At 35.2% G+C, this 275,107-nt stretch overlaps 8 protein-coding genes across 12 annotated transcripts; 3 read left to right on the forward strand and 5 right to left on the reverse strand.

Moving 5' to 3' along the window:
- The first annotated feature begins 1,894 nt into the window (after positions 1–1,894).
- LOC128983148 (uncharacterized) lies at positions 1,895–10,188 on the forward strand. Its single transcript, XM_054402323.1, has 2 exons — positions 1,895–1,967; positions 8,488–10,188. The coding sequence occupies exons 1-2, from the start codon at positions 1,956–1,958 to the stop codon at positions 9,277–9,279; spliced, it is 804 nt and encodes a 267-aa protein (XP_054258298.1). The 5' UTR covers positions 1,895–1,955; the 3' UTR covers positions 9,280–10,188.
- Positions 10,189–24,218: 14,030 nt separating this feature from the next.
- Positions 24,219–26,246, forward strand: LOC129002461 (hormonally up-regulated neu tumor-associated kinase-like). The gene is made up of 2 exons (XM_054430291.1): positions 24,219–24,905; positions 26,103–26,246. Exons 1-2 carry the CDS (start codon positions 24,219–24,221, stop codon positions 26,244–26,246), a joined length of 831 nt encoding a protein of 276 aa, XP_054286266.1.
- A 4,394-nt stretch (positions 26,247–30,640) lies between these two features.
- Positions 30,641–42,392, reverse strand: LOC128983150 (RING-type E3 ubiquitin-protein ligase PPIL2-like). Its single transcript, XM_054402326.1, has 11 exons — positions 42,236–42,392; positions 40,434–40,644; positions 39,834–39,977; positions 38,932–39,097; positions 37,510–37,655; positions 36,546–36,669; positions 35,801–35,949; positions 35,020–35,171; positions 34,508–34,697; positions 31,953–32,101; positions 30,641–31,033 (listed from the first exon to the last, which is right to left on the reverse strand). The coding sequence occupies exons 1-11, from the start codon at positions 42,265–42,267 to the stop codon at positions 30,946–30,948; spliced, it is 1,551 nt and encodes a 516-aa protein (XP_054258301.1). The 5' UTR covers positions 42,268–42,392; the 3' UTR covers positions 30,641–30,945.
- Positions 42,393–57,543: 15,151 nt separating this feature from the next.
- Positions 57,544–88,105, reverse strand: LOC128989308 (peroxisomal acyl-coenzyme A oxidase 3-like). Its single transcript, XM_054411191.1, has 14 exons — positions 87,878–88,105; positions 87,379–87,537; positions 82,763–82,909; positions 80,508–80,655; positions 79,973–80,147; positions 79,344–79,459; positions 72,477–72,640; positions 70,805–70,927; positions 70,529–70,655; positions 69,584–69,805; positions 68,632–68,786; positions 67,578–67,716; positions 61,767–61,918; positions 57,544–57,650 (listed from the first exon to the last, which is right to left on the reverse strand). The coding sequence occupies exons 1-14, from the start codon at positions 87,989–87,991 to the stop codon at positions 57,549–57,551; spliced, it is 2,043 nt and encodes a 680-aa protein (XP_054267166.1). The 5' UTR covers positions 87,992–88,105; the 3' UTR covers positions 57,544–57,548.
- An 8,004-nt stretch (positions 88,106–96,109) lies between these two features.
- On the forward strand, positions 96,110–126,011 carry LOC128983153 (caspase-8-like). Its single transcript, XM_054402329.1, has 6 exons — positions 96,110–96,165; positions 98,770–99,735; positions 120,527–120,746; positions 121,758–121,904; positions 123,928–124,101; positions 124,874–126,011. The coding sequence occupies exons 2-6, from the start codon at positions 98,773–98,775 to the stop codon at positions 125,086–125,088; spliced, it is 1,719 nt and encodes a 572-aa protein (XP_054258304.1). The 5' UTR covers positions 96,110–96,165; positions 98,770–98,772; the 3' UTR covers positions 125,089–126,011.
- Positions 126,012–133,365: 7,354 nt separating this feature from the next.
- Positions 133,366–159,157, reverse strand: LOC128989317 (drebrin-like protein). Of its 2 annotated transcripts, none has more exons than XM_054411203.1 (12): positions 158,890–159,157; positions 157,873–157,928; positions 151,091–151,203; positions 144,386–144,598; positions 143,405–143,569; positions 142,942–143,142; positions 142,227–142,347; positions 139,871–139,959; positions 138,319–138,466; positions 137,365–137,478; positions 135,821–135,961; positions 133,366–134,675 (listed from the first exon to the last, which is right to left on the reverse strand). In XM_054411203.1, the coding sequence occupies exons 1-11, from the start codon at positions 158,970–158,972 to the stop codon at positions 135,822–135,824; spliced, it is 1,443 nt and encodes a 480-aa protein (XP_054267178.1). In that variant the 5' UTR covers positions 158,973–159,157; the 3' UTR covers positions 133,366–134,675; position 135,821. The 2 variants fall into 2 exon arrangements, with proteins under 2 accessions (XP_054267178.1, XP_054267175.1); XM_054411200.1 differs by having other exon boundaries at positions 139,871–139,962.
- Positions 159,158–182,871: 23,714 nt separating this feature from the next.
- LOC128989328 (SH3 domain-containing kinase-binding protein 1-like) lies at positions 182,872–230,701 on the reverse strand. Its single transcript, XM_054411210.1, has 12 exons — positions 230,566–230,701; positions 227,257–227,302; positions 225,427–225,563; positions 208,623–208,746; positions 207,754–207,825; positions 206,290–206,477; positions 201,403–201,538; positions 200,778–200,954; positions 200,059–200,303; positions 193,070–193,202; positions 187,996–188,210; positions 182,872–186,972 (listed from the first exon to the last, which is right to left on the reverse strand). Exons 2-12 carry the CDS (start codon positions 227,276–227,278, stop codon positions 186,820–186,822), a joined length of 1,602 nt encoding a protein of 533 aa, XP_054267185.1. The 5' UTR covers positions 227,279–227,302; positions 230,566–230,701; the 3' UTR covers positions 182,872–186,819.
- Positions 230,702–236,787: 6,086 nt separating this feature from the next.
- On the reverse strand, positions 236,788–257,093 carry LOC128989334 (lipid storage droplets surface-binding protein 1-like). 4 transcript variants are annotated; one of them, XM_054411226.1, is made up of 8 exons: positions 256,830–257,092; positions 250,343–250,528; positions 249,120–249,309; positions 247,756–248,343; positions 246,865–247,040; positions 246,087–246,344; positions 239,937–240,014; positions 236,788–237,553 (listed from the first exon to the last, which is right to left on the reverse strand). In XM_054411226.1, the coding sequence occupies exons 1-8, from the start codon at positions 256,974–256,976 to the stop codon at positions 237,278–237,280; spliced, it is 1,899 nt and encodes a 632-aa protein (XP_054267201.1). In that variant the 5' UTR covers positions 256,977–257,092; the 3' UTR covers positions 236,788–237,277. The 4 variants fall into 4 exon arrangements, 3 of the variants coding, with proteins under 3 accessions (XP_054267201.1, XP_054267194.1, XP_054267208.1); XM_054411219.1 differs by having other exon boundaries at positions 249,120–249,327; positions 256,830–257,088; XR_008490451.1 differs by having other exon boundaries at positions 237,500–237,553; positions 246,027–246,344; positions 249,120–249,327; positions 256,830–257,093.
- Between the last annotated feature and the right edge of the window lie 18,014 nt (positions 257,094–275,107).

The raw sequence follows: 275,107 nt of genomic DNA on the forward strand, positions 1-275,107 counted from the left end.
AATGTGTAGAGATAAATGAAATGAGAGATGAGCTAAATAATAAATGATGTTATCATTTTGAAAGTGAGAAATATGAGAATATAGTTTTACACATGGTCTTAATTACGTGATTTTGTATTTTTCTATGTAATGATGTAATGACGAATTACATGTTAATTAGCCTTTCTGGTTACAATTACAAATACAAATATATTTATTATGAAAATTACAACAGCTTGGCCTCACCAAGTTTAAAAAACTTGTCGGTGAGGTCCAATTGATACAATATAAGGCTAACAAACAAATAGTTTACATTTTTTTTCTTTTTTTGAACAAAGTTTTCTTAATATACTATATTTTTACGGCGGTTTGTGGCAGGCACTTTTTTATTAACTCTTTTATTATTATTTGTGGATACGTTTTTATTAACTTAATATGAAAGTGTATTGTTAAGATCTTGTGCTAGTTATGTTTTAAGTATTTTGATAACTTTATGTAATCAAAAAAATTTAAATAAACTTGACTTTGTTGAGTATGAAATATTTTTACCGAAGTGTTACACCTTAAATATCTAAACACTTTTTAATCAACACAATGAGGATTAGTGGTTACATAGTGATACAGTTCGACCAAAACTTGTGTGTGTACGTTAATTTTAGAGTAAAGTTCGTGAGTCATGGAAATCAATGACAAAATTTCTGTGGACACCCTGATTCAAAATCCCTGTCATGGGATTTAAGACAGTCCCAGGACTAAATGAACCTTGAATGTTATCAGGACATAGATGTTGTATAAACCTACTCCATGAAATTCTCCAGCGGTGTCTGGATTTATCACTGCCATTACTGCCAAACAAATATACAGGGTGTGGCAAAAAACGGATCCATTTTCTGCAGCACACTGTTCAGCGACAGGTTGTCTGAGGGTGGTGGGAGTAGGCTCGTTGGAAAGCCTAGGACAATGCCATTTTTTTAGTCATAGAGCAGTGTTTGTGTGAGCTATGTACAGTTGTTATCCGTCGTTTAAAAAAATTAATGATTTAGTCATAACTCAGCGGCAGTTCCGTGCTTTTATTCAATTAGGTCGACATAGAGAGGTTCCGTCGTGATTATCTGTATGGATGATTACCAAATTATACAGATTATTATTCTAATCCATAGGGATGAAAATTAACCTCAAAATTCGTATAACTGAGTGGTCAGACATGTTCAAGGCAGCCGCTTGTTTTCGGGCTGGCCTACGAGGACTGTTTTCCACAGCAACACAAACTCTATCGAATGTTAGTTTTCTGGCGTCCGATCTGACTTTGGACAGCCTGTAAGCTTCCTTTTCAACGTAGAAGCCGTTGTCCTAAAGTAAGTAACCCACCGCATTATTATGCTATGCAACGGAACTTCTCCATGTCGCCTTAATTGAAATAGTGCATGAAACTGCCGCTGAGTAGCAATGAATGAATTCACTATTTTATAAAAACAACTCCATAACAACCACACTAGCTCAGCCGACCACTGCTCTATGACTACAAGAAATGGCATTGTGTAGGCTTTCCAAAAATCCTACTCCCACCATTCTCGGACGACCTGTCGCTGAACAGTGCTCTGCAGAAAATAGATTGTTTTTTTTGCCGCACCCTGTACAAACAAACCAAAATCCTCTTTTATACTTGCCAGAACAAGGTTGATTTGATTTATAATGAGACACTGCCTGACAACAGGCGTGGTGCATATGCATATCACTGCCCCCCCCCTCGAGCAATAAAGTTAACAGACGTCCTGGTCCACTAAGAATGTTTTGAGTGGTTAGCTAAGCATAGATTTTTGGCTCATTCTGAAATTCTCTTAAAACTGGTGTGGTTTAGTTGTTTAGTCACTACAAACTGACTTGATCTCCGCTATCAAACAATCTTCTGCTTTCAGGTTTTCTTTGTAAAGAAAATGAGACACAACCCAGCTTAGTGACAGAAATACAACAAAATAATGGCAGAGTTGGTGAGTTTATATCTGATATGTTCAATCCATTCATTGGTGTTCAGCAATATTTATTAATCATTTTATGAACTTCACTTTATTGAGTTGTTATTGTCATAGACAAAAAAAATTTAACATAGACCGTCAGCCTTACTGCAGTTATCATTGGTTCTGAGCGTTCTGGCGCACACCGCTGGGAGCGCTATGTAGCTATGGCGTACACGCTACGTAACTACACAGCACTCCCAGCGGTGTGCGCCAGAACCTATGGTAACCGCAGTACGGCTGATGGTCTATATATTTATTTTTGTCTATGCTATCGTCCTGTGATTGTTACAAAGAAAATTGAAAAATATTAGTGCGCGTTTACACCAAACAACAATGGCTGTTGTCCATTAAAAAGAATGAGTTGGAAAGTGGCTTTACACAATGCATTGACAAGCCGACGAGTAAAAGATGTTTCAGTGAGCTGCCTCTGGATCACATATTTATAAAATAGGTCTATGACAACATAAGTTATACAATGGAGTGTGGGGAAGTGTGTGGAGTGTGAGGAGAAGTGTATAGTACTTACACATCTCCTGACTAATTCAAACTGGGACCCTACTCTTACTTGCAATAAAGTCGTAGACTTTTGCTCCAGCCACTTAATCACAAGTATTCAGAGACTAAGCTTTGCTCGGATTGAACACATCTATATAAATAAAAATAGTTTTGTCTATACATTGCTTAGAATCAAGCGGTTTTTGGTTATTTTTACGTTTCATAGCCTAAGAAAGCCGAAACGAGTCTTATCTCAATTACTGTCTGTATGTCTGTCTGTCCATTCTGTGACTCCGTCTGTAACACCAAAATGTCATTTTACGCGGCCTACTCCTAGAAAACTAGAGTACCGATCAAGGTTTTAATCATTTTTCTGTATTAACTGGATTGGTGAGAGTGTCTTTGGCTATAAAAACGTGGCCTCGCTTCTTCGAAAACAAAATAACGAACCACCAAAAACCCAATTTTGTTAGATTTTTGTCAAATTTTCTCCCAATGTTTACTATTACATTACATTTTATGAAATAACGATCAGCTGTTTGGATTAGTTCTCACTTCTAGCTGTCACCGATATGTTTACATTAAAAGTTGTTTACAAATAATACCGCAACCATTTCCGATCAAGTTTTGTCAGCACATCCAAACCAAGTGAGATTAAAAACGTTGTGCCTTACTTAACCGGTTTAATTAATTGCAAGTGCAACGATTGTTCTCGAGTTTTTTGATAACCGGGGAAAATACCGTGATTCAGTGTTGTATTAGTGCAAGGAAACTTACATTTTTTTAATCATCGTCACCAATACCGTAGCTTACAAAGGTTTCCACTCATTGACGGTGCTTCAAGGACAGTTGTGTAAAGTGCAAAGTAAAAAATCACAACTGCAGTGGGTGATCGTGGATGTTGCTGCGATCTTGGAAGATCTTTCTGATTTCACTGTGATCGTACCGTAACAGAGAACTAAACTCGCTTTTCCAATGTGTCACTTTTGGTTTCTACTTACTTGCATTTCGACAACGATATCGGTACTTTTCCTACTTAGGAAATAAAACTACAAACTTACAAAACCCCAGATTTGTGCGTTTTTTGTCACATTTCCTCCGAATGATTGCTAGATATATGTACCGATTATCGTTTAGAGATTACGTAATCTTTTAAATAAGAAACCTTTGTTTGGATAAAGGTGGTTTTTTCAAACTGTCATTAATATGTTACCTAACATTAAAAGCTGCTTACAAATAATGCCATTAATAGGAAATAACTTTGATTTTCGAAAACTAAAAAAAATTAAAACCAAAGGAGATTTTATCGTTAATAACATCATCAATCGTTAATAACTTCGGTACCGGTACTGCACCACATCAAGTGAAAGTTTTTTTTTAGCAAACCATAGTGAGTTTTCAAAGCTTTACGTTGTTTATGTTACATGTTACATGTTTTGTGGCCGGTGTATTTATTTATTTATATATTTGCCAACTGATTAACACCTATAATACAGTTTGATTTAACACCTATAATACAGTTTGATTAGAAGGACAGTTTGAATTAGTCGTAAGTACTACAGTTCTTTTCTCAAATGTAAACGTTGGTTTTTAGTACCGGTACTGCTACTTTTCCTTAGAACCGGTGGTATCAGTAAGAATAATTTTTACATACAAACACATCACTACTCGTATTATCACTATTTATTTATAAACACTGTACCTTATTGCTTATTAAATTTAATTGATGTCTTACTGTATAATTTTTAGCGTTTTCTGTCTGGACTCCAAAATGTTGTGTGGACTCAATTCTGTATTTGTGTGTGTATGTCTATTGGTAATGCATTAATGTCCTTATTTTTCGTGGAAAAGACAAGAGTTAATAAAAATTTCAACCCGAAGAAAGTGTGCAGTAGTGAGGTTGAGGTAGTGTTTTAACTACTTTTAACCAGTGTGAAAAGTAACTTTCCATTACAGGCCTACCTTAGGGCTATGACATTTAATTGCGAAGCATTCGTTTTGGCTTTGAAACTGTCAGATATTGTATTTGAGAAGGTTTATATGTATTCCTAAACAGTTATAGTTTTGCCATCATATCTGGAAATAAACGGTATCAGCATTCTGACACATACTTTCTCCCATAAGTTTGACAACAACCTTTATCATGTGTAAGCGGTGAGAGTAAATATAAGGAAATGGGATTTTGTTCAGAATTTAAAGAACTATAACATACTAAATTTTTATCAAAATCGTTCGAGCCAATTTTGGGAAATCAGATTTTTCCGTTATTTTATGGGGTTTTTATGGGAAAATAACATAATTTACAATTACTTTTGAACCGTAATTTTTACAGAAATGGGATTTGTACCATTTTGTTCAGAATATAAAGGACTATAACATACAAAATCTTTATCAAAATCGTTTAGGCCATTTTTGGGAAAATCCTTTTTTTCCGTTATTTTATGGGGTTTTATGGGAAAATCCCCATTAAAAATAAAAATTTCTAAAAAAATGAAAAACTGTCAAAATTGTAAGGACTATAACATAAGTACTATGTTAAATCAAAACCGGATTTTTTTCTAAAATCCTATTTTTCGTTTTTTATGGGGTTTTATGGGAAAATAACATAATTTACCATAACTTTTAAACCGTAATTTTTACAGAAATGGAATTTGTACCATTTTGTTCAGAATTTAAAGGGCTACAACATACTAAATTTTTATCAAAATCGTTCGGGCCATTTTTGAGAAAATCAAATTTGAGAAAATTTCAAAAAAATGAAAAAAACGCCTGGAGATACCATGGATTAGAACCTACATACCAAATTTCATCGAAATCGGACCACAGGTGTAGTCTCTAGCTCTGTACACATCCAGACACACAGACACACACACACACACACAGACATCACTTCGAAAACCACTTTTTTGGGTCCAGGGGGACCCAAAACGAATATATCCACTCAAAACTCAAACTCGAAAATTTTGACGAAAACAATACTTTCTCCATATACTATGGTATAGGGGGAGAAAGTAAAATGCACACTAAATATGCAAACCAACTCCTGTTCTGAATATAAGGGTTTAACTTACTACAAGATTCCCGTACGTAGAATGGGCAAACAGCTAGTTTATTCAATAAGTTAATAAGCTTCATTAAAAAAATATTTTTCTCATGTAATTATATAAACATTTTTCACCACACTATGATGTTTTTTGCTGTATTACATACGTTAATTGGTGGCTGAAAGTTACGTTTTGCTGGCCATGCCAGCTGTCATCGTAATTTGGGGACCGAGCAGGTTTTTACATCCCGGGGCCGCAAAATCAGCTGTCCGCTTGCATATTAATTACAGCAACAGTATCCATAGCATTGAAATAGAATTGTTTTATTTTCACTGCTGCCTAGCAACTGTTTATTATTATTTTTGCTGATTCCTGAAATTACTTCTTCACATATTCTTAAAGTTGCGTTGACTATCAGTTTTCATTATTATTATTGTGAATAGTAGTAGTGTGGTGAAAAATAGTGTTCGTACCACGGACCGAAAATGGTTTTGCAGCTCTCGAACTTAAAAACTATCTCGAGCCGGCAAAACCTCGTTTTCAGCCCTTGGTACAAAATATACTATTAACACCGCTTTATAAATACCTACAGTAATCCACATAATTTGTTAAATTTCAACTTCCATGTCAATTTTGTTGTATAAAAGCATTGGAGGAGCATTAGAATGATATTTTGGTGAACGTCTTTCCATAGGTTGTGAGTGTGAGCAGAGCTTGTTGGCGGTAAAACTACTTTCCTCTTATTAGCAAATTTTCCATATAGGGAATAAGCTATTACCGTAGGTCTCATGGTAAGATCTGGACTCGGAACCGATTTACATTTTTGTTTTGAGGTCCCCAGAGGTCAACACCATCTGTTCAAATTCATATATATGAATGTCCTTTGGCACGATAACTTGAGCGAAAATGATCCGATTTTGATAAAATTCGGTAAAAACGTGTAAACCTACATTTATTCGAAGGAGTTCACCAACCAGCATAATCAGACCATGGGAAGGGGGGTCTATGGTCTTTATCTAAATTATTTATCTAAAAACAAAAACAATTTAAATTTCTTTCCAAATCATTTTGTAGAGCTTAAAAAAAGAAATAATTTAGTATATTGAAGCATTGTCGTATGCCTAACGGTCATGGAGAAAATTTTTGTGTGTAATTTGAAATTCCTATGTCATATGGAGAAAATGTAAACTGTTGTAGTTTACTTGTTTATGGATATACTAGCTGTAACCCGCGGGCTTTGCCCCGTTTAACTTCTTAACTTTCAAGATTATCTCGTTCGCATGGCTCAATCACGTCCTGGTTGAAGTTTGTTCGCTACGCTCACTCACCTTTAGGTTGGAGCTCGTTCGCTACGCTCACTCACCTTTAGGTTGGAGCTCGTTGGCTACGCTCACTCACCTTTAGGTTGGAGCTCGTTCGCTGCGCTCACTTTCCTTCAGGTTAGCTCGTTCGCTACGCTAACTCGCCTCCAGGTTGAAGTTCGTTCGCTACGCTCACTCACCTTTTGGTTGCAAATTAGCTGTTGTCATAAATGTAAAAGAAATAATAGTGCTGCACCCTGTTGGTAATCCTTGTAACTTTAATGCTATTGAACATCATAGAACAGAACCAACTTGTTTAATTGAAACAGCTGTTAAGATTCAATAATTCCATTTCTCATAAGGTTAACATGGGAAACTCCAGAGCCACTGGGGCGGAGCCCGAAAGGATTTTTGAAATAAGAATATGCCTATATGTTAATCGGGAATGTGAGCTATCATCATGCCAAATTTCAGCCCAATCCGACCAGTATTTTCGATTTTACTTTTCCCATACACACATACACACATACAGCAACCACCTCTTTTTTATAATAGTATAGATAGATAGATGTTGATCAAATTTGGCAAATTTATTTCTTTCATCCTATACTATTGATGTATGGTCAACAAACACTTTTTACCTTCCCAGTAGCAGCAAACCTAAGAACTCGTTAAATCTAATGTTATTTAAATTAGGAATAAATATGTCTTATTTATGGAAATACTAGCTGACCCGGCGAACTTCGTATCGCCTAAGTTATAGGTTTCCCCTAAGACAGACCGATGGAAAGAAAGTACCGTTACGTTTAATTTTCAAGATGATCTCGTTCGCATCACTCAATCTCGTCCTGGTTGAAGTTCGTTCGCTATGCTCACTCACCTTTGGGTTGGAGCTCGTTCGCTACGCTCACTCACCTTTAGGTTGGAGCTCGTTCGCTGCGCTCACTTGCCTTCAGGTTAGCTCGTTCGCTACGCTAACTCGCCTCCAGGTTGAAGTTCGTTCGCTACGCTCACTCACCTTTGGGTTGGAGCTCGTTCGCTACGCTCACTCACCTTTAGGTTGGAGCTCGTTCGCTGCGCTCACTTGCCTTCAGGTTAGCTCGTTCGCTACGCTAACTCGCCTCCAGGTTGAAGTTCGTTCGCTACGCTCACTCACCTTTTGGTTGCAAATTAGCTGTTGTCATAAATGTAAAAGAAATAATAGTGCTGCACCCTGTTGGTAATCCTTGTAACTTTAATGCTATTGAACATCATAGAACAGAACCAACTTGTTTAATTGAAACAGCTGTTAAGATTCATTAATTCCATTTCTCATAAGGTTAACATGGGAAACTCCAGAGCCACTGGGGCGGAGCCCTTTTAAGAATTTCGAAACGGGAAATAGTTTACGTCCGATTCGCATACCTACAGAATTTACACACCAAATTTCATAACGATCGGTGAAGTCGTTCCGGAGGAGTTTGCAGACAAACACTGTGACACGAGAATTTTATATATTAGATTTTAGTAAAAATGAAATCAGACAAGTTGAAATTTGCTTAGTCTACAGGCTTGCTGCGGTGGGGGTATTTTTAAATATATTTGTATGTTACAATTTGATGTGGATTGTGTGATAAACAATTTGTTTATTCGTGATTTAAATTTTCTTTTCAGGAAAATTTAAAAACTACACTGAAGAACATCTCGTCATCTCTTCATAGACTGCAAAGGATTGTAGAGTGTCCAGTGTGTCTGGACACAATCCAAATTCCATTTAAGACATGCAGCAGAGGCCATGGGGTTTGCAACTGCTGCTGCGAGAAGTTAAATGACTGCCCGATTTGCGAAGGTCCGTTAACAACAGAGAATCCTGTGTGTTTAAAAAACATTCTGGAAGCCATACCTCGTCAGTGCAAGTACCATGGAGATGGTTGCCTAGACATTCTGCAGCCCGGGAGTGACCATGAAGAATTTTGTGGTTTCAGACCTGTACAGTGTAGGCAAACCGATTGCAACACTGTGATTTCTTTGATCAAACTGGTGGATCACTATGAGAAAGAGCATTGTCGCTTACTCTATAGGTATAAAGCAAATTCATCTTATACTTGGGTTTGGCGACAGTTTGATCCTGAGGATTACGAAATTGGTTATTTACTTATCTCTGTGTTTGACAATATATTCTGGGTTACATATAGTTTAAGTCAGAACAATTTTGAACTTACTTTTGAAGCAACTCCAATTGGGAAGTTGAAAAATGAATATTTTGTCAGATTCAAGTTTGAAAAAGGTGAGTTTGTAGATGTGTCTACATTAAAGGCTTCTGTGGTGAAATGTTGTAATAATGGAGAGAAAAGTATCGCAGATGATGGAAATAATTGCATGAGGATTCCACATAGCACCTTATATAAGCTTATTGATGAAGGAAATCTTGAATGTGAGTTTACATTTTTTGAATGCCCAAAGTAAAATCTCCTTACGTACATGAAATTTTGTTCAAATTGTGTTCCATAAGTTTTGTGTGTGAAATGAAGCTTTGACATTTCATGGTTTCCCACTAAGCTTGGTAGAAGACCAGCCTCTTTTCAATCAGGATATAACTTGAACAATCTATTATGTTATGTATTTGATTAGATTTTTAAGGGTGTGGTTTGAATGTTAACCTTCTTCGTGAACAGGCAATAGGTATGCTGTCATTGTGGAGTATGAAATAGTAAGGTGCATTAAGCAAAAAAATGTTCTAACCTCTAAAAACTGTTCAATATAGTATTGTATGGTATTGTATTTGTACATTACACCATTTGGGCATCAGGTTTGGGGTGAGGGTGGTTTGTATTTGAAAAATATGTAGGTTTTTTTGTTTTTATGGTATAATTTCATAACTAAGCGGTTTAACACTAAACACACTATTTAATCAATAATCTAGCGGTTTACAAAAACAATCTATGGATGAATTTATCGTTATCAATAATAATGATCAAGATAGGCCTATTTCATAAAAAAAACCAATGCACAAAATGGTGTAACTTTTTTACCATACAATACAGGAACTATAGTGAACAGTTGGAGTCAAAAGTTAGTTTTCACTTTGGATTTTGAGGTTAAGGTGTAATTGTACCATACTAATATCAAAGAGAAAACAAATTACTATTATGATATGACTCTACTGTGTAAAAATATAAAATGGAAGAAGTGTCCTTTACAGTGCCTTAACTAAATGGATTTGTAGTTTTGTGAAGATTCACCTGATGGTGGTATAGGCAGGAGTGTTGCTGAAGGTCTAAGTCCCGGAAGGTCTAATTAGACCTTCGACACACACTTTGCAGTTTGTACTTGTTGCTGAGGGTCTAATCTGGCAGTATGTCGAAGGTCTAATGTCTAAGAGTACAGTCAATGCAAAAAACTCATCCACTGATACTGTATTAGACCTTGGGCACACAATGTATATTTTGTAAATAAATGTTTATAAAATGAGAGTTGCTGAAGGTCTAAGTCCCGGAAGGTCTAAGATTCGAGTCCCGGAAGGTCTAAGATTCGAGTCCCGGAAGGGCTAAGATGCGGGTGGGCATTGCGATGCCAGAGATGAAGGCTATACACTATACAGACAGGCAATAACGCAACAACTTTTAGAGTTGTAATATTCTTAGTGATAGTTTTAATAACTCTCACGCATTGACTATTGGATACTTTAATTTTTGTTACTGGCATAGTTGCTGGGCCATAACAGTTGCTATAGCTCAGAATAAATCATTACATCAGTTTAAATTGGTGAAAAAACCACCTTGGTGTTCAGGATTCTGTTTTGTTTATTTCAACTTAACTTAGCCAATCAATAGTTTCATCTTACTAATATTATAAATATAAAAGTTTGTGAGTTTGTGCGTGCGTATAAGGCCGGTTCCGAGGCGATCGATGTGATTTTCCACCGTGGGTCCGAGGTCCCCGCTGGTTTCGAGGTCCTGGTGCGGGACCTCGGATCCAAATACAACCGAAAACGTTGTGTTCAATGCCAGAGAATAATTTTAATATCAATATTAAGTGATTTTGAGCGAGACTTCGGAACCCTAATGGAAAGTTTAAAACTTTCACGGAATTTCCGATAGGAGCGTAGCGATTGTTTTTACTGGCACACAGTGTGATATGTGGCATAAAATGACATTCTCCGCGGGAACCGAGGTCCGTGTTCCCTCACACGTAATGTATACACCCTTCAACTGGAATCAGAGGCTACCCTTTAACCCCCACCACTCTCCAAGATGACATCTTATTTAAGATTATCCAGATTATATGTTGGAAAAATATAATTTGTAACACGAGCGCAAAGTGCCTTGGTTGCACTCGAGAATCTTTCCACAGTCGCCTGCGGCTCGTACGTTCACATTTCTCTCATGTGCAGCAAAGTGCCACTTGGCTCACTAGTTACATAAATACCTAAACTTAAGGACAGTTTTTAGTAGGCCATAAGTTGGCTATAACTATAAGCTTTAGTTAGTGCCTATAATCGACGATGGTGTAAATGGCTTACTGCAGGCAGGAAAATGATGTTTCTGTACAGTAATTAGTGACCGATAGTACTAAGAAATAATATCATGTGGTTGGATCGAATTTCCCTTTTTTATAAATGATGTATTACATGTTGTTGTTGTCAGTTAGCGTCCATAATCAACGACGGGTTTAATGAAGGGTTTATGAAGAAATAAAACATATTCCCGTGTTAAAATTACTGGCGGACAGAACGAAAATGTACTATATATTATAGTTAATTATTATACTACCACCATGGCACTTAAATGGCTACCTACAAGTCGACCCAACACTTCGACTATCTAGATGGTGGCGTGTTGTCGGGTAGCATCTTCACGACAGCCCCTACTGTTGGAGGAGAGTTTCAAATTTTGTTCTATCTTCTTGTTTATCTATCTATCTCGTTTATCTTCTCGTTATTAAATTCATTGTTTTACCTAAAAATGTTTTAATAGATAACCTGATACATGGATACGTTCCCAAGGTTCTGCTCCTTACCGAATTTACTAAGTCGGGAACAAGTAAATACCGTACCCATATGGTAAAACTTAGACCCGGAACCTATTAAATTTGACGAGAAAAACATAAAGTGTGCTATTTTTTTCTAAACAATTTTGTGAAGCTTTTAAATCAAATTTTTTGGACGTTTTGTTATACGCTTCATGGTTAAGGAAAAAAATGAAATATTTAAATTCTAAATTCTCATGTTATTTTTATGGTTAACTAGCTACAGAGCACGGGGGGTTAAACTAGTTAGAGTTGGGGTTAAATACGACGATCTCTAGGAAAATAATGGTTATGAAATCCATACACCACTTAACTCACAAATATTAATGGTACAGAACATTAGAACAACACACTTAACATAAGGAACACACTTAAACACAAATTAATACAAATTGTAAACAACAACATTTAATCAAAGAAAATTCGTTTAAATAACAATATTTAAACTATTAACACCTGTTTCGTATGATTAGATTATGCATGATGGTAAACCAATTATTGCCATCTATTAAAATTATTGGTTTTTCTTTTCCAAGTAGGGTAGCTCTTCTACCTAACCGATTTTCATAGTTTTGGCCTTTAACTAAAGGTGGACGCACCACAGATTTGCCATTAAGCATCGTTATTCATTTTGACTTATATTCGAGTTCGTTTGGCTCTTCCAACCGACCCATTTTCATAATTTTGGTCTTAAAATAAAGCTATGCAAGCATATATTTATCATCAAGCATCATCAATAATTTAAATAATGTCTAACTCGACGAAAAAATTGATATTTTTGATTTTTTTACTAAATTAAAGATGAATTCCACAAGTTCAAATTACATAACCCTATATGTTTTGCTCTAAAAAACTTTAGTTAAATTCCAGCTTTCATTTGAGCTATTGATTATTAAGAACGGACTACCTAAAGCACACTGCTGAATCATGAATCAACAATAACTATAATCGTTTTAGTACTTATCTGCAATACGTAACACTATTTTTATTTAAGTTATTTTATATGTCTTGGTCTTAAAATACTTCTTAAAATAAAGGCTTTCATATGATATATTGATAGTTATAATCAGTTAAGTTCATGATACTGTATGCTCAATCAGAAAACATACATTTGATTATATATTGGATATGGAATTTAAGTTTAAGATTATTACACATTTAAATTATCCTGATCGTTCAATCCAATGTGCGTTCAATCCAATGTGCATTCGATCCAATGTACAGTAAAATGCAAAATTAATATTTTCTACTTGTTAGTCTACTTCTAGAGCTGACTGTACCCGTTGGATTGAATGAACAGTGGAGCGAATGAACAGGCAAATAATTTGTAAAATTACTTTTTGGAGTGAATGAAACATCTCGATATTTACAACTCTAAAAGTTGTTGCGTTATTACCTGTCTGTATAGTGTATAGCCTTCATCTCTGGCGATGCAATGCCCGCCCGCATCTTAGACCTTCCGGGACTCGAATCTTAGACCAAAGTCCGGGGCTCAAATCTTAGACCTTCCGGGACTCGAATCTTAGACCTTCCGGGACTCGAATCTTAGACCTTCCGGGACTTAGACCTTCAGCAACTCTCATTTTATAAACATTTATTTACAAAATATACATTGTGTGCCCAAGGAATAATCCCGCAAGGTCTAAAACAGTATCAGTGGATGAGTTTTTTTTTTTTTGCATTGACTGTACTCTTAGACCTTCGACATACTGCCAGATTAGACCCTCAGCAACAAGTACAAACTGCAAAATGTGTGTCGAAGGTCTAATTAGACCTTCCGGGACTTAGACCTTCAGCAACTGATCCGTATAGGCTATGACAGAGAAAACTTTTTAGGACAATATTTTAAAAGATTTGTAAGAGTGTGATTTAAAATGTCAACTATCTAAAGCTCATAAGGGACCATGATTCCTTTAGCATCTGTAATGTACAGATAAGTAGGGTAGGGATGAGCTAATCACAACATCATGTTCTTGACTACATGATTTTGTATTTTGTTACATAATGATGCAATGATGATGTTAGCATTTCTTTATACTTATAATTTTATATTAAAGCATATTTTTAAGATCTTATGATCGTTATATTTTAAGTATTTGTTAACTTTATGTAATGTAAAAAAGGAAATGTGAAATAAACTTGACTTTGTTGAGTATGAATTTTTTTACCTAAGTGATTACACCTAAAAAATCAGATCACTAGTTTATTTTAGCACTACTGTATTTTGTATTTTTTTTAGCACAATAATACAACTAGGCTCTGATACTCTCTCACTGATACTAGTGATATACTCTTTGATTACGATTTTAAAGCAAAGAAAAGTAAAAAAACATGCTGTTTCTAAAATTAAAATTTGTACTTAATAGTTTGGGCTTGCGAGTACAATGTGAATTATTTAAATTCATCACAAACCAGTATTTTAGCGAATTTCCCATATAGGGAATAAGCTATTACCACACCGTAGGTCGCATAGTAAGACCTGGACCCGGGACCGATTTACTTTATTGTTTTGATGTCCCCAGAGGCCAAAAACACCATCAGTTAAAATTCATTTATATTATATAGTACCGGGGGACCGAACCTTGCTCGGTTGAGGTTAATTAGGTTTAATAGTTAAACAATATCATATACAGACATTTTATAATTTTCAAAAACATTTGTATTACAAACCATAGATATTTGATCGCTATATTAAAAACAACTCTTTGATGTTAAAAGTATACGATTTATGAAAAATGACATTCTGATACACTTCTATGATCTTGCTGAAGTTTAAATGCTTTAAAGAACAACAATATGTCAAATAACACTTGTAATAAATATATTTACACCTACCACGTACTGTTTAAGACAGCCATACATATAAAATATGGTAAGTGGGGATTGATTTCGATTGGACACTCCAATTATTATCAGACCCAATAGGCAAATGATTCTGATAATGGGTCTGATGATGATTGGAATGTCCAGTCGAAATTGATCACCACTTACCATCGTTTATATGTATTTACCGTCTTGTGAGTAAACAGTATAAATGTATAAAGTGTAAATATATTTTTATTACAAGTGTGTTTTGACATATTTGTACTTTCAGGTAGTTTAAATAACACATACGATGCTGATCAAGAAGTTATTAAGTTTAAGCGCTACCATAGATAAAACATACTTGAGGAGTATGGAGTATCTATGGCGCTACTTACTTGCACAGCATTTTTCTCCCCTCTAGTCATTGAAACCTGTGGTTTGACTTTTACACTCATTAATGACTGCAGATAAAAATATGATATAAACTAAATCATATTATAGAATCAAAATGGCTTGTGACAAAAAGTGACAATGATTTTTCACTTTTTTACTACTACTTAGGCCTATAAAGAAATTGAGATTCAGTTTTTTTCATTGGGATTTAGAATATGGTAATTCTTTAAAATCCCCAGGTCCTAGATATAGTTAGTTTACTTGGAATGCCTCAGTACTTCAGGGATTAAGTTTTGGTGGAGGAAAGCCAAGTAAAATAATCAGTATTTGATTTGGAACTATTTTTACCCCTGTATCAAGTAATTTTCAGAGTAATATTTGCTCTTTAAAAGTTACAACTAACTGAAGGTTTTACCTTTGTACTGTATTTTTTGTAATTTGCTATACTGTGGATGGGGAACTGATGGGAACCATCGATCTCTATTATGATGGGAACCCGCAGTTGATTGGTGAATTCACATGATTATGCTGCATCCAATAGTCAATGGTTGCATATATCTTCCTCACGGCTAGTTTTTGAATAGTGAACGAGAAATATGAATGCTTCCAAGAATGTCAACACAAAAACAACGTGTTAAATAAATTTATTTTGAAAATCTTTTATTTAATTTTTTACATTATTTAGTATAATAAATAAAATATAAAATAAATCTCTATTTATTACATTTCAAAACAATTTCTAAATTCTGACAAGATTTTGATCAACTCTTTTTATTATTTACCTACCTAATATTGATCCACATAAATTTCTTTTGCACATTCTTTTAGTCCAAGTGTGCATTAAGTATCCAGTAGTAGTCCTCCTTAAGTATCCAGGATAGTAGCATGGTTCACTTTGATAGAGAAACTGACTTGGAAAACTTTAAAACTATACAATGCATGAGTTTTGTAAACCATATACAAGTATCTAACTTTTTCAATGAGGGGAAAGGTTTACTATTTATCCATTTAAATATTAGAAGTTACAGTAGGAACATTGATGCCGCATTGGTTTTGTTACAAAGTCTAAACATAGAATTTGATTGTATTGCATTTACTGAGGCGTGGACCCATGATTTGAAGACATTGAATCACATCGACGGATACGATTTATTTAATACAGACATCAACTGGAACAGAAACGACGGTGTTATCGTGTACTTGAAAACGGAACTTTGCGGAACAATGCAACAGATAAGACTGGGTGAAGCGACTGGATTACGACTTGACTGTACTCTGGACTCCAAACATTACAGCATCTTACAGTTTACCGTAGCCCATCCATGAATATTGATTTGTTTTTAAATGATCTAGAAACCTACTGCATTACTACCAACAATTCAAATACTCACATTTTTATGGGTGATATAAACATTGACATTTTACCAGAGTCAAAACAAACAAATTTTAAAGAGATTTACTTAAATATAATGTATTCAGCTGGTTTTATTGAATTAATAAATAAACCTACAAGAGAAGTTAATAACTCTAAAACTTGCATTGATCACATTTTTGTCAAACACTATGACTGTAACAAGTTGACTTCGTGTGTACTTAAAACTGACATAACTGATCACTACACTCTTATAGCAAAAATTGAACTTGACAACATTACAGCTCAACCTGAAACCTGCAACATGTACTTGGACTCGGGTGTTCTGAGTGGCTTGATGGCGGTCCAGTCGTGGGATCACGTCCTTGCACATCAGGATGTTAATGATTGTTGTGACGCTTTTTTAAACACATTTTCTAGTTTGAAACTTAATGCAATGCGTGTGAAAACCCACCTCTAGATTTAAGAAATTAAAGCCATGGATAAAAACAGAGTTAATATTTGCTATTAGAAAACGAGATAAAATGAGCAAACTGGTTAAAGCGTTAAAGCCCGACCTTTTGATGAGCAATTAAAATTTCAATTTCAAGCTTTTAGAAACCAGTTATCAAATAAAATAAAAACTACAAAACAAAACTTTTACAATAACAGCCTCTGTTGACAACCCCAGATTATTTTGGAAACATATCAATGAATTTAATGGAGCAAATATAAAGAAATGCAATTTTCCTGTTTCTCTTTTCCAGCAACCGTCGGACGCAGGTGGAGGGGGTTTGGGGGCGGTGGCTAACTCGTTTAATGAATTTTTCTCTAGTGTTGGTAATAGGTTGGCGAGCGAGTTGCCACCGCCCGTGGGTCCGCCACTGGTCGACGATGCTTTGTTCAGTGTGGGGCGTGAACTACGACTGGAGCCTGTCTCTGACAGTCAGTTGGCCGAGTGTGTGAGGGAAATGCGAGGCGGTTCTGCTCCCGGGTTCGATGAATTTCCAGCCAAAATATTAAAAATCATCTGCAAGACATTTGACCACCTCTCAAACATCTTATTAACTTGAGTATTACTTCAGGCATATTTCCAAACAGATTTAAAATAGCTAAGGAAATTCCTCTTTATAAGTCCGGACAAAAAGATGACAAAAATAATTATAGACCAATCACATTGTTAAGTGTATTATCTAAAGTGTTAGAGAAATGTGTCAAAATTCAACTCCAAAATTATTTAAATCAACATGGAATTCTATCAGAACAACAGTTTGGGTTTAGAAAAGGTAAAAATACTACCGACGCACTATTTCTTATCAATAAAACTTTAATCGAGTCAGTGAATAAAAATGAAAAAATACTAATTGCATTCATAGATCTTGCTAAAGCGTTTGACTCTATTGATAGGAAAATTCTTTTCAAAAAGTTAGAATATTTGGGAGTAAAGGGATTAGCCCTGGCATGGTTTAAAAGTTATTTAAGCAAAAGAACTCAAGTAGTATCAATTAATAACGTTATTAGTGATCAAATAAATGTAGATTTTGGAATTATTCAAGGTTCTACAATGGGGCCTTTACTATTTTTAATTTACATAAATAACATAGATAAAATTGATATTTCTGGTAAAATATTTTTGTTTGCAGATGACACAGCGGTAATCTTTAGGGCACGTACTTGGGAAGAGGTTTTTAATATTGCATCATCAGAATTACAAATATTAAAAAGATGGTTCTCAGAAAACATTTTAACAATGAATGTCAGTAAAACAAAATGTTTGCCTATCGCACTTCGTCCCGCTAGCGAGCCGCCCGCCGAACTCAGACTAGCCTTGCACTCATGTGGCACCGCAGGCAGCGATTGCAACTGCCAAATTATTGAAACTGTGTCGCAGTATAAATACCTGGGCATTATAATGGATTCTAAATTGAAATGGGAAAGTCATATACATTTTTTAAAAACAAAACTTAGAAAAATGATTTATGTTTTTTACCAATTAGGTCAAATTTTACGACATGAAGAAATTAAAAAAATTTACTACGCCTACGTTCAATCTCATCTGCAGTATGGTTTAATAGCTTGGGGAGGGGCTTATTCATCAGTAATTGAACCTTTGTTCGTAATTCAAAAATCAATAATTAGAGCTGCGTTAAGAAAACCGAGACGTTATTCTACTGTTCATCTGTTCAAAGAATCCCAGTTTTTATCAATAAGGCAGCTATATGTTAAAAGCTTATTCATACATTCATTTGGACCTTATCGCCTCGCCAGTAGTTCATGACTATCATACCAGAAAATCAGTGATGATAGGATTACGGGTCCCAAGAGTTCTCAAATCAATCAATTTAACAAATTCCTTTTACATTGCTAATTGCTTGTTGCGTAATATTCCTCCAGAAATTAGGGACCTGCGAGTGTCACTGAGTGTATATAAGAGGGTTATCGCTAATTGGCTGATGGAGATAGGCCTTGACAATACAGAGTCGCTTATCAGCCCAGAATATCTCGTTTAGACCTAACCAACTGATAACTGGACTATCTATTGTACCTTCCACAGCACTCTTACTTGACGGAATCCACGCCTCAGTAAAAAATTTGGTTTGAAAGAAAAAATTTATGCTTTAATTGGATGTATTGCAAACAATGTGCACCCCTTGTTATTGATTGCACGTTGCATATGGTTTTTAGGTTATTTTATAACTGTTATAGTATTAATTGTATAGTGTTATTTTACCAGGTTATTGTTAGTTCTTTTTTTTATGTGTATTGTGAAGTGACTGGAGTCTAAACCTTCGCTAACTCATCACGATGTTGTCCCCTGGCACTGCGGAGTGGGGGAAGCACAGCATTCTATTGGCTGAGGAAAAACCATTACCACAACAATACGGTATGGCCTCGATGGTCTAATGGATAACGTGCCGGGCTGACAATGTAAAGGTACCAGGTTCGAATCCTCTCGGTAGCACTAACTTTTTGTCTAAGATTTTTGCATGATCAGCAAGTTTGGTTAGTTTGATTAGGTTATGACAGTTTAATTTGTTAATTAAAACATTATACAATTCAATTTGAGCTATTATAGTTTTAGTTTAGAACTATTTTTTTTCTATTAGTAAACCTTCGTTCGATTTTTTTATTATCAGCAAGTTTGGTTGGTTTTGTTAGGTTATGACAGTTTAATTTTATAGTTAATAAATTATAAAATTGAATTTAAGGCATTTATAATTTTATTTTATGAACAGAACTATTTTTTCGATTAGTAAACCTTCATTCGCTTTTTATTTTAAATCTTTTTTATATAATCTGCAAGTTTGGTTGGTTAGGTTAGTTTATGACAGTTTAATTTTATAAATATTCATTTTTTAACTTATTGAAAAACTGCAGCATAGGTTTATGCATGTAAAACAACGCGGGCTTGTTTGGACGCCGTCTAGAGGGGAGGTGGAGGGAGAATCATTTCCCCCACTCCGCAGCGCCAGGGGACAACATCGTGATGAGTTAGCGAAGGTTTAGACTCCAGTTTGTGAAGTGTGAAGAACTTTTATTTTGACAGCAGACAGCTAAGGACTCTATCACGCACAGGTCATTGTGACCCATGTGATATTTTTATTTTTTTGTATTTATTGCTGCAACAGTGTGTAATAAATAAAGAATTTTCTCTCTCTCTCTCTTTTCTCTCTCTCCAGTATCAAGTAAGGTCGGATTTTTTTTTTGACAAACGTGTACGGCTAGACCCAAAATACATTTTAAAATTAAAAACAAATACATTAATCTTGATTTAAACCAAACGATAAGGAATTAACTCAGGACCAACAATTAAGCTTGAAAAATACACCACAGCTCATTCTCTAGCAGGCCCAATTTTGAAGACTCCCGGGAAAACACACTGATAGGTTATCATAGAGCATAATGCTCTGTGTAGGTTATGAAAGAATGATAGCTGACTGAAAAAATACCCCCGCCGCAGCAAACCTGCCGACTAAGCGAATTTCCATTTGTCTAAATTGATTTTCAAATCTAAAAATAACATTAGGTTTAACGAGTACCTAGGTTTGCTGCTACAAGGAAACTAATAAAGTCTGTTTTTTAGGAAAATATTAATAGCTTAGTATAAAATAAATATATTTTTAACGTTTGGTCAAAATATGTCAATAAACAAGCAAACTACAACATTTTACAATATTCTCCAAAAGAATAACATAGGAATTCTAAATTTACAATTTTTTGAATTTTCTTTGTACAAAAACAAATTTCTTTGGAAATTTGGAGGAGAATTTTCTTTGAATTAACCGTACAAAAACACTTTGATATACTAAATTATTTGTTTTTTAAGCTCGTTTAAAAGGTCCAGAGAGAAATTGAGAAATTTTGTATTTTGAGGGTCAAAAATGAGAAAAACCATTATTTACCCCATAAAACCCCGTTCCCATGGTCCGATCATGCTGGTTCGCGAAATCATTCAAGTTTATCCTGCCTTACACCTTTAAACCAAATTTCATCAAAATCGGACAAAAATTACTCAAGTTATCGCGTTCACGGACGTATATATATATACATAAATAAAAGTTTGAACGAATGGTGTTTTTGGCCTCTGGGGATATCAAAATTAGGGATGGTCAAGTCTCGAAATTTCGGGAAATTTTCGGGAAATTTTCAATCTCGTTACACGAGACGAGATTACTTTTTGGCCGAGATTTTTTTTGAGACGAGAATAAAAAAAAAAAAAAAAAAAAAAAATTAAAAACGCCTGCAGAAAGTCAATGCAATACCCGCAATACAGGACCGTGTTGTAGTTGCGTTTCCTTTTCGAAGGCGTTCTTATTTAATTAATTCTTTTAATGTAAATATTACTTTAATTCTTTTAATGTAAATATTACTTTCATTATTTTAATAATATTACTTTAATAACATTTGAGAAGTTTTGTTAAGTGTAAGCAGTGTGAGGAATGTTTTATTACTATAAAAAAAGTCAAAACAAGTAACTATTTTATAAAAATTAATATTGCTTTTATTTTATGATTTATTTTATTTTAGGATAAGTTGAACTCTATCCTAACTGATATCACCATGTTTCCTAATCGTAGGCATTTTTAATAAGTTAGGCGTGATTAATAAAAAAATGTTATGCTGATGTTATTTAATGAAAGATTGTAAATATTCTTGCCTATTATCATTATTTTAGTATTTAAACAGTCATCTAACAATGTTACAAAATCAGGTAAAAATTTCGAACGTGCATTTCCCGTTGTGTATGAGAAGAGAAATCTCGTCTCGATCTCGTCTCGAAATTTTATGAGAAATAATAAATCTCGTCTCGTCTCGTCTCGAACTAAAAATCCAATCTCGTCCATCCCTAATCAAAATGAAAAAGAAAATCGGTCCCGGGCCTAGGTCTTACCGTGCCACATACGGTATAGCTATTTCCCTATAGGGAAATTCGCTAATAAGCATTGTACTAAATATTTAAACAAATAATCCCAGGAGTTTAAAGTATGAAAAACTCATCATAACATTGATCTACCCTATTCATTTCTTTAACCATACTCCCAAGGGAATCAGCATTACGTATTACTTATTAGTTGCCTATTAATGCTATAATAATCTATAGCATTACATTATTGATGTAGATTAAATAGAAAATAAATCAGTTATTTACTGATCAGTAAATAAATTCTTTAAGACAGCTACACTAAATAAATCAATGTTTAGGTTAATTAATTTAACATGTTTCACTCCATCACCACCCGAATTGATCTTTTAAATAAAAATAATAGTTATTTGTGCAACTAGTGAGAAAAGTGAGCAATTGACTCACTCGAGAGAAATCCTTACTCACGAGCCGTAGGCGAGTGAGGAATGGTTTCTCGAGTGAGGCAATTGTACTTTGAACACGAGTTGCACATTATACTTTTCCTACAGTTACCATAAAACAAATAAATTTGTGAAGAAACATAACCTATTTTTACACAGAAGTGAACTTTTAATTTAACATTTAATGTGAAGGGAAGGTGAAGTGACAAATACAACAGTAGAACAGTACAACAGCTGACCAGCTGATTTACAGCCAGTGCTGCCAACGTATTTCGTGCGCATACGACGTTGCCTGCATGTTACGCGCTCACTATTTCGTGCCTTCACGTTGCAAATCTGGAGTGAGACAAAGTAATTAGAGTGAGACAATGTTAACATTGTCTCACTGATGAGCGAATTGGCCACTTTGCTTTCTCAAATCAGTGAGAGCACATGTACATTGTTAGGTAACTGTAGGAAAAAGTTTTAATCAGCTTTAATCAGGCTTTTGTAAGGAAATGATCCTAAAAGCATTCAATGATGCAATTAGTAGTCCGAAGCCTGATTGCGCCTGTAACTTTGAAATAAGAGTTGTCTATGGCAAAGTGAATGCATGTTTCAATATTAAGGACTAGCTGTACCCACGGGCTTTGCCCCGTTTAACTTCATAAGTATTTGCATGGCTCAATCACGTCCCGGTTGAAGTTCGTTCGCTACACTCACTCACCTTTAGGTTGCAAATTAGCTGTTGTCATAAATTTTAAAAAGTTATCCCTTTTATTGTTTATAATACTTTGATAAAGGTTTTTATGTTTTAATATATATTTAACATAGGAGAATTTAAACGTTGTTAAGTGCACAGGTGTGCTGCGATTGGGGTTTAATACATTTGGACTTATTCAAAAGTAAAATAGTTTTCTGTGCTGCACTCTGTAGAAACACTGTGGCACTATTTCAAATCATGACTAATGCTAAATACAGAATGTTGTAATTATTCAAACCTACAAAACAGTTGGTGAAAGTAAACATCTGCTTTTAAATTATATTTATTTGTAAACATTGTAAAAGGGTGTCCCAATAAGAACGCCGGATTTGAAATGTTAACAAACCATATATATTCATGCTAAATTTACAATATGAAACATGAATCTTAAAGCATAGTATCTCCGATTAGTAATTGAGTATTATGTCTTGTAAGTGTCAACCTGCCAAATACTGACAGGCCCGACATCTCTTGACAAAGTTTTCCGTCATTTTTTCTTACACTTCCTGTTGAATTCCATTAATGGCACGAATCATTTCCTCCTTCAAGTCTTGGATTGGTTGAGGATTATTGGCGAAAACAAACGACTTTAAATATCCCCGGAATAGAACTGAGCCAATTTATTCGAACTTAGAAATCAATCTTCGGACAGATGGATCATTTGGTGCATTGTCCCGGCCGTAAATAGTGCGCAGCTTCCGTGCTTGTAGTGCACTTTAACTATGACCACGCGTTGTTCCGTCGTGTAGCGATTCATGACTACAAATGGGACCTAATACTGATAACATTGCTGATAATTTGGGAATTTATATTGAAATACAGATAAGGATAAGACGCTCCTCAAATCCGGCGTTCTTACTGGGACACCCTTTAGATAAAAAAGTCTTACATTGGCCCACTTCTTAAAACCCTCTTGGGCAGAGCCCTTTTGACAGATCTGCACCAAACTTCACTCGAACCATCCTTGAAAGATGCTTAGTGTCTGAAAGTTTCATTACAATCTATCGAGCGGTTTCGGAGTCCATAACAAATATACATATATATATATACATACACACATAAATAGGTTCCTCTTTTATAGATATAGATATCATCAGGATAATGTGACATAGGACTTAGGCAAAAGCTTATGTTATAACATGTGTTTAACATGTCTACTTTTAGCTCTCACATAAACAATAACTTAACCATACTCTTTTAAAAGAGTTGAAGTATTCTACATTAAAACTTACTTGAGTTTTATAAGAATTTATTTTGATCCAATTTTAAAACTTAGTTAGCATGACAAAAACAGTTTTGAACTCTCCCCCAGTCAATTTAGTGGAGGCAAAGTTAGTTCAGGTGGGAAACTATAAGTTTACTGGGAAGGTTCTTGGTAAGGGATCGTTTGCAGTTGTCAGAGAAGCTGTCCATGTGCCAATGAATGTTTACGTATCTGTAAAAGTTATGGACCTGACAAAATGCAACACCTATATGCTTAAAAACCATCTCAGGGAAGCTAATATTCTTCAAAGTTTAAACCATCCTTTTGTACTGACGCTTTTTGAGACAATGGCATACCATAATATATACTATGTGGTTACTGAGATAATCCAGGGAGGAAATCTTTGTGACTTTGTTCAACAAAAGAAAGGGAAAATAGATGAAACTACCACAAGAAGATTCAGCCGGCAGATTGCATCAGCTTTGCAATACTTACATACGAGAGGTATTGTCCATAGAGACTTGAAGTTGGAGAACGTCATGTTGGATGCTGGGAAGAGAAATGTTAAGCTTGTAGATTTTGGTTTAACCAACACTTGGTCTCTGGACTCTCCACTCAAGACACTCTGCGGTTCGCCGGAGTATTGCGCTCCAGAACTATTTTTACGAGGCACCAAGTACGGCCCAGAGGTGGACATGTGGGCATTCGGAGTAATTATGTTTGCGTTGGCTGCTGGAAAGCTACCATTTCCCTGTCTTTCTAATGTATTGAAAACACCAGAAAAGAGAGGACAGTTTATACAAATAATTTACAAAGGGTTATCTGAAGCTAACATTAAATTGATAAAACATTATTCTCTCGATTTTATTCCTTTGATCAAAGGGCTTATGAATCCTCGTTGGGAAGAACGACTGACGATAAACAGTATCTTCCGCGATCCTTGGATAACCAACAAGGGTCATTGGGTGGACGTACCGCACGAATTACTAGATACTAATGATGAGGAGAACATTATCCGACAGTTGAGCTTCAAGTTGAAAACATCACCGGAAAGGGTTAAAGCAGAATTGAAATTACAGCCAACAGGTGAAACAGCAGGTTATTTCAATATCATGAAACTCAAAGAAATGCTGAAAAGACATAAGCCAATGTTTACTGTTAAGTTTGATATTTCTCAAAGCAATTCGTTCATTGAAAGTTCTTTTCCAAAGAAACATTGCTCTAAGCAAACCCTAGTTGGTCCAAAAGTCTCACTGTTAGGAAATGCAATGAAACTTAATGAAGTTATACTTAAAGACAAATACTTGCAAAGAAGAGTATTGACACCTTCATCAACAACAACAAATGAATCCAGCAAAGGGAGAGCTGACGGTTTAGGGAGAGAAGCAAAAGTTGTCCTGCCAAAAATTAAATCTTTAAATTCTAATTGTTCGACCCCATTATCTACTCTTAGCAGTGAAAAAAGGACAAGAAATAAATTGGTTAAAGTAAACACTGCATTGAGGAAAAGTTTAACGATAGGAAATGTAATACTACCTTCCAAATTAGATGTAACACCTAGCGCAAAGTCTCTTTTTAAGCAAAAACAAACGTGTCAAAAAGTTTAGTTTCAAATTAATTGAGATTGTAAACGTAAACCCTTGTATGGAAATAGCCTAAGCCGGTGCAGCTTAATGACAGTGTTCTGTCGTGGTTACAAAATGAAAGGATAATAAACTACCATTGAAATATTCATAGGAAAGAAAAATAATCATACTTTATTGTAAAAGCTTACACCAATTGCTTCACTTATGTAAGCATAGAGTAAACTATCACAAAGGTGCTGTAATCGTTTTGAGAGCAGAGCGCTTTAAGTGCAATTGAGGTCAATAGAAAATAAACCACCTTTACCAACTCTTCTGGTGTATTTATTAAAACTGTAGTTCAGAAAAATTATGTTTTAAAATTTGACAGATTGACAGATTAAGGCTCGTCACACACTGCCTCCGGTCCGGTTTATTCTGATCCGGTGTTTTTCGCCGGATCCGGCAAATTTCCACACACTGCATCAGGCGTTCCAGTTCCGGCGACCAGTCTATGCGAGGACAGCGGATACTGTCAGTTGAAGAAGTGTTCAATCAACAACTGTTTGCAAAAGTTATAACAAAATTTAGGCTAATTTTAACAATGAGTGACAGTGACAGCGACGAAGAGATCATAGTAGGGTTAGTAGTATTAAATTGATCACTTATTTCTTCCCAAATATTTTCCTCAATAACTAAGTTGTAGTAGCCCTTGTGGCCCAGGTCGTATAGAACAGGGTACTCCTGCACTTGCACAATCAATTTCTCTTCTAATGACATTTTGTAACAAAACTTACAGCGTATAAACAATCACCAAAAAACCACGTCTGCTGCTACGTGGTGATTAGGAGTTGAGCGCATGCGCGAGCTCTCCGGTGCCGGAAGCTTGCCTGAAGCCTATCGCTTCTCGACTGAAATAATTTTAACGGAGAGCACCTGACGCACCGGACCTGATGCAGTGTGGGCACTTCCATTTGAATTAATGGTTTTAGAATTTACCTGATCCGGCATGCCTGATCCGATTTCACCGGACTGGACGCAGTGTGTGACGAGCCTAACAATGCAAACTGGTACCATTACATTGCTAACTTAATAGACAGGTTTAATTTATACTAAACAATTGATAATTGGGATCTGAGAGTTTAATCAAATAATTGGACTGTTGTAGTAAAACAAATTAATAACACTTTACAAAATTGACCAGTTTGGGATAAAACTGGCCAGTAAAACAAGTATATGAGATAAAATATAATTAAATTTAACATAAGGTTTTCAAATTTACAGTCAGAACAAAAAATGAAGATAAGGCTAGCAGTGTCTCCTATGATGCATGAAATATAGCCTAGCCTTCAAAATTAGAATATTGCACAAAGCAATCTCCAGATCTAATAATATAAATATATTATTTTTGTGTTGTCCTAGGACACTAGGTACGAGCCTGGGGTTGTTTTTCCCATTACTTCAGGCTAGTAGGGGTTACAGCATTATCACTTTGGTAAAATCCATTGGTGGTTTTGTGGGATTTAAACCCGGGACCTCAGGGACCGAAGTCCCGCGCTCTAACCACTAGACTAGCTTGTTCCCCAGATCTATTATTTGATATATCTGTAATGTATAGCAATATGTTCAGTGTAAACATTTGGAAATGATATAATCGATAAATATATAGTAGGGTAGCCTTAAGCCATAGGACTGATCACAGTAAAAATTTGCAAAAATGGGTACTTTCCTGTTAAAGGGAACATTCATTATTATCGATGATTTTTTTCGATATATCGATATTTTTGTTTCCGATCAGATCTATTACAAATTGACAACAACAACTAACTGATCTTGTTAGGCTAAAATAGTCTATATGGATTAAGAAATGAAACTGTTCTAAGCTAACCTAACATAACCAACCAAACTTGCTGTACCATTTAAAACTTCCGTTTGGGTTTGATAATAGAAAAGGCAAGTTAAACACGGAATTTTTAAATGTTACAGCAAGTTTGGTTAGTTATGTTAGGTTATTTTTTTTAGAACAGTTTATACTGAACAATATTTATCGTAGTTGTCAGCTGATAATATGTTTCAATTTGTTAATATCGATACATCGAAAAAAATTATCGATAATAATGAATGTTCCCTTTAACAGGAAAGTACCCAAAAATGTCTTTTGTTTTGTTAAAAAAAAACAACTGTAATTTCATCCAAAAGTTTCAAAAATCATATTTACGTTATTGGATTTGCACTAAAATATTTCCTTACCAGATGTATGGCGGTGAATCTTGAGGTACCCAAGTAAACAACACAAGCACAATGTACTTTTTGTATTTGTTTATTAAATATTAAAAGTAAACAGTTATGTACATCAACTTTTCATGTATTCTCCTAAATGTACAATATATAATATGAAATAAACATTTGTTAACCCTAGCAGTGGCCAATGTTAGAAGTGGGGAATGGCCAACCCATTTTGGCGATTTTGCAGACCTTTTTTTGAAAATTCGTAAAAATTCAACCATACAAGTAAACCTAGCCAACCTCATATTCATTTTGTTCGCAGGGTGTCCACATTCTGGAAAGTCAGGGATAGTCATGGAAAGTCATGGAAAAAAAATTATGGTCATTGAAAGTCATGGAAATAGGCAAAAAGTCATGGAAAGTCATGGAAATCCCCAATGATGGATGGATTTCAGGGGACCTTTCAATGCTCTAGTCGGCCGTAACCGTGACAATTGTAGCATTTTTCCGAATTTTTCACAAATGTACGACAATTTCAATTTATACAGTTGTCTTAGTTATGGGTTTTGAGTTTGTATTAGTCCATTGTTGTACCTATTGTACTCCATTGTTATCTGTTAATACATATTTCAATATTTTCTGTGAAATAACTTGTCTAGGCAGTATTATTCGTGTGTGTACGGTATATTATAATTTTTGAGTTAAGTTCGTGAGTCATGGAAATCAATGGTTAATGGTCATGGAAAGTCATGGAAAGTCAGGGAAATTGATGACAAAATTTCTGTGGACACCCTGGTTCGGAAAGAACAGGAGAATCTAGAAATAGTAATATCATAATGATTTAGACAGTGTATTTTATCGATAAAGTGAAAAAAATAAAAAAATTTGAATTTTTTTTTTGAAATTTCAAAAGCGGCCTTGGTATTTTTTTTCTACGGATTTCTTTATGGGAAATTCATTATATACATTTTGTAGAAAATCTAATTCCCTACATAGAAATATATAACATGTTAGGAAAATATTTTTTTTTTATAAGTTTTTGGGGCGAAATATAATGACAAACGGAGAACCGAAAAAATTGAGAACCGTACAGTGTTAGTTTATGTTGTAAAAAGTTCTATAATACATGTGTATACTAATAATGATATATACATGTTTGTAAAGCTAATGAAGTAAGGAATCAAAAAAAGTCATAAAGTTTATGGTAAAAATAATTTTTTACCTATAAACATACGTATATAAAATAATGTTTATATATTTTAGCGATTTCTCGAAAAACAAAATTCACAGTACTTAGTATACAACTTTTGTACCAAATTTTTTTACTTCAAACCAACATAATAATCTTGTAGTGTATTCAATTACCAACATAAAAATGTATAACATGTTAGAAATATTTTTTTGTAGGTACGTAATAGGGACATAATAATACAATAACCGCAAAACCGCAAATAAGTGTAAACTATAGCCTACAGTGTTTGCTTGGTTGTGAAACATTATGTAGGCTGATGATATGTAGCCTACATATTTGTAAAGCCAATGAAGTAAGGAATCCAAAAAAGTCATAAGTATGATGGTAAAAAGTTATTTTCACCTATGATTATGTAGGCCTATCAATTTGAGAACGTTTTGAATTTTTTGCGCATTTCGAGAAAATGGAGTGTACAGTATTTAGTAGCCTATATAATTTTTTACCAAATTTTTTACACCCAAACCAATATAAACATGTTGTAGTGTATTCATTTACCTTTACAAAAATGTATAACACCTTGGGTAAATCATTATAACCCCTCTGAATGTCATATTTATGCATGAAGATAACTGTTATACACACACACAACACTTCACTTACACTAACACTACGAACTAATAACATATTTAGTAATAAATCGCGGATAAAACTATTACGGCAACAACACAAACAAACAATGGCAATACAAGACAGCTGACAGACTGTGGCAGTAATGACTCACTTCCGTCGTCTACATCACTGTCTACATGCGAGCATACAGAAATAACCCTGAGTGCAGGGCTGCCACTCTCTGAATCTAAATTTCTTCCTCTTCAAAATGATATACTATATGACTAGTAATAATAACTTTCACTGTATATAATTCGTATTTTCCATACTGTCACCAGACGACTGTTGGCCATTTGTTAGAAATTTCGAAAACAGCTGTTTTCATAAAATCGTACCGATTGTGCAATCAATATTTAGTTATAAATATCACTACCACAATGAAGATAAAATCAATGGCTATCCAGTGGTATCACCCGCAACATCCCAAGACGAAAATTACCCGAGCAGGGTAATGCCAAACAAGACGTGTTTTGCCAGTTCCCAAGTGTCGGCTGCAAAAGTCTTACCGCGCCAAAATTTCATTTGATTTCTAATCGTCGTGACATTGTTATATACCTGCTACAGGGTTTGTTTATGTAATCAAATGAAAGTTCAGAATGTGATCTTTCGAATGGTATATATATTATTCTAATCTGAGTTGATTGTACGTGTTTTTTTTACCGTTAAAAAAATTTCGGCCCATACCGTAACCAGACGACTTTGGCCATTCTAAGCATCAACGTCATACCGTAACCAGACGACGGTTGGCCACTGCTAGGGTTAATATTTACAACATCGTACACAAAGTGATTGATTTTACTGCAATGTATATTCAGATTTTAAATTTTTTTTGTTTTTTAAGGAAAAGTTGTATTTTTTCATCAGGGAATTTTTTTAATGTTGAACTTTTGACAATAATAACCTGAGGGAAATATATAAAAGGCAATAAACACCTAAGTTAGAAATTAACGTTAAAAACAAGACAATATATTGTTCTATTGTTGGATTCAAATATAAAACTCAAATTGCATTTATCATAATTTTAACTTTCAATTTGAAGTGATAGTAAGTTAGTCTAACTTAGTTTGTCCATCATTATCTGAGACTGAGCTATCACTGTTAACGTAGTTGACAAGTATTGAACAGTTAGTTTTCTTCTTAGTATACAATTTGTGATCACCAGGAGTTAAAGTTTTTGAACTGATAACCAACCTCTTTCTTCTTCTTAGCCGGGGGTTCTGAAGGTGATAAGATTTTCTCTTTGCTGTAAAATAACAACTTTACATTAACAGCATTCATAAATAATTTGTTGAAAGGCACAATTTCATCGAGCCTTAGAAATTCTTAGATTTAATCTTCTTATTATCTCGTCTTATTTTTATAACGTTTTCCCTCGTCTCATCAACCTTAAAAAAAATCTTGGTGGACATAAATAGGGCAGTAATAGTAGGTGAAAATTAGCAAAATGTCTGTTTTGAGGTGAAACTTGCACACTGAACCCAACCAAATTGTCCACCATTTATTTTAGGTGGTTTTCTCCCCACCCAATATGTGTTGCACACTAGACCTAAACGAGACACAGTAAACTATGTTTAGTACCAATCAACCGCCGTGCAACCTGACATACGACACTAACAATACTACCAAATCCAAAGCCAAAACATAAAGATTCTATGATTGACTTCCAGATCACAAATCGAACATGTTTAGGAATAACAATCCACTGACAATACATAAAGGTTGAGCTATGAACTACTCCGAAAGAACCTTGACCATTTAGTGATTTAAACATTTCAAGGAAAAAATTAAAATTATAATAATAGATAAAAAATCGTAACAGTCACTAACAGTATTTTGCAAACTTAACAGTGTACAGTAATAATTAAATCATGTTTTTATTCTATTTAGTTTTTTTGTGAGAAATGATTTGTTCTATTGTATATTGAGTGGGCTAAAATATAAAGAATTTTGTAGCCTATGATTTTAAAGTGAATTTCACCGACTGAAGTATTTATATTTTCAAATCAAATACTCTTTTTGAGAGTGTCAGTGTAGGCTATAGTTGCAAGTAAATACCTATAAGACGGATAATGTTAGAAATAACAACAAAATACATTAATTATTAATTGAAAAACTATGTTTACAATTGTAAACACTCTGAATTACGAACTCTGTCAACTCACCTGTTTAATGTTTCTGGGCGAATATACTTCCCCACACCTCCGTGGAAGGCTTTCAAAGGTTGATTGGGAACAACTCGAGGTTTCGACGTCTGCTCTGCAGCTGCTTCTTCTGCTCTCTTTTTCAGTTCCTCAGATCTTTCTGCCGCAAGCTAAAACATCATAGACAAATTTGTTATTGTGCTATTAAGGAACTAAAAATGATGACCAGGAATTTCTATTCTGTTTGAGTCAATTATACCATATTTTTATAAATTCACTTAGTTTACTGTGTATGTATATAGTTCAAGTTGTGAGTTTGAAAACAATGAATTAGTCTACAATTAAAACTATTTTTAATACTTGATGTGAACTTGTTCTGCTAATAAACACCTAGATAGTGGCTGATCTATGTCAGGGTCATTATAGAATGTTCAACTATTTTCCTAGATTTTTTGAAATCATACTTAAAATTAAAGAAAAAATTGGTAAAAAGTAATTTTAAACTTAAAAATTTAAATATGAGTTACATAATTGACACCAAAATGGTAGGTAAATTTAATATTGCCCAAATGGATAAAAAACATGCAATGTGTGTACGGCAACTCTAAATCAATCCACTACACCCAACCGAACATTCCAAAATGGTGACAAACACAGTTAATGTGTTAATGTAAACTGCTGCGCAAAAAATTATGTTGATACTAGTGATGGGCGGATCCAAGAAAATGTCGGTACCGGATCCGGATCCGGATCTTGAAAAATTCGGATCCGGATCCAGATACACACTGTCATAAGGGCGGGTTAAAAAAAACGTAATTAACAGAATGCCAATTTAAATCATACTGTTTAAAATTAAATCGGATTATGTTTAAAGGTTAATATATCTTATACACTGAGACATGGCCTCGCCATATAAGTTGTTTGCATCAAGAGACAAACACTGAGTCATGGCCTTGCCATTTAAGTTATTTGCATCTAAAACATCGAGACATGGCCTAGACATATAAGTTATTTGCATCTAAAGACAAACATCGCGACATGGCCTAGCCATATAAGTTATTTGCATTTAGAGACAAACATCGAGACATGGCCTAGCCATATAAGTTATTTGCATCTGAGACAAACATCGAGACATAGCCTTGCCATACAAGTTATTTGCATCTAGAGACAAACATCGAGACATGGCCTAGCCATATAAGTTATTTGCATCTAGAGACAAACATCGAGACATGGCCTAGCCATATAAGTTATTTGCATCTAGAGACAAACACTGAGTCATGGCCTTGCCATACAAGTTATTTGCATCTAGAGACAAACATCGAGACATGGCCTTGCCATATAAGTTATTTGCATCTAGTGACAAACACTGAGACATGGCCTTGGAATATAAGTTATTTGCATCTGAGACAAACATCGAGACATGGCCTAGCCAAATAAGTTATTTGCATCTGAGACAAACATCGAGACATGGCCTAGCCATATAAGTTATTTGCATCTAGAGACAAACACTGAGACATGGCCTTGCCGTATAAGTTATTTGCATCAGAGACAAACATTGAGACATGGCCTAGCCATATAAGTTATTTGCATCTGAGACAAACATCGAGACATATGGCCTAGCCATATAAGTTATTTGCATCTGAGACAAACATCGAGACATGGCCTTGCCATATAAGTTATTTGCATCTAGAGACAAACACTGAGACATGGCCTAGCCATATAAGTTATTTGCATCTGAGACAATCATCGAGACATGGCCTAGCCATATAAGTGATTTGCATCTAGAGACAAACATCGAGACATGGCCTAGCCATATAAGTTATTTGCATCTAGAGACAAACACTGAGACATGGCCTTGCCATGTAAGTCATTTGTATCTAGAGACAAGCATTGAGACATGGCCTAGCCATATAAGTTGTTTGCACCAAGAGACAAACACTCGGAGGAAAAACGGTCTTGTACATGGATACAGACAGCTTTGTGTTAGTAAAAAAATCGGGGATGTACAGTGATACAGACAGCTTTATGTTAGTAAAAAAATCGGGGTTGTACAGTGATACAGACAGCTTTATGTTAGTAAACAAATCGGGGTTGTACAGAGATACAATCTGCTTTGTGTTAGTAGGCCTAAACAAATCGGGGGAAAATCGGTCTCTTACATGGATACAGATAGCTTTATTATAGTAAACAAATCGGAGTTGTACAGTGATACAGACAGCTTTATTTAAGTAAACAAATCGGGGTTGTGCAGTGATACAGGCAGCTTTATTTTAGTAAACAAATCGGGTTTGTACAGTGATACAGACTGCTTTGTGTTGGTAAAAAAATCGGGGTTGTACAGTGATACAGACAGCTTTGTGTTAGGAAAAAAATCGGGAAAAAATTTGAAAAAATCGGATCCATCAAAACCGGATCCAGCCCAAGATCCGGAATTTTTTGGATCCGATCCGGTGCCGGTTCTAGCTTGGATCCGGCGGATCCGGTAGTCCGATATCCGGATCCGACCATCACTGGTTGATACCTACCTAACTTAATTCTGACTGACAAAGAAATTTTAAACAGAAAACACAACTAACCTGTTCATCAGCTTCCACATAAGGATCCACAAACACCTGAGCCTTCTCAATTATAATGTCCTCTATTGGCCTGTCCTTGTTGTCAACTTCGACTCTTTCCATGTTGGACAACGTATCCAAGCCACCAACCACTCTTCCAAACACAGTGTGTTTGTTGTCGAGATGACGGCAAGACCGATACGTCAGAAAACTGTAAAACGAATCACAATCAACATTTAACTTTACAAAAACGGTAGTGTCATGACACTCAACAATTCTGATTGACATACAACAATTTTGGAGTTCGTGGGATGAGTTTCAAAGAAATTTTTCTGGAGTTCACTTTAAAACAAAAAAAGGCTCTTATTGGAAAATCTTTTCCAAAAAATGATTATCACAAATTTTACCAAAAAGGCTGCCTCTCTCAATTTAGGCTAGCCAGGATTGTACTGTAATTTTAAAAATAATGAGCAGTGCATTTTTTCTTAAGTTAAAAAGTATTTAAAGCATTCTACAATCAAAGTCTGACTTACAACTGAGACTTGTTGGTGTTAGGACCTGAGTTGGCCATGGACAGAACCCCTCGCCCTGCGTGGGTCAAGTTAGGTTTGAAAAAGTCCTCAAAAGGCTTCCCCCAAATGGACTCACCACCTTCGCCAGTACCTGTGGGATCTCCTCCTTGGATCTGAAAAACAAAAACGAAATAAATAGTATACAAAATATTTGTGAAAATACAAATTCATGTTTGTGGCTTGCATATTTTACCTACAGTTTATATTTTACAATAATCCCCATCATAAGACAATAATATTCATTCACAAGTAAAAATAGCAAATCAGTTTATCTCCCATAACTATAGTCAAAAGAAAATAATCAAAAAAATACATTCATGCATTTGAAATTAAGCTGACTGTTAAAAAGAGAAATATTGAAGAACTGAAAATAGTAGACAATTTTTTAAGGCATTCCTTATGAGATTTAAGTTTTTAAGAATTTTAGGAAAACAAGCCATGTTAGAAGCCATCAAGTTTCCATAATCAAAAATTACGATGTTGCCGCAATCGCAGATGTGATCATGATGTATTTGTGATTGGGCGAGATACATTCATTATGTTACGGGAACACAGCTCATTCACTGTTTTAAAGTTTTCTCAACTGCTAGAGTACCATGTAGCTTTAAGTTTAAAATGCATGCGTAAACAAAACACACATAATTTAATTGGTCTCATTAAAACACCAATCTACCTTCGATTTAAAGTAGGGGGCCGATGTATTAAAATTATACAGCATCTAATGCAGTTTATAAATACCAACCATAAAATTACGAATCGAGCGATGGAACTTTGTGTTGTCGTAATAGCCTCTGTCACAAAGTTTTATGAAGTTCTCACAAGCTTTGGGAACCATGTCACAATACAACTCAAGATTCAGTGGGCCGAAGTTGGTGACCAAACGAACATAACCTAAAATAAAACTAAATTAAAATAACCTCTTACTGTAAGTGAGTTAATAAATAATCACAACAAGTTCAACTTTACACCAAAGGATCAAGCAGTTCCATTTTGAGTCAGAAGAGATGAGTTGGATGCTCGATCCATTGCACGAAGGACTTCAGAATCATGACTAACATTTTGTGATTCCTAATCTTGCACTACTACTTGATTTTGATTTGTATTTCTTCTCATGTACTTTACATTGTTCACTATTTTCTTTGACTTGCATGTTGCTGTAAAAAACTAAAAGTCTTGCAACTGTTACATGAAATCACTAATCAATAATCATCAAGCAACACAAATGTGTGATAGAGATCACTGCAGACCACTGTAAAAGGGGGTTCAGGGCACTCTAACAGACCGTTACAAAGATATTAGCCTAACACTGACAAAAAATATATATTGTACGTCAATACAGGACTTGACCTCTCTGTGGGAGGACACTGACTGCAGCACAAATATTCGCTCATCCATATGATTGGAAAATTCTGTATTAATGCAATAGTGAACGTGTAAGCACAAAATTAAATTTACAACACAACAATGATTCATTCAAATTTAGGTACCTTTCTTCTTAACCCTCTCATAGCGGACAAGGTCTTCTTCAATGATAGCTGCCTCATGTTCAGTTTGTGGAACCATCGCAGTAGATGTGAAACTGGCGGCCACAGCTCCTGTAGAATAATGAGCCTGAAAATCCATGAAACATTATATAAATTTGAAAAAATTGCCATACATGAAGTTTAGCTTAAACATTAAAATTACTTATCAAGATAATGTAAGACATAGTTTTTTTTTGAGGAGTGAAATTAAGAAAACATGTTCATCCGTCAAAATACTGATTTACAAAACTTGCAAAATACATTGATTTAGAATGCTGAAGAATATAACCTAAACATTGCCATGCTGAAGGACATTTTATGATATTTTTAGCACAAAAGTTTAAATTTCAGAACAAGTTTGGTCTAAGACTCATATAACTGTAGAGTATTCTCGATTAAGTTTGAAGACTTTTTACTTCATTCCTCATGATAAACATTTTGGCTAGTTTAATTGGGTCGGCAAATCTGATTAAGGTAGAATATCTTTGAAAAGCTACTGTAGGTTTTACTATTTGGCCAGTGGCTGACTCCTTGACAACTAACGGCTGTATAATGTAAACCTATGAGTAAATCCTTTACTATTAAATGGCACCATGTATATGTGGTGAAATGGATGTAGCGACCCGCTACATGTAGTCTCTGATAATTCTATATTTGGTACGAGGAGGCTATTACCTGTCAAGGAGGCAGTTACTCTAAAGTCAGATTCAAAACTTGACATGCTATTATTATTTAAAGTCATATTGTTAAATTAGATTAACATATTTAACAAATATAAGAATTGTGGCTCTAAACCCAAGAAATTGATTTAATTTTACATGTTATTGAAAAAATGAACAGAATAGTAATAAATTCTAAATTCTTAGTTAATCATAGGATCTTATGAAATCATATCCTAAAATAGCTTTGTTGATTTATAAAAACTCACAGCATTAAACTTGTCGGCGATTTTTTTCTCCTCATTTTTGACTTCAGGAGCTTTGTACTCACGGTTGAGAGTGTCTAAAATGTCCCTTGTTTCTTTTGAAACTGTTTTCAAACGAGCCTCAGGGTTCCCTTTGGCCTCAAGCTCTTCTGCAAAATTAAAAAACCAACTAGTAAGCAAACAGCAATTTTTTAATACAACATGAGATACCTACAACAAAAGATGTATAGCAAAATGTTTAAAATATAGGTTGACATTTTACCCTTACTTTAAACTTAAAGGCTATGTTAGGATACAATCATGCTTTATTATTGGTCTATGTTTGACAAAAAATGCCTGGATTGTTAAAACTGTTTGGTTATACTGAAGAGTAATTTTTCAGAAAATGCTATCTTATGGGATTGAACAGGTTAACACGTTGACTGCGCGTGCCGACTTTAGTCGACGTAGCCAGTGCTCCCAGGTGGCGCGCGCCGACAAAAGTCGGCACCAGACCAACAGAAATATATTGAGTCAGTGTGAGCTTAGCCTCAGACGGAGACGTTATAATCGTTGCCAGCCTGCCAGCTTAGAATGCGAGCTTTACTTTGGTGTAGGTTGGTACTAAAATGTCCCGTAAAATCCTGTCTGGCAATGCTTTTGTCCCGGTTTCGGGGATTTTTTCTCTTCACCCCACATTACAAAGACACTGGATACGGATCTGTGCAGTGCTGCTACCTTTGGGTGTTTCAGTGAACTACATCCACTCTTGGGGTAACGCAGCACAGTCACCACTGCTCTTTTGTGATTCGTCAGACTGAAATATTTGAATGCCAATTGCGTTCACTGATTCGGTTGCGCGCCGGGGCTTCGCCCGCCACTGGGGAGCGCCTGTAAAGCCAGGTTTACTCGATGCCAGTTGGCGAGACAATTGTCTTTGCCAATTGGCATCACGTGGTTTTGGAATTGTCGTAGGCCAGGCAAGTTGAACGTGAACCTGTTCACACGTGGCCAACACTTGCCCAGACATTTTACAGTGAACCAGGGTACTACTGCCAAAAGACAAGACAGTTGGCCTCTACACCGTTTACACGGCGCCAATTGTCACGACAACTGGGTTTTCGAGGGGTGGGGGCCTCACTGGGCCCAGCTCATTGTCCTCAGTCTACTCCCGGAGACAACTGAATTTCGGGACAGTTGGCGGGACAATTGGCTTGCCAATTGGCCTGAAGTGTTTACACGAAGCCAGTAATTCCAAGCCAGTCAGTTGTCTCCTGACAGTTGTCTCGCCAACTGGCAACGTGTAAACCTGGCTTTAAGTCGGCGCGCGCAGTCAACGTGTTAAGCAAGCTGACCTGACCCGGATCACCGACAATACTACAGGTATTTAACCTTTTATTTCTAAAATATGTGATCCAGAGGCTTAACATGTTAAAGTAGTCTTACCTTCAGTTTCAACTCTTAAGTCGTTCTTGACATGATGGAAGTTGGAGATATTAAACTTTGCCAAGTTGGACGGATCTTGTAGTGTAATTAAATCAGCCTTCTCAAAAGGTTCATCCGTCAGGAGGTCTTTCCAAGATTTTATTTTAATATTCAACTGTTGCACAGCCTGTTATAAGACAAAAGAATACAGTACAGATTACAGTAGTTACAGAATACCTACAGAAGTTGAGCAAAATAAGGAGTAGAAATTTTTTTATCCTGAATCAACTTATCAAATTAACAAGTTGCAAAATGATGTAAAATTGACTGCAGCAACTAAGATTGCTGGAAACTGCAACACAACAAAAATAGCACCATGATACTTCACTACACATAGATAGAAGAATTAGTGATGGATACAATTGACGGCTACTATTCTATAGCAGCAACACTGGCTGATTTATTTTACAATGTAGTCAGATAACTTTAGTATTTGGGGTAACAAATCTCAAAGAACCCACTCATCTCATAAACTTCTACCTAAGCCGTCCACAGTTTATTTCAGGTGCCCTACCCTATGCTATGAATTCCTCATGAGTTGCACATCCGATCTCACCAACATATGATTTCAGTTGAACCCTGAATCTAAGGTTCTAAGGTTCTGTCTCCTGTCCAGAAAGAAAACCGCTGATCTTTCCTACAAGAAAGACTACCTACTACACTACTACACCAACCAAAAGCCCAAGCGTAGTAGTTCTAAACGTAGCTCCTAGGTTGCCGATTCTTTTGATTTATAATTGCATAGATTTTTATACCCTGAATTCCATTCATATTACTCATGTTTCTAACATTTCGACGTTTGGGGGACAAAGAGTTAACCAATATTTTTCAGTGTGCATAGTATCAACAATATTCTTACATACCTCGTGTGAGAAGACATTTCCTGTTTTGGCAACCACAACCATGTGGGAGTGTTTGGTGAGAGGTTTGTACAAGACAGGACAGTGAAGCTCTCCCTTGGCGTTCTTGTGAAACGTCAGTTTGATCAGAGACTTGGAGTCCAAAGGCTGAAATATTAGATGATTATATATATATAGTCTACACTACAACATAAGAAACAATTTTGAACAGTAATTAAGTTATGTTGGAGATATCTGGCTCATCAATCCACTGTGTAATTAAATATAGGCTAGCTTTACTTTAGATGCAGACCGGTTTCAAGGTATAAAGGTCCCTAGGATCTATTAGGCTCTACTATATAATTAAATTATAGCTTAATGTGGTTTTAATATTTATACTTCCGGTAAAGGCTACATTATTTTGCACTGCGGTTTCCTCGGAACTTAATTGAAATAAGTTATCAGCTCCCAAATAAACAGATTGATGGACTGTTCTTACCTACAACTTTTTTGTTTGTCACCTAACTCCAGATGAAACTGGTTTAAACATTATACGCTTTTGTTTTTTAGCTGAAGATTGTTTGCACCGATCATACTTTGCAAGTATAATGTAGAATGCATTACCTTTCCAGTTACAGGGTTGACCTTAAACTTTTTCAGAAATCCAAGTATCGCTTCAAGTTCAAAAATATTTCCATCTCGGTCACAATAAGGATTTTCCCAAGGCTGGAGGCTTACACAGCAATGATCAAACGGCAAACGACGGAAATTAGACTTTTCTGGTCCTTCTTTTTTCCCACCATACAAAGTCGTCCATTCTGTATAAGTCAGATACCTGAAAAAGCAATACAACTTTGATGAGTTAGGTTAAGGGAAGATAAAAAAATTATATCTAAATTCGGTAGCTTAAAAGCTTGAACATACTTTGTCTGAAAATCCCTATCATAGCCTACAGTTTAAGTGTAGCCTAGAAGTGAAACTTGCAACGTTCATACGGCATGTTTTGGTGGTTATTTAAGACTCCACCAGCATCAAACTACAAAAGAATCCAAATTCTTAAGGTGATGTCACAATTTAAACACAAACCCAGTCAACACAAGAGGCCTAACACAAAAACAATCACTGATCTGGCCTATAAACTACCAGTGACCAAGAAATAAAATAGACTCGCAATAACTAAACTAGGCCTATATAATGCTATGGCCTATATAATACATCACGTAGGTCTTGAAACCAACTGTCAATAAGTCCTTTCCTGGCTTCTCGGCCCACTAACTAAGTTTAACTGGCGCAAAATTTAATCAGTCGTGTTACGATAAAATCAACAAAAAAATATATTCAAGTTAGGCCCAGCGCAAAGATAAAATTCTGAAATATTTTCATTTTCTTACAAAAAATGTATATTAGGCTACATGAGGACGGCATGAATTATATTTTGAAAAAAAAAACCTAAGCTCCTCTGTAAATAATATGAACAAACATCAACAAAATAGTGTGTGAAATAACAAAAATATAAGTTGGTGAGATAGAGTGCTTTGTAGGCCTACCTATTTCTCGATCAGATGACGTTTGTGTGTGAGGAATTTTTAGGAAATAAGCTTACCGAATATGCTAATTGCCAGTTTTCGCTGTTTTTTTATCAGGAGATGGTGTTTTATTCCTGAGGAGTTTTTGCTCTGTAGTTTAGAGAACTGGTGTAGCTTCAGTCTATAATATTTTTTTTTATACTTCCATTAAAAACTTAGGCTCTGGCAGTAGGAAGAGTCACACTGCTCCCTTTCTTACCATAGGCCAGGGTTGCCACCCGTCCTGATTCTGTCGGGACAGTCCCGATTTTGGTTCCTTAACTTATGCCTGTATTTAAGCCTATATTAATCCAGGGGTGAGGGGGGCATGTCCCGATTTTTCCCTAACCGAAGGTCGCAACCCTACCATAGGCCCTACCACAACTGGGACAGAACCTATCCCTCGACCCTCACACACTGTAGTATAAGATCACTGTGTTGGCAACTGATCAAAAAATATTTGTTGTTTGTTGTTGTTAGCCAACTGTTAGTTGGCCTGTGTTGGGAGTACTTGGTTCTTCAAGTAAGGCCTATGCTGAGCAGGAAATAAAACTAAGAAAAGCACTGCCAATTTAATGAGAAATTTAAGGAAGTTATAAGTTAGTATGGCTTAGATTTTGTGTGGATGCATATTTTAACTTTAATTTACTTCTATTATTTACTAAGGGAAATCCCGATAAGTTACTTTCTACCTGTTTGATTCTCTGGAACTTTGAATTTCTTACCGTAAATTAGAACCGAATGTCCTAGAGCACCACTAATATAAACATAGGCTAGAGTGAACTCAATTTTTCGATTGTTGTTAATCAATTGAAAAATTTTCCAAGATAAATTCCACAGCTTAACAGATAGGTAACTTACAATTTATCCTTTTGATGTTGTCTTTTCCCCATGGTGTTAAGTCAAGAAGAAAATGGAACGCCTATATTGGAACTAAATTATCAAACAATATTTAATTATTACAATCCTATCATTTGCCCAAAGATGTGTAAACAGTAGCTTTTAGTGTCTTTAAGAAATTGTGTTGGATTTAAGACGATAAGGTTAAAGTTTGATGTTTATTGTTCATAAAACAATAATAACAAACAATACCAGCAGACGAGTTAGTAGACGAGTTACAAACAGACAGCAGAGTCACAAAACAAAGTACAGAATTGCAGATAGACTCAGTGACAGATACCATTGATTATACATTAGGTGAGGTCTGTAGTCAAATCAAATCAAATCAAATCAAAGCTTTATTTTCCAATAGACATTACAAATGCATGTGGAATGGTCAATGAAGGTATTATGTTGGGAAACATTTGTCAAGGAAGAGTACAATAGATGTAGAGTACAAGGTCAAATCAAAATATACAAAGATAATATAAAATACATGCAGATGAGGATAACTATAAGAGAAAAAAAAAGTACAATCATTACTCAATATTTAATGGTTTAGGAAATTCTAAAAAATCGTTAAGTTTGTAGAACGGATTCTTAACTAGCCACATATGAATTTTAGCTTTAAAAACTTTGTAAGGAAGTGATAGCAATTTGTTGGGCAATTTATTTAGACATTTTAGGCCCAGAATTTTATGACTTTTCTTTGTTTTGCTCAGTCTAACATGGGGTATATCAAATTGATGTCTGTTTCTAGTTTGAAAATCATGAAAATCACTCCTTATGGCATGTGAGTCCATTTCCTTAAAACTAGTTAACATGATATTAAATATATATAAATTAATAACAGTTAAAATATTAAATTCAATAAAAATGGGGCGACAATGTTCCTCAGGATCAACCCTAGCCATTATGCGCAGGACCTTTTTTTGTAATATTAAGACATCGGAGACATGAGAACTATTACCCCAAAAAATGATACCATAGTTCAAGGCAGACTGAAATAAAGCAAAGTAAACTGATCTTAAATAACTAATAGGAACTAAATCATTAAGCTTACGAAAAAGGCAAATCATTCTACTTAACCTAGTACAGAGTTGCGTTATATGATCAGACCAAGTCAGTTGTTTGTCAATATGGACACCTAGAAACTTTACCACATTGGACAGTTCAGCTTCAAGTGGGCCTATATCATGTAGAGGTCTAAGGCAAAATATGACTGATTGTGTTTTGTCTTTATTCAAAAGAAAACTATTAGCTGAAAACCACTCAGCAGCAGTATTGACTGTGTTTCTGACATTTGACTTAAGATGCAAAAGGTCACTGTGACAAGATAGCAAGGTAGTATCATCCGCATAGAGATAGGAATTGCAACTAAGATTCATAGGCAGATCATTTATAGCAATTAAAAACAGAAGGGGGCCCAAGACGGAGCCTTGAGGTACCCCACAGTTGCTGAGGGCGATGGAGGACCATTCACCATCAGCATATACCGCCTGTCTACGATTTGCTAAATAAGACCACAAAAGATTTAGAGCACTGTTTCTGATTCCATAAAACTCCAACTTATGCAGCAAGATCTCATGGTCAACACAATCAAAGGCCTTGCTAAGATCAATGAAGGTGGCCCAGGCAAAATCTTTATTTTCAAAAGCCCTGTGAATGTCCTGAACCATGGCATCAATTGCATCCACAGTGGACTGTCCAACTCTAAAGCCAAATTGTTGTTTGTTAAAGAGAGAATTATTTTCAAAAAAGCTGTTAATCTGATTGTGAATAATATGTTCTAGAACCTTGGACAGAACAGGTACTAGACTAATAGGCCGATAGTTTCCTGGGCAGTTTTTATCCCCTTTTTTGAAAATAGGACAAATTTTGGAAATTTTGAGACAATCAGGAAAGAATCCCCCCTGTAGACAGGCGTTTACACAGTAAGTCAATGGTGAAATTATTACATCAACAATTTCTTTAATGAACCAGTTGGAGATATCATAGATATCTTTGGATTTGGTATTTTTCATTTTAGTTATGACTGACATAACCTCACTACAAGTGACCAAAGAAAAGTGAAACTCTGAATTGTTGAAAGGAACTTTTTGTAAGAAATGATCATAAGTATTTGCAGGTTTCTTAATACTGTTTCTAATACTGTTAACAGAGTTAATAAAAAAACTATTTAGTTAATTTGGATGAAATGGAAGCTTATTACCGCTTCCGAGAGATTGGGAATTTTCTTTTACAATTGCCCAGGCTGATTTACATTTGTTGCTGGAGTTTTCAATGAATAGGGCATTATAATTGAGCTTGGCCTCCTTTACTGCCCGTTTGTAGTTCTTAACTAGGGTCTTATACTCTAACTTACAAAGATTGTCACTACTTACACAGGTCAGATCATAGGCATGTCTTACCTGCTGCCTGAGCCTGTCAAGATCAGGAGTGTACCAGGCACGTGACCGTTTCCCTTTTGGGTTTGGTTTACAGTCTATAGTCAATGAACAAAACAGATTGTTTTAATGCTGATGACCGTGGTGATTCAATAAATTTATAATATGTTTAATCTATAGTATTGGGTTTTTTGGGAGTTTATTCAATAATATTAAAATGTTGTATGCTATGCGAACCAGACAAATACCCCCGTCCCAGCAAACCTGCATACTAAGCGAATTTCCATCTACCCGGCTTGATTTCTACTAAAATATTCCCTATAAATTTTCAGATTTATTTCCTATTTAAATAACATTAATTTTAGTGAGTAGTTAGGTTTGCTGCTACGGGAAAGATGTTGAGGTGTGTTTTTTTTTCAATTGAAATATTGATAGCTTAGTATGAAATAAACCAAATTGCCAAATTTGATTAAAATATATCCATAAACAAGCAAACTAGAACAGTTTATTTATTCTCCATAAAAATAACATGGGAATTTTAAATTTACAATTTTTTTAATTTTCTCCGTAGTCAATGAACATTCAAAAACACTTCAATATACTAAATTATTTGTTTTTTTAAGCTCTTCAAAATGGTCTAGAGAGAAATTTAGAAATTTAATGTTTTTAGGGTCAAAAATGAGAAAAACCCATTTTTACCCCATAAAACCCCCCATAAACCCCTGATCCCATGGTCCGATTACGCTGGTTCGCGAACTCGTTCGAATAAATGTAGGTTTACACGTTTGTACCAAATTTCATCAAAATCGGATCAATTTTGCTCGAGTTATCGCGCTAACGGACACATATATAAATAAATATATATATATATATATATGAATTTGAACGGATGGTGTTTTTGGCCTCTGGGGACCTCAAAATGAAAAAGTAAATCGGTCCCGGGTCTAGGTCTTACCATGAGACCTACGGTAATAGCTTATTCCCTATATGGGAAATTCGCTAAAACTATACTGTATATCTTTTTAGCGAATTTCCCATAGAGGTTTTTTTTATTGGTAGGTGGAATGCGTTACGCACTTCCCGATACGTTGACCGCACCCCCTGGAGCGCCCGACGTGCCGGGGGAGTGTGGGACTCCTACGGGTGCCACCGTAGGGGGGACGCGGAAAGGTCGCCCCCGGAAACATCACCCCCCTACGTCATATTGACGTCAGAGACCGGGGGGTGATGTTTCCGGCCGCGGACACTCAATTTCAATTGCAGCATGCACTCGTCGATATGACGAGTTATTTTTGAGTTTGCGTATTAATTAGATAATTATATTCACTTATCATATACAATTACCAGATTTTCTAATTAGAATTGATGTTAACCGGATACGTTAACCCCGATCGTTTTCAAAATGCACACCCCGGAAAGGTCCCCCCCTGCCATGATCTCCCCCGGTATACCTGCTGTAGGGCTTGGGCTCGTGACTCGAGCCAGCTATTGTTCACAAGGGTAGAGACTGTCCCATATTAACCACCGCTCGACTGAACTCGCAAGAATGGGAAGGATTTGGTATTATTACGCAAATGTTGTGGATATTAAGATAAATACAAATTAACACTTTGATATTGTGCTTTCTCTAGACATTTCCCCTTAATTTTATACATCAAATGATGTATAAATTACATATAGTTTTTTTCCGTCAACGTATAAAATGTATTTGAAAAACGTGGAAATGAAATAAAATGTTTATAATAATAGTGACAATTAAGTAAGGAATCAACTCGTATTAATATGAGCATGCTCCATCCACTCAACATCATAATACAGTCAGTACACACTTGAAAAACATATTTTCACATTTCCTAATTCTTAAATTGTAAACATTGAGCAATAAATGCTGTATATAATTTTTATACATTTTAATAATTGTCTGGATTTTATGGTAAAATAAATGCATTGAGAATATTCCTGATTTGATATTGGTGAAGGACTCTTTCCCGTAAAAAGAATTTAGAAAGTATATATTGGTTAGTTTCTTCGGCAATAAACAGGAAAAAGCTCACACTGTTTACGTTTGCGTTGACAGAGAAGCAAGCAACAGTGTCACATTCACTTTATTTCATGATTTCACACTGCTGATATTAAATAGCTAAATTGAAATTGAAGTATTATAGTACAGTTATTCCATGAACGGTCGCCCATTGTTTTGAAAGTTACACATTTAAATCTACCTGTAGTTCGCAGAATATTAATACGTATAACTTAAAAGTTTGCAAGAGAACATAAATCCTAAGTATAGTATCCACTGTTCTCAGAGTATTGATTTATGGAATTCGTCTGTAATTTGCAGACTATTAATTCGTAGAGTACAACTGTATTTATAGCGGGAAGTATTTTTTGTAAAATAGCTTAGACTTCCCCACTTCAGGTATCCCTCCCAAGAATACCTGAGCCAAATACGTTTGTTTAACATAGTCAAGGAAAAGTTTAGTTAGTTATTTACTAAAGTCAGTTTCATCTTTTTACCATAATTCGTTCATTAACATAATTTATAATTATCAGTGTTATCCAGCATATGTACTTAATTAATTTGGAAGGGGTTAATTTGTGAACTCATTGAGTTTTAAACAGATTTTGAAAATGTTAATGTAATTTGTAAAAAGTATACTCTGAAGTTGCACTAACAATAAAATCAGCTCAAAATACGGTAGGGGATTTTCCCCATTGTTTTCTAGAGACCTGCTACACCGGTTTACATTTTTATAACCCTCGAAATTTTGGTATATCGATATAGACTACACACATTCTACAAACATGACATAACTTTCATGGCATAAACTTATAGGCCTACTTACACAGATTTGATTTCAGACAAGTCTTGATTTTACCCAAGTGTAGAAGTATTAGAGATGTATAGTTTAAATCTACAGATTTCCTACAGTTACGGTAAGAAAAACCAACATTTTTAAAATTGAAACAGTATGCGGGCAAACACCGACGATCAATATTTAAGTACAGTAACTACTTGTAACATAAAAACGTCAATGACAGTTTGAAACCAGCTGTTAGTTAAAACAGCACTGAAACAACTTTAAATTATTAGCGTCGGCTGCTAGACTAAAAAAATTAAACTTAAAAAATGAAATCATGACATTGACATTCCCTTCCTTAGAAAATTATATTTATTTCAACACAAAAATCACGAAATCGCGAAAGTGGTTGATTCAGAATCCTGAAATGAAAAAAAAACTCTGTCACGTTTAAAAATATAATATATCACAATTAATTGCACACTCTAGTGGAAATCGATGAAACCCACCCATATGAATTCTTGCTTATCCGTTTACTTTTCCACTCTTTGCGTTTTTGTACATGCCAAGTCAAGTCTTAAAACATTACATTTAAAACAATTGTATTAAATCTTCCATAAATTACAAGAAACAGTGACTCATCCATTTTCCCCGATTCCGAATATTTGTGCGCAATCTTGGCGACTTAAGTTCAGTCTCCAGCATTTTGGAGGTGTTCGCAATTCAGACACACCCGTTCCCATAGTCCGATTATGCTGGTTCACGAACTCGTTCTAATAAACTTAGGCTTACACGTTTGTAACATATCTCATCAAACTCGCAGCGTTGTTGCCCGAGTTACCGCGCTCACGGTCACATATACAGGGTGTATTTAAAGTCCCGCATGGGCTTAATATTTTCAAAACGGCAATAGATAAATCAATAAGATTTGGTACATAAACACCACACCTAAAAACAACGTTTTAAAGACTGTCAGTTTTCTGTCATATAATGGGGACATCCCGCAAAGAGTCAGAAGGAAATCTTAAATAAGAGCATAGGTTGATATTTAAGTTCGTCGTCTGCAACGATTAAGTACAATCGTTCGTCGTCTGCATCATGGCGGGTGATGATACCATATTGCATTGTGGCTCTTGTAATTTAAAAGTTAATACAAGGGCTAAAGCCTTGAAATGTTCCGGGAAATGCGGGAAACCTTTCCATATTTCCTGTATTAATATATCTGATAGTGATTATAACAAGTTCAAAGACATTAGTGACTTCTCGCTTTGGTTTTGTGAAGGCTGTCGTTTGTGGTTAGACTCCATAAAGACATCGCCTACTGCTACAACTACAAACACAAACAAGGTTATTTATGATGATAGTTTGGCGCCTTCTGAGAAGCCTGTGTGTTGTGACTGTTTCGGATACATACAAATTTTGACAGACGAATTGTCTAACTTGTCTGAAAATTATAAAATATTATCTCAAAATGTATCATCTGTAGTACATCAGCAAGCTAAGTTTCATACTGTGTTGGACTCGCACACTGACATGTTGAGTGGTATTGCTCTATCGAAAGAATATGAAAATGACGATCTGGTACTGAACCAAGGTAAAATCAGCTATAGGAATGCTCTGGTAAGCAATGTAGACAAAGGACGTGAATTTCCAGACTCAGGTAGGCCTAGGCTATCCAACATCCCTTCTACGGCTAAGCTTTCAGTAGAGCTTTCCCAGAGTTCTGTAATGATTAATCGGCCTAGTGTTACCTCTGCTCATGAGGAAAAATCTACAATTACGGAGTTTTCAGAGACTAAAAGTAGTTCCCCCGACCTAGATGTTAACAGTACCGGTAATAAGCCAGGCTACAAAACAGTAACCTACAAAAACAGGAAGTTACAAAAAACTCAGGACAATAGTGTAAAATCTAATTCTACAAACAGCTATGTACATAGGCCTACAATGAGGAAGAAATCTGTTGCTAATGAAGTTAGTGATAAGCCCAAATCTGTTGCAGTCTTTGGTAAGAGAACGGCTGGTGAAGGAGTGATTAAGTTGGGAAGTGTAAATAGGCTGTACTGGATTTTTATCTCTCGACTAAAACCTGACATTAAGAAAGATGACGTTGATAGTTTCCTGTTGGCGAATGGTATATCTGGTCATTCCTGTGAAGATGTTGTGACTAGATTCTCGTCATATAAATCTTTTAAGATTGGAGTCAATGAGGAAGATAAGGCAACGCTGCTCGATCCTTTGTTTTGGGATGAGGGTATATTGGTGAAGGAGTATGTGCCCAAAAAGCGCAACCTTACCAACAAGAATTTTTTGTCCGTGAAGTCAGGTTAGGTCCAAGTGATGCAAAATCTAACCTGTCGAGTGAACTGATCTGTGGAAATGTTGCCACAAAATTTATTCTGTTTAACTGGAATGTGCAGGGCATTGTGTCTAAATTGGACTATCTTGACGTGTTAAAAAGCGAGATTAATCCTCATATTTTGTGCCTGGTTGAGCACTGGCTCTCTACTGATGAACTAATATTACTTAAAATTCTCGGTTATTCTATTGCTGTAAGCTATTGCAGAAAATCTTCTAAACATGGTGGTTCTGTTATTCTTCTAAAGGACAGTATTGAAGGTAAGCCACTCCAAGTCATAAATGGCATGGCAGTTGATAAGGAATTTGAAGTTTGCGGAGTGTTTATTGCATGCTTCAATTTGGTAATCATTAACGTTTACCGAATCCCTGATCGTAGGAAAATGTCAGTAGATGCTTTTATAAATCGACTCTATGATGCTCTAGGCTGTGTATTTACGAAGTTCCCAACCTGTAATATTGTGCTAACTGGTGACTTTAATGTGGATCTTTGTGCAGAGGATTATGATACTACTGAATTCCTCAACTTATTAAGTATGTTTGCACTCAAACCTACTATTACTGATATTACTCGTCCCAGTAATAATTTACGTGGCGGTTCCTGTATTGACAATTTTATTACAAATATCCATGTGGATCGTTTCTCCGCTGCTGTTGTTCCAACCCTTGTGTCTGATCATGATGCGATTAGGATGAAGGCTACTGTGGACACTAGACCAATCACCACAGATGAACCTGCCCTTCCGCTGAAAAGAAGAAGGCCTATCACAGGTTTCGGATTTACTTACTTTATGTATCTACTTAGCACTTTTAATTGGCTTAGTTTGTATACAATTAGTGATCCTTCTGATTCTGTTGATTTTTTCCTCTCATCATTTGTAGCGATAGTTGATAAGGCTTATCCTTTAGTGCAAAATAAGGTTAAGTTGGGTAAAGCCAATGCACATGTTAACAAATGGTATACCACTGAGTTACACAATCTCAAAAGCTCATGCATTGAAATTTACAGTTCTCTAAAATTAAGTGGCTGTGCACATTTAAGAAATGAATACAATCGCCTTAGGCGCATGTATAAGTTTAAACTGCGAACAGCGAAGAGTGAATATTTTTCTAACATTGTAAATCAGTCTGCAAACAAACCAAAAGCCACTTGGTCTATTGTTAGCTCATTGACCTCTGTAAACACTAAGCCTAAAGCATTTTTAGGTAATAATTTGACATCTGAAGGTTTTAATAATTTCTTTATTGACAAAGTGAGTGATGTTGTCTCTAGTATTTCACCTAGTGTAAATAGTCATTTAGATTTTCTGACAAATGTTGACAAACCTTGCACACTGTTCAATTTTTCACCAATTAGTGTTGAGAATCTTTATTCTATTATTATGGGTATTAAGAATAGCCAATCACTAGATGTACATGGTTTGAATGCAATAATCATCAAACAGGCAGCTCAGTTCATATGTGAACCCTTAGCCTATGTTATTAATTTATGTATGCATGCTGGTGTTTTCCCAAGATCATTAAAATATGTGAAAGTAGTACCTGTATTTAAAAAAGGGAAAAAGGACAGTTATGAGAACTATAGGCCTATTAGTATTGTTAGTATTGTATCTAAGGTCTTTGAGATTGTTCTCAACAAACAAATCGTAGCCTATTTTGAATCAAATAAGATATTTTCTTCTTGTCAGTTTGGATTTAGAGCTAAACATAGTACAATTGAGGCAGTGCTGTCACTTGTTCAGATTAGTTCTGAGGGTCTAGAAAAAAAACAAAGTGTTGGTTGTAGATTGTTTGACCTCACCAAAGCGTTCGACACTGTGTCCCCCCCACCCACTAAACCACCTACCCCATCCCTGTCCTTGCTCCTGGGAGGGCGGTTGCAGCGTATCAGGCTGGTGCTGTGCTGCTGGAAGATCTTGCTGGGGTTATCATCTCTAGAAGGGGTCTCTCAGGTGGGGTGGCGGATTACTCGTCGTGCTCGGCTGATTCTGGCTTCTCGAAGTACTCTCCTTCGTAGCTCAACCGAGGGTGGCTGCTCGTCAAATAGAGGAATGATAAGCTATTCCCGTAGGTGTCATGGTAATACCTGGACCCGGGACCGATTTACTTGTTCGTTTTGAGCTTCAAACGTTCCCAAAGAGGTCAAAATTACCATCCATCCAAATTCATATTATATATATCCATAAATTTAAATAAAAATATATACATATACTATTTAATAATATACAGGGTGTCCCGGAACTCTCTACCAATATTTTAGGGCATTGTTCCTGGGTAAGAAACATAACTAAATATCATATTTAAATTGTCCGGAAGTCCTTAGTTACTCAGAAAGCCGCCATTTTGTTTTTTCACTTATTAATAATTTTTTTCTGAAAATTGGTTAAACATACGAAGTTGAAACTTTGCACAAACATTTATGACAACTAGACAAAGCTACAAAAAAATTATGACGATTTTTCAAATGCATAAAACAAAATGGCGGCTGTTTAATATTTTGTTTCTTAAATTACTCAAAAACCGTTGATTTTACAAAAATTTTACAAGAATAACTTTTTTAAGGCAATTTTATTACAAATCGATCGACACCTTAATCTTTAAGATCGGACGAGTATTAACTGAGATATGACAGTTTTAGTGATACGTGACCGCTTTCAGCATGCGCTGCAACTAATATCCGGCGGTCACTTATCACGAAAACTACCATATCTCAGTTAATACTCGTCCGATCTTTAAGATTAAGGTGTCGATCGATTTGTAATAAAATTGCCTTAAAAAAGTTATTCTTGTAAAATTTTTTTTAAATCAACGGTTTTCGAGTAATTTAAGAAACAAAATTTTAAACAGCCGCCATTTTGTTTTATGAATTTGAAAAATCGTCATAATTTTTTTGTAGCTTTGTCTAGTTGTCATAAATGTTTGTGCAAAGTTTCAACTTCGTATGTTTAACCAATTTTCAGAAAAAAATTAATAAGTGAAAAAAACAAAATGGCGGCTATCTGAGTAACTAAGGACTTCCGGACAATTTAAATATGATATTTAAATATGTTTCTTACCCAGGAACAATGCCCTAAAATATTGGTGGAGAGTCTGGGACACCCTGTAGAATCGTTCGGATAAAGGGGCGCTATTGTAAATATTAAAGTATGGATGCCAACTCAGTACCCTGAAATGATTTTTTTATTTCACAAACTCTATGTTTCGGGTCTTTACACCATTTTTATGTATGGTGAAAGAGACCCATGTTAGAAAAAATTGCCTAAAGGTATAACATGCCAATTTTTAATTATGTGTCCGTTAGCACAATAACTCAAGTAAAAATATGATACGATTTTGATTAAATTTGGTAGAAACGAGTAAACCATTTCATTTATATCATTTCACCATATCATTTATTCAAACGAGTTCGCGAACCAGCATGATCGGACTATGAGAACGGGAGTTTATTGGGGGTTTTATGGGGTAAAACGACGGGTTTTCCCTTTTTTGACCCTAAAAACACAACATTTTACAATTTCTTTCTAAACAATTGTATAAAGCTTTAAAAACATTATTTAAATAAGTATTGTCATGTGCTTGATCGTTAAGGAGAAAATTTAAAAATCCAATGTTATTTTTATGTTGAATAAAACTTTTGTAATTGCTTGTTTATGAACACTTTTTAGGTAATTAGTTTAAACAATTAAGACATGTCAGTAGCCTACTATAACTGATGCCATTGACAAACATAAATATACATTATTTGTCTGTGTATTTAGATTTTCAAAAAGCATTCGATGTTTTTGGATCATGTGCTGTTTTCAAAATTTAGAAAATATGGCATATGTGATGGTAGGGCTTTGGAGTGGTTGCAAGCTGCAATCTTTTTGTAAAAGAAGAAAGCACTAAGCAGGCTGTGAAACTTAATAGTGTTTTGAGTGAAGTGCTTGATTTGCAGCTTGGCACCCCTCAAGGAGGGGTTTTGGGCCCCATTATTTTTTTTTTATATAAATGACTTGCTGGAGCTGGAGCTTGATTTGTATTCAGAAATATTATGCTGATGACTCAGGTCTTGTGTGCTCTGCTTTCAAATAAAGAATCACTGAAACTAAAAATAAGAAAGGGATTTAGAAAAGATATCAAATCGGCTGATTGAAAACAGATTGTTACAAAATGAATTTGACTTATTGTGCCATAAACACTCTTGTATGTATAATTGTTCTTGCTTGCAGTTGTATTGAAGTAGTAGAATATGTAAAATATAGTGGATTGTTTGTTGATCATCATTTTAAGTGGGAGCAGTATGTAAAACAACTTTTTCAATTAAGTTAAGGAAGATAAATTATGCTTTATATCACTTAGTGAGAATTAAATTTAAAACAAGTGTACACTTCAGGGTTTGAATGTGTGATGAGATATGGAATAATGCATTTTGGGGGTACTTACTTATCTTACCATCTTACAACCTGTCATCATGAACCAAAGACATGCACTAAAGACAGTACTTGGTTTTAAAAAATCTGATAGAGTGAGCTATCTTTTTGAACAAGAAAAGTTTTTTTACAGTAACCTTGAATCAATTGCATGTATACTGTTTGATTATGTTAGTTTTTAAATATCAGTATATGTCTAATATGAAACCTGTCAGATTATCTTGATCAGCAAAATATCACTTGTTGGCAGAAAGCCTTTTTAAAAAGGAAACTAGTAGGAATCAGTTTTGCTGTGTTGGTCCAAAATGTTTTAATGTGTTTGTAAAAATGTTCGGTAATGAAATTTATAATGATTAAATGTCTGTGATAAAGTCAAAAGCTTTGCTGTTTTCTGTCAATCATAATATACCATAAATAATCTGTAACTTATTTTAAGCTTTGTTTAGCTATTTAGCAAACTATTTATTTGCAGACTTTTTTTAAAAAGAAGCATATTCTCATTAAATCTATTCTGATTTTTTATTTATAACATAAGTATTAATTATATGATTAAAACTGTTGCAAGAGGAAATTGTCTACTCATACTGTTCAGTAAAAGTGATAAAGGAAGGAAAAATGAACTGTTTGCTGCCACTGCTGCCAGCAACAAGAAAATAAATTGTATTAGGTGATAAAAATTTATGTTTTTCATCCCGCTCGTGCTTTGCATGGCACTTGGAATTTTGTAGTTAATTTAAGATTTGCATGAATATAATTATTTGAGTTTGAATTTGCAGAAGCGTAGAGGAACACTGTATTCCAATCAATGTGGATGCGCTGTCGTTAAATCGCTCTTTTTTGGAAGAAACTTATTCATTGAAAATATACCTAAAATACATATAAATACCCCCGCCGCAGCAAACCTGCAGACTAAGTGAATTTCAACTTGTCTGATTACATTTTTACTAAAATATTTCCATAAATAAGACATATTTATTCCCTATTTAAATAACATTAGATTTAACGAGTGCTTAGGTTTGTTTGCTGCTACGGGGAAGGTAAAAAGTTTTTTGACCATACATCAATAGTATAGGATGAAATAAATAAATTTGCAAAATTTTATCAATATATGTTATGTTCATAAATAAGTAAACTACAACAATTTTCATTTTCTCTATAAGAATAACATGGAAAATTTAAATTACACTATTTTTGAATTTTTTCTGTCACCGTTAGGCATACAACAGCGCTTCAATATACTAAATTATTTCCTTTTTTAAGCTCTACAAAACGGTTTAAAAAGAAATTGCAAAATTTTTTGTTTTTAGGGTCAAAAATGGGAAAAACCCATTTTTATACCATAACACCCCCCATAAACCCCCCCGTTCCCATGGTCCGATTATGCTGGATCACGAAATCGTTCGAATAAACGCAGGTTTACACGTTTGTACCAAATTTAATCAAAATCAGATAATTTTTGCTCGAGTTATCGCTCTAACGGACACATATTATATATATATATATGGGAATTTGAACGGATGGTGTTTTGGCCTCTAGGGACCTCAAAATGAAAAATTTAATCGGTCCCGGGTCCAGGTCTTACCATGAGTACTACGGTAATAGCTTATTCCCTATATGGGAAATTTGCTAAAACGATGTGCATTTATTTTAGTTTGGGAGTTTATCCATTTTTTAAGGAAAATTTCAAAAAGATCATAAAAAAGTCTATCAATAAAGTCGAGGAATTTTTTTGGGGTTGAAAAAACTTGCAGCTAGAGAACTTTGATAGTGAGATTTTCTAGTTTTATTTGTTGGCCTTAGACTCAACATTCAACATGGATGACCTCAATAAGGTACAGATAAACTTGTTTATACACCACATTTCCTTCCAATTACCTCTTGGCTCACTGGCCTCAATAAGACAAACCTGATAGGTCAGTGGCAATGTGACGGACTGCAGCAGCGGAAACAGCTAGATAGTGGAACTCTTTGTGTGTTTTTGAAACCTCTTGTGTTTTTGGATCCCCTTGTGTAATCTCGTCCGAGTTTTGCGCAATATTGGACACATTTACTCTTACGTTTTACCATTGACTAACCAACACAAGTAGACTTCTTATCCCATTGTAAATTTTGAAGCTTGTTTTCCGTGTCTAATTCGTTGGTAACACTGATCGCTAGTGGCAACAAAATTTTGTTTCTATTATTTTAAGTTATATAACTAAGGGATGAGTTATTGTTTATGATTACTTAAGGCCATTCTACACGCAAGGATTTACTGTACTTTTTACCTGTGCAAGTTAACCGTTGCAGTCAAATCGTTGCGTGTACCGCAAAACTGTCCATTTTTGAGAACTGCGCGGAGACGGAAGATGGAGCGATAAAACTATTGCGGAGAGCATAATTTTGACAACGTTTTCAGACAAGTCATTGCATGTGTACACTGTCATCCGTTTCAACTCCGTCTTCACGCTCAAAACCCCAGTGTTGTCTTCACGTGCTGTCAGAGGCATAAGTGTGTTTTTTAATTACGATCGCAGATCTTCGCCAATGTTCCCGTGATTTTATTGTTGAATTCATCAAACTGTCCAGAAGTGTCCTTAATTTATGAAGGGTCAAGCGTAATGAACATAGTGACTGTAATAAGAAAAAGACTTAGATATAAAAAAAAAATACAAAGCAGTAGATTCAAATGTGAACACAGAAACTATTATGAGGTTTGTTGTCTTTTTAGTAACCAACGTCTTGACCATAGTGAGCGCCGTCGTCTCTCAGACTTATTTCTTTGCTTTCTTGTAACACTGGCTGCAGAAATGACCACAGAAACACATTCCATGATATTACATGCACATACACTGAAAGTTATCACAAAACTACACTAAAAGTTGGTGCTGAAACCTGTACCGTGTGGACGCATTTCTTTGTAACGACTTGACTGCAACGTTTTACCTGCACAGATAAAACGTTTGCGAAATCCTTGCGTGTAGACCCCCCTTTAGATGTTTCATTACAAGCTTTTAAATGACTGAAATAACAAGAAACAAATTTTAAACAAAACACGACCCTACAGTAAACCCGGAACTAACAATACAATTCCAGCTGATCCATAAAAAAACTCATATAGTTAGGTACTACCGCTGCTTATCATTATATGAGCTGATGCTGATGGGGGAAAGTGTGTTTCAGAGTTTGCTGATACCGGTACCTTTTATTCATTCGTAATTTGTATAGGATTTCATTCTTTTACCATACCAGCCCATTGTTTTTCCCTAAAAAAAGGCAGTAGGACATTCAATTTTAATATCAAGTCAAGCTAATAGGAGAAAGTAAGTTATGTGTCAGTTTGCTGATACCGTTTATTGAGTTACAATTTAGATCTAAATTTTCCTGAGAGTTCTTTCCACCAATCAGGTCGTCCCATCGGAATAGCTGATCTCATTAGAGATTGTTCCAGGTGTTTGTACAACTGTAACAAAATCAATCATAATTGAAATCACTGGAAGCAGGCACAGTGCGATAAACACATATACCATACTTTGTATGTTATACAATCTCTTTGCGTGTTCAGACTCAGCAAAACTCCCAATAAAAAAAATAAAAAAATTGGCAGTGCTGCACCCTGTTTGTAAACCTTATCTTATAACTTTTTAATGTTATTGAATAGCATAGAACCATAGACAAAAAGAATTAAATATAGACCGTCAGCTGTGCTGCGGTTACCATAGCTTCTGGCGCACACCGCTTGGAGCGCCATCTAGTTACGGCGCACACGCTACATAAACTACAGCGGTGTGCGCCGGAACCTATGGTAACCATGGTAACCGCAGCACGGCTGACAGTCTGTATTTAATTCTTTTTGTCTATGATAGAACCAACTTGTGTAGTTAAAACAGCTGACAAAATTATTTAATTTCTTTTAAATATGAATACTCATAAAGTTAACATGGGAACTCCAGAGCCACTGGGGCAGAACCCGATATGATTTTAGAGAAGAATATATCTATCTATATGTTAATCGGGAATGTTCAAGCTATCATCATATACCAAATTTCAACCCAATACATCAACCAGTAGTTAATGTGTGATTGAGCTTCAAACGAACAAATACACTAACTTTCACATTTATAATATTAGTATGATACTAGCTGTGTGCCCGTTCTAAGCACGGGGATCTAATCGTAGTCAGTTGAAACCTTCTTATATTAAGAACAGTAGTTGGTTTGCGTATTTTCAGATATGCTGGCAAAACTATTATATATATAAACCTTTGCAAATACAGTATCTGACCGTTTCAAGCCAAAACAAATGCTTCGCAATTAAATGACTAGCCTCTAGACTGCCAGTGCAAGTCCGAGGATCGGACTGATCGGAGGATCGTGGATCAGATCAGTAGATCACCCCCCACCACCATGTCGTACGCTTCCGAATCATACCGGCGCATCAGCATACTGTTCGCGGAAAATTGTTATCTGTATCACTGTCGCTGTCAAAACGTATAATTTGTAGATTAAATTTGAATTAAATATAACTAAACTATCATAACCTAACCAAACTAACCAAACTTGCTGATAATGATAAACTCGAATGAAGGGTTACTAATCGAAAAATAGCTCTGTTCTAAAAATAAAATTATAAATGTCTCAAATTTAATTTTACAATCTTTTAATTATAAAATTAAACTGTCATAACCTAACCAAACCAACCAAACTTAGTGATATGAAAAAAAAATTGTTGACAAAAAGTTAGTGCTCCCGGTGGGATTCGAACCCGGCACCTTCAGATTATCAGCCCGACACGCTATCCATTACACCACAAAGGCTCATGCATGACCCAGTTCCGTATCGTTGCAGTAATGGTTGACGTCACGCCATCGGCACTGAGCGGTGGGGGGTTTTTTTCGATCTGATCCACGATCCTACCGATCCTAGGAGTTGCACTGGCAGTCTAGATGCTTATAATTAAATGTCCCCCAGACCGTGTTGGTCCATATGTTAAATCCAATGATTAAACTAAAAAATGCCTTATAGATCTATGAGGGAAGGTATGGGGGTTTAGTGAGTGGGAGAAAATTTCGCGCCGTTCCGGCCAAACCTCGCATGCGGGGTTGGTTCGGCAGATTGGCCACAACCTAAACCCCAACTCTCACTTGTTAGCTGCTGAGAGCTACCTTCTGCCACTGGGTGGTTGGTCCACCTACAGAACCAAGTGAGGGGGGCCCTAGACTAAGGTGTAATGCGATCCGTGCCAAGAGTCTTGTGGCACTGGGGGCCTAATATTCAGTGTCTTAACGGAGCCTTCTGGGAACCAGGGGTAACCCAGTCGTACACACCCCTTACCTCTCTAATCGGGTCACTGGGGAGGTGGACTTAAATACCCGGTATTCGTGAGAACAATGTAGACAGTCTGACCCAAATGGAGGAGGAAGGTCTACTGAAATCTGACGATGACGACAAGCTCGCAGAAACCGGAAAGGAACAAAAAACGACTTTCCAGGGGCGAGTTGCAAAGATGGAGGATAGCGGATGCTTTAGCCAAAGGCGAAAAGGTGCTACAGTATCCAGAAGTGAGAGGAGGCTGGTGTGGGCTGCCAAGCACCCTAACTCTGCTGCCTGCAAAGCCAGTTCCTCCGGGAACTAGGATGCTGGGAAAAAGCAGGGCAAGGGTGGTACCCCCAAAGCTGACTCTAATGAAGCCTCCAGGAAGTAAGGTGGAGGCTGTGCTGACGCAGCCACAAAGGATTGGCTGGTCAAGCAAGTTCAGGAGCTGAGTCCTTTCAGGGAAATCTCGCTACGGCTTGCCCCAGCCAGAGACCTTGTGAAAGCTGTGAAGGTATATTTAGGTGCCCAGCCCTACAAGGTCTGCGTATGAGATCCCTTGGCCTATTGATGGGAGATCAAAGGGAAGAACAGGTCACCATAGTCAAGAGACTCTCACGGTTCACCAAGGACCTGGGATTTGACGGAGAATTAGGACCTGTGAACGAGGGTGCACAATAAGCTGTTCTAGCTGCGATGTAATCCCATGGTAACTTGTAAGCCTGGCCCTCTGTAAAAAAAAAAAAAAAAAAAAGAGATCTATGAGGCATAGCCCTAAGGTAGGCCTATAATTGAAAGTTACTTTCCACACTTAAGGAAAGTATTTAAGGTACTACCTCAACCTCACAATTTAACACTTTATTCGGGTTGACATTTTCATTATCAAGGTGCTCTTGTCCTTTTCATGAAACACTGAGAAATAAGGACATTAATGCGTTACCAACAGACATACACACAAAAATACAGAACTTAATTAGGAAATTTGCTACGAATTTGCTACGACATCTTGATCCGAACAGCTGTTCGTTATTTCATAGATGATTATGTGATAAAATTGAACAAAACTTGACGACAAAAATCACACAAAACTGCATTTTTGGACGTCTGTAATATTATATTTACAAAGTAGTGAGGCCATATTTCAATGGTTAAAGACACTCTCGCCAATCCAGTGAATACATCAAAATGACTTGGATCTTGATAGGTACCGGTATATACTCTCGTTTTCCTGTAGAAGATAGCTTAAAATGAAATCTTGAGTGTTACAGACAGACAGAAAGACAGACAGACAGACAGACAGACAGACAGACAGAAATAGAGATAAGACTCATTTCTGCTTCTTTAATGTACAGAAAAAACTCAAATTTTATTTATATAGATGATTTTACAGGAGGCCTGTTTATTTTGCAAATAAAATAAATGTTCTATATTTCTATCGTGTTGCCATTTATCTGGAATCTGAAGCTGCATAAGGCTTCTTTCACACCAGCGCGGTGCGGCACCGTCCCGCACCGTCGATGCGGGACGACCCGGAAGGCCCTTTCACACTACCTGCCCGGATCCGGGCGTTTCCAGGCTGAAACTTTGCGATTTTTGGATGAATTTCATTTAAATAAATTAAAGAAAGGTGGTTATACTACTTGTTTTATCCGAAAATAAAATACAGTCCCCCCTTGCTAAATAACTTAATTGTATGCCGTGTGAGTAAAAATGTCAATTCATTGTATTTTTAAAAGTTATGGTGACAGCTGTGGGGTAAACATACAAATGAAAGATGCTTTGCTGCAGTGGGGGTCTCGTCCTACACACTAAACCAAAATAGAAAGCTTGACCAAACTAATCGGCTCTATTTAAATTTCAACCTCCCTACCAAAAACAACAAACTTCCCTATTAAGTTACTACAAAATCAACCACACTCAACGACTGATAGACGAAGACTGTCGAAAATACTGATTTTTGTGCGGGCGAAACCAGCCCGTCTCGCGCAAGTGTGAAAGCGCACATAAGAGCCCATGATATAAAAACGATTCATGCGGTTTCGTCCCGCATTGGAAGTTTAGGTTCGTGCGGGTGATTTTTCAACCCGGACGGAGGTTTAGGTCTGTCCGGGTCAAGCCGCACTGGTGTGAAAGCTTCCACATGATTCAATAGTCTAAACAGCTTCGTCCGGTGCGGGACGGTGCCGCACCGCGCTGGTGTGAAAGAAGGCTTAAAAAGCGCTTTAATTATAGTTGTTATACAATTGAGTTCACATAACATAACTTACTTCTCCATCAGAATTTCCGAGAACAGAGTTCAAAATGAAGTCAGGAGGAGCAATGGCGTCGACCAACGAAACGGCTTCATTCTTCAACTGGTCACATAAACTCAGAACAGTGTCTTGTATCAACTGGCTTTGATGGCCATCTATGAATCCACCTAAGGACAGGTTTAAGATACTTAAAGAACTAGACTCTATCTATTAGAATATAAAAATATTAAATGGTCAATCTATTTTTAACTTATGGCATCTGTACACTGAAAAAATAAGTTTATTTCAAATCCAAGAACTTCAAAGGAGTTGTTTTTAATTGTTTTACTTAGAATTCATTTAAGGCAAAACTATCAAGCAAAAGTTAAAGAAAGTAGGTAATATGTTAGCAGTAAAGAAATTGGTAGATTTCTAATGATTATTTGTCCTTTGTTTCCGCAGATAGAGTGCTTCTCATTCTTTCTCTAACATCACTATTGTCAAAACTTTTGACCAAAATTCTGAAAACAAGTATTTTGACGTTATGTATTCTTTAATCTTATTTTGCCCTCGGTTAAAAAATGTCACAAGATTTATATAACTTACAAATCAAGTTAAAAACTGAAAAATCACGAAGGAAAACACAGAGAGAGAACTGGATAGTAGTCTTACCAAGAATGAAAACATTAAAAGGATACAATAGGTACAATAAGATGAGCAAAATGGTTACATTTGCACAGGAACAACATCTGTGCAAAAATTCTCAATTTTGGGTAAAAAATTTACTAAAGCTCATAAAATACTTAGGCAGAGAAATATAGGATATGACCTTAAAAAAAATTGCAAGAAAACGTTTTATGGTTTTATTTTGTAGTGATGGGTCTGCACAGTGACATAATAAAAGTTGCCAAAAATCGGTCCACAGGAAACCTCCTAAAATCAGGATAAAAAATAGCGGCTTTTCCCAACATTGGACAAATTAGAAAAAAATATACTACATGCATGTTTTATTCAAAACTTTTTGGGATATTGACTAGGGAGGACCATCGATGTTTATTGGGTGGTTAGTACTTCATTTTGATAGGGAACTCATTTTTGGCCGCCATCTTGGATCCGCCATATTGAATTTTATGAATAACATGACATTTGGTTTATAAAGAAATTTAAATGTAATGATAACGTTGTGACACATCATTATAAACTAGATTTTCACGCTGATTTCAATGCCAAAATCCGTTTTTTAGATATCTGTTTTCGAACAATATTATGAGTAAAGTTAAGGCTGTATTAAAAGACCAAAATTCATACCTTTTGAGCAACACTATTAGAAGGCTGTCTCCGCAATTTTCAAAACCTCCCCATATTTATGGTGTGCCAAAACTGCACAAACATGGAATTCCTCTAAGACCAATAGTAAGTTCTATCAACTCACCAACTTATGAGCTGTCTAAGTTTCTGCTACCTAAACTAAAACCACTTTTTGGCTTAGAAAACTCATTCATAAACAACTCTACAGACTTCATAGAGAAGATTAAAGGAATAAATGTAAGTACAAGAGACATAATGGTTAGTTATGACGTTTCCAGCTTATTCACAAACATACCAGTAGATGAGCTGCTAAACATAGTTCGAACAAAGTTGGAGAAAGACGATAGTCTACAAGAGCGAACTGACCTTCCTGTGTCCTCAATAATGGAAATGTTGGGGGTGTGCGTAAATCACAGTTATTTCCAATTCAACTCTCAGTTTTATCTACAAAAATCTGGTTTACCAATGGGTGGAGTATTAAGTCCTATACTGAGTAATATTTACATGGACAGTTTTGAAAGTGTCGCCCTTAGGACATGGGGAAGGGAACCAAAATTATGGCTCAGATATCTTGACGATATATTTTGTTTATGGAAGCCAGATACCAATCTCGACGATTTCTTACACCATATCAACAATTTACGCCCAACTATTAAATTTACAGCAGAAATAGAAATAAACGATCAACTACCATTTCTTGATGTATTAGTTGAAAAGAAAGAAAATGGCTTCAGGACTTCAGTCTATAGGAAAACTACCAATACAGGACAGTATTTAAATTTTCACTCTAATAGCCCAAATAACGTAAAGATGGGGATAGCCCAAGGTTTATTTTACAGAGCATTTAAAGTATCATCAGACGAAGAAGCAAGGAATAAGGAGATAGAATTAATCAAAGAAGAATTAAAAAGAAATAATTATCCCATAGATTTGATAATTAGGGCCTTAAATAAAACAAAACAAAATCTGTTAAATAGAAATAACTTAAGTAGAAATGAAGAAAGACCTAATTGTACCATATCTATACCGTATGTCAAGGGTAAGTCTGAAAAAATAAGAAGATTGAACAAAAAGTTTAATATAAGAACAGTATTCTCTTCTGGACCTACATTGAGAAGTTTTCTGACCAGAGTGAAGCCCAAGAACAAAGATCAAGACACAAAAAAAATATAGTTTATAAAATACCCTGTGAATGTGGAAGAAGTTATTACGGCAAAAATCACGACCTATGGAGAAGAGACTAAAAGAACACCAGAAGAGCATTAGTAATCATTTGGAGAGTTATTCCAAACTAAGTGAACATGTTTTCTCTGAAGAACAAAGAATACATTGGTCTGAATCAACTATGATCTACCAGGAAGCAGACTGGAAATTAAGAAATCTTAAAGAAGCTGCTTGCATGGTGGTTGATAAAAGAAGCATATCCCAACCTAGTGCTACAATCAGCCCTATGTTTATACCTTTAATTCGAGAAGAGGTTGAGAACAAAATTAAAATTGGAAAAACAATAATAAATTAACTGTGACATCTACATCTAATATATAAAATTCTCGTGTCACAGTGTTTGTCTGCAAACTCCTCCGGAACGACTTCACCGATCGTTATGAAATTTGGTGTGTAAACTCTGTAGGTATGCGAATCGGACGTAAACTATTTCCCGTTTCGAAATTCTTAAAAGGGCTCCGCCCCAGTGGCTCTGGAGTTTCCCATGTTAACCTTATGAGAAATGGAATTAATGAATCTTAACAGCTGTTTCAATTAAACAAGTTGGTTCTGTTCTATGATGTTCAATAGCATTAAAGTTACAAGGATTACCAACAGGGTGCAGCACTATTATTTCTTTTACATTTATGACAACAGCTAATTTGCAACCAAAAGGTGAGTGAGCGTAGCGAACGAACTTCAACCTGGAGGCGAGTTAGCGTAGCGAACGAGCTAACCTGAAGGCAAGTTAGCGCAGCGAACGAGCTCCAACCTAAAGGTGAGTGAGCGTAGCGAACGAGCTCCAACCCAAAGGTGAGTGAGCCATGCGAACGAGCTCCAACCCAAAGGTGAGTGAGCGTAGCGAACGAACTTCAACCAGGACGTGATTGAGCGATGCGAACGAGATCATCTTGAAAATTAAACGTAACGGTACTTTCTTTCCATCGGTCTGTCTTAGGGGAAACCTATAACTTAGGCGATACGAAGTTCGCCGGGTCAGCTAGTAATATATAAATATACAATTTTTTTCCTACTAACTTAATTTTAAAATAATTCAAACATATGTTAATTAATTTATAAACAAACATTATAAATCATAGTTTATTTACTTGATATGTTGTTACTAGAGGCTGAAGATGAGTTTTGATGTAAACTTGAAATATACCTCGACATTTTTTAGTAAATTGTGATTAATTTATTTTAGTGATGAGTAACCGACAACCTAAGAATAACATTAATAATGCCATCACGAAGGAAAAAACATACCGGAATGAATGAATATCTGTTTTCGTTTTGAAGGTATATTTAAACGAAAATTCTCCCCCATACATTTCTTATGGAAGTTTTGTACTTTAGTAGATTTTTAAAGATAATTTCTCTTATATATCCAGTTCTTATCAACGCTTGCAGTTCAGTCTAGCCTTTAAATATTCTGTGATGTAAGGGCTTTCATTTGACCTATTGATCATCCAAATCGAACGAGTTAGCGACGAGCTACAATCCCCAAAACTATATTAAATTTAACTTTTTAGAAATCTTTTTGTATTAAAAGATTTATATCTCGAGTTGTTAATACGTCACCATGTCCTTTCTGTTTTTGAATTACTTAGTAAAAGTTTGGCTTTAATTTTATTTATCACAATAAAAAATCTGACTAATCTAAAGTTAGTTGTGGACTTTCATTTAACATTAAATTATTTTTATTTAGAAATTTGTCTTTGGCTTAAGACATATATACCCAATTATAAATAACAATCAATACGTAATCTTTAGCTAAAATAAAAGTCAATACTTTGACGAATTATTTAAGACCATAAACAGTTTTGGGACTTATTTATAATTGGGGATATAAGTATTTAACTAAAGAGAAAATTAAAAATAAAAATAATTTTATGTTAAATGAAGGCACTCTGCTCATTTTAAATTTGTCAGATTTTATTAAATGATTAATAACAAGACATGATTATAAATGATTAATGACATGTATTTAGTTAATGTCAGTTGCTTTCTCAATGTTTTTCTCAACATCACTATGTTAAATTTTCATATTTTATAGCCATTAAGCAAATATCTATCTTTTGTGTAGTTAAGCATGTACTATAACACTACATACATTTATTATATTATCTATTGTCAAAAATATGCATGATGTTTAACGCACCACACCAATGTTAGCCATCAAAATTTTCATACGTATTGTTTCGTATTGTATAGCATATTAGCATATTATTGTAAATGGTTGTTACCGTCAAATAAATAAATAAATGAAATTAAAGCCAAACAATAAATGAGTAATTTGAGACCACAAAGAACTTGGTGACGTATTAACAACGCGAGATATAAATCTTTTAATATAAAAATATTTCTAAAAAGTTAAATTTAATATTGTTTTGGGGATCGTAGCTCACCTCTAACCCGTTCGATTTGAATGATCAATAGGTCAAATGAAAGCCCTTACATCACAGAATATTTAAAGGGTAGACTGCACTGCAAGCGTTGATAAGAACTGGAGATATAAGAGAAATTATCTAAAAAAATCTAGGAAAGTACGAAACTGTGTCAGTTTTTTTTTTTTTTAGTTTGCTTGGACTAACTACCCAAGAAGAAATTTAATTAATTTAGCAATAAATCATTAGATAATGGCTAGATAGCATTTAAAATAAATATGAAGAATCAATAATTTACCTTTGTTTGTAATAGGTATCAATTGAAGTGTTATTATTAGTTTTGTTATTATTAGCACCTTTTTTGTTCTTGAGTGGTCGTTTGTATAGCCTACCTATGCACATTTTTCCAGCATGTGTGGCATCTTCAGGGTGTCTTCTTGTTGTCACACTAACAGTATAGTCCGATCAAGCAAGTAACACGATGTTGAAAACATGGTAGAGTCATCTTGACATGATAAGATCTTATATTTTCTTTGTTTCATTTCTTGGACTAGAGCTGTAGGATTTGGTGTGTTCAACATCAGTTGAGGGAAGGGAATTTTCAGGTTTATGTTCAGGCGGATGCTTTGATCTTTGTGAAGTTGTCAGTGTGTTGCTGTTTTTTTTCAGTTTTGTCAGTTGTCGACTGTCGTAGATTAATTTGAAAATTATAGAGCTGGTGTAGTCTTTTAAATATTTTAATAATTGTACATTTTTATGTATATAGCTGGGCAAAATGCCGACGAAAAATTTAATAACTACTGTATTATAAATCAAATTCCATGAATTGGTAAAGACTGATCATGACTAGTTCAGTCATGTGTTGGACCTTTTAGTTTTATCAGGTCCTTGAGGAACCTGGAATAACTAATAGGAAAATTGTTATGTCTGACATGTTGTGCCAACTAACCTTGATGCAAGTAGACAAGATGTTTGTCCAGACAAGAAAGTCCAAAGAGTGAGCACAGTTTGGTCAGCACAGCCTGTGCTTGTATACTGTGACTATCAGCACGACAGCACAACCCCCAGAAACTCTTCAGCATGAAATACTAAAGCATGATTTCGATTTTAATTAGAGAAGCTTCGTATACGATTGTAACTTAAATGATTCAGTACATTTTTTATCTTATTGTAAATTCTGAAGCCTGTTTGAGATGTAAAACTTGTAGTTTATTTAAAAAAATGTCAGGGGCTTTTTGATTGTTTGAAAATATGGGGTTTTGAATAATGGTCCTGATTTAAGACATAGACCAAAGAATTAAATATAGACTGACAGCAGTGCTGCGGTTATCATATATTCTGGCATCCACCGCTAGGAGTGCCGTGTAGTTTTGACGCATACCGCTATAGCCTCAAGCGCAAACGAGCGTTGCCATGACAAGTTGGTATTTGGAGCTAGGGTTGAGTAATACCCGGAATCTGAGAGGAAGGAGTTTAATCAGTTTCTTTTTTCATGTTTTTTTCAATTACTGGGGATTTTAAAAAATGGCCTTTTCCATTAAAACTACGGGGTTTCAGAATTTTGTACTTTACCCATATTGAAAAGTGGGTCTGATATGTTGCATAGGAGCATTTTGTTTGCAAGGTTGGCAGTGCTGGTAGCAGACGGTGAATCGATGATGGCAGCAAAATTGACGAACCTGAGCACACTCTAGCGGCACATCGGGGAACCTTCCTTTGTCAGTCTATATTTAATTTTTTTGTCTACGCTTAAGATAAGGTGATCCTAGTCGGTAAAAATGCTACACAGATAATTTAACTCCATTTTGCCACTGAATTTGTTTAGAGTTCTCATCCTATAGTAAAATAAGAAGCTTTTTTATTTTTGTGTGTTTCATGTTGAGGTAATACTTTAATGTAAACAAAATTTTTTTCTTTAATTACATAAAAAACACATATTGCATCAAACATTGCAATGTAGTTTTATCAAGAATTAGTCTATTAATCCAAGTTATCCAACCTACCTCAGCATAAGCTATAGACAGGCTCTTGGCTCTATAGACTTGGGAATGGTTCAGAACAGAGAAACTCTCATGACCAAAGCTCTGCAGGGTTTCACACCTCTCATTGGTCTTCTCCATGAGCCAGCACAACAGCCAATGATATGCAGCAATAATCACTGAGACCACAAAGTAATGTGAATCACACTATAATGTTGGATTGATAAAAAAAATCTAAGTTCTCTTCTAGATACGAGGAAGAGGTTTTTATTGTTATAGGCATGTAATGTACTGTAGCATACAGTAGTGATTCACTCTTTTCAGCACAAGCTCAAGTTTAAGACGTGTTTTTCTAGCGACGCACTTGCTAAGTGGTGTACAATGCATTATTTGTGCTACCCAGTCAGACATTATTGATTGTTTTCCTAAAAGCGTATTTTGTTTGTGCGCCAGCGCATTCAGAGTAATAAAACAGGGCGACTGGGCCAAGACAAAGCCGAGAAAAAGAAAGAGAATTGAAACGACACTTCTAGTTTGTGTGATGAACAAAGTTTTTGTTATACTACTTCAAGATAAATCATAAAACGATGATTTTGTACATTAAGGGTGTAACATAGAGCACAAAGATCCAAGGGTTTTTCACATTTTTGTGAGAACAGCAGGCTCGCCTGAATGGGAAAGAGTCAAAACTGGCATAAGAAACACAAAACTTACACTATACACAAAAATAGAATATCTCACTGGCTCTGACAGCATTTTCAATGTAAGAAAGATACAAATTGAAAAGAGAGAGTTTTTAGAGAGGGTTTCTTTCATGCCTAATCTCCCAACACGTGTATTGAAAACAAAACAACCTTTTTACACGAAAATATATTTTTTATACTTTTAGCTTATGTGGTTAACATTATTCTATGAACTGCTGCTACTTATTTACTCATGTTGTCCTGTCAAAGAGGGTTAGGGTTTCCCAACTCACCAGAGGGCTGGGAAACTTCCTCCTCAGTTGTGGCATTCAGATGGTCTGGGTGACTCTGGTACAAGAACTTCACAGAACCGAGGGGTGAAGGGAACATCTCCCTGCCGCGGGACCGCCACAGCCGCAGCAGCCAGTTGCTAGCCTGCTGTTGTAGCACGTTGTTGTCCCCCTCGTATGTGCAGTTGGCATCATTGTCATTCCTCAACTCCCCCAGTCTGGAACCTCAAAACAAGCGTCAATAAAATAAAACTAAATAATTTATTAAGGGTTCAAAGGATGTGTGTTAAAACATCTTCTGGTATGTATATATTTATTTAGAATGGTCTCTGAATTATTACACAAAGGATTCTTGCATACTTTTTGTACTTGAGCTGCTACACTGTTTTAAGGATCTCAACAACGCAAACGCTTAATAAAAATTATGTGGTGTAAGCAAAATAACCTTGACTGCAGGAAAATAGAACAATTTTTTACCCTACCATTTAGAACTCTGGCTCTAGCCCGGGATCGTTTTACACATAACACTAGGACAGTTTACACACAGTCGGAGCCAAAGAGTCAGTTATTCCAAATTTGAATATAGGAGTCCACTTTACAATGATATAAAAACAAATTTTATGATGCCAGAAAGAATCACCAGTGACTATATTTTTCATACCATACGGATAGATACACATTTTGGATAAACAAGTGTCTGCTAAATAGTTATCATACAACTTATAGTGGAGGGAGTTTTATACAACACAGAGAAATGTTCTCCTTATCTGAAATATCATCCCTTTTGGTATTTTTGATAGGTGGAACTATAGCTATAAAGGTGGGCTTCCGACATGCGGGTCTCAGCATTATCACTTAGCCAAAGCTGGCAACGGGTGGGATTTGATCTTTGGCTTTCACATTCCTTGTGCTTTAATCTCTAGGCAAGCGCAGTGCTCCATTGCTTACTTTTGAGATACCCATGTCCACCACACGACTCCCTGCAGTCTTGAATTGCCACTTGGGTCTTCCAACTGAAAACTGCTTTACACGCAGACAGCAGGGCGTGTTCTTCAGTCAAAGTATCCATCTCTTCCTGTAACCACATATAGCTATTTTAGTGAGGAAAATAATTATTCAAAAACTTTATTGAAATACAATAGTGTGAGATCCGTTACTGCTTATAACAGTCTATAAAATTTGTTTGTGTCAATAAAGAATTTGAATTTGAATGCCGAATTTTACCTGAGTAAGAATTCTTGATGGATCCCCTAGTGATTGAGAGAGGTGACTTTGAGTTTCCATCATTATCCTGGTTGACGCTTTCATAGCAAACAACGCTGCTAAATGTGGGAACAACCTCCATTGCTGTAACGAAATTCAGTTGTTAAATTACATTACAACAACAAACATAAGAAACCTAATATCTTCACTTACAGCCGTCTCAAGTAAGCATAGTTAAAAAAATTAGTTAACCCTTCCTGGACGGGCAAAATCGTAATATAGGAGGGGAAAAAATTGTAGAAAAAATAAAAATTAATTTTCCTTTTTTTGTTTTGTTATATAACTATACATCAAATAAACACAATAGAACACTTCATACTGTCAAAATAATTTTTTTACTCGTTTTTAAATATGCGGATATATTTGCTACCCGTCCACGGATGAGTAGAAAAGCAGCGGATATACGCCACCCGTCTTTGAAGATATGACCATGACAACGTTAGGCAATAAATAAAGAACAAAATGTAAACAATAAATAAAGACAACGCAGTGTTGAGTGCGAAACGTCGAGGGGGGAGCGTAGGAGAGGTGGGTGGTGCGAGGGGAGAGGGTGAGGAGCGGGAGAGGGTAGGCGTGTGAGAGAGGGGGGAGTGCGGGAGAGAGCGCAGCCATGGAGAGAGCAGGAAAGTGGTGCCTTGGTACCGCGAAACATCTGGTTACTGCTCAAGCACCTGCCAGTCTGTCTGAAGAGAAGGCGGCTTCCCGACCGGAACGTCAAAAACCATAAGCGAATATATCCGTCACCCGTCCTTTATCGCCAAAGACTTAGGCGGATATATCCGTCACCCGTCCGGGAAGGGTTAAAACATTACTTGGGATATATTGCCACTTAGTATCGGCTTTACCAGGACTGTTACTGGGGTGGATTGTAAGGTCTGATCAATGGCCAAGGAGTCTAAGTGGTACCAAGAGATACTGCAGTAGATTACAAGATCAAACCCCATTGATCTGGTGTGCAACTCATGGCGTGACAAGCTCAGCTAATTGTGGCTTGGTAGAAAAGGGCATCTTAAACATAAGGTATGGCCTTCTTAAACGGAATCTAGTAATTCAACAACAATTCTGGGTTAATTATTGTATTTTTCTCCTTTTCATTCATAACCCTTTGTGTACACCGATAAAATCGTGTTTTACATACATGGAAATACATACTTGGATTTTTGTGTTCATAAGATGAAGGGAACACGACAAAAAGAGGCTTTTGAAACCAGTGAATAATTTGAAGGTTTTAGAGAGATAACTGGTATATGTTGTGGAGTTCTAGATAAAGATGTTTTGATTATTTAGAGTTCAGCATTGAGCTTCGCTTTATGTTTATTGGAACATATTTAAATCAATGGAACATTTAGGCTTACACTGTAGTCTTTGTAGTAGATTTTAAATGACTCTGTTTTCATTCACTTGGTTGTATTCCACTTAAACATTCTACATCGTAAATTTGTAATAACTATGGAATGGTACAACTATTGAAGAGTGTAATGGTAAAACATTTCTTAAAACCAAAATGTTCCATACAATAAAAAAAATCGTAGGAAATTGTACCCTTCAAAAGCTCTTTAGTGAAAAATATTTGTTGGTTGAACAAACTCAATACACTTCTCAGATATAAAATAGTTCATCACAGAAACACAACCTGTAATGGATATTCGATGATTGAAAGCTCCTTGTCATCAGACGGACCAAACTGTTTCCTGATGGCTGAATATCGGATGGCAATCGTCAGAGAGATGGTCAATAGAGATACACACATGCTTATCACTCCAGCTCTGCCCACCAGCAGGGCACCCAGGGAAAACCCTGAAACACCCCAAGACACTCTTGTCAACAATGGTTGTTTTATAAATGCCCACCCAATAAATAGTGGTAGGGAAACACTGTTAAGGCAAGTTTGATATTTTATGGCATATTCATATTGAGCATCTCTGGGATGGTTATGACAAGGCCCGGCCACTAGAAAAAACAGGCCATGATGCAGGATTAGATAGATATAGATTTCATTGATAAATTCATTGCCATTGTCATTCCCATATGTTTTAGGTAAATAAACAAGCTGGCTGTTTGTAAGATTTTAATGGTAAGAGTTTAGTACAACTATCCACCACTGTGACGTTGTGTTGCGCTGCCCGTGCTGCAGCATGGCCTGTTTTTCTAGTGGGGCCTTGGTTAGGAGCCCTTGACAGCTGACGTGTTCTGTGATTTGATGAGATTTCTCAATTGAAAATTGTTTTGAAATTTGTAAATACAGTACAGGGTGTCCAGCTTCTACTGAGAATCTTGAACAGACAATTTGGTGGAAAGAGGAAGGGGTTAACAGTTTTAAAATGCTATAAAATATCTGGTCATTAACTTTTGGAATGATTTATGTGTAATAAATTGTATTTTGGTCATCTGCAGAAAAAAACAGCCGTTTTTAGTACATACCTTGCAATCTAAATCTTTGTCACTATGACCCACCGCCACGCACACACCTGGACCACGCACTACTCACACACTTCCTCACGCATTCCAACTGGGATCCCATAACCTCTTGTCATGACAATGTTAATTTCTGTTCCGAACATTTTACCAGAATCATCTCTAATTCTGTTTCTGCGGCTAGTAAATTGGCTTATAACAAGAAATCACGTTTCAAAAAGTTAAAACCGTGGATAACGTCAGACCTAATACATCAAATAAGAGTAAGAGACAAATTAAGTAAGCAAGTCAAAAAGCAGCCTTTTAATAACGAACTTATTACTCGATACCGAGAAATTAAAAATAGTTTAAGTGTTTCATTGAAGCTGACAAAAAAAAAAAAGGGTAAATTATATACTTTTTTTTTTTTTTTTTTGTAGATTTTACTGCAGCTTTCGATACAATAGATAGAAATGCTTTGTTTTATAAGTTATCATGTCTTGGTATTTCTACGCATATGTTACGCGTTTTAATGGATTTATATAATGGTACTTCGTCAGCTGTCTGGTGTAAAGATGGAATAACAGACTACTTTGAAACAGGCCTCGGTCTAAAACAAGGAGATGTTTTGAGTCCTTTATGTTTTAACTTATTTGTAAATGACATTATAGATTCATTAAGTGGAGGCTGCATTTTTGGAGATGTTCAAATTAAGGCTTTGTTATATGCTGACGACATTGTGTTGATGGCTCCGACGGGAACCAGTCTGCAGTTAATGATAAATGACCTTGAGAGATATTGTCAACAATGGAACTTGACTGTGAATTTAAGTAAGTCAAAGATTATGGTTTTTAGGAAAGGAGGGAAACTGAGGAAAACTGACAAATGGTATTTTCGAGGTGAAAGAATCGATGTGGTTAATGATTATAAATATTTGGGAATAAACTTAAATTCTAAACTATCCTGGGGTTTGCATTTAAAACACAAGTGCAGCTCTTCAAAATTAGCAATTAACAGTATTTGGAATACATTTCTAAATAACAAAAATGTACCTTTAAGTAAAAAATTCACTATTTATTTTTCAATTGTCAGATCAACTCTTTGTTATGGGTGTCAAATATGGGGTTTATGGGAAAGTGATTATGTAGATGGGACTCTTTGTTATTTTGTAAAGAAAATTTTAGGATTGGCAAAAAATACTCCCAACTATGCATTGTATCTCGAAACTGGACTAGAAAAAGAGTACATTTATACACTCAGCATGCATGCTCGTTACATCATACATGCTCTGTCACTGCCGCCGAACCGTCTACCAAATAAATTAGCAAAGAAAATAATCAGCGAAAATATTTATTGGAGCAGAGATTGGAAGGGTCTTGGAAGTAAACATGGAATTGAATTATCCTTTGATGTGAATTCCATTGAGGATACCCAGCGACACCTGTTATCAGTAGTAGAGGCAGTAAGGGGGGAGAGCAGGCGGGGGTTAGTCCAGGCGGCATTGGCCTCACGATACCACACAACTTATGCTTCACTGAATCTTGACCTTGGAGATAATGGATATCTATCAGATAACGTTCCTGATATTGTTAGACGATGGGTATTCAAAGTAAGGACAGAGACTATTTCCTTAAATTTTAAACCTTGGATGACAGACGCTAATTTTATATGTTCTTTGTGTAATCTAAATGAGAATGAGGACACTTATCATTTTGTTGCTCGTTGTCCAATTTTAACACAAATTAGAAATAAATGGCTATTGAAACCTGTTTTAACTCGCTCAGAGTTTATAGATTTTCTTAATGGTAAGGATTGGCGTTCGCTGGCAAATTTTCTTAAAGAGGCTTGGAAGTATAGGTGGGATTTGGTTTTAGAATACAATGTCTAGCAGCAAAACAATATACATATTACAGCTTATTACAAATATTTCAAATTTTTAGTTGTATAAAATAAAATGTTGTCAACCCGGCAGACGGTCTTATGACCATTGCTGTAATGTGCTGTTTTTAGTAATTTTGTTGTTGTTATGCAGAAGATTATGTTTAGTTATAAGTTCATATGTATTTATGCAGTTTATTTTTTGTTTTGTTAATAAAGCACTTTTTCATTTCATTTCATTCATTTCATTCATTGAAGCTGACAAAAAGAAACTATTATAGAAATAAACTACACTTGACCGGCAACAACCCTAAAATGTTTTGGGGTATAATCAATGAAATATCTGGTAGAAAATGTAAAAAAGATTCCTTTCCTATTGATAAGTTTGTTCCAGCAGACCAGATATCTCCAGCACAATGTCTAAGAGTTGCCAATGATTTCAACAATTTTTTCTCCTCTGTAGGCTCTAATTTAGCAATCTCCATCGATTCAGGTGGGGACCCAGTTGTAAATGACAATGACTTTGCCCATGATTGTACATTTACACTTCACACAATCACTGAACCCGAACTGCAACAATACATTTACAGCCTACGCGGTGGGTCAGCACCTGGCTGCGATGGTATCTCAGCCGAAGTCCTGAAAGCCAATTTCTATTTGTTTAAACAACCACTCTTACATATAGTAAATTTAAGCATTTCATCAGGTACATTTCCGGAATGTTTGAAACTTGCTAAAGTTTTTCCTCTTTATAAATCCAATGAGTTTGCCGATATGAATAATTACAGACCAATATCTCTCTTGAGTGTATTTGCTAAGTTAATTGACAGAATAGTAAAAGATCAATTAGTTATATTTCTTCAAACAAACAACATTTTGAGTGATTGTCAGTATGGGTTTCGCTTGGACAAAAACATTTCAGATGCACTTTTTGACATTAATAGGGACTTAAATTCGGCAATTTCAGATAATGAACATCCAATATTAATATTTTTAGATCTTAAAAAGGCATTTGATTCAGTTGATCGATCTAAGCTTTTTTCCAAATTAGAAGCAGTTGGCGTAAGGGGTAACGCACTTCAATGGTTTAAAAGTTATCTGTCTCAAAGATCTCAACTTGTATCAATACTTAACACCAACAGTAGTATTGAACACGTTAACTATGGTGTAGTTCAAGGCAGTACACTTGGACCTGTTTTATTTTTAATATATATAAATAATATTTCAAAACTTAATATTTTTGGTAAGCTGTTCTTATTTGCGGATGACACTTTAATTTTGAACAGCGGAAAAACTTGGCTTGAGGCCCGCAACAAAGCTTTGCACGACCTAATGGAAACCAAGTTATGGTTAAACCAGAATATACTCTCTTTAAATTCATCAAAAACTAAGTTTATGCCAATTTCTTTAAGTTTAAAATCTGATTATAATCTAGAAAATCTCGTCATTCACACCTGTGGTGATTACCTCGACGCCAACTGTACATGCGAATCTATTGAAAAAGTAGATTCATTCAAATATTTAGGAGTGGTCTTTGATTACCGTCTTAAGTGGTCTAGTCATATTCAATATTTAAACAGTAAAATTAGAAAATATATCTATGCTATCGGTCAGCTGAATCAGATTCTAAATGAAAGTGAAATGAAATTAATGTACTATGCTTTTGTTCAATCACTTTTATCTTTCGGAATAATAAGCTGGGGGGGTTGTTATAAAAGTATTTTAGAGCCATTAAACATAACACAAAAGTTAATATTAAAAATTGGTTTTGGGAAGTGCAGGCGTTACCCATCTGACACTCTCTTTAAGGATGTGTCAGTTTTAACGATCAGACAACTTTTCATAAAAAATGTTCTAAGTCATATTTTTAAAAATTATAGCAACATTTTCTCTATAATTTCCCATACACATAATACTAGATATTCTACCCGAATTGGATTTACATCACTACAACTGTACAAATCCTTTTAATCGACCAACTCATTTTATATTGCACATGTTCTATTTCGCAACTTACAAAACTTTTTTCAAAGTGTTAATCTCTTTGACTCCCCCACTTTAAACATATTCAAACGCCGTGTCAATGAGTGGTTGCTTGGTCTAGGCGGGGACGAGGCTGAGCTTATCATCACAGCTGATTACAGACACAGACGCTCCTGACACGACATGCGACCTGACCATTGTACCCTGACTCGCTATCCGCCGCCCACTTCTCCCCTCTAGACACACTTTCGAAGCCGTAGAATTCCTGTCAATATTACATTTCATTTATTTTTATTTAAACTTAGTTATGCCACCTAATATTTTTTCACGTAGCCATTTATTTCACAATTTTAATTTTTTTTTTCTTGTAACTCCATCACATCATTTTTTCACCTCATCATTTCTCCTGTCATTTATTTATTTCAGGGCTGTGCGAATCCAGAAATTTTGGTTAGAATCCGAATCCGAATCATAGCTGTACAGATTTTATCGAATCCGGATCGAATCCGAATATTTTAATTAATCCCGAGTCGAATCTGGGTCGAATCCGAATCTCATTTACAGCCATTATCTAACCTGGATCGAATCCGAATCTGAAATTTAAAGCTGTTATCGAATCCGAATATTTAAACCTGTTCAGAGTCGAATCCAAATCCGAGGAAAGTCAGCAGTACCAATTTTCACATATTTAGACCACATTTTCTGGGGCTAAAATAACTTAGGGAATTGCTTAAAAAATTCTTGAAATGGGCCAAATAAAAAAGTTATAAAATTTAGGCCTACCTATTTGAAGTTTTGAAACTAAAAAATTGGGCATAAGTTAGGCATACCACCTAGGCCTCAGTTACTCGCTAAAAGTGATGGACTACCAATTTGTGTAGTCTAAAACATAGGCCCAGCCTATTATACACCTCGGTGTTAATCCTCCACACAAGCCTATGTCTGCATTACTATTACAAGTAACAACTAACACTGTGAGGTTAAGTTTACTGATAGCCAAGATAGGGTTCAAATGCGACCTACACTAATGTGCCTAAAACCTAACACCAAGTTGGTCAGGTTCCTAACATGAATCAGTCAACAGCAAATCGGAGTGCACAAGTAGTTTTTTAGTGTCTAAAAAATTATATTGAAAATTATATTCAATCAGAATCTAGTAAATTTGAATATCGAATCCCAACTCGGATCTATTTCCAAGAAATTCGAATATCGAATCCGAACCCGGATCTCTTACCAGTAAATTCGAATATCGAATCCCAACTCGGATCTATTTCCAAGAAATTCGAATATCGAATCCGAACCCGGATCTCTTACCAGTAAATTCGAATATCGATTCCGAATCCGAATCCAGTTAGAAACAGTAGATTCGTTCTCAAATCCGAATCAAATCTCTAAAAAGATTCGGATTCGATTCGTTTTTCGAACTATTCGCACAGCCCTGATTTATTTATTGCATTTGATAAATAATGTATGTTTGGAAGCAACTGCAGTCGACGCACAGGCTCGCTGCCCATGTCGGCTTATTCCATATTAACATGTAAGTTTTTTTTTTTTTTACCATAGATGTAATGTAAAGGTTTATTTAATTTTATTCTTTTAAATTCATTTATGTTTTTGTTCTTCCTTTAAATATTTGTGTACATATTTTGTAAATACCGTAATTTGTTGGAATAAAGAAATAATTCATTCATTCATTCATTCCCTAGAGAGTAAAAGCCTTTTTAGTCGTATGTAGCAATCGTATGTATTGACTAATTTCCTCGGTGGTAGCTTCACTTACTAAACAGCTGCTTGTTTGCATTAGCATAATATTGGAAACAAGTTGAAAATTTTTTTGAAAGGTATTTTTAGATGAAAAGTATTTTTGTTTTCTAGCTTATTTTGTTAAATAATGTTGCAATATAACAAAAAATATAGTTCATCAATCATCACACGGGCAAAAAGTGTTCTTTCAACAATAATATATAATGTCATACATTCATTCTGTTATATTTCACTCATATTTATTAACTTTATGCACAACAAACTTTAGTGTCTCAGGAATTTAAGAGTGTTTAATTTTGTATGATAAATTCTGTCCATTAAGATAAATTCTGTTTAATTAAGATAATGTATAGTTTTTAAAACATCGGTCATTTCACAAAAGCATTTTCAACAAATTATGTTAATTTTTGAGGAGTAAACATTATGTTGATGCATGTGTGAATCATTTGATGTAGGATTTTAATATGTTTTTAAAACCCACCAAATCTTTTCCGAGGGTCTGTGATAGGTGAAAAATATTGGCCATCTTCAGTGACTTCCCCATATTTGCTGAGTAAGTTTTCTCTTGGAATTCGATATTGGTTGAATATACAAAACCTGTTGAAGATAACAAGGTCAATAAAATGTTTTGGATTTAAAGTTCTACAGTATTTAGGCTAAGTTTACAAGTAAACGAGAGAGGCATTATTAAAAAGGCATTTTTTTAAGAGGCATTATTAAAATAAAAATAGTTTATAAGGTAAAGCAGGGCTCAATTTGATTTAAACCTTTATTACTATTATTCAGAACCAAAAGGAGGGAAATTAAATTAGATACAGTTTTCACACAATCTGTGGTAGTCAAAGAAAAAATTATTTTGTTAACTGAAAATAGACAGCCTTGTACAAGAACAATTAAAGCATTAGGCTTAGCTTCAAAGTTTATACTCCTTGCTTACCGTACATGAATGACCATGGCAAAATTACTTAAGTTCACACCTGATCATCTTGAAATTTTGGGTTGAAAAGAATAATGATTGCAAACAAACTTTATTAGTTCTTGGACACTTCTTATCTAGGACACACAACTCATTTTCCGATCTGAATGTCAACACCAAATTTACATATTTACCCATTATCCATTCCATTAAGTCCGATTTTCTCTCCCATGTCCCCTATGATGACCCCGGGAAAGGGTAAGAAGGTATTTGGGTCTCTTATCGGAGTCAGAAAGCCATGTAAACCCTGGTTGTTTCCATCGGGAGTGTAGAGCTGTGCGAAAATCACTGCATGAGTGGCTGATTGACCTGATAACATTTAAAATCTTATTTTTCGTCATACAATCTGTGTGTTGCGTCTCGGACTTTGATGTGGGAGGGACGGATTTGATTCCCGGCACACCCACAACAGAATATGTTATATTATATGGGCTTGGACTGCTTCCTCTAAAAGCATTTAGGTTCTTACTTCTCTATTTGCTTCAGCAAAAAAATACTACAGAATAAATGTTGGTATGTTGACGATAAATGCCAATTAGTTTTATACCACATGACAGTCAAAAGTTTTTATGTAAGATGTAATCATATTCATTGAATTTTGTATTGGATAAAAGCCAGAGTCACTCAGCCTGCATGTGTACTTTAGTGTACGGTAATCATATATTTTACCAAGATTTCCAATCCAGCATTTGGCTGCTTTAAAGTCTTCTGTGTGTAGTACAAACTCTTGTGTTTCTGGCTCAAATCTTGCTGTGGTTCTCATTGCTCTCGCATTTGTACCGTGTGCCACCTCGGTCAAAGCGAAGCAACCAACTATCTGGAATGTAAAATATACCATAATAGTTCGACACTCTACAGCTAACATATTATTGATTATTAAAGTTGGTTTTGATGGGGTACAGTTAGGGACCCGAGATGTGAAGTAAAGCAATAATAACACTATATTGACTATTACTTTTAAAAGGCAAAGCCCTCACTGACTGACTCACTCACTCAACACTAATTCTCCCACTTCCCATTTACCTAGGAGGCTTAAATTCGGTACACCGATTCTTTGGGCATTAAATAGGAAAACTAAGTAGTTTTTATTCTGATCGGGCTTTCGGGCTCCGCCCCAGTGGCTCTGGAGTTTCCCATGTTAACCTTATGAGTACTCATATTTAAATGGAATTAAAGAATCTTAACAGCTGGTTCAACTAAACAAAAGTTGATTCTGTGATGTTCAATAGCATTAAAGAGTTAATAGGTTTACCAACAGGGTGCAGCACTATTATTTTTTTACATTTATGACAATAGCTTGCAACCAAAAGGTGAGTGAGCGTAGCGTACGAACTTCAACCTGGAGGCGAGTTAGCGTAGCGAACGAGCTAACTTGAAGGCAAGTGAGCGCAGCGAACGAGCTCCAACCTAAACTAATGATAGTGGTTTAAATAACTTATTCTTGCAATCCGATTGTTGTCTTAACAACTAGTATCAACCTGCTAGGAGGTCATCATCAGGTGCGTACAAGGATGATATTACTTCATATGAAGATCGTCAGTAACAGTTTTTTACATTTACACAAACACACGACGAATAAACACATAGTGCGCACACATATACGGCCGATAAAATATATCATCGAACTCGACAACACGGTTTCGCTAAAAGTAAAGCAATAATAACACTATTGACTAATTTGAATAAATAATATGTTACTGTATATAAAGTTAAAATCACCTAAAGATTAATAATAGTACAATAATGTAGCTCTAATTTTCTCCAAAAAATTGTAATGAACAACATTAAATCCTGCTGTTTTACAACAAATAGTAAACACTGATAGATTACCCAAAAATATTGTCTACGTTTGCAATTAATTGTCTCCAACATTATTATTTGGATACAAATATTAATGGCAACTGAGCTTCAAGTTATATCCCAAATGTCTTAGTTGTTAGAGGTGCATTTTCACTGCGGCAGTTTGTAAATTTTTCAATACATATGCGTACCTGAAGGGTCGGTCTGCCAGGAGCTACTTTGGTGCAGAGACACAAAAATATGTCTTATACAGAAGAAAAAAATGGTTGTCTATGCTGACACTGTATATAATATTGAAATGTCATCCCATATTGGCTTAAAGACTTTTTAGATAGCAAAAATTTCCCTTCTAAATTCAGACAAGCCAAACTTTGTATATTTTTCAACAAAACAACTAGGAACGAATTAAAGTCTATAATATATTTTTTGATAATCAAGTATTGAGCCAAAGATACAATAATTCAGGTTTAATGAGAGATGCAAATTTAGCATGGAATAATCTTTAAATAAGGAAGTGTTTGAAAGTGTTAAAACACTTTTAGAAAGATTTTTTACAGTGGTATTTGTTACACTATTAAAAGGACAACTTGATTCTTGTTAAAGACTTCTGATATAGTAATATAGGTCAACTTTTAAAACTGATAATGACAAGTTAAACAAACCAACAGTGTTTACAACTTTGATAGTGAATTCAGTTCTGATAAAATTTCTTCTAAAGGAATATACACCATGTGGAGGTGACTTATCTATTTAAAAGATGTTTTGCCTTGATAAATAATTCAAATATGAAAGTTTTTTACCGATTAATTTATTTAATTTCAGTTTCTAATAATCTTTTTTTAATTTTCTACACATTTATAAACAAAATTTCTTCAGGATTTTGAAGAAATAAATTCCTCTTTAGTTATTCAGTTTTAACTTAATACAGCAAAATAAAAAAATAGTTTAAACTGGTTGGTATAATGATACTTACAGAAAAGACTACCTATTTTGATTAAACTTGGTACTTGGGCACTAATCTCCAGGCGTTTGATAAAATTACAGCAGGAAAAAGGGACAAAAATGATCCAAATGATTTTGGATAGAATTTAGTATGTTATGGCCATACAGTTTCTTAAATATACCTTTTCATCCATAGCGTCTTCAAGATGTTTCTGCTGATCATGATTGCCCAATCCTCTGACACCCGCCCCAAAAAAATGAGTTGATATTGCGGATTTGATGAGGAGATTGACGTCATATTGCACTAAGGCACTGACAACTGCATGAAACTGAAACGTTGTAATTTAAATTAAAATATAACCAACTCATACATAGAAAATATAGTGGTTTTTGTGCTTACAAGACAAGCATGATTACTCACCAACAAATCATTGCTGCATAATAACCTCTGATTATTCTGGCATAATAATGTTGTACAGTCCAACCTCAGTATAACGAATCTGAAGGGACCGAACTGAATATTCGTTATATCAAGGATTTCGTTAAAACGAGGTTCGTTATATAGAGGTTATGTTTGCAGGAATTTCGCTTAGTCGAGGTTCAGAACCAGCGTCGGTCAATTAAAGGCCGGGATTAGTCATCATTAAAACACAATTAAAGTAGCATAGGCTACAATACTTTACAGTACAGTGTTTACATTGTACAGTAGAACCTAAATTATCCGGCATAATAAAGGGGAGGGATCTTGAATATTGCGCAATCATGACAATGGCATTGACCTTTGGTACAGGTTCAAAACTGTAAGTTTAAAATCACAGCTTGTTATAACCCTCCTAAAACCTAGCCAAACACTACATTGCGTAGTCATAAACGATGTAAAAAACAAACAAAACAGTAGAAAGTTTTGTAAGCTACTGCTCGCGATAGGCCGGTAGGCTACTTACAGTACAGTACTGATTTATCACAACAGAGGAATGTCAATAATAATCATTAACTATATTATTGGTGTTGCTAGTTGAAACAAATCGTATTGAAAACAATACAGTAAATTATTAGATAAGTCATTATAAAAGTGTATAATCAATAGCCAACTTAAAGATAATAAAAACACTCGAAAAAGGAATGTTAAAATAACGATGTTGCTATTCTTTCTCTTTAGTTTTGTTTTTATATTCTTTCTTAGGTTTCTCTTTATCCAAAAATTGTACAATTCGCCATAGTTACTTATCGCCCAATCACAGCTTACTAAACATTACGTCGTCATCAATCCTCAGTGAATGAAATCAGTTCTCAGTTGCAACATAGCGCGCGCAGCGACAGCAGACAGAGATGTGTAAAACGGAGCAGACGAATGTTAGCGCAAGCGATGACGTCACCTTTCCATTTCATTTGATAAAGAAACAGATTTTTCAAAAACAATAATGGGGTAGGGGATTTGTTATATCGAGGGAAAGACGTAGACAATTCGTTATGCAGAGGTGAAATTCGCAATGTAGAGGTTCTGACAATGATAAATTCGCTATATTGAGGTGTCTTATTTTAGCCGAAATCACGAAAAATTCGTTAAATCAAGGTCGTTGTTATGGTTTGTTCGTTATGTAGAGGTAAAATATACATTGTGTCTTATGGAGAGTTCTAGGGGATTTAAAAAAATTCGTTATATCAAGGAATTCGTTGTATCGAGGTTCGTTATATCAAGGTTAGACTGTATATGATGTCTATGCCTTCATTGGTACTCTATTTGTAAATAATTTGTAAAAATAAACTAAATGCTGACAATGTGTTTTGAAAATAAAGTAGGCCTATCATATCATCTATATTTATAAAAGAGGAAGTTTGTATATATATTTGAACTTTATGAGCTCAAACACCGTTGGGTCAATGAAACTTAGTACATAGGTGTAAACTTAATGTACTTATTCAATTGTATTACTGTATTCTGTTTTGTTTATTTCAGCTTAACTAACCAATAAATAGTTTTATGAATACTTATGAAGTCAAACGGGACCAAGCCTGTGGGTAACAACTAATAGCACTCAATAGTTTCCCAGTAAGGTTTGTTTGTACACTTCTAGCTAAGTCAGCATCGTTCAAAAGACAAGAGAGACATTTTTATATTGTTATTTTCTGCATAAAAAAGACTGCAGGCTGGGACTTGGTCTTGTTTGACTGTTTCAGTCCCAATCAATTAAGTATGGTAAAGAGACACAATGGTACTAAGAACTTTCCCGTGCTATCCCTAGTGGAAGTGATCAATATATATCAATACAAAAATTGTATATTGATACGTATTGATACGTATGTGTATTTGGGCCAATCTATCTATATATTAATAGGCAAACATGTTTCTTTAAAACCTTTTTTCTCAGCTTGTGTGCATCGTGGGGTAAATCTGCGCATACCGTTAGAAAGCAATTTTCCTGTAGGTGTGCAGAATCCCTTTATAAATTTAAATAGGCTCAAAGATAAGCACAAAAAATGAGTTTGAAAATTTGAAAAAATTAACATGGATTTTATGCGTTGCCATGCTGGTGACGAAATAACAACGAAATATAAACAGAAAATCAAAACAAATGGAAGAAACTCCAATCACATGTTTTATTTACAGTGTGGGGTGAAAATAGAGAAGTGAGTACATTACATATTTTTGGTCGAGTTTCGACCACTGGACGACCTCTCGTACACATCAATACACATCAATACATATCAATACAAGTAAATATAGGATCCGAGTCATTAGCTTAATTGAAAATAATTTGTAGCTTGTTAAAAAACAATTTTTAATTTGTTTCAACACATTGAATCACATCTACTATGCACTAAAAATAAAATAAAAATGAAAAAGTAAAAAAATTCTTGTCAAAAAGCTCTTGGTATTCCCGTGATTTGAACCTGGGACTTCAGCATTGTAGCCAGTTGTCTAAGCCATTACGCCACAGATGCTTCATATCTGACTTAGTAATGATAGCCACTTTGAATGCGAGAAGCTGTGTTAGGCCTCATAATTAAACTTCATGATTTTTCAATGGCATTTGTGTCATTTCAAGCATGTACCTATGCATGTAATTATGCTTTAACATGTTTCAAAACTGTTTTATTACCAGTTCAAACTGTTTTCTTGCTACTTGGGTGATGTGAATAGTGTCAATACAATTTATTTTTATTGATTTCTAGAAATAAGGAATTCAATGATGAATTTGTGAGTGATTTTTATCCCTAACAATAACCCATTAAGAAAGAAATTGTTAAAAGTTGTCAAAAGCTGTATTTGAAGTTTAAAAAAATTAGTTTTAATACAAGTTGTAAACTGTTTTACAACAATTTTAAAATTGTTTAGCAATCAGTTTTTGGTAGTTTAAAAAATAAGATTTAATACAAGTTGTAACTGTTTTACAACAATTTTAAAATGATGTATTTTTAAATTATATTGAGTTTTAGGTACCTCAGCGTTGTCTATGACCTAAAACTAGAGTTTTTCCTTTTTTCAAAAAATAACATTTTTATTACTGTTTATTTAACCACTTTACATTGATATTTTGTATAATCCATAATGCTCATATGTGATACATTTTAGAGATATTTTCAATTTTATTTACCCGTATTGATGTCTATTGATTTATATTTACATCTAACATATTAAAAAAATATTCTCTATTGATATCAATGAACGATTTGTTTGCTCTAATGATCTATATTGATATATTTTATGTTTATAGATGTCTAGTGATATGTATTGACTAAGTTTTCAGTGATGTCTATTTGTTTGTATTTACTTGTAATGATATCCATGAACATCTATTGATATCACTAAGCATTTAGTGATATCAATAGATTTTTTCTATTGATTTCTATTGATGTCTTCCACTAGGGATCCTGCCTTATTAATTAATGTGTTTATTTTCTAATGGCAGCAAAATGTTTTTTCCCCATTCTACAGATATAACGTATGTATTCAATCTATGCCTATGTGTTGCGGGGCTAAAGGAGTTATTTTTATCCCTATATACCTTTATCAAAATATCATTTCATTTTAAATACATTTTTTTATTTTATCATGCAATAATTTGTCAACATATGAAACTAAAACCCCAAATAAACACAAGTACAGGGTGTTTCAAAAAAGAATCATCCGGTTTCGTAGGTTTATAATTTGAAAACTAATAATCACATTATTAATAATCTCATGAATAATGGACATGAGGTAAATTTTATATTAAAGAGTAAGTAGGCTAATAAAGATTTTTTTACATACAGGTGCTCAATATGGTCCCCTTTAGATGCACAGCATATGTGCAACTTGCAATAAAAATTTACTTATGTAGAAAAAAGTTGTTAAGACAATTGAAAATTTGAAAATAAATGCCAATTTTTGAAAGTAGGGCGTTTTTTGGGGGTGAAGGGATGCGATTTTCAGAAAACGCCCAAGAGTGTCTTGTAGAAAATTTAATTTCTGACCATACTTTCAAATCTTTGCTAGATCTTACCGTGTTCTAGTTATAGCCGGTTTAAAAAAAAAACTCCTCGTTTTCGGATGTCCGCAATTTTGGATTTTTGGTGGGGTTAAAATTTGAAAATAGTTCTTTTGAATATTTTCCATGAAACTTGAGAACTTCCTCTTTCTAACAGTATATTGTTCGATCAAATCGGATTCATAGCTATGATTTTTCAAAATTGGATGATTCTTTTTGAAACACCCTGTATATTATAATTTTAGAGTGTGAGGTTTTCTTGTACTGTAAATACAAATACACCAAATCTTTGCATGTCGTATGTCAAGCTCTACACTATGATTACTTACCCACAGTGGCATTTTGTTTTGTCTTGGATCAGTAAGGATTCCATAGTCAGCAATTCGCTTACTTCGTAAATGAGTAATCTTTCTTATCTGGTCCAGATTTTCTGAGGTGTTAGACTTTTGAAATAGCGGATCATTTTCAAGCCTTCGGAACACTTCTCTCTAAAACCAACGTTAACACCATTAATGGTCTATCCAAAAAAAGAGTACAAAGTTACCGGTACTGTTTGATCCCATACATGAGTTGTGAATATCCAATAAGCTTTGTGGTATATTTAGGTAAAATAAAATCATCAATAATTGGAGAGTAGCTTTCAATTCGTTCACAATATTCAGGAATTTAAGATCAATATTTAGAGTCAACACAATTTCAAGTGATAAAAATATTATTTCCATTGAATTGACAATTTCCAAACAAATTCTGTAATATTATCTTTCTTTTATTCAGAAGTCAAAAATTGAAATACAAATTGTATAAATATTTTGTATTTAATAATTTTACCTTTATGTCAACTGCCTCTTTTGTTTCGATGAATTCTTCAAGGTGTTTACTATTAAATGTTGATTTTCTGCGATAAATTTCCAGCATGTTCTTATCATCTTCGGTGTATTTCATGTTTCTAGGGTAAAATCACTAAAGTATAGCAAAATTATTTTTTCTAATTGATATAACCAATCATTTTCACAATAGTTTTTAATTGTTTAAACTAACCCAAAGTACTACCTTTAATTATTGCTACACATTTCAATAGACTCGCAAATAACAAACACAATCACACAGTCCTGATAACATACTGGTGTGATAATGAAGAGTCAACGGAAACGGAAAACAATGGCTTACCTTATGAATATTGTGTGCTAACTTAACAATATACAGGGTGACCAACAGGAACCGGATGTTTTTTTTAATGGATAGTATAAGTGCAGGAGAGGTGTCATGATAGTCATGAGGGGGGGAGGGGAGAGAGTTGTTATTCATTGTTTGCATATTATGCCATTTTTATTAGCCATAAATCATTGGACAGTAATCACCGTCCAGGTTTGCTCATGTGTATGCGAAATGGCAAGTCTATCACAACAGTGCAGCGACTTGTTTTTAAATATAGTTTCCTTTCATCTTAGACGCCAGGATATTTTATTCAGCAAAAATACAATTAATTCTCAGGTGGATTAACAATTTGAGGGAAATGGGATCCTTCCGAATAAATGAGCTTCTTGGCTGAATAATAACTGTCAGGATGCTGTTAAAATGGTTAAGATGTTAATGGTTTGGCAAGCATTTTGGTTCGTAATTGTTGACATGCTCAAGCACTCTTTTGAGGTCATAGGTAAGACAAAAACTTTTTATGAACAATATCTATGTTTATTTTCAACATAGATACAAACATAGTACACATAGTACATAGTTACGAACATAGTTAGCTTGATATGTCTTGAACATTATTTAAATTGCAGCTGACTTTTAACTTGTTTTTGTTATTTTTTTTGTTGATAGTTTTTGACTTATGAATCAGTTCAGTTCTATTTTATTAAACAAATTTTCCTATCAATTTATGTATTTACTTCAAACATAATTTATTTTTGTAAAAAAATACAACCGACTTCAAATGCTCTAAAAAGAATGAAATAATTTCAATAAAGTAAACTTTTGTATTAGTCAAGCTCACATATTTTAAGTCAGCGCGGCTCTATGATGATGTTTGATACAAAATTTAAAGAGGATGTCCACGTTGCAGATGACTATCTATAACTAAAGGTGATTATAATCTTATAGTGGTATTAACGAGTATCTTTAAAAAGATTATAATGTATTTACATATTTTTAACTTTAAACTAGCTTATTTTCCCTATCATAATATCAAAATAAATTATTTTCCTATTCATATAGAACATTTGTGTGTGTTATTTTCACCATGCAATCATTCTGAATTTAATTGTATTCTGTGGCCCCAAGGTCTCCGAATTTGAGTGTGTGTAACAAACCCCGAACCCTGATGGATCTTAGGGACCAAAAATGTTATGTTAACCGGTAAATGTGGAAAATTATATAGTAGACGTGTTGTGTAATGGATGAATTTAAGAAAATGATTAAAAACTGCATGAATGAAAGTGGACATTATTTTCTAAGTAAAGGACATCTGACAAGTGTATTCAAATATATGTTTAGTAAATAGTGTATTTCTTAAATGGCAAGAGTTTAAAAACATTTTAATGTAGTAAAAATTATTTAAATTGACACATATAACAAGCAAATGAGTAATGCTCTTTTTAAAATACGCATCCGGTTATTTGTGGTCATCAATAAACAAAGGTGCATTACTGAAGTTGTTCAGGTGCTGTGCAGGCAGAATTTAACAATAGGAATGACAAGGACCTTAAAGTGCTTATCATTGACCATGGGTAGTTCATGTGCAAATTCATGCTAAACATATCTCAACACAATTAATTATGATACAAGATTTTAATATCCCCACCCCAACAAACCTGCAGAATAAGCAAATTTCAATTTGCCTTATTTGAATATTAACTAAAATTTTTTTTTTTAAATATTTATTCTGTATTTAAATAACGTAAGTTTAACAAGTACGGCACCTAGGTTTGCTGCTACAGGGAGGTAATATATAGTTTTTATAGTTAAATGTTGCTAGAAAAATATGAAACAAACAAGTTTTCTAAATTTTATCAACATGTTTAAACAAGCAAACTATAACAGATGACTAATCCTACTAATATCCTACTAATATTATAAATGAGAAAGTTTGGATGTATGGATGTATGCTTGTGACAAGTAAACGCAAAAAATACTCGTCGGATTGGGCTGAAATTTGGTATGATGATAGCTCACATTCCCAATTAACATATAGATGCATTCTCTTATCTCAAAAGTCCTTTCGGGCTCCGCCCCAGTGGCTCTGGAGTTTCCCATGTTAACCTTATGTATGTGTAATAATATTTAAAAGGAATAAAAGAATTTTGTCAGCTGTTTCAACTACACAAGTTGGTTCTATGATATTGAATAGCATTAAAAAGTTACAAGGCTTAGGATACAGTACTATTATTTTTTACATTTATGACAACATCTATCCTATAAAGGCCATAAAGGTTAAATTTTGTTTTTAAAAGGCTTATGTGTAACTATTTTATCAACAGATGTAAAGATCAAAATGTTTCAATTTTGTGTTCTCTTCCCGTTGCAAAGCACGGGTACAACAGCTAGTAATATTATAAATGGGAAAGTTTGGATGTATGAATGTATGTTTGTGACAAGTAAACGCGAAAAATACTCGTCGGATTGGGCTGAAATTTGGTGTGATGATAGCTCACATTCCCAATTAACATATAGACGCACTCTTATCGCAAAAGTCCTTTCGGGCTCCGCCCCAGTGGCTCTGGAGTTTCCTATGTTATCCTTATGAGTAATCATATTTAAAAGGAATAAAATAGTTTTGTCAGCTGTTTCAAATACACAAGTTGGTTCTATTATAATAGCATTAACAAGTTATAAGGTTTACCAACAGGGTGTAACTATTTTATACAACAAATGTAAAGACCGAAAATTTTCTATTTTGTGTCCCCTTCCCGTTGCAAAGCACGGGTACAACAGCTAGTTCTCCATAAAAATAACATGGGAATTCCAAATTTGCAGTTTTTGGAATTGTCTCCTTAACGATTAAGAGCATGACAACACTTCATTATCCTAACTTTTTTTTAGCTTAGGAAAAAACGGTTTAGGAAAAAATTGCAAAGACCCATTCTCACTCCTAAAAACCCCCATAAACCCCTGTTTCCATAGTCCAATCATGCTGGTTCGCAAAATTGTTCTGAAAAACTGAATTTGTAAATTTTTCTATAAGTTCAGCTGGGAAAAACAAAAACAATTTCCTTTTGAATGATGTTGAGCTCGAGGCAACTGATCAGGTTAAGTTCTTGGGATTGGTACTCGATAGAAACCTGCGCTTTCATTCCCATATTGACACTGTGTGTAGAAGGATTTCTTCGGGAATCTTTCCCAGACAGCACAGGATGTTTTAAAAATATTTTATTTTAATCTTTAAAGTATATTTTAAAAATGCATCCTATTCCACCCCCAATGTATCCTAAAAATATTTTAATAAAATATTTTGTTGTAATATTTTATAAATGTTATTAAAAAATCATTAAAAAATATATTTAAATATTTTAAATAATAATGATTTAGTATGAAAAGCATAATTATTCGTTTAGTAAATTGATTAAATAGTTCATAAAAACACATTTTGAATAAAAAACTAGAACAAATTTTTTTTTTGTCCGGACGGGGTTTGAACCTGGTAGGCCCGCAGAGAGAAATCTCGGGCCCCTGGGCAATCGTTGCCGCGGGCCCACTCCACTCCCCCATCCTACATCCCAACTACATTTTAGACAAGGCCCGGCCCGGGCCCGGGCCCCTTGTAGGCCCGGGCCCCTGGGCAATGCCCCCGCTGGCCCCCCCCTCTCGGCGGGCCTGCTTGGTACCTTTGTCTTGTGAGCCTCCTACCTCTGAGCTATCTGTGTTTGTTGGTTTTGAGAGAATTTTCAAGTGGTCAAAGAGTAGCCGACAGTTGCAATGGTCGCAATACTTGAAATATTTTTGATACCACAGTATATATAATATGATTCTGTTTAGGCATTAAGTAGATGAATTGTTTTTCTGGGAGTTGGAGAGGATACTGGTATTTTAATAAAGATTTTTTAATTACAATTAGATTAGTAATGTTATTATAATAACATTAATTAATATTTTCCCTTAAATTGTTCAAATATTAAAAACTAACAAAAATAAGTTAAAGAATATTAATTTTTAAAAATTGCATTATTATAATCGTTCTATATTAAGCAGGTGTTCCCCACTGTATCTATTATCACAACTATCATAACATCTGACTACATTTATTATAGATCCAATTCAGGGGTGCACACAGAATGATTTGATAGCGCGAACTGCGCTATACAATTCAATTTTGGGGGGGAATTTGAGATTTAATGATGTTTTTTTAGATTTGGGGGGGGGGATTAAAAAAATACAACTTTTTGTCAACAAATAAATATTTTTATAATGTATGTACATTAAAGACAACCTGTGCTCACAATCAAGCATAAATATAAAACATAACACAACTCGTCAGGGTTAGCATGGCCGGTGAGATGCGTTAGCGCTGTACTGGTAGCAACCGAGTGGCGAGTGAGCTCGCTAGTGTAGCTTTGTTTACATCCCGATTCCCGCCGCCCGTGTTACGTGTATGTTGTACACCAACCGGCAAACGGGTTGTAGTTGTATGAAATATTTTAACAACTAATAAGTTAACACTTTTAGTAAGTTTCGTGATATTATTACAGATTTATTAGAGTATGTAGCCATACTACGATTTTGTTGGTTTTAGTAATCATTTAAATTTAAAGGTGTGTTGATGGTGTGGTGATGAAATTATTGTGAAGTGGGTGTTCGTGGTTCAAATGGGGTTAGGCCTACTTCAACAGTACTGCAATTTTCAGAATTGTGAGTTATTATTTAAAAATGCAGTTCTTGCCATGATTTAAATTTTAAATTTACAGACTAATTGTAGATAGATAGTTTTGAGTAGGCCAATGCCTATTAGTTTGGAATTGTTTACTATTTTAATAACATGTTTAGTAGACGAGTAGAGTAGACATAACAGAAACACTAGACTTAATAAGTAAAATACTTGAAGTAGTCTACTAAATTGATAGAATTATTTATACTTTCAACAAAATATTAGTTATATTTTAATACATTAAACTCACAGTTGTGATGATTGACACACGGTAGGCCTAACTTAATTTAGTTTAATTTTAGCTTTGGAAAATTAATGAAGTGGATAATCTTTTAACATTAAACTTTTCTAACCTCGCTCTTGAGGAAAAATTAGCAATTAAAAAGCTAGGACTCACCAACCTATATAAAGGCTTTACATTTTCTCAAGAAGATGGTACTAAGAAAATTAGAAAATTTTGCACTTCTTGGTTTGAGAACAAACCTTGGCTTACGGCAAGTGTGAGCAAAGGGAGTCTGTTTTGTTTTTATTGTATATTGTTTGGGAAGAAGAGTAATAGAGACAAACTCAATTACGACAAACTCGCGATAAACCAACGTTTTCAATAATAAGATGAAGAAAATAACATACCATTTTTTAACCAAACCAACTTCTTGGTTCTAATAAGGTGCCTCAAATTATAAAAACCCATCTATTTTATGTCTAAAATGTCAAAAATTTCCCGTACCCCCCTCCTACAGGGGGGTATTCCATACCCCCCAGACTGATCCTATGGCCGTTGGGGGGGGGTGGTTAAATTTTGGGGGGGACTCGCGCTATTGACTTTGGGGGGGATGGGCACCCCTGATCCAATTTATTATAGATCCAATTTACTATAGATCCCATAACCGTACCGACCATTTCCCAACTTTGGGCCAACAATAACAATGTGTGCTACTTGGGCGGACATCCGGTATGTTAAAAGTTCACTTTTATAAGATAGTCTAAACATTTTATTTAACTGTTTGGAAAAAAGGAATTATTTTTGGAGTGGTTTTAAGACAACTTTAATATACATGCCATTTTTAGTATAGGCTACTTGAATTATTTAAAAAAGTCTTTTAGTCATGGCCCTAAAACAATTCTTTAAGGAACAAGAAATTTGTTGTCAAAATATATTTTTTAAATCTGTGGGAAATATATTTTACCCAGCTCGGTTGAAACAAATTACCAAAATATATTTTTAAAACTTAAAAACAGGTTATTTATAAAATATTTCTATAATATTCTTTATAAAGGGTGTTAAAGTGTTTTTACAAATATTTTTACAGTTACAATTCTATAAAAATATTTTTAAAAGCTATTTTTTACGGTAAATAAAATATTTTAAAAATATCTTTTACATAAAAAACTAAATTATTTTGTCTTAATATATTACAAATATTTTGTAAATATATTCAACCAAAAAATAGAATATATTAACAAAATATATTTTTAAGACCATTAAAAAATCGTTTTAAAATATTTTAAATTTATTATGTTAAAATATTATTAAAAAATTAAAAAATATATTTTAAAAAAATATTAAAATATATAAAATATTTTAAAGATGGATATATATTTTAAAAATATTTATAAAATATCCTTGTGCTGTCTAGGTTTCTTCTCAGCCAACTTTCTAAGTTTGCAAAATGTGATGTTCTAATTACAGCATATTATGGAGTGATTTTCCCGCACCTGATATACACGCAGTGCCGGTGTGGGGGTGTGAGTGTGGGAAAATGTCTTTCCTTTTCCAACTCCAGAAGAGGGCAGTTAGGGCAGTCTTTGGTTTGAAAAGAAGAACATCTTGCAGGCAATACTTTATTTCATCACAAATTTTAACATTTCCCTCAATATAAATTTTGGAAACGTTGATTCTCATTAAAAAAAACTTACACCAATACCAATCTTCACTTACACATTCCTATTCACTACGTAACAATTCTCATCTTAAATTGCCATCTCATTCAACTACATTTTTCAAGAGACACTTTCATTACAATGGCATTAACCTTTTTGATCTCCTCCCTCCCTCCCTTCAGCTGGAGACGACTTGAACAGCTTTAAAAAGAAAAAAAAAATACTTTTGGCCAAGGGTTACTGGAATGGGCACACGGAAGGGACTAAGGCTAAATGTGTAATGACGTCATATCTCTAGTGGTTATTGTCTTCTCTTGAGGCGACACGATTACCGTAACGAAACGATGTGATTTCAGCGGCGTTCGTGGCATAGTTGGTAGCGTTTCGGATTGCTGTTCAGGAGGTCCGGGGTTCGAAACCCGCTGGCAGCATTAAATTTTTGTCAACAAATTTTTCATATCAGCAAGTTTGGTTGGTTAGGTTAGGTTATGACAGTTTAATTTTATAATACTAAATTTTAAAATTAATTTTATAATTAATTAAAAATTATAAGTAATCATTAATTAGATTTTTATCTTATATAGTTTTTATATTATCAGCAAGTCTGGTTGGTTAGGTTATGTTATGACAGTTTAATTTTAAAAATTAAAAATTTATTTTATAACTTTAAAACAATATTTTATAATTAAAAAGTTAATTTTATAACAAAAAATAAAAAATTAAAAATTAATTTAAATTTTTTCAACTTAGCAGTCCTAGCGGCGAACGCTGACACTACAAGATATGTTAGCCTTAGTCCCTCCCGTGTGCCCCACCGAAGGGTTACTAGTGTTCGAGATTGTGTCACTGATGGGTTTTTTTTTTGTTGAAAGAAGTAGTTGGTATAGTTTTAGTGAAGCAACATTGTCTATTGTTTATTTTAATTTTAGTTCTACGCTATAATTGGCATGACCAATGGAAATTTTGTATTTGTTATTTTGGTTCAATAAATATGAGTTATGAGTTAAAGCCGAGTCAATATTTTCATAGTCCAGTAACCATCGTAAATACACAATAATATTTATATATTATATTATATATATCATTAGCTGCTTCAAAACAAAGCAGCTGTTACTACAACCTTACTTGCGACGTTGCCACTTTGAAGGCAGTAATAATAGAGATCGATCTCGATGAGGTGGCCGTGGCAATAACAAAGAGAAGTAAGATTATCTTACTTCTCTATGGCAATAATAAAAAGGTGGCTCGTCAGCTGTGTCACTTGTCATTGACAACTGTCAACTACTAACTGTCAGTTTCTGTTTCTGCCTTCTGCCGTTCTGCCTCACAGCAGTCACAGCAGACGTCAATAGTCAATGCTCATCACTTAATTTTTGAGGTTAAGTTGCATTTATTGTATTGTTTATTAAATACCTTGTAAGACAAATTAATAATCTAATTAGGCTAGTTTTAGACTATATAATAATAATAATAATAACTAGAGGTTGTCTAGTCTTGTTAATGAATAACTACAGTTAGGCCTTCTATCCATTTAGAGTAAACTTATAAGCCTTCACTTTAGGTTAAAATATTAGAATTAAAGATTGTAGGCTTATTTTCATCGTTTCATTGCTACAGTCACAAACACTGTACCGTAGCTAAACTAAATATAGGTAGACTTCCGTATCTGTTGTCAAAAACAACCGAATGAAAATATTGATCTAGGCCTATATATAGATTCTTTCATTCGATATATCGTTTAATTAGTTGGGTTAACATAACCTAACCAACCAAACAATATATCGATTGAAACTATCAATATTTTCATTCGTTTGTTTTTGACATCAGATACAGAAGTCTACCCCTAAATATAACTAACTAGGACTATAGGTCGGCCGCTTAGAAAGCGACCTCCTATTAGCATTGGTGCGAGTGAGAGATACCGAGCTGTGGGAGTGAGACAGACTATGGCTCTTTCCCCCACTCCGCTGCCGCTCCACCTCAGCAGGGGTTGAAAACGGATATTGAAAACGATGGTCAACGATGGCACTGCCGTGACGGTGTGTGTGTAAGCAGGTCTATTTGGTAACACGGGATTCCAACTCCCACGACACCGTAAATACACACGCCGTGACGGTGCCGTGCCGGTGTCGTGTCGTGCAGTGTGAAAACGGCCATTGGCGGAGAGGGGAACATACCCTCCCTCGCCGTTACCTCCCCTACATGCGCTAAAAATTTCGCGCAGGTTGCTTTCCAAGCGGCCAACCTATAGTCACAATAATCACATAGAAGTCAAACAAACTTTGCTGTAAAAATGAGCTCAATTAGACTAAGTGGCAAAACTTTTGACATCTGATTAACTTTTAATTCAGTGGCGTAACAAATTTTTACGGGCCCCCCTGCAAACTTATTTTTTTGGCCCCCCTCTCATGAGCTATTTTTAGTCCACCGATACAACATAATCAAACGCCCTCCTCCTCCCCCCAGAGCTATTTTTGGACCACCGATACAATGATGAAACAGATTAATCATAAAAAGAGTGGTAAATAAATTATGAAAAAAAATATGAAATTATGGATTAAATGTTCCATAAATGGGTGTGTTAAGTATTTCAGTCGTGGTTTGATGAAAGTGTTACATCACTACGTCATTATATCAATATTAGTGTTTGTAAATAGTTTTGAAATCAAATAAAAAAACTTATTTTCCATCCGTCTATCAGACTGTTTATATCAAGGAGGTTAAAAATTGTACATTTAATTTAGGCCTATCACACATTATTAATTTTTATTACCCTGATAATTAGACTAATTCGTTAATTACAAGGCAAAATTGTGGCTCAAATTCCCCTATTAACCCCCTTAGGTTAGTTGCCTTTTGCTGTATTGGCTATTAATTAACATCTGTGTCTAAGGAATATGTCGGCCTTAGTCCCTTTCAAAACTAAAAGGTTGTGCCACTCATCCTACACTCATCTCCATTAATTCTTTGCTTAAAATACCTACATTGGTATGGTCGCCATTTCAAAGTAAAGTATTAAAGTCAATCAATCAGTTATTTAAGATAGGGACGCCACTATGTGCGAATTTTAACCCAAATATGACTGAAGGATGAGAAAGTATTAATTTATTAGGTTAGTTTAATCTTTGGTTAAAATTAACTCATATAGGCCTACTAAAGGCTGGTTAATTTAATAGATTGACGTAGGCTACTTTTATCACAGGCTAAAATAGCCTATTGCATTTTTTATTTTATCTTTGTATGGATTTCAAGTGTCTTATTATGTTGTAAGCGTTTATCTTACAACAAATGTCTTTGGTATTGGTTAATTGTGAGGTAAAATAAGATATGGGCTAACGAACACGGTCAGTAGAGTAGCAGTATTTTGTATTCAACAAAATACAATCAATATTAGGACAAAACTAAAATGTAAAATACAGTAACACAATATTAAAAGCCCCAGCCAAACGTTCATGACTCCAGGCTCCAAAGTAACAAAATGTTTGCAGACAACATAAGCAGTGTACGAAATAACCGAGAAGTAAAATATTTCTCGGTGACGAAAGTAAGATTGCATAATAATCAAAGACCCACGTTTTATAATACGTTAAATTTATTACCCTAGTTCGTTATCACTGAAGAGGCCTAACGAAATTAAACGATAACTGATAACATATTATTATTAATAACATCAATGTTATTACTTGTTCAATACAATTTAAGAAGATATACATGTACAGTAATTATCTTTGTGTATATATTTCTCCCATTCTCAACTAACAATATTTTAGACTTTAGAATGCTTACCCTGAAACAAAAAAGTAATAGGTCTCAAACCTTAAACGTTATTACTTCCTAAAAAGGAAAATGTTCAAAGGTTTTGACAGTAAAATAGTATCCTGTGCCTACTTTCAGTGAGATATCCTCTGCCTAACTTAGCTTTTTTAATAAACAAGAATTAAGGATTTCGTATTTAAAATCCAACTTAAGTTATTTGTTGCAGGAAATGGACATGGGGAACTATGGGTTTCCTAAATTTGATTTACCAAACCACAATGAAGACTACTCCGAAGAATCAGACTCAGAAACATCTTTTCACTGCTCAGAGGATTCTGATAGCGATAGATTGTCCACGAGCAGTGATAACTCCAATGATACATCCACTGACAGTGGCAATGCTACCTTTGATTCTGCCATCAGTGTGCCTGAGAAAAAGTATCATTTAATTTATAAAGTCACCCTTGAAGATGTCAGTAATATAGAAATGAATTTAGATCTGTACGAGTACATATCTGTTATTTTTCTTTTGATTGATGATACAAGGTACGCCCTACAGTTAATCCGCTCTTTGATTGCTGCTGGTCCGGAGAATTTTTCAAGAGGTAAATTGTATGAATGGGCTTGCACATCGCCTACAAATTGGAAATTCAAACTGTTTGAAACTCTTGCAATAATTCAAAACAACAATAGTTTGATGAGACTAGGGTGTTGTATTCAAGACATTAACATAAAGAGGGATGCACCCGTTTATACAAACAGGTTTAAAAAAATACTTTATTCTTCTGTGTGCGATTTTTTAAAAAGAGAACCAGCTCAAGACCTTATTGATCGGGTTAGACGTGATGGTAAATTCAAAGAAGACATAACATTGGACTGTGACCCAATGTACATGGAGTTTCACATTTTATTTTGGATTTCTCAAGAATACATCAGCATCAAAAAGGAGCCATATCTAGATAACCTGATGAAACAAATTAAGTCAGCAAATTTGTTGGACGTTTACTACAATATAAATGAAGAAATAAAGAACTTTACAGATAATGAGTGTGCAAAAACATTCAAACATATAATGGCCAATGAAGAGGAAGAAGACTGTTACAAAATCAAAGACCCCAATAACCCTGGATTGGTAGTTGTAGTTAACAACGCCAAGTTTTATAACAACATTGAAAAGAGGAAAGAATTTAAGGTTAGTATTTATGCAGTTCATCACAACTGATTTAATATCAACAAGTTTCAATGAATGGTTTTGTTTATCTAGGTAATTTAATTGATTAAACGTATACAAAGAGTGAGTGGTTGGGTCGCTGAATTTTTATTCCAGGATTAGTTTTGCCAACAGTGTTAGTTGGAGGCTTCTGATTGGCTGAGGGAACACCATTACCGCAACGATACGGTTTCACACCATCGGCCTCGGTGGTATAGTGGATAGAGTGCCGGGCTGATAAACTAAAGGAGCCGGGTTCGAATCTCACTCGGGGCACTATTTTTTTTGTCTTGGATTTTTTCATTATCAGCTAGTTTGGTTGGTTTAGTTAGGTTATGACAATTTTATAATTAAAACATTATAAAATTAAATTTGAGCCATTTATAGTTTTATTTTATGAACAGAACTATTTGTATGATTACACCTTTCATTCGATGTTTCATTATCAGCAAGTCTATGGTTAGTTTGGTTAGGTTATGACAGTTTAATTTCATAATAAAAAATTATAAAATTGGATTTGAGGCATTTATAAATTTATTTTATGAACAGAACTATTTTTTCAATTAATAAACCTTCATTTGATTTTTTTCATTATCAGCACGTTTGGTTGGTTTGGTTTTGGTTATTTTGGTAGGTAGTGGTAGCCCTGCATCTCATGTTCGAGGATCCAAAGTGGACTTCTAGGTTAATCTAGCAATTGAAATATCTTATAAAAAAAAATTAACACCGTGTCTACTTCATCGAATGACTGGGTACGGTCATGGACACACCAAAATTACAAAAAACACAAACTTGCCTTTATTGGTCTTGTAATTCCTCCATTCAACTCGAAACGATTGGCACTACAAACTTGACGTACACCCCGAACTAGTCTCTAAAACCAACTGACGCAATCAACACCAGGCTTGCCACTGTCGTGGTCCAAAGTTGAAAATTTGTCCCAAATGGTTGTGACGCCAAATCGAGGGACAAACTTATTTTGTCATGTTAGTCAGTTTGCAGTGACAATAAAATGATAATATTCTCATTTTTTGTAAGTTAATAACTATTGATGACATAAAAATATGGCTTTATATATTTCTGCATGAATAATTAGTCTAAAAACAGAAAATGTACCCTAGGGACACGTCATGGTCGTGAATTTCGAGACTTTCAAAATACAAAAAAAAATACCTAGAACCAAATAAATGTGTGTAACATGTTGCCCCCGTCCCAAAAAATATTAAAACACATAATAATAAACAACAAATCCAGTATCTACAAAGTAAAAGGCCAGGGACATGAAAACGTACGTTTTTAAATTTTCACTCAATAGCTACTTCCCTATAGGGAAATTCGCTAAAACTCAAGTAATTAAGTGATCATCCACTACATTGGCACAATTCATTTATAGCGAATAAGCTACAGGTAGGTCTCATGGTAAGACCTAAACCCGGAACTGATTTACTTTTCTGTTTTGATGTCCCCAGAGGCCAAAAACACCTTCTGTTCAAATTCATATATATATATATATATATATAACGATGTACGGAGGGATAATGCTACTTGATATTTAGATTCAGTGATATCACTACCGGCCGTCCCCCCTCCGCGCCACTTCCGGCGTTCGAGGCCGGGTAGCAGTATCCCTCACTCCGTATTTACTCGAGCCTTACGTCGATTCTACTCCAGTTGATACGGAATACAGGATAATACTACCTAAAATACGTGCTGCCAACTGTTGAATTAAACCCCACTGTCATCTCACATCTTCTTTATTTACTGTTATTTAATTCTTTAAATTTTCGTATTACCTAAATTATAGACTTACGTTTTGTGAAGTTTTATGTCCATTTATACAATTTCCATTATGTACGGACTTTGTCTCGTTATTATATCTCGCATATGACCTTTGACTATTAATACAATAGTTCTTCTGTATCCCATAGTGAATGATATAACATACGATTTCCCAAAACTTATTATTATTAACCAATCGTTTCAATTGTTATAATTTAAAATTCTCATAATGCAACTGGATGAAATATAAAATTCCAAAGTGCAAATGATAAAAGCCACGTAATTTACCAAATAAAACTAATCTTAGTTTTACATTGCCGTTATTAACTCCGTTTAGTGATTAATTTCAAATGAATGTAGGATAAGTAAATACCCCCGCCGCAGCTAACCTGCTGTCTAAGCGAATTTCCATTTGGCTGAATTGCTTTTCAATTGATCTATTTAAATAAAATTAGGTTTAACGAGTACCTAGGTTTGCTGCTACAAGGAAACTAATAAAGTGTGTGTTTTAAGTAAAATAATTATTGCTTAGTATAAAATGAATATATTTGCCAAGCTTGATCAAAAGATATCCATAAACAAGCAAACTACAACATTTTACAATATTCTCCATAAGAATAACATAGGGATTTTAAATTTAATTTTTTTTTTAGTTTTCTCCGTAACCAATAACCGTACAAAAACACTTTGATATACTGAATTGTTTGTTTTTTAAGCTCTTAAGGAAGGTTTAGAGAAAAATTGGGAAATTTTGTGTTTTGAGGGTCAAAAGTGAGAAAACTCAATTTTTACCCGTTTCATCGTAGGTGAACGCATTGCTTAGAATCTGTTTTAAATTACACAAGAAGTGACAATATGTATACATGTACTAGTGGATGATCTGCTAACATTTCGACTGGTTACGTAACACTAAACATTAACGTCAAGTTATTTATAGGCCTACTTTGAATATATATTTATTCTGTGATTTAACTTTCGGTTTTTGGACGACTTTTAACTCGATGTACAAAAAGTATATGTATTATAGTTACTACTCGGTGTAACATATTATGTTTTCTGAGGTAAATATATTCTTCAATAATTACTAACGATTACAAATGATAAAATTGTAAGTAGAACCTTTGTTTTAGTAGGGTGATCCTTAATCCGCGTAGTTTTTGCGTGGAGTAAATAAGGATCGATATACGGTTTACTGTTAGTTTTTTATATGTCAAAGAGTCGTTTTCACCAAAACTGTTACTGTTAACACGCATAGATTTTTTACTAAACTCTGTACTACATTAACATTTCACTTCATGACGGTTACCCCTATTGTAATAAAAATACTGAACGGCCCAATCCACTGTCACCTTTCGTATGTTGTATAATACCGATAATACACGTATAAATTGTTGTTTAGCAAAATTGTACAAACAAAATTCTTAAATAAATTTCATACTTTACCACAGTGGCGTAGGTACAACACCATCTTGAACATATAGGAGGTGAAAAATCCTTCCTGCAATTTGTTTTAAAAGTATGTTACTTTTTTATTATTTTTTAAGTGTTGACGGCCTCTTGTAACCTTGCATTTCCACACATAGACTAACAACCGTTCGTGGATCGTATACAGCAAAGCAAGGAGTGAGCCGGTACAGTACAAACCACCCGGCTTATATACTGTACCACCACCATTATGTTTTGAAAGAAAGTATTTTATCTTTTTTTACTTATATTATAATTAAGCTTGTTTATTGTAAGTATACTATTTTGTTTATCGATAACTGGTACCACAAAAAATGCTATACCAGTGGCAGTAGCCAAAGTTCCTATGCGCGACTAAATCTGGTTGGGTTATAGGTGAAGGGGTTGACCAGAGATCTTTTGTGAAACCATTTGTGTATTGCTCCTAACCCTCACTCACATATATCCCCAGCACTGCCAATAACCGGTACCCGTAAGCTATTTGCGCGCCAAACGCACTCGAGTCACCGAACAGTCAACAGCTTATAAATCACTCCTTCTACTCCCCTCACTCGCACTACGCTTGGTCCGGTCTTCAAGTAGTGTCATTCGTCTGGTGTTAGTAGCGCGTTCGTGTTTGTTACTTTGCTACAAATAAACTTTCATTAAATGTAATAATTTAGCCTAGGGTTTTACGGTTTCATTCAACTTTTTATACTGCTATGACATTTTTTAAGAATCACTAAGATAATACGGAGTTAGCTCTTTTTTTTAATATTCAACAGAAATAGTTACAAAAATAACACACAAAACATAAAATACACAAACAAATAAAAAGCATAAAAATGCATTTTAGATAAATATTTTAGGGGATTAGGTTGAAGCAGCGACTACAAAACTTTAAGAATGTTCCGATATTTGGACTGTTTATAATTTTTCACCACATTATGATGTTTTTAGCTTTATTACATACGTTAATTGGTGGCTGAAAGTTACGTTTTGCTGGCCATGCCAGCTGTCATCGTAATTTGGGGGCCAACCAGGGTTTTACAGCCTGGGGCCTATTGCATAAAACTACAATTTTACAATTTTACAAGTTTACAGGCAAATTTCTGAAGAATTCTTCAGAAATTGTAATTACAGGTGTTGCATGAACTACAAGTTACAGACTTGTAACAACTACTCAAAAACCCAAATTTACAGGCATTTTTTAACAATTTTACAGGTGTGTAGACTTGTATTTACAATAAAATTATTACAATTTTACATTTACCTGTAGAAATGTAAGATTTTTTTACCTAGCTTCTTTGGCCTGTAAACCTTTGTTGCTATTGTACAAGTTATTCTTTTTAAGACAAAGACATGGAATAGTGATGATTCTTCTGATCCACAACCTTCAAACTGAAACTTAAAACTAAACAACTATAATATTTTCATAAAGTTATAGTAAAGTGATGATGCCATAGTCAAATAAGAACTAAAGCATTTATGATCACTAAACAAATTAGTTAACTATTGATTAACATTAATTTATTAGACTAAACACTAACTATAGTTAGTGTGTTTAGTGTGTGTGTTAGTGTTTTAGTGTGAGCTTGTATGTTTTATTTATAAATAACCCTGCCGATGTAGCGAATTTCTATTTGTTTGAATTGATTTTAAATTAGCCTAAATCTATTTAAATAACAGGTTTAACGAGTACGTAGGTTTGCTGCTACGAGGCAACTAATAGTGTATTTTTCAGTAAAATATTAATAGCTTAGTATAAAACAAATACATTTTCCTAGTTTGATCAAAATATATCAATAAACAAGCAAACTACAACAACTTACAGCATTCTCCATAAGAATAACATGTGAATTAAAAAAACTACAGTTCTTTTAATTTTCTCCGTTACTAATAACCGTACAAAAATACTTTGATTGACTAAACTATTTTTTCAGCTCTTTAAAAAGGTATAGAGAGAAATTGGGAAATGTTGTGTTTTGAAGGTCAAAAATTAGAAAACCATTTTTTTACCCCATAAAACCCCCCATAAAACCCTGTTCCCATGGTCCGATCATGCTGGTTCGCGAACTCGTACGAATAAACGTAGGTTTACACCTTTGTACAAAATTTCGTCAAAATCAAATAATTTTTGCTCGAGTTATCGCACTAACGGACACACACACACACACACAAATATATATGAATTTGGTCGGATGGTGTTTTTGGCCTCAAATCGAAAAAGTAAATCTAGGTCTTACCATAAGACCTACGGTAATAGCTTATTATAATATAAATTTTAAAAATCTTTTTGTGGTGAAATATAAATATAATAGTCTCAAACCCTAAACCAAATAATGCTGATTCATAATGGTTATTACAACTATGATCGATAATGTATCCATAAGGTCAATAAAAATTATTATGTTGAGCGCGACTATTATGACAATATACAGTTTGTTATTATGTCGAACCCTATTGTTCTGTATGTCAAAATGTATGTTTTAGTATGTGAGGAATCCGATTTTGACATTTTCAAACTTTCGAAAATTTACCGTTTAGGCTGTAGAGTTGAAAACTCGGAGAAACTTAATTATAAATTTTTAAAATCTTTTTGTGGTGAAATATAAATATAATAGTCTTAAACCCTAATCCAAATAATGCTGATTCATAATGGTTATTACAACTATGATCGATAATGTAGCTATATGGTCAATAAAAATTATTATGTTTAGCGCGAATATTATCACAATATACAGTTTGTTATTATGTCGAACCCTATTGATCTGTATGTCGAAATGTATGTTTTAGTAGGTGAGGAATTTGATTTTGACATTTTCAAACTTTCGAAAATGTACCGTTTAGGCTGTAGAGTTGAAAACTCGGAGAAACTTAATTATAAATTTTAAAAATCTTTTTGTGGTGAAATATAAATATAATAGTCTCAAACCCTAAACCAAATAATGCTGATTCATAATGGTTATTACAACTATGATCGATAATGTATCCATAAGGTCAATAAAAATTATTATGTTGAGCGCGACTATTATGACAATATACATTTTGTTATTATGTCGAACCCTATTGATCTGTATGTCAAAACGTATGTTTTAGTATGTGAGGAATCCGATTTTAACATTTTCAAACTTTCGAAAATGTACCGTTTAGGCTGTAGAGTTGAAAACTCGGAGAAACTTAATTATAAATTTTAAAAATCTTTTTGTGGTGAAATATAAATATAATAGTCTCAAACCCTAAACCAAATAATGCTGATTCATAATGGTTATTACAACTATGATCGATAATGTAGCCATAAGGTCAATAAAAATTATTATGTTGAGCGCGACTATTATGACAATATACAGTTTGTTATTATGTCGAACCCTATTGTTCTGTATGTCAAAATGTATGTTTTAGTATGTGAGGAATCCGATTTTGACATTTTCAAACTTTCGAAAATTTACCGTTTAGGCTGTAGAGTTGAAAACTCGGAGAAACTTAATTATAAATTTTTAAAATCTTTTTGTGGTGAAATATAAATATAATAGTCTTAAACCCTAATCCAAATAATGCTGATTCATAATGGTTATTACAACTATGATCGATAATGTAGCTATAAGGTCAATAAAAATTATTATGTTTAGCGCGAATATTATCACAATATACAGTTTGTTATTATGCCGAACCCTATTGATCTGTATGTCAAAACGTATGTTTTAGTATGTGAGGAATCCGATTTTAACATTTTCAAACTTTCGAAAATGTACCGTTTAGGCTGTAGAGTTGAAAACTCGGAGAAACTTAATTATAAATTTTTAAAATCTTTTTGTGGTGAAATATAAATATAATAGTCTCAAAACCTAAACCAAATAATGCTGATTCATAATGGTTATTACAACTATGATCGATAATGTAGCTATAAGGTCAATAAAAATTATTATGTTTAGCGCGAATATTATCACAATATACAGTTTAAAGGATAGGGAACTTAATTGTTCAATAAATAGGGAAATAATGAGTTCTCCTCAAAATTCGCACGTTATGTTCACTCGTAGTAAAACTCGTGATATGAATAAACATAATTAACACCCATCTTGCGGCATCGTACATCGCTCCGCCATTTTGTTGGTTTTACTTTTCCAGGGACCGGAAGCCATTTCTGTTGTCTCCGTGTTTCCGATTGGTCAGCCATGTTGGTTCAGTCTCATTGGTGGAGTCATAGCGTACGGTGTTGTTAGTGTTCCATTGTGTGAGTTTTTTGTACGTAAACCTTTTATAGATTATAGTGTTTTGTGATTTGTTATTAATTGCATGTTGTATCATGACTTGACTGCTATACAGTGCATATTTTTTGACTACTACCCTCGGTAGTGTATTCCAACTTAGGTTGGGCGTTTGTGTATTGTTAGTTGTAATGTGTTAGTTAAGTTTTTTTCACCTGAAGACGGGATCAGATTCCAGATCCCGAAACGTTGTGTATTGTTTTTTACATTCGTGATGGAAAATGTCCGCAATAAACCTTTGAACAACATATACAGTTTGTTATTATGTCGAACCCTATTGATCTGTATGTCGAAATGTATGTTTTAGTAGGTGAGGAATTTGATTTTAACATTTTCAAACTTTCGAAAATGTACCGTTTAGGCTGTAGAGTTGAAAACTCGGAGAAACTTAATTATAAATTTTAAAAATCTTTTTGTGGTGAAATATAAATATAATAGTCTTAAATTTGAGCTTACGATAAAAATGGTAGCCGTTCAAAGATTCAAAAGGGCAGATTAATGACGTTTTTGAATCGCTGCCATTTTGTGACTTGGTTATCCGTTTGAGTTCTGGCTTGCGGCATGGCGCTTTATTAAATAAGACCTATAATTTTATACCAAACTTGTTCCATGCTTCAATTTGAGGATTTTGACTTACTCCTCATGGCCCGCCAAGATGGAAAAATGAAATAATAGCTCGAAAAAGGTAGACATTTATAGTTATAATTGATTTACAAAGTGTCATTCCTTTATTTATAAAGGTCAACAAAATATATTACCTCGTCCTGGGACTTTTCAATCACACTGTACATAGATTTACCCTAGGATGTTAAGTGGACAGCATTCAAATACAGTGCTGATAAGAGAACAATTGCCGTTCTTTATTAATAAGAGGGAAGTTTTCTTAACACCCTTGTATATAGGTAAAACTTTTAGTTGTCCTTTTAAGAGTCTTGTGTTTTACAAAATAGGCATTCTAACACACTTGGAGAATTAATTTTCAAAATAAATCCAATACATTCAAGGGGACTGTCCTCTCTACAGACTTGTGTAATTCTGTGTCCTCACAACATCTTTGTGCAATAGGGTTTCTCCTCTGTAGTTCTTATTCCATTGCTTATTTAGTACAATCAGCTCGTCATTGGCCCTATCACAACCGGAGCCATCTAGCCTTGATTATAGTATAGCCTCCGTCTTTAGTATAATATCTATACATGTTAATAAGCATATCAATGCACTAGCATAAAGCTTTTCTAAACGTTACAATCATATAATGTTCTTTGTGATTCGATTGCTTTAAACGCCGTACATAATATTTTGCTGCGGCTCGTTCATCTTGGTTTGTCAGGCCATTTAATGATACCTTCTGTTCGATTAATTTTCCTTATTTCTCTGCTTATTGAGTCGAATCAGCTCATCGATATATTTGTCTTTTGTCGGCTACAGTGTTCGTAACCGACTATGATTTTTCGCTATGCCTATACCCCAATGAACATACATAATATAGTCCCGCAAACATGCCCCTGATTTATCGCCTGTCACTCAGGTCGTATGAGTCCTGCAGTTTTCCACTAAATGCCTTTATTAACTTATATTACCTTTTAGCGAATTCCCCATATAGGGAATAAGCAATTACCGTAGGTCTCATAGTAACAACTAAACCAGGGACCGATTTGCTTTTTCGTTTTGAGGTGCCCAGAGGGCAAAAACAACATCCCTTCAAATTCATATAGCGCGATAACACGAGTAAAAATTATCCAATTATAACGAAATTTGGTACAAACGTTTAAAAATACGTTTATTCAAACGAGATCACGAAGCAGCATAATCAGACCATGGAAATGGGGGGTTAGGGGGCGTTTTTGGGGGGTAAAATGAGTTTTCCCCATTGTTGACCCTAAAAACAAATCGTTTAGCAATTTATATCTAAACCATTTGGTAAAGATTAAAAAATAATTAGTTTAGCATATTGAACCGCTTTTGCATGCCTAGAGGTCACGAGGAAAATAAAAAAAAAGTGTAATTTAAAATTCTCATGTTATTGTTAAGGAGAAAATAAAAACTGTTGTAGTTTACTTGTTTTTGGATATATATTAAACAAATTTACAAATTTATTTATTTCATCTTATATTATCAACGTAAGGCCAAAAACACGTTTTACCTTCCCCGTAGCAGCAAACCTAAGCACTCGTTAAATCTAATGATATTTAAATTGGGAATACATATGTCTTATTTATGGAAATATTTTTGTAAAAATGTAATCAGACAAGTTTAAATTCACTTAGTCTGAAGGTCTGCTGCGCCGGGTTGTTTTTTAGTGGGTGAAATATTCACATTGTTCCACAGTTGCCTTTGGAAGTTACCCACCCTTTTTCACTTGTGAGGTGTTATAAAAATTCAGCTTTCTCCACTCCGTCTGACATCCATACACTAGCACAAATCTCAGGTGACAAGTGTTCTGCGAACTTCAGATTCCCATCTTCCCAAAGCTTATATTGCTATCCAACTGTAGTTAGTTTCGTGCACTTTAAAAAAATGTCTCGAGGCGTAGTCGACGTTGTCAGTCCTCCTTATTCGTCTTTGCGCCTAGCCATGTATAAGTCACGCCAGGTTGGTAAACGAGTTTCTTAATTTCTTGCACACCATCACGCACAACCTAGTTGGAAACTGTATCACAGTGTACTGGAACAATATTAACTTAATGTACTGGACCGATTTTGATTGTTGGAAGTTGCCGTAAAAAATCATAATTATGACGTTTTTGCGTACCAGCATTTGTCCCTCATATTCGTTCTCAGGTAGTAAGAGTCATGCAGTTTTCCAATATATGTTTGTTAATAGCTCGAATTACCTTTTGTATTCTGTGAAGTGTGTTTCACAGTTGTCTCGAGGCGTAGTCGACGTCGTAAGTCCTCCTTCGTTTGCGCCTAGCCGTGTATAAGTCATACTCGGTTGGTAAACGAATTTCTAATTTTGTTGCACCCCAACAGGCACAATCGAGTTGTAAATTGTATTGCAATATACTGGAACAATTAACTTGACGTACCGGACCGATTTTGGTGGTTGGAGTTGCCATACAAAATAAAGTCGTCTTAAAGTCGGAGATGCTTTTTGTAGCGTACCTTCATTTGTCTCTCATATTCGTTATCAGGACGTAATAGTCCTGCAGTTTTCAATAAATGCTTGTTATATAGCTCGTGTTACGTTTCGTATTATTTCAAAGGTTCACATAGTTTTACAGTTGTCTTCGGCAGTTACCCGCCCTTTTTGTTCGTGAGTTGTTATGCAAATTTAGCTCTTTCCGCTCCGTTTGACATCCATACACTCGCACATATCTCGGGCTAAAAGTGCTCTGCAAACTTCCTTCAAACTACCATCTTTCTAAAGCTTACATTGCTATCCAACCGTTCATTAAGTTTCGTGCACTTTCACAATTGCCTCGAGGCGTGGTCGACGTCGTAAGATCTCCTTATTCGTTTGTGCCTAGCCGTGTATAAGTCATACCAGGTTAGTAAATTAAATCTCGCTCTTTTGCACCCCATACCACACAATCTCGTTGGAAACTGTATTACAGTGTACTGGAACAATTAACTTGATATACTGGACTGATTTTGGTGATTGTAATTTGCCGTTAAAAAATCCTAATTGTGATGAAAGTCAGGGACGCTTGGCGTAACGTACCTGCCACGATTACTAGAAAAATACCGGTATGGATCATAAACATAAACAAAATGACGTTGTTGGCCCGAATCCTATACTAATAGCATTGAACATATGATTTGGCAGTTCCATTTAAGCAATGTTAAATAATGTTTATTATCGGGCCAAAAACGTAATTTGTTTATGTTTATGATCCATACTGGTATTTTTCTAGTAATCGTGGTACCTGCATTTGTCTCTCATATTCGTTCCTTAAACTTATGGAATTGTTATTGTAGTTCATGCTGTATATATATTATTTCATTATGTCAAATTAATCCTAATAAAAAATAATTTAAAGAGGGAAATGTTGTACAGTATACTTATATACAGGGTGAGTTTTTAATGAGCCCCCCCTACTTTTTCTACATTTATTAAGATGTCAACTTCGGGCCACGTAAGATCATTTTAGAGTAGTAAGTACTTCATTTTGACTAGGTGTAAATCTTTGACCGCCATCTTGGATCCGCCATATTGGATACACAGTTTTTTTTTTATGTAAAGCTAGGGCTGTGACCCATCGTTTCAAACGAGATTGTTACGCTGAATATGATGCTGCAATCTGTTTTTAAAATTTCTTATAAATTTATTTTTTGCCCATTTTAACATTGTGCATTTACAAACTAAGACCATATTATCAAAATAGTGCTAGATAAAGATAAGTATACACCATCAGTCATTGTCTATGACAGATTTATTTTTATCAGCCGCCATTTTGAAATGACAAAAAGTTTTTTAAATATGAAAGTGGTGCCGTGACCCATCATTTTGAATAACTTTTTAAGCTCAACTCAATACCTCAATCCGTTTTTACTATTCATATTTTGTTTTTTAAATATTGAAATTTTAAATAAAATAATTGTAATATTTCATTAAGAACGCTTGATAACAAAAAACTGATAGCGGCATTGAGTTTAGCATAAAAAAGTTATTCAAAATGGTGGGTCACAACAAAGCGTTCATATTTTAAATATTTTTTCTCATTTCAAAATGGCGGATCCAAGCTGATTTAGATATAAAATTTAGATATACAAAAATTTAGATATAACGTAAAATGTTCTTCATAAGAATAGCATTGGAAGCCATACACAGCTGATTTCCAGGCCAGTATTCAATACACGCAGTTGGTCTACTTCTTAGCCAGTAAACTCTAAAAATGCACTGTATACTGTATTAAAACCTGGGATAACATTATATCGTTATCTATAATTGAGCCAATTGAGCAATATTGGCTTCGACAACTGGGAAATGGAACCCTAAAACCATAAAATTATACTTAATGTGGCTAATACAACTGTTAATTTTGTATAGTACTTATTTACTTCCCTTAAGTTTCATCACGATCGGATGGTCGTTTTGTAACGCATATTCGCATATATAACAAACATTGGATTTCACATATATAGATAACAACAACAAAGGCAAACAGAGCGACTTTTAGACAAAAAGATCCATCTTGGCAAATAAATAATTCGATTCTCAGTTTGTTTGAATATTAAAATAAGCTGTTTTACATTTCAAGCTTTTTAGGGACTTATGTCCCTACATGCCCCTAGTCCATATATTAATTACGTCAGCTGATTCTTTGCGTCAAAATTGTGGGTGACTGGGAAGTCGTAAAATGACGGGAGAAGGCTCAAATTAGAGGTCTAGATCCCGTGACGGCGGGGAAAATAGTAACATTCCAAAAATGTTTACACAAAATTATATACAGTATAGCATAAAATGTTCTCCATAAGAATAGCATTAGAAGTCGCTGATTTATGTTCACCTCAATATACTGCAATTTACTGTATAAAAACTATTGATAACGATATCTATCTATATAAATAAAATTACAGTTTTGTCTGTACATTGCTTAGAATCATGCGGTATTTATGTTTGTCTGTCCATTCTGTGACTTCGCTTTTCCAATGTGTCACTTTTGGTTTCTACTTACTTACATTTCGACAACGATATCGGTACTACCCCTACTTAGGAAATAAAACTACAAACGTACAAAACTCCAGATTTGTGCGTTTTTGTCACATTTCCTCCGAATGTTTGCTAGATATATTTACCGATTATCGTTTAGAGATTACGTAATCTTTTAAATAAGAAATGTTTGTTGGGATAAAGGTGGTTTCTTCAAACTGTCATTAATATGTTAACATTAAAAGCTGCTTACAAATAATGCTATTAATGGGAAATAACTTTGATTTTCAAAACTTAAAAAAAAATTAAAACCAAAGGAGATTAATAACTTCGGTACTGCACCACATCAAGTGAAAGTTTTTTTTAGCAAACCATAGTGAGTTTTCAAAGCTTTACGTTGTTAACGTTACATGTTACATGTTTTGTGGCCTGTGTATTTATTTATTTATATATTTGCCAAGAGATTAACACCTATAATACAGGTTGATTAGAGGGACAGTTTGAATTAGTCGTAAGTACTACAGTTCTTTTCTCAAATGTAAACGTTGGTTTTTGGTACTGCTACTTTTCCTTAGAACCGGTGGTAGCAGTAAGAATCATTTTTACTTACAAACACATCACTATTTTCACTATTTATTTATAAACACTGCACCTTATTGCTTATTAAATTTAATTGATGTCTTACTGTATATTTTTTAGCGTTTTCTGTCTGGACTCCAAAATGTTGTGTGGACTCAATTCTGTACTTGTGTGTGTATGTCTATTGGTAACGCATTAATGTCCTTATTTTTCGTGGAAAAGACAAGAGCACCATTGTTAATAAAAATTTCAACCCGAATAAAGTGTGCAGTAGTGAGGTTGAGGCAGTGTTTTAACTATTTTTAACCAGTGTGAAAAGTAACTTTAAATTACATGCCTACCTTAGGGCTATGCCTCATAGATCTATACTGTAAAGCAATTCCTTTCATCGTTACATATAAAATATGGACTAACACGATCGGGTGACATTTAATTGCGAAGCATTCGTTTTGGCTTTGAAACTGTCAGATATTGTATTTGAGAAGGTTTATATGTATTCCTAAACAGTTATAGTTTTGCCATCATATCTGGAAAAATGCACACTAAATATGCAAACCAACTCCTGTTCTGAATATAAGGTTTTAACTTACTACAAGATTCCCGTACGTAGAACGGGCAAACAGCTAGTCTATATATAATACGCTAAGCCGATTTTTGTAAACAGAACTCTTCCCTCATTTTTGGACCGATTTTAATGATTAAAGTGTCAAAAAATGGCCCTAATCTGTAGTTTTGCAAAGTGTTTTCATTTTCTGAAATCTTCATTAGTTTTGGCAGGATCTTCCATCAAAGTTGAGTTTTCTCCTATAAGATTAACATGGGGGCATCTAAATATTTAATTGGAAAATTTGTCTCCACTAATTTGAGAGAACGGCTGGGCATAGAAACTTAGTAGAGGTGTCCAAAGAAAGGTCTTGGTCTGTAGATGATTTATAAAAAGAAAAACGAAGTAAATTCCCTTATGGAGCTACAGTGTATGGCTATGGTGTTATGGCTACAGTGTAGCCGCAAACCTGAGCTCGTCCAGCCGTGCGCACGGTGTTATAATCACAGTATTTGTTATCCAAATGTTTCGTACGTGTCGTGTATGTGTGATAAATGTAAAATGTGTTTGGACTATTTATTTAATACATCGACGCTGTTGCTACAAAGCAACATAGAAACAATTCAACCTAGTGACTGTGGAGCTGAGGATGACCTGATGGTTGAAACGCGTACTCCACAGCAATTTATGGATTGATGACGTAAGTTATTTAATCATTGGAAAAATATTCGATAGTTAATAAGGCTGAGACAACTAACTGACATCCTCCATGTCAAGGAATTCCAGCTTTAACAGTAATCCCACAACCAATTTGCCAAACCTATGATAGAGGGTTATTCATTTAAACACAGAAGTACGATATGAACTGACAAACTTACACTGTAACGGATATACCCCCCTTTGAAGTTAGAACGTGTCTTCCCAACAATGCTAAATGCTCAAAATATGTATAATTTCACTCAATGTATAACAGTTAACTGAATTAGTGTAAGCCTTGAAAGTAGATTTAATGTCAACATTTGAAAGATTCTAACACTATTACGAGGCTATAACAGTTTCCCATGTTATTCATAATAAGCTTGGAAGTGATTTACATATGTGTTTGTTTCATAACCATTTAGAAACTTGATAGAGACTTAAAACTTAAACCCCTGGAAACTACGACCTGGGTTTTTACGCTCACCTAGGCCCCCAATAATAAAATAAAAAGTCAATTTAAATTAACCTTTTACTTAAATTCAATATCAATGGAGTTAAAAGCGCTTTGCCGATTAACGTTTTTCGCAACTTTGCGCCCCCACCCTTAAGTTGTCGACCACCCCTGGAGGTGACGACATGGGTTTTTACACTCATCTAAGCCCCCATTACCAAAATCAAAAATAAAAATCTCTGACTCTTTTCATGTATACTCAACTGCACCTAGCAACTCGCCAAAACCATTCCCGATCAACTTTTGTAAGCACATCCAAGTGTGATTAAAAACGTTGTGCTCTACTTAACCGGTTTAATTAATCACCGTTCGAATCGGCCAAAAAATAAATCGCCATTGATTTATGTCTAGGCGCACACGTGGCGATTTTTTAGTCCAGAAATGGATTTTTTGAGTGAGTTGTTTAAGCTATCCTAAAATGGACTTTGTTGAATTAACCTGTGTTTGTAAACTTCTAATTAGAAAAAAAGACAACTTAAATATTGGGTTCATCCAATAGTAAGTCAGAGACTTTAAATCGACAGTTATATACTATACACTTCACGTGATGACAGTAAAAACTTCTTTACTATAAAATGTCTATTTAATGTTTCAGTTTGTATTATAACAGCTGTGGCTTTTTTAGCAAAGAAAACAACACAACTCACACTGAAGTTCACTGACTCCTGTGGAGAACAACAAGCGACTGGCCGATTTTTTAGTCGACCGTGAGCGCGGACTGATAACAAGAACCTGTACGTTACAGATTTTCGGGGACAATCGCCTTGCCTACGAATCTGAGGCAAAACCCAGATTTTAAAATCGGCGTAATTCTCGATCGCCTGTGTGCGCGCTTCCATTCAAATACGAGTACATGATGCACAGATCGGCCGATGAAATAGTCGCCTCAAAATAATCGCTCGTGTGCGCCTAGCCTTATGCAAACAAACTCCTGTTCTGAATATAAGAAGGTTCAAACCTACTACAAGATTCCCGTACGTAGGACGGGCACACAGCTAGTTGAAAATAATATCAACAAAAGCAAACAAAGACGAACAACAAACTGTTTTTTTTTTTACACAAAAGATATGTTCTACTGTACTGAGATATCTACCCTGACACATAGATAATTTCAATTTGATTCCGAGTTTGTTTAAATATTACAATTATTTGTTTTACTTTTGAGCGTTTTAGGGGCTTATGTCAAAGCCATATGTCATTTCATATTCGTTCCACTACATTACGTCATAATTTACGACCTGCTTATGAAGTACACACATCCTTTAATTTTATGAGAATGTTGTATTGAGGCTTTTGACAAGGTAAAAGGCCCTGAACACTCCTACTTAGGCTCTTTAAGACAACAGTTTACCTTTCAAAATTGTCCGTAGACGCTAGCTCAGTAGGCCTGGGACCCGTGTTGTCTTACCAGATGGTGTAGAGAACCTGATAGCGTATCAGTCACGCACATTCTCAACAGCTGAGCGAAGCTATTTACAAATTATAGAAAAGGAAGCTTACTCATTGTTGTGGCTTGCCCTGAACTGGTAAGACAAATATAAGTACGAAAGTAAAGGTAACTAAACCACTATTATTTTATAAAAGGAAGCTCTTGCTTTAGCATTTGCAGTTTAAAAAATTCAATAACGTTTTTGTAGGGGAAAGCTAATTTTGGCTCTGATTGCAAACTACTTCGTAGTATCTTTGACTAAAAAGGCAATACCTATTTTTGATAGGGCTCGAGTGCAAAGATATGCGTTGTTCTTATAAGGTTATGAATTTAAAATCTATGCTTTTGCCCCTGAGCTGTGATGACAATTAAAAATAAATATTTACTTTTGTCTACAGCTCAAACTGTTGTAACTTGGGTTACGGCCGTTTCGGCATTATAACTCGGATTGAAAACGACGTAAATTCAAATTATGGCCGTAACTCAAGTTACAACAGTTTGAGTTGTAGACAAAGGTAAATACCTATTTTTTATTAAGAATTTAACATTGAAATAATTTCTTGTACCTTATTGAACATAACAGACCAGGCCGTATCAAATATAAGGCGGGTTCCATCAGAAAAATCTAAAAAAGTTTTCTCTATTTTGGCTTGTAAATCTGAAGTAGCTTTTGAGAAAGCTTTCGGACCTTGTATTTGTGCAACCATGAAAAAATGATCTGTTAGAGCACGTTTTATAATAGCAGATTTAATGAAGTTATTATTTTTACAGTCGGTGAAAAAATGATCCAGATAGCCTTCTGTATCTTCTGTAACTCTGGTTGTCACATCGATACAACTAATAAAACCTGAACCATATAAAACATTCACGTAGTGGTGTGAGATATTGTTAGCTTTTTTTGGCAAAATTCAGGAATTAATGTCGCCGACCAGACGTTCGACCAGCCAGTGTTTCCCATGGTGGAAGTAAATATTTATATATATTTTATTTATATATATTTACTTCCACCATGAGTGTTTCCTATACCCTATTAACCTAAGTAGGCTTCAAGGTCGTCGATAAATTGAAATACTGTAGATCACTAGACGGACTCCTGTACACTGATAACAGGGAAAGCCGCGCACCGCCAAATGTTACCTCTACTTTAACCATATACAAAAATAATTAAATATAGACTGTAAACCTTGCTGTAATTACTATGGTTACCATAGGTTCTGGCGCACACCGCTTGGAGCGCCGCGTAGTTACGTAGCGCGTACATACATGGTGCTCCCAGTGTTGTGTCTATGGTAACCGCAGCACAGCTGACGGTCTTTATTTAGTCCTTTTTGTCTATACTTTAACACATGTTGCTCAAAACACTTACCAACCTTAATACCAAACAAAACATAATACCAACCTCCTCCATGCACGCAGAAAAATACTTTTTCACAAACAATCACACCATCATTACGATTTCTACTTTCTTTGTTCATAAACACGTTATAACCATCCATACTCACATTCCCACTTGATTCATCCACCCAAGACTCAGTTAAAGCAATTATATCAAATTGATATACATAACTATCTAAAATAATAATCAGCTCGTCTATATTTTTAGTATAACTTCAAATAATTAGACTAAGAACCGTTTAACTATTTTTAAAATCTTCATTAAACTCGACTGAAAAAATTAAATGTTTATATGTCTTCAAATTATTTGTAAATAGCCTGGCAAATAGTCGAAAAAATAATAAAAACTGTGGGTAACAAAAGGTCATATATTAAATGGACATAATTCAAATTATTGATTGATTAATTCAAAATATGTTACGTTGACCATATAATACTTAGGCGAAAGACGCGCCGACCTTATGTCACACAAGTTTTGTCGTACCTGTCACGTAATACACCGATTTCTATATAACTAATAATAATAAAGACATACAATAATAACTATATAACTAATAATAATAAAGACATACAATAATAACAATATAGATGTATAACCTTTACTCGTGTATTCAGAATGGTATATGGCTACGGAAAAAGAGCCGTTACCGTTCACAATTTTAACTTTTGCTAAGATTTTCTAGTTTTATAAATTTACAGTTTATTTCAATGTTTTTTTTTTAAATTAAAAGTACTAGGGGAGACCCGTCAAAATTGACGTTAATGTTTCAATTAAAATAGTTTAACTATCAATCAATGATAAATAGTTTTGTTTTGTTGGCCAAGCTTCTGCAGCGTGCTTTAGATACATTCGATCATAATAGTCAACCACTAAAATGAAAGCTGGTATTTAACTAAACGTTTTTGATAAAAAAAATATAGTATAACGTGATTAGAATTGAGCAAATATGTCTAAAATTAAACTCCATATTCGAGAACTAAATAATTTTATGTTTTGTGATTCAGTACCGGTAATTCAACATCTTAAACTGTTTAGGATAAATTTGTCACTTAAAAATTGCCGTTTTATCATAATTAATAAGTTAGACAAAACAAACAAAGCATATTAGCGTCTAAAAGATTTTAGGAGTTGGTATCACTGGGTAGTGTTAAGCCTGCAAGTAGTGATATGGTGAAAAACAATAAAATTGGAGTGAGGTAGTGATATACTGCAATCTGAGTGCTAGGTAGTGTTATCCCGGCTTCCAAGTGTTTGAAATGCAGGCATAACGCTACCAAACTTTGCTACCTCGCGGGGAGTAATATCCTGCAATCCAATGCGGTAGGTAGTGTTATCCTGCAGTCTATAAAGATATATATATATATATATATATATATATATATGAATGAATGAAATAATATTTTATTTCCCAACTGCATAATACAATTCGTGGTATTTACATAATATACAATCCTTTAGTTAGTTAAGTTTAGTTTTTTTTTTAGTTTTTTCAATTTAGTTCTTTTTTTAGTAACTATATGGAAACTAAAATGTGCATACAAATATGCCCACTTGTCGTTTTAATAAAGTCTATTCTTGTATTTATTTGATATTCCAACATCCAATCTGATTTAATTTATGTATATGTGCTTTCCGTTATCCCATAGGTACCGCCAAAAGTCTTAAAACAAATATCACCAAAATTTGAAATTTTGCCGTTATTTTGAAATTGATTTTTTAGTAATTTTCCATGGTCGGATTTTGGATATGTTATAAAGCATAATTTTCTGTGTTGAATACCACTTCAATCGCTTGTGAAGCAATTTTTCCCAGGTTAAAGGGTGATTTTTTTTATTTTGCCTTGACTATTTATTTGAACGAGTTTGCGAATCAGCATGATTGGACCATGTGGAATGTGGTGGGGGATGGTTTATTGCAGTAACTTTTTTTGCTATTTCTTAACCTGAAAAAAATTTTTAAATTTCAAAACAATTTTGTAGAGCTTAAAAAAAAACAAATAGTATATACAGTAACCTTTTCATTTTTTCTCCGTAAAAAATTGAATTTAAAATTCCCATGTTAATATTTATGGAGAATACATAAACTGTTGTATTTTTCTTGTTTATGGATAATATATTTTTATCAAATTTGGCTAACTTGTTTAATACAAGCTAAGTTAAGTAAGCTAACATACTAACATGTATGTAACATGTATGTATTAACACACTACTAAAATCCAACATTAAACATTAAAGACATAATGTTTTTGTAAATTTTGTTTATTTTAATTATGCATAAACACACCTTTTACCTTCCCTGTAGCAGCAAACCTAAGCACTAATTAAAATTAATGTTATATAAGTAGAAAATAAATCTGACAATTTTAAGGGAATATTTTTGTTGAAATCCAGACAGTTAAATAGAAATTCGCTCAGTCTGCAGGTTCACTGCAGCTGCGGTATGTATATTTACTGTATTATTAGTCCTTGTCCTTATTATTTTGGTTTAGTATTAGCAATTAAGGAAATGTTGGATCAGGATTTGTGTGTTTCAGCATAAACTCCCTAAACAACCTCTTCGTGATAGAATGGGATCAGACAAGGATGTTGAAAATCTCAGTAAAACATTTAAAAGCCTCAACTACAATGTGGTTGTCATAAATGACGTTAATCATGACAAAATGGTGGAAGATATCCGTGACACGGTTAGAAATGAGTTTAATGAGGTTCACCATTCGGTGCTGGTTTTGTGTGTTCTCTCTCACGGGGATAAAGGTAACTTTTGGTAGTAAATACTGACATAAGCTAAACATAGTGTTGACTAATGTAGAAGTTTTTGCTTACAGTTTTATCTTGAGTCGGGACAAAATCATGAAGTTACAAGGTGAGGGTTAAAACCCCTCTTTTGGTTTGTGATAAAAGTTTTTAATCATACTTCTTGAAATATTATGCTAACTAAATTTAGGTTTCTTGTTTGCATAGCAAGCCATGGTGGTGATTAATGCTTAACAAGAATCTAAACAGGACAATATATGCATAAATGAAACAATCCTACCCTAACATGAAAAAGCCATGATAGTTAAAAGGCATTGAAACCAATAACAATTATTGTCTTAGGTTTAGTCGTATTATGTTAGGTTAAATGCAGATTGTTGAGCACAAACCTGTTTACAACATTATCAGATGTAGTTTTGTTTAAAAGAGTAATTAAGGAAATCTAAGAAAAGACAATCAACAAAAATCTGATATGGCTACTCTGTGCATGATAACCTAGATTATTTTGTAAATTGTACACCCTATATGTCTTAAGGACAGTGATGGAATCTTAGAGTTCAAATCTTGAAAATGTATATACAATCTTCCAGCTAGCCAGAAGACACATAAGGGTGTGATAAAATGTAGCTGTGAAACAAATTAAGTTCTGTCACATTACTTGCAGGTCAATCGTTACTCTATTAGGAGCTTAGACTAGTTAAAATTATCAATTACTATTTGTACATATATTTTCATAGTTCAATTCATCCACAGATGCTGATGTATGTTATTGTTTATCTGTTGAATGTACAAAATTTTAACTAAGTCAAACTGATCAACTTTTAAAACATATCTTTCATGTCATAAAAAAAGTTGAATTGAATACAACACTGAGCGTTGGTCATGTAATGAATAAAATATAGTCTACAGCTAGTCTATATGGATTCTCTGTCTACTGTACCATCCAAAAGCCAATACTAGAGTATATAAATAAATAAATAAATATATATTAATAAAATTACCTACTTTTAGGTATGGTATATGGTGCAAACAGTGTACCAGTAAAAAATGAAGACATCATCAATAGCATTTCTGGATCATCACCACTCATCCATTTACTATCTGGTATTCCCAAAGTGATAATCATTCAGGCATGTCAAGGCCCAGGAGTACTATATGGTGAGTGAATTACTTCAGATAGTTTACATCATAAGCCATGCCTTTACATGGCCTTAAACCAAATATCCAGAGATACTTGTTTGACCTTTATTTAAAATCGTGGTCTTCTGGTGACTAAGAAATCTTCAGAAACAACAAATCACTATTACTCACCGCCGACATTTTAGTTAGTCAAGTCGCCCTGAGGATGGCACACTACATGAAGGCTGAAACTAGGGGTCTCAATCCCAGGCCTTCAATCCAATCCCGGGATTTTGGGATTCGTCTCAGCCGATCCCGGGATTATATAATATTATGATTTTTTAACTTTTTAGCCATTTTAAATGAGCGAGAAGTCTCCTCGTTGAGTACTTTAATGTTTTAATCTGGCCTTACCTGTGTTACACTGCGCAATGTTTCCGTTTTCTAAGTAAATAAATATTACCACGCCGAACTTTCATCGCCCGTATTTCTTATTTACAGTGTATAAATGTTGATATGTCACTCTAGAATATAAAATAAATACATTTTAAAAAATCACGAGCAACCGCACTCGCACGTAGCCTATACGTCACGCTAATAGATGGATTAAAGATAGCTAAGAGAAAAAGATAAAATGGGAAGAATCACGAGTAGCAGCGTTAAAATGTAATTTGACTGACAGCAATAAAACAATAAAAGATACTGTAAAACAATAAACCCTCTTCAAGAAGAACTGTTTATATTGGAATTAATACTAATTTGAAATAATAACTTCGCCAATATATCTGAATTTTTAATTTTTATGAGGCCTTTCGCCGCTATGCTGGCATCATCAGACACATCACAAAACTGTGTCTGATGATGCCAGCATAGCTGGCGAAAGGCCTCATAAAAATTAAAAATTCAGATATATTGGCGAAGTTATTATTTCAAATTAGTAATAAACCCTCTGCTTATGTAGTAGCGTGTGTATGAAAAAAGTAATTTTAGATTGTAAGAAATTAAATCACCACACTAATAACCAAATACGAAGATAAAGCTATAGACCCTAAATATAAGCAATCTTAATACTGTAATGAGATTATAATCGTGTGTTAATAGTTATATTTTATGGCATCAATGAAAATAATACTTAAATTTCCGATTGCAATGCTATGTTTGCTACACAAATTGCATTGTTTACATTTAATGTCAACAGTAAAACTCAAAATAACTTGTAGGCTGTAATTAAGTGTGTATTAAGTAAGTGTAATTGTACTGTAATTAAGTTCTAACCAATGTAATAACATTTACAGAAAGTAAATCCAAATCGTCTGAAAACTGAAACATATATTTAGGCTTAAATTTTCCAATCAAAAAGATCATTAGGCCTACTTATACTATTTTGTATAATCGTCCTAAAAATAAAGAGTATATGTGTTTCAAGTGTTATTGGACTATTTTTATTAGTTTTCCACAAGTAAAAAGTCCTCAAATTCACAAAAAATCAATATAAACATAGGCTTTGCAATTCCGTTAATCCCGGGATTAAAAGTCACCAATCCCGGGATTTCTAGGTATCAAAAGTCGGCCGGGATCCCGGGATTGAGACCCCTAGCTGAAACGTCTGTGAGTGATCAAATCAATTGATTCGTCGTTTTTGACACGGTCGTCACCAGAAGACCGCAATCGACATCAGTGACCGCGAGCCTATCCTGCAAGATTTTACTGCTTTCATTGGTTGTTGCACCATGTTCCTTATGTATTCAATTTTAAAGTGTTTTAAATAGTCTATAATGTCTTTTTAAATAAGTTCGTAAGAAACTGACGAATACAACTTTAATAGTTGCTGCTGATTTCAATGTAGATTCGAGAAACTTGTAAATGTCAGTTACTAATGCACTGTTTATTAATCTTTGAATAGGTACCCTGTTCTCATATACTTTAGCATAAGAAAAATTATCAAAAAAAACCATGCATCTCATAAATTGGTATCTGATAGTGATAACAAAAAATAAAATTAATTGACTTGTACAAATTGTCTGCTGGGTTAATCATACAGGTTTTCTGCAACACGTTTCAGTCAATCCCGAGAATGAACTGTTAGAGCCTGACACTACTGAAACTGATGGTCCATCAGTGATGACAACTGATGACAATCTAACCACTGACGGACCCAATAGTTTTGATCCAAAAGACAGATTGGTGTGTATGGCAACTATCGATGGGTTTGTTTCAATCCGCAGCAAGATAAATGGTAACTTGATGTAAATTTGTATCTATATTAACTTACTTATATACAGTAGGCTCCCTCTTATCCGGACACCTTTTAACCGGACATCGGTTTAACCGGACTACACTCGGCGGAAATGATATCTCTAACCTGACAATTTTTATCAGCACATCGGCTTAACCGGACTAAATCGGCAGGAGGTGGGCGGTACTGAAACGACTGTTCTTGTGGGAAAGATTTGAGAGACCCGTGATCACGTGTCTAAATACAGTGCTCTCCTAAATTTAAGTCGAATATCACAGTAAATGGTCTGTTTAACGAGTTTTCGTGGACGTCGGTTTAACCGGAAAACCCATTATCCGGACTGGTCTCGGTCCCGAGGAGTAGGGATGAGAGGGAGTCTAATGTACTCCATTTTTTTATAAACACCACCTTATTTAGTAATGGAGGTAGCGGTACCTACTCCAAAAGTTACCCTGCCTTACATGAAGGACTCAAATCCAGATTTATGTTTCTCACTATTTAGTAAACCTTCATTAATGACTAATTGGGACTCTGTCTAATAAAATACTGGATTATTACTGTGATTAAAGGCAGTGCTGTTATGGAACCCTTCCGACGTCGTCTGAAGACAATCAGTAAATTTGAATCCCTCAAACTTTCCATATTGTTACAATCACATATACAGTGACAATCAAAGTGAAGTTCCTTTTCTTGCAGTCCCTACTAACGAGTGCTACTGTATGTTTGAGTTCTGTTAAATTAAAACATATTAATTCTTCAATGTTATTTTCAGGTACAAAATACATTCAGGAGCTGTGTCGATGTATTGATAAGTACCACAGAAAAAAACACTTCTTAGACATTATTACTAAAGTTCATAAACATCTTAGTAGTGAGAAATGCATTGTTAAAGATGTGCATGAGACGCAACCAATCTGTATGGTTCCTGTTATGATTTCAAATCTTTGTAAATCGTTGTACTTAACTCCAAAGCATGTTCTCGGTTAGGAATTGAAGTGCTAACAGCTTGATGTGAACATTATGTAAAATACTGAAGGTTTACACAGAACTAGACAGACAATAGGCGAACGCTTTAATGGTAAATTCTTAAAGAAATACATTAGCGTTAAATTACACTACATATTATAGAAAGTTGTTTAGCTGGCTTGTGTACATTGCTAGCTCATGAAGTAGTGTGCTAATTTTGAGGAATTTGAAAGCTTCTCTAAAACTTTCTGTGGGACCAAGGACAAATAGTACCCTGACAGCCTTCTTCTGAGCCACCAGGATTGTATTTAGGTTGATGTCAGAGGTGCCACCCCAACAAATCAGCACCTTTTGAGAGATTCCTCCCATCTACATCATCCTTCTTATACTGTGTGTCTTCCAAATGAAAACTTTCTGGTTGGTTAATTGATGATGATAGGTAGCAGTTTTGTATTTGTAAATGGTTTAAGTATTTTAAATAAGGCTTGAGTATACAGCTCAACGTTTTATTACATTCAAATTAGATTGATGTAACATCAAAGGTCTGAAATAAGTCTCAATCTATGGGAAGAGGAGCACAGGGGTGTCATCGCTTTCCTGATGAAAACTAAATTTAAAAATTACCGTAACACACCTTTGCGACATTAGAGAAAACTCAAATCTTACCAAAATTGATCTGCATGGTTAATGTACTAGCTAAATCCTTACACTAGTAATACACGAAGAAAAAATTGTTCAAATGTTGATAATTAATTAAGAACCGAAATATATAATAAAATGATCACTACTAGAAAAGTGTCAAACAACCACCAGCTCCAGGATTGCTTTTATATGACATAGATACCTCGTCAGACAATCCTTGACATGTAATATCGAATGTACAATAATGTAATATCGGTATCGAATGTGCTAAATATGTTTTGGTGGTTATTTCAATAACTCCGCCATTACAATAAATATTAATGTAGCACATTCGATGCCTACTACATGTCATGGCTTGTCTGACAAGGTATGTTAAGCCATTATTTGTAGTCTACAAAACACTGTAAAAAAGAAGTTTAAGAAAAAAATGAACATATTTTTGTACTCATTTGTTTGTTAAAATGTCTATTATGTTAATAGTTCATTATAATTTATATTGTTAATAAAGTTTTTAAAAAACAATTTTATTTATTATATATATATATATATATGAGAGTTTTTTTGTAATCCTAAGAAAATCTAGTTTTGTTCTATCCTTTTTTGACATTTTAATTGAGTAGTCTATGTAAACAATAATTGTTGTGACTTTCCTATGAAATAAAAATAATAGGTTGGCTTTAAAATGTAATAGTCAAATGTAAGAGTCGGCAGGAACGCTGGCCATCTTGGATTTTTTACCCATAATGCTAATGTTTAATGGCTGAAGCATTACTGCATTGTTTATTAGGATAACAAGTTGAAAAATATCTCATTTTAAAGCTACCGTAGATTGGGGTTACTTTGTGACAGTTTTAAGACATTTTGTCATTTTACTGCCAATGTATTGAACCAGATTAACTTCAAACTACCTCAAACTGTTCCTACACTCTCAATTAACACACTGCTGCAGTTAACATAATTTTATCTATTTGTATAAAATAAATATAAAATATATAAAATGTCACAAATTAACCCCAGGGCCTGGGGTTACTTTGTGACACAATTATTTTTCATATAAAACAACAGGAAAATGAACAATTTCACAATGTTACCCCAATTACTTTATTATTACAATCAATTAGGTAACAGATTATTACAACTTTAAAAACTTTAAAACAAGAGTTCAGCGAAAGAGTGTTGGAACGGAGAACACGCCCCTTTTACCAACTGGCTTGGGCGGATTTATACCGTAGAGAACCTCATCTTTTTGATACAATATTTCATCTGGTCTGCTAGGCCATTTCCAATTCTTTTTGGTCTCTTCCATGACTGAAACCTTATATCCATTCTCGTACACTTCTGTTACAACACCTGGATACAGTTTACCTTCAAAGTTAACAACAACAAAGTTGTCAACTGAAAATGTTGCAGGCTCTTCATGAGTGCTTGTTCCAGGGGTTTGGGAAGAGTTTTCAGCACTAACTGGGTTCTCAGCAGGTGCTGCAGGGTCGTCCTCATTTTCTGAGCTTAGCCTCTCATCCCAAATTAGGCTTTGGTCAGAATCTTGGAGAGAGAAGTTTTCATCTGTGTCGGTTTCTTCCTCGCTGGTAATGCCTAAATCTGAAGTCCTTTTCCTTTTTTTATGAGTTTTTGGTGTTTTTGGTGTTTTTGTTTTATTGTTTCCTCTTTGTTTCCGAGTACCACTATGCGTTTCATTAGAATTTTCGTGTCGTGCTAGAATGTCTGCAGATGAAATGCTTTTTCCTGCTGGCACATTTAGCTTCTTACGCCTTTTTTTCTCACTTGGTTTGGTCACTTCTTCTCTTCGTTTCTTTAGCTCGTCCAAAAACACATTACTGATACAGTCTGTCAACGATGTCAAATGATTCTCTGCTGTGGACGTTGGAAGTCTTGCTGTTACTTCTTCCTTATTCAAAGGTACGATTCCAGTCTTACGAAACCCTGACAACATGTTATTCTTCATGTTGGGTTCCATGGCATTCATCAGATGTTTTAGGAGACCTGGAAATTCATCCTTAGGTATATTGGTACACTTGCTACCAGAAGGACTCATCTTCCAATCTCCCAAAATCTTTCTCCAGTTGACTTTCAATGGTCGGAAGAAAGCAACGTCGAGAGGTTGCAGAAGGTGAGTGGAATTCGGCGGAAGAGCAATAAACTTTATGTCATTTTCTTCGCATAAGCGCAACACCTCTAAATTTATGTGTGAGCTCAAATTATCTCCAATGATAACTTTTTTGCCTTGCTGTTTCTTTAGAATGGGAAGCATTAGGGATATAAACCAATCCTCGAACACTTGGTGGTCAAACCATCCGGACTTAGTCCGGTTGTATCTTGCCCCATCTGGCCCATTCTCGGTCCACGTAGTCCACAGCTTTTCTGATTTGTAGTTAACATATAAAGGTGCTAGCTCCCCAGCACCATTGCCACAAAACATCAAAGATGTACAGGCCTTTGAAGAATTGCGAATTTGTTCAGGGTACTTTGCTCCTCGCTTGGTTATCACCTTTTTGTTGCCGGGATCATCTACAAGATTGGTCTCGTCATAGTTCCAGATGTTTTTTGGATCCACGCCGCTTATTTCTTTTTCTAGGTGACTAAAATAATCGTCAATTATCTTCTCATCTGTTGAGGCCCTGGAGTAAGTTATATTCTTAGCAGTACGCTGGGAAATGATTGCAGAGTGCCGCTTCATAAAAGCATAGGCCCATTCTAGTCCAGGAAAGTTATTTTTGAATCTAGATACCTTTCTCCCACATCGATCGAGATAAGCCTTCACTGTACTTCGTAAATCAAACGAGGTGATTGGAAATCCGTATGTAGACATTGCAATAGCGTGGGCGACAAATCTCTTTTCTTCGTCAACTGTGAAGACAGGCTGCGAACCTGGGCTCTTGAAATATTTTAATCCATTTGGATTATTCACTTCATTTTTTTCAGCTTTTATTTTCAACCAAATTGTGTTTCTATGGATATTGAATCTAAAACAAAACCATATTGTTAGGTACAGGCTACATTACTGTAATTTCAGTATACACTAGTAGCTGTTATATGCTATAGATCTAATTAGGTAATACACAAATACAGTACTGGGTTTAATACCTCTGTGATGCTTGTCTGAGAGACAGTTGTTTTCCTTTCACTAATTCGATAGCTTCATTTAGTTGGGCTTCAGTGTAGTTTTTGTAGGGTCTAGACCCAATTTTCCTCACATATTTACGTGGCATTCTGGATAACAACCTAAAATCCAACCAAAAAGTATTAAAAACGGAAAAAAAACACCCTGGGGTTACTTTGTGACAACAACAAGCTGTCACAAAGTAACCCCAGTGAGTAGCAATTTTTAGGTTGAGTTTAGATAAAATAAAAAATAATAATTCAAACTAAAATCTAATTGCATGGTTTCTTAACTATATTATGTAGTTTCATAAATAAATACCTGATTTGGTCAGAAGGATGAAACGGGTCACTGCAGGATACAAAGTTTGAGCAACTTCTAAGAATGCTGTTTTTGTTTACTATTTTTCAGCGCCTTTAAAGGAAAGAAGAACATGAAGAAAACAACAATGTTTGTAGTCTACAGATGTAACTTTTCATGGAGTAAGAAATAGTAGCAATCCTATACCATAGTTCAAAACCGTTTTGGTACTATATGAAAAATAGTAAAAAAGGGCATGGTGTCACAAAATAACCCCTGCAGGCACAAAGTAACCCCAGTCTACGGTATTGAAACCGTGGAGGTGATTTTTTCTCTACTTTTTCATTTTAATTGTTATTATTTTGTCAAAATACAAAAATATATTGACTTAAACTGTGATTTGTTCAGCCTCTAAAAGTTTTAAAAATCTGAAAAGGAATTCATGGAAAATATATTCTGTCCTATACATAAACTCCCTGGAAAATTTAATAGCTGTTAATATTTTAGTTGCAATGCTACAAACAAACATTTACTGACTTAGTTGAACTATTTAAATTTGGGTTGGCGTAAATATTACAATGGAAAAAAGCGATGGACAATTTGATATAGTAAAAAGAAAGCGGAATTAAAACTGTGCTGCATTTCAATGAGGAATCATTGAAAGAGCCGATTTGCAAACTATGGAAACATATAAAAGAATTAGAACCCCTACAATTAGAAGAAATAGAAATAGTGTTTTTTTTTTATATTTATAATCATTATGGACAACTTAAGGCGGCTATGAGTGGGAAACATTTGTAGAAAACAATAAATACCCCCGCCGCAGCAAACCTGCAGACTAAGCAAATTTTGATTTACCTGATTGGATTTACACTAAATGTCTCCTTAAAAATGTCACATTTATTCCCTATTTAAATAACATTAGTTTAAAGAGTACTTAGGTTTGCTGCAACAGGGAGGATAAAAAGGTGTTTTTTTGTAAAATGTAATAGTTTAGTATGAAATTAATGCATTTTCCAAATTTGATCAAAATATGTTCATAAACAAGCAAACTACAACTGTTTACTTATTCTCCATAAGAATAACATGGGAATTTTAAATTTACAGATTTTTGGAATTTTCTCCGTAACCATTAGGCGCATATTAACGCTTCAATATACTAAATTATTTGTATTTTTAAGCTCTACAAAATGGTTTGGAAAGAAAATGCAAAATTTAAGTTTTAAGGGTCAAAAATGGGAAAAATTAATTTTTGCCCCATAAGACTCCCCATAAACCCCTGTTCCCATAGTCCGATCATGCTGGTTCCCGAACTCGTTCGAATAAACGTAGGTTTACACGTTTGTACAAAATTTCATCAAAATCGGGTGTTTTTTACTTGAGTTATCGCGCTAACGGACACATATACAAAAAAATATATATATATATATATGAATTTGAACGGATGGTGTTTTTGGTCTCAAGGGACCTCAAAACGAAAAAGTAAATCGGTCCCGGGTCCAGGTCTTACCATGAGTACTACGGTAATAGCTAATTCCCTATAGTGGAAATTAGCTAAAAGCATAAAAAATAATATATTTAGTCAAATTTGCTAAGCGTACTGCAAGTAGGGAGCAGAAACTTGAAGATAAGACTTGTAACTAGAGACTAGGGCATATTGAGAGTCAACTGTAAAAGATTTTCAAAGGTTTTCACCCTACATAAGATGAGTCCTGAACAGTTGATGTTTATTCGAAAAGCTCAGAGTACTTGGTAAATCAAATACTTTTTTTTGTCCTTGGACGCTAGGCACGAGCCTGGGATTGTTTTAGTGAATTTCCCATATCGGGATTAAGCTATTACCGTAGTACTCATGGTAAGACCTGGACCCGGGACTGATTTTTTTTTTCTGTTTTGAGGTCCCTAGAGGCCAAAAACACCATCCGTTAAAATTCATATATATAAATATATATATATATATATATATATATGTCCGTTAGCACGATAACTCGCAAAAATGGAAAAAGTAACGTGTAAACCTACATTTATTCGAACGAATTTGCAAACCAACTCACACAAACAAAATGGGAAATTGGGTTTTCCCATTTTTCATCCTGAAAAAATTGTACAATTTCTTTCCAAACCTTTTTGTATAGCTAAAAAAAAAACAAATAATATAGTTTATTGAAGCATTGTTGTATGATCAAACAGTTACGGAAAAATCCCTAAAAAGTGTAAATTTAAAATTACCATGTTATTCTTATGGGGAATAAATAAAAAGCTTGCTGTCTATAGGCATATTTTAATGAAATTTAGTTTGCTTCATACTAAGCTATCAATATTTCAATAAAAACCCCTATTTTCTTCCCTGTAGCAGCAAACCTAAGTACTCATCAAAATTAATGATATTTAAATAGGAAATAAATATGAAAATTTTAAGAGAATAATTTAGTGGAATTTCAGCCAGTCCGATGGAAATTCGCTAAGTCTGCAGGTTTGCTGCGGCGGGGGTATATCTTTGGTCCTTGGACACTAGGCACGAGCCTGGGATTGTTTTTTACATTACTTCAGGCTAGACCTAGGGGTTGCGGCATTTTCAATTAGATCAAATGCATTGGTGATTTGGTGGGATTTTAACTCGAGACCTCTCGGACCAAAGTCCCGCACTCTAACCACTAGACCAGATCGCTCCCCAAGTCAAATACATGGTGAACAAACAATACAACACATTTTGTTTTAATTCTTTATATAGGAAGAACAGATAGGTTTTAATTTAATACCCATCTCAAGATGAACTTGAGCTAACCAAGTATAAGTGAGATATGTCCTAACTGATCAACATTTCCAGCACAAGTATTTAATATTTACTTGTTCAATTAGTTATGTTTCATTGCTCGGAAATACAATCAAATCATTATTCTAGTTTTCAAAACTATACTTCAAACAAGTACACATGGTGATAACAAGTAAATAGTTCATGGGGAATTACTGAAAGTATGGTTTTGTTTTTATAACTTGATACTAGCTTTACCTTATCAATATGCAAGATCTCAGTTCCATTGTAAACGTGCTACGTATTATGTATTAAATCTTGGCACTCGTTTGAGAATAAAATTTGTTTCAATATTTGGCTGTGTATATTTTTAAGTAATTGAAACATTAACTAAGCTTGCAAAGGGGAAAAAATCTGTAATTTTAATTATACACTTGAATTTCTAACAGGATATGCAAAATGTAAAAGGCAATTTTTTTTAATAGTTTAACAGACTTGATAGATTGTGAAAGTTATTCTAAATAAATATTGTTCTTTGTCTTTCTCTGCCATTGAACATACAAATTACAATCATTATTAATTGACCAAGCTATAGAGTGTACACACTACACAGCCCTTCACTAAACCATTCAAACTATAACAACACATTTTTTAAAGCCAATAGTTATTAGTACAGAATAACAATCAGTACCGGTATTAAAATAAACTTAAATTTACACTTAAAGTCGGGACCACGTAAGTTTGCAGTCGAGGGAGGAGCCTATTTACCATATGGTTTTGAATGAACCAATAAGAACCATGCGGTGTTGCCAAATCTAACAATACCAGCTGATTTGAAAATATTGCTTGGTATATTTTAATTAGCGTTGTCAACGGGCGATTTGGCAACGTCGCACTAGCCTTGTCTTGTGATTGGCTGCCACCAACTGCAAACTTATGTGGTCCCGACTATAAATACCATCAATGTATAAAAGAAGCAACCATTGGTTCTTAATTAGTCTGTTGGAACTTAACTTTAAAATATTGTACTGTTTTAGTTCAGTTACAAATTAATACTTAACCAAACAACTGTAAGATACATAATGTATAACATAGTATTTAGTGATGTCAATGTCTTGTAAAATCAAGAAATCAATTTTGTTTTAAATATTAACTACATTTTTAAATGAACTTATATAATAAATATGTACAAAAATTAATTTAACTAAAATGTGTACAGTTTAAAATTAAATGTAAACAATCTATAAAAATATATTCAAATTAAAGCACCACAAATGAAAGCAACACAAAAATAGTATTAAATACATTGAACATAGCTTAATATAATAAATACTTAAAGACAACGTTAATATAAAAACAAACAAAAAAACTACTACATTTGTTACAGTCTATAAATTCAAAAGTACACAAATTATCACACATTTTTGATATTTAAGTAAATCATTGTTTACATATTATAATATTATTAATTTCAACTTGTGTTCACGATTTTAAGCATTTACTGTAAGTCCCTTACCATGAGTACAAAAAGGAAAACAATTTCAGCTCAATCTCAAAATGTGCAAACAAGTTTTTTGTCAGTTTTAATAATATTCTTGATATACAAAATCTTCATTCTTTGTCAATACAACCATTTGGGAAATGTATACAAAGTTTCATCCAATGATTGACTTTGATCCCGACTGTCGACAGTTTCTAAACAGTTTGAGGAATATCTTGGAGACCAGCTAAAAGTATTCCCTGTACCTCTCAAGACAGTGTTTGCTGATAACCTATTAATGAAGCTAAATTACCCAAATTGCAGTACCTTTTAGGTGGATTTCAATCTCGGAGCAAGAAGTATATCATTTTATTGACAACCAGGTAGTTCTAAGATTTGGGAACTGATGACTGTTCGGAAAGAAAATATTAAAAGTTTGGAACAGTGATGAGAATTTAGAAGCTGTAAAAATTGAACTTAAGAGTCGGCAGGACCGCTGGCCATCTTGGATTGTCTGCCCATAACGGCAATGTTAATGGTTGAAGCATATTACGGCATTGTTTATTAACATAATAAGTTGAAAAATATCTCATTTAAAAGCTATTGAAACCGCATATGTGATTTGCTACCCACTTTGGAATTTTAATTGTTATAATTTTGTCAAACTACATAAATATATTGACTTAAACTGGGATTTTCAACCTCTAAAACAAAAGTTTTAAAAATCCAAAAAGCAATTCACACAGAAAATATATTTAAGAATCACATATAATTTTCTGCTTGGTAATCAAGCTTACGGTGCATGATTAATATGCTAACATAATATCTTATTATAATATTAACTGATTGTATTTTGTAAATGGCATTGCCGTGGAAAATAAAATGAAAATGAAAATATGTAAACACATGTTTTTGCTGATCGGTGCTAGGACAACCACTGTTTAGCCTGGCATCTGAAGTTTAACAACAATACAAAATGATTGTCTCCTGCCGACTCTTAAGATTAGTTCTTCAAATTTGTCTCCTAGCTCAGAGCTGCTAAGCACCCTGAAGATTTATTTTCAGAAAGAGATATACCAGTAATTACAAATTGAGCATATGTAATCAAAGGGATACTTAAAAACAAATATGAGACTGACGTTATCTGAGGTACCCGTCCACCCAATTACCTTTGATTACAAGGTTCTACTGTACGCATTAATTAGGTTAGGCAGCATCATTGAAAACCACACAAAGTTGATGTACAGAGGGTTGCAGTGAAGAAAGAACCAGACTGGATCCACCAGAAGTAAAATATCTTCAGTTTAAAAACTGGCCTGAAACAAAATCATCAGTGATTTAAGAGATGCCATTCATTAAAAAAAGGTCAGGATTTTTTTCAAAATGTTAAACCTAATGGAAGAGTATTTAAGAGAGAATACTGAATGTTTTTGGTAAAGTGATCTAAGCCCCTAACATTTTTCTGGATGTGTAAAGGATTGTACCCCTCTCTCCTACATCAAAGGCTAAGACAATAACCGATACACTAGCAAACCACCCACAACTTATAATAAAAACTTCTATATCATATCTTCATATTATATCTTCATACCAGAGGGAGCATGAACACAATTTAAATAAACAAAATACAACATATAAATTGTAGGATTGGTGAAATACCTTCTGTAGTTTTTTTACTAAGTTAGACTACCTGTTTCAAGGACCTTTTTGGTCCAATTCCAATGGCAATAGGCTTCAGTCCAACCACTGAAAATCTTTTCCAAGTACCAAACAGAAAATTTTGTATTAGTAGGTGAGCTTTATACTACTCTGCTAATAATTTAACACTATGTAAATCTACATTTTTTTTTCAAAAATACCATATAAAAACTCTGCCGTTTCAAAGTTGTGAATTTATGCATTTTTTAACTTTAAATGATACCTTCATGAATTTGGTATAGTATTTAAGATATAGTTAAACTAATTAATACAAAAATCCAAAATTTTTCCCAATTTATGGTTATTTAAATGTTTATAACTTTATTACTTCACACTTTTATATATCATTTAAAATCTCCTATCAGACGACATCAAGTTAAGAAATATCAAACCTAATAGCTGAAAAATCTCAATTTTTGGTTATAGGGCTAGGCGTATCCTGATAGCTTGACCATATCCATAAAGTTTTTGTACTGATTTACAGGAACTACAATTATACAAATACAGTCTACAGTAACTAAGCATACCCCACACCCCACCAGAAGCTGTGAAATATTTTAAAATACTGAGGCAGATGATTTGAGTTCCAGAGAGGAATCTATGGGGAAGTTTAGTATCTAGAGCCCCTTATAGTCTCCAATTTTCCCATTCTCATGTAAGCTATCTGAACTCTCCTTTTCTCAAACTTCTACATACAATTTTTGTAATAAATTGTGGTCGATTTAAAACAAAAACAAAAAAAGTACTCATTTACTTGACTCACTTCAGTCTAGGAGTTGCACGTAGTTGGCGGGGAACAGGCCGTAGCTGCCGTCAGGGGCCATACCTTGCCACCAGCCTGCGTCTATCTGGTCTATCCTGGTGATTATATCTCCAGGGTCAAACGAAATCTCCGTCTCATCGGCTGCCAATCAAAATGAAACTTTAAACACTTCAAATTTAAACACTAGTACACAAATAACCAAAGCATATATGTAATTTTTCAATAGTTGGATGACCAAAGTGACTTAACCAAGAAGTACGGTACACTTTGGTTTCCGTCCTATTTCTCGCACCTCATTAAATTGTATTTAATTGTTAACATATAAATACTGAGGAGTTTATTCTTCTAAGACCTTTGGGATCACTGTGAAATCCAGAATATCTTCCTTTAGTCACAGAAACATCATCTTCGTTGTCGAGGCAAAATCCTGAATACTGTATCAACAGAATCGCCATAATCGTCTCTAACGGTCATGGAAAAGTTATCAACAACTCCCACTATTGTGACAAAATCACGAATATTTCCCACGGTGATGTGGAGATTACAAAAACATGATCTTCAAATAGCGCAATCGTGGCGAAATCATGAACATCTCCCGTGGCTGTCTAAACATCATAATTAACTTCCTCGGTCACGAAAACATCATCGTCGTCTTGCATGAATGCAGAAAATTCACTAACATTTCTCAGCCGTGTAGACAATGTCATCGTATTTCGTGATAGTGGCAAAATTCTGTTCATCTCTCACGGCTATATAGACATTACCATCGACTCCCACGGTCATGAAAACATGATCGTCATCTAGCGCGATCGCTGCAAAATCATGAAATTCAGCCGCGGCTGTCTAAACAGCATCATTGTCTCCCACAGCCACAGTCACAAAAACGTGATTGTTGTCTAGTGCAATTGCGGCCATGTATACACCATCATCGCCTCCCACGGTTATGGAAAAGTGATCATCGTCATGCGCGATCGCGACAAAAACATGAATATTTCATTAGATTTTACATGATCCATAAAATTCCTAACTGTGACAACAAAATAAAGACAAATTCCTGACTTTTTAAGACCATTTTGAAATTCAATAACGATTCCCGACTTTCCCATTTTCTCCCGACTACTAGACACCCTGACATCAGTATCCAATAGTCAAAGATTATACTGATTTGATATGTATTTCAATGCAATATGTCTGGCTAAAACAGCTGGACTAGGTATGTCACACCACAATGTTAAGAAGTTAAAAATTCCAGGACATGCTTCAATATTTATTTTTTTAGCACTTGGCTAAGGAATATATTTAGGAAGAAGGAATGGATTCACAACATACTCACTAAAGAAAGTTTCTCCTACTACTATTTTCTCCTGAAGAGCCTTCCTCATAGGACAGAAACATAAAGATTATTTGCTGAATACATATTGTATGCTATCAAGTGCCTAGAACCTTTTTCTTGGGTGAGTTTATATACCAGTTCCTTCATCCTAATAATTAATTTTTTGACCAAGCGCTTATTCTTTCAAAACATATTTAAGTTGGTAATTTACCTGCTTGATAGTCATACAAGGCTTGAGCTCTCAGTCCTTCGTCCTCATAGTCTTCTAAACTTGCTCCATTGTTCAAGTAAGCATCGTCCAAATAAGGTTGGGCTCTTTCCAATGCTGAAAACACATAAGGTTCTTTAGTTGAACAGTTAGTAAAAGGATTTAATACCATTACAGAAATTATATTGAGATGTCAATAAATGTTGGAAAAAAGACTACACGGTTATTTACACACTGCTATCTGCAGTTACGGAAATTTTCATGTTAAAAACAAAACATTTAGTTTAAACTTTTCTGAATGAGAGATTAATTCAAAGCAGATTTACGTTATTAAAATTATCAAAAATAACAAAATTTGATTATTTCCAATCAGCTGTTGATACAGTAAATACTTACAAGTCGGTGCGTTCATGACTTACAGTAATGCTGGATATATGTGCCATTTGAAATTAAAATGTATGGAGTAGAGAGCTGTCTGGCTGTGTCTGATGATGTCATTGCATACCCAACAGCAGCACCACACTATATTTTTTAGGAAAAAAGCAACTGCACATTTTTTTCCAAGAAACCAATGACAGCAAACCGCGTCTTAACAAGTGTTAGGTCCCTGGTAACTTATTGGGTGTGCAACGACGTCAATAAGTTCACCTCGCTCAATCTGCACACCTCCTCTACTACATCAATCTTAATCTAAAATAGCCGTTATTACAAGGATAGCAAGAATACCACTAAAATAAAAAGTCATCAGGGCAACAGATATCAGGCCATTCTCTGTGTTCAACTTTCCTTGATGTTGTATAAGTGTCAACAACAAAACAAAAATACTGGCCTACATGTATTTTTATGAAGTATTAAATTTTGACACAGATTGTGAATACAAAGCGACATTGTTCTGTAGCAATTAAAGATTTAAATTTATTACAGTTCAAATAGGGCTTATCATTCCAGACCACTTACCATCAGCTGTATGAGATGAAAGCACTTCATTACCGTTTAAAGTACCATTGCTGTCTTGAATAACACCATTCTTTTGTTCCACCGGCACATTTTGTTGTGATGTTACAATATCTTCTGTAGTTTCTGGTTGCTTTTCAGTGTTCAAGACCTACCAACACCGTTAACAATTTTAAATCAAATAAACTACGAGTGATAGCTAAGTAATATTTTACATACATGTAGCAACATTTTCAGTTTTAAGCTGGGTTTTCCTAGATGCGGAAGCAGAGAGGGAAACGGGGAGAGCGGACTCCTCTTGTCTTAGGTAATTTAATGTTACTGTTTTCCTAAAAGCGGAGCGGAACGCCATGTTAACAACGAGCACATAATATGTTTATCGCTTTCCCCGTTCCTCTCTCCGTGCTCCGATTCCGCGTCTAGGAAAACCCAGTTTAACCCATTCGTCTACTTTGATGAGCCCTTCTCGCTGCTGCCACCAAGCCCCCTGTAATACATTGGCCTCGCCGCTCGCTCACGTCATAGTAGTTTGCTGTTTACTCAACAGATAGCAGCACAATACAGACTAAACTTCGTTTCCGACTTGTTGAATAGGTTGGGATATTTATTTGGTTTTTCGGGTAGCAATACTGTTGTTTGGTAAAAATAACTTGCATTTTGGTCTGCTGCTGTTTCGATGTCAACAGTGTGTTTATAATGGCGGGCCAACATGTGCAAAATAGTGAAATTGATTGCATAATTGACGGAAAAGGTTTTTTATTGAGTGACAGTGAAAATAGTGTTGACTATTATAATGAATACACAGAAAATCCGTGGCTCAGGAAAATGATGATGGAAGATATGAAGACCAAGAAGAGAAAGTGGAGGATGAAGTTAAGGCTGCATTTGACCCGGCTATTGTAGGTTTAGTTGATCCAAAATGATTGTTTCAGTAATATGGAAACTGAGGTAGGCTTAGTTGATCCACAATATGATTGTGTTTGAGATAGATTGAATAATACAGAAACTAGAGTTTATAGTTATATAAGGCTATATGAGTCTACATCTTATGACCCAATATTCAAACTGCAATGTGTGTATTTGAAACCAAATTTCCTACATCATTTATATTTTTATATGTCTTAAAACATTATTTGTAACATTGAACATCATTTTACTGAGAACCTGCTTTTGACCTAGTTGTCTACCAATCAAAGTCATGTGAAACTACGGCCAATTTCACTGAATCCAGTGAAGGGATGCAATGCAAGGGGTTTTAATATTTTGTTGATACATATCATCAAACAATGACAAATAGTTGATTTGTCTGTCTGATCGCAGCATCATAGCAAAACTGTCACATTTCATTAAACAACACCAGTTTTGATGACCAGGCTATAAAATCTAATATACGATATTGTGAGACAATTTTTTTTTTATTATTATCAAAGACACCACACGGAGGGCAAATATTTAATTTTGGCTGTAAAACTTAAACATTTCTATGACAAATTAGTAACGGGTGTTTTATTTGTGCACTTCTTAACAGGAACATTATATTTGTAATGCAGCTTACACTGGGTGGCTCGGGCTGGGGAGGACTGCTAGGCTCGGGCTCTGGGTGGTCTGTAGGCGGCCATCTCACCTTCTCCTTGACTGGGGAGACTACTGGAAGTAACAATACTGTGAGGTTACGATATTACAGCTGATTGATTCATGGATAACATCCAGAATAATGTGGAGTAACATGATATGATCAAAACAGTTCACATAAAACTTAACTCCAGAAAATTTGGAGGGATAAAGGGATAGGTTGGCCTATAAATATTCACTAATTAAAATGTTTGTTTCTAAATAACAAAAATGTACCTTTAAGTAAAAAATTCACTATTTATTTTTCAATTGTCAGATCAACTCTTTGTTATGGGTGTCAAATATGGGGTTTATGGGAAAGTGATTATGTAGATGGGACTCTTTGTTATTTTGTAAAGAAAATTTTAGGATTGGCAAAAAATACTCCCAACTATGCATTGTATCTCGAAACTGGACTAGAAAAAGAGTACATTTATACACTCAGCATGCATGCTCGTTACATCATACATGCTCTGTCACTGCCGCCGAACCGTCTACCAAATAAATTAGCAAAGAAAATAATCAGCGAAAATATTTATTGGAGCAGAGATTGGAAGGGTCTTGGAAGTAAACATGGAATTGAATTATCCTTTGATGTGAATTCCATTGAGGATACCCAGCGACACCTGTTATCAGTAGTAGAGGCAGTAAGGGGGGAGAGCAGGCGGGGGTTAGTCCAGGCGGCATTGGCCTCACGATACCACACAACTTATGCTTCACTGAATCTTGACCTTGGAGATAATGGATATCTATCAGATAACGTTCCTGATATTGTTAGACGATGGGTATTCAAAGTAAGGACAGAGACTATTTCCTTAAATTTTAAACCTTGGATGACAGACGCTAATTTTATATGTTCTTTGTGTAATCTAAATGAGAATGAGGACACTTATCATTTTGTTGCTCGTTGTCCAATTTTAACACAAATTAGAAATAAATGGCTATTGAAACCTGTTTTAACTCGCTCAGAGTTTATAAATTTTCTTAATGGTAAGGATTGGCGTTCGCTGGCAAATTTTCTTAAAGAGGCTTGGAAGTATAGGTGGGATTTGGTTTTAGAATTCAATGTCTAGCAGCAAAACAATATACATATTACAGCTTATTACAAATATTTCACATTTTTTGTTGTATAAAATAAAATGTTGTCAACCCGGCAGACGGTCTTATGACCATTGCTGTAATGTGCTGTTTTTAGTAATTTTGTTGTTGTTATGCAGAAGATTATGTTTAGTTATAAGTTCATATGTATTTATGTAGTTTATTTTTTTGTTAATAAAGCACTTTTTCATTTCATTTCATTTTCATAATTAAAATGTTTGGACTTTGGAAATAGTGGATGTATGTGGCAGGGTTTGGTACTGAATGTCTTGTATTAAATTTCTACAAGGATTAAAAAAGGATTATTGAAAAAGGTGAAATTACCTGTGTCTGGCTATCAATCCCATCATCAGTCCTAATACTCTTGAACTTCCTCGCACAGGACAAAAGTCAACTCTCCAAATAACCTCAACACTGGACCGACGGGCGTGTCTACATGTTCTTAGTTCAAATATAAGATGCTTACTGCACATCATCCATTTTTTATCCGTTACAGTAACATTTTTATGTGTAACGTTTGTGTATGTGTTTTCAAACTTCACAAGAAGTCCCAGTTATTTGTAATGGGGAAGTTTAAGAGCTTATATTAGGACTGATGATGATGATTTAAATCGTTGAAATGCATCTCCTGTAAAGGATACATCAGGATAGATCGGCAGACACAGGTAGTATAACCTTTTTCGATTGTCTATATTGATCCGGAACAACAACAAACAAAAATGAAACAAGGACTAAGTGGTATATAATTGACCTAATAACTGTTTGTGTGACAGCATTACTTGGGACATACTCCAGGCCAATTACAGTTCAAATTATACAGCACCTAAACGTAAGGGTAATGATAGAAAGGGATCATAAGGTCAGATAGGGTCAAAGATTAAAAGTTGTGGAAACAACCCATAGAGTTGAATGCAAATCCAGTAAATATTCTTTGCAAATAGCCAAATTGGATGGAAATCCCTATACAACAGAGTTGCTATGAAAGGCTATTGAAGATGAGCGAGGTTTACGGACATCAGTGGAAGTTATGTAGGCCAAACGTTTAAAAGTCTAACATATATTTTAAGAGCAAGAGGACCTTTGAGATAGTCCAATGAAGTAGATTGCTTATCAACTGAAAGCAGTGTGCATGCTTCCACCCCCTGTCCCTGTACTCAGAAATAAGTACAGTATTCAATAGAGATTTAATTAGATTTTTTTACCTGAAGAGTTGGAAGAAGGTTGATAGGAAGCTCTTCTTTGTAGCATTTGACCAGCTGATGTGTTTTGTTCAAAAACTGCTCTAGCATTGATAGTCCTCTTGGATATCAAAGCTTGGGCCTCCTAGAAATAAAGAAACGTTTAATGTTTTTAAAATATCCAAATTAGCTAATTTCTTGATACATTTTGAAAATGATTGAGCAAGGTTTACAAAACTGTGATTATTGACATTTACATACATGTAAAATCAATACATAGTACCTTATCTTCAAGTATAATCGAAATCAAAACCCCTTCAGCTTTGGTTTTCCCACTAAAATCTTTATTTTTAACAATTTTAAGGTCAAGGGGGGGGGGTTAAACCCCTAAACCCTCCATATTTAAACAGAAACCGATATGTGATAAACCCATCCAAATAGTAACACATCTCGACTGTCCTGAGCATTTTAAATAACTCAATCAGCTGTTTGCTGGTGAATTTTTATATAATCAGCTGATCTTAAGCCTTTGTATAATAAGCTTATTATGTGTTCCATGTCTTCTCCTAAGAATCACACAAAGCTTTTACACCCCCTAGGGGCTGCTTCCTAAACAAATCATGCAAAATTTGAAAGTGTGATTATTTCAACCGGCTTTGAGAAGTTAGCATAACAGTGAACGTTTTACAGATCCACTCAGTTAATAAGAAAATGTTTCAGTGACCAACTTTGTTCCTACCTGACTCCTTTCCCTTTTCAGGATCTCACTTCGTCCCCTCCTCTCAATCTCTTCTTGTTCTCTATCTTCTAGAGTGTCCTCCTTCTCCACTATGTTGGCCGCTTGCACCCTCATCAGTTCGTTCCTCTCCACCTCTCTCAAAACAGAGATGCTTTTGCTTCTCTCCTTAATCTTCGCTTCCCTTTGCACCGCTTCCTCAATCTACACAAATTATTCGTGAATGAATTTGCCAAATAAATTTAGTTACTCTGACTACTTTGGCAAACTAAACCTAAAAGTTTACTAAACTTACCATTGTACAAACATTGGTTTTGTAATTTTATACACGAGTTGTAGTCTATACAGAAGAAATAATCTGTTTCTGTATCTTAAATCACTATTTTTTATACTTCCTCTTCACAAAGTTTTATGAGAATAAATGGACTTATTTGATGTTTTACAGAAAATTGTAAAACACACTTACTTCACGCTGTTTAATTTCGTTCTCTAACTTCCTTTTTTCTTCTTCTCGACGTTTCCGCTCGGCTTCTTGTCTTTTCTTTTCCTCTTCTTCTTCTTTTTGCCAAAACTTGTCTCTTTCATTAGAATTTATTTCTTGCTGAGGGATAACTCTCTTGTATGTTGTCCCCTACAACAATTACATAATTAATTGCCTGGGAAATAAAGGGAATTTAGATTATCGAACCAAACTCTACAGCTTTTTATATTTTATTATACTTTACAATAGGTAACCGTGAGATGACTGTATTGTTTTAGTAATTTTACAGAATCGTAGTTTACCCTAAATCAGTTGGTGTGCATAAGAAAAACAGAGGGAACCCCTTTCTCAACCATGTAATTTTGATATTTGTTATGGATAGGGATTTTACAAATTAAAACCTTTGATTCTAAACATTTAAAAATGTGCATTAATATTAATAACTAACTTACTTCAGGGAAATTCCTCTAATGGGTGATTATTGTAAAGTACACAAAGAAAACCAATTGTTAATTGACAGAACAGGGTATTTATTTACCAGTTCTGTACAACTTGAACCCATGACTTTTCAGCAACTAATTGCCATCTAATCCTTATTTATATGTCTAGTTTACTTGATATAATATGGGAAATTAACAGAATTTCATAAAACATGAGTTGATAGCTTGGTAAATTATGAAAGCGTAGCTTTAATTTCAGAGGGAGAAAAAGAAATTACTTTTTAAATAAATTATTTCAGTAGCTCTTGAAAAATATCTTGCTTAGAATCGTAGAATTACAATCAGTGATTTGCACTGACTAATAGACATCTTGCAGAATATGAACCTGATTTCCAGAACTAAAGTTCACCACTATTGCATTAAAACAAGGCTCGTCCAACTCATTGCAAGAGCAACCCAACCCCAAACAATACAATACGCCAACCTCAACCCAAAAATAAAATATCAACAACACAATATATCTTACCACTGGTGCTGAATCTTTGACGGTTTCACCGCGGTTTTTGAAACTGTAAGCAGAAGCAGTAGCTTTGGATAACTTCTCAATAACAATATCGTTGTCAACTTCTTCTTCATTGCGGGCATTTATGGTGACGTGAGTGCCTTTCAGAAGATTGGTGACGTCTCTGATGTGGTTGGCACTTGTGGCTTTGCGATGGTGAGGTGCGCCCTCGCCTTGCTGAAAATAGAAAAAAATAGTTACTCTCAAACATAATGGGTCAATAATCTCATACTCAACTGATCAAAAAAATTATGTTGATAAAACTGTAAGAGAATAAATGACAATACCTAGCCTATTTGAATAAAGGAATGAAATGAAAATTTAATGAAAATATTCATATTATTTTATTACATTAACTAAACTATCTGTTGGTCCAACCTACGTACGGGAATCAAGTAGTCGATTAAAACTGAATATAATTCAGAACAGCTACTAATAAAGTCTGCATCCCAAGGTTAAAATCTGTGTAGGATGATTACCATTGAGTTAAACAGTATACACTCAAGCTAGAAGGACTGTGGTCAACACACTGATATAAAATCTTTTTTTGTACATTTGTTGTAAAAATACAGCATATGGCTTCTCTAAAAAGAGCTAATGTAGCCTAAATGCTTAGTTAAAATAATCTTTGTAGGTTATATTTCCAAAATAAAGAATGTCCTGGTTGACTGAACTAAATATGTTGTATTGACTATTGATCTATAAAATGTTAAATATTCTCAGTTATTATATATGAAACATCTTATAGGCCTATTACTGGGAAAATTTAATATGTCTTTTAGCGAATTTCCCTATAGGGAAGTAGCTATTACCGTAGGTGGCACGGTAAGACCTAAGCCCGGGACCGATTTACTTTTTCATTTTGATATCCCCAGAGGCCAAAAACACCATTCGTTCAAATTTTTATATATGTATATATATATACGTCCGTGAACGCGATAACTTGAGTAATTTTTGACCGATTTTGATGAAATTTGGTTTAAAGGTGTAAGGCGGGATAAACTTGAATGAGTTTGCAAACCAGTATGATCGGACCATGGGAACGGGGTTTTACAGGGGGTTTTGTTGGGTAAAAATTGGTTTTTCTCATTTTTAACCCTCAAAACACAAAATTTCCCAATTTCTCTCTAAACCCTTTTAAAGAGCTTAAAAAAAACAAATAATTTAGTATATCAAAGTTTTTTTTGTACAGTAATCGGCAACAGAGAAAATTAAAAAAACTATAAATTTAAAATTCCCATGTTATTCTTATGGAGAATATTGTAAAATGTTGTAGTTTGCTTGTTTATGGATATATTTTTATCAAACTTGGCTAATTTATTTATTTTATACTAAACGAGACGTAGGAATTGGCTAACTCAGGAACTCGCTAACTCGGTCGTGTGTCGGAACTGGCTAACTCTGGAACTGGCTAACCGTCTCAGTCAGGAATTGGCTAACTCCGGAACCCGCTAACTCGATTTTGTCTCGTGGCGGAATTCGCTAACTCTGGAAGTCGCTAACCCAGCCGCGCCCACTGCATGGAGCGTTGCCAACCTTGCACGACGAAATAATTGTACACTGCCGTATTTCAAAATATCAGTGTCAATGAAGATACAGTAAACGTTATTGTTTTTTTGTTATCAACTCCACTTTGAACAGATAACTAGCCCAAAGTAATTAAAAGACAATTAAAAAGTAATGAAAAAGTGTTTTTTTATTGAACTGTACAATGGCCAATTAATTAAATGTTTATGATTTTGATCTTAAACATAAATGCTATCAGTATAAAAAAAATAATAAAATGTGAAAAATATTGAAAATTCAGTTTAATTGGTACTAAATAATTAAACATCTACGAAATTAAGCTAAAATACACGCAAGTTCTCAAACACGGAAAACAAATTTAATCGTAATGTCGTAATAAACCAAAACCATCAATTAATACAGTAATCAACCATTGTAACTTTCATAACTAATTCATAGATTTAAAATTAAATGTTCGTCGTTGAATCTTCCAACTTACGTGTAAAAAAATATGACATAGACTAAGTTTCATATAAATTATGGAATAGCTTAGGCCTAAATCTAGGCCTAATAGTTCAAACCAAAGCATTGTAGGTCTACTAGTAAATAGTTGCCTAATTCTAAAATGTGTTGAATTTTTTAGTAATAATGTTACATGTTTTAAAACAGTTTTTAGATTGTACACCTATGCACTCTAGTAAATAATAGGAGAAGATATAATACATATAATAAAACGGAACAGGGTTATTTTAATTCACGATTCTTAATCAACGACTTGACGGATTTTCCTGATTTGAGTGTTGGGTTTCCTTTATATTGTTTTTATAATCGAGTGTATACCAAGCCATTGCTCGGTTCCCCGTTCCCCGGTACTGAGCTACTCAATAGACAATAGCTTTGATTTTAGATAAGATCAGGTAGTTTTAGCTATAGCCACCATTCATAAAAATGGTAACAAACAAGAACGCCTGGCAGTGGCGGTTCCAAGGGGGGGGGCTACAGGGGCTAAAGCCCCCCCCTTGGACCCTGGAAAAATAAATTTAAACATACATTTCGCCCTTAAAACACACAATGTCATAAAACAGACATCAATGTAGATTTTATTAAACTTAATAAGCGATGGCAGGAGTAGTATTAAGTTCCACATAGATCAACTTTGTGGACAATAGCACCGCAAATAAAACAATATTACGCAATGGAAAGTTAGTTATACAGAGGTGGCTTTGGTTATACGCATCATCCAATTTTTTCAGCAGTCAGCTGTTGACATGCTAGGGCAAAGGCGAGCGCCGAGCGTGCGAGCAAGGACCATACAAGGACGGGAAAACAGCTGATTTCCTGATGTTCCATAGTTGTCAAATTGTCTGCTAGCCACTAACTTTATACAGGCCACAGGCATCAACCAGCAATCAGCGGTAGCACCAGTAGCCTTTTACCATTTACTATATTAACACTAATGTTAAAGTTTTGTATAGTCAATGTACTGAATTCGATACTATACATATTGTGACAGATCTATGAAATGGACTGTAGAAAAACATAAGTTTAAAAAACGTATCTACTTGCTTGCATGACATATAAAAAGCATATAATAGGTGAAATGGAAGGTTTTAGGATAATTATTGAGCACAGTTCTAGCCGTTAGAAATGGTCATATAAAAGTGACCAAAAGGCTTATTTTTAGGAGATATGGCTTCGTAGTCTACAGTAGGCCTATGTTTTGAAATTCATGAATGCAAGTTCGTCATAGTTTGATTTTTAAAATGTCTACTTACTTGCTCATGACAAAGACAAATAACAGGTGAAATGGCAGGTTTTTGGACAGTTGGACACAAATAGACGTCAATAACGGCTTTAGAAAGTCAGTAAACAGCCTTTTGGACGATATTGCCGTAGCCTACAATATGTTTTGAGATTTCTGAATGCAATCGTCATAGTTAGTTTTAAAAATGTCTATACTTATTCATGACAAATAAAAATGGGGAAATGGGAGGTTTTGCACACAGTTCTAGACGTTAAAACTGGCTGTAGAAAGTCACCCAACGGCTTTTTTAGGAGGATATGGCCGTAGTCTACAGTGTTTTGAAATTCATGAATGCAATAGGCTATGCAATCGCCATAGTTTAATTTTTAAAATGTCTATTTGCTCATGACAAACAACAGGTGAAATGCGGAGTTTATGGACAATTAGGCAAGGTTTTAGGTGTTAAAAATGGCTTTAGAAAGTCACCAAACTGCTTTGAAAATTCCAAATTTTCCCGGGGGAGGACCCCCCAATGCTCCACCCACAGTCCACACCCTCCAAGCCCCCCGGTGGCCCACCCTTGACAAGGTCCTAGAACCGCCACTGACGCCTGGGTCCATTTAGAACCATAAAAACTCAAAACTTTTAAAAAGTAGGCCTACTGAAAGACGTAAAATTAATATTAATTAAACAAAATTAAGAGGATGACACGGGTTGTACACTACAGTAGGCCCAATAGCCTACGATAATAGAAATTTGCAATTTGTATCTATGCATAGACAAATTTTTTATGCAATCCATTAATACATTAGGCCTACCACTTTATAATGTATTGATCAATATTTATTTAAATTCAATAGCTCTATTTTTAAATAAATTACCACTGCAATGCATTTCTGTAATGGCGTTTAACGTGTAAATTTTATCATGATTTATAATTCAATTTTATGATTAAAGGTTACGAGCCCAGTATATAAAATACGAACTTAATAATTTTATTGCAGAAGTTAACAAAATGGTATTTATTCGAATAAAAGAAACAAAGGGTGGACTACGAAAATAGATATTTTATAACATGTATAATATCCTAATTAAATGTACAGTATTATCATTTTGCATCACAATAAACTACTATTTAAGTAAGAAAACCACATATAAAACATACTCCCTTATATTAAACTTAGTACATTTCTCATAGTAGTTATGTCCGGTGCACTGTCTTTAGAGGTCGTGTTTTGTTTACAATTGTTTCTTGTTTTCAGTAATTTAAAACCTCGTTTAACCAAATAAAACGTTTTAATCACAACTTATAACACGTACCCTATTTATATAACCAAACAGTAAAGAACAAATCATGAAGTTAACTATAAAATAATAGAAACACAATTTCGTCGACACTAGCGATCAGTGTCACCGGACATGAATTAGACACGAAAAACGAACTTCAAAGTTTACAATAGGATGTAAAGTTTACTTGTGTTGGTTAGTCTATGGTAAGACTATAATGCATTTTCTACCCTAATAACCATAAGAATAATATTAAAATACTTCTAAATATATTTATTTTATCGGCTACGTTGCTCTTACTCCTAATTATTCGTAGGATACGACATTATGGTACCGATACCGATTATAGTACCGATAGGTACTACACTTTCGGCAACACTGGCCAAAAATCTTCGTGCTTGGCTCCCATTGGACGGCCCGCGAGGCTTCTGATTGGGAGTTAGCGAGTTCCGCCGAGGGACCGAGTTAGCGACTTCCGTACGAGGACAGAATTCGCTAACCCGGCTCTAGAGCGGGTTAGCGGGTTCCGGAGTTAGCCAATTCCGAAACCGAACAAGTTAGCGAGTTCCTCCCATCGACCAAATTTGAAGATAGGGCGTTTAACATGGGGTTAGCGAGTTCCAGAGTTAGCCAATTCTGCGGACCCTACTAAACTATTAATATTTTACAAAAAAATACACTTTATTAGTTTCCTTGTAGCAGCAAACCTAGGTACACATTAAACTTAAACCTAATGTTATTTAAATAGGTTTAATTAAAAATCAATTCACACAAATGAAAATTCGCTTAGTCGGCAGGTGTGCTGCAGCGGGGGTATTTTATGTTAATGTAGTAAGTGGAAAATTCCCCGCAACAGAAAACCTGCAGACTAAGCGAATTTCCATTTGCCTGATTTGATTTTCACTTAGGCTAAATTTTTTGGACAAAAGAGAATCAAACTCATCTACAGAATATTCCTCTAGCCTGTACACAGCAATAATTTTGATAAGAATGTCCTCATTTCATTTGACTTGTAATCCAGGATATCAGCAGTTAATAGATTAGGCCTATCGTTGTCTGTACAATCACAAGACAGATAGTCTGTTGCATTTCGAAAGAATTTTTTTACCATAATAGCTTATTCTCTATAATCTTTTGGACATTGGGTGAGTTCCCAAACCCAATTTTCCACTGAATCTTAAGAGATATTTGAAATAAAAAAATCAGCTTGATTTGAGAATAAATTTGATATTTTGTAAAAGGCTAGCCTACCCATTGTTTGCCAACACTGTAAAACACCTTACTATCATTCAAAGCATAAAATATAATGGAATGGAATAGAATCTGATAAGAGAGGTATAAATTCAAAAGTATTGAGGATTTTTGTTTAAATTATTTTGATTGGAATTAAATTTTGAATGAGATTGCAAGAGATTACCACAACGTAGTTAAAAGTTTGCGACATTTTTGAGAATAAATTTTTAGATTGGAGTCTATATTGTATTTCATTAACACTGTACCAGAGTCAGAGATGTAGATACTTATTTTTTTTAAATTCAAGATTCTAAATTCATGAATTTAACCGTCAACAGTCTTTCCGTAGGCCCCCCCTGTGCTCCCTCCAACTTTTAGGAATTGTTATCAAAAATACAATATTTTGGCTTATTTTTAGACCTTATAGTGCTGATATGTTGTGCGTGACAAATTCTAAGAGTGATGATGCAAAACAAATTCTTATTGCATTGGACATTGGTATAGTCTGATCAAAATCTGTTACTTTACAATCATTAATTAAATTAACATTCGCCTATTTTGTCTGATGATGATTGGAGTGTCCAATCGAAATCAATCACCACTTACCATCCTTTATGTATATTTACCGTCTTGTGAGTAACAGAATAAGCGTAAATATATGTTTTAAGTGTTATAAGACATTTCTTTTATTTACTATCCGTCAATGTAATAAACATGTACAATGCTGATCAAGAAGTTATTTAAAAATTGTTCATCTTTCTAGAAAATGTTTTGAATTAAATAGAAATCAAAATGTGTATTCTACAGTGCTTGATAGGCAAATACCAATTAATTATTTAAAACAAAAACAATCTTGGCAAAGAAGAAATTATTTTCTAAGTCTATTTCACAAAACTTACCCAATTAACAAGAACAAATTTGTTCAAACTGGTTTTCGGGTCTAAAACCTTACAGAAGGCATACATAATTTTCCCACTGTTGAGATCTTCACGCATCTCTTCAATACCTCCGTCTAAAACATAAAAAAATCTATTGAACAATGTTCACATCATTCATATTTAGTAATTTAACTTATTTGTAATAGGCTAACAATTTTTATGCACAACCTAAAATAACTTCTAATTGCTTCTTGACATGGACAAGGATGGAAGTGCTATCAGTAACACCGCTTGAATTATTTCATGATCAGGCAGTAGGACAAAATAATAGTAGAACTTTCATAACTTTTAACTGAGGCCTATGATTATATAATAAAACATTGAATCCAAGTCCATCAGAAGCTGCATCATTACCAGCAGGAGTAGCGGCCACCAATACTAGTAAAAGATAAGTAGCCTACATGCTATTCACACATGAAATATTCACACATATGATACAAGAACTCGGGAAAATGTTCAAATTACTTAATAATTCTAAAAAAGCAATTTCAAACAAAAATCCAACTGTTTTTGGGATAAAATATTATAGGCTAAATAATAATAAAATCTGAAAAGAGTTTTAAATGCTTTGAAAGGAAACTAAAAAGATTTCTTGCGACCAAAGTGCTATACAGTTTTGAGGAATTTTTCCGTGTTTAAGGTCATTTAAATGGGTCGCCGGAATTTTATCCCCCTGGAATTTTACCCCCTGGGCAAAGCTGACGTCACTATGACGTAGTAACCTGAGCGGGCAAAAGTTTGTTCGCGGCCGGAATTTTACCCCCGCGGATTTGGAAGTCTAATGAAAATAGTCAGAGCGTGATTAATTAGATTAGCGATGAAAACCGGAATTTTACCCGCTGTCCATATAACTAGCGTTTAGACAACTGAAGATGTACGGGCTGGATTTTTACCCCCGGATTTTCTTCCCGTTGCGAAGTACAGGTACAGCAGCTAGTATTGAAATAAAACTGTTCTAAACTAACCTTTAATATAACCAACCAAACTTGCTGTAGGCCTAACATTTCAAATTTCCGGTTGACATCCCACACATGCTGCGGGAATAAACTTTATTGAATCGATTATAAACTCAATCAACAAAAATGAAAAAGTAATTGGGATCTTCCTTGATTTTTCAAAGGCATTTGACAGTGTGACTCATGATAAGCTGCTTGATGTTCTTTCTAGTTTGAATATTGATAATAAGGAGCACAAGTGGTTTTCTTCTTATTTAAAAAATCGGCAACAATGTGTCCAAATTCAACATAAATTCAATTATCCCAATAGTAAATACACTTATACTCAAAACTATTATTCTGATTTTAAAACAATAAAACACGGGGTTCCTCAGGGATCCATCCTAGGCCCTCTATTATTCCTTTGTTACATGAGAGGATTGCCAAAAGCTATAAATGCAGGAGGTTCTGTATGCCTGTATGCTGATGATACCAGTATCATAGTTACAGGGGAATCCCAGGAAGAAATAGAGCTTAAAACATTTTTAAATCTTGTATCAGTCAGTGAATTTTCAAACAGTAAAAATCTTTTAATTAATTCAAATAAATCAAATTTTTTATCATTCAATACAAAACAGGCTAGATTAAAATTACAACCAAACGTTCAGCTAGATGGATCAAAAATTATTCAAGTAAACCATACAAAATTCCTTGGATTGATTCTAGACGAGAATTTGAGTTGGGATAAGCATGTTGATCATGTAGTAAATAAAATGTCAACTGGCATACATGCTTTGAGACAAATGTCTCATGTATGCAATATTGATACTCTCAAATCAATCTATTTTGCTCTGATCAACTCGCATATGGCTTACGGTATTGCTATATATGGCGGGACTAGTAATAAAAACCTTAAAAAAAGGTAAATATATCGACCTCCGGACCTCACGCGAAATTAAAAATTTCTTTTTTCAAAATGGTTGAAATTTGACGCTGATTTCACAAATGATTGTCGTTTTTTTCGGAAACGTCCCGTTTTCCCGGAAAATGGGAAAAACGGGAAAAATAGTTTTTGCTCAAAACCCATGGTGTGGGTACTCAAATTATGCGGAATTTCCTCCTGAACAAGAATATGTAAATTTTATTACGATCGGACCACTATTAAGTAAAATATCACCGAAAAACAGGAAAACGGGAATTTTTTTTTCTCAAAACCCATGTTGTGGGTACTCAAATTGTACGGAATTTCATCCTGAACAAGAATATGTAGTTTTTATTACGATCGCTTTTTAGTAAAATATCACCGGACAGGTTAACTAACCTAACATAACCTACTTAACTTAGGTTTATATTAGGTTAGGTTAGGATAGGTTAGTTTAGGTTAGGTTAAGTTAGGTTAGGTTAGGTTTGGTTGGGTTAGGTTAGTTTACTTACAATACTCATGTTATTGATAAACTAACCCAACCTAACCTAACTTTCGAACTTAGGTTAGGTTAAGTTAGGTTAGGTTAAGTTAAGTTAGGTTAGGTTAAGTTAGGTTAGGTTAGGTAAGGTTAGCTTAGGTTAGTTTACTTACAATACTAACCTAACCAAACCTAACCTAACCTAAACTAACCTAACCTAACTTAACCTAAGTTCGTAAGTTAGGTTAGGTTGGGTTAGTTTATCAATAACATGAGTATTGTACCTAACCCAACCAAACTTAACCTAACCTAACCTAACAAAACTCAACCTAACCTAACTTAACCTAACCTAACCTATTCTAGTAAACTAGCCTAACCCAACCAAACATAACCTAACCTAACTTAACCTAACCAAACTTAACATAACCTAACCTAACAAAACTCAACCTAACCTAAACCAACCTAACCTAACTTAACCTAACCTAACTTAACCTAACTTAACCTAACCTAAACTAACCTATCCTAAAAACCTAACCTAACCTAATCTAAACCTAAGTTAGGTTATGTTAGGTTAGTTAACCTGTCCGGTGATATTTTACTAAAAAGCGATCGTAATAAAAACTACATATTCTTGTTCAGGATGAAATTCCGCACAATTTGAGTACCCACACCATGGGTTTTGAGCAAAAACTATTTTTCCCGTTTTTCCCATTTTCCGGGAAAACGGGACGTTTCCAAAAAAAACGACAATCATTTTTGAAATCAGCGTGAAATTTTGACCATTTTGAAAAAAAAAACTTTTAATTTCACGTGAGGTCCGGAGGTCGATATAATTACCTAAAAAAATTCTGAAACAGCAAAAGAAAGCATTACGAGTTATCTTTAATATAAAAAATAGAACATCTACAAAACCATATTTTTCCAAATTAGGTATCATGACGGTTTATGACCTATATATATTTGAAACCATTTTACATGTAAAAAAATTTAACACACAAAAATACAGTCAAAAATCACATACATACAACTTGAGAAATAAAAGATATGTAGAACCACATAAATTACAGATTTTTGAAAATAAAACAACTTTTATTGGTACTAAATTTCTTTATAATCTGCCTAAGAATATTCTTTGTGAAGAAAAATATAACAGTTTCAAAACCCGCCTTAAAGAATACCTATTGACTCATCCTATCTTTTCAAGTAAAGATTTTTTTATTAATTCAAGGAATGTAAAATAAAAAAATTGTATTAGTGTCATTGTCATACAACAACATAAAAACAGTTTTATTTGTAACCATAATATTTTAGCCTAATTAAGGACATTTATTAGTTGTAAGATTTGACTCTATTCAATGTATTCATGTAAATACAAAAAATGAATAAAGATGATTTGATTTGATTGATGCTTTTTCTGTTATATCGAACGAGATTTTGAAATGGTAGGTATATCAAGTTTGGAGCAGTTTCATTTCTTAATCCATATAATACAATGGGTAAACAAACAAATGCAACATGATAACAATTAGGCATAGATCTAATAAAAAAAAATAAAAAAATTACATAGCCTAGGCCTAAAACAAGATCAGTTATCAACTTGTAATTTAAATGTGTTTGAAGGGATATTAAGTTAAAACAGAAGGAATAAGTTATATGGATTGTATATTTACAATCAAATGAAATCTTACTAACTAGTGAACCCGTGCTGCTCTTCGCGCCGCAAAGCAACATATCAATTTAGAAAACAAATCCATCGTGTTATATATTGATTCTAAGTCGAAAATAAAATACAGTAATGAATGAAGCCTTAGATGGAAAGTAGAGAATCCATTTTCTATCCTATTTTATTTACAAAAGTACTTCCTTGAATAACTTACTAAGTTTTTAGTTGTGAAATCAATCACCTTCAGGAAAATTACCCTGGTCAGAATTTTCCGCAATGAATATGGGTACACCATCAAAATATGTAGCCCTACTTAAAGCAACATAAATCCCATGACTGAAAACTGGTCTGGGTAAGAGCAGTGCTACTCTTTTAAGTGATTGCCCTTGTGCTTTATTGATTATCATTGCAAATGATAAAGCTAACAGAAATTGGCAGCTTTCCATTTTAAATGGTAAGTTTGTTTCCAACGGGCACATTTTTATCCTCGGAATCAAAATATGTCCCCTCTCACTTGTTCCAGTTAGGACTTTTACATTCTATTAAATTGTTAACCATTTTGGCCACTTGGAGTCTTGTTCCATTAATGAGGCCATTCTTGGTGTATTGATATTCCTCATCAATAAAACCATTGCCCAGTTTTTTAAATCAATCTGTGTCTTGGCAATCCACCGACCTCCATATTGTTTAAAAACTCTGCTGGGCATTCTAGATGGGCGTTTAAATTATCTCCAAGCAAACTATAAATGATTTCGAACACCTTGGGCTCAGCTGGCAATTTTTTCAAGACTTTGTTGTTGATCAAATCACAGTCACTGTTTTTGGAGCTATGGCGTTGTCTTTCATTTTGACCATTTTGTATACTTTCAACGACGTTTGGTTGGATGAAATCATCAGCGCATCCAACTCCAAGCATTTTTGCTGGCAAAATGGGGAATCCATCAGCTTCCTATCAGCTTTAGCCTATTTGAACTCTTTAATTTCCTGCTCGTGTACGTATTGCGTCATGAAGTTTCATATATAGCTCTGCTCGAAGTTTTGACTGTTCCCTATGAATGAAACCGAGACGTTCACCTTCAATTCTGGTAAAAATTTCAACTATATATTGAAGTTTAACCTTACCACCACAGCAGAATACTGAAGCCTAACAGATAGCCTGTGGGCCTCCGGTGTGTAGTTGTCGAGTCAATCCCTCCATAAGGGAAAAGCAAGGGATAGGCTATTGTATCAAGACCTGAACAATGTGCAGCCAAATCTTCTGGGGTCCCATTTTTAGGATAGGTACACAACAAATAATTTAAAAAAATTTGTATAGCAACAAACATGAATTAGTAGTATAGGATTTGTTTTGTTTTGATTTATAAATAAATTGTCTGGTAGATCAGCTGTTTCGTGTTAAATTAATGAATGTCAAAGATTTGTAATTTTAAATAGGTATTACAGTAGCCTACGGTTTTGTAAATCATGGTAACTTTTTCTCAACTAAATTTTACTATTCCCAGCTTTAAAATAAAGTAGTATGATCCATTATTAGTATACTTTAATATACATTGGTTACCAAACGTGATAACATTTAATATACATTAACAGTCATAATAAACACTAATTTTTTATGTAGTAGACTTTGACTATTTTCAACTAAAAACATATGTTTTTATAAATTAAAAATATCTCCCATGTTATCCTTATGGAGAAAAAACTGACTTTAAGGGCCTCTGACGCCCTTACCAACGACTTTATCAAAAATCTAATACCGTTGGGCACAACTACACGTTTTAACCTTTATTTTGAGACCTCTAACGTCAAAATTGGGCAAATAATAACGGAGGAGTTCGATTAACAAAAAACGGCTTAGCCTATTATATATATAGAATAGATATAGATAGATATAGATATTATAAATGTGAAAGTTTGTGTGCTTGTTTGTTTGAAGTTCAATCACGCATTAACTACTGAACGGATTGAGCTGAAATTTGGCATGATGATAGCTCACACCCCCTATTAACATATAGGCATATTCTTATCTCAAGAATCCTTTCGGGCTCCGCCCCAGTGGCTCTGTAGTTCTCCATGTTAACCTTATGAGTAAGTATTCATATTTAAATGGAATTAAAGAATTTAGTCAGCTGTTTCAACTAAAAAAGTTGATTCTATGACACGAAAAGCATTAAAAAGTTATAGGATTTACCAATAGAGTGCAGCACTGTTTTTTTTGCATTTATGAAAACAGCTAATTTGAACTAAGCAGCAACAAAAAACTGTGATACGCAATGAGAACTGTCAAAGTAGGATTGTTTACAGTTAAGTTTATATTTTTAATTTCATGGCTAATTTGTGATATTTTGCGAGTTTTGGATAATTTATTTTTCTCTATTAGTTTAGGTGAATTGGTAGAACATTATAGCTATGGTTAGATGTGTAATACTTTAATTAACTGTAAATTAAAAGAAGCAAATTTTATCAAACTGTGTTCTCCCCCATTGCAAACACAAAGCTTGAGTACTTATAACTGCAATAAGCATTTTATACTTGCATGCAAACCCCGTACGAAGGACGGGTACTCTGCTAGTAATCAATATATCGACAGTTTTAATCAATATTTTAAATCAATTGAATGTAGGGTGTAAGGTAATGTGCAGCCTTCTTCAGACTCAGTTGTTTTGCTGATGTTGCTTCTTAATTACGTGGTAAAGGAATGGCTCAAATTAACTTAACAAAGCTGTTTGAAAAAATGTGTCTTACCTCCCTTACCCACAACCTTTAAATCATTTGTTTGTCCTTCATAGCTGAAGAGAGCCCTGCAATATGAACAGAAATAAAATTACATACAAAATATAATGAGTGAATAAGTTAGTATTAAAATAATACAGTGTGTGTTGTAATTATTTCAACATTTTAATTACCTAACTTAAACATTTATTAGGCCTATGTCTAATGTGTATGGAATAACACCTCAATCATTAAATAATTAGGTTCACTTAGATCCTGTTAAAAAATGTTTAACATTAACTTAAATCTAGGCTACTAAAAAAACCAGAATTTAGACCAATGCTTTGAAAAAAGGAGCTTTTAGCTTTTATTTAAATAGGCTAATAATTTCTGTACCAGAAGGGGGCGTCTAAAAATTTTGCTAATGTGCCAAACAAGACAGACTACAAACTGTTAGAAAACATAGGAACGTGACTAACTTATTAATTTAATTTGGGCTGCACTCTACTTTAGGTCCTACACTCATTCGGATAAAAATATCGATCGATATATCGATTAATCGATTGTTTCATTCGATATATCGTTTGGTTAGGTAGGTAGCCTAAGGTTAACCTAACCTAACTAACCAAACGATATATCGAATGAAACAATCGATATTTTTATTCGAATGAGTGTAGGACCTAAAGTAAAGTGCAGCCTTAATTTGTCCTTACACATGCCGCTCAGAAAGTTAAGTTAGGCCTAACTTACTTATTTTAATGAGGAAAAAGCTAAATGAAAGATGAAGGTAAAGAGGATGTAATTCATTTTTAATATACATTGTATTTTAGTATGCTTGGTAAAAATCAGAGATTTAAAGCTTATATGCTTGGCTAGAGTTTCAAAGCTAGATTAAAAATTTAACTTTTGATAAAGCTCAGTAGTCTTAGGTATGAGTCAAGCACTTGAGCGTAGTTAGGCCTATATTGAGTTTTTATTTTAAAATTACCATCTGATATAAATGTATTCCTATAAACACATTCTAAAATAATCTAATTGTAATACTCTTACCAGTTGGTGTTGGTTTTGTCATCCAAAACATCCTTCCAAGCGGCTATGAGGGCGTCTTTATATTTTTCTATACCCAGCGCCATTGATTTACATTTATTTGATCAATCTTTTAATCGAACAAGTAAAATTTCTTGTGAACACCGGAAAAACAATTAAACCGTAATATTCACAGTTAGTGAGATAAGTCATGCATAAAACACTTGAGGTCAATTAACCTAAATAGTAGCTAAGCAGGGAAGCGGCTGAGGCTGAACGACCGAACGGCTTTCTGTCTCTGTCTGCTCTTGGTCGTTCATTCATTGTCAATTGTCAGACTTGTTTTCATTTTTATATCGCCCACCAGCTGAGTGACGCTGCCATAGAGTAAAACTTAAGTAAATGCGTCCCGAAACGGCACACGGAAGATTTCTCAGGTACCGTTTGACGTCTATAACTGCTGACGTCACTTTGAGGGAACACCAATACCGCAACGATACGGTGTTGAGACATCGGCCTCGGTGGTGTAGTGGGTAGCGTAGCGGGCTGATAATCCGAATCTACAGGGTTCGAATCCCTCTGGTAGCACTAACTTTTTGTCAACAATTTTTTCATATCAGCAAGTTTGGTTGGTTTGGTTAGGTTATGACAGTTTAATTTTATAATTAAAAAATTATAAAGTTGAATTTTAGGCATTTATAATTTTATTTCATGAACAAAACTATTTTTTAGATGAGTAAACCTTCATTTGATTTTTCCATTATCAGCACGTTTGGTTAGTTTGGTTATGTTATGACAGTTTAATTTAATAATAGAAAAATTATAAAATTGTCTGTTTCTGACGCGTCTGTTCAGACGCAGCAGTTAGTGACGTCAAACGGCACCTGAGAAATCTTCCGTGTGCCCCACCGAATGCGTCCTCGTTTGTATAAAGGTATACATGAATAGTCAACTAGCTGCAAGGCTATTGAACTAGCTGTACCCGCGGGCTTTGCCCCATTTAACTTCATTAGTATTTAATAATACCAAAGATTACATACATAATACTTACTCACCTTTAGGTTGGAGCTCACTTGCCTTCAGGTTAGCTCGTTCGCTACGCTAACTCGCCTCCAGAATGAAGTTCGTTCGCTACGCTAACTCACCTTTTGGTTGCAAGCTGTTGTCATAAATGTAAATAAACGGTATCAGCAATCTGACACATACTTTCTCCCATAAGTTTGTCAACAACCTTTATCATGTCCAAGCGGTGAGAGTAAATATACAGAAATGGGATTTGTACAATTTTGTTCAGAATTTAAAGGAATATAACATGCTAAATTTTTATCAAAATCGTTTGGGCCATTTTTGGGAAAATCCGATTTTTCTGTTATTTTATGGAGGTTTTATGGGAAAATGACATAATTTACATTAACTTTTGAACCGTAATTTTTACAGAAATGGAATTTGTACCGTTTTGTTCAGAATATAAAGGACTATAACATACTAAATTTTTATCAAAATCGTTCGGGCCATTTTTGGGAAAATCCTATTTTTCCGTTATTTTATGGGGTTTTATAGGAAAATCCCCATTTAAAAAATTTCTAAAAAACTTAAAAAACTATTAAAACTGTAAGGACTATACTATGTTAAATCAAAACAGGATTTTTTTTCTAAAATCTATTTTTCGTTTTTTATGGGGTTTTTATGGAAAAATAACATATTTGACCATGACTTTTGAACCGTAATTTTTACAGATATGGGGTTTGTACCATTTTATTCAGAATTTAAAGGGCTACAACATACTCAATTTTTATCAAAATCGTTCGGGCCATTTTTGAGAAAATCCGATTTTTCCGGTTTTTTATGGGTTTTTATGGGAAAATCCCCATTAAAAATAAAAATTTCAAAAAAATGAAAGAAATGCCTGGAGATACCATGGATTAGAACCTACATACCAAATTTCATCGAAATCGGACCACATATGTAGTCTCTAGCTCTGTACACATCCAGACACACAGACACACACACAGACACCTATACGTGTTTGAGGGGGGAAGTGAGGACCTTGGATATTAAATGACGTTGTGAGGACAGAGGCTTCCTATTGTTTTATCGTTAGGTTGGTGAGTATTAATTGCTAATCATATGTTTAAAAACTATTTACACACTTTATTTGAATGTTATATACAACTTTTAAATTTTGTAAAACCTTGTGAGGACTTTGGCCTTTTCTGTACTTTGTGAGGACATTTTGTTTGACACATAAATACTACTAAGTGAGGACACTTATTAATTTTATTTTTTTTTATGAGAACCCAATGTTTAAACTGTGCAGTAAAATGTTGTAGGCTAAATGAAAGTATAAAATAATTATTCTCAAACTACAAATATTGGTAAGTATTTTTTAAATCAATGAATAAAAGATCTTAAGTTTTTCTTTCGTAGTTACACATTTCCAATTGCAGTTTATATTGAAAACAACCATTTATCATGTAATTTTACTATAAGTACACTTAATAACAATGATTATTGGATTTTTGAGAATCTTTTAATCTCCAGGCGAGTAGTTTCAAAACAATTGTTGCTTCATTATCAGCCTTCGTCGTCAAACATCAAACTATTTAAACATGTTGTCGTCGTCTATATGCAAAAATTTTACATTTAGTACAAACGAAAAGTACGAATATATTAAGTTAACATAAATTTTTGTGCGCGGCCGGCCATAACACGCACGACAACCTCGACGGACGGACACAACTCAACTACCCGAACCCGACGCCTGTCTGGAGACATTGACCTTGGAGGGGGTGAAACAGCTGATAATGAGATGGTCTTGATGATAATGAAACAACAGTTGTTTCGAAACTAGTTGCCTGAGACTACAGTAGGGTTGACGACGTAAGGTATGTAAACCTATTTCATTTGTCATAAATCAATCCTGGAGGCAATGCTGGATAAATCCCTCATTTATTGTAAACATGAATTTGTGGCTATATTAATGTTATGTATTTTGATATATTGCTAAATGAGTGAACCTTAAAATGCACATTTGCGGACCTGCAGCACTCACAGTCAACGTTGAGAGGACCTTGAAATTTCTAATTCGTTCTGAGGACTTATAGGGAGACACAGTACTAAGTGAGGACTTTCAGCACACACACTCAACGTTGAGAGGACCTTGACATTTCTAATTCGTTCTCAGGACTTATAGGGTGACACAGTACTAAGTGAGGACCTTAAGCACACACACTCAACTTTGAGAGGACCTTGACATTTCTAATTCGTTCTGAGGACTTATAGGGAGACACAGTACTAAGTGAGGACTTTCAGCACACACACTCAACGTTGAGAGGACCTTGACATTTCTAATTCGTTCTGAGGACTTATAGGGTGACACAGTACTAAGTGAGGACCTTCAGCAGACATATTCAACGTTGAGAGGACCTTGACATTTCTAATTCTTTCTGAGGACTTATAGGGAGACACAGTACTAAGTGAGGACCTTCAGCACACACACTCAACGTTGAGAGGGCCTTGATATTTCTTATTCGTTCTGAGGACTTATAGGGAGACACAGTACTATTTGAGGACTTGCTGCACACACTATCAACGTTGAGAGGACCTTGAAATTTATAATTCGTTCTGAGGACTTATATGGAGACACAGTTCTAAGTGAGGACCTGCTGCACACACACTCAACGTTGAGAGGGCCTTGATATTTCTTATTCGTTCTGAGGACTTATAGGGAGACACAGTACTAAGTGAGGACCTTCAGCACACACACTCAACGTTGAGAGGACCTTGAAATTTATAATTCGTTCTGAGGACTTATATGGAGACACAGTTCTAAGTGAGGACCTGCTGCACACACACTCAACGTTGAGAGGACCTTGACATTTCGGGTTTTCCGCCCCGTTGAATGAAATATTCAATGTAATACAATTTATAATTGTGTACTAATTCCTATATTAAACTATAATAACTAATGAAGTTTATTTATTTATGTATAAATCATATATAGTTTATTTCCTATATAAACTAATGAAACTGTATAGGGTCACTGTTTTACAAAACCGTTTCTTTCTTTATGCTAGAACATTATGAATTAATGTAAAAAATAAGTTAGGTGTAAGGCAGAAATTCTAGATATTGGTTTAGTTTTACAACATGTAATGCAACCTTTGTACTATACCGGTACTTTGTGGACAGCACGATTGTGGACAGTAAATCACATTCTTAGAAGTACTGTTTAGTATTATCAAAGATAATTATTAACCAATTATTAACCAAACCCTTTCCTCTTATGTGTGATGATATGAATTATAAAACATATACAGAATAGCAATGGCACTCAAAACTCTTTTTTTACTAATCGTGTCTTTGCAACATTATACAAATACTCCTATTGTCAAAGGAACACGCATAACAATTCGATTTGTAAATTTATTATTCAATTTTTGTTATTGCCTTTACGTTAGATACTTCCTAGGTTTAGGATTTATGACCTTATCAATAATTACTTGCTCTGAACCTTAATATTAGAAATGTCTCATTAATTACCAAACAAAGCTGGTAGTAAACGATTCCTTGTTACAACTAAACAAAGGGGGATTACCAGTCCCTGTTCCTGTATATATAGTCTGCATTTTATATTTTAATTTACGGTAACATTGTATGTAACTAGTTTACCTAGAATGTCATAATACAGTATTTGATTATGTGTCACCTGTAATAAACATCTATATATTTAATACGCTAGGCATATTTTTGTCATAATTGTTTTGGAGTGGTGGTGCTACCGATCACCATGTCTAAGGTGTCGTTAGAAAGGTCTTACCATGTAGTTTTGCCATCAAACAAAAACACTTTGGAATTCCATCAGGGCTCTGCCCCAGTGACCTTCAAAGTTCCCATGTTATTCTTAGGGAGAAAATGTTTGTTTACATTTGCACAGATGAATACTTTGAAATTGACACTAATATTTGAAACAGCTGCTTATACTAAAATTGGAGACATTTGCTATAAGGATTTATTAGATTAGTTGAAAAGATTGATCTTTCACTGTATTAAACCAGTTTTTATTTGCACAAAATCAAAACATAACAACAAAAAAACGCTCGACATAATGGAGGCTATAAGACGTCGACCTGGATGGCCAATAGGAGGAGGCTGATGAACTTTATCTGATAGAAGCGAACTAAATACAAATAATACTATTGTCGTTGATAGCCGAATACAGCAAGCACCCTTCCATGTCGGGCTTTAGTATGCTCTCCAACAGCCGCCTGAAGATTTCACATTCAATTTAGGTCTGTTAGATAATCACTGCATAAGCTGTTGATTTTGGAAGACATCTCATCTCTTCTGATGTTTCCGATGTAGTCCTAGACACCTCCTTGTCTTGAAGAGGTGTCAAGGAGGTGTCTAGGACTACATCGGAAACATCAGAAGAGATGAGATATTAGATGAGTTGCAAATGCGTTTGGAGCAGAGTGTTTTATGTTAACGTTTTAAAGGTAAACCTATATACCTAACATCAGAAAGATACTGGAACAAGACTGGGGTGGGGGATGGGCCATTATGAAACGCAGTTTGTCACAGGACATGGGAAATTTCCAGGCGAATTTGTAGAGGAACTAGGGATCGTCGCGGACCTGTTTCCTTCCCTTCCTTTAGCATTTTAGGATTGCAGATACCTTAATCTAATCGTCATGAACAGATCCCACACTCCACACTGCTAGCCTTTACTACAATGTAACGAGTAATCTTCAGTATAATCTTTGCTCAATAGTAACAAGTGATGTGATGTTTTTCCTTTGTACTGTATTTTGTAATTTTCTATTATACTGTGGTTAGATGGCTTATTACGAACACATATTACGACTTACAAGCCTTTTGTTTACTTTTTCCGTGTTATTTAATTCAACCAACATGGTTACTTAGCAACCGATAAGACTGATGTTAAAAAATGTGACTTTCAGTTTCATTTTTCTACGTAATTAGATTTTTGTTGGTAGTTCTAACTGCAGTAAACTCGTTTTAGGCCAGAAATAAGCTACTTTACAACATTTGAAGAAAATCGTCGAAGACGTTTTCGAGATCTTTGTGCAAACATACATACATACAAGCAAACATTGCTCATATTAGAGTATAGGAGTACCTGGGGACCAAGCTTTGATCGGGGAAAATCATTCCCCCACTCTGCGATGCCAGCCTTTACCACTTCCTTCACCATGTCCTTCAACACGTCATAGACCTGTTTCCTTCCTTTCTCATAGTATTACAGATACATTAATCTAACTGCCACAAACGGTTCCCACACTCTGCGATGCTAAACTTTACTACTTCCTACGTCGTGGACCTGTTGTCACCTCTTTCAGTAGCATTTTAGTATTTAAATACATTAATCTAATTGCCACAAACATTTCCCACACTCCACACTGCTAGCTAGCATTTACTACTTCTTTCACCATTTCCTATGTCTTGGACATGTTTCCATCCCTTCTAATAGCATTTCAGTATTTCAATTTCAGATACATAAATCTAACTGTTACAATTGGTTTCCAGTTCCCAGACTCCACACTGCTCGCCTTTACTACATCCTTCACCTCTTCCTACGTCGCGGACCTGTTTCCCTCCCCTTCCCATTGCATTTTAAGATTGCAGATACCTTAATCTAATCCTCATAAACAGTTCCCACACTCCGGACTGCTCGCCTTGACTACTTCCTTCACCACTTCCTACGTCTCGGACCTCTTTCCCTCCCTTCCCATAGCATTTTAGGATTGCATATACCTTAATCTAATCGTCATAAACAGTTACCACACTCCAGACTACTCGCCTTTACTACATCCTTCACCACTTCCTACGTCGCCGACCTGTTTCCCTCCCCTCCCGTAGCATTTTAGGTTTGCAGATACCTTAATCTAATCCTCATAAACAGTTCCCACACTCCGGACTGCTCGCCTTGACTACTTCCTTCACCACTTCCTACGTCTCGGACCTCTTTCCCTCCCTTCCTATAGCATTTTATGATTGCAAGTACCTTAATCTAATTGTCATAAACAGATCCACACTCCGGACAACTTTCCTTTACTACTTCCTTCACCACTTCCTACGTCGCAGACCTGTTTCCTTCCCTTCCTATAGCACTTTAGGATTGCAGATAACCTTAATCCAATCGTCACAAAAAGATCCCGCATTTCGTACTGCTTGCCTTTACTAGGCCTACAATGTATCGAGCAATCTTCAGTATAATCTTTGCTCAATAGTAACAAGTGATGATTTCCCTTTTGTACTGTATTTGTAATTTGCTAGTATACTGTGGGCAGTTGCCTTATAATGAACACATGCTTCAACTTCACGTCTTTTGTTTACTTTTTCCTTGTTATTTAATTCAACCACCATGGTTACTTAGCAACCCATAAGACTAATGTTAAAAAAATGTGACTTTCAGTTTTGCTTTTCTACGTAATTAGATTTTTGTTGGCAGTTCTAACTGCATAAAACTCGTTTTTAGGCCAAAAATAAACTATTTACAAGATTTGAAGAAAATCGTCGGAGCCGTTTTCGAGATATTTCTGCAAGCAAGCAAGCAAGCAAGCATACATACAAGCAAACATTGCTCGTATTAGAGTATAGGATTACTTTGTTAATTACGTTTTGTTATATTACTTTAACCGATTCTATAAATATTTCAAACACACATTTTCATACACAGCAATTTAAATGTACATAGATTTTCCCTTAAATAGTTGCATAGGCCTATAATAATATTTACTTTGTGCCTTCTACAAGTGCAACATGGATCGTGGACAATGTAAGAAAACGGGGAAATTCCGTTACGTTGTCATTTTAAGCTAATCTTATATGTAATTCACTACAGTAATTCATCCGCAGCGGACGCCATCTTCGTGTGTTGTTTTTCTGTGTTCGCTGGGCCCGGGCGGCGCACATTCAAAGATTTAACTCAATCCTCGCAGACAACGCTGCCTTCTGGGACTGGGAGGCAGAATTCAAAGTAATAATAATCTTAAATCGTAATGATAATCGTAATCATGTCAAATTTGGACAGTAAGTCAACTAAAATATGTGTTTTCCAATTAATTATCTAGTTATTTTTGGTCTCCGTAAAATAAGTGGCCTCTGTATAATTCAAAAGTACCTTTTCTTGTACCGTATCCTTGTATTTTTTTAGTAATAAAAATTAGGCATTTTAATAAAATTCCCTTTCTTCCCCTCGCCATCTCTCTATCCCTCTATGCCATGCCTCTCTCTCATGGGCCGAGATAGCTAAGCGATACCACGCGATACTAGGACTCACAAGACAAAGCCCGGATTATATCATAGATGAAGTAATAAAAACATGTCCATAAAAATTGATTCAATTTTTTTTGTTTAACTTAAAACCAAATAAATTTATTTCCCAGTCTGAATTACAGATTATGTAGTTTAAATAGTAATTAGATTTGCTTCTAATGTTTATGTAAAAGTGTTGAGAATAGGGCGAAGTAAATAAATTTGCCAAAATTTTGAAAACATATATCCATAAGCAAGCAAACTACAACAGTTTACTTAATTTCAATAAGAATGGCATGGAAATTTTAAATTTACATTATTTTGGAATTGAAACTCATTTAGGCTTTTCACGCCCCAACCCAAATTTCATGAAAATCGGACCAAAATCAATCAAGTTATCACGTTTAAAAACACAACTATGCATGTAACAATTCGAACCAATGCCGACATCAAAATGAAAAAGTAAATCGGTCCCGGGCCTAGGTCTTAACTGTGCCATCCACGGTAATAGCTACTTCCTTAATTCGCTAAAAATCAAGATTTGGTTAGGTGGAAATGAAAATAAAGCAGCTGGGCATTATGAATTTTTAACTATAAAACTAATCAAACAAATGTAAACAACGATTTTTTTGCATTACAACCTAGTAAATAATTAAATGTTGAAGTATGACAGTAAATAAATTAAATTTTATAATCTGTATTTAACCTTTTATATCGACTAAATAAATGCATGAAGGTCCTGCGTACCACAATAATATAGCATACAAAATCAGTTTAAATTAGGCCTCATATTAAAATATTATTTCATTCACAAAATAACCATTAGTATAGGTATTCGTTTATTTAATAATATAAATTGAGTATTTGCATTTTTGTAACGCCCACTGCGCCTCTGCGATGTTAAAAAATCAAGCAGTAGACACAGACACAGTAAACTTCCGGGCGCTCTAAGTTGCGTTGGGCATGTACAATAGGAAACAATGCCATTGTCTGCGCTTCCGTTGGTACCGCAAATATTTTGGGCTCGATTTTAGGAGCAGCGCACTACTAGGCTATAAAATGACCACGCTAAACTACATATGGTTGCCTATCTCATTACTTCATCTATGTTTATATGACCCACAGCATATAATACTCACTGACGTAGGCCTAATCACTGACGCCGCCGTGGGGCCGATGGTAGCGTCTTTGCTATGGTCTGGTCCGCAAGAGAAAGTCGAAGCTCAATTTGTCGGCAAAGATGTTGGTAAATACCCCCGCCGCAGCAAACCTGCCGACTAAGCGAATTTCCATTTGTCTGAATTGATTTTCAGTTAAATATATTTTTATAACATTAGGTTTAACGAGTACCTAGGTTTGCTGCTACAAGGAAACTAATAAAGTGTGTTTTTGAGTAAAATATTGATAGCTTAGTACAAAATAAATAAATTTGCCAAGTTTGATCAAAATATATCCATAAACAAGCAAACTACAACATTTGACAATATTCTCCATAAGAATAACATGGGAATTTTAAATTTACAATTTTTTTAATTTTCTCCGTTACTAATAATCAAACAAAAATACTTTTATATACTAAATTATTTGTTTTTTAAGCTCTTTAAAAAGGTCTAAAGAGAAATCGGGAAATTTTGTGTTTTGAGGGTCAAAAGTGAGAAAAACCAATTTTTACCCCATAAAACCCCCCGTAAAGCCCCGTTCCCATGGTCCGATCGTGCTGGTTCGCGAACTCATTCAAGTTTATCCCGCTTTACACCTTTAAACCAAATTTCATCAAAATCGGACAAAAATTACTCAAGTTATCGCGTTCACGGACGTATATCTATATATATATATATATATATATATATATATATATATATATATATATACATATATAAAAATTTGAACGAATGGTGTTTTTGGCCTCTGGGGACATCAAAATGAAAAAGTAAATCGGTCCCGGGTCTAGGTCTTACCGTGCCACCTACGGTAATAGCTACTTCCCTATAGGGAAATTCGCTAAAATACAGTCCGACTATTTGAAATGAAATGAAAATACTTTTTCACCACACTATGATGTTTTAGCTGTTTTACACACTTTAATTGGTGGCTGAAAGTCACGTTTTGCTGACCTTGCCAGCTGTTATCGTCTTTTGGGGACCGAGCAGGTTTTTACATCCCTAGGGCCGCAAAATCAGCTGCCCACTTACTTTCTAAAAACATTAAATACACAATCAGTATACATAACGTTGCAATATAATTGTTTTTTTGTCACCGCTGCCTAGCAAATATTTATTATTATTTTTGTTGATTCTTCAAATTATTTCTTCACGTAACCTTAAAGTTGTAGTTGTGTTGACTATCAGTGTGCATTATTATTGTGGTGAATAGTGGTAATAGGATATAGTGTGGTGAAAATAGCGTCGTACCACGGACCGAAATGGTTTTGCAGCTCTCGATCGTTTTAAGTTCTCGACTTCGTCTCGAACTTAATCTTAGTGAGTCGTAGGCTCAGTCGGGTAATGGTTAGCTGGTCCCGTAATCCGAGGGTCAAAAAAGGTTGGGGCAATAAAACGACTCCACTGGTCCCGAGAGGTCCAGGTAGTTTTGGGGCGGCTAATCCAGTGGGGCAATGAGGCATGAAGCGTGATGTAAACAAACAATAAATACTTTCAGTCCTGTCCTCGGCAATGAATGGTGCGAATTTTGGAATTCCCTCGCCAGGTCATCATCCCATCGCGAAGCTCTAAACAATGCATCACTTCACTCTACACGTCAACAACAGCAAATACTTGCAGCGCTCTCGGCATCAAAGAATGTTGCGAATTTGGGGGTTTGAAGCACTCACCTACCATAAGGGGAGTCGATAAATATACATATAAACATCTATGAGAGAAGTAAACAAAATGGAGTACAAGAGGTAGTACTGTAATAAGCAAAGTTAGTAGGGATATTTATGTTCCTATATAAATCCAGTTGAAACTTTCCTATATAAAGAAAAAGAACAGCAGTTGGTTTGCACATTTTCAAATATGCTGGCCAAACTATTATATATAAACAAATACAGTATCCAACAGTTTCAAGTAAAAAAAAAAAACAAAAAACGTAATAGAACTATAAGGGGTACACTTCCATATCTGTTGGCACAAACAACCAAATGAGTAATATTGATTATTTGATTGTTTCACTCGATATTTAGTTAAACTACCATACCTCAACCTCGCAATTAAACATTCAGGTTGGAAATTTCACTATCGAAGGTGTTCTTGTCCTGTCCGCACGGAACACTGAGTAATATAATATGTGCTACCAACTTATGAATAATTGTTTAGGCCTACGCGAACCCAAGAGATAGGCAATTGGTCTAAAACCTCTGTTACAATCACCCACTGCAGTTGTCTCTTAACACTTCACACAACCACCATTGAAGTGCCGTCAATGAGTTGAAACCTTTTATGTAAGCTATTGGTAACGCTTATGTAAAAAAATGTAAGTTTCCCAGCCATATAAAACGCTGGTTCAAGGTCTTTTTCCCGGTTATCAAAACTCAAGAAAACGTTTATACACAAATAATCTATATTTTCATTACGGTTACCCTAAAAATTATTGAACTTGCGATTAATTCAATCCGTTATGTAAGGAAAAACTGTTTTAATCCAACTTGGTTTGGATTTGCTTTTGAAACGTGATCAGAAATGATTGCGGTATTTATAAATAACATTAAATGTAAGTAAACATATCAGTGACATCTAGAGAAAAATAATTTTGATCCGAACAGCTGTTCGCTATTTCATAGATGATTCTGTGATAAAAATTGGGAGAAAACTTGACAAAAATCGCACAATATTGGGTTTTTAAACGTCCGTAAGTTTATTTAAAAAGTAGTGAGGCCATATTTTAATAGCTAACGACACTCGCGCCAATCCAGTGAATACATTAAAATGATTCGGATCTTGATAGGTACTCTCGTTCTTCAGGAGAAGGACGCGTAAATAGGCCGTGACAGACGGAAGACAGGCAGACAGAAATTGATATGAGACTTGTTTCTGCTTCTTTAATGTATAAAACGTAAAAATTACCTAAAAATTTATGATTCTGAGCAATGTACATACAAAACTCTAGTTTTATTTATATAGATTGTTTTAAACACATGTCTTTGTTGAGCGGAGCGAGCGAAGCTCTTATACGTCGACTCTTATACATTTCATAATACGCAAACTCCTCCTAGACGGCTGAATCAATAGTTTTCAAATTTTGCATGGTGATAAAGACCATATCGGTTAGTGCCAACATCTAAATGGCGTTAAAAAAGTCTCTCAGGAATCCGCCCCACTAGGTCTCAAAGTTTCAATGTAATCCTTATGGAAGCAGTATTTGACACATAAACAAAGACATATGATCAGCTGTTGACTTTTGAATCACTGAGCTAAAATTATAACTGGAGGTAGCACTGCCATGGCAGAAGTCTGTCAAAAGCGAGTCGCTGATTTTGTTAGGTTGGTATAGCAGTAAGTTTTCTTACCATAGTAATAACATGGCTTCTTATAACTAGGTTGTATAGCAGTGAGTTTTTTTGTCATAGCAATAACATGGCTTCTTATGGACACCCACCTCACGCAAACATGGCGGCTGGCGACACGCATCTTTGACATTCAGTGCTACCTCCAGTTAGAATTATAGCTCAGTGTTTTGAATGCAGTAGACAAAGAAATAGCTGATAGCATTATTTCACAGATATTAGAACAGAAACGGTATGGATCATAAATATAATCAAATGACGACACTAGCTTGGGGTCCGTGACGTATGAAGTGGTTAAGGAAGTAGTAAATGTGAGCAGTCTGGAGTGTGGAAACTGTTAAAGACGATTAGATTAAGGTATCTGCATTCCTAAAATTCTATGGTAAGGGAGGAAAACAGGTCCGTGACGTAGGAAGTGGTGAAGGAAGTAGTAAATGCGAGCAGTCTGGAGTGCGGAAACTGTTAAAGACGATTAGATTAAGGTATCTGCATTCCTAAAATTCTATGGGATGGGAGGAAAAGAGGTCCGCGACGTAGGGTGTGGTGAAGGAAGTAGTAAAGGCGAGCTGTTTGGGTTGTGGGATCTGTTTGTGATCATTAGATTAAGGTATTTGCAATCCTATGATGCTATGGGAAGAAAGGGAAACAGGTCCAAGACGTAGGGTGTGGTGAAGGAAGTAGTAAAGGTGAGCAGTGTTGAGTTTGGGAATGGATTAATGTATCTGCAATGCTAAAATTCTACGGGAAGAGACTGTAGACTGTATGTTAAAATGATTACGAATCACGAATCGATAAAAATATTTTCTATAAATATAATCGTTTACAATCGAAATTTACAACTGAGTTGACAACCGCGGATTTTTACTCCATAGAGGCTAAAAACTATTTTTACTCCCTAAATATTAAAAATGCTACTTTAGACCCGCAACGCATGCATTAAAAACTACTGTTTTTACTGCAGTATGACAAAAACAATATAATATGAACCCTTGATCACTCCGCTCAATTTTGTGGATGCCTCTGCGAACGCCACCTAGTATATTTTTTCAGTTCTTTTCTTAACGCATTTGTATTTTATAATAAATATTTTCAGCATGGAATAATCGAAAACTATTCACAACACTGTGTATTAGTATCCATAGGAATTAAAACCCAATGAATTCTATAACATGCCATATTACTGACACTCATTCGCTGAATCACCATTTAAACACTTGAAAGTATATAAACATTAATGCTGTACTTTTTAATGTTACTGGTAACACTATCTAAATCTATCAAACACTCTCCAAAAATGTGTACAAAGGGGCTGCCGACGGGACCAGTGGAAGTGCGGATTAAGAGACCTTACTTGAGACTGGGACCAGTAGAAGTAGGGTACCTGGCTTACGGGACCAGTTGAGTCTGCCCCGCTCAGTCGGTAGCGTCGCGGACTTCGGGCCCAAGGCAGGGATGTCGTGGGTTCGGATCCTGGTCACTGCCACTAAATTTTATCAGTACAGTTCACCTTTGTACTTTACCGCCTCACTCCTTGCTTTGCTGTAAACGTTCCACGCACGGGCGCTAGGCTGGTTTTATGCACCGCGACAGTCGCGAGTCGCGAGTCGCGTCACGTCTTGCGGCTGACCAAAATGTCACGCGACAGCGACACTTTTTTGTCGCGTAAACTCACATCCGGTGGTGGGGGAATTAAAGAAATCAGTCTGTTTTCAATCCAATGTTGTGTGTTGTGTTTTTGATGTAGAAGTGATTATTAAGTTGTTTAAATATAGACCCTGTAGTGTTGTACACGTTAATGACAAAACCCCAGTTATTTAAACAACACATACAATTTACAATTGGAATTGGGTCAACCCTCTTAAAAATGTCATTTCATAATAAAATGATGTAATTTATAATACAAATAAAGGGTAAAGAACTCATTTATATATTAATTATTAACATTAATCAATATAAATATATAGAGAATATACCACGTGGAGTATAAAAAATGCTACTGTCGCGCCGCGACTGTCGCGGTGCATAAACGTGCCCATTGGATCCAATAGAACTTGAACCGCGCGCGACACATTTTTTGAAGCTGCGATTCTAAAACCTGTCGCGGGTATTTAGAGTCGCGCCACGACACGCGACACGCGACTGTCGCGGTGCATAAAACCAGCCTTAGTCTATGTGGACGGGCAAATGCAAGGTTAAAAGAGGCCGCCAACCTCTTAAAAAAATATATATATCTCGAGCCGGCAAAACCTCATTTTCAGCCCTAGGTACGAAATACTATTTTATTGACGCGAACATTGGGACTACATGGTCCTTTCTTACAGTTGCTTCCGTCTAAATTAAATGCACGATCCCTAAGGGATTTTAAAATGATAACATTGTCTTCGTGAATTTTTGTTAGTCGAGTAATAAGCAGTATGTTGTGGTCATGTCTGATTATCTAGCAAATGTTATATTTTTACACCATCATATATACTAAACGGGAATTTTTACATAATTAGACTACGACTGACATGACTTTACTCTACGTACTGTATAAGAATTAATAAAATACTTGAATCATTGTTCTAAGACGTTCCATGGACTTGATGTCTGAAAATTCAGTCTAGGCCTACAAAAGTTTGTCGGCGGAACGGGAACTTCACAGAAAAACGATTTAAGTTTTGTATTAGCTCTAACTCTGGTAGGAAAAATATAATCAATTAGTATCAGTTTTGTAAAATTATATGTTTAGTTTATTGAATTTGTATTGGTCAGAGTGATTTCCATGAATTTGGGGATGACAGTGGCAATGGCTGGAGACTAGATTACGTGGAGTTAATTTCTAAGTTTTGACCAGGTTAATTTATTTCTAGTACAATAAACGAAGTTAATTTTCATAATGGTGAGCAATGCATCATGTAACTGAGTGATGCAGTATACAGTAATTGAATAATTATATTATATATTATTTTGAAATTTTTCACAACGATTCTTCATCTTGACATCTGAGTTAAGTTCCTTGTTTGTAAATATTTGTTGAAATTTAGTTGGTTTACTAACAAGAATACAAAGTTATAGATTTTATAAAATTCTATAAAAACTCAATAAAAATGGGGTAAATGCTAATGGGGTAAATGGGGGAAGTCTAAATAATATGAATTTACTTGTTGTATTCGGTATTTGCTATTATTAATACAGTACAGTAATGACAATTTCTTTTAAGTTGAGACCAACGTCTCACCATTACAGTTAGAACTAACAAAACAGATTGTTTTCTAAATCAGAACTCATGCTGGACCTGTGATGAGTGTCAAGTAAACTAGACGTTCTCTGTTAGCTTTTATGGAGGCAAGTGGCTCATACGCGAACAATGCGACCCTGTGTGGCTCTCCTAAACCCCCCAAACCTGGCGCACTGTTAAGGTACTGGACTGACACTGCCCCATGCGAATTCCTTTAAATAATTTCTTTATAGTGTTACTGCCTGGACTTATGCTACAGATACCGGTCGCAAGTGGGCACAGCCGCAATGGGTAGGACACCGTGGATAACGGGTGGTTCGATTTCACAAAAAATAAATGTTTTCACCATCTGGATTAGGGCAGACACGTCTACCTAGATCGAGACTACCAAGACGTGAACATCGATGTACTGTATAATACTCTACTGGATAGCGCGCTGTGTGGTGGAAAAACGGTCCGTGTCCACCACTCGAATTGGCGGGTGAGGCGGACGGGCCGAATGAATCTCTCTGTTTTGCACAAACATACATCCACTCAACCTGCTCTGCTACACTTATTTATTAACATAAACATTTCAAATTGTTATGTTATTTTTCTGGAAAATCAGTGCTTACTATGTAGTTAATTTTAACCGTAACATATTTTTTATAATTTATTTAGGCAAATTAAAACTGATGATCGTTTTTTAACACCACTAAAACCATGAACAACGTAGTAAGCGAGAAACTTTTTAATTTTTTGAAAAATTCCTGCGGCAAAGTTTTAGATTAAAGTATGAATTTATTTTTTTATTTGAAGCTTTTTTATACTGAGTTTGCTTGTATAATTTTTAAGCGATTAAAAAATAGGCATAAGATCGCTTGACGTGGTATTGGCGCTCGGAGCTCGGCCGGCTATAGGCATCAGTTTTAAGGGATTGAGATACTGAGTTTCTGGCATTTAATTATCATTATACACATTAAACATGTCATCACATTACAAAGGGTGGGTAACTAAATTTACAAGCGTATGTTTATGCATTTTATTGATACCTTAGTCTATAATAGTTTTTTTTTTAATCGTTGAATCAAAGAATAAATTTTTGATTCATAGAAGTATTTAATATTAACCTGAGAAAATATATATTATGATTATTTTACTTCACTGAAAATAATAAATGAATTGGAGATATTGGAATAAAATATTATACACTCCTTTTATTTAACAACATATAATATATTTTACAAACATGTATGACAAAGAAACATACTGTAATATAAACAAAATGTATAGGCCTATTCTTACATGTTGCTAAGTCGCTCAATAATAATTTGGGCTCACAGCAGCAAATGATGACATGCTTTTGTGATCAAATAGTTATTGTGATATTTTGTTCTGGCCAATGTTTAAATATAAATAAATCTAACTCTTTCATAACATCACTAAATTTATTATGAGATTTACTTTTAACACATAGTCTTCAAAGTGTGAGCAAGTACGTAGTTTAATTATATCTGCCTAAAAATATATATAAAAAATGTATAAAGCCTCCTTAAGTTCGTTACAATCAATTATCCTCGGAATATTTCCACAAAACTAAACATAGCAATACACGGTGAGAGCGGGCGCGACACTCGGCACTTCTAGGGTGAGTCATGCCTTTATCCCCACTCCTGGCGGACAGAGCGAGGTAGCGACGGGCTGTTTTCAGAGCCTTACCAATGAATACAAAACACTATAGTGGTTTGTATTCATTGGCCTTACTTCAACCTGAGCGCGCAATCCATGGAGTTATTATACATCGATGGACGTGAACGGCTTCCATATGCTATAGTAGGGTTTAAAGCCTACGATTGACGGCGATCTTATACACTTCAATCGCTGGATAACAAATATAGGCTATTAAAATAATTATAACTGCAAGACTTCAAAAACTTCGTTATGCATTTAAAAGGTGTTTACAGTCAGTACAAATCATACAAAATAAGTATATAATCATTGTATACTTATTGCAAAAGCTATTATTTTAGTAAATATTGACAAGAATGATATAAATAATATTAAGTCCTCAGATAGTCAGCGGAAGTTACACACACGTGTTTAACCTAGGACCTCACTTGTCGTGTAGGAATCGGGCTGCTAAACACACCCGGGCGACGGTGGCGCTGATGACGATAAACAGCTGAACTGTAAATTCGGTCTTTTATGGCGTAATGAGGACCTACGTAAACAAGTATGGGAGTGGTCAGAATATATTATTTTTCATTCTTAGAATGCTATTTTGCTGTAGTTTCGTTGTGAGGACTTGGCCAGGTCCTCACAACGTGTTAGGTCCTCACATCGCTGTAAGGAATCGGGGAAATGTCCTCACATCGTACTATAAACACACACACACACACACACACACACACACACACACACACACACACACACACACACAGACATCACTTCGAAAACCACTTTTTTGGGTCCAGGGGGACCCAAAACGAATATATCCACTCAAAACTCAAACTCGAAAATTTTGACGAAAACAATACTTTCTCCATATACTATGGTATAGGGGGAGAAAGTAAAAATAATAGTGCTGCACCCTGTTGGTAAACTTAGTAACTCCTTTAATGCTTTAATGCTATTGAACGTCACAGAATCAACTTGTTTAGTTGAACCAGCTGTTAAGATTCTTTAATTCCATTTAAATATGGAGTACTCATAAGGTTAACATGGGAAACTCCCGAGCCACTGGGGCGGAGCCCGAAAGCCCGATCAGAATAAAAACTACTTAGTTTTCCTATTTAATGCCCAAAGAATCGGTGTACCGAATTTCAGCCTCCTAGGTAATGGGAAGTGGGAGAATTAGTGATGAGTGAGTGAGCGAGTGAGGTCTTTGCGTTTTATAAGTATAGAAGACTAGCTGTACCCGCGGGCTTTGCCCCGTTTAACTTCTTAATTTTCAAGATGAGCTCGTTCGCATGGCTCAATCACGTTCTGGTTGAAGTTCGTTCGCTACGCTCACTCACCTTTAGGTTGGAGCTCGTTCGCTGCGCTCACTTGCCTTCAGGTTATCTCGTTCGCTACGCTAACTCGCCTCCAGGTTGAAGTTCGTTCGCTACGCTCTCTCACCTTTTGGTTGCAAATTAGCTGTGTCATAAATTTAAATAATAGTGCTGCACCCTGTTGGTAGTCCTTGTAATTTTAATGCTATTGAACATCATAGAACAGAACCAACTTGTTTAATTGAAACAGCTGTTAAGATTCTTTAATTCCATTTAAATATGAGTACTCATAAGGTTAACGTGGGAAACTCCAGAGCCACTGGGGCGGAGCCCGAAAGCCTGATCAGAATAAAAACTACTTAGTTTTCCTATTTAATGCCCAAGGAATCGGTGTACCGAATTTCAGCCTCCTAGGTAAATGGGAAGTGGGAGAATTAGTGATGAGTGAGTGAGTGAGTCAAGTCAGTGAGTCAGTGAGGGCTTTGCCTTTTATATATATAGAAGAAGATACTGTAAGAGTATTTTAAAGCAATTGAGTACAAAAGGTGCAAATTAAACCAGGGCCGGACTTAGGACTTCAGAGGCCCCGGGCGAATTTGCCGATGGGGCCCCCAGTATAATTATACGAGAACATATATGGTACACAATGTAACGCATTTACATGCACACTAATTTTAAATAGGTAATTTCAAGGTGAATTAATATGTAAACCTGTTAGAATGCTGTATTTTGCATAAACTAATTTTATGTAATATTTTAAGTGAAAATAGCTACAATGTACGGTGTTATGTTATGATTTGTTCTTGTTGTAATTGTATTTATAAAATTTTAATATACCTAGCAGGTACCTTACACATTTTTGCAATACATTAAAGTTTACTTTTTATAGATTAATCATTATAAAGTTTAGAACATAGTTATATTATTTTCCCTATAAATAAATGTCACTTCCTACTCTGATACGTTGGTCACGTTGACATGGCAATTAAAACCTCCTGCTTTTCCTACATTTCTTGGCTGCACTAAAACGATAAAACCATAAACTATGACTTATGTTTATTTTCATAGTGGTTTTGGCATGGAATTCTCGTTTGTATAATATGTTAAAAGTCCTAGCATGAAAAGTACCATTAAGAACTTAACGAGTTTGAGTTTTTTCTTGACGAGTAAAATGTTACAATACAAGTCTAATAACAAATCACAAGCTAACCATTTATATGAGTAACTGAAAGATGTTTAAATGTATTCAATATCGATTAATACAACACAAACATAACATTCAATACAACATTAATTTGTTCTTTGTAGTGTTTGCAGAATTAATAATAAAATACAACACAAAAGTACGACAATGTCAACCAAAAACACACTAAAGTGATTTAAATTGTTTTGGATTGGCGATAAGGCATTGTATGTATGTGTATGCGCGTGCGTGAGACAGACAAGACTAGACAGGATCCCTTATCAGCTCATTATCATTTATTGTTGCAGCTGCTTGTTGAGCGCTTTCTTACGCTCCTTTCACACTATACGATTTCGCTCGTGCGGTTATTAATCGCATTTGTTGTAACGCATCGGAGCTTATGGCCCCTTTCACATTATACGATTACCAACCGTGTACGATTTTGACCCGCGTAGCGACCGTAGGTGCACACGGTTGGTATCCGACTCCCGCACGAGTAATAGTCGTGTCTACTGCTAGTGGACCATGTGACCATATGGCCCTTTTCACACTACACGGTTGTTAGTCGTGCGGGAGCCCTCCCCGAGTGCAGTTCGCAGCGTTTTTGCTATATAGTTTTTATTTCGTTTTTCAGTTTAATTGTTTGGTTATTGAGTTTAATTACCTGTGCGCACTTTATAGTATTATTCAGTTGTTGTAATTAGTTTCAGTTGTCTTAAAGTCACAGCCAGCATTTCAACTGGTTGAATGTTGTTCCTGAACGTCATATTATTTTTTTGAAGATCACTTTTCAACTTATTGCGCAATTCGTCGAACGATTCTTTCAACATACGAAAATAGTTAAAAAAAAAACTTGGCTTCATCGTTCCTCAAATCTTCGAATAATGTATTAAACACACCCACTTCCTCACGTCTTACATTTATGGGATGTACCACAGATAATATAAGGGGTTATATTATCTGTGGATGTACCCAGTGCAGACGGCCGCGTTTATTTCTTTTCCTGTGTCTGTAAATAATTAGCGCAGCAATAATTTGTTCCCGATCCATACTCCACAAAACTTTCCACTGAAGTATCATCAATGAACTCTGTACTGGTGGAGTGGGAGGTTTCGATACTCGTACGATTACAAATCGTATAGTGTGAAATCAACAGACCCACGACCGTCTGCCCGCACGATTAACACTCGTACGAGCGAAAACGTATAGTGTGAAAGGAGCGTTACGCTCCTTTCACACTATACGTTTTCGCTCGTGCGGTTATTAGTCGCATTTGTTGTATCGCATTGGAACTTATGGCCCCTTTCACATTATACGATTACAAACCGTGTACGATTTTCACCCGCGTAGCGACCGTAGGTGCACACGGTTGGTATCCGACTCCCGCACGAGTAATAAGTTGTGTCTACTGCTAGTGGACCATGTGACCATGGCCCTTTTCAAACTAACTACACGGTTGTTAGTCGTGCGGGAGCCCTCCCCGAGTGCAGTTCGCAGGGTTTTTGCTATATAGTTTTTATTTAGTTTTTCAGTTTAATTGTTTGGTTATTGAGTTTAATTACCTGTGCGCACTGTATAGTATTATTCAGTTGTTGTAATTAGTTTCAGTTGTCTTAATATAGTTCAAATGGATGCAATAGACCCTGAAGTTTTAATTTCACTTGTTGAATCAAAAGTTGTTTTATGGGACAAAACATTGGACGTTTACAAAGATAGAATTGCTACAAGAAAAGCCTGGGAAGAAGTGTGCTTCGCATTGAATCTAGATTTTGCAATTCGTCGAACGATTCTTTCGACATACGAAAATAGTTAAAAAAAACTTGGCTTCATCGTTCCTCAAATCTTTGAATAATGTATTAAACAACACCCACTTCCTCACGTTTTACATTTATGGGATGTACCCAGTGCAGACGGCGGCGTTTATTTCTTTTCCTGCGTCTGTAAATAATTAGCGCAGCAATAATTTGCTCCCGATCCATACTCCACAAAACATTCCACTGAAGTATCAATGAACTCTGTACTGGTGGAGTGGGGGGTTTCGATTTATTACTCGTACGATTACAAATCGTATAGTGTGAAAGAAACAGACCCACGACCGTCTGCCCGCACGATTAACACTCGTACGAGCGAAAACGTATAGTGTGAAAGGAGCGTTACGATTTCAGTCGACAACGCTCGCCCGCTCCTAAATAATGTAATTTTTGTTAACATCAGACGACCCTAGTTGTCATAAAATGTCTATATAGATTTTGTATCCTACTGGTGCTGTATGATTTTGACTCTATCGACTAAATTGAAGATCAGAATTTCGACGTATAACTTAATTACTATTTTATAAAACCTTTTAATTGAATGGTTAATATAATACTTCTGCCCCTTAAAATCGTGAATGGCATATACTTAGAGGTAAAAGAATAACATCTAATAAAACATATTTTTCAAACAATGTTTTTATTTTTCAAAAGTATTAGATCTCAATTGAATCTCCATTTAACCCCAATACAATTGTACAAGTTACGTTCTACGTTAGGACAAGAGTTTTCATATTATTTATTGTATTTTTTGTCCCAAGCGAAGGGGCCCCCTTCAACTCGATCACCGCGGCCGTAGGTTATCGAGTTGAAACTCAAACTGGTCCGTCACAGCCTAGCAGCTATGCCCGTGTAAACTAGGTCTAAGCGCGGGGCCCAGTGCAACCCTGAGGAAAAGTCCCTTAGAGTCAAGAATTTTGGTCCTAGTAATACCTTAAAATTCATCTAACAATAACCTTAAATATAGGATAACGACAATAAAGCTGTTAAAAAAGAAGATAATTCGGTAAGTGTCTGATTAATGTTTGAAGATATTAATAAAAACTACTGTGCAAGGGGCCCCCTTTGGGGCCCCCCTAGGCCCGGGGGCCCCGGGCGCTCGCCCCGTCCGCCCCTAGGTAAGTTCGGCCCTGAATTAAACAGTTTTTAACAAAGACAATATTTCATTAAAATCCATATTCTTTAGCCCCTGAGCTGATCTTGTGACTAAATCAATAAATAGAGTTACCTTCGTCAATCAGCTCATAGTAGTTGTAACATTGTTACGGCCGTTTCAGCATCTTCATGCCATCATCAGACGTTCAGTCTGCTTAGTGGCGTCGTTAATATACAAAAAACTGGAAAAAACAAGCAACAAACTGACAAAACCATAAGATCAAAACATCCGACCGACCATAAATCCAGGGCCCTACCCTTAGCAGGCAAACGCTCCAAATTCCAACATTCCCAGTCAAGAAATGAAACGGAGGACTACAGACATCCCGCCAAGATGACTCTGTTGTGTGTCCGTTCTCCGTTGACACATTACTCGATTGACCTGGTCGCTATGAACAAGTGACGATGACGAGGGTAAATATATAGAAAATAGTATTAGTGTAGTAGCATAAGGAGACCCCCTGAGGATGACCAAGTTGGTGAAATGCCCATTGAGTATATACAGCATCATACAAGGTGAAAAAAACATTGATACAATTTAAGTTCTTGAATCTGGGTACTATTTATTTTAAAAGTTGCTAATAGAATCTGCTATTATCTATTTAATTTTAATTTTTTAACTATATTCATATAAATATTTAAATTTAATTATGCATGTTACACGTTTTAATTTTTAACTTGAACACACTTTTGAAAGGGGGGAATCTTAGCTCATCATTTTGAGGGATAATAATTTTCCATAAGTTATTACAAGTTTTGAGATCAACTTTGGGGTCCGTTTGAACCATCAAGATGTATCCCATCGACCATCATTACAGAAATCTCCACTTTAGTTGTAAGACCAAAACTGAAAGTGCACAAAGGACAAATTTAAACACATTAGATACAAAACATAACATTTTATTTACTTTTCTTTAACAGTTTTAATACTGATTTCAAACCCTTTAGAAGTAAACATATAATTAAAATGTAGAATAGCATTCTAAGGCCCCACACGTAAGCACAACCACATCCTACACAAGTTGTTTCATATCTAGCCGGTCCTCAGGGACGGACACTAGTAGAATAACCTAGTGGAATTTCAGTTGATTTTCACATGCAATTTCCATAACCAATAATGGTTTTCTTATGTTACGTATAACAAAATAAATATACTAAGAGAATTATTTTTAAACTATTAAATTGAGCTTACAGTTTGACATGTAAATCGATTTGGCAATTTGATTGCACATACCCTTAAAATGCTTTAGCTTTAAAAAAGCGTTCCAAATGAAATATTTTCCTTAAAATATTAAATGCAACAAAAACAGTTAATGATTTAAAGGTTTTTCAGCCCTTGAATGAATGATATTTCAATTTTCTTAATACGAAATTGAAACTCCACAGCCTTTTTTGGAGTATGATCTTTTTGCTGACTTGATTTAGAAAAAAACCAAACTTGTTCACATCAATCACATTTTCATTTTGACTTAAGGAGTATTTAATATAAGTTTACTGGCAAGAAAAATAATTGTTTATTAGGTAAAAGTTATCTAAGGCATAAATATTTCCATACAATGTACTTCAACTTAACAAGACATAACTCTTGTTAAAATTACCAACAGCACCATAAAATGGAAAAAGTACTTTCAGCTTAAGAAACACACAGTTTAATTTAGCTTTAAATACTACATTACTTTAAATTATGGAACTATCGCATATTAAATACAATCAAGTGATGCAGTATCAATATTATGTAAATGTATGGAACAAAATTAGCACCATGTTTTAAATTAGGTGATCCTACACTGCTAAAGGTGAAATATATGGAGAAATTTGAATGGCTTAAGCATAAGAAAATATTGCAAGTCCATTCCACGATATATAAATCTTTAAGGAATTGTTGTAAATGTTTAAAATAATGAGACAAAATTGATTTTGCGTTATCTTAGTATTTACAATCCAGGTTAAAAAAAATAATTAGCCTACCTTAATTAATATTTGTTTTTGAATAATATTCATGAAAAAAAAACATTGAGTACAAAACATTTCTTTCCAGGGTTAATTAATATCTGGTTATAAATAGCCAAATTTTTATTTGAAGTAGTCAATAATTTTGTCAATATAAAAAACCCAAAAAAACCAAATAGGTTGTAATATAATGTGATTTTTGATGTACAAGGTATTTTCAGTGCATTTATGTTCAAGTATTTCACTGATGTATTAATAAAAACAACGGTTTATGTATATTAAAAGATATCATTATTTTTTCCAGAGAGATATCAAGAATCTTTATAATATGGTACATTACATACTATAAAGATACTGGTACCTACTTCCACTGGACATAACTGTTATAAGTAATTTTTCTTCTATAATTAATTATTAACTGTTGAACCAAAATTATTCACATTCTGATGTTTGAAGACATATAAATACAAATTAAAAGCTTTGGACATGGAATGTTCTTGAATGAAAAATTAAATGATTAATTAATATATTTTGATGTAAAACAATGCTGAAAACTGTTTTATGGATATAAATGATAAAGTCAATTGATTCCAGCAATTTTAAAAATGTAAGTGTCACCTAAATCAGTTACAAATCTGTCATAAATTGTCCAAAAAGACAAAGAATGCCTTAGAACCAAACACTCTCAGTCCTAAATGTACAAAAAGTCTGAGGAATGTAAAATACATTTTATAAAAAAATACAGGTTCTACACTATCAAGAATTATAAAATGATACTAAAATAAATAACATTAAAACCATATCCTTAGATAGATATATTATACAATCCAAATAAATATAGCTACTTTACATTATGGCAACATTGATGACAATGGTAAAATAATTTGTTAAAAAAAGATAAGTACAATAATCGTTAAACCAAAAATACATTTACGTATAGTATTGTATAAATATTTACAATTGAATTACAAATATACTACAGTGGCGTTGTATTTGATTAATATTAGACACACAATGCAAATGAGTTGTTTATTTTCTAAATACTACGCTCTAAATTAAATGTGATCAAATTGTTCTTATAATTATTTTTTTGAACACAAAAAAGGAAAATTAAACAACTTGGCACTGAAACGAAACAAAATCTTATTCTGAAAGCAAATGATTAAAATAAAAAAACAACCTTAATTATTATTAAAACCCCTAATGAGTTATTTGTGCAAAAGTCAACTCTCTCTATCATTGATTTATTTATTGTATTCAGTTTTACGTTTCTAAAAAAACCCCTATTGTCAAGTTAGAAGTATCGGTATAGATAGTATGTAATTAATTGTGTATTATCATTGACTATGGATACAGAAGGTATTATGTACATTTCAATAGCTTTATCAAATTCTAATACATAAATTGGAATGATGTGTTACAAAATTTATTTCAATATAAAATTTTACTTAAAAAATTACAAATAATTTGTTACACTGCAGTGGATTTCCTCAGTAAAAACTTCATATGACTTATTTGTGCTGTTTTGGTCATCAAAGGTGAGACAGTAAAACTCATTCACATCCTTGATAAATAAAAGCTATTGGTTTTAACACTTTTTATGAATTGAATATAACAGCTTAGGAATGAAAAAACCAAATTATTGTCTAAAACTTACACAACTTTATTGGCAAATGATTTTCTCAATATTTAACATGTTTGCTTGGTTAATTAATTACCTCATGTATATTAATAAACTCATGGCAGTCTTTCAGCTGTCATATTAGAAGGAAGGTCATAGGTCATGTATTATTATGTAACTGAGTAAACAAAGATACTAACTTCAATTGGTTGGTACGCAAAAATGTTCTCTCTTCTATCTATATAAATAAAAATGAATCCCTTTTTTTAATGGTATTCCATAACTCGAGAACGAGTGCACCGAATTGGATGATTCTTTTTTTTTGTCGTGTTTCTTAGTGCCAGGGGAAGGTTTTTATATAAGGAAATGTATAATCCATCCAAACGTTATTTAGTAATTTGATTTTTAAAATTAAAAAAAAATTGCCTTTATATTAGCTCATTCACTTCAACCTGGAGGCGAACAAGCTAAACCTGAAGGCGAGTGAGAGCAGCCAACGAGCTCCAAACAAAGGTGAGTGAGCGTAGCAAACAAACTTCAACCAGGACGTGATTGAGCGATGTGAACGAGCCCATCATGAAAATGAACGAGCATTTGACATAAAACCACATTAGAAAAGGACAACGTCTATCGGGCCAGCTAGTGGCATATAAATTTTCTCCGGTTAAAAATCTATTACCCCGCATTTTCTCTTCTTTTGAAATGAAATTAAATTAAATGTGTTTATTGTCCTTAGAATTTTCACAAATTATTGACAAAGTCATACAACTGCTAAGGTTTATAGCATAGTCAGTTAATAAATAATAATTATTTATATGATTTATAGTAACTGTGGGAAAAATAAAATGCGTAACACAAGTGCAAACTGCCTTGCTGCACTCGAGAAACTTTCCACACTCGCCTATGGCTCGTGGGTAAACATATCTCGCGTGTGTAGCAAAGTGCCACTTCGCCCACTAGTAACACAAGTAACTATTGTTGGTTTTGGTGATGTAAAAAAATGTTGATAATCTACCTAAATAAAGAAAAAGCTTCAAGTTTTTTGCAAAGTACTTACATTCCACCACAGCAAACATGTTAAAGAAACTTGAAAGTAAATTTTTATCACATTTAAAGCAAAAAGAAAACTATAAACTCCAATTGACGTGGAAAAATGTTTACAGCTTTATGAGTTTTCACTAAAAAACCACTGTAGTAGAATACAAATTGAACAACCTTTACGGAATGTGACATGTATATATTCACCTACAAGTTGGTCGTCTCAAACTTGGGTTATAAATGTGGTTAATTTCTCTATCTCTGCTTGCATGACTGACCTCTTCTCAGATTCTTCTGAAAGTTTGGCAGACAGCTCTTTGATGGCTTTGATAAACGCCTCTTGTTGAGCCTCTAGTTTCGACTCTAACCTTTGAACCTGGAATATGTATTTTTTGTTAGAACGTCAAAGTGTTATTATTGTACAAAATACCACAAAAACATTTTTAACAGGTGTTTAATATTGTTAAGGTGTTTTTAACAGGGAATTCGCTGGAAGGACCAAGTGGAAAAGGACTGGAGAAGATTGGGGGCAGAGGCTCAATGGATGCAAGACAGAGAGAGATGGCGAGGCATTGTTGGCGAGGCCAAAAAAGGTTTGAGGTTTGAGTGGCCAAATAGGTGAGGTGAGGTACTGTACTGCTAGAGTAGCCTATGATATTTTATGCAAAGAAAGACTAAAAGAAAACCTAATGTTATACATTAGACAATTAGGATCTAGGCATTCCAAACAAATATTTTTCATTGCTGCATTATTTATATGGCCTCAAAGTATAGCGGCCATGTACTTTTGTATAAAACTTAAAGTCCTCAAACAGTTTTATTGGCAAACATAAATTTATATAAACAAATTTTAATACTTAAAAAATGCAATTTGTCTAGTAAGGATTGTTATGTTCAAGGATAGGGATCAGCTAGCTTACCTGGTCGACAGAGTCCAGATTTAGCCTTGGTACACACATAAAACTCATAACAAAACACAGAAAAACTTAATATTTCGTCCCAGTTAGAGACTTTCATCAGAAGGGAGAAGAAAGAAGACTGGCAGTTTAAGTTGAAATTCAAAAGTTCCACAACAGTGTAGCCAACTGTTGTTTAAAATGAAATGAAAATTCCTGTTGCTATGTACATCTATGTACACACACACACACTCATATATACACATGGTAGGTTGATTAAATCTGGACTCTGTCTACCAGGTAAGCTAGCTGATCCCTATCCTTGTACATAACAATCCTTATCAGCTAATTGGCCTTTATCCTCAACTGCCAACCAATTTGTCTAGTAAGTAATTCTGTGACATGGTAAAAATAGATAATTTATAAATAAATCTTTTATAAATAGATGTTTTCATGCAAGTATTTTTCAACTAATTTCAAAAAACATTTCTGATTTTTCAAACCTTTTCGTTTAGCTCACTCCACTGCTTGTTGGACACTGTGATGGTGTCTGGAGAAGAAGGAGAGGGGCTGAGACTGAAGGAGCGTCCACCAAACATACTCTGTGGTCTGCTTCCTGTCTGCCCCGCTGTCTGGCCCCGCAGTGTCACCGGGGACACCTTCTGTGGCTCAGGACTCACTGACTCACTTGTCCCACTGATCATCACACGAGTACGACCTACAACACAACAGCTTATGCATAGTGAACGCAATAACAAGTGAGCTGACTTAGAGAATATATTACACAAAGGTAGGTCAAGAACAAGAAAGCTTTTACGGTTAGTAGTTTTTCTGCAATTTGCTAAAATGATACACACCTAGTAGTGATGTGGGCTGGGTAATATTCAAAAGTGTGGGTATTTATAAAAAAGTATAAACACAAGCAGCGTTTTGCATAGTTCATGGGATCTTTCATGACAAAAGGAATATATAATGATCAAGTGATATTATGTAAAATGACGAATAATGGTCTTTTGTTGTTTAGAGGTTATAGTCAGTAAAATATGGTGATATAAACTAAAAAAATAACCCGTGAAGAATACCTGTAAAAAACTGGGTATTTATGATGTCAATGCGGGGGTATATAAGATTTTTAATACTTAACCATAGGTATTTTGGTCATAGTTATTTAAATTTTTAAATAATAAATACCCCCGCCGCAGCAAACCTGCAGACTAAGCGAATTTTCATTAACCTGATTGGATTTACATTAAAATGCTTCCATAAAAAAATAGCACATTTATTTCCTATTTAAATAGAATTAGTTTAACGAGTACTTAGGTTTGCTGCAACAGGGAGGGTAAAAAAGATTTTTTTTATAAAATGATAATAGTTTAGTAAGAAATAAAAGTATTTTCCAAAATCGATCAAAATATGTTCATAACAAGCAAACTACAACAGTTGACTTATCCTCCATAAGAATAACATGGGAATTTTAAAATTACAATTTCTTTGAATTTTCTCCGTAACAATTAGGCGCATAATAACGCTTCAATATACTAAATTTTTTGTTTTTTTAAGCTCTACAAAATGGTTTAAAAAGAAATTGTGAAATTTTGTGTTTTTAGAGTCAAAAATGGGAAAAACCTATTTTTACCCCATAAAACCCCCCATAAACCCCCGTTCCCATAGTCCGATCATGCTGGTTCGCGAACTCGTTCAAGTTTATCCCGCCTTACACCTTCAAACCAAATTTTATCAAATTTGGACAAAAATTACTCAAGTTATCGTGCGGATGGACACACACATTTATATATATATATATATATATATATATATATATATATATATATATATATATCTCTATATATAGATATATAAAAATTTGAACGAATGGTGTTTTTGGCCTCTAGGGACATCAAAATGAAAAAGTAAATCGGTCCCAGGCTTAGGTCTTACCATGAGACCTACGGTAATAGCTACTTCCCTATAGGGAAATTCGCTAAAATCTAATAGACAACAATTTGCATTATGTGTCAAGTTTCTAAAATTTGACGAACTTAAATTAAAAATATTCTTACATGACATGCAATTTCAAATAGCATTTGTAAGGGTAACATTACATTATATCAGCTAGTAAAGTATGGAATTTGACAATACAGTACAATATTTCCATTGCAAAAACCAACCTATGCTATAAAATCATCACACATCTGCCCTACCTTTATAATACAGAGTCATAACAAACTGCTTCCTTTACTATGTGCAACTTAAAACAGTTTCAATAACTCAAACACATAACCTAGCTCTTTAAAACAGTGAAGAGACAATCATTGTACTTTGGTTAGCTAATTTATTATCAGAAGGAAAACTTTATTGTGGTAAGGAAATAGAAAAGTCAGATAAAATACAGATAAGAGTCTATACATTGCAGAACGTGCATGACAAGAAAATAATTTACAGTATTGTTTCAAAATTGTAAAGGAATAGAATCAAAAATAAATAGTGCCAGCTAAAATTTATATTTTATCTACAATATAATTGCTGTAGTTTATTTTGAAATATTATTATAGGTTGTGGTTTATTTTAGAAGATCATATGTACAGAAAAATCATTAATTCTAATAATCCTACTTAAAAAAATATTGATTGCAAATAGCTTGGATAAATTTAATCTGTCAAAAGGATAAATCAAAGAATGTTTTCCCTAATCTTCTATTATTCTAATTCTGTAAGGAATTTCTTGTGTACAGCAAAACTCTTTTATTTATGAACCGATTTTGATTATTAAGGTGTCAAATTAAAAGGAATTTTCTGTAGAAGTCATGGAATAACTTGCCACGCTCAGTTAAATGTGCTTTGCTTCATTGGACTTTAAAGGCTTCATGTATTTTAAATATGCAAGTCAAAATTTGTTAAGATTACCTACCATATGATTCATTTCTTAAAAGGAAACCTCTGTCTCCATAAAAATAAAAATAAAAGACAGATTTTGGCCAAAACCATCCATTATTTCATAAATTGCCCTTTAAGGTCATAATTACTTTCTAAAGGGAACTTTCCATATAGCTAATGTTTAAAATATCTCAGCTCTACTTATTTGTTTGTTATTCTTTCAATTTATTGCCTTATCGAAGTGTGATTATTTGTTTGTATTACTGTATTCTGTTTTTGTTTATTTCAGCTTTACTTAACCAATCAATAGTTCTATTAATACTTATGAAGTCAAACGGGGTGAATCCCGTGGGTAACAGCTAGTCATAGCTAAATGTCATTGTTGAAGTCCACCATGCTAACCAATAGATTAGCTGGTCCCATATTATTGGGTACTAACAGCAGTTTTTAAACATTTACATGGAGGGCGGTACTCAGACCGGTTTTCCCGGATAATTTCACCGGGGCCCGGGCCCTGCCAAACATATACCTCACGGGGAGGGAGGCAGCCTAATATATTTGAAGTACACGATATATGACCACTAATGTGGTTATCAATACTATAATGTGGTTATCATCACGATAATAATGTGAATGTCAATTATTGGAAAGTGTTAAAAGTTGTAAATATCTGGGTATTTGTTGATCATACTGTAATTTAAAATGGGACTCTCATATTGCATATATAAAAGATAAACTTAGAGTGTGTGCCTCAAAACTTAATTACTTACGAGACTACTTACTGTTTAAGACAATGAATCTAATTTTTGCATCTATGTGCGAGTCACTTCTTAGGTATGGATTGAGATCATGGGGAAATGCATCAATATCAGAATTACAGAAACTACAGACTGTTCAAACAAGAATATTAAAGATTATCACTAAGCTTGATTCTGCTGTTGTCAGTGAAACTCCAATGTTGTGTTATCAGTTAACAGGGGTTTTACCAGTGGAAAAGCTGTTCACTTATTTGATAATAATAGATTATTATTTTTCAAACAGGTTCAAAGTAAAAAATGTGCATAAATACAACTCTAGGAAAGAATTTTTCATTGTTCCTACTATCTATATAATTAATACGCTACACGAAAGTTTGTCGGTTGAACTCCTCCGCCATTTCTTAACCGATTTTACCCATTGACGTCTCATTGGAAAGAGCGTGTCGCGTAGATTTGCAAACTGACCTTACATTTTCGAAAAAGTCCCTTGGGCTCTGCCCCAGTGGCTTTGAAAGTTCCCATGTTATCCTTATGAAGAACATAATTGTTTACATTTTGATCAGCTGTATAATTTTATTGCTGTTATTTAATTTACTTTTCAATTCAATGAAACACATTGAGTACATTTATTTACTATTTGAGTTTGTGTAAACATAACCCCCAAGACGGATCGTGTTATAGTATGGTTGTATCTTAAATTTGTGTATTTATCGTTGTTTTGTGTCGCTATGATGCATTGTGTTAGCATGATTGTAACTTAAATTTGTGCATTTATCGTTGTTTTGTGTAGCTATAATTTGTTTATTATTTGTTGTTTATTTCTTTTAAATGTCTCCGACGCAACGACAACGAAACATAGACAGGAGGCGCAATCGTGATAACGACCGCAGCTACAGAACAGTGGCGCGTAATAGGCATCACAGTCTGAACCTGAACCTGGACAACTTCAACTATTTGGTTACAAATGCGCCCTAACACTACCCCAAAACGACTTTTCGTTCTCAATTGGCCCTCTATTAATGACCTGTGTTGCCTGTACAGCGAGGCTTTTTTGAAGGGAGAGAACCGTCCGGAATGCTTTAGGTTCATCAATAACGAAGATAAACAGGGTCTGAGTTACACAACGGTAATATTTGAGTTGACTCTTTTAAGCTCATTGTAAATATGACTGTTATTCAATCTGAAATAATAAATAAATAAATTGCTCGAATTCGAGCAACATGTACACTAGTTAATAATAAATACACAAAGCGTACAAGAAGCTATTTGGTTCCTACATTGTTTAATTTGTCACAATGTATGAAAGAAATAAAAACATATAAATTATTGAAGATAAAACTAAAAAAATGGTATATGACCGAGTAGTTAAAGTTTTTAGAGAACTATTGTTATTGTTATATCATAGTATAATACAAGTTGTGTCTTTTGTTGTTTTTCAGTTGCTGTTATTCTTTACAGAATTTTACATAATATATATATATATATATCTCTTTTATCAACTGTTAAAAATATAGTTTCTGTTTTATTGTATGTTATAAAGATCGTTTCAGCTGTTATTATTCCTTGTTAGATATTTATTTGTTTGTTGAATGTTTGTAATCTGAAAGTATATTCATGTTAAATAATTTTAAGAATATTCCTTGCATTTACACTTGTTCTTATTTTTGAATTTTATTTATTTTTTCTAAAGTTTTTGTACAGTTAATAGTTCACACTGACTCAAGATCAAGATAAAGATGGAAAAAGCAATTAGTATTATAAGAAACGCTGCTGACAAGCCTTTTTTAAGGCTTATGCAGTTTTGTATTATAAATCCAGTGTATATGTGCTGTACCAAGTAATAAATAAATAATTAATTTACCGGGGCCTGCCAAAACTGGGTACGGCCCTGTTTACATGGAGTTTTGTCCACTCCATGATTACATACAGTAGCAGTCTAATCTTACCTTGGGCTGAGTTTTTCTTCGCTTGGTTCATCTTCAGCTCCTCTACCCATGGGGCCTTGTTGCTGGTTTTATCGTCTACCAAGTTCAAGTGGGGCTCTGCATTACCATTCATCAGCCCTGTAGACTCCCCACTCTGCAACAAAATATTTTGTTACTTGTTGTTTTGCAAGTTGCAAGTAGGTGTTAAGCTAACTTATAAACTGATAATACTAATATTGTGGCTGGTGCCTAGAGTGTTCTAAGATGTTAAATTTCTTATATAGGCTGCCCAATCAAATATACACTACTGCCTAAGAACTAAACTGTGTACAGGGTTGCCACCAAAGTGAGATAAAAAAATTCATGCATAATTCAAGGTTTTCATTGGTAGTTTTGAAAAATTCATGGGGTATATTCTCGCACAATTTCACCATAAAAGAGTGTTGCCTAGTTCAGAATTGTACGTTAATTTATCGACAATATATTGTTTTGTGTGCTACTATCAAATAAAACACTTTTCATGTGTTTATTTTAGAGTGAAAAATAAGAATTTAATATAATTTATCCAGTCTAAAAAAAAGTAAAATCACAGATGAAAAAGGATATTAATAAAAATCGTGTGTGTGATAATACGATGTAATTATTAAAAAAAGTTAACGTTATCACAAAATCGAACACATTCTCACCAATAACACTCCTTTTGAAAAAAGCACGGCAATAAACTGTATTACATATCATAGAATAAATAAGAAAAATTATAAGAGATACAACCAGTTACTTATTTTATATAACAATACTAGAAACAATTTCAGAAATATCATTGAGAAAGAATGTAGGATTAGTAATTTTTGTAAATGAAGAAATAAGTCTGCTAGACCCTATAGGTTTGTAGGTAAAATCATTGAATATTGGTAATTAGTCTAAGATAAAATCAAAACTATCACAATATCAAAGAGAACAAACACTTTATATACCCTATAATAATGAAATAATAATCACAATCTTGTACTAAATGCTTAATGACTTGAGAGGTATTGCTAAACTAAATAAGTCACTTTATACGAGGCATGTTTTTTAAGTAAGTACCGTTTTTAAATTTCTCCGTTCCAGCACTGCGATTGGCATTTCGGACATTTGCGCTGTATATGTGCATCTATTGGCTAGCTCTAGCCGGAAATTTGACAAAAATCGGCCCGGTTTACATCCGGTTTCGAGCAACTCAAAATGGTGCCGCCAAATGAGACTGCCGCCGACTGTGAAGTGCGCGCTGTAATTAGATTTTTAAGTGCTAAAGGTGTGAAAGCCATTGAAATTTATCGACAGATTAGTGAGGTGTATGGTGAGAACATTATGAGTGACGGAATGGTACGCAAGTGGGTAAGGACATCTAAAGACGGCCCCACCAACGTCCATCATGAGCAACGCACTGGGCGGCGTCAATGTCCCCAGTACCCAGTGCGTTGCTCATGATGGACGTTGGTGGGGCCGTCTTTAGATGTCCTTACCCACTTGCGTACCATTCCGTCACTCATAATGTTCTCAACATACACCTCACTAATCTGTCGATAAATTTCAATGGATTTCACACCTTTAGCACTTAAAAATCTAATTACAGCGCGCACTTCACAGTGGGCGGCAGTCTCATTTGGCGGCACTATTTTGAGTTGCTAGAAACCGGATATAAACAGGGCCGATTTTTGTCGAATTTCCGGCTAGAGCTAGCCAATAGATGCACATATACAGCGCAAATGTCCGAAATGTCAATCGCAGTGCTAGAACGGAGAAATTTAAAAACGGTACTTACTTAAAAAACATGCCTCGTAATTATTGCAATGTAGTTAACATTATCACAAAATCAAACACAAAGAGTCAAACACATACCGGTACTCACAAATAACACTGCATTTGAAAAATCTATGGCAATAAACTGTATTATATAGGCCCTATCATAATTAAATTAAGAAAAACTTTAAGAGATGCAACCTTTTCTTATTTTATATAACCAATTATTACCAATTATTTTATGTTACAAACAATTATTTCACAAAAATCATTGTAGTTTGGTCAAAAAGATTGTAGTATTGTTAATTTTTTCAAGCTAAGAAATAAGCCTGCTATAGGATTCTTTGTAAAACTAGAAATATCACAAAACCAAAGAGATCAAACAGTTATTATGATAAAACACTTTATATACAATATAATAATACTCATAATCTTGTACTACTAAACACGTGATGACTTGAGCAAAACTAAATAAATCACTTTTTGCAATGTAGTTAACATTATCACAAAATCAAATAGTTAAACACATTCTCACAAATAACACTGCATTTAAAAAATCTACGGCAATAAACTGTATTAAATATCATAGAATGCAAATAAGAAAAACTTTAAGAGATGCAACCTGTTACTATTTTATATAATAACGTTACAAACAATTATTTCACAAAAATCATTGTAATTTGGCCAAAAAGATTGTGAAATTGAAATTTTTTAGTTGGGAAAAAAATAGAAATATCACAAACTCAAAGAGACCAAACTGCTATTAATATTGGAACACTTAATATAAACTATAATGATGATGACACTTATAAATATGTTAACAATAACATAATGTAATGTTATAAATAAAATGAGATATACATCACATTAGCATAATATCAGAAAAATAAAATTAAATAATTACTTGATTTCAAAAAAACGAACATCAAGCCTCAAAATGGCATATGCTGTATGCTATATTACATTTTTTTTATATAAGTAAGTTTGTTGAGATCTAATGATTACAATTGTAACAAACTAACTTATGGTAACAAATTAGATAACTTTTGTTCCAGTTTCAACAAGTTCTTTGTTTTAGAGTTTCTTGCTCAAATCTTCAATTTGTCTTTCTAGACATTCACTCTCTTTTTGAGCCTCTTCCATCAGCTTAGCTTTTTTTGCTTTGAGTTCCTGTAGTAGCTTTCTTTTTCTTTTCATTTCCTCTTGCACCTTTTTCTCATCAGATTGTATAAGTTTAGCCTGTTTTAAATACTCTTTGTACTTGGCATTGGAGTTCTTAACTGCATGCACCATTGATGAGGTTATCTGCACGTTTTTCACTCCTCCTTCTGCCTGCACACCATCATAAACCGTTCGGATTCCAATCAGGGAATGTTCTTTCAGATTTTCGACCAAACACTCCTTGTTGATCGAAAAACTTCTCTCCACATGAGCATTGCTGTGGGAGAGTATAAGTGTCAGTTTTAAAAAATCTTGAAATTCTTCATTGTCACCATTGGCATTTTTTAACTCCTTGATCCAAAAGTGGTCGACTCTTGTTTTGGTTCTCTTGAAGTCTTTTGCGGCTTGAGCGAATTCATCCGTCTTGATCATTTCTTTAAACTGCCGTGAGATCTTGTCTGCTTTAGTCCCACTTATCCAATTGGAATTTACATACTCTTCAACAAGTTTGTCAAACAGTTGTTCTCCTTCAGGCTTTGCCGCAACTTTTGGGTCCAGGGATGTTAAGTATTTAGTAATCTTAAACTTTAAAGGAGAGCGGCTCTCTACTTTACCCACAAAAGCTTTCATACCATGATAAGCTTGTTTATGTAGCAAGGCTATCTCAACATCTTTGGCTTTAGATTTGGAAATCTCATTTTTCGTGGAAAAGCCTAGGTCAACTCTCTTGTAGGGTAAAACATTGTCTTCTTTCTCTAAGTCTACACCGATTCTCACTTTCTCAGGCTTCACAAAGCTCTTCAAGACTGAGAGGACCATGGTTGCTAGGCCGTGATAAAGAAAAGGTATGTATGGCCAATCTGTCTGGAATTCCCTTAAAAAAGGTTCTGCTTCAGATGCCAATGTCTTAAAAAAAGCTATTTTTGGTCCAAGAAGTGGGTCATTCAAACTGTCAATAATCGTTTGAAATGATGGTGTAGGATCTTTTGTAGTTTTTTTGACTGTGTCTGTATATAGTTTAAGTTGAGGTAAGATGTCCAACGCTGTTTGAGCAACATCAACATTCTCAACCCACCTAATGGCGCAAAATTTCTTCGGAAATTTCTCACATTTTGTTAAGCGGATGAATTCTCCTCGCCGAGTAGGTGAGTATTTAAAATGGTTGTAGGACGCTCTTAGAAATGTAACAACTGTCCAGCCTGTTGCAGAGATGGCGGCTTTAAATGTATTGTGGATAGTGTGTAGTCCGCACGATCCAAAGTCAATAATTTTCTTTTCCACACCTTGCTCATTCAAAAAAGCTTTCAAATCTCTCATCAGTTTAACATTGACGTTAGGTCCATCCATGGACACTTGCAGCAGATGTTCTACTTCCAAAGACTTGATCGAAGATAAGAGAGCTTGTTGCAGGTCAATTGCCTTTCCTGAATGTAAAAAAGATGACGTTAAATACCTGGTGCTGGTTTCTTCTTTTTCCTCGCTCCAAAACCTAACACAAACATCCATTTGCTGTTTGTTAGAAATTTTGTTCAATGATTCATCAAATAATAAAACAAAGCATGAACAATCTTTCAACATGTTCATGAGATTGTTTTGATAGTATGGTGCAACACCAAATACAATACTGTAAGCCATTTTTGTCCTTTGCAATTCCAATTTTTCAGCTATTGTGCTGTCAGGAAACATCAATTTCATCACCTCTACTCCTGCCGCAGCACTTTTGAATGAAGAGTGAGTCATCACACAGTTGATAGCCCATATTATCTCAGCTTTGGTAACTTGATTGGCAATGAGGTATTTTTTTATGCCTCTATCTCCCATTGGAGGCAGCACAGTAGGATGACTAGTAGATTCTCCTGGATCACAGAGAGCTGATGACTGTACAAGACTAGATTGAGACCTGGTTGGCAGAAGACCTGGAATGTTTGTATCGGAAACAGCAGTGGATGGTCCTGGTTGTGGATTTGAAAAGTTGATTGTGGAAGGTACTACTGTTGTGGACTTGCTGTTGTGGACTACTGTTGTGGACTGCTGTTGGTGTACAAAAAGTGGGACAGAAGAAATTGAAGCTCTAGCAGCTTTCATATGTTTTTGACCTTTCATATGGCTGGTTAGGGCTTGACGACCCATGGCAGAGAGGGAAATTGCAGCTGAGGGGCAGAATCGACATTTTGCTGAGTAAATATTGTTTTCAACTCTAAGTAGCCAGGGGCTTAGTTCTGGATCTGTAAGCCACTTGTTTTGAAAGCTGGTTTTGCCATGACGATGCCCTTTTGGAGGAATTTTTGAAAGTTGATATCCCTAAAATAGAAAAAATGAATCAAAATCTGCAAAATTTAGTCAGTAACATAGTTACTATGGATTAACTCCGAAAGCATCGATTTTATCGGTAGATCGGTACTCGGTAGAGATGGGCGTTCAGTCACAGTACTCACAGTCGGTCACAGTCTCAGTCTCAGTCACAGTCTCAAAAGTCACCGTTAGTCACTGATACTAGACGCCTTGACGTATCAGTTACCACGGTGATTTTCAAATATCAGTGAAATGTATCAGTAACGTGATTTCACTCCCATCACTAGTTATAACATAACAGGATGAATAACAGTGTTGCAGCCACGGCAACGTTATCGCGGCAACGCCCGACTCCCGACTACAAATGAAAACTGAACTGATCAACCGACAACGATAACTGAACGCCGCAACCACTGAGCTAAAATTATAACTGGAGGTAGCACTGCCATGGCAGAAGTCTGTCAAGAGCGTGTCGCTGATTTTGTTAGGTTGGTATAGCAGTGAGTTTTTTTAACCAATGACATGGCTTCTATAACTAGGTCTGTATAGCAGTGAGTTTTTTCATCCAATAACATGGCTTCTTTATAACTCACACCTCACGCAAACATGGCGGCTGGCGACACGCATCTTTGACATTCAGTGCTACCTCCAGTTAGAATTATAGCTCAGTGGCCGCAACACCGTCCGGCGGACAACGGTTTATAGCGGCAACGAGTTGGCAATCGTTATTGAAATAACAGGTTGCCGCAACACGGTATTGTGCAGCTGCGTTATCGTTATAACCGTTGGCGGAAAACAACGATAATTCCCATCTCTAGTACTCGGCTGACGTCGGTTACGATCGGATTTGACCTTGAATAAACTACGCAATAGTTTCAATTTGTGGCATGGCAACAAAACTTTTTATCTCGACACTAGCACTTTGACGTTTTATGTCGGTGTTCATTTTGAGAATGGTTTTAATACGGAGTATTTGATTCAGCACATTTAGGGGTTTTGGCTGAATTATTAATAATGATTTTGAGAATTCATGGTCCAATGACGAAATTCACGCATAATTCACGCACTTTTTCATGGTCACCTAAATTTACGCATAATTCACGCTTTTCAAGGTTTTCATGGCTGGTGGCAACCCTGTGAATTATTAATAATGATTTTGAGAATTCATGGTCCAATGACGAAATTCACGCATAATTCACGCACTTTTTCATGGTCACCTAAATTCACGCATAATTCACGCTTTTCAAGGTTTTCATGGCTGGTGGCAACCCTGGTGTAGTAGTGTAAAATCTTTTATGCAGAAAAATAAAAATTAAATTCACTGAAACGTCCACAAGTTATCAACCGAAGACTTCCACAAACGATTTTATTGGTATGGTGGGTGACGATGATGAGACCCTGAGATTCTAGGAGATAATAACAATAGTAGCCTACCGGTACTGGGGTCACGGATTAGTCATTGTGATATAGAATAGTGCAATAAAAAGTGAACATTGGTTTTGTTTGTCACTCCTATCATTCGCAAGCATTTTTACTCAACTCTTAAAAACAAACTGACAAGTCCAATTGTTGCATAGGAAGCAAAATTCTTACTATCTCAAAACTCAGGAGAGAAATAATACTGACTAAACCAATCTAGAAGTTCAATCCCATCCGTCCCTGATTTTAGGTACGTTGAACTAACAGTAGGACCCAGAAACCTTCAGATTTGAACGCACGTATTCAATGTTACACTTTGGTAAAAATCAATTTTTTTAGCTTACTGACATACTGACCTCTTTGACAGGTATGCCAGAGGGAGGTCTGCGCCGAGGTGCCCGCACGCGACTGGCGGTGGGATGTGTCAGCATGGCCGTGCGACCGACACAGTCCAGGTCCACATCAGGCTCAGGTTCTGCCACATGCGAGGGAGTGAACGACCCTGAGCTGCGACTAAGGCAACCTCCGTCTGCATCGTCCGAGGTTGAGGCTTGCTTCAGAGAGAACGTTAATGGTGTCAGTGGTATTCTTGCCATGCTCACTGTTGAAAAGTACACAGATTAGCGAGGTTTAATTTTTGGAAACTGGTTGTGCTCAAAACATTGTTAAAGTTTTTGTAATGTATTTATGGCAACTGGAGGCCTTTTAGGTCAGCATCAGACAATAAAATAGACTATGATATGCTTATGCTTATATACAGTAGAACCCCTCATATCCGACCATGACGGTTATTCCGAGGTTGGCTGAGGGGTTCAACTGTACTTATCCTCTGTTGTTATATCTTCTGTGGCTAATGGTAAAGATGAGTTCAGATTAGCCGAACTGAAGTGTGCATGGCGACGTCCCAGAACATGGAAAACATCATTTATTAAAATTAACAAGGTCTGAACATAGACGTTATTGCAAAGATTAAGAAGATAACTGTCTATCTCTGTTACCAGTGTCTTGGTACCAGAGGCCCCGCTAGGGCTTCACTTAACATAGCTTTATGATCAAGCTACCACTACACACTTACCAGGGTTGGTGGAGCTGTCCGGAGGCTTGGTGGGGGTGGTGGCAGTGTTGGTGGGCTTTGTCTCTGTTACCAGTGTCTTGGTGCTGGACGCCCCGCTTGGGCTTCGTTGTGGCTTTTTGAGTGGTGGAGGGGGCAACTGGGGTTTCTTGCTAATACCAGGAGGACTTGTTTTTTCATCTGAAAAAAAAAACACAATGAAAAAGTGTGTTTATCATATTATTTAAAATTGTGCTTATTATTGTAAAGTGATTATCTGTTTTCTATCCTGAGGAGTATACATCCTAAGAGCATGTGTTACAATGGCAAGAAATACAAATGTTCTAAGTTTTCAAGGGTAGGCCTACTGGTTATAGCAGGGGCAAATGGTTATTACATTTATAATAGTAAACTGTTATTTGTACAGATTATACTGCCAAGTGAACAGTGAGAGTGGTATTATAGATTTAAATTTACTTAAACATTTAAACATCCAATTTACTCCCACTAGGACTAAACTTAAAATAATTTTTAAATAGCATTTGTACTGAAATCTTCACTCTGTCCAATTCTAATATGACAAATGCAACGTTATCTCGATTTCTATCAATAGATGATGTAGCACTAAGTAGCAGCGTTTATACTCTACCTGGTTTAGGAGGCAGTTCGATGGATTTACGCGAGGATGTGGTCTGTGGTGCAGTGGTGGAGGGGCGAGTGATGGAATCTTTCACTCTGTTGGTTGTTACAATGTTCGTCTTTGCTGGGGGTCGAGCTGGCTTTGACTATAAAATTAACATTGCAAAATTATTTAAAATTATATAACTAGACAAAAAAACAACTGATTGAAAAGATTGTTTTTATTTACTGTAGTTGTTTTCTTTGAGTGTTGTTTAAGGTTAGTTTGTTATGAATAATGACAGGGTGTCTAGTAGTCGGGAAAATCGGGAAAGTCGGGAATTAGTATTGAATTTCAAAATGGTCTTGAAAAGTCGGGATTTAGTCTTAAATTTGATTTCAAAGTCGGGAATTTTCATGATTTTGCCGCGATCATCGTCTTGCGTTTACGTAACCGCGAAAGCCGATGATGATGTCCACACGGCTTCGGTAAATGTTCATGATTTTATCGCGATCGCGAACGACGACGATTACGTTTCCGTGACCGCTGGGGACGACGATAACGTTTCCGTGACCGCTGGGGACGACGATAACGTTACCGTGACCGCGGGAGACGATGATAACGTTTCCGTGACAACGAGAGTCAACGATGACGTTTCCGTGACCGCAGGAGATGACGATGACGTTTCCGTGACCGCGAGAGACGACGATGACGTTTCCGTGGCCGTGGGAGTCAATGATGATGTCTACACGGCCGCAAGGAATTTTCATTATTTTGTCGCTATCGCGGACGACGGTGATGACGTTTACGTGACCGCGGGAGATGACGATGACGTTTCTGTGACCGCGGGAGACGACGATGATGTCTACACAGGCGCGGGAAATGTTCATGATTTTGCCGTGATCGCGGACGATGACGATAACGTTTCCGTGACCACGAGAGATGATGGTGATGTCTAAACAGCCGCAGGAAATGTTCATGATTTGGCCGCGATCTCGGACGACGACGATGACGTTTCCGTGACCGCGGGAGATGACGATGACGTTTCCGTGACCGCGGGAGACGACGATGACCTTTCCGTGACCGCGGGAGACGACGATATCTGCTTGGCCGCGGGAATTGTTCATGATTTTGTCGCGATCGCGGACGACGACTATTACGTTTCCGTGACCGCGGGAGATGACGATGACGTTTCCGTGACCGCGGGAAATGACAGTGACGTTTCCGTGACCGCGGGAGACGACGATATCTGCTTGGCCGCGGGAATTGTTCATGATTTTGTCGCGATCGCGGACGACGACTATTACGTTTCCGTGACCGCGGGAGATGACGATGATGTTTCCGTGACCGCGGGAGACGACGATGACGTTTCCGTGACCGCGGGAGTCGACGATGATATCTGCTCGGCCGCGGGAATTGTTCTTGATTTTGTCGCGATCGCGGACGACGACGATGACGTTTCCGTGACCGCGGGAGATGACAATGATGTTTCCGTGACCGCGGGAGATGACAATGATGTCATTGATGTCTACAAGGCCGCGGGAAATATTCATGATTTTGCCGTTATCGCGGACGACGACGATCACGTTTCTGTAACCGCTGCAGTCAATGATGATGTCTAAACGTACGGTACGTGGAAGATTTCATGATAAAAAAAACCAAATTTGCTAGTTAGAATTTTTTATTGCTGCATTATTTTTTTACTTGAAAACACGGCATTATCATAATACTACTTTATGACAAAGACAGGGGTTGGTGTAGTATTATTTAGAAAATTTGGTTAAGCTATAAAAATTGGTATTAGTATTAAGAATTGAGAATCGATACGTTTTGGGTTCAGGGAAACCCAAAACCGATATTCCCACCCAACACTCAAACATTTTGACGATAACTATACTTTCTCCATAATTATGCTATCTACTATATTCTACTATGTTATGTGTATTATATATGTATTATACTATGTAATTGGGAAGTAATTAATGAACTGTTGTAGTTTTCTTGTTTATGGATGCATTTTGATAAAATTTAGAATTACTGGTTAATTTTATTTCATACTGATTCTAAGCCACTGACATTTCAATAAAAACTCACTTTATACCTTTCGTGTAGCAGAAAACCTAAGTACTCATTACAATTATTTGAATAGAAAATATATTTAACAAAAGTGGATATTTTACTGAGAACTCAACCAGGTAAAAGGAAATTCGGTGTCTGCAGGATTGCTGCGGCGGGGGTATTATCATTTCGGTTCATTTTACGCCCCGATATCCTTATTGAAACTACTTACTTAGACTTTGTGTGGGTTGCACAACCAAGTATCTGTAGTGTCCTTAGGAGACAAAGGAGAAGGAGTTGTCTCCACAGCAATATATTTAATCCCCGCTGGACTACAGAGGGATACACAAGAGATTGTCCCTTGAGTGTTTACAGGGTTGACATTTATAATACAAACACTACTGTATGCTATGACTGGTGTATTGTGGGTTCTTTGGTTTGGTGTGTTTTACATATGTTTCTTCAAAAATGTTCGTGGTTATACCTAAAATTCCTCAGTCGTGAGTTTCTGTAGCATAAATTCGCTAAGTTCGCTCAAAAGGCAAAGACTGAATATGTAGTAGGTTCGAGATAAGTTGCAATGTAAGTGTATTTCGAAATCTGTTGACTATTTATTTTTCTCGGCAGAGGAATACAGAGAAGCATAAAATTTAAGATTTTCAATTCAATCACTTAATGAATTAATCTTAATTAATTACTAATAGTTTAGGAACGTAGACTTAGACGCGAGGGTGTGTACGAGTAAAATCTGGATCGGATAACCTTACCTAAACGTCATCGTCGTCTCCCGCGGTCACGGAAACATCATCGTCATCTCCCGTGGTCACGGAAACGTCATCGTCATCTCCCACGGTCACGGAAACGTCATCGTCATTTCCCGCGGTCACGGAAACGTCATCGTCATCTCCCGCGGTCACGGAAACGTAATAGTCGTCGTCCGCGATCGCGACAAAATCATGAAAAATTCCCGCGGCCAAGCAGATATCATCGTCGTCTCCCGCGGTCACGGAAAGGTCATCGTCGTCTCATTATCATAATACTACTTTATGACAAAGACAGGGGTTGGTGTAGTATTATTTAGAAAATTTGGTTAAGCTATAAAAATTGGTATTTTATTAGTATTAAGAATTGAGAATCGATACATTTTGGTATCAACACCCACTAATTGTTGAAAAACTAGTCTTGAAAAATTTGGAACTAGTCTTGAAAAGTCTGGAATTAGTCTTGAATTTTATAATGGAAATAAACTAGACACCCTGTAATGAAATGTATAACTATATGTATATTAGTTTGTTATAATTGAACACAATAACAAACAACAACAAAAAAGTTTCAACGGCAGACTTAGCGTACTTACAAAAATATAAGAAAATGCACAAATAAACACCAAATTTTTGAGCTACTGTACTAGCTCCTTTTCAGGTGTAGGGTCTTTGTTCTTGTAGGGTATTCTAGTTGTGAAAAAAGGAAGAAGAATGTGCTGTCTAGTCTAATGTTTTTGGTCACTGATAGATCAATTGCTGGGTCAAGACTGAATTATAGTACAGTAGACCCTCTCTAATCTGGCACTGTACCACTCCGGCACTCCAGTAATCCGGCGTCTTTTGACGTGTGAGGTCTTCCACGATCGTGGCAAAATCACCAGCATCTCCCGCGGACGAGTAGATGTTATCATCGCCTCCCTCGGTCACGGAAACGTCATCATCGTCATGCATGATCGTGGCAATAGCAATGCATAATCGTCTCCCGCCATTATGGAAACGTCATCTGCGTCTTGCCCAACCGTGGCAATAGCGGTTTCCGACCGTGCGATCTTCAGAGACGTGTTTTAATTGCATTTTAAGTGTTTTTATTGAGAACATTCCAATAATCCGGCAGTATCACAGTCCTATAACTGCCAAATTACTGGTGTATTCTATATTTACAAAAGCCTGCTGTGTTGGGATAGGACTTTTACATGTGGTTTCGGTTGGGGGGTTCTCTGGATTTGGTAATTCACTTGAGGGAAAGTTTCCATCCCCTCAATAATTAATTTTGAGGAGTTGCAAGTTGGGGGAAATTAGTTGAGGAAAATCGGTATTACATGTGTTGTAGTTATTGATTATGTAAGGTTTGTTTGTCACTGAGCTGTTAAATTTGATGGAAGGAATATGAACGTCGCAAGTTTTACATATGTTGTACATCAGAAGGGTACAAGCCATTAGAAGAACTTTTTACTCCTTTGAGGATCTGGAATTTTAGGTCCCACCATAATATACTTTTAAGATTATTTGTTTGATTGAAAACTATAGTTGGTGGCAATTTGAATAGTAGTAGAATTTTTTAACCTTTCAAAATTTTCCTTAAAGGAACGAATCATTTAAATTTGATGATCCTTCAATACTACTGGTCGATGTCAATTACCGGAACTAAAAAAATCCCTACTCAAATGTAAAATGAGTAAATCTTTTGTACAAACGGTGCAATCACTTCTATAAATTAAGCCTTAGTAAAATGGACCATATTGGAGTTTATACAAATTTTCCTCCCCTAATGATCAGTTTAAGGGACCATTTAGCTTTAGTTCTTGAGAGATGACTGCGTTATTCTAGTTATACTCAGGTTTTTCTCACTCTTTTCACTCATGTTGAATTGTGGCTTGTCCCAAAGATAGATTATTGTAACATGTCTGGAAAGTTGGCCAGCATGTTTGCCAGTCCAACGAAATAGTCAATTTCGAAGACCATGATTATATAGTTTACTTTGGCAATGGAAGCCTTTAAGTTGAAAGGCTTATACTAGGCTAGTTAAGCTATAAAACTTTTCTAAAATTATTATATGTTTTTATTTTCTCATATATGAATTGGAAGTTATACTAACCTCATCTGCAGTGATGACTTGTATGAAGTTGTCTGGGAATACACCGACTTTTCCATTGAGTTCTCCCCGCCACCACCCCTTGTCTTGACCGTCCCGGCTGATTATGGTAATGATGTCACCTTCCTTCAACGTCAACTCGTCGTCGTTGACTGCGTCGTAAGGGAACATAACTCTACACAGCTCTTTCACTGAAACAGATACAACCACTTAATAATAAATATTATCATATAACATAACCATGTATTTAACTAGTAAATACATGATTAGACCCAGCTTAACCGGTCAATAGTAAAACAACCAGTTACTAGGCCTAATCATACAACTTGTATAGATAATAAAGCCAAGTAATGTTTACAAAACTGATTGGTAATATATATTACAATAATTTATATAGCCTACGTTTTCTAATCAAACCAAATTTTCTTTCAAAAATTAGATTGAAGTCTGGATAGACAATTTATATACTGGTACAAAAGTAGGTGAAAAGAACCTTCCTCAGTGGATTTTACAAAACTGCTTTTGCACTGGGGTAGAAAGATGTAGATGTAGTTATTGAACATTTAAATGGGGAATGACAAGTGATCAGTTATGATGTTTAAAACTATTGAATGCCTAGTCTATGATTGTTGTTTCACAACTCTTCCTGGAAAATCAGCGAATAAAAAAAGATTTTAATGGCTTAGCACCTTAAATTTAGCTCCTTTGAAGGGATCCTTTTTATGTATATTGTACTTGTTTCTGTATAATTTGAGCTGAAATTTTAAATTACATTTGCACTCTAAATTTCTCTAAAATTTCCCCTTTTATTGAAGTAAGATTATTAACTAGTGCAGTAGAGTAAACATCTGCTAATTTGGTATATGGTCGTCCGGCACTTTCAATTCTGACATTGATCTAAAGCTCTATAAACATTTGTAGGCTGTTTTTGGCTAAATTAGCACGTGTAGCAATACCGGGAGCGATCGGCAGACGTTACACGCAAAATGCAGACTCGCCATTTCATCGAAAAGTATAAGTAAAGTAACTTGAACTCAAAAGAGTTTGGGACGTTTTATTTTATTTTTTAATTTTATAATTTTGAATCACTACTAAAATGAGGGAAATCACAATTAAAAACCAATAACGGCCCGCCAGCAAAGCACTTCCTTTTGACAATCTACAATTAATTAGTGGTATTTTTTGCTGATCTCGCAATGACAGCTGTTTTACAACCCGTTCAGTAGTTCGATATTTTCAATAGTCTGGCACGGCACTGCTAATGTCCTAGGCATGCTGGATTAACGAGTACCTATTTACTAAACAGATATTCTGACACAGAAAAAAATTATTTTGTTCACAACAATTGATTCATTTATATACAAAATAGCTGACTGATATCTAGAAACACTTTGTTTATACCTAATATATCACACTGATAACTACAACAGCTAATTGAGGGTTTAATCAGCTGATATGTGTACTCACTAGGTTTAGGTGGTAGTTGAGGTACGTCTGCTGCACTGTGTGACGTAGACTCCTCATGGTTCATGGTGCTGGCTACAACACAATACAACAAACATCAGCACTTGAGTGGCTGCTGAAGACCCAAACCCCACATTCCTACCTGCACCCCTCCCCCCCTCCGTCATCAGTGTTGCACAACCTTTCCACTCATCCCTTCAGCTCTAGCTGTTATGTAAATAAACAGATTTTAGAAAATCGTCACACAATTGTTTTGTTTTGCACAAAAATTAAAAAGAATTTTCACATCACACAATTTTTTTTCGTTATGTCTTAAAAAAGCTTAGACCTTATGGATTTGTATACATACCAGTCAACTATAACAATACAGTACCCTAAGTATGATCCAATAATGAGTATGTAGGCCTATTAAAACTATTTAATCCAAATATGTAGGCCTATTAAAACTTGTAATCCAAAGTTAATGAAAATTGTAAAATTTTCATTTATTTAGATTCTTAATACTACTTTACACATTCTACTTGTTTATTTTTAAAACATTTGATGGTATCTTAGTCTAATGAGAAAATACAAGTACATGTAAGATATCATAAAGTGGTATAAATATGTCAAAATTAATCAAAATCAGACTGACTTTGTTTACTTTAAAAGGAGGATAAAATCAAATAAAGCGACTTGAACCATTTAACCTATGTGACCCTGATAAAAACCTGTGGCTTAGAATTACATCAAAATACAATCAGTGTCTGTTCAGGGACAGATAGACACCGCGTAAAAAAAGAATTTTTGATGTTGACAGTCTTGCTGTAATTTAAACTCGAGACCGTTTTTAACATTCCTCTTAACACTAGAACCAGCAAAACATGACATACCATTGGAAGCTTTAGAGCCTTCAGAGTCCAGACTGCTCTTTGAAGTCTTGCGGTGTGAAGCCTCCTTAAGACCGGCCTCATCATCAAACACCTCGGAGACAAAATTGGAGGGAAACACTCCGACCTGGCGGGAAAACAATGACAGAGTTAAGATATACAACACCATCAACTAGACAACCACCCAGAAATAGGATATTAGGCTACAAGGCCTGGAAGTGGGAGTTTACAATACGAGCATGATAATTTCTGTGTGCCGGATTTTACACAATTTCCATTCTCCAGATTTACGATTAGCAGCTTCCCCAGAGAGACACGTACAATACTTTTGCCTCACTACCAGCAACACAGGGTTAGTAAAACCCCAATAGTCAATGGTAAAACACAATACAACACACACACAATAGGTACAAAACACCCATAGAATCAGAACAGTGTTTTAATGAAAACAATTTTAAAACATTTTAAGAGAATTTACAAATTTTTTAATGAAAACAATTTTAAAACATTTTAAGAGAATTTATAAATTTTTTAAAAGGAAACATTTTTAAACCTTTCCAGTATTTATTTTGAAAGTGCAATTTGCCTGTTCAACTACCTCTAGCCTATCTTATGTTTGGATAGTACCATAGACAAATAGAATAAATATAGACTGTCAAAGGAAGGTTCCGGCGCCCACCGCTAGGTATGCCGTGTAGGTACGGCGCACACCGCTGCAGGCGAGGAGCGCAGGAGCCAGATGTGACCAGCAGACGCTGCAGTGGTGTGTGCCGTAACTACACGGCAAACCTAGTGGTGGACGCCAGAACTTATGCTAACCGCAGCACAGCTGGCGGTCTATATTTATTCTATTTGTCTATGATCGTACTGAGGAAACCCATGTTACACCTTATTGATAAAGAATGGCCTGTAAGAGTGCTAGGTGAATTTACTGGACTCCTACTGCTTTTACTTATCTCTTTCTATCAATAACTTTTTGGTCTTCAAAGAGACCAGAAAATAGATGCTTACCATGTAGTGTGGCAAAAATAAATAATAACGACACAATTGGAATTAACAATTTAAAAAAATGGTGAACGAGACAAACAAATCCCTGCTATATAGAACCAACAATTCTTGAAATTTGGCAAAAGGTATGAATTGATTGTGTTTATTAACCTTTTTTAGGGCTAGAAATATTACTTCGACTCCTATAGGGAAAGGGCTAATGAAATAAGATTTAAGTTAAAAAATGTCTAACATTGTTGTAAAAAATAAATGAATACCGGATAATCAAGGTTTTAGTGTAGTAATAATGTAACAACCACATTTTTCTTGGAGCAAAGTCAATCTCGCTCGAACGAACAACATTTTTTTTATCTTCCAAATTTCTCAAAAATTCAAGATCAGTCCATCCCTACTTTTTACTCTTGTTATGAAATATACTATTTTCAATGTACATATTTACTGTTTTGTAATTATTGAGATTTTTTGTTTGAACCAGAGATGATTATTATTTTTTGTTCAGCATGAACATGATAAATAATTTTGATAATGTATTTGTTTAGCTGCTACAGATAAAATAAATTTCTTTTGAAAAAAAAACACTTAGGCCTATCAATTACTAGGATGCAGTATGAAATAAACTTAATACCTCTTCTTGAATGGTTATCAGTATTTGAAGATCCACTGACTGCTAGTAGTTGATAAGATAATTCGACTTTAATGTTTCTACAATAATACTTTGTGAGAAATATGAGGGCTTCAAATAATTTGTTACATAAAAAATCACACTCTTAATATTAAGCTTGAAAAGGCAACTACTATAATGTGATTTGAATGATAAAAATTTCACTAGACAAATATTACCCGTAAATGTAAAATAAAATAAACATAACCAAGTAGATATTTCCTTGTTGGATAATCAACACTTAACATGCTTTTTAACGACTCAATATGTGTCAGTTATACCCAAATTTCATGTCAGTTATGCATAATTTAACTAGGTGGCGTTCGCAGAGGCATCCACAAAATTGAGCGGAGTCATCAAGGAATCATATTATATTGTTTTTGTCTTACTGCAGTAAAAACAGTATTTTTTCATGCATGCGCTGCGGGTCTAAAGTAGCATTTTTAATATTTAGGGAGTAAAAATCGTTTTTAGCCTCTATGGAGTAAAAATCAGCTGTTGTCAACTCAGTTGTAAATTTCGATTGTAAACGATTGCATGTATCGAAAATATGTATCGATTTGTGCTTCGTAATCATTTTAACATATTACAGTCTACAGTCTCTTCCCGTAGCATTTTAGCATTGCAGATACATTAATCCATTCCCAAACTCAACACTGCTCACCTTTACTACTTCCTTCACCACACCCTACGTCGTGGACCTGTTTCCCTCTCTTCCCATAGCATTTTAGGATTGCAGATACATTAATTTAATTGCCAAAGACAGTTCCCACACTCTGCGCTGTTAGCCTTACTACTTCCTTCACCATTTACTACGTCATTGGCCTGTTTCCTTCCTTTCTCATAGCATTTAAGTATTACAAATTCATTTATCCATCTGCTCAAACGGTTCCCCCACTCTGCACTGCCAGCCTTTACTACTTCCTTCACCACTTACGTCGTGGACCTGTATTCATCGCTTTCCATAGCATTTTAGTATTTTAGATACGTTAATCTAATTGCAACAAACATCCCCACTGTCCGTACTGCTAGACTTTACTACTTCTTTCACAATTTCCTATGTCTTGGGCATGCTTCTATCCCTTCTCATAGCATTTCAGCATTGCAGATACATTAAAACTGCTACAAACGGTTTCCAGTTCCCACACTCCACACTGCTCACTGCTCACCTTACTACTTCTTTCACCTGTTCCTACGTCGCGGATCTGTTTCCCTCTCTTCCCATAGCATTTTAAGATTGCAGATACCTGAATCTAATCGTCATAAACAGATCCCACACTCCGAACAGCTCGCCTTTACTACTTCCTTCGCCACTTCCCACATCGCGGACCTGTTTCCCTCCCTTTCCGTAGCATTTTAGGAATGTTGTGACCTTAATCTAATCGTCATAAACAGTTTCCATACTCCAGACTGTTCACCTTTACTACTTCCTTAACCTCTTCATACGTCACGAACCTCAAGCTAGTGTCGTCATTTGATTATAGTACCTGGGGACCGAGCTTTGCTCGGGGAAAATCATTAGTTCACTCTGAAAGCACCGTAGTATTGGAGATGCATAAATCCACACATCTACATCCTACACAATTTCCTACGTCATGGATCTGTTTCCCTCCATTCCATTGCATTTAAAGATTGCAGATATCTTAATCTAATCGTCATAAACAGTTCCCACACTCCGGACTACTCGCCTTGACTACTTCCTTCACCACTTCCTACGTCGCGGACCTGTTTTCCTCCCTTCCCATAGCATTTTAGGATTGCAAATACCTTAATCTAATCGTCATAAACAGTTCCCACACTCCGGACAGCTCACCTTGACTACTTCCTTCATCACTTCCTACGTTGCGGACCTGTTTTCCTCCCTTCCCGTAGCATTTTAGGTTTGCTGATACCATAATCTAATTGTCATAAACATTTCAAACACTCCGGACAACTCGCCTAGACTACTTCCTTCACCACTTCCTACGTCGCGGACCTATTTTCCTCCCTTTTCATAGCATTTTAGAATTGCAAATACCTTAATCTAATCGTCATAAACAGTTTCCATACTCCAGACTGTTCACCTTTACTACTTCCTTAACCTCTTCATACGTCACGAACCTCAAGCTAGTGTCGTCATTTGATTATAGTACCTGGGGACCGAGCTTTGCTCGGGGAAAATCATTAGTTCACTCTGAAAGCACCGTAGTATTGGAGATGCATAAATCCACACATCTACATCCTACACAATTTCCTACGTCATGGATCTGTTTCCCTCCATTCCATTGCATTTAAAGATTGCAGATATCTTAATCTAATCGTCATAAACAGTTCCCACACTCCGGACTACTCGCCTTGACTACTTCCTTCACCACTTCCTACGTCGCGGACCTGTTTTCCTCCCTTCCCATAGCATTTTAGGATTGCAAATACCTTAATCTAATCGTCATAAACAGTTCCCACACTCCGGACAGCTCACCTTGACTACTTCCTTCATCACTTCCTACGTTGCGGACCTGTTTTCCTCCCTTCCCGTAGCATTTTAGGTTTGCTGATACCATAATCTAATTGTCATAAACATTTCAAACACTCCGGACAACTCGCCTAGACTACTTCCTTCACCACTTCCTACGTCGCGGACCTATTTTCCTCCCTTTCCATAGCATTTTAGAATTGCAAATACCTTAATCTAATCGTCATAAACAGTCCCCACACTCCGGACAGCTCACCTTGACTACTTCCTTCATCACTTCCTACGTCGCGGACCTGTTTTCCTCCCTTCCCGTAGCATTTTAGGTTTACTGATACCCTAATCTAATTGTCATAAACATTTCCAACACTCCGGACAACTCGCCTAGACTACTTCCTTCGCCACTTCCTACGTCGCGGACCTATTTTCCTCCCTTTCCATAGCATTTTAGGATTGCAAATACCTTAATCTAATCATCATAAACAGTTCCCACGCTCCAGACAGCTCGCCTTGACTACTTCCTTCACCACTTCTTACTCACGGACCTGTTTCCCTCCCTTCCCATAGCATTTTAGGATTGCCCATACCCTTATCTAATCGCCATAAACAGTTCCCTCACTCCTGACAGCTCGCCTTGACTACTTCCTTCACCACTTCCTACTTCGCGGACCTGTTTCCCTCCCTTCCTATTGCACTTAAAGATTGCAGATACCTTATTCTAATCGTCATAAACAGTTCCCGCACTCCGGACTACTCGCCTTGACTACTTCCTTCACCACTTCCTACGTCGCGGACCTGTTTTCCTCCCTTCCCATAGCATTTTAGGATTGCAGATACCCTAATCTTATCGTCATAAACAGTCCCCACACTCCGGACTGCTCGCATTTACTACTTCCTTCATCACTTCCTACGTCACGGACCTGTTTCCCTCTATTCCCATAGCATTTTATGATTGCCTATACTACTTCCTTCACTACTTCCTACGTCACGGACCTGTTTCCTTCCCTTCCCATAGCATTTTAGGATTGCAGATACCTTAATGTATTCGTCATAAACAGATCCTAGACTTCGCACTGCTACCCTTGACTACAATGTATCGAGTAATCTTAAGTATAATCTTTGCTCAATACTAACAAGTGATGTTTTTCCTTTTGTACTGTATTTGTAATTTCCTAGTATACTGTGGGTAGTTGGCTTATTATGAGCACATGCTAAAACTTCAAATCTTTTGTTTACTTTTTACTTGTTATTTAATTCAGCCAACATGGTTACCTAGCAACCCATAAGACTAATGTTAAAAAAATGTGATTTTCAGTTTCATTTTTCTACGGATTCCTGAGAGACTTTTTTAACGCCATATAGATGTTGGCACTCACCGATATGGTCTTTATCACCATGCAAAATTTGAAAACGATTGATTCAGCCGTCTAGGAGGAGTTTGCGTATTACGAAATGCATAAAAGTCGACGTATAAGAGCTTCGCTCGCTTCGCTCGCTCCGCTCAATTAAAACCTATTGATTATGGTTTTTACTATTCACAACAAAATAATAGGCCAACTTAAATTGAGCACTACACCTTGAATAGATTTTATTATTACTGATAACATTGAGGCAGGAACACGATGCTGCATATTTTAACATAGATAAGAGTGGAAGCATGAGAATGGAGTGAGATGCATTATGTAGCTTTGTCACTGAGTATAAGCCGCTTCTAAAACCAGAACCATTTGAAACCCCAATGATTAATTTTTTATCTGACAAAACCCCAGAACTGGACAAACAAAATGTGTTGGGCGAACTATTTTACAGCGAAAAAGCTTAAACAATATGGTACTCTACAGAGATTCACACTTAGCACCACGGTTATCTAGTTGTTTACAAACAAATCGTTTCCAGTAGTCAACAGCATTGAGTCATCACTGTATATGGAATGAGGAGGGAAACGAGCTACGACATATGTTGGGAAATGTGTAAATTAAAATTAATATACCTATTGATTTATAAAAACTTGATATCATAGTTTTGATTTTTAATAATAAATTATAGATATAGATAACAGGGCAATATTTTTAATTTTGTAAAAATTAACGAGTAGCATGGTTTCAAGATCTGATGTGTTTTAGTTACCTAAATATACTACTAAAAATACACATAAAACACACAAGGTTCCTGGAAACAATATTTCAGGACATTTCAGAAATGAAACTTTTTTCACAAAATGAACAGGTTATTATGTAGAATTTTTACATTTCCGACATTTATAAGACATCTTAAGAGGTGTTTTAGGACAGTTTAGCTACACTAACAAATCCTACTCTGTAGGACTTCTTGTGGAATGTTTACGAGAGTGAGAGAAAGAGAGGCACAGACAAGTGTTTGTTTGGAGGTCAGCACCACCCACATCTGACTCACAGCTGATTCTGATTCACAACATGACATCATTCATTCCTCTCTCAAATCAGCTGATGTATAACCACACTTATCACAGTGACTACCAGCTTCTTCCAATGATTATTATAATCAAGCACATTTCAAAATTTGTTTCCAGTTGTTCAAATCAAATCAAATCAAATATGTCTTTATTCATAATATGTACAATTTATGTACAATGAATGGTGTCAGATCTTATTTCTAAGAAATAAAAATAAGTACATTAAAATTAAAATTAGCCTATTTACAAGTATAATACAATATACCTAAATCTTACCAACAACGCCATTTTTGTTATTTAAAAACTCATTAATTGAATAATAAGTGTTCTCAATCATGAATGCCTTTAATTTTTTTTTGAATTTCTTAATATTAATCTCACTTTTCAAACTCTCTGGCAATCTATTAAAGAATTTGGCGCCCTTATATGTGGTCTTTTTTTTTTTTAAATTCTAATTTATGTGTTTCTAATTTCAAATTATTTTTGTGCCTAGTGTTGTAAGTATGATTATGGCCAAGAAAACTGGTATTAGTCATGTTTTGTTTCACATACATTACACATTCATATACATATAAATTAAATACTGATAAAATTCCCAGTTCACTAAACCTATCCTTTACATGAGCCTTGTACTTCAAACCTAGCATGATTCTTATACATTTCTTTTGGAGTTTCAATAACTTTTTTAAGTTTTTATGAGTTGTTGCTCCGTATACACAAATGTTATATGCCAAATGTGAATGAATCAAGCTAAAATATATTACTTTTAAAGTGGCTAAATCGCAGAATTTAGATAATCTTCTAAGGACATAAATTCCTGAATTCATTTTGCCTTTAACTTTGTTTGTATGTTGCATTCATAAATCTGTCTGGACAATGATAACTAATACTAATAGTTAACTTAGTCAACAAGTTTAAATAGAACTTGTTGTAAAAGGGGGAAAAAGCAATAAGGTTGTTGGTTGATTCATTGTAATAAAAACTTATACCAATTTAAATATTTAAGGATATTTATGTACCATATAGTCATTATATTTTGGCAATTTTGATTTTTTACAAAACTTTAGTTTTAGTTTGATTAAATAACTAATATATTTTATTGTTAAGAAAATTTGTAGGGACAAAATTCAAGCAATGGACACAGAATTGATGCAATTAGGCCAAACCTTGATTCATACCGTTTCCAAAATAACCAACTCAATAATTAGTGCAAAATAAGACTGAAATTTGTAAATATGCGCAGTACAAAGTTCAAAATTATATTCAATGAAAGACAATGAACCTTTTTGAATCTAATAATACTACATGGGAAAATTAAGCTTTAGTTAAAAAAAACCTTTAATATTACGATATCAAAATGAAACTTAAATAAAAAATAAAATAGAGTTAGAATATTCACAAAATGTACAGTTTAAACTTTAAATAGGACTGTTTGAATCCAGAATGCATTTATCAATCAACTAAATCCCTCTAGCAACAAACATAAAGAAACAACACGTCAGAGAGGTGTAACAAATGTTACTTGGCCTACTGATTTAAACAAGGCCATAGCAAACAATAAGACTGAGTACAAATACATTGTTTAGCAGCAGAGCATTTAAGGAATCACCATTTTAGATGCTTTACCTATGTTTTTGTAAAAAAAAAAAAAAAAAAAAAAAAAACTGTACCTAATAAGCTTTTGTTGAATTAGCAAATACCTAAAATAATTTTTAGGAGTCTATGTTTTTTACAAACTCTAGGAATGATTTTAGGAATGATAGTGAGAAACATTGTTAGTTAGGTAGTGTGTTTGTTGGGATCGGTAGGTATTTTTTTATTTTATATAAGAAACCAGTTTAAACCCTGAGTTTGTTACTTTCTAACATTTAACTTTAGATAAGCTCAATGACTAAGTAGAGCCATCAAAAGAGAAACGAGGTAAATTCCCTTGGGGCTCTGCCTCAGTGGCCTTTAAAATTCCATTCCCATGTTATTCTTATGAAGAAAAAAAAACGGGGATTTTGTCACAGCTAATTTGAGAGAACGGCTGCCCTCACTTGGTAGGGGTGTCTAAAGAAAGGTTTTTGTGTGTAGATGAGCCATCAAAAAGATACGAGGTATAAATTCCCTTGGGGCTCTGCCCCAGTGGCCTTTAAAATTCCATTCCCATGTTATTCTTATGAAGAAAAAAAACGGTGTTTTTGTAACAGCTAATTTGAGAGAACCGCTGGGCGTAGAAACTTGGTAGGGGTGTCTAATGAAAGTTCTTGGTCTGTAGATGAGCCATCAAAAGAGAAACGAGGTAAATTTCCTTGGGGATCTGCCCCAGAGGCCTTTAAAGTTCCCTTCCTAGATGTGTTTACATTATGGCCATATGAATAATTTTACACTATTTAATGAAACAGCTGATAAGATTTTATAGGCCTAAGGATTTGCTGAATCTGTCAAAATAAAAATTTACATAGTTGGAAATATAATAATTTGCAATAGGCTATTACTTTTAGCGAATTTCCCTATAGGGAATAAGCTATTACCGTAGTACTCATGGTAAGACCTGGACGCGGGACCAATTTTTTTTTTCGTTTCGAGGTCCCTAAAGGCCAAAAACACCATCCGTTCAAATTCATATATATATATATATTGGAGGTGAGAGGTAAGCGTAAGCTCCTCAGGGAGGGGGAGCTGTCTATGACAGCTCCTCCTCCAAGACCGCTGTGAGTCGACTTTGTTCAGCAAAGTCGTACTGTGCTATGCACAGCCTGCAAGGGGTGCCTCTGCACTCGCTGAAGGCAGCGGATCTAGCGCTGGCTGTGTCGTGACTAGACAGCCCTAGGGTAGGGAGCGGCTGCTCTAGTACTGGCCTTGGGCGGAGGTGACAATCACCAATCCGGCCAAGGCCCAGATAGCTAATGTTACCGCCAACTGTTATAGGTATGTGTGCAGCTGTGACAGGACTGAGCTGGAGACGATGAGGGGTCCTACCCCGAAAGGGTCCAGTCTTGGATATTAGCAGGCGTAGTGAGTGGGTCACGGTTCGGCTGCTAAACTGCTAACTTTTTTTGCTTTTCTTGTTTTAGTAATGGCTGAAAGTAAACGAACGGAATCATTACCCCAGGTGGGTACCTGCTCAAGCGGGGAATCCCACTCCTCCTTTTTGGAGGACAAGCCCATGGATTCTGGGGAGGGCAACGATCAGCTTTCCTTTAACAATGATAATGTTACTGTGCAGAACACCGCTATGGAGACGGAACCTGGGGAGATCCTGGACTCGCCAGAGGTCTTCTCGAGAAGTTCCTTAACAGCAAGAACTCCACCCAATTCATCTACTGATGTGCTTGAGCTTTGCCACAGGTTAGATGCAGACCTGAATAAGCCACTAAACACCAGCAGTGCTGGCGACTCTCCATCTCTGGCGGATGTTTCGTCCGACTCTGAGATCACTTTTACAGTTATGACCAAAACTGAGTACAATATGTCTGTTAGAGAAAAGAAAAAGGCTGAGGGCACGTGGATCCCTAACAGACAGTGGAGAAAGAGGAAGCGAGAGTCCTTGAGTTCTCCTGGGGAAGGTTCAGGCGTATCACCGATGCGTAGAACCGGATCCGATAGTAACCCTGGGTCGTCTCAAAATCCTCCTTCTAAGAGAAATAAAAACTCTAATCAATCAGCAGATGGACTCGTTGCAGGAAAGGCCAGCTACAGAGATCAGCTTGTGGGTCACAAGTTGGCAGTAGCTCCAGCGGCCTATCCCGATGCGAGATTCTCTGTTGAGGAATGTGATTTGTTGCAGGACAAACTGATGGAGTTGGTGTTTGGTGATGACGGCGCCAACATTCCTCATCAGTTTGAAAAAATTTACCATGAGAAGGGTGCTCTTGTCGTAACTTGTGGTAATTCTGAAACAACTGACTGGCTAAAGAGGGTGGCACCGAAGCTGGCGCTGGGAAGTGAGGGGAGTATGGAGGTCATTGTAGCAGACTATAAGGATCTGTTGCGCACGACCAAAGTGCTCCTACGCACTGACAGGCGCTTGGCCAAGGTCAAAGCCTCTAAAGTGTTTGTTCAGATTGAGCGACAAAATCCTGGTGTCACGACAAAGGACTGGCGCGTCATTGGTGGGAAGAGGAAGGATGATCATCAGATTCTTGTTCTTGCTATTGATGAAATGAATGCGCAGGTTCTGAAAGATCGTGGCTGGATTATCTATCTGGGTCTGGGGAAAATACAGCTCAGAGTTATCTCTGGTGCTCCCTCTGATGACTCAGGTCCTTCAAGCGAACCTACAACACAGTAAGGCTGCCACGGCTGTGTTCTGTCTGAGCACGGTTAAGCAGTCCTTAGATTATGCCTTGATTCAGGAACCCTGGATCAATAATTTTAGAATTGCGGGGATGGGAACTATAAAGGGTAGCATCTTCTCTGCATCTGTACCACACCCTAGAACTTGCATTTGGGTTAAAGAGGGGCTAAAATGTAATCCAGTTCTAGAGCTTTGTTCGAGGGACGTAACAGTAATTAAGACTGTATGTACTAAATCCAACATAAATCTGCTGCTGGCCTCTGTTTACATGCCACAGGGCGACGATGGACTGCTCCCATCGGCCGAGGTCAGAAGATTGGTCGACCTCGCACACGAGTCTGGATCTGAACTCGTGATAGGCTGCGACTCCAATGCCCATAATACGGCCTGGGGATGCAGGGACACTAACAACCGAGGTAGGTCACTTCTAGAATACATAGCTTCTTGCGGCCTACTTGTTGCAAATGTAGGCTCAGAACCAACTTTTTTAAGCAGGATAGGCCAATCAGTAATTGATCTTACCCTGTGTTCGGCGGGTATGGCTGACAGGATTATTGACTGGTCAGTGTCCCTTGAGCCATCCCTGTCTGATCATAGGCACATTGTCTTCGGGTTGGGGAATTTCTGCGGCGAGGTTCGCTTATTCAGGAGCCCAGTTAAAACCGACTGGGCATCCTTCAGAGCTGATCTTCGGGGCAGAATTGCCTCGAACCTGAACACATCTCCTATTAACACAGTTGATGCGCTTGACGAGGCGGCAGATCGTCTAACTAGGTGCATAGTTACATCCTTTGAGGATAATTGTCCTTTGAGCAAGGGAAAGAGCAACAGGGCTAGTTGGTGGGGTCCTGAACTTGCCTCTCTTAGGAAGAGAGTAAGGGCCCAATTTAGGCGAGCAAAGATAACCAATAATTGGGATACATACCATACAACTCTCACAGAATATAACCATGCAGTACGTAAGGCCAAAAGGCTCTCATGGAAAAATTTTTGTGGAAATTTAGAGAGTATCAAGGATACTTCTAGAATACATAAGGTACTTGTTAGAGACAGGCATGTTACTTTGGGTGCCGTTGAGGGACCGGATGGTGTAATGGCTTTTGAACCTACCGAAATACTAAAGGTTATGGTAAAAACTCATTTCCCTGGTTGTATTGTTTCTGAAGTGCAGCAGGAGGAGGTGAGTCCAGAGCGGCCTAACCTGGGCCGTCGTGCCACTCATTCTATGTGGAGCACTGCTTGCCGCATAGTCACCTTCAGCAAGGTAAGATGGGCTGTTGGCTTATTACGACCCTTCAAATCGCCGGGTCCTGATGAGGTAAGACCTGTTTGTTTGCAGGAGGGTCTTGATACAATTATACACCCACTCTGTAAACTTTTCAGAGCCAGCTTAGCGTTAGGACACATTCCCTTAGGGTGGTGTAATTCGCGTATCGCATTTATTCCTAAACCAGGAAGGGATAGTTACACTGACCCTAAGTCATTCAGACCCATTTCTCTATCTTCTTTCTTTCTTAAGATCCTAGAGAAGTTGGTCTCAAGATATATGATGGATACAGCTCTTAGGACACATCCTTTACATATTAATCAGCATGCGTATGTCTCAGGAAGATCATGCGAGACTGCGTTGCACCAACTTGTAAGCAAGATTGAGAAAGCTCTAGAGAGCAGTGAAGTGGCCCTGGGTGCCTTTCTCGATATTCAAGGTGCTTTTGACAATACTGGTACTCCAGCGATTCTTAATGCGGTGAGAGCAAGAGGTTTTCACGGTATAATATGTAGATGGATTGAATCCTTGCTTCTCAGTAGGAAGGTTAGGCTCTCACTCCACAATGATACGATCGAGGCAAGAACTACTCGAGGATGTCCTCAGGGGGGGGGTTCTTTCTCCTCTACTTTGGAATTTGGTAGCAGACGACCTTATAAGGACCCTCAACGAAAGTGGGGTTTTCGCCTTAGGTTATGCTGATGATGTTGCAATCCTTGTGGTTGGAAAGTTCCACGGAACCATAACTGACCTTATGAATAGAGCTTTAAGGGTAGTGGACCGTTGGTGCCAGGATGTTGGGCTCTCTATAAATCCCAGGAAAGTTGTAATGGTACCCTTCACAAGAAGGAGGAAACTGGACGGGATCGGCCCACTAAGACTGCAGGGTACTGTAATAGAGCTGCAGAATCAGGTGAAGTATCTTGGTGTAATTTTGGACAGATCACTTCACTGGGGACCACACCTTCAAAAAGTCATTGAGCGTGGCAAATGGTCCCTTATGGCATGCAGGCGGATGGTAAGTGGCACATGGGGGTTACAGCCTAAACTTATGCACTGGCTGTATGTATCTGTTGTTCGACCCGCCCTTACATATGGTTCGCTTGTGTGGTGGCCAAAGATGGAATCAACTATAGCTGTCAAAGCTTTAGCAGGAGTTCAGAGGCTTGCTCTTATTATGATAACTGGGGCAGTAAGTAGCTGTCCTGGAGCGGCACTTGACTGTCTGCTTGACATGCTACCTATTGACATTTATATTAAGGTGGTAGCAAGTAAAACAGCCCAACGCCTTAGATGCGAAAACTTATGGATAGCCTCAGGGAACAATAAAGGGCACTCTAAAATTGTTCAGGTGGTACATAATGATGAATTGGACTTACCTTCAGATCACATGTCCAAAAAATACTCCTTTGGAAAGCCTTTCAAAGTACTAATACCAGATAGGAAGGATTGGTCTGGCGGAAAAGGACCCATACCCACAGGTGACTTAGAATGCTATACTGATGGTTCTAAGATCAAAAATGGGGGCACTGGAGCAGGTGTGCATTGGATGAATGGAGGCACTGGTATTTGTCTTCCAATGGGGGTGTACCCAACTGTCTTTCAAGCGGAGGTCACTGCCATTCTAGTTTGTGCTCAAGAACATCTTAACAAAGATATCAGAGACAAAACAATCAATATCTTTACTGATAGTCAAGCGACCTTAAAAGCATTAAACTCTTACGAATTCAACTCCAGGCTCGTGTGGGATTGTCTTGCTTCTGTGTCTGAGTTGGGTAGGAGAAATGACCTTACGCTTTGCTGGGTACCAGGACACTCAGGCATTGAAGGAAATGAAGCTGCAGACAGATTGGCAAATACTGCCTCTGCGACATCATTGTTAGGCCCGCAACCCTTCTGTGGCATCTCACGAAACAGTGTTTGTTCTGCGATTGCGTCATGGGCCAAGGAAAAGCATCGCAAACGCTGGGTCGATGTTCCCCTTCTTAGGGTCAGCAAGCTTACTCTGTTTAGGCCTTCCAAAAAGGTTGCCTGTGACCTCTTGAGACTAGACAGACGAAGAATTAAATTAATTGTTGAACTGATAACTGGTCATGGAAGATTCAGGAAACATCTACAACGGATGGGCTTATATGATGGTGAACCGATCTGTAGGTACTGTGATAGGTCAGAAGAGACAGCTGATCACTTACTCTTTGATTGTATTGAGCTCTCTGACGCTAGATCGATAACTCTTGGAAATATGGCTAGAGGTAGATTTCTTCCTGAGGATGAACTAATTGGGAAGCTACAGGCATTCATTGGGCGCCTCAACTTGTAGGTCAACAAGAAAGCAATTAAGTATCTGGGGTGCGCAATAATTCGATTTCGGATGAAGTGCTTTAAGGTCTCGACCTGCCCCTGTCAGATAAGATAAGATAAATATATATATATTTATATATTTATATATCTAATATATAAAATTCTCGTGTCACAGTGTTTGTCTGCAAACTCCTCCGGAACGACTTCACCGATCGTTATGAAATTTGGTGTGTAAATTCTGTAGGTATGCGAATCGGACGTAAACTATTTCCCGTTTCGAAATTCTTAAAAGGGCTCCACCCCAGTGGCTCTGGAGTTTCCCATGTTAACCTTATGAGAAATGGAATTAATGAATCTTAACAGCTGTTTCAATTAAACAAGTTGGTTCTGTACTATGATATTCAATAGCATTAAAGTTACAAGGATTACCAACAGGGTGCAGCACTATTATTTCTTTTACATTTATGACAACAGCTAATTTGCAACCAAAAGGTGAGTGAGCGTAGCGAACGAACTTCAACCTGGAGGCGAGTTAGCGTAGCGAACGAGCTAACCTGAAGGCAAGTGAGCGCAGCGAACGAGCTCCAACCTAAAGGTGAGTGAGCGTAGCGAACGAGCTCCAACCCAAAGGTGAGTGAGCGTAGCGAACGAACTTCAACCAGGACGTGATTGAGCGATGCGAACGAGATCATCTTGAAAATTAAACGTAACGGTACTTTCTTTCCATCGGTCTGTCTTAGGGGAAACCTATAACTTAGGCGATACGAAGTTCGCCGGGTCAGCTAGTATATATATATATATATATATATGTGTCCGTTAGCACGATAACTCGAGCAAAAATGATCCGATTTTGATGAAATTTGGTACAAACGTGTAAACCTACGTTTATTCGAACGAGTTCGCGATCCAGCATGATCGGACCATGGGAACGGGGTTTTATGGGGTAAAAATAGGTTTTTCGCATTTTTGACCCAAAAAACATAAAATTTAGCAATTTCTTTCCAAACCATTTTGTAGAGCTTAAAAAAACAAATAATTTAGTATATTGAAGCGTTATTATGCGCCTAATGGTTACGGAGAAAATTCCAAAAAACTGTAAATTAAAAATTCCCATGTTATTCTTATGGAGAATAAGTAAACTGTTGTAGTTTGCTTGTTTATGATCATATTTTAATCAAATTTGGATAATGCATTCATTTCATACTAAGCTATTAACATTTTACAAAAACACCTTTTTACCCTCCCTGTTGCAGCAAACCTAAGTACTCGTTAAACTAATGTTATTTAAATAGGGAATAAATGTGATATTTTTAAGGAGGCATTTTAGTGTAAATCCAATCAGGCAAATGGAAATTCGCTTAGTCTGCAGGTTTGCTGCGGCGGGGGTATTTTTTGTGTACCGGTACTAAGTTGTTGAGCAGTTATACAGTTTTTATTTAATTTACCCCTTTAGGACTTATTTCTCTATCTAGACCAATGCCTCAAACTCCAAGTACGTTGAAACATCGCAAGGAAAGTCATACTGGAATACGAGAGCGATTCAGTAATCGCTTTAAACAAAGAGTTTTACAAGGCTTGATGATGAATATTTTCATTGTGTAATGCACGGGTATTTTAACCTACATAAGCGTTAAACTGCCAATAACAGCTAACCGAATGGAACCCAACCTAAACTGAAATATCCTAACATAACCAAACTCTATTACGTCGGCAAGTTCCTTTTTGATGTCTTAAAAACCATGTAGATTGTGTAGTTTTTTATGCAAATTCGTGACAGCAATAGTCTTTTGAAAGAAGTTGGATTAGGTAAAAACAATCTTCCAAATCTAAACTAACTTCACATGCCTAAAATATAGCAAACTAAAACGGGAATCTCGGGAGGAAACCCGCATTTCCCCCAAAAGTGCCTAGAATCTTCTAAGTTAGCTAAAGAATGCAGAATGTTGTAAACATCACTTAAGTTTCACCAACATCAGCATCTTAAGTAACATCTTAAGTAACATCAGCTTAAGTTTATAAATACCAAATTTAATTTATAGACAATCAAAGAAACTCAGAACATCCAGCCCTCAACTGTCGACGTCAAGGCAGCCAACTGAGATGGACATGCACTTGGATTTGGATTTTGACATTCCGGTTATTGCTCTTGAGCTAACAGATTCCCACAACGAAGAAGAAGATTATCATGTTCCAATCGTTAATGACCCTATGCCTCAAACTCTGAGTAGGTACGGTACGTTAAAACGTCACAACAAAGGCCTTACTGGAAAACGAGAGCGATCCAGTAAGTTTCACTTTTTCTATACTATGAATGCTACAGTAAGCTGGATTGTTGTTATTTAAACATAAAAGTACCTAACCCTTGATTACGACGGGTTTTACCAAGTTGTTTATAAATAAAATCTTACCTGTCCATTTAACTTTCCTCGCCACCATCCTTCCTCCACCTCTGATAGGATGTCTATGAGATCGCCGACCTGCAGCTCCAACTCATCATCATTGGCCGGCTGATAGCTGAACAGAACTTTGCATCTGCGGCCAGGAACTGCAGGCAATACATAGGGTATGTATATTTAGGATTATATATCTGTATTAACAATATATATCAACAGGATCTTACACTGTGACACAACACTCAAGAGCATCAAGTTAAAGGCTATTTTATGTAACCTTTAGTCAAATTCAATCCTGTGTTTTTGCAGTTTGACAACACAAAAATAATAAATAATTCTGCAACAGACTTAGCTTTTTAATAATTAACAAGAGGTTCTACCCGCGAATTCACGGGTGTACAGACACCACCATTAAGTTTTAATTTAATCAACTTTGACTTGATATTTCATTTAAAAGGGCCCGAGTTTGAGAAATTGTCATCTGAACGGATGTTAAAAGCAGTGGAACCTTCATACCTTACGTCCTAAGGTGGCCGAGGTGGGTACGGTTGTACCTGAATTCATTGCTCTCTATCACGTCTTTTATACTTGAATACTTTTCAATGAAATGGTGACCTGTTAAAGATCGGTGACGACATCTTGGAACGAACAACATACATGGTTTGTTAATCGTGTTTATTCATCGTGTTTCGAACACCTTTAATCACTCACTTGTATCACATGTATAACATTTTATAACAGCTAGAAATAGCTTCACTGTCCATTCACCTCACCTCTTTTAAGAAAGAACATAAAAGTAAAAGTAAGTAAACAAAAATTTAAACAAACAAACTATTGTCAATTGCATTGGCCAGCTGTTGTTCACTAAATTAATGAAATAACATTAACTTCCAAAACATGCAAGGCGTCAGCCCTTTGTAAATCAGCCTGTGGGGCAGAGCCCTTAGGGAGTTCATCCATATCAATACTTTTCGGCAAATCTACACACTCTAAGCTTCATTTTGATATGCCATATGCCTATATTTATATTTGGTAAATGGCCTTAACCGTTTACATAAAATTTGATTGTAACACTTTAATAATATAATAGATTGTTTAAGAACACTGGCAAATATGACCTAAAGTTTGAATACAAAAACTAATTAAAAAGTAAACTAATTAAAAATACAAATAGGAGTTATGACATAAAAAGAAATATAGGAGTCCAAATTGGATAAAATGTTTTTGTAACCACTTGAGAATGCCATATATGGCGAAACATATGTAGGTAGTGGACTTCAAACACTATATTTGAACTGCAAGACGAGGTATGTAAAGTTTAGTCTATACTACGCAGTTCAGGGGCTACAAAATGGAATTTAATAAAAAGAAAGTTATTTAAATATACATCAACTTTTCAAATGTAACCTATTTTATCCAGAATTATGTAAGTAAGGGTACTTTGGTATTATACGGGGGCCAAATATTTTACAGCGCACTGTGATAGGTTATCATAATTATGTTTGTAGGAATTTCCTCGTTTTGTTATGAATCGAACGATACCAGATCAGTCATAGGCCTACTTTCAGCGCACTGTGATAGGTTATCATAATTATGTTTGTAGGAATTTCCTCGTTTTGTTATGAATCGAACGATACCAGATCATTCATAGGCCTACTTTCTATTTATGATAACCTAACCTAAAATAACCACCGCAGCGCGCTGTATAAGGGTGGCCTACCAAAGTACCTAAGTAAGTTACTGGCAGGCTGATAAAAAAAGTACACAAGAGATATATTTTAAAGTGTTATGTTTTAATATAATATGTGATTGAGATCTATAAGACAAACTAAATTTAAATCTTACCAGCTCTTAATGGCACATCCATTGTGGAATCTCCAAGCTCAAAAACCTGAAACACCAGCTCTAGTAAGCAATTTTAGACACAACTTGCTACATGAATATCAATAGGATACTTTCTACTGCCTGCCATGGCATGGACAACAATATTCAAGTGCCAAAAGGATGTTTTGCATATCTCCAATAACACCAGCCTCAAGGTTACAAGTACCGGTAGCAGCTAACACTGTAGACAAATAGGTTACTTTTTACATTGAAATGACTAAGTTTTTTACTTATTTTGTCTTAAAAGTTAATATTTTCCCAACGAGTAAACTTACCCTATTCCTAACACTTGCCAACAAATTTGAGGAAAAATAGACTGTACCCCCAAGGTAATTTGTCCTTAATACTTCATCAGGCGCACTGATATTTAAACACATTGGGTGCGCACGCTGAGATTACTTCAGTGTTTGGAAAAATAAAGATAACAACCAAGTCTTTCAAGCAGGTACCAAGGTTGTGATTTTTTACCATTAAAGTTAGGCCTATATGGAACAACAACAGAGACTAGAATTTAACATGCAAACAATTTTTTTCTAAAAAAATAATAATTAAAAAAAGCAATGGACCTGGTTTTTACTACTTAGGATTTGGACCATTCTCTTATAAAAAGTGTAAAACTAACTGTCAATGACATACTAATCAATAGACAAAAAATGTACAATACTAAACACAATAGCCTAATGCAGAGAAGCAATTAAAAACTCCAATGTGAGGATAAATGAGTTCATGTAGAAGTTTTGAATAAGTTTGTGATGAATGGATGAAATAAGTTATAAATACAATAAAAGGACGGCAAATGTTAAGAACGTTAACCCCCACCATGCACCCAATGGAAATAAAAAATAAAATGCAATGGTTTAACCCTTAGAGTGCCAGGCGAGAAATAAAAGTAACGCTCAAAAAATGCCGATGATTTTTCCCGAAGGTCACGCTAAAAATGCCGAGCGCGATCTGGCGATTTTTAGGTAAAAATCGAATTTTCGATATTTCGACCAACGAAAATCGATGTATTGGATCTAGTAACTTTCGACTCAATGTTAATATATGGGTTAAAAGAATCCGAGTATCCATTCGGTTGTTATGACAACTGTTCGATCATTACGAAACGTCCGGTCAGCCGGACGTTGGCACTTTTGGCTCGTTCTAAAAACGTCCGGTCGGCCGGACGTCGGCACTTTTGGCTCGTTTTAAAAACGTCCGGTTCCCCGGACGTTGACACTCAAAGGGTTAACATAGATATGTAAAATGCCATTTTAGACTATAGCTCCAGGCAGATAACAGTTGTTTGATACTTTTTGCTTGTACCTGTATTTTTAACATTGCATATTTACTAGCTACTACCAAGCAATATTTATAAACAATTTAAAAGTAAGAAGAAACAAATTGGGGGGAAATTATAATAATTAAATAACTAATGGCGCTGCGTAGCGGTGACATGAGCAGCACTTGTAAGTTGGCCGCCAGCCCTAAAGCGGCCGTACGAGTAACGCTCGTAAGTCGGCGCCAATGGGTTAAGTTACCCTACACTTTATGATAAGAAATTTGTACCTACATTAACATTTAAAGAGAAAAAAAATGTCTGGTTGATTTATAGGGTTAGCAATAAACTAACTTAGTTTCACGTGAATGATACTGCAAACTAACTTAGTTTCGTACCGAGAAGAGCTTTAGGATAAGTTACAGGATTTGATCAATTGGTAAACAGTCTCAAGTCAATGATTAAGCCTTTTGCTAAGGGCTGGCATGCACTAGCCCAACCACGACCACGTCCAGTCGTATACGACCAGTTTTATAGTAGGCGTAAATGGAACAGCGTGCACTGGTCGACTGGTCGGACCCTGGTCACACGGCCAAAGTCCTTGCAGTTTGGTCAGGACTCGCTGGTTGTTGCAGCCAAAAATAGAACAGATTGTAACCAAACCAGTACACCGCTCAACCCCCAGTATTCCTAGATCAATCAAACGGTAAATCAATTGCTTTTGTGTGGTTTGTGAAGTGACTTATTTTATAAAGTGTGGTAGGATTTTGACACTGAGAGTTTTATTATGGCTATTAAAGAAAGGTCCTTTTTATGGGATCTATCAGCAGATTATGCCAAAGGAGGGGGTGAAGAAAGAAGCTTTGGAGGAGATCACGCTGATGTTAATTGGACGTCAGAACGTTACTCATTCAGCCACTTCTTCAACATCCATCTTGACACTGAAGTATGGTGAACATTCGTTGCCTTGGTCGGGTCGTGCTCTTGTTGCATGGTGGCGACCAGTCTGGCATTTCTTGGTCGTAGTCGGGCTAGTGCGCTCCAGCCCTTATATCGGTGAGATCAATATTGAAAACATTCATTAAGTTAGGGCCTATTAATCAATGCACAAGCAATAGGCCTGGATTTGTTTCTTAATTTTGATGCCAGTGGCATCATTAGACGAGAGATAATGTACAGTGGGTGTGTAGCCTAATTGTGATAGTTGTGATTTTTAGGAAAGCGGTACTGTACTAACCCATGTTTTGAGGATGTGCCTCGAACCGAATTTAACCAGGGGGTAGTCCTAAGTTATATCCCCAAGTTCTGCTGAATAAGTTAAGTTTTAATAGAACCTGATCTACCTACTTGATGTTGTTATGAAAAGTAAAGTAGGGTTTTTTTAATAGGCTATCAATAAGAGAATTATGAGGCTAACTCAAATATTTAAGTTAGGCCTAAGTAAGTTAATTTGCTACTGTCAACTTCCCATGTCACTGGCTGAAAAATTGTTCTAACACATTACTCTATTTTTGGGGTACGGTAGACTTCCGTATCTGTTGTCAAAAACAACCGAATGAAAATCGCATAATCTTTCATTCGGTTTTTTTCTGACAACAGGTACAGAAGTGTGCCCCATTTTCGCTCCAAGAATTTAAGAAAAATTCCAAGCAGAGCAATTGAAAATGAAAATATATAAGCTACAAACCTTTGCAAAATTATCAGGAAACATCCTCTCTTTCCAGTAATAACTAAACTTAACTTAAGGTTCCTTTCCCACCAACCACCAGGTTGTTTACTGATAGCCTACGAACAATTTATCATTTCACCCTTCTTGATAGTCAGTTTATCAGGCTCCTGAGCCTTGTAATCAAATTCAACAACTGCTTCAAATAGGTTTGCTGAAAATCAAAAATATAAACTTTGTTCTTTAGACTGTATAACAACAATGCTGAGATGGGCTAGATTTGTTTCCTAGGAAGTAATCTTTTTGTAACCTACTTAATGACAGAGGTTAATTTTATAATACTTACCCATGTGTGGATAGATATAGAGCTTCAAAAGATGTATAGCACATTAGATAAAAATTTACAACATATCAAATTTACAATAAACTACTTCATGACGCACGGGCCAACCCTAAAAACCCTCACGAAATGAAAACTCGGAACGTCACAAACACACACAACAGACAACGACAACAGTGTCAGTGTATGTTTTATGTTTCGGAGTTTTCTCTTCTTTCTCTCGCCAGAGTTGAGTAGCAATTCATTTATTTAATCTTGCTGGCAGTTGTGGAGAAAAAAAGGCTATTTAGCAACACAACGAGCAATGGTCGTGAAAGAATTAGCAACTCGTGTAAGGATTATATTGTATACTAGCTGTACCCGCGGGCTTTGCCCCACTTAACTTCATAAGTATTCGCATTGCTCAATCACGTCCTGGTTGAGGTTCGTTCGCTACGCTCACTCACCTTCAGGTTGGAAATCGTTCGCTGCGCTCACTTGTTTTCAGGTTAGCTCGTTCGCTACGCTTACTCGCCTCCAGGTTGATGTTCGTTCGCTACGCTCACTCACCTTTTGGTTGCAAATTAGCTGTTGTCATAAATTTAAAAAAAAAATCATCCCTTTTATTGTTTATAATACAGTACTTTGATAAAGGTTTTTATATTTTAATATTTAACATTGGAGAATTTAAACGTTGTTAAGTGCACAGGTGTGCTGCGATTGGGGTTTAATACATTTGGACTTATTCAAAAGTAAAATAGTTTTCTGTGCTGCAATCTGTAGAAACACTGTGGCACTATTTCAAATCATGACTGCTAATGACAGAATGTTGTGATTATTCAAACCTACAAAACAGAGTTGGTGAAAGTAAACATCTGCTTTTAAATTTTATTTATTTGTAAACATTGTAGATCAAAAAGTCTGACATTGGCCCACTTAAAACCCTCTGGGGGAGAGCCCTTTTGACGGATCTGCACCAAACTTCACTCGAACCATCCTTGAAAGATGCTTAATAATGCCTGAAAGTTTCATTACAATCTGTCGAGCGGTTTCGGAGTCCATGACGTATATACCACACACATACATACATACATACATAGTTCCTCTTTTATAGATATAGATAACTACTGTGTAGCTATTATTTCAACTCTACATTTTATTTTATTACTCTTGATGATATATGGTACGTATTATTACTAATGTTAATTTGCGTTATACGCTATATAATTTTTTAATAGCAAATTAATCGTGTGTAGCATTTTATTCTGGTAATCTAACGGAAAACCGGCACAATGTAAAATATTTCCGAAAAGATAATAAAATAAACGTTATCAGCAATCTGACACATACTTTCTCCCATAAGCTTGTCAAAAACCTTTATCAATGGGTAAGCGTGGGAGTATAACATTTTATAGGGAAAAAAAATCACATAAGTTGCAATAACTTTCAAACGATATTGTTTACAGCAATGGGAGGTTGCCCTATGTTGTTAAGAATTATAAGGACCATCACATACTAATTTCAGTAAAAACCTGTTTTAACAAAAATACTATTTTCTCTTATTTTATAGGGGAAAATAAAGGGAAAATAACATAATTTACAATAACTTTTGAACCTTGTTTTTTACAGAAATGGGATTTTTACAATTTAGTTCAGAATTTAAAGGACTATAACATACTACATTTTTTATCAAAATTGTTCAGGTCATTTTTTAGAAAGTCCAATTTTCCTGTTATTTTATTGGTTTTATGGGAAAACCGCCATTAAAAATTAAGATATAAAAAATGAAAACACCTGGAGATATAATGGATTAGTACTTACATTCCAAATTTCATAAAAATTGGACAACAGGTGTGGTCTGTAGCTATGTACACTTCCACACGTGCACACACACAGACATCAGATCGAAAAACACTTTTTTGGGCGCAGAGAGACCCAAAACGGATCTACTCAAAACAAAAAATCTAAAATGTTTACGAAAACAATACTTTCTCCATATACTATGTATAAGTTATAGGGGGAGAAAGTAAAAAAACATGTCAGTATTTGACAACATTGCTTCCAAAGTAATCGGAAATATATATGACAAAAATTTTACAATTGTATGGCGTATACAACAAACATAGGGTTTTTACAAAATATAAAACTTTGGGGTATCAAAAAAATAATTACTTATCATTGTATTATTTCGGCTTATTTTCTTACTCTTTTCAGTTTTAGCGAATTTCCTTATAGGGAAGTAGCTCTTACCGTAGGTGGCACAGTAAGACCTAAGCCCGGGACGGATTTACTTTTTCATTTTGATGTCCAAACATGGCCAAAAACACAATTCGTTCAAATTTTTATATGTATATATATACGACCGTGAATGTGATAACTTGAGTAGTTTTTGTCCCATTTTGAAATTTGGTTTAAAGGTGTAAGGCGGGATAAACTTGAATGAGTTTGAGAACCAGCATTTCTCTCTAGACCTTTTTAAAGAGCTTAAAAAAACACCTTAGAAAAAATTTTAAATTTAAAATCCCCTTGCTATTCTTATGGTGAATGGTAAAATATTGTAGTTTGCTTGTTTATGGATATATTTTGATCAAACTAGGCAAATTTATTGAGGTGAATTTTATACTAAGCTATTAATATTTCACCAAAAAATACAGTTTATAGTTTCCTTGTAGCAGAAAACCTTGGAGTTGAAGCTGACCATGCCTCTACAATGCACCACCAGACAGAGCTCCACAATAAAATTGGCTTCAGCTGTTCTAAAAGTTCCATAAGGATGATAAATCTACTAAGGGAGTATGTTTTATCATAGACTAGCTGTAACCTGTAAATTCTTAATTGTTTAAATTCTTAATTTTCAAGATTATCTCGTTCGCATGGCTCAATCACGTCCTGGTTGAAGTTTGTTCGCTACGCTCACTCACCTTTAGGTTGGAGCTCGTTCGCTACGCTCACTCACCTTTAGGTTGAAGCTCGTTCGCTACGCTCACTCACCTTTAGGTTGGAGCTCGTTCGCTGCGCTCACTTGCCTTTTGGTTGCAAATTAGCTGTTGTCATAAATGTAAAAGAAATAATAGTGCTGCACCCTGTTGGTAATCCTTGTAACTTTAATGCTATTGAACATCATAGAACAGAACCAACTGGTTTAATTGAAACAGCTGTTAAGATTCAATAATTCCATTTCTCATAAGGTTAACATGGGAAACTCCAGAGCCACTGGGGCGGAGCCCGAAAGGATTTTTGAAATAAGAATATGCCTATATGTTAATCGGGAATGTGAGCTATCATCATGCCAAATTTCAGCCCAATCCGACCAGTATTTTTCGAGTTTACTTTTCCCATACACACATACACACATACAGCAACCACCTCTTTTTTATAATAGTATAGATAGATAAAACCGTTTTATCTATGCTTTGAATCATGAAAGTTTACTTCTCATCCCAATTTTCATATTGTGTGATAAACAAACAACACTAGAGAGCACTGATGTGGACTAATGTTGAACACGATAACTTGAGCAATTATTGTTCGATTTTGATTAAATTTGGTTTTAAGGTCTAAGGATAAAGTTGAATGGGTTCGAACTTTAAATTTAAATTTTGACCCTCAAAACATAAAATTTCCCAATTTCTCATTAAACCTTTTTAAGGAGCTTAAAAACAAATAATTTAGTATATTAAAGGGATTTTTATTGGTTACAGAGAAAATTTAATAAACTGTAAACTTAAAAATCCCATTTTATTCTTATGGAGAATAAGTAAACTTTTGTAGTTTGCTTGATTTTGATAAAACTTGTAAAATTTATTTATATACTAAGCTACTAAAGTTTTACTAAAAAACACGCTTTATTACCCTACCTGTAGAAGCAACCCAGGTACTCGTTATACCTAAAGTTATTTAAATATATTTAATTGAAAATCCAATCAGGTAAATGGAAATTCGCTTACCCTGCAGGTTTGCTGCGGCAGAGGTATTTACTGAACAAAGAAGAATTGTGTAGTTTTATGAAATAAAAAAAAATGTTTCTCTTCCATAATTTTCTTTAATACCAAAATTACCTTCTATATTCATTATCATTATCATTTGAGATGGGAATGCCACCTAGGTGTGTATTTTAACCCAAATATGAGCAAGGATGAGTGGAGAAAGGAGTGTGAGATGATTTATGTGTGAGTGTGAATGTGTGTAGCTAATTTTTACTAACACTCCTTTCGACTTTTGCTGTCTGGTTGGAGACAGTATGTTTTTTATCGTGTCCATGTTTCTTTCATACTACACAATTTCTAACCAAACGGTGAGATAAATGTTTTTACAATGTCAATAAAAATAAACAGTGTCCAATTGACAGGTTAAATTGTAAACGATAAACATTTGCAACTGTTCCGCAGTGTTTATGTGTATATTTTCACTCAGTGAAGATAATGGTTGAATAAAATGAGCTATGCATCTTCTGTTTTGTTTATTTGTTTGTTTGTTTGAAGTTAAATCACACATTAACTACTGGTCGGATTGTGTTGAAATTTGGCATGATGATAGCTCACATTCCCGATTAACATATAGACATATTCTTACCTCAAAAATCCTTTCGGGCTCCGCCCCAGCGGCTCTAGAGTTTCCCATGTTAACCTTATAAGTATTCATATTTAAAAGGAATTAAATAATTTTGCGAGCTGTTTCAACTGCACAATTTGTTTCTATGATACTCAATAGCATTAAAAGGTTATACGGTTTACCAACAGGGTGCAGAAACCATTAGTTCTTTATACATTTATGACAACAGCTAATTTGAACCAAGCAGCAACAAAAACCTGAATGTGAGAACTTTACTTCTTTCTATTGTTTAGGTGAAGTGGTAGAACATTATGGCTATGGTAGATGTTCTATATACTATAGTATACCGTAGATTATAGTAAACCAAATTTTCTCAAAACGTGTCCTCTCTCATTGCAAATGTAAAGCACGAGTATTTAACTACAATAAGCATTGTATACCAACCCCGTACGAAGGACGGGTACTCAGCTACTTCAATATAATGTAAGGACTTGACAGCAACGGTGTGACAAACGTCCGGTTCAATGGCAGTGGACGGCTGCAAGATGGCACGGTTTTCTGCCGCCGCCGCAACTGTGTACTGTAGTTTGAAGCTCTCATGTTCTTCTTTACACTACTAAAAAATAATTACCCGTACGGTTTTTACACTTATCGAATATTTGAAATGACGGTAAGATCACCTTTTTCATTAGCAATAAGGATAATTTATTTATAGCCCAATGATCAGGGACAGCAGCGTCCAGTTTCGAACCATCAAAAAGCTAAGCTACTGACTTTTCTCAGAATCAATCTGGCAACTTTTATGGATTGTTATGGATTGTTAGGCGAGCACTATTTCCACTCAGCTACCAAGCAAGATATTTACCATACATACAACATTATGACTTTAAATTTTACAAATCAATGTTTATTTTGGATCTTACAGTTTTTAGTCATACACTTGTTTTAATTATTTTATTTTGTCATTTCTCAACTGAATCCAAAACCGAGATTTTCAGCAAATCAAAAAGTCCCTTGGGTTTTGCCCCAGTGGCTTTTAAAGATCCCATCACATTATCCTTATGAAGAACATATTTGTTTACATTATGATCAACTGGATAATTTTATTGCTATTAATATTTTAGTTGCAATTTAAGGAAGCGTGCGCAACAAACATTTACTGACTTGGTCGAAATGAATTATTTTCTATTTGAATTTGGGTTGGGAGTAAATATTACAATGAAAAAAGCAAGAAAGCCTGGACAATTCGATATACTAAAAAGAAAACGGAATTTAAACTGTGTTGTATTTCTTGAGCAATCATTGAAAGAGCCGATTTGCAAACTATGGAAACATAGGAAAGTCATAGAACACCACTAAGTAGAAGAAATAGAAATAATTTTTTTTTAGAATTTTTAATCGTGAGTATTTCCATAATCTTTGAGTTGACTGTTCTAAAGTCATCGGAAATTATTACTGATATTCTTTTGAAAGTGATGCCTGTCAAACTTCGCAATTGCTCAAGTTCGAGCAACAAATACACTAGTTTGATTTATTTGTGCTACCTTACAAAAACAATTCCCCTCATATTTCCTGACTCTATTGTCATAAATTCTCACCAAATAATAAAATTCCAGAATAACCTTCTATCTGGAGCAACGTTTCTTCACAAAGCTTTAACATAAAACAAGCTTTTTAAGGGTTTTAAGAATAGATTGATCAATTTACAATAAAATATTTATTACAAAATTAACAACAAGCGAGAGATAAAACAACTTTTAACATATGTTTCTATTACATTATCTTTAAAACTATATACAACAATCCAAGCTTAACATGATATTCTAAAAACAATATTAAAATAAGACACATTTACAAAGTCTCATAACCTCCATTGTTCACAATATGTAATGATAAGGTACCAGAAGTAAAACATAGATTTGAATAAAAATACAAATACAAAGCGAGGCAAAAAAGCAAACCGCAATTCATAGCAACCAAGTAAATTAACATTTTCATCCTAAAAATCAGTTTTGCTATATTGATTCAATCATTCAACAAAACTAAAAAATGCCAGCCTCCATTTTAAGTTACATCTTTCGTTGAATATAAAGAGCTAATTTAACATCAGAGCAGGTTTTTTTCTATAACTAAACATTATAATTAAAGCCTTAACATGTATTTATCAGTCTATCAGGACTCTAAGACACTAAGATGTAACGGAGGACTCGTGGTTAGACTCGTAGAGAGTGTAAGTATCTCCATTGTGAGAGTTGAAGTGTTTTCCACCAGTAGCGGGGAGGGAGGGGGTGGACATGACGTTTGAGGGGGATGACTGTGGCGAGGGGGAGGCGGGGAGGTGTTCAGGGACAGGAGGGATTGGTTGGGATTGGATGGGTTTAATAGCGGGTGCTGCAACCGGTTGTGCGGGTGTGTTTGATTTCAACTCTTTCTTGAGATTTATAATCAGTTCTACGAGCCTTTCCTGAAACAATCAAATGTCATATAATTAAAATATTATATTTAAAGGTGGGTCATAGTTTAATTTAATAAATTCAATAAATTAATAAGTTCAATTTCGGTTCAATTCAGCTTGATAGTTAAAATTGTCAGAACAGCTGATTTGAGGAACTGAACTGCACTCCAAGTTCCACACAGACAATCAAATTTCTGGCTTGAACTCACATTGTTTAAAATAAATGTTGGACACACACGGTTTGATTCGTCTTGGCAGTTTGGGTTATTCATGTCAAATTTACTAGCCAAATTGACCATGTTTAGTGGGCTTAACATTTTTTCAAGAGGTTGGCGGCCTATTTTAACTTTGCATTTGCCCATCCACCTATAGGCTTCGGGCCTGTGTGAGGCAGCTGTCCAGCAAAGCAAGGGGTGAGCCGGTACAGTACAAGGATGAACAGAGTACTGATAAAAGTAGTGACAGGGACCAGGATCCGAACCCACAACATCGCTGCCTTGGGTATGAGTACCCAGGTTACAGTACATAATCTGTTTCCTTGACAAAAAATTGATAAAATAATTCTCATAAGCCTACCCAGTGATTTTGAAAGCCCAAGAGAATGAATGATAGAATGATAATTATTGGCACATAACGCGTACAGAGTTTACAGCATGTACAGGTGCTTCGTCATGAATAGATAAGTCGTCTCTTTCTTCCTAGGTTAAAATACATTAAAGGCATTAACAAAAAATAGACTATGTGTACAAATACTGATAATACACGAAGAGTATAATGTAACAGAAGATAATATACGCTTAAAACTATTTAACATGGACGATAAAGTATTTAAGTATTATTACTCAAAAGTATAAACATTTGAGTATCAACAAGGTTTTAAAACATATTTTTTTTTAGTTTATTAAAGATTGGAGCATCCCATAGATATGGAACAAAATCCCTAAGTTACCCAGGAAGTGGATGGAAACTGTTTTTTGATTTTTCATAGTTATTTTCCAATACTATACAGTAAGTTAAATTGATGAAATAGGATGAATGGATTTTAGCTTTAAAAAGTTTCACCAATACATTGAATTGACTGAATAGTGAATACTGCATAGTTTAAATTTAGTATAAGCAGTTAAGCACTTCTACGTCCACTATTGTTGTACGCCTGCAGTGGGGAACTGCTTCATCAAGCTCGATTCGTAAACTGCAAACATTTCAAAATCAAGTTTTAAGGATAATTCTAAAATGACCCTGGTATGAACGAACCCGTCAAATACATTTAGAACTAGGAATAAAACCTATAGAAGATTTCATCAAGAAAATTACATCAAAATTATTTACAAAACTTCCATTAACCAGCAGCATTGGATTTTATAACACAGGCCAACCTTCTGAAATCCAGAGACTCCAACTAAAAACCAGATTGCCTCAAGATGTTTTATTATAACAATTTTTTTTGTCATTTGTGTTTTATTGGTGGACAGCGCCTTTACAGTCCGACCCGCTAAAACAGTGACAATAAGTGCCTGAGGGGCTAGCCATAGCTGACATCTACCTATGTTAATGTAATTTATAATGTTATTTTTTCTTTCTTATACTATACCTAACTTGTATAGCAATGTAATGCTGATCGGTTAATAAAATTGTTATAAAAAAATAAAAATAAGCAGTTAAGGTTATTTCAAAGACAGCTTTGAGGCTCAGCAGTTCATTGTATACAAAGTTCAGTGAAGACAGTTTGAAGGAGTACACTTTGTCCCATGAAGGAATATCTCGATTTTTTTAATGACAGATTTTAGACCATATATATGTTCTTCACGCCAAAGAGGTCATTATTTATTATTTGGTGTTGCAAAATTCTACAAATTGTTTAGCAGGTACTTTTATCCCATTTCCCACTCAGATTAACTCCTGAAATGTGATTTTCCTAAGGCATACTGTGATTCTGTTTAAAAGCTTCCAATTGAGTATTGTGGCTTTTATTTATCATTATTGTTTGAATTTTCTTTAAGGTGTTTATAGCAAAAACATAACAAACACGATGTGTATCTTTTATGTTTGTTGCACATTTTCATGTAGGTATTTTTTTTTTGTTTTAAGAGGTTGGCAGCCTCTTTTAACCCTGCATTTACCCATCCACATAGACTACAGATCTGTACAAGGAACGTATTGTATCCAGCAACGCAAGTGGTGAGCCGGTAGAGTACAAAAGGTGAACTGTACTGATAAAATGTTTGTGGCAGTGACCAGGATCTGAACCAACGACATCAATGCCTTGGGGCCCAAAGTCTGTGACGCTACCAACTCAGCCACCGACTCACCTTATTTTACATTTTGTTACCTGATTAAATTTTATCATGAAAACTTTAACTAATGGTAAATACAAAATCTATTAAATTGTTACCATCAAGTGTACGCTGAAATGATGAATCCTTGTGATTTGCGTTGCTGTCATTTCCATTGCCGTCTCCAGATGCATTGCCTTAAAAATGTCAAAATATTAAATTTTTTGTATTATTGTATCCAACCCACATAAAGGTAAGTTATATAATATTATAATTTTTTTAAATAAATATCCATTAAAATATAATACTTTTTATGGTTTTATCGTGAGTTTGATTGCAAATTAATGCATTTAATGGAAAAATAAAGCTGTTAATCGTCTCAAAAAGACCTTATCAGCTGTATTGTAAATTGCCTCTATAACGATTAAAACATAGTACCTGGGGCCCGAGCTTTGCTCGGAGAAAATCATTAGTTCACTCTGAAAGCAGTCTTAGTATTGGAGATACATAAATCTGTTCCCAAACTCCACACGGCTCGCCTTTACAACGTCCTACACCATTTCCTACGTCATGGACCTGTTTCCCTCCATTCCCATAGCACTTTAGGGTTGTAGATACCTTAATCTAATCGTTATTAACAGTTCCCACACTCCGGACAGCTCGCCTTGACTACTTCCTTCACCACTTCCAACGTAGCGGACCTGTTTTTCTCCCTTCCCATAGCATTTCAGAATTGCAGATACGTTAATCTAATCGTCATAAACAGTTCCCACGCTCCATACTAATCGCCTTTACTACTTCCTTCACCACTTCCTACGTCGCAAACATGTTTCCCTCCCTTCCCATTGCATTTAAAGATTGCAGATACCTTAATCTAATCGGCATAAACAGTTCCCACACTCCGGACAGCTCGCCTTCACTACTTCCTTCACCACTTCCTACGTCACGGACCTGTTTCCCTCCCTTCCCATAGCATTTTAGGATTGCAGATACCCTAATCTTATCGTCATAAACAGTCCCCACACTCCGGACTGCTCGCATTTACTACTTCCTTCATCACTTCCTACGTCACGGACCTGTTTCCCTCTATTCCCATATCATTTTATGATTGCCTTTACTACTTCCTACGTCACGGACCTGTTTCCTTCCCTTCCCATAGCATTTTAGGATTGCAGATACCTTAATGTATTCGTCATAAACAGATCCTAGACTTCGCACTGCTACCCTTGACTACAATGTATCGAGCATACTTGGGAATAACGAATAGAAATTCTATCGAATATCACTATTCATTAGTTTTTTTGGCTAACTTCTATTTTATTCGTTTGTTTTTAAATTAACTAACTAATAACTTCTATCAGTTACCATTTACGGGACAAACTAATAACTTCTAACTAGTTAGAATTTTCAACTAACTTTCCCAATTATGCGGAAGCATCTCAAATACTGGTTATTTATTTCACGTGATCAGTGAGGGTTGCGTGCGGCCGTGAGAGGTCAGTGCCCTTGTATACAAACAACGCGGGGGGTGGGGAAAGAGAAAGTCAAAGTCCAGTTGCTTTGGAATGCAGTGGGCCTGTGGAAGGGTAGTGACGGCCATTATCAACACCCCAAGCACTGATGGGTGGGAAGGGGAAATGTTTGTTTGGTGATTGATATATCATCTCAAGTGTCAAAACATTGTCTTTAGTTGATGTTCATTATCTGACAAGTTTTATGTCATTTGTTTATGTTGTAGTAATGTAAAATGTGACAATGTTTGATTAAAACACAAGTACCAGGGGACCGATCTTGCTCGAGGTGTTTGATTTGTTCAAGAGGTAAAAAATAGAGCTTATAAGCCTATAAATATTTTCAGTCTTACTACGATTAATTAAGTAGTAAAGTCAATTCGTTTTTGTTAGACATCCACTTATCCTCAATTTAGTCTACAAAACTTTTTAATTTGGACGATCAATCTATGAAATGTCCACAATAAGCTTCAATCAATATAAAACCCATGATACATAACATCTGTTATCTGACGACCGTTATTGCATTAAGTCACTGGGATCGTGGAACGTTGCAACTATAATTACGGGATGGTGTAATAACGCATCAATTCGTGCGGTGCATCGTCGAAAAATACAAATCTCCTTGGCCTTTCCTTTAGATTTTTAGTTCAATGTCAGTGTATATTGTTTTGCAGTAAAACACTGAATGTTTTTGAACAGTCGTAATTATCCCTTTGGTTAGTAAGACATCCTACAATGCAAATGTATTATACAAGCAATTTTCAATAGCATTGAAATTGGAGGAAATCGTAGGAGCCATTTTTAAAATCATATCTTGCGCAATCTTTACCCATATTATAGTATATATTAGTAACCAAAATGTGACATAAAAAAATACTTTAAAACAACTGCCCAACGAACAACTAATTTCTACTAAAACTAACTTTAGTTTCTATCAGTTAGTTTTTCAACTAACTAATAACTTCTATCAGTTACTTTTTAAGCTGACTAACTTATAACTTCTATCAGTTACTTTTTACGGGACTAGCTTATAACTTCTAACTAGTTAGAATTTTTGACTAACTTTCCCAACTATGGTATCGAGTAATCTTAAGTATAATCTTTGCTCAATATTAACCAAGTGATGTTTTTCCTTTTGTACTGTATTTGTAATTTGCTAGTATACTGTGGGTAGTTGGTTTATTATGAACACGTGCTACAACTTCAAGTCTTTTGTTTAATTTTTCCTTGTTATTTAATTCAACCAACATGGTTACTAAGCAACCCATAAGACTAATGTTAAAAAAATGTGACTTTTAGTTTCGTTTTTCTACGTAATTAGATTTTTAAGATTTGAAGAAAATCGTTTGAGCCGTTTTCGAGATCTTTCTGCAAGCAAGCAAGCATACATACAAGCAAACATTGCTCGTATTAGAATATAGGATATAGATATATTTGATTTTCAACTTTGATGGCCCCCAGAGTATCTTAGAATTAGACAGAAAAATTGCCAAAAGTTTTACTGGAAATGTGCTAATTTGGAAGTGTAAAGGACGAACATACAGGGTGAATTTTAAATGAGTTCCCCCCCTACTTTTTTCTACATTTCTTAAGATATCATCTCCGGACCACGTCAGATCATTGTTGAGTAGTAAGTACTTCATTTTGACTAGGTTTACATTTTTGGCCGCCATCTTGGATCCGCCATATTGGATACAAAGTTTTTTTTTCAAATGTAAAGGTAGGGTTGTAACCCATTGTTTCAAACAAGAATTTTACGCTGATTACAATGCCGCAATTCGTTTTTAAAAATCTTGATCCGTTCTAAAGTTATGAGGAGTTTTTATAACTTCATTTTTAGCCCATTTTAACATTGTGCATTAACGAAATAAGCCCATAATCTCAAAATAGTGTTAGATAAAGATAAGTATACACCACCATTAATTGTCGACATATTTTCACTTGGTTATGACGGATGTAAATTTTCCAGCCGCCATCTTGGATCCGCCATTTTGAAATGTGATCAATTAATTTAAATATGAAGGTGGTGTTGTGACCCATCATTTTGAACTACTTTTTTATACTGGACTCAATGCCGCAATCCGTTTTTGGTTATCAAGCTTTCTTGATGAAATATTAAAATACTCTTATTTAAAATTTCAATATTTCAAAATCCAAAGATGAAAATGAAAAACGGATTGCGGCATTGAGTTCAGCATAAAAAAGTAGCTCAAAATGATGGGTCACAACACCACCTTCATATTTAAATTAATTGATCACATTTCAAAATGGCGGATCCAAGATGGCGGCTGAAAAAACTACATCCGTCACAACCAAGTGAAAGTATGTCAACAATGAATGGTGTTGTATACTTATCTTTATCTAGCACTATTTTGAGATTATGGTCTTAGTTTGTAAATGCACAATGTTAAAATGCGCTAAAAATAAAGTTATAAAAAGTCCTCATAACTTTAGAACGGATCAAGATTTTTAAAAACTAATTGCGGCATTGTAATCAGCGTAAAATTCTTGTTTGAAATAATGGGTCACAACCCTACCTTTACATTTGAAAAAAAACTTTGTATCCAATATGGCGGATCCAAGATGGCGGCCAAAAATGTACACCCAGTCAAAATGAAATACTTACTACTCAACAATGATCTGACGTGGTCCGGAGATGATATCTTAAGAAATGTAGAAAAAAGTAGGGGGGGAACTCATTTAAAATTCACCCTGTATAGTCAGACATACATTCGACTATACACGTATACAAGTGGCTTCTATTAGCCCAGTTCCAATGAGAATACAATATTACATGACACATTAAATCTAGGACAATCCTGATGTTCTATGTTCATTCCAATGAGGATGGGTAAATAGAGGGTAGGAGGGGGTCTTTGAGCCCATAACACTTACACGAAAACATCAATACAAATTAATCACAGCTTTTGTTATTAAAAATTCAACATCGCATGCATGAGTATTTAAAAACTTAAACATGATCCAAAAAATTATTGTAATTCTTTTGTAGTTAGTCAGAAATTCAAAAGGTAGTTACTTTCAACTAAGAGCCTTATATTATGCATGACCACTCAAATAGCTTGCCACCGCGAGGCCATTTTTAGCTGGCCATGTTATCATATGGAGCTTATTAAGCAACACAACGGCAGTGGCAAGACACACCACAGTCGCCGCGACTGGCCATACCACTCGCTACTGGTGGTGAGCCCAAGCGACTGTCACCCCACCAGCGGGCGATGTTCTCATATGCTGCTTATAACGCACAGCCACAGTCGCGGGCCACAGCGCAGTCCCCCACTCCCTACTACACAATCAGTCACGATTTTTGTGTCAAAATTTTATTATATTATTATTATTATGGTTATATTAATGTCAAAACTATTATATGTAGTTTAAGGTAAGTGCTAGCCTCCCCTTAGCTGAAATGAAAAATTATTTACATTCTTGTGGGATACGGATACGTACGGTAAGTCACGGTCTGTTTTTCTAAAAGTTCATCATAAAAACATTTTGACACGTACCCGGAAGTATTAAAAAGAAACTTCTTCATAATTAAGTGTAAAAAATACTTCTTCTGAAGGAAGCTTTTAGTAACAGATGGACCCCAAAACTGTTGTTTCACGCTTAAGTAAAAGCAGAGTAATAGTTCATCTTCTTCACTATAGGGTTACATAGATTCCGTGTGGATGACTATATCATTCACACTGAGAAACTACATACAAGTATGTATACAATTCGGTCAGATGCGCAACCTCACCACACTTGACGCCACACCTGTGGCCTCCCCAGGTGACTGAGCAGTTGCGGTCGCGAGCCACTCGAGTGGCCATGCATAGTAAGGCTCTTAATTGTTAATTTCCAAACAACTTAATTGTAAATATCTTTTGTGACAATTAGTCAATTATAAACTGCTTAATTTTCCACACTCAACAAAAGGACAAGTTCCAAATCAGAGCATCACACTTAAGACATTTTTTCATATAAAACTCGTATTAAATCAAGGAAATAACACAAGAATAAAAATGACACATCCTTCCAATACCGATAGTTAGTGAGTTTGTTAAAAGAAAATAAACAATTAATTATGAAACCATTAACAGTACTCGATACTCTGAAACATTTCTTCTTGGAGAACACCACACTGATTATGATTGCCAAGAGAACAAAGTTCGTTTTATTTGAAAGTGAATCTCATTTGCTTCACACAAGCAGGTTATGAATTTGTCAGAAGCTATTTCAATTATTGTTTTGCTGTAATATTATCTTGCTGAATAACTTATGAGACTCTTGGAAATTAAAGTGGAAAGAGGTCCGCGAGAGTTCACTCATGTGACTTCAGAGTTACTCAGACAAAAGTGTCTTACAGTGAATGACTACTATAATCACTGATAAGTGGGTAAAACCAGATTGACCAGACGGATTCACGTCCCGGATAGCATCAGGGCTTATATGTATGAACTACAGGTCTGGATTGCACTTTGTAACAACAGGGCCATCATATCTGATTGTCTTTATTTTTTTTAAATTATATTTTTAAGAACTAACATAGGCCGCTCGACCACAACAACTTGAATTTCATATGGTAATTGGAACCATATAAACACTTAAACATAACAACTTGAATCAAAATCATGCTTCATCTAAGCAGCACCCAAGCAAGCAGACGATGCAATAAGAAACAATATCTATTCTTACATGTTATTTTGATGCCAGCTAGTAACGTAACATGGATGGACCGTACTGAGCGTAAAGTACCTTGAGGAAGTAGTCGGCCCACCAAACAGCGTTGAGTGCGCTAATGTGCGCAACGTGCACCGTGTATTGAGACAGGAGTACCACCTTTGCGCCAGTGAAGTTGGTCAGGTGAACCACTCGACGAGCGATCTCGCGGGTCAACAATGTGATCAGCTGTTCCAGGTTCTGTGGTGGAACTTGGTTCTCAGGCTCATCTTTACTCAGTTCCATCCACATTGCTTTGCCCTTCTCCATGAATGCTTTAGGGTCGCGTGCAAGCTGAAATGCGACCAATCAATCTTAGTACTTAAGAAAAGTATTTGTGTATAACAAGTGTAGCATAAGTATGTTTTAGGATGTACAGCTTTTATATTCATAGCACAAACATAACCAGGAAAAGGTTTTGAAAGTTGTAGCTTCGCAAACCCTGTGTAGTTACTGTCAAACATCAGCTGGTATGACCTGAGTAGTACTCTGTCTAACATCAACTGGTATGACCTGTGTAGTTACTGTCTAACATCAGCTGGTATGACCTTACTGTCAAATATCAGCCATAACCATAAACAAACCCATGTATCTAGAACTTAGATGCAATTTCAAACCATCAAAAAGCTACTATTCTTCTCTATATCCCTACTCGAAATGTAAAACTATTGAGAACTGTATTAGCAAATTCTAAATCATTCAGTACAACACCGCACAGTATTTTTTATCAAAACTAAGTTCCCAAGCTCAAAAGTGTTTTTGTACCAATTAAAGTTCTTCAATACAAATAAGAATCAATCTGAATTTAACTCACCAGATCTACCAAGTAGACGAGGCAGCGGATAGTATCGGCTCCTTGTTGTTTGAGAGCCTTTGCCTCAGCGATTGTGCGGCGTGTGAGTCTGCGCTGAAGCTTGCGGCTGAACTGGTTGACGTGTTGGAACGTCGCTGCCGTCTTACTGTCTGAATTTGCCAGAGGAGCTGGGTTTTCTGAAACAAAGAGCGTTGTTATAGTGGTGAATCCCAGACTCTCTTTACCCCAGAATATTGATCAAAAAGCCAAGAAAGAAAGGAAAAGTAAAATCCATAGCCTCCTCTAATACAAGTTTGCGGCGTTATGCCTATTTTGCCATGGTAATAACAGAACTAACAAAAGTGTAAGCAAACATAAATATTATTGGCTATATTCTCCATTATAAATTTGTGCAACAGCTGTTTTTCGTTTTGATGGGACAGCGGTACTGCCACTTTTGTCTAACCGTAGCCTTGTGTTAGAGGAGGCTACAAAAAAATTTAACTCTTTAAAAAACTTAGAAGCTTTTTTATCAGCTGATGTATAAAGGAGTACCGTAAGTGTACCACGAGCAGAGGGTGAAAAATGAAAGTAATAGTACATTTTCATCACTAGGGCGTAAAGTTACTTTTTTCGACCCAATTTCAAGTTTGGGCTTGCGAGGTTTGAAAAGACACTACTGTACCCACTACCCACTGTCCATATGATGAACTACCTATATTTTTGTTATATTGTGCCATTATTTAAGCAAACTAAACAACAAAACAAAAATACTTTTCATGTACCGTTTAAAAACTTGAATAACTACAAAAGAGTATTTTTTAAAACCTTATTGCATTAATGTTTAAAAGATTTAATGTTATTTATTATGAAAAAAATTAATTAACTTAATGTAAATAAAACTAAAATTACCATTAAACTTTCCCATAACTCTAGTAGCGGCTGTGGCAATTATCGACGCCAGAAGATGTTTTCCTTGTCCATTCAGTCTAAGCCCATTTTTCGAGAAATGTTTTCTCTCAAGATCGGATATATTCAGTAGTGAAATATGTTGTATTTTGGATAATTTAATATCCAACTGGTCATTTATTCTAACAATGCTGTTATTGATAACTCCATTTAATGGAAGGTCATATTGAGGGAAAATTGGACATACAAATGCATTTGTATAATATGTATTGACAGCAAAAAGATTAATATTTGCCATATATTCGTTATACGACAAATCTACATTCCTTCCAAGTGCAACATCGTCCAGTCCCGTAATCAGGACAACTGCATCAGCTTTCGTAAGACTTGCGATTGATTTAATTGCATTCTTTACTATGTAGCTTGAACTTGCTCCAGGATTTACACATGCAAAAATTTCAACATCGTCTGACACAAATTTTTTCAACTTATCTGTCAGCTGTTTTCCGTGAATGTCTGAATACACTTGCAAGCGGTTTTTTGGTCTGCAAATTTTCTTGCCTTTTATTCCCTTTTTGTCCCCATAATCTTCTGGAACATCACGGACAGATGTTTGAGAGTTTTCACCCGGGAGTTAAAGTAAAAGATCAACATGGTGACTTAAACTCAGATTGCTAATAGCCTATTACAAGTTTGTTTCAATAAAATTATTTCAAATTTTTCCTGAGGCAATTTTTGTACCGTTGTTTATGATTCTCTTTTTCAAACGGAATATGATTTCAGCCTTCTTTTAAGGTCAGTTCGGAAAGGGCATGGAAAACACAATTCCTGTTTTTATTGTTATAGTCTTCCATCATTTAAAGTCTTTGATAATTAAGTAAAACATAGCTATCCTTCCATGAATGAGAAGATCTTACTTTCCTTTTCTTACAATTATGAAGTACCTGACAGATTTTTTGTAGGTTACGTGACATAAAGAAAAAAAATAACAACTATACATATCTGGGTAATTGGAAATCCAAAACATTTTAAAGTATGCTTTATTTTTTTTAAAGAAAACCCACAACTATCATAGCCTGGTTTTCCAGTAAAATAATAAACATTGAAATATCAATAGTTAAAGGTGTAGCTGAATCTAAAGGAGAGAAAACATAAAATTTTCAGAACTTACAGGAATAAATTAAACACATTTGTTCATACAAAAATTACTTTGAAGGACAATTATTATGATTAAAAATACAAATGATCAAAAAAATAAAGCATAGGTGTAAGTATTTAATTCTTTAAATTTAATTCTTATAGGAACACAATCTTGTAGGTAAATTCTCGGTAAAATCTATTCAATCACACGAATGGTTCAAACTAACCTGAAGGGGTTTCAGCTCCGTCAGTGATGTCAGGCAGGTACTTGTCGACATATTTGTCAGCGACATCGATGGCGTTGTTGAGACGGTCGGCCGCTAGTTCACCGCAGATGCTTGCGCCGTGCTTGCTCAGCTGTTTCACAGAGTCCGCCCGTTTCAACATCGGAGTCACTACTTTGTTGGTGACGTAATCCTTTGAGATGTTGTAAATCTGCAACATGTCGCAAATTACTTCTATAATAAATATAAGTAGCGTTTTAAAACTTAATTTAGATTTTAATTTATTTGGAAGAGAGAGACAGTTAATACATCGAAACACTGACAAAACGTTTGAGTAAATTGATATAACTAACTGTTTAATCTAAATATATCTTACTAAAATAGACGCAGAAAAGTTTTTTGATAAATATTTCAATCACTAAAAGTCTGCAAAAAATAAACTTATCACAACCAACAACAAAACTACAGGTATATAAATTAAATTCAACAGTTCATTTGGTTCTATTTGCATGTTAGGAGAGTTAATTTGAATAAAAAGAGTATTAGTATACTCCTCATCTTCTATATATAAAGCCAAAATACCCATTAACTTTTGAGAAAACTACACGTCACACCCCCATAAACCATATACTTAAAATATTCATCATGACAAGAAACCTTGCGCAAAACTATCCATAATTTAATAAATTGCCCTTTAAGGTTGTAATTTCTTTCTAAAGGGAACTTTCCATACACCTAATGTTAAAAATACCTCAGCTGTACTTATTTGTTTTTATTACTGTATTCTGTTTTGTTTATTTCAGCTTATTAACCAATCAATAATTTTTTTTAATACTTATGAAGTCAAATGGGGTGAAGCTCGTGGGTAACAGCTAGTTTGATTAATTGATTAATTGTAACATCTGAATCCTATATTGTGGTGAATTTAATGTCCAGTAATGATAACGAGCGTTGATGTCAACAAAATCCTACATCCTTATTTAGGATGAATTTTACATAATTTTCTTTACTATTTAGTTTAATACAGAAAAAAACCCGTAGAGTAGAAATAAGGAAGATTTTAAGGTAAAAAATAACCTCTCAATAAAGCGAAGACATCAACACTTCCAAGCTTCACCAGTCCCTGACAAACCCTAAAATTCCCATGAGCTGTTCCATAAGGATTCTAATTCTTTAGGAGGGGAAGTTTAACCCCAAGTTAGTTGTAAATAAGTTTTTGAAATTACCAGATCAGGGGGGTAGGTGACCACAGGGATGTTAGCTTCAATAACGTCGAGTGCCTTGCAAGCGATGTTGTCCACAGCTGAGACGGGCTTCTCAAAGTACGCAACAACAGGCATCGCAGTTCCTACGGCTAACCACATTCCTGTCTCAGCAGGCAGCATGCCCCACTTGATCAGAGGGTTGGATTTCTAAAAGAATTAGCAAATTTAAATATCTATAACTACAAACATTATCTATTTAAACCAAAATATGGCTACCTTGTTTATAAAATTGTCTTTCATAAAATTGGGTTATGTCCCTGCATCACAATTTGAATTGTAAAATGTAAAAGAAAAACACTTTTTGAAAACGGAAATGGCAAAGCATATGGTATTACAAAGTGTGAGTACATTTGCACCACGAATACTTGAACAGAACAGGTATTGATCATGTATGGATCATCGAGCACAAATGGATCATAAACATAAATAAACAGTACCTATCAGCAATCTGACACATACTTTCTCCCATTAGCTTGTCAACAACCTTTATCATGGATAAGCGATGAGAGTAACTAATAAGTAAAATCACAAAAGTTGCATTATCTTTTAAACCGTAATTTTTACAGCAATGGGGGGTTGCACTTTTTTTTTAAGAGTTATAAGGACCGCCACATACTAATTTCAATTAATAAAGTTTTTTTCTAAAAAATATGATTTTCTCTTATTTTATGAGTTTTTAATGGGAAAATAACATAATTTACAATAACTTTTGAACCGTAATTTTTACAGTAATGGGAGTTCTACCCTTTTGCTCGGAATATAAAGGGCTACAATATAAAAAAATTTGTATACAAACTGTTCGGGCCATTTTCTTGAAAATACAATTTTTCTGTTATTTTATGGGGTTTTTATGGAACAATCATCATAAAAATGAAAGTTTGAAAATAATAAAAAACCACCTTAAGATTAGTACCGGTACCTACATACAAAATTTCATCAAAGTTGGACCACAAGTGTGGATTGTCTGCTCTGTGACTGTAGTTCTGTTCACATCCACACATACAGACACAGGGGTCCAGAGGGACCCAAAACATATATATCCACTCAAAACTCAAACTTGAAAATTTTGATGAAAACAATACTTTTTCTCCATATATGTACTATGTATATGGGTAGAAAGTAACAAATGACGTTGCTGGCCCGAATCCTATAATAATTATAGCATTAACATAAAATGGTATATCATAGAGAAAGTTAGGTTTGAATAGGTACTTCATCTTAACTAAAGAGTTCTTTACAAAGAAACCAATTTCTAAAAAATAAAAAAGTTGAAAAAATAACAAATTTAAATGAAAATCACAAAATTAAAAATATAAAACTACAAAACCGTATGATTAAATCAAGACCGAGGACTGTGCTTCACATTGCTTCTCTATTTTCAATAATTTATATTGTGTGACTACCTACTGAACAACATCAAAAACAAAAAACCCAAACTTACAAGAAAATGTAACTTATAATACAAGTATTTTGAATAAAAGGTAAGTTTTGTCTCTTTATAGAAAATTTGGTAAAAACAATATCTGAAGCACGTGTGTGTAGGGTACATTTGTTTTTGTTTGAGTATCTACAATGTTGAGCATAGATAAAAGATAAGAAGTACAAGAAAAATAGATATCATAGAGATTTAAATCTCATCTTAAATTAAATTATATCTCAAATTTAAATTTTTTAAATTTTTTGTAACTATACTTCGTCCTAACGACAATGTAGCTCTTTGAATAGTAATAAAATTAGGGATTGCATAATAGCTCTTTTTTTGAAAAAAAATATAGGACTACAAAACATAGGACAAATAGATACACAATAAAAGGTCCCAAAATATAATACTGATCGTCCTCATATAGGACCTCACCAGAGGCTGCAGTGGTGTGGTCATACATTTTCCAGTGTGGGAACGCTCACCAAGAAAAATACAGCTCGCTTATACTAATTAATAGGTTTTGTGGAACAGCAGATTGGGAATGTGTTGTATTAAGTCTGTTCTTTTTATCATGTGTTTAAATATGTTTGTTGTCAGATGTTTTTGTAAACATTGGTTTAGTTTGGAAATAGAGTTTGTTGAAGCAAGATGTGTGAATAATATTCTTGTATAAGAAATAGAACATGGTGGCAGCTTAGTGGATTTTTTATCGAACAAAGTCTAAAACCACGCATGATGTCAAGTAAGGGCAGAAAAAAACGAAATACTCGTAGGCAAAGGTATGAGGACAATGAGGAGGATGCCCAAAGTGAATTCAACTACATGTCAGAAAGGGATTCTAGAAAGACTGAAGGTGAGTCACTAGGTTTTGCATTGGGACAGACAAACCGAGAAAATAATGCAGTAATGTGTACTCCTACTCCTATGATAAATCTGACGTTACCAACTCCAGAAACCTTCTCTTTTACTCCGAATGAGTGGCATTCCTGGAGGAATCGCTTTCAAAGGTACAGACGGGGGTGCGGTCTAGATAGCACTTCCGACGCTCGGCAAATCGATGTACTTTTGTTTACAATGGGTAGTAGGAGTGAAGATATTTTCGATTCGTTTTCACCAAAACCGAATACTTATGACGAGGCTCTTTGGGCCTTTGATGCATACTTTGTGCCAAGACGAAATATCATTTATGAGAGAACAAAATTTCTGAGACACAAGCAAGGGAGTGATCCATCTGAAAAATTCATAACAGATTTGCATGGTCTTGCAAAAACGTGTGCATGGGGTGAACTGAACGATGAGATGGTGCTTCTGGTCCTCATTATTGGTATGAAAGATGAGGCTCTAAGTGATAGACTCCAGCTGGACTCTCAATTGACTCTGGAGAAGGCGATTAATACCTTGCGCCAACACGAGGAGCTAGAACGCCAAAAACGTGAGCTCGCCAATACTAATGTTTTTATGGTGAATAAAACGTCAATACAAGTCGGGAAAACAAATCTGTCTGAAAGAGCTGGTGAACAGAAATTCACCGAGGATGCTATGAGAAAAAAGTGCAGGAAATGTGGTTATAACTGGCACGGATCACTGGCCGAATGCCCTGCTAGGAAAGCCAAATGTGACAAATGTTCCGAGATTGGACATTTTTTTCGATGTTGTCCCTCCCGCGAAAAGTGGATGAGAAAAAACAAAAACGTTGTTAAGGAAATCGAACAGCAAGATTCAGACAGTGGTTATCAACAGGTTCCTGAGATTTTCATAGGGAATATAGACAGCAGTGACAAAGCCTGGGTCCAGGAGGTAAAAGCAAGCTGTGGAAACCAAGATTTAGGTCTTATAAAATTTAAACTTGACACAGCAGCTGATGTAACCATGATTCCAGTAGGAGTTCTTGGTGATTTTATTAAGACTCTGCCTCTAGGAAAGTGCAAATCCCCTGTGTTTAGCGCAAAGAAGAAAGAACGAATCAATATTTTGGGAACTTTAAGGCTAAAGCTTGAACATAAGGGTGTATCAGTTTATGATCTTGCGTATATTTCTGAGGAGATCACTGTTCCACTTCTTAGCAGACGTTCCTGTGAAGAGCTGAACCTGGTGAGGAGAATTTTTTCTGTAGATTCACATGATATTGACTGGGCTACTAAGTATCCTAATTTATTTCAAGGGTTGGGAAATATGAAAGGAGAGTACAAGATTGAAATAAAGGAGAATGCAGTTCCTTACGCTATATCCACCCCCAGGGTTGTACCAATACCTTTAAAAACCAAGGTGAAAGAACAGTTAGACGATATGCTTGAGAAAGGAGTGATTGTTCCAGTTGAACACGCGACTGATTGGTGCGCACCAATGGTAGTTTGCGCAAAAAAGGGAGGTGGGGTTAGGATCTGCGTAGACCTATCCAAACTCAACAACAGTGTGAAACGTCGGTTTTATCCTATCCCAAAGATCGAACTTTCATTGGCCGAGATCGCGGGAGCCAAGTACTTCAGCAAGATCGATGCGAATTCCGGGTTCTGGCAACTGAACCTTGCAGAGGAGTCACAAGATTACACAACATTTATCACCCCTTTTGGGAGGGATAAATTCCGTAAGTTACCTTTTGGAATTACGTCCGCTCCTGAAGAGTTTCAGCGCCGCATGACAAAAGCTTTAGAAGGGGCAAAGAACTGTTTAGTGCACATTGACGACTGTCTGATATGGGGAAGAACGAAAGAAGAACACGACGAGTGTCTTAGGGCCGTTCTAGAGAGAGTGCAAGCTAATGGAATCACCTTGAATAAGCAGAAGTCGGAGTTCTGCAAGAAGACTGTGACATTTCTGGGGTTTGTGCTGTCTAAGGACGGAATCAAGCCTGATCCAAGCAAGGTACAAGCGATTGTGGACTTACCAGCTCCAAGAAACGCTAATGAAGTACAAAGATTCATGGGCATGATCACTTTTCTGGCAAAATTTATTCCGAACCGCAGTGAGATTTTGGAGCCAATTACGAGCTTGTTAAAGACTAAAAACGATTTCTTTTGGGGACCAGCTCAAGAAAACGCTTTTGTCACAGTAAAACAGATTTTATCATCAGAGCCATGTTTGACTGTTTACGATCCGCAAAAACCCTCGATTCTTTCTTGCGATGCTTCAAAAAAAGGTCTTGGAGCGGTTTTACTTCAAGTTGAAGGAGAAAACAAGAAACCTGTGGCTTATATATCTCGGACTCTAACGCCTGCTGAAGAAAACTACAGTAACATTGAGAGAGAAGCGCTTGCGTGCACATGGGCAAGTGACCGTTTGAAATGTTTCCTGATGGGTAAAATGTACACAATTGAGACCGACCACAAACCGCTTGTCTCAATTTTCAAAACACAAAATTTGGACGAGCTCTCACCGAGGCTACAGCGGTTCCAAATGCGTATGATGAGATACGATTATCGCATGACCTGGACCCCAGGAAAAGACCTTGCCATAGCAGATCTACTATCAAGAAGTCCTATTCCGGCTGACGAAGATGGCGAATTGACCGAAGAAGTGGAAGCCTTCGTCCACGAAATCAGTCTGATTAGTATAAACACTACAGATGAAAATGTGACAAAGGTACTTCACTCACAAATGAGAGATCCAATCTGTGCACAACTTAAGTTACAAATTTTAGACGAATGGCCTGTAAAATCAAGTTTACCTAATGAGATTCAAGAGTACTTTAATGTGAAAGACGAGTTAAGTTGTATTGATGGGCTATTGCTTCGAGGAACTCGGATGATAATACCTCAAGAACTACGAGCGGAAATGCTCGAGAGGCTTCACAGTGGACACTTGAGAATCACAAAAACAAGGACACGTGCTTTGGGAACCATGTGGTGGCCTGGAATTTCTCAAGAAATAGAAAGGAAAATCAAATCGTGTCCAGTGTGTATTCAGAACTCAACTAATCACAGTGAACCATTGATTCCGAGAACTGTCCCGGATTACCCGTGGCAAAATGTGTCTGTTGACTTGTTCAAACACGAAGACAAGTGGTATATGGTTATCGTGGATCACTACTCAAGATACTTTGAAGTCGAGGAAATGCATCGAATGAGGGCTTCAGATGTGATTCGGGTTTGCAAACCACATTTTCACGTTTTGGAATTCCTCAACGTGTTTATTCAGATAGTGGGACACAATTTCACCATATTGACTCAAGTGAATTAAAATTGTTTGCAAAGGAGTGGGGGTTCTCCACATTCAGAAGTAGTCCCCACCACCATCAGGGAAATAAATTTGAACTTGCCCTACTTTCTTACCGGACCTCACCTCTTGAAACCGGCTTTTCCCCATCTGAACTTATGTTTGGAAGGAAATTAAGAGACAATCTTCCATCTACTTTGGTTGGAAATCCTGTGGAAAATAAGAATTTTCTTGAGAGGGAGAATAAGTACCAGAATAAGTACAAGATACAATTTGATAAACGACATGGAGCGAGTGGTTTAAGTGAATTAGAAGTTGGAAGCATGGTATGGATCACAGATCTACGTCGACACGGTAAGGTAGTCAGGAGATTGAACGAACCACGTTCCTACCTTGTGGAAACTGACAAGAGAACCATTCGCCGAAACAGGAAGTTCTTAGTTCCTGCACCGTACTACGGAGGAGATGGAATTCTTTCAAACTGTTCATCCATGGTCCTTAATCATCCATGCAACTCACGTGATCGTCCAGGAGCTGGCACAGTAACCCGTTACGGAAGGTCCATTAAGAAACCGAGGCGGTACTGAGGTTCATAAAGATGTGGACATCTTGAAGCGGGATGTTGTATTAAGTCTGTTCTTTTTATCATGTGTTTAAATATGTTTGTTGTCAGATGTTTTTGTAAACATTGGTTTAGTTTGGAAATAGAGTTTGTTGAAGCAAGATGTGTGAATAATATTCTTGTATAAGAAATAGAACAGAATGCTATTCCTATACTTTCCCGCCCATTGCACCACTGGTGGGCTGAATAAAAAGTAGAGGTATAATATTATCTTTAACAATAAGAACATTACCTAAAGAACCAACACGTACCTTCATATTACCGTAGTAAGCCACCGCAGACTCAAACACAGGAAGATTGGTGATTCTCTCAATACTCTTGAGGTGAACCATCTTCTTGTGCTGATGTTGGTGGTGATGATGGTGGTGATGGTGTCTCTTGAGGGATTCGGCAGTCATGTCGATGCTGTGGCCTGCCAACGGAACACAGAGAAGAGTTAGCCTGGCTGTGGTCTCCAGTACGACACTACTGTATATCTCCGGAACACTGCGGTGGCTCTAGACTGATATCAACGGGTCATTCGTTATCTCGGACCGGACGCGGACTACGACCTATTGCATGCTATCTCATGACTTTCAGCTGTCAGCTGCGGCTCTTACCATGTAGAGGCCTGAGTAGGCTATCCCGTGATATTATAAAATTAAGTTTCATCACTGATGAAAGTGATATGATTACTGCTGCGGTGTCATGTGATAAAAGATAGCGTGGTTTTGATTTTTTTGGGATAAACGGTTGTTTTTGAGAAAAAGAGCGAGTTTACTTTTGATGTTTTATTTTCTTAAGTTTAGAGGATAGTGGATTATTTCTACCTGTATCTGTATAAATCTTTTTATAGGAGTTGCATTGAGAATCTGTACTTGAATTGTCTAAATGAAATAGTCATCAATCGATATACAGCTGATCTTAGTCAGTAAAGGCAGGTCCGCACATGCAGGATTTGTCGAGCACCAAACAAGTACTTCCAAATCACAGCTAGTGATTTAGCCACTCGTCATTTGGCCACTGTCAGGGCTTGTTATTTGGTTTCCTACTTTGTGTTGGTCTTTTTCAAAGCATACGAACATTTGCTATTCCCGTGGAACAGATAAATGTGTGGACAAACCTCTGCTCGGAGATCAGCAAATACCAACACAAGAAGTACACCATTAATATTTAGTGCTTAGTAAATGCCACGTGAGGCCCTTTTTTTAAGCAACACACAAGTATGTCGCTATAAAGTGATGCACTCAAAATCTATCTACAAAAAGTGATAAAAATATTCTGTTACTGTAACTGTTATCTGTGTAAAGCACAAATCGCCACAGGTACCTGGGACTTTGCGTCGATGAGAGATACTTTATTGGTAACATAACAAATGATCAAAAAAAAAAAAAATAGTTGAACTAAGCAGCACTAACTAAACATCCAGGGGAAGCCATACATAGTCTAGTGGTTAGAGCGCGGGACTTTGGTCTCTGAGGTCCGGGTTCAAAACCCTCCAAATCACCAATGAATTTTATCTAAGTGATAGCAGCAACCTCTAGACCTAGTCTGAAGAAATGTGAAAAAAGAATCCCAAGCTCGAGCCTTGCGTCCTAGAATAAGAATAAAAAAACAAAAAACAAGAAAAAAACTAAACATTCAATGTCAATCTAACTGAACTTTTACAAAACTAGTCAGCAAAATGTGTAAAACTTGGAAAATCCAACAAACAATTGACCTTCAGCTTAAAATAACACCTTTATGTAACAAGTGTGATGATTGATGAAGCTCTGCAATGGGGAACTTTTGGGGTTTCTCTGATTCGGCTGGTTTTCTTCTGTGGCTGTTAAGTTTAATGTTGTGTGTAAAAGTAGTTTACCCGATAAGCCAAAGTACCCTATTGCGGGAACACGTTTTAACAAAATTATTTTTTTGGAAAGAGGAATTAAAAACCTTTGAAGTTCTGGATCAAACCACTTTCCAACGTTTATGTGAGACATTGTCCTTTACTTTCTTTGGTAGAAATCTTTTTTTTGTTTTTTTAGGAATATTAGATACCGGCATTAGAGTAGCCTACACAGGACAAGCCAGAACAGTAAATTTTCTTCAACAAATAAAGAATATTTGATTTGTTTGTAATTAATTGACTTTTGTTCAAATTCCAATCTTGAAGGCCAAGGGTAAAGGTTACATGATAAAACTGTGGGTGGAGCTATCCATTAATTAGTAAGTTGTTTACAATGCTTCATGAGTAAATAAACTTAAATAAAACTTTAGCAAATCTTGTGAGAAAGTTAGGGTACCGTTACCGTACCTATCTAAAATTAATTGTACTTGTGCAGTAATATTAGGGGTTATTTTGGACACCTTTATAGGGCCAAGGATACTCTAGTTGTGGTAGTAAAATATTTTAAAAGGGCTGAATAAGTGATTAATACTTAGGATGGCTTTTCACAGAACCATAGCAGGATTTTAGTATATTTGGTTACAACCCACAGAGCACACTATGTCCCTTGGATATATATTTGAGTCCCAAATCCTGGGATTAATAGGATATCCTGCAATGACCTACAATCCCTGCAGGACATCTTCGGTTGCTCTGGAGATTGTGGGATATCAGGGCTATTCACGATATCCTGCAGGACATCTTGAACATCCTCACTCTAAGCTAAATTAGTGTTATCATTCAAAATTCTTGTTATTGGTCGAAAGGATGCTAGGAAAATCTGAATATTCCATGTTGCAAAAGTGACTATGTGATGTTGTAGTGTTTAACATTTTGTCGTAATTTAGCATAAATATTTAGAAAATTACAGTGGTGTGGTGAAGCATGTACGGTATCAAGGAAAGCTACATTGAAAAGATTCAGAACTTCATTCCACAAATTCAAGAGCTGGTATAGCAACTATACCATTATGGTACTTTCAAAACCAGGAGACTGCATACAGGAAATGTGTTTTGGAAAGAATTTTTTCAGGGTATTTCATGTTTTAGTGATTTCATGGCTTGCTCAAGTGCTCTGTCCCCAAGATCGCAGTGTTTGTGGTTTTTGGCTTTAAGTCTTTTAAGAGGAAGGGTTTTCTTACAAAACCTCACACATTTACTGATTTGATTAATTGGGTAACAATTTTTTTGTGATCCTAGGGACAGGAAGTAACGGTGAATTTTTAGAAGAGATTATAAACGTGTGGATATGGGTGGAGTACCATCTAGGCCAAGGATTCTCATTCTCAACCTTTTGTGATCTACGTACCCGCTTAATGAATACTGAAATTTTTCATGTCACCCACCCACCATATGAAGTAAGCTAATATACTATTTACTTTTGAGATTCAAATTCCTATTTATAATTAAAACGTACATTGTTCTGTGTAGTGTATTTTAAAAAGAAATATCTTGTATAGAATTTATCACTGCAAAGTTGCAGCACATTCCATTTTTTCTGACCCAGACAGTTGAACTTAGCGGCACTTTATCAATCAGAAATGTTTATGAGTGTGGGGGAGTTGCAATGACCCCTGGCAAAAAAGCAATAAAAGAGCAGCAGAGAGAGCAGAGAGTGCATCGATTTAGTTCATGGAAAACTTCATATTATAAAAACAATCAAAGTACAAATGTCAATGGATTTAGTTATGTAACACTGCAACTAAATCAGACAAGCGGAAACCAGTTTTACTCTTTGATCTCAGATCATGTAACTCTTGGAAGAACCGCTGTACTTGAGTGACTAATTTTGTAGGATCACTTTACTTATTCAATGATTCATTTAATCATTAATTAATTTACTAATTGCTTGAATAAAATTAACTTTAATTACTGAATTGACTTGATGCAGCAAGTATAGACTTTTCATCCTATAATACATATTTTTTTTATTGAATTGAATAATATTATTAATCTGAGGCCTTTAAGTGTGAGTTTCATTAGTTGTATTTCAATGAGCTGTGAATCCTGTTGAATCCTAAAATGCTATGGGATGGGAGGGAAACAGGTCCGCGACTTAGGAAGGGGTGAAGTAGAAAAAGCGAGCAGTGTGGAGTGTGGAAACTTGAAACAGTTTGTAGCAGTTAGAATAATGTATATGCAATACTGAAATGCTATGAGAAGGGACGGAAACATGTCCACGACATGGGAAATGGAGAAAGAAGTAGTAAAGGCTAGCAGTGCGGAGTGTGGGGAATGGATTCATGTATCTGCAATACACTAAGACTGCTTTCAGAGTAAACTTATGATTTTCCCCGAGCAAGCTCGGCCCCCAGGTACTCATCACTAAACTAAAGATTTTTAATGCATCATTATCTTGTTGTTATTGCAATATTTAATTCCCATAAACTAAGATTCAATGTTTATCTTATGGAGAAATTAGTTGGTTTAGCGTAAATTGGGTTTTGTTATCCTTTGTGTTGAGCAGCTTCCTTGATGTAGCAAGAAGGGTGTAATTTATGTATATCTAAATATATAAAACTTCCCACTTCCCATTTACCTAGGAGGCTGAAACTCGGTACACCGATTCTTTGGGCATTAAATAGGAACACTAAGTAGTTTTTATTCTGATCGGGCTTTCGGGCTCCGCCCTAGTGGCTCTGGAGTTTCCCATGTTAACCTTATGATTTTTCATATTTAAAAGGAATTAATGAATCTTAACAGCTGTTTCAATTAAACAAGTTGGTTATTCTGTTCTATGATGTTCAATAGCATTAAAGTTACAATGATTACCAACAGGGTGCAGCACTATTATTTTTTTTTAACTAAACAGCTAATTTGCAACTAAAAGGTGAGTGAGCGTAGCGAAAGAACTTTAACCAGGACAAGATTGAGCCATGCGAATACTTATGAAGTTAAACGGGGCAAAGCCCGCGGGTACGGCTAGTACAGGGTTAGTAAAAAGTGTGGAGACCCCCTGTTATTTCTGTAAACGGCCCATGCTAGAAAAACTAAACTCGGCACACCTTTATGGCATGATATGAAGTACTTTTTGGGAATAACCGCCACTTGGTGATCATCCATTTTGGGGGAAACTCACAAATTTTAAATGTTAAGCCCCATCAAATGACCCATTTTGAAGGTCATAATAAAAGAAAACTAACAACTCAAACTAGAGGTCTCTATCTTAACACAGTAAAATATGGCAGCCAATTGAATATAAAATTGCAAGTTTTTTACTGGGATTGAGGTAGAGACCTCTAATTTGCGTTGTTGGTTTTCTTTTACCAGGACCTTCAAAATGAGGGGTCACTCGATGGGGCTTAACATTTAAAATTTTCGAGTTTCCCCTAAAATCCCCCATTTTGGAGATGTACACCAAGTGGCGGTTATGCCCAGAAAGTACTTCAAAACATGACATAAAGGTGTGTCCAGTTTAGTTTTTCTAGTATGGGCCGTTAAAAAAATAACAGGGGGTCTCAACACTTTTTACTAACCCTGTACCTATATAAAAAAACCACACTTTAAGGGATGGCTATTACCTATGCACTTTACTTAGATTTAACCCTTTTGAAGTTTTCATAACAACCTCTTGGTAGGTACTTTACATTTAACAAAAACGATGGGATAGGATTCCATTGAGATGTGTAAAGGGAATTCTGAATACAAAAATAAATAAATTTAAAAAATAATGTTTAAAAGCACATTTGATAATTGATCTTTGGGTTTCAGAGGTTCAAAAAATTAACTAAACTACTAGGACACTGAGAACAAAGATATTGTTTATTTTTAAGTTTATAAATTTACAAATTTAGTTTTGTAATTTAAAGTACTTAAATTTATGTCATACTTAGGTATTTTATTACCATTACCTGTCCTTATGGCAGAATGGTTTAACGGTCTAACAAAATATACTGTTATGTGTGTTTTAACAGTAGGAACGAGCTTACTTTTTATGAATAAAGTTTAAAGTTGTATCACTTTTTCACCAACAACTCAAAGCAATGACATTCAGTAACAGGTTAGTACAGAATTAATTGTCTCATATAATAATCACAAGAAAATGCAAAAACTGTGTAAAAATAAAAATCATGGATTGCATACCCTTATCACAAGGTCATCCTGAAGACCTAGAGGTTAGAACTCATGGTTTATCAGTAGAAAACTGGTCACCACTTTCACATTGTAAATCATCAAGATTGTGAAACACAAGTGAGAAATCAGAGAAGTCAGTTTTACATTAGAAGTCAAAGATTAATCTGATAACGGTTTGAAAAATATGAAAACATAGAAATTTTTAAAAATAAAATAAAGAAAAGTCTGATTAAATATTTTTTTAAGAACACTACGGTGTCTTTAATGTGATAGTGGGAGCCTATAATGATAGTTTCAAATATGTAATTCCTTATTGTTTTCGAATTATTCGCTTTAAAGTGAAATCAAGTAAAAATGTTAAAATCAGTAACATGGATTTACCCTCTTTAAATCAAAATGAGAAGATGAAATGAATTCCTTAATTTATATTTTAGTTTCCAAAATAAGAGTTGCAGCAAACCTGCATAATAAGAGGATTTGCAGTTAAGTAATTGCATTTGTATCAAAAGTATTGTTTATTTACATCCATCTAGATACAGGCCCGCGCTATGGGCCCAAGAGCTAATTGCGCCCAATTAGCAATCAATCGACAAGCAATAAACATAAAAAAATTACTATTTTTGTTGATTAAAGGGTTGTCTTGTGGGGGAATTCTCTTTCTTGCCCTAAAAACCTAAAACCTCTGCCATTTATTAAAGCGACCCTGACTAGAAAAAAAAATAGTAAAAAAAATAGTATCATTTCACTTAGTCCTGAAAGTGATTCATTTTGGGGCAATAGGGTGTTTTTCGTTTATGAGCGGGGAAAGCCGAGCTTCAAAATGGAACTTTCGTGACAAGAACTTTTGTGACGAGTACCGGTAGTGCGATACTGTTCATCACGATGCAAATAATTACACAAAGCTTCTTAGTTTTAATTAATAAAAAAATCAAACATTATTCCATTTTGTAGTGATTCTTTTCAAGCTTTCATATTATGGTATTAGGATTTATTTGAAAGTCAGCTGTCAGATATTTTCTGTAATGAAATAACCATTACATAAAAATTATTACACTAAAAATTATTACACATTGTAATATTACACACATTAATATTATACACATTGCAATTGTGTTACATTGTAAAATTATTACACTAGTGCTCTAGTTGAGCTAAACGGTAACTTTACTTGTTTTGGGTAGGAAAAGTTTTTTTGGACCGGAAAAGTACGGTAATGTTTACAACAGGCTAAATCATGTTTTGATATAATGAAAAAAACTATTCTAGTAAAGCTCATCCGTATGGATATGAGCTATTTTCGAAAAAAAGAGCGATGAAAAAATTATGAACGATCTTGTTCAACGAGTAAGCAGCAATCTCGTATTATTTTGAAATTATTCTGAATTTCTTTTTCCACACACAATTTACCTACAATTCATGGACTTTCTCCCGGAGTTAATTCTTGTGCAAATTTCATTTCAAAATGATGTAAAAAACTACCATCTTAACATAAAACAACTACTTGTAATTATAATTGATTAGTAGCCTACTTGCTGACTGATTCTCTGCTGTTGTAGGTATTAAGATTGGTATTAAAAACTTCATACAGAAACAACTATCACTTAATATTGAAACAACTTCATACAGTAGAGATGAGATTTATGAAAAAGTTTGATCAATTTTTAAATTATTATCAATGAAAGGAAACCCCTATTATATTTTTTAAATTTTAACTCAGCACATATTCTACAGAAAACACTTCAAAATCTGAAATATGTGGGTTTTCCGGCAAAATCATTTAACAATTATAAAGCTTTTATATATTAAAAAAATTAAAGATTTATTTACATGGACATATTAACAACACGATTGTGGTAACTTTGAGTTTAAATCAAGTAGGTATCAAAAAATATAAATATAAATAATTAAATCTGCATTTATAGTTATGAATAGAAAATATAGCTTCAAATTATTAACAATAATTAAAGATGCCGTATAAAATCCTTATGAACTACTTTTAACAACTTTTTATCTATTTGCAGTCACAAGCAACTAAGGAAAAGCAATGTTGAACTTGAAACGAATTTTGCACGTGTAAACCGTCTGCACGTTTTGTCATGAAATTTTAACATGAACAAACAAACTTCCTGTCTCTACAAAGTTAAAAACGTGTTCAAATCTTCAAATTAGCGAATAAAAAGCAAAATGCATTACAACTACTAAATTTGTGTTACTAATTGTATAATTAAACCATGATAAATAAATTGTTATCATGACATTTATGCTTGAAATTAGTAAATTAAATCCTGTCAATTTTGCAAAGATTACCAATTAAACAAGATACTGTATAAATTTAATTTTTACACCAACCATTCTTAGCCATTCTACATCAAATAGTGGGAATATTAAACCTTAAAAAAAATGCTCTAAACTATTTCTGAAGCAAGAATATAGACAATTATCATGTGGTCACAGTGCTCTGGAAAGTTCAAACTATATTTTATAAACAATTAAGTCAACAATTTTACTTTAGTAATAAAACGGGCAAACTATCCTATAATTAACCATCTTATCCGACAAAATATTTATTTAAAACACTCACCACTCACCTGGAAAATTACCGGTAGCTGAAATCACAAACGGCTCGGTCGAAGTTCACTTCTGAACTAGAAGAAGCAGGAAGCCATGGAGTGATAAGGCGGACACTATCAGGGTTGCAACCTACCCCTACGAAATATCCCCACAAACAAATATTTACCACGAGGCTTTACCAAACTTATTTAACCGGTTTTAAGTAGCATAAAAACTCGAATAAATAAATTTGTGATCAACGAATCGCGTAGAATGTTTTGAGATTGTTGTGGGTGAAATAAGATTTTTATTTGATGGATCATGAGTCATGTTCATGTCTTAGTTATCTTTTGACCTTGAGGTTGGTAGGGTCGAGTCCAACTGTTATCTCCACATTGTCATTTCGAAATAAAAGCACGAGCTAAACCAATTTTCTGTACAACATAATTGAACGGGTTTAGTGGAAAGCTACAAATACAATTGCCTAGAGAATATATTAATTAATATTTTATATCGTAAATGTCTTTATTTGGGGTGTTTTCCAGTTTTTTTTTATAAGACTAGTAAACAGAGACAGAAGTGCAATAAGATAGAATAGTAAATTAATTATAAAACATAATTAAATGAGAAGTAATCTGGAACTTTTATGTACTCTTTAATGTACTTTTACTCTATAAGAAATGTTTTGTGGATTATTTGTCATTGTATATTGTGAAGATAAAGGCAATTAAAGTATTACTAGCTGTTACTCACGGGCTTCACCCCATTTGTCTTCATAAGTACTGTATAAATAAAACTATTGATTGGTTAAGGCTGAAATAAACAAAACAGGATACAGGAATAAACAAATAATAACACCTTATTTTAATAAGGTAGGTAATACATAACTGAAAGAATAACAAACAAATAAGTACAGCTGATGTATTTTTAACATTAGGTATATGGAAAGTTCCATTTCGACGACCTTAAAGGGGACGAACATTTTATATGGTTTATGGGGGTGTGACTTTTAGTTTTCTCAAAAGTTCATGGGTACTTTGGGATTTATATATGGGTAGCATTTATATAAATTATTTTTCATTTGGGGTGTATCGAGTAATACCAAATACATAGGCTATTGCTTTCATGAAGTTGTTTTGTGAAGAAAAATATCATTGTACTATGAATTGAATATTTGTAATATATTTGTTGGAATAATTTAATTAAATATAATTATAATAGTTGAAATTTTTACTTCTTGTTGCGGTACTGTGTTTGAACTGTAGCCTACCACTTTAGATTTTTCTAAAAACTTTAAGCTTTTATATAGATTTTATTTGACACTGACCTGATATAGTTTTTGTTGCAGGTTAAATCTTTTTACAAAATTTTTTTTACAAAAACGTTGATATGTTCTGACATGAATCTTTTATTGATTGATCAAAAGTTCAAAGATTTCATGAGTTTATTATAATGGATTTATTCATAGAATATTATAGGATTAATGTATATATGAATCATCCAATTAGACGGCAAATTAATGCAAAATGTCATTTTTTAGCCCCTAGCGAAGTCGGGTTTATAGTAGTAGGCCTATATAGTAATAAAACCCAAAGCTATGTCGGGCAACAGATAGTTTGCAATACTACAACAAAATCACAAAATCATAAATTACAAATAAAAAAATATATTTACGTAGTCAAAACTCAAAAAATTTAAATAGCATCATAAAAATGGCAAACAGCTTTTCATTTTAAAGGTAAATCAATTCCGAGTAACTTTCAAATTTAATCGTTATCCGTAACGCTTTCTGTTTTCGAGTCATCGACTAAAACCATGTTTTCCCCTTATCAAACGCATGTTAGTTGTTTTGTTGTTGTTATTTCACTGTTTAAATTTGTTGTCCTTAAAATAACTTTATTTACATCCATTTGTAGCGTTAATAAAGAACACGAACTTTTAAGAGTAGGGTGCCGTAAATCTCACACATATCATCCGCATATACTTGAATACAAGGTTTTGATCAGAAATTCCCCATAAAATATTAATATTTTGTGCCTCCTAAGGGCACAAACCTTAATTAAATGGTTGTATTCAATCACATTTTAATGTTCTATTTCTAATTCAAGAATGTTAATCACACATCTTGTTTCAACAAACTCTATTTCAAAACTAAACCATGTTTATAAAAACAATCTGGCAACTAAACATCTTCAATACAAATAAATAATATGACAAAAGTAACAGACATCCCGCCTCAAGATGTCCACATCTTTATGAATCTCAGTACCGCCTCGGTTTCTTGATGAACCTTCCGTAACGGGTTACTGTGCCAGCTCCTGGACGATCACGTGAGTTGCATGGACGATTAAGGACCATGGATGAACAGTTTGAAAGAATACCATCTCCTCCGTAGTACGGTGTAGGAACTAAGAACTTCCGGTTTCGTCGAATGTTTTTCTTGTCCGTTTCCACAAGGTAGGAACGTGTTTCGTTCAATTTCCTGACTACCTACGGTGTCGACGTAGGTCTGTGAGCCAATGATATGCGTACGCTGTTTAGTTTGTTTTCATTTTTGTTTCTTTACTTTTTATTTAGTTGGCCTTTTGATTCTTACCACACATTTTCTATATTAAACCATTGAAAAGACGGCACCTACGTTTTTATTGGGGCGTGGTTTAATATTTTAGTCTACTTTAGTGTTCAAACATTTTAATTTTGTAAAAACAATTACAATTAATTGTTTAGCTCTGTTAGTGAGCTTTTAAAACAAAGCCATCGATCGATGTTTGTACCCAAATGCGTCTCGTTGTCCCAAATAATTGATAGTTAAAATTGAAAAACAAATTTACTGTAGGCTACATTATTTATATCGAGAACTTGCGCCAACTCAACCAGCAGTTCACGTTCGACGTAGCAGGCCACCACTTGTTCAGAAGCACAGAAAATATACTAATAGTAGTATGTTTTCTGTGTCAGAAGTGAATACGCAGTGTAGTGCCAAATGATCCAATGTACGGAATGTACAATATGGAGGTTCTCTATTATTTTATACGCATAGCTAAATGCGTCGCAATATTGGGCCAGTAGTTATGCGAAACGGGGACCCTCTTATTATTTGTGAAACCCCTCTCGTATTTTGTTAATGGTGAACGTGCATTAGAAAAATACAAAAATGCCTTTCTATGTGTTATTGAATTTTAAAACAATACTATGTATCCAATAATTTATTCTATCAATTAGATTTAAATCGTCAAAAATAATAAAGTTATTTGTTACAAATACACATGAAACTACAGTGGTGTTTCAAAAAATCGTCAAAGTTATGGTTTTGTAAACAATACCATGTGAGAGTTTTATATTACCATCAAGTATAGATTTAAATAACGCAAACAGTAATGCTCTATTGTGTCAATATTTCATCACTAGGGCGTAAAGTGACTGTTTTCAACCCGAGCCCAAGTCTTTCATGATAATGAGTGGGGATTAAAAACACTATTTGACCGTGTGATGGAACATTTTTTCGTCATATTGCAACATTATTTAAGCAAATTAAGTAAGTAAACGAAAATACTTTGCCATAAAGATAACCTCTCAAAACGACGTCTAACTTGTTTTCAATTTTACTATTGCATACAAACAGTTGTTTAGTACGTTTTGCTTACGTCAAGGGATTTCGTTATTTTATCTAGTACGATTGTGTTAGTGTACGCCAAACTATTGACAAGAATGCAACAATAAGCTACAATGGATTAAATCAATCGATACATAATTTCGATACATGCGATTGCTTACGATCAAAGTGTACAGTTGAGTTTAAACAGCTGACTTTTGCTCACCAGGGACTAAAAATGCTTCTTATTCCCTATGGAGTAAAACAGCTACTTTAGACCAGCAATGCATCTATTAAAAACAGCTGTTTTCGCTGCAATATGAACAGTAGTTAGACTCTGGTAACTGGTTGAGCAGAACTAAATAAAGCTAAGCACTACCAAATCTACTGAGGGAGTATGTTTCATCTATGGTACTACTGACTGTTGAGTTGTATTTTCTGCAGTAGATTTAAAACAATTCATTATTTTATTAAGTGTCCTACGAAGCACTGTAAGACATCTAGTACTGTATGACATTACAGCTGTTAGATTCTGACTTTGACTCGGCTAGATTTGACATTCATTTATGTTCTGTGTATCAATAATTTGGTATCAAGAGATGACTATCTCCTTTGACTCTGACCTTAGCTTAGTGGAGTTGAAAGATCAACCTTAAACACGAGAAAACACATGATTTCTCAGTAAAATAAAGTATTACCGTGCATGTCATTTCTTGATGATAAACAAGATAGATGATTTCTATATCTTCTAATATATATATGTTGTATACATATATACAAATATATATGTATACGTCCATGAACAAAAAAACATGAGTAATTTTTGTCCGATTTTGATGAAATTTGGTTTAAAGAAGTAAGACGGTAAGATTGGTAATCAAGAAAATAAAAAAATGTTAATCTAAAATTCCCATGTTATTCTTATAGAGAATATTGTAAAATGTTGTAGAGTAGTTTGCTTGTTTATGGATTTTATCAAACTTAGCAAATTTAGGATATTTATTTTATACTAAGCTATTAATATGTTACAAAAAAACACACTTTATCAGTTTCCTTGGAGCAGCAAACCTAGGTACTTGTTAAACCTAATGTTATTTAAATAGACATAATTGAAACTCAATTCAGACAAATAGAAATTCGCTTAGTCGGCATGTTTGCTGTGGCAAATTAAAATGAGTCTGCATCTATTATCAATTAATCAAATTTAGATAAAAAGCTTAATCAAAGAGGATATATTCTTTTGGAGGGATTACAAAAGGCGTAAAAAGGTTTTAGATAAGTTTTTACCCAATTCTATTTAATAGCTTGGCCCCCACCATAGAAGCAAGATTAATAGTGACCACTATAACCTTACCACAGCATGCACTGTGTTATATGGCACTGGACTGGACCCCTGTACAATATAAACAGAAATATGTACAGAGTGTACAGATAACAAAATGTAACATTTCTGCCAAAGCTGAATTTACTTATAGCTGAAATATCTAATGAAAGTTGATAATTTTAAACTGAAACTAAAAAATTAAGTATTTCCAGCCTTAAGAAAAATATTAATTACTATTAACAAGAGAGTCAAAGACAGAAAAGTAATTTAATAAACAAGGGCATGTTCATTTAATGTGTAACCTGTATTCCAATTTCCAGTAAAAAGTAGTTTGTTTGAGGTAAATAGTCCAGATAAAAATATATTTAAAAAATATATTAGGTACTGTTTTTCAAATCTGAACTGTAGTCTATGTGGACGGGCAAATGCAAGGTTAAAAGAGGTCGCCAACCTCTTAAAAAAAAATCCTTGGTGGTGCATGCACTTGATGCCACTTTCATGTCAAACAAAACCAACGAAATAGCTCATGGTTGTTTGACACTAAACAAAACTCTTGAGTAAGCTTTGTAACTATGCACACATTCCTTTTTTTAAATAAATAAACCAAGTACATCCGGTATGAAGGTATTTATTCTAATTGGCTTTTAAAACACTGTGGAAGGTTTATTATTTAGATTTCATGTCATTCACACTGATAGGGATTTTAAAGTTGAATGATGTCTTGGTAATATTTCCAGTGTTAAATCTCTAATAGTAAATTTGATATGCAGTATAAACATGATTTTTTTTATTTATTTTAAATGGTAAAAATATTTATTTAGTATTCTCTGACTACAGATTTTGTTTGCAGGATCCAATCCTGCTGATAGTAAAATGTTCTTTGAGTGCTCTTAGATATATTTTACTTTGTCTTACATCAGAGGGTTCACACCATGAATATTTCTCAATGATACTCTGTGCACATTATTCCTCAGTGACTTCTGCAAATGTTATCTACACTACACACAACTATCTTGTGATGCCTTTGGCCATGAAAACACTGCCCCCAGCTGACTCTTAGATGAGATTTCTAGGTGATTCCATGGACTTTAGATACCGCAAGTATGACTTCTCACTCTGTTAACTTACAAACTCTGAGCTGTCTTGATGTGTGTTGAATCAGGTGTGGTTAGGATTCCACTAGGTCCCTTAGTTGCCGCTGACTTTATGGACTATTAAAACAGCTTGTCTAAGAAACATGTCGGCCTTAGTCAGTAACAAGACTACAAGATCATGCCACTCATCGTACACTCATCTCCATTCATGCTTGGCTTAAAATACCAGTGATCTGTTGTTGACTTAAGGGCGCGCTTTACCCCTGACGTGCAACCGAATGCAAGGGTTTGCAAGATTTCTGTTACATTGAACCAACCAGGGTGTTAACATCACCTGGTACATTGAAGGTAGAATCAAAGTTAAGGTCTCATATTAAAGAGGATGAAATTTTCTATAGTTCTTTGTTTCTATATTTCAATTATTTTAAATACACACCTTATAAACTTGAGTTGTAGTACAAGAAAAAAGGGTCTTTTCAACTAGCCTTAACTGATTAAAAAAAACGTTTTTTGAACATTTGAAAAACGCAGAACTATAGATTGGTCTTTGTACTACTACAAGCCGTTTAGAGTGCGTAGCTATCATTATTTGTCAATTCTAAAACAGTAATCTTGGAAACAGCGCTGTCCAATGGTGAAACATAGCTACTGAAGCCCGAGCTGAGATTTCCGAGCTAAGGTAAAGCGCACCCTTAAGTATTTTTTTTCTATAAGGTAAACTTTACAGTGATCACTTTACTCTTTACAGATCAGAGCTTCATTAGCAGGTAAATGCCAAAAACTTTAAAGATGACTCGTCCACAAAATCATTGCTGATTTATTGTTACTCTGAAAATACACACGAGAATAGGTTTAGAAATGATTAATGAATACACCAAGTTGAAAAATTACACACTTGACTTGTACATAATTTATTAACATGAACCAGAAGTATTGGCATAGAGTATAGACTAGGTAAAAGACAGAGAGCAACAACAGAAATGGTCAACAGTCTAGTTACAGTAAGGAACTTAGTGCTCCTGACCTAGAGAATGGATGTACAAAAAACATGTACAAAAAATGTGTACAATAGGTTTGAGTAGTTTTGTACAAATTTAGATATCACTATACCACTATTTATATAATGTTGAATAGTTTGATTTTCGCTTAATAAGGGGGAATGATTTTTGCCCTTTTTTTAAAAAAGGTTGGCTGGCGACCTTCTTAAGCAAGGGACTAGCCAGCACAGTTCAAAAAAGGACTTTAAAAACTGATATATCAAAAGTGGAGAAGACAAGACACAAATTCAAAACATTGATGCCTTGGCTGTTTGAACGGAGTATAGTTTAAAGTCAAGTGGGTTTTCAAGTTCAACTGAGTCATTGACTCCCCAAAACTTAGGGTTTGGATTTTTGAACATATTTCTGAGAATGATAATTTCAAACTGGATTAATAAGATCTGTTGTACTTGTTAAATACCGTAGTGACTATGTGTGGTGTTAGGTGTTAGCTGTAAATATGTTGCATAGAAAACTAATAAATTAGGTAATTTTGTTTATTACTCTCATATTTCTAAGGGTCCATCTTACATAGACTAGTTGATTCATTGTGATCAGTTTAGTCTCTCTAGTTTTTATACAACCTAGTTTTCCTATACTCCGCGCCAAAGCTGGTGGCGGCTGAGGGATTAGGACCGCCAGGTAGAACTACATAGGTCGGACCTGCTCACCGACCTGGCCGTCCTAATCCCTCAGCCGCCACCAGCTTTGGCGCGGAGTGTAGTGTGCAAAAAAATGTGTTAAAAAACTTTTGTACATGTTTGTCTACTTTTCCTCTACACAGAAAATTAGAAGTAAATCCCTTCTCTATGCTCTTCACCAATATCTCTTATCTACTGACCCCCTCCCCCTTTCCCAAAGATCAATCCTGAAAGATCAGGCAAAAGTTGTTATGTCCGCTAAATAGTAGTGGATCAAGTTAACTCTTGATAAATATTTTAGCTTTTAAATTAAACGGTTTCCTTGCAAAGTGACTTTGTAAATTTAAAATATGAAATTCCTAATAAACTGTAGGGTCTATTGCATGCAATTTCAAACCATAATATTTCAAACAATTCATTTAACATCAATTGTTTGCTGAATTGAATAATAAAATTTGATGTTTTGACATTTAATTTGCAAGTTTTGATAACGTTGAGCTGGCAAAAAAAAACTATTAAATTGTGTTCTGCATTTTTGGACTACTGGCGAAAGTAATGTATTAATTTAGCCATAATATTTCTTAAACTCTACAGGAATAGAAATCACATCTGCACAAATTTCATATACATCCACTCCCTACAGCCCATAAACATTACATACAAAAATAATTACTAATTAAATTAAATATCACATCTTCAACTAACTCTAGAAATAGTACAGAATTAACATTGACAGCTAATATGCTTTAATTCACTCTAAAATCTTATATACAATGCTTCTAAACAGCAAATACGTTTAGTTTAAATTTTGTTGTAAATTGGTATGTCATTCTTCAAACCTAGAATACTTTTGCTGAAAATTTGAATACTATATATGTAGTACCGTTTAACATACATTCATAAACATTTCAAGTCGTAATAAATGTTTAACTTTGTATAAAAAATGTATAGCCTATACTCAAGAAAAAAAATAATTTCGGCGATTAGTTTGAGCAAACATAAAACCTGAATTTAACTTGCATTACATTATTATCAAGTATCAGTTGTTTGAAAGTAAATTCATAAAGTAATGCCGTACTGTGTCTATAAAGTAAAACAAGGAAAATATACAAACTAAATTACTCAAAAAACAGTACAAAGAACTAATTTGGTATAAATACAACTACATATTTGGTAAACACATATCATAAAACTAATATAAGAAAACCTTTAACAGCAAAATAAATAAATATCACAGTGTTTTGATTATAAAGTTGTATACTGTACAGTATCAATATCCTATATATTTTTGTGCCTTATCGCAACATTTCATTAGCATAATAATTGTAAAAGAAAAAACTTTACATGGTATTGATGTAGAATATTTTCAACACAATTTTTTCAATTTGTTATTTTTTAATTAAGTAAAAAAATTATACTTGATTGGAGTTCTATAATCTGAAATACTATTTATGATTGTCATTATTAAAGTAATGTAAACAATAGCCGTGAAGTATATGTTTTACACATTATTTAGTTTTTAATTTTTCTAGTCTGATCTCACGGTAGAGCGCTGGATTTGGAGTGAAAATTTAAAAACGTACGTTTTCAGGAAAAGCACTTTGCAAATTTTTTTCCCCTTTTTTCAAAACTTTTATTATTTTTTTTAATTCATTAACATTTGAAGTTTCATAAAATGACCATGGTAACGCAATATCTTTGGTAGTTTCTTTTTAAAAGAGCATCTTTAGTAGAAAAACACAAAATCCTGTCACGACCATAACGGACGTTTAAATGAATATTAAAAATAGTTAATATTATTTTTATAACTATATTTTGCTAAAAACTAATTTACTTTTATGACCATTATATAATAAAAAGGTCACTGAGCTTTTTGTATATTTGGTCTTTCTAGAAAAAAATAAAAAACTCAAAAAATTAAAAAAAAGCCTATAAAATCTTTTTAAGTTTGTATAACTCCGAAAAAACTTACCTGAGACCCAAAAAATCGTCATGTTTGTATAGAGGTGTGCTTCTTTTGTGTATAAAACATTGAAATATGACGATATGTTAATTTTTGAAATTTTTATGATAGAAATCATAAACGTGATGGTCAGGGACAAGCGGAACGGTCGTGAATTGTCTGGAATAATCTAAATCTTTCTAAACAATACTTCAATTATCCTGTTAGTTATAATAAAAATATGTGTTTCAATTGAACTAAACTGTTCTATTTACAATTATATTAAAGTTATTGTCACGACCAAACACACTATAATCCATAAGGCTGGATTGGTCGTGAAAAAACCCGCGATGGTCGTGAAACTTTGGTC

Source organism: Macrosteles quadrilineatus, unplaced genomic scaffold, assembly GCF_028750875.1.
Source record: "Macrosteles quadrilineatus isolate MER2022 unplaced genomic scaffold, UCM_ALF_1.0 Scaffold_1__1_contigs__length_201487025, whole genome shotgun sequence".
Lineage (NCBI taxonomy): Eukaryota > Metazoa > Arthropoda > Insecta > Hemiptera > Cicadellidae > Macrosteles > Macrosteles quadrilineatus.

Coding starts and splice junctions, on each gene's coding strand:
- LOC128989317 (XM_054411200.1), bottom strand. CDS start 158,972: ATGGCGCTGGGTATAGAAAAATATAAAGACGCCCTCATAGCCGCTTGG. Junction 144,599..151,090: donor AATTTGTTCTTGTTAATTGG/GTAAGTTTTGTG, acceptor TTCTATTTTCAG/CAAGGCGAGGGCGCACCTCA. Junction 138,467..139,870: donor CCCAGCCCGAGCCACCCAGT/GTAAGCTGCATT, acceptor CGGTGTTGGTAG/GTCTTGAACACTGAAAAGCA.
- LOC129002461 (XM_054430291.1), top strand. CDS start 24,219: ATGACAAAAACAGTTTTGAACTCTCCCCCAGTCAATTTAGTGGAGGCA. Junction 24,906..26,102: donor CATTTCCCTGTCTTTCTAAT/GTATTGAAAACA, acceptor ACAGATTGACAG/ATTAAGGCTCGTCACACACT.
- LOC128989334 (XM_054411219.1), bottom strand. CDS start 256,976: ATGACTGCCGAATCCCTCAAGAGACACCATCACCACCATCATCACCAC. Junction 250,529..256,829: donor CTTACTACGGTAATATGAAG/GTACGTGTTGGT, acceptor TAATTCTTTTAG/AAATCCAACCCTCTGATCAA. Junction 246,345..246,864: donor TCGTCTACTTGGTAGATCTG/GTGAGTTAAATT, acceptor GTCGCATTTCAG/CTTGCACGCGACCCTAAAGC.
- LOC128989308 (XM_054411191.1), bottom strand. CDS start 87,991: ATGAAATACACCGAAGATGATAAGAACATGCTGGAAATTTATCGCAGA. Junction 79,460..79,972: donor CTTAATGGAATGGATAATGG/GTAAATATGTAA, acceptor TATCTTCAACAG/GTTTTGTATATTCAACCAAT. Junction 61,919..67,577: donor TCTTGTCTACTTGCATCAAG/GTTAGTTGGCAC, acceptor ACCTGTCCTTAG/GTGGATTCATAGATGGCCAT.
- LOC128989328 (XM_054411210.1), bottom strand. CDS start 227,278: ATGGATGTGCCATTAAGAGCTG. Junction 225,564..227,256: donor GGATGTGCCATTAAGAGCTG/GTAAGATTTAAA, acceptor TATTGCCTGCAG/TTCCTGGCCGCAGATGCAAA. Junction 208,747..225,426: donor GAGGAAAGTTAAATGGACAG/GTAAGATTTTAT, acceptor TTTTCCCGCCAG/GTCGGAGTGTTTCCCTCCAA.
- LOC128983150 (XM_054402326.1), bottom strand. CDS start 42,267: ATGGGGAAAAGACAACATCAAAAGGATAAATT. Junction 39,098..39,833: donor GAAATGTCTTCTCACACGAG/GTATGTAAGAAT, acceptor GTCTTATAACAG/GCTGTGCAACAGTTGAATAT. Junction 36,670..37,509: donor TCGCCGACAAGTTTAATGCT/GTGAGTTTTTAT, acceptor ATGGATTTTCAG/GCTCATTATTCTACAGGAGC.
- LOC128983153 (XM_054402329.1), top strand. CDS start 98,773: ATGGACATGGGGAACTATGGGTTTCCTAAATTTGATTTACCAAACCAC. Junction 120,747..121,757: donor TCTCTCTCACGGGGATAAAG/GTAACTTTTGGT, acceptor ACCTACTTTTAG/GTATGGTATATGGTGCAAAC. Junction 124,102..124,873: donor AATCCGCAGCAAGATAAATG/GTAACTTGATGT, acceptor TGTTATTTTCAG/GTACAAAATACATTCAGGAG.